Genomic DNA, 208,584 nt, shown 5'->3' with positions numbered 1-208,584 from the left:
AAAATAGATTCTTAAAGACTACCAGTACTCACCAAGCCAAAAGCTAAAATAATATCAAACTGCATTTGACTCCTCTAGAAGAACTTTTCCCACTTTGCCATAACCCACACCCCTACAGCCCCCACCAGTATATTTGGTAAGTGCCTGATTTATGACTTCCTTTGCTCTGGGATAATGCAACTTTACATAACCACTCCTATAGTGGAATGTAGTTTTGGGTGAACCAAAAATCGTGCTTCCAGGCCTTGACTCTTGCATTCAGCTCAAGATTAAAGTCTGCCATACTCCCTTGGATGTGAGGGCTAGGTTGACATTAGCCATGAGCTTCTAAAATTATACATGAAAACATCCAGAGTAGAACACTGATCATTGCAAGATATATTTCAGATGAGATAATTCTTAGAATTCAGAACCTCATCTTTGACTCTTATTATACTCAATTCCAAATTCAAAGTGTTCAAATCTCCAACAGAAGGAGGAACCTGTACAGTGAGGGACCTTACTGCCCCTTGCTATAGTATTTAATATTAATAGTAAATGTTGTCTCCTAGTGGGGAAGTATTTCAGTATTTTCATAACCTGTATGACAACTCAGAATTACCCAAAGTATGAGCCTTGATCATTATCAATACTGTCTCTATAGGGAAAATTATTAATCTGGGACAAGCAGCTAGAAAGAGAGGTTTATTTATTTATTCTATTCAATAAATAAATAAAACCTTCAGCTATGGTGGGATCAATGGCAGGTAACAACTGAAAAGTCAGTAAATGATGAGCAATGAACCATCTGTTCAGATACACAGTCTCCTAACATTGATATTTCCTACAACTTATTTTTATATGTTTTCTATAAATCCAAGATTTTTCCAGAATATCATTTTAATTTCCCAAGAATATAGCAAGTCTTAACTTATATAACATAATATACTCTATTTCTTATATAACATAAATATACTCTATTTCTTATTCTAGAATTCATAAATTTCACCTCCTGTTCAAGCAAACAGAACTTAAACATATATGAGAAAGCTATTTCTCCATGTACCCAGTAGGCACATTGTCATTACCTATTAGAGAAAGGCAATTCTTAGAAACGTGACTGATTTGTTGCCGTTGATTCACATTTAACTAACGCAGCAGTAGAAAATGACTATTATCCAGAATCACACTCATCCATTGTTACATCAGATCAGATTACTGGAAGTCGGAAACATGACTCATAGGAAGCAACTTATCAAAAGGCACAAACCTCCCTAAAGAGGGGAGTATCCATTTCTCATCTCCAATATTCTGATACCATCCACCAATAGGACTGAACATTCTTATAAATTTAAAGAAAAAGAGCATTTTGTATTCTGGAAGTGACTTCAGTTGAGTCAAAGTAAAGGCCACTTTTCTACAAGTACATAGTCACCACGAAACCATGACTGAACAAGTATGCATCAGAGGTAATGTTTTCTATCCTACATAGGTCAGATATCAAGGCTCAAAGCCCTAGATTAAAATATCAGTCTAAAGTCAGCCTTGAACAGTTTTCCTCATGGAATATTATCCCAAAACTACATGATATTACCTCATGCATGCTATTTCCAGGAATTGTGTGACTGCCATGGACTTGTCACTGTGAATGTTGTTTGCAAGCTGTCATCACATGATGTCATTGCAATTCCATCTTGCACTGTTCAGTCTCACTACATTAGGGTGATATACAGCTCTGCCAGCCATGCTGGCCAGGGAAGCAGAAAGCCCAACTTCAGATCATCACCTCTCTCCCCTCTCCTCTAAATCCAGTCACCCAGTCTCACACACAGCTCTGTAGCAGACTACCTGATGTGGTCTCTCCTCACTCTCTGCCCCTATTTCCAGGGGCAGTTCCTAGTGGAACACCCTGCTTTCCTCCCTGCTGTGGAGTCCTCCCCTCTTCCCTTCCTATCTCATTCCTATGTGTCAGCTCCCATTACCTAGAAATACTTTCTACCCATAGCACTCAGTGGCTACACTTAATTAGGATCCCAGAAGAATTCCCTACAACACAGCCACTACACCCTCTTAAGAACCAGAGAGGGTAACAGAAACCAAGGAACAAAGTACCTACCCAATGATGACAAGGCCAGATATCGGCAGCTAGAATTACAATCATCCCAAACCCAGATACCTCGATACCAGCATAAAAGAACAATCAACAACAGCCAGGACAGTGACTCCACCCCAGGAGCCCTACTACAACAGGCCTGGAGAAATGTAACAGAGCCAAAGCACAAGACAAGAACGTTAAAATAAACTTTATGAATAGCTTCAAAAATAATCTTGGAGTAACTCTAACCAAACAAGTGAAAACTTATACAATAAAAACTTTAAGACATTGAAGAAAAAATTGAATAAGATATGAGAAAATGGAAAGATCTCCAATGCTCATGAATTGGCTATGATTAATAAAGTAAAGATATCCATCCTACTAACATCAATCTACAGATTCCATTCAATCCCCATCAAAATTCCAACACTATTCTTCACATATCTTGAAAGGACAACTTTCAGCTTCATATGGAAGCATAAACACATCAGGATACCTAAAACAATCCTGAATAATAGAAGAATGGCTGGAGGTATCACCGTCTCCAAGCTCAAAATATACTACAGAGCTATAGTAATAAAAACAGCATGTTACTGGCATAAAAACAGACACATTGATCAATGGAATTTAATTGAAGACACACACATAAATGTACACACCTACTGATGTTTTATAATGAAGACAGAAATATACACTGTAAGGAAGACAGCATCTTCAATGAATGGTGCTATTCAAACTAGATTGCAGCATGTTGAAGAATGCAAATGGATCCATGTTTATCATACTATACAAAACTCAACTCCAAATGGATTAAAGACCTCAACATAAGGCCAGGTACCCTGAATCTAATAGAAAGTGAGGAATAGTCTTGAACTTAATGGTACATGAAGACTTTCTGAACAAAACACCAATAGCACAGACACTATGATCAATAAATAATAAATTGTCATGAAACTGGAAAGCTTCTGTACAATAAAGGATGATATAATTTGGACAAAGCAGCAGACTCCCAAATAGGAAAAGATTCTTACAAACTACACATCCAATAGAAGCTAATATCTAAAGTATATAAAGAAGTTTTAAAAAACTGGAGATTAAAAAAAACAAATAACCCAATTTAAAATGGGGTCCCAATCTAAACAAGAATCCTTGAAGAGGAACCTCAATTGGCTTAAAAGAATTTAAAGAAATGTTCAATATACTTAGTCATCAGGAAAATGTCAATCAAAACTACTTTGAGATTTCATCTTATACCTATTGGAATGGTTACAACCAATGAAACAAATAATGACCACTCATGCTGGCGAGGATGTGAATGAAGACAAGAACTCATCCATTACTGGTAGGAATTCAAACTTTCACAGCCACTATGGAAATTAGTGTGAAGATTCCTCCAGAACCTGTGAATAAATCTACCTCAAGATCCAGCTATACCACTCTTGGGCATACACCCAAAGGACACACCATCCTATTACAGAGATACTTGCTCAACCATATTCATTGCTGCTCTATTCATCATAGCAAAAAAATGGAAGCAAGCTAGATGCCCAACAAAGGGTGAATGAACAAAAAAAATGTGGTACATTTACACAATGGAGTATTAGCCATTAAAAATGAAATTTGCGGGAGAATGGATGGAACTAGAGAAAACCATTCTGCGTGAGGTAACCCAAACCCAAAAGGACAAATATGATATGTATTCACTTATATGTGCATGTTAACTGTTGAGTCATTGATAAGTAAACTACAATGCATAGAACCACAGAGGTTAAATATAGAGCAAGGTCCTCAAGGGAAGGATGGCTCTCTCTAGAAGGTGGAGATAGAATAGATAGTTATGGATGTACAAAGTAGGGGACTGTAACAGGAGAAACAAACAGGAAGGAGAGAAAAGAGGCAGGCAAAGAAGGGACTGTGGGAAGGATGCTAAAACTAGGGGATCATATGGAAACCTAGGAGAGTGGATGTTTCATATAATATATACATAGATGCAGGCGATTTAGATGAAATCACCAAATAACAGAGGAGACCCAACTGGACACCTCTCATCACCAAATGAAGCTTCCAGAACCAGGATTGTGTTGCACCTAATCCAGTTGTTGTCCAAATGGGTCCCGTGGGAACAACCAAACAACCCAGACTATTGCCAAAGCTATTTGCTCTCCACAAACTGATAGTCCAGCCATATTGCTGAAAGCAACACCTACACAACTCTTTGAACCTGGACAAGTCAAGCTGGTGCTTACCTAGAACCTTCACCCTTACCGACTAGTTAGTATTCATGGTACTGGAAGGCATTCTACATACTACTAAGGAAGAATGCAAACACCAACCCAGCTGCAAACCTTAGATCTGCAATGGTGACCTCTTGCAAGATTCACTGGTGCAATAGTGGCTCAAACTTGTAGGACTAACCAACCACTATCTGATAGGATCTAAGGTCCACTCCATGACGTGGAGCCCACACCCAACACCACTTGAGGTCACAGACCTAGGAGAAAAGCAAACACAGGAGCACAGCAATAAAATGACTCCTGTTGCTATTCTGCTACAGTCACAGGTTAGTTTCTTGCTCAGTCATCACCAGAGAAGTGTCCTCCTGCAACATATGGGAGCAAATACAGAGATCTACAGTCAGCATGAAGAGGATGAGAGACCTGGGAACACTCAGTCCTGAGTGGGATGCCTCCATCAAATCCCTCCCATCAGGACCCAGGAAACTCTTCAGAAGAGGGGCCAGGAGGACGTTCAGAGTGAGAGGGATGGAGGACACCGAGGAAGCAAGGCCTTCTAAACATATCACACTGATGCACGTGTGAACTCACAGAGCTGAGGCAGCATGCACAGGGCCTGCTGTGTAGAGCACAGATGGGGCCCCAGCTCTGAGCAGAGAAGTGGACACATGCCCCACTCCATAACCCAGAAGCTATCTCCAGTCTTCAACCACTCACAAATGACATGTTAGTTTTTCCCAATGGAGTTTCACTGGGATTACAAGACACACTTAAGGGTAGGCCCCATGCCCAGCATTAGGGAAACAATGTAAAATGAACTCAGTGCCACCTTTTTGAGGCTCTTTGTCTCATAATGTTTTGTTGGGTCTTTTTTTAACCTTAGAGGTCTTTTACATATATACTCTAGTTTCTGGTTTTGTGTTTATTATGGAATTCCCATATATACAAATGTGCATGTGTGTCTGCATCTAAATGTGTTTCTTGTGCTTTTTCTTTGGCTTTTTCTTTTGTCCAATTCTGGTGTATTTGGTTTTGCTTTATCTTATTTTATTTTGTTATTATTCTTTAGATGTTCATTGGTTATCTAACAAGAGACATAAAGGGTTGGGTCCAGATTGGAAGAGGGATACTGAGGAATTCAGAGGAGTTGGGGGAGGGAAAACATAATCAATATATTTTATGAAAAAATATGTTTTCAAAAGAAAAATATTAGAATATATGTTCTGTAACCACAGGAAACCTGAAATTAAAACTTAATAACCATACAGTCTGCAAAACTGTACAATGTGTAGCTAACAACACACAAAGAGCCAATTGCCCCCAAAATTAATCAAAGCTAGGATTAGAAACTACACTAACTTGATTGAAAGGGAAACAGACCATGCCAAATTTTAAGGAATACAGCTAAAGTATTGTTCATAGATGAACTCATAGTAATACTTGTATTAAGAAGAAAATAAATCAACCAATAACCAAATGTTCCACCTTTAAGTAGAAAACTAACAGGCAAAGGGTAAGAAAACATATAAAAGCAATACAAGTGAGGATAAATTTAAAGGTAGTGAGGATAGAAACCTGGGAATGTCAGTGAACCAAGTGAAAATTGATACTTCTTCAGATAGATCGTGTTGGGGGAGAGTACTCAAATTACTCAAATCAAGAATGAAAAAGTGTAGCAATCTCGGTGGGACCTCCATTTGAAGCACCCGTTCAGGTGGAACTTCTCATGGATTCGGGCGAGAGCCTGAGGATTGAAATGAAGACAAAAGACAGCAGCTCATTCTTGCAAGGAGAATGGCATTTTCTGTAACAAGAGAAGAACATTATATACCAGTCAGCAGGCATGGTGGAAAACTACCAAGGTCAGAAGCTCATGCTCCCAGGGCCCTTCAGCAATAAAGATGGGCAGATAACAGGAACTTGAATTCAGACAACAAGGGTGGGCAGGAAACAGGAACTTGCATACAGGCCTAATTGGGAGGAGGGTAACAGGATATGCTCGCCCCTAGTCATGAACTGGTCAGCAGTCCCTATGGGGGAAGGGTCCAACAAAAAAGGGACTATCACAGCAGATTTCACAGATGTAAGAGGACTGTTATGAACAATTTTGTGTAAACTGATTTAGTGACACAAGGAGTGTATTTCTTTTTTATTTTATTTTTATCATTTATTTTTAAATTAAAATTTAAATTAGAAACAAGGTTACTTCACAAGTCAGTTCCAGGTCCCTCTCCGTTTCCCTCCCCTCCTCCTGTGCCCTCCCCCCAACACCCCCCAATATCCCCTCATTTCCCCAGGGAGGATAAGGCCCTCCATGAGGGTATCCATAGTCTGTCATTTCATCCATGGCAGGGCCTAGACGCTCCCCCAAGAGTTCAGGCTGAGAGTGGATCTCACATTGTTGGATGGGAGTCCAAAGTCCATTTGTATACCTGGGATAAATACTGATCTGCTGCCCAAGGCTCAATAGATTACCTAGGCCTCCTCACTGACACCCACATTCAGGGGGTCTTGATCAGTCCCATGCTGGATTCCCAAGAGTTAACCCTTGTCAGGTCAGCTGTTTCTGGGGGTTAAACCAGCCCAGTCTTAATACCTTTGGTCATCAGTCCTCCCTCTCTGTCACTGGCTTTCTTGAGTTCAGCTCAGTGCTTAGCCGTGGGAGTCTGCCTCTTCTTCCATCAGCCACTGAATGAAGGTTCTGTTTCCCTGGGATTGTAGGCTGGCACTCCCCAGATCTATGTCTAAAATCCATATATGAGAGAGTACATGCCATGTTTCTCTTTTTGTGACTGGGTTACCTCACTCAGGATGGTTTCTTCTAGTGCCATCCATTTGCCTGCAAATTTCAGGATTCCATTGTATTTTTCTGCTGAGTAGTACTCCATTGTGTAAATGTACCACATTTTCTCTATCCACTCTTCGGTTGAGGGGCATCTAGGTTGCTTCCAAGTTCTAGCTATTACAAATATTGCTGCTATGAACATAGTGGAACAGACATTCTTGTTGTATGAATGGGCATCTTTTGGATATATGCCTAAGAGTAGAGTTGCTGGGTCTTGTGGTAAGTTTATTCCCATTTTTCTGAGGAGTCTCCATACTGATTTCCAAAGTGGCTGAACAAGTTGGCACTCCCACCAGCAATGGAGGAGTGTTCCCCTCTATCCACATCCTCTCCAGCATAAATTGTCATTGGTGTTTTTGATTTTAGCCATTCTGACAGGAGTGAGATGGTATCTCAGAGTTGTTTTGATTTGCATTTCCTGGCTGGCTAAGGATGTTGAGCACTTTCTCAAGTGCCTCTCAGCCATTTTAGGCTCCTCTATTGAAAATTCTCTATTTAGTTCTGTACCCCACTTTTTAATTGGATCCTTTGGTGTTTTGAAGACTTGCTTCTTGAGTTCTTGGCAAATTTTGGAGATCAGCCCTCTGTCAGATGTGGAGTTAGTAAGTATTTTTTCCCATTCTGTGGGCTGCCTTTTTGTCTTGGTGACTGTGTCCTTTGCCTTACAGAAGCTTCTCAGTTTCAGGAGGTCCCATTTATTAATTGTTGATCTCACTGTCTGAGCTACTGGTGTTATGTTCAGGAAGCTGTCTCCTGTACCAATTCATTCAAGGGTACCACCCACTTTCTCTTCTAAGAGGTTCAGTGTGGCTGGATTTATGTTGAGGTCTTTGATCCATTTGGACTTAAATTTTGTGCATGGCAATAGACATGGATCCATCCACATTCTTCTACATGCCAGCCAAGGAGCGTATTTCTAGAAAGACAAACTACCAAAATTTACTAATCATCTCCTTTACTAAACTGTGGCTCTGAGCTTGTGATACTAAGACCATTCCTTCACATTTCACACAAGGGCAGAAAATGATGGCCTGCAGGCCTCATGTGGACAGTATAAGAAAGTAAGTTTGCTATTTGTCAAATGAGTACTTATTTATCAGTATTTCAATAGCCAATGCATTGATAATAAAGGATATTTTTAAAGACAGCTTTTTGTTTTTTATGTGTGTCTGTGGGTGTGTATGTGCACAGCTGCAGGCAGGTGCCCATGTGGCATCCTTTGGAACCAGAGCTACAGGCAATTGATACGAGTGCTGGGAACCACTCTGGGACCCTCTGCAAGAGCAACACTTTTAGCTGCTGAGCCATCTCTACAGCTTCACTAGAGGTCTATTAAAAAAAACTACCATGTCCACATAATAATCAGTTGGTAGCTGACTTTGGTTGTGACATGAGTGAACAGATGTGTGAGATGGTTCCATTTATTGTTCACAGTGGCCTTTGAGGACGGTACTAAATCTCCATGAGGTTTACTAAATTTTCTGCTTTATGGGAATCTGCAGTAAACTTTGTTCATAGTTGCTTCTCAATTAGGTTTTCCAAAGTAGGGATAGGTTCCCTCCACAGGGAACAGGGGTTGCTGCATGAGACATGAAACATGACTGAGGGGACTGTTCTTCTACGTGGTAGACACTCTGGACTTCCAAAGGTTTTGGTCATGGGATTTTCCTACTTGTCTCCTGTGTATCACTAGTGGAAGAATGGGGTGATTTCAATAAGAATGCCCCCCATGGGATCATATATTTGAATGCTTAATTGCCACAGAGTGGTACTATTTGAAAAGATTAGAGGGATAAGGAAGTGTGTCATTGGAGAAAGTGTGTCATTGAGGGTGGGCTTTGAGGTTTCAAAAACCCATACCAAGTCCAGGTCTTTTTCTGCCCATAGACTCCAGCACCTGCCTACATGCCGCCATGCTTCCTGCCATGATAATAATGAACTAAATCTCTGAAATGATAAGCAAAGCTCCAATTAAATGTCTTCTTTCATAAAAGTTGCTGTGATCATGGTGTCTCTTCACAGCAATAAAACAGTTACTAAGGCAAAGGACTTCCAGCTTTTCCACTTAAAAGAATCTTCACCTCTTTGGGGTTCTATTCAGTCTTTTCAACAAAAATCAAAAGACCGGGTGACCTTGCTTCATTCAGCTTCTGATTCCTGGGACTAGACTTCCCTATAAATGCATGGTGTGTGTGTTCTCAGGATCTAATTTAAGTACATCAATGGGTGCCACAGCATCTCTCAAGTTCATTCTGACTCGCAGTATGTTGCTCAGTTAAATGACATTTGATTTGCTTGTGCAGCTTTCAAGCCTGTCTTTTCAGAGAACTACGTTAGGTCAGGAATTGTTCCTGCTGCCCACACTTTATATGAGATGAGAAGTACACGAGGTTCATCTAATAGAGTGTCTTAGTTAGGGTTTCTATTGCTGTGAAGAGACACCATGACCATGGCAACTCTTATAAAGGAAAAGCATTTAATTGTGGTGGCTTACATTTTCAGAGGTTCCATTATCATCATGGTGTGGCATGGTGCTGTACAGGCAAACACGGTGCTGGAGAAGTAGCCAAGTATCCTACATCTTGACTTGCAGGCAACAGGAAGTGGTCTGTCACACTAGGTGCAGCTTGAGCATAGGAGGCCTCAAAGCCCAATGCCACAGTGACACACTTCCTCCAACAAGGTCACACCTACTCTAACAAAACCACACCTCTTAATAGTGCTACTCCATTTGGGGGCCATTTTCTTTCAAACCACCACATAGAGAAAGAACAAACACATGAAACCATTTATTCTCTTTAGACAAAGTTGTTTTATATTTCCAAGCTGAAGACTTTTCATGCAATTTCATAGAAACTTTGAAAAACAGAAGTTAGAATCTCCAGAGGCCCCTGGAACAGTTTTGCCATAATGCATAGTTTAAACCAAGCAGGGCTGGGTTGGGCAGTGATGTAGGCTTTGTATTACCCAGCCTTCATAAGAGAGCTCAAATGATTTATCGGCATTATTAGGAGCATTTTTTTCCAGTCAAGAAAGAAAAAAACTATTGGCAGGAATTTGGTCATGTATCAGAGAAATTTGAAGAAGAAAGAAAAACAGAATAATGTGCAGTTCTGTTTCAAGTTGAGATTATCACCAAATTGTTTTACTCATTAAAGTTCCTATTATCTGTGAATCTGACAAGGTCATCATGAGATGAAAGTTTATTATCGATTTCTCTTGCACAAATGTATCCAGTAGCTTTCCCATTTTCTTTAGTGTTCAAATTAAAGCACACTGCAGCCTGATCACCACTTCAGTAGTGGCATTAGTCCCCCCAAATGGGTGATTTCTCCCCCAATGTTTCCCTACACACTTTATAGGGTTTTATATCCCAAAGCTACCCAGCTTGATTTCCTTTGTATCCCTTCTAGTAAATAATTAAGGACAATATTGAACCACTAGTCTGGGGTTCTTCCAAGTTTGGCTTCACAGTTTACAAAATGAAATTAATATTTGTCTCTTCAATGTAGTATTGAATCCTAGTGAATCATTACACACAAAAGCTCCACAATGAAGCACATTTGGACCACAAGTGAAAATCACCACCTGTCATTCAAGTGCTTGTGCCAGGCTCCTCAGCTTGGAGGGTTTTTCTTGCTCACTTCTTGTCTATTAATGACAATGACTGACAATTCTATACCTCTTGAGATATATTAGATACTATACTAGTACTTCAAATACATCAATTCACTTAATCCTCATAACCATCACTGGAGTATGTTATATTATTTATAGAGCACAGATTAATCCCTGAGTGAGTAAAGTCCTGAGTGAATGCGTGTTATTAAAATAGGCACAGAGCCAGGCGTTGGTGGCACACGCCTTTAATCCCAGCACTCGGGAGGCAGAGGCAGGTGGATTTCTGTGAGTTCGAGGCCAGCCTGGTCTACAGAGAGAGTTCCAGGACAGCCTCCAAAACAATACAGAAACCAAAAATAAAAATAAAAAATAAATAAAATAGGCACAGACATTTCAAGGATTCTGTAGCCCCAGGCTCATGGAGAAAAAGACAAAGCCTTCCCCCTGGGGTGAAGCTCAGTGGTAAGTGGCAAAGCCTTCCTCAGGGGACCAAGTTGGAGTATTGACAAGGAGTACAGAAAATATATACCATAGCTTTTTCTCCCAGGATATTTATGGTTCCCCTACAGAGATTGGTCCTACTGAGATTATCTAAACCTGCCTCTGTTTGGCCCCAGCACCCACGGGGTCTCTGTGAGTCCCTGGTCAGCCAACAAGTGCATCCTGTTTTCCAGGCCAAGTACATCCTGTTTTCTAGTCCTGGCTTACTGCCCCAGCCTTGCGCCACTGACATCAACATCTAGCAGGAGGAAAACAAGATCTCCTCCACCTGGGGTTTTCCCACTGTGCTGTAAGCCTGTATATAAGGCTGCTCCTCTCTACAAAAAGAGGAGACCTCTTAGCACAACTGACTGACATCTTGTCTTTCACTTCAATCTCCAGGCTTTCGCCCAGTATATTAGACTTGCCACATGCCTCCTTGGTCCAGCTTTACACCACAAGCCCTGCCTTCTTGTTTAAATAAATGTATCATCCCAGCATCCTTGTCAACTGTGTGTCCTCTAATCTTCTAAGCCTTCCTCTTCCACACATTGAGACTATTCATACACTTCAGTAAGGCTATATTCAAGATTTACACATTTAACAATAAAAAGATAAAGCTTAGGTTAGGGAAATGGCTCAGTGGGCAAAATACTTGCTCTGCAAGGAACAGTGTTCAAATCCCAGAACCCACATAAAATTAGGATGTAGTAATACATTGTTTTTATAATTTTAGTGTCCTATTACTGAAATAAGAGGCAGAGGTAGGGGAATCTCTGGGATCTAGCAGGTCAGCTAGCATGGTATGCACAAGAGTGAACCACAAAGAAACTCTGCTTCAAGAAAGGTGGAAAGGGCTGATACCAGAGTTTTTCTCTGACCTCAGTACACATGTTGTCACATACACATAGGTATGCCTGAACTCACACACAAGGACACCCATGCACACATGGAAACTTCATACACACAGAGGAGGGGAGAGTGAAGGAGAAAGAGGAGGAGGAGGAAGGAGGAGGAAAGGAGAAGAGAGTAGTAAAGACTAAGAGAGAAAGAGAAGGGCCATACCTTCAAATCCAGAACTGTTCTGGTAAATGCTTGTTGTCATTTTTAATTGTATTCTTTGCATGTTCAAAGTGAAATTTAGTATTACCTGGGGAGAAATTGCCCAGGCAAAATACCAAAGTGAATGACTACTCACTTTGTAAGCAAGGAGGCAGCAGGTGACAAGATTTGAACACAGAGGAAGAGGAAGTACTTAAACACACAGTGTACAAACTGTGTCCAGTTAACAGTGTTCTTTGCCTGGACTTTCATTGGAAAGGGATCTTTACTCAAGCTGAAGTTACAGAAGCATCTCTGCCCTTGGTCTTAGGGTTTTTAAACTGACCCTGCATGAGCTTAGAGTTCAACAGGGTTCAGCAAGAAGGTGCCAGGTTCACAAACTACTATAGGAGTCCACAGACTATGCTCTGGGAAGAATGAAGGAAGGATCATTCAACTTTATCAAAAAACAAAAAACAGAATTCATAAGTTATTAATGCAGAAGACTTGGAATTCATGTCAATTTGGTAAAATTTTGTTGTAAGGAGAAGGAATCAGATTAACAACATGAATTTCATTTGATAAAAACAACTTCAAATGCCTGTATACAAAAAAAAAGTGAGTATTAGGAACAAACCGAGTCTTTCTGATTATCAATTACAGAGACCTACTGTGGGAGGTTAAATATACTCAACTACATTTTACTAACATTGAAAACATGTATAACCTTACTCATAAATACACTTCCTGACTTTATTACTGTTATTTTTCTATAGTTACTGTTATTTATAATTTTACATATAAAATTATGCATATTTATTGGGCATACAGTGATATCTTAAAGTATGTGTACATTGTCAGTTAAACCAAGCTAATAATTAACATGAGCATTTTCTCATAATTCTTATCATCATTCACCTCCAAAGGTAAATTCATTCCTAAAAGCTGGTGAAGGGGGAGAGAGACTGGAGTATGTTTATCTAAGGGTCCATGTTGGGGAAGTCCTGTGTATATGTCAATAAAGCACTGTTGACTGATAGAGAAGCAAGATAGGTGGGACTAGGAGTTGAGGAGGACTCTGGGTAGGAGAAACACAGGGAGTCGTGATGTAGCCCACCAGAGAAGTAAGATGTCCAGAACTTTTCTCCAGTAAGAGAAATACTTAGATTAATAATTATGGGATAAATACTTAAGTCAGAGCTAGCCAGTAAGAAACAAACAAGGCCAACAGCTTCATAATTAATACAGCATCTTGTGTTATTTGGGGACTACAACGCGGCAGAGCCCAGGCGACTGATGGGGAAAAACCAAGTGGCTGGCAAGGAAAAGTCTTCTCTCTACAGGTCCAAATTTTAACTAGACCAGAAAATTAGACTGAAGAGATGTATCATACAGTATAGTTTAGTTTAATAATATTGTATGATCTGCTTCCAAATTGCTGAAAATCTTTGAGTTTGTACACAACAAAAGAATCACATTAATGATTTTACTGTTATTTAAAACATCCCTGTATACAGAATATACTCATTTAATTACAATTTTGCAGTATAATAAGTGTGAATCTTTAATATATCATAAGAGAAAGAACATCAATTAGGTACAAAATGGTGCATTTATTTTTCTCCTCTAGTTTTATAAAGAAAAGGAAACTTCTGAGTGAATATTTGGATTTTATCATCTACAAATTCTCCCTGCCTCATATTTTAAGTACAACACTGCCCTCTAGCCCTCATTCCGCATGGAGCTGTGTTTCAAAAGAACAAACCATTCTCCAATACATGAATTGTATTTCTTAATTAAATAAGAATGTCAATGTTAATCCTGCTATCTTTTAATCTCAAATACTTAATTCTTTTTAATGTTTAATTGGCTTTATCTTTTTATAGTCTAAGTCAATATTAAAAACAGGATGGTAGGAAAAGCTATAAGGCTAGCATATTGCATTAAAATATAATTGTGGCTTACCCAATGCTACATTTGAGTTGGAGAAATTGTGGGGTTCTTCTACCTGATTATGCATGGAAAGGCTCTGTCCCCCAAACACACACACACACACACACACACACACACACACACAAAACCAACTCTCAAAAATTCAATGAACATTAATCTAGTAACCATAAGCAAGCTCTGGAGAGCGGAGAGGCAGAGGTGGTTTATAAGAAAATGGCCCCCATAAGCATTGGCGCTATTAGGTATGGCCTCATTGGAGTAGATACAGTACATCACTGTAGGAGCAAACTTTGAGGTCCCCTATGCTCAAGCTACACCCAGTGTGGTATAGACTCCTTCTGCTGCCTATGGATCAAGATGTAGACCTCTCAACTCCTTTTCTAACACCATGTCTGCCTGCATGCCACCGTGCTTCCCACCATGTTGATAATGGACTAAACCTTTGAAACTATAAGCCAGCCCCCCAACTAAATGTTTTCCTTTGTAGGAGTTTATGTGGTCATGGTGTCTCTTCACAGCTATAGAATCCCTAACTAAGGTGGGGGGGCTGGGTGAAGGAGATTTCTTTTCCCTTGAGAAACAAAGATAAATCTAGCATTGCTATCACTACTGTAATACTTCCCACAAAGTCATTATCCTACAGCCAGTTCAGATCAACCTTGCTGGTGTGAGTGCCAAAGTACGCCTGAATTGAACAGCTCTCTCCTTCCTCCAGTAAGATACAGCTTCTCTTTCCTCTGACACCCTGACCGTATTAAAAGGGGTGTGATAATAAATGAAGTTCACCTGGGTATTCCAACCTATATTTCCCGTTTTGGGAGCCTTAATATATCATACCTGCTATCACGATTAAATTTGTCAACTTGACTGAATTAAGGATTTCAGACTTAGGGAATTTTTTGAGGATTAAGCAAGAAGATAAATCCAACCTTGAATGTGGGTCAAATCATCTCTTAGCTCAGGGTCCCATACAGAATAAAAATGGGGAGTGGGAGTAGAGTAAGCCAGCTATATTAGCATCTGCCTTTCTCTGCTTCCCATCTACCCAGATGAGAGCTGCTGCTGCCTTCATTCATAGCCCTGTCATGATTAATTGCAGCCTCTGGACCCTGAACCTAAGCCAAGACCTGCTTACCTCCTTTAGATTTCCAAAGCCAGGCATTTTATCCCAACTAGAAAAGTGCCTGAAAATCTGTGTGATGGTTGGTCTTCACTGTTGGCTTAACTCCAATGAGTGTCAGTCAGTTAGCTCACAATTCCATTTTAACTTAAGGTGTCATTGCCAACCATTAAGGGGTTAGCAGTGATTCAGTCTCCCAGAGCAAGGATGGCTTGATGTCACTGTTCACATTCAACACTACTCTAGAAATCCTACTCTTCCAGAAAGATGAGAATAAAGAGGAATGATATGCCTAAACGTCTATATCCATATTTACATGTCATGGTCACAAAATACCATGAGGAATGTGTGAAGAATAGTCTCCAGACAAAGTGGAACGATGCAGTGTTTTTCCACAACATAACTCATATTCCTTTGTGCTATTATGATTAATCTTGTCAATTTACTGGATTGAGAAGTCTGTAAAGATAAATTTGTATTAATTATTCATTTATTTAACTACTTGGCATTTGCACTTAGATCCAACTTAGCCTTACCTTTAAAATTAATTCTTAGAAATGACTTGAAATTTTTTGCTAGGAAGTGCCTGTCCTGAGTGGCAAGGCTGTAAGAAAGGCTTGGCCACGTTTATACAATTATGTTTGATGTCAGAATTTACACATACAAAGCTACAGTTACAAAGAAAATATGCTGGCTTTACCTAATAACCTGAGTCAAGTCTAAATTATGTGCTGACATTTTTAATATGCATAGAAAATAAATGACTTGGGCTAGAGAGGTGGCTCAGCCATTCATAACCAAAATATGAGGAAATAAAGGACTTTAAAGATCAAATTCCAGTCTTAATTTTTTAAAAAATGATTTATTCTGTCTTCCAAAGCCAGTACGAAAATTGTAACCACTCTCCAAAATAACCATAAATTATCACATAGAAATTAGAAGTTTTGAAGCAAAGGCTGATTCAACCTCTTCAATGGTACAGAGATGATGCAGTTATTTGGATATGAAAGAGAGTAGTGAGGAGACAGAATCTGTGTTTTGTTGCTATTGTTTCAAATGATGCATCCAGGCTTGGGAAAGGGCTCAACTGGTAAGTGCAATCTTGACACAATCCTGAGCTCCATCCTTAGAACCTAAGTAAAGGTGGATGGAAAGAACCACAGAATTGCAGCTCCTCAGTGGTATGCATGTTCCCCATCACACATCATGCACACACATACACACACACACTAATAATAATAATGATGATGATGGTGGTGGTGTGCCAGGCGCTAGTGGTGCACATGTTTAATCCCAGAATTCAGGAAGCAGAAGCAGATGGATCTCTATGAGACAAGCCTGGCTTATATTGTGAGTTCTAGGCCACCAGGGCAACACAGATACTGTTCCACCCATGCACACAGAAAATTAATATTTTTGTGCCATTTGACACCCATAGTCAATAAAAGATACCCTGTCTTTGATAATATAATTAAGTGAAATTTGACCTCTATTTTATGAATTTATTTTCATTTATTCATGTATGTGTATGTCCATGCAAGGGTTTGCCACTTGTGTGCCAGAAGAAGGTATTGGAATAGGCAGTTGTGAGTCCCCAGTGTGGATTCTGGGAACCAAACTCAGGTCCTCTGGAAGAGCAGCAGGCTTAACTGCTGAGCCATCTCTCCAGACTCAAAATTTGATTTCTTTAAAAGAAGTGTGCACTAAACATCTTTATATTTTAAAAATAACTTACTATGAAAATTTAAGTGAAAAACAAGCATCTCAGCTATTTTTAACGTTATTTAATCCTATTCTTCACTTTTAAAAAAATAATTTCCTTTTCTGAAGACCAGATTTCAAAAGGTGATGGGCTATGACAACGATGCTACTTATATATTCCAGCTGAGGCGCTCTACTACCACTTTCTTCGGTTAACTTTCACCAAAAAAGAAATGTGCAGTTTCTTTTATAACACTTGAATGAGTAGTAATTGAATGAGTATTAATTGAGTTTTATGCACCATCAGCCAGTCAAGTTTAAGAATATTCCCAATTACTGTAATCGAGCATAAGGCATGGGTTTTTATTGTATTCACAACAGAGCAATGCTCTTTGAAGTAGCTGACCTTCTGGCCCTAAGACACTGAATGCAGACAAATACCTTTTAAGCTATGCAAACCTCGTGATGCTTTAGTGAAAGCTCCAGTTGGAATTACATAGCACCCAAGCATCCACTCTCCAAATATGTGACATGACAAAGCTCGGGGTAAACACGTGTGTATTTCTAGCATTATCAGTAACATGGAGGTAGGGTAGTTCCCTAAGATAGTCACTGTGGTAATTTGAAAGTAATTGGCCCCATGAGCTCATAGTGAGTGGCACTGTTAAGAGGTGTGGCTTTGTTGAAATAGGCAGGCTTTGAGGTTTCCTATGCTCAGTGCCCAGTGTCTGAGACCACTTCCTGTTGCCTGCAAGATGTAGGACTCTTGGCTACTTCTCCAGCACCACGTCTGCCTGCATGCCACCATGTTCCCTGCCATGATGATAATAGGCTAAATCTCTGAACTATAAGTGAGCCCCCCCCAATTAAATGTTTTCCTTTATAAGAGTTTCTATGGTCACGGCATCTCTTACAGCAATATAACCCTAACTAAAACAATCACCCAAGTCTGCTCAGCTTTCATAGCTTCTGGGCTCTGTGTATATGTGTTCCTTTCAGCCTGGCAAGTCATTGGCTTCTTCATTATCTGAAGTCCCAACTTCTCTCTCAGGTCCCATATTTCTTTCTCTGTTCTTTGAGACACAAAAACTTTTAGTAAAATGTTATCTGTAAGTTCCACAGCCCAGGAAATCTCTAAGGAAAAGAAAACACTGTTTGTCTAGGATAACAGCACCTCTACACCTGGTCTCTATGGGAAGGTGGGAGGCTAATCTAAGTAGGCTCCAAAGTAAATCTTATCTAAAGGAAATGAGAACATTTTCCACTGGATCAATCCAGTTATTATAAACAGAAGCCTGTAATCTGCTCCCATCCGTTCTGATCTTAGAACCAAGTTCTGGACTTTTTGCACTAGCAAAATAAATAGGTGAAATATGTTTGCTTCTGTTGAATTTGCCTAGTCATGTATTTTGCTTTGACGATATGCGGCCATGCACTGAAATAAAGAGTGATAAGGGCCACGAAGATCTCAAAGACTCCAGTGCAGACTTGCTGGTTAGAGCTCCCTAGTTGTACAGTCTTGGAATGTTACAGATCCATAGCTAGGTTATCTTGGGCTCTCTTTAGTCCCCTGACTAAATACTTATTGTCCTCCTCTGCCTCTTGACTTAACATCCTGTCAACTGTGAGGCTGGATCCTTTTGCAATGCACTAACTAAACAGAACACTAATTTATACCAATTCAAAGTTAAGAATATCATCAGATAGATCTCAACCTATAGTGGAGACTTCCCCACTTCACTCTAACTGCCTACCTAATCTTTCTACAAATGTCTTTGAAAAATTCTGTAACTTATGCCCCTATTATATTCTGAAACTATAAAATCTCCTGATACCATTTCCAGGTTTTGTAACATGTTATTGGGGTGGTCCAAAACTGTGTTCCTGGCCATAGTATTTGATCATATTTAGTGAAAGAGTAAACTTATTTCTTACATTCTTTGAGATGATAGCTGTGTGTTGCATGGATACAACTTACTTTATAACTGTTTGGAGGTGAATCTACTTGTCATTCTCATAGAAGAAGCTTATACCTTAATTGGGTGGTTTTATTATGTACTTTAGGCTGAGACCTCTCTAGAGAGAGAAAAAATGAACACCAGGGAAACTGAAGGTCAGTTTGCTGGAGTGAGAGGAAGAAAAGATGTACTTAGAAGCATCTTGTTGTGTCTTAGGTTCTGTTTCTGTTGCTGTGACAAAACACACTGACAACAGCATGTTAGTATGAGTTTTCTGGCCCGGCAGGTCCTGTGGCCCTTGAGCCCCAAATGAACACACAGATGCTATTTTAATTATGAAACTATTGACTGGTTTCTAGGGTTTCTTATTTGCTAGCTCTTAATTAGTAACCCATTTCTATTAATATAAATATTTCCACAGGGTCTTATCTTACCAGAGAAGGGTCTGAACCTCTTACCCCTTTGTCATTCACATGGTGACTGCTAAACATCTCTGCAGAGAAGAGAGAGATTTCCTGTTGGTCCCTGCTTATATCCTGATTCTGCCCAGCTATGTCACTTCCTGTCTGGCAATCAGCCAATCAGTGTTCTGGCTAATCAGCCAATCAGTGTTTTATTCATTAACCAATAAGAGAAACATATACAGAACATTCCCCATTAAGAGCAACTTAAGGAAGAAAAGGGTTTGGTTTGTCTCACAGTTTAAGAGTACAGTCCATCATGGAAGGGAGTTCAAGGCAGCAGGAGCTCAAGGCAGTCAGTCATAAAGTCAGGAAGAGGAGGGTGAAGAGTGTTTATTCTCAACTTGCTTCCTTCCTTCTTACACTGTGCAGGACTGAAGCACAGGGAGTGGACAGCTCACATTTAGAGTGGTCTTCTAATCTCAACCACCCCCATCCAATCTAACCTATATAATCCCTCACTGGTGTGGCTGGGGGCTTGTCTCTAGATTCTAAATCCTGTAAAGTTGACAGTCAGTATTGACCATCATCATTCACATCACTATCTCACTCTCTCAACAGCTGCTCAAGTACTTCATCATGTTACATAAAATTCCATGGACCTGCAAAGAAAGTAGAACATATTAAGAGGAAATATAAGAAATGAGATGGATTAAACCAAGACCATCAGAGTGATGATTAAGAGAAGCATTAAAATATAGAATTATGGAAGAGGGTGACTTATTGTCAGTAATTCAGTCCTGACACTAACATAATTCTCATACTTGTTATTTAAAGTGTATCAGTTGAAAACTTCCTATGTGGCATGCATATACTGCAATCTAGAAATACAGGATAAGTAACTGTTGTAACTAACTCATACACACGCACACACACACTGGTGCGTGTGTGTGTGTGTGTGTGTGTGTGTGTGTATTATTGCTCCTCTTTGCAGAAGGTGTAATGTCAAAGTATCACTAAAAGTGGGAGAGCTCACAGCTCTAAGGCTGTAGCTGGTTTTGAAGGATGACTAAATCAGTTAGGTATATAAAAAAGGAAAAGGTATCCCCAGGTAGTTAGGATACATAACAAAGACACACAGGGAGATGTTTCTCTGTTTAAACATAATTTGCATCTACTCTGAAAAAAAGGATAATTATTTTTCATGTTTTCCTTCAGAAAATTAACTAATCATCATGCGGACACAATGAAAATGGGTTTGTTTGTTTTTTTAGACATCGAAAATGGTTCTTTGAAATGATTCAGTTTGAATGAGTTAAGCACAGCAGGAAGGGAACCTGATAGGAACAGAGCAGGAGATGTAGAAGTTCATTCCGACCAAGATAAAGCGAGGACCTCGTAGCTAGGAAATAATGGTTTGGTCCTACGTGTATATTTAATCTATACACAGAAGTCTCTCTCTGCCAAATATAAAGGAAACAGTTGTGAACGTGTTTGTGGTGCCATCCTTTAAACCACATTTACAATAATTATTACTGTATGCTTCATAATGAAATGGTTAAGAGCAAAAAATGGTATTAGTCTAAATACAACGTATGATATGGAAAATTTAAGATTAGATGATCCAACGAAGCATGCAATCAGGGGAAATTGGAGTAAATATTAATTTGATCAGAGCTTTCAGGAGAACCTCAGCACAGAAGTAAAGAAAAACAAGTTCCACCTTAAATTTTCTCCTTTGAATAATAATGTGTGATTCTCCAAGCCACATTAGAGAACAGATGTCATCACTTCACCAATTTTTTCATTCTATATCATAGCCAACAAATTACAAGCATTTGAACACTCAGTCAGTGCCTTGAAGTCTATCTCTGTTTTACTAAGCATTGGCCACCGCAGGCAGGAATGCTCTTGCTTTGTCACTATATAGGTGGACCTGACAATAGCACCACGGAGGAGGAGGTGTCTTCACTTCGCAAACTGACATGCCCCAGTGAAGGTCTCAAACAAACCACCCATTGGCACAGCCAGGAGTCTTCTCCTTTCCTCTTTCCCACTACCCACCTTCCTCTTGTTTTTCTTTTAAACGGTTGGAGGCGCACAGTATTGTCAAAACGCTGCATTCGGACCACTTTGCAGTTTTCCGGGGTTTTTTTTCTCATTTTCCCCTTGTATACCAAAATCATAATAACTTTCTTATCTTGAGTAACCTTTCAAGATGCTGCCACATTTTTCAAGGCTCTTAATATCAAAACAAGTAGAATTTCCCTGACAATTATAATTAAACATTACTATATTTTAGTCACAGAATAACATAGAACTAATTTCTAATTCAAATTTTTCAAACAAGGGTTTTATACAGTTTGTTTTTAAAAAGTAAAATGTTGGATAGATTGAGTTCTATATTATTTTTATAAACATTCAAATTATTTTTCTTTATGATTGTATTGGGATTGCTTTTGCTCTTTACTGATTAACAGTTGTATGCCTTATCTAACTATATGTGTTACTGTATATATAATAGTATGTATAGTAAAGTATTACTTATATGTCTTATTATAAAACACACACACATACACACGCATGCACACAAATGCACTAGCCGCTTGAGTTTTCTACCAATATGTGTTCTGAATGTTAAGATTACAATAGCAAATAAAGGGACAAAAGAAGTTTGCAGCACTCAAATAGTTCATAAGCTTTGGGGAAGACAGAAAATGTACAATTGAATACCTGAAATTTCAGTTCAGTGCTCTGTGCTCACAACAAAGAGCAAACTATAGCTTTGCTATTACTTAAAGCTATCCTGAACATTTAGATAATCTCACAGGCTTATTATACATTATCTCTGTAGTCATATTGCTTAATGACATAAAGGGAATTTGAAATGTAGCCCAGGGTACTTTTTTATTGTTTAATTTAAAACTTAGCACACAAAATAGTGGGTTTATTATGGTGCTTTTATACACATGTGCTAATATATTTTGTTCCTGTGCATCCTCTTTTCATATAGTCCTTCTCCATCCATTTCTCTGGTCCCCTTCCCATATCAAGCTGTCTCTTCCTTCTACCTTAATGGCCCATGTATTCTATCACCTTGCCTTCCCCATTTAAGATGTTTTTCCATTCTGATGTTCCGCTTTTTACTTTCATGTCACACACACACACACACACACACACACACACACACACCTAAATTTCACACACAAGAGAGGAAATGCCTGTCTTTTCCAAATCTGGCTTGTTTCATTTAGCATCATCATTCTGAGTAATTTGTGAATTGCAGCAGAAATTAGTTAAACAAAGAAGAAGAGATTTCAAATGAAGAGACTACATGTTAACTGAGCAATAGATTAGATCAAAAAACATAACCATAAAATCATTTTGTCACTGCTTTGTAACTGTAATTTTGTTGCTGTTATGGATTGTGATGTAAATGTCTGATATGCAGAATATCTGTGAAAGGGTCGTTTGATCTCTCCAAGGAGTCTTGACCCACAGGCTGAGAACCACTGCTTCAACCATTCAGTATCAATGCTGAGGAAATAGGGATTAAAAAGCTTCGAAAGAGTCCTAAGCCAACCTTCAGCTGGTAATGAAAAACTTTATGTACAACTGAGTATCAAAAAGAAAAACTAAACCCTTAATTTACCTTTTAATTTATTCAAGTAAAGTTTCACAAAGGAAGAAATATGTGTGAGAGTGTCCTAGTTATCTTAACTGTCAACTTGTCACAGCCAAGTATCATTTGAGAGGAGAAGCCATTAATGAAGAATTGCCTAAGTCAGATTGGCCTGCAGGCATGCTGGGGAATGGGTATCTTATTAATTGATGTAGAAGGGCCCACCCATTGTGGACAGGACCATTCCCTGGACAGGTGGTCCTGGGTTGTATAAGAAAGCTAGCTTGCACTGGGCGTTGGTAGCACACGCCTATAATCCCAGCACTCGGGAAGTAGAAGCCGGCGGATCTCTGTGAGTTCGAGGCCAGCCTGGTCTACAAAGCGAGTTCCAGGACAGCCTCCAAAACAATACAGAGAAACCCTGTCAAAAAAAAAACAAAAGAAGAAGAAGAAGAAGAAGAAGAAGAAGAAGAAGAAGAAGAAGAAGAAGAAGAAGAAGAAGAAGAAGAAGAAGAAGAAGAAGAAAGCTAGCTTGCTGGTTTCTGCTTTGCGTTCCTGCTTGAGTTCCTTCCTTGATTCCGTCAATAATAGACTATAACCTGTAAGCTGAAATAAACTTTTCCCTCCTTCTGAATTGCTTTTGGTTGTAGTATTTATCGATTTATCATAGCAATAAAACGAAACTCTTTTATATATGCATCACATAGGAGTCTAACTGAATGAAAGCTAATAAGTGACTAGCTCTAGCCTCACTCTCAGAAGTCGGAAAGCCAAGACATAAATAGGCTATCTTCTGCTCTTTCCTGATTAATCAGCATCTCTGGTAGATTTAAAGCTTCCCACTGTGTAAACAAGATACAAGCTAATATCTCATTACAAAGCGAGTCCAGCTGTGAAAGTCCTATCTTTATATTTTCACTTTTATTAGCATAGCAGTGGCCAGTGGTTATAATGAAAAGCGCTTTAAAAGCTGTTTAATGTCATTCATCTATACAACATTTTTTACATAATACGTTTACCACCCTCTACAAAAGACCAAATGGATAACTAAGCCAGGGAATATTTATGGAGGCTTTCATTTGTTTGACAAGCCTTGCTTAGCTGTAGGTAAATTAATGTGCAAATTAAATATTTCATGAGCCAATTTGTTATTGGTTTATTTTATAACATCCAGGTGTTATTTTTCTCTTCTTTGTATTCTATGATAAACAACTGAGGTTCAAATGCAAACACCAAGCATAATTGTTATGCCTGTGAATCATTAAAAATGAATCATGAGACTCCTTGGAAGAAAGAATTTAATCTTTAAAATAAGAAAGTTTCCCTGGGAATCTCATTTTCTACCTTGGAATAATTTATGTCTATTATACCACTTAAATGGAGGCAGCAATTTGCTCTTATGACCCATTCACGTCATTAAAAGTTATTTAAGAAATAATTTTTCTTCAATGGACTATATGTAATAATTTGAACTCTATTGGAACTATTACAAATTAAAACTGCTAAAACATTAAATTTTTCCATTTAATTAAGATGACATTTATATGCATGCTATAAAATAGCAATTGTAAGTATTATCATGTGTGTGCCATGGTTTTTAAAATATTCCATTTTCTAAAAACAAAATAAAATTAGGATAACTGTACTTTCTATTTTGGTAATTATTGCTTAGTCATAGTTTTTGGGTTTTTTTTCAGTAGATTAGGCTCAATAGAAATCATATAGATTCTCCTGTCTGCTTCTGTAGTCAAGTGTGTTTCAAAATGAAAATTTGGGTCAGAACACATCATTGGAGAGGACAGATATTTCAGTAGGTTCTTTTTCTTTGATACATACAAAAGTAAAAATTTCATTTTCAGTATGAAATTTGAAATTATATCAATGAACATTTTGTTCTCTTCATTTTATCAACACAGAAGCTGTAATACACATATGCTAATTGGGTGCAAAACAAGAGGTATATTACATGCTAATTACATCAGGATTTGTTTATTTTTCTCTTTATCATAGACTCAAGTCAATCTGAGACTAATAATTCAGCATCACTTGAATTTTACATGATTTATTAATATGTATGTGTGTATAGATGATGTATGTACCTGGGTGCTTGTAACATGATTCTTAGGTGGACATCAGAGGAAAACTTGTGGTTTGGGTCTCTCCTTCCACCAGGTGTATTTAATCTCTGGCCACATCTCTACAGCTGAGAATCTCTCTCTAGAGTCACTGTAGTAATTTTTAAAAAGTGGCTTGAGAGAGAAAGACACCACAACAGAATTCAAACAGAGGGTTTTTTTATTAGGGGGAGGGATCATAAAAAGGAGGAGGAGGAGACCACCAGCCTCTGGGCACAGAAGCAATGGGAGAAAGCAGAGAGGGGGCGATGGGAGGTGGCCAGGGCCCTTTTAAAAGGAAATATAGTGAATAGACACAGGTGGTGCTCTTAGTGGCTGAAGCTGAGGGGGTATCCCGTCAGAACACCAAAGGCAGGCCAGTACAGATGTCTGAATCCTAACAGTCACCATTCTTGTTGTGCCTCTGTCCCAGAAGGGGAGCACATTTCCAGAAATTACTCTTGGCCCTGGATTCTCACAAACAGCATGGGATGCCTGGACGTTGGGTTGGTTGGAGGCTTCTTTAGAGAGAAACTCTCACCTAGGCTTGTGTCTCTTTTGCTGAAGCTCCTTCTGTACTAGGAACGTGACTCACATCATTTCAGGTTGATCCAGAGTTCCTCAGCCGCTACCTGTCATCATGTATGCTTCTTAGCGTTCCTACACAGGGTTCCATTAAAACTGTGAGATTAAATTCAGAATGATCAGTTCCTGCTGATTCATGTTTCTAAATAATTACTTTCAGTGTAAGCTTGAGAAAAGATGGAAATATTTGAGATAAGAAATAAAAATTATCTACATCAGCACTTGAATATAGATGTGGATGGCAACACAATTCCTGTATCATGAGAGCCATTTAGAAACTGCTCATTTACCTGGCTAATTTGAAGCCACTCATGTTGGAATTAAATAATTAGCATTGTTTTATTAATATGTTCATATTAAAACCACATAATTCCTAAGAACCTTAGAAAAGTAAGGCCTGGTTTTTATATGTGAAGTGCTTTGACCAGACAACTGCTACTCGGTTGATGAAGCTACAGTTAGCTGTCTACACTGTTAGATCTGAGAAGAATAAATCATAGCAGGAAGCAGGAAATATAATCCAAATGGCCTATGTATCAATCAAAATGACAGACTTACCCATTCCCTAGACTGTTGCCCTGGGCTCCAGTGGTCTTAATGGCATCACTGGGGGGCAGTGGTTGTAGGTCTTTGTCACACAGGATGGCATCGAGCTTTGGCTGGTGGGCCCAGGTCTTAGAGATTTTCTTGTAGGGAGGAACCTGTGGGATGGACCTTACTTTGAGAGTAGGGCAGTCAGTACAACAGTGTTCTTGGTTTGTTCAGGCCCTTGCAGCAGGTGAGGCACGGGGAAGTTTTGCCCAGAGGTTCCCATTACCACAATCCAGGTTGAATCATCAGGCCCCAATTGTCTTCTTTGGAGACCTTAGGATAGTGATTCTAGGAGCTAGGATCTCTGTAATAGTAAGATTTTGCTATATTCAGGACATCTCAGAAAAGTTTTCAGAGCTGTATATTAAATATACTTGATTTTAAATAAACTTTGTTGGTGTAGGTTTAGTCTTGAAAACATATACAGGAGGCTAAATAAAGCTTGTCCCTGTAAATGAATTACATCTGCAAAACCAAATTTGATCATTCATAAAGTAACTATCACCCTGGGGTTGGCTGAAGATACCCACAGGTCCTGATTCTCACAGCCCAAGCCAGCTGAAGACATCCACAGGCAAAGCCACAAGGTGCCGGATGGATCGGCACCATTATGACGAGTAAATATACGGTAGAAAAAGGGAGAGAAAGAGAAGTGGACCAGTTCTTTATGCTGTGGAGAGAGGCAGAACTGAAGAAGGAAATGCAGTGAGGAACAGGCTGATGTAGGTAGCCAGCTTGCCACTCAGGGCCATGGTGACATTCAGGCCCGGCTTCTGCCAAGGGCCACGTCTGAGTCTGTGGTCCTACCCCAGCCAAGACATGTGTTGACATCTGTGGTCCCATACAAATGCAACACATCTTTGCATAGTTACACAAAGATTCTGCAAAACTGCAGCTGTACATACCAATCTGAGTGGCTTGTACTACCACCTATAGTCATGGTGACATCTGAGCCCAAACTGCAGCCTGGGCCCCTGGTCCTACCAGGGTCAGGGTCAGCATTAATGTCCATGACCTGTGTTGCCACCAAATGCCACACAGATGCCTGGGGTCTAGTCTGCCACCTGTGGCCATATTGGTGTCCAAGGGCCAAGCTGCTACTAGGGTCATACTGATCTGGGTGGCCTGGATGGCTGCTGGAGCCATGGTAAGGTCCAGGCCTGAGCTGCTGCCAAGGGCCATGTCTGGGTCCATGATCCTTCTGCAGCTGGGTTCTGTGTAGATCTCTGTGGCCCATGTTACCACAGGGAGCCATAGGAACCATGCATGTGGAAATCTAAGGGCCATGCTGAACCAGCACCACCCTTCACTGACCCTGAGGGAGCTGGACCTGCCCCTCACTGGCCCCTGCAGCAGAAGATCTGGTCCTGCCCCTCACAGGAGAGTGGGCCCCACACTTGGGAGATATGGTCCCACCCCTCACCAGGAGTGTGGAAGAGCTGGCCCTGGTGGGGGGATGGTCCCAGTGGCCAAGACTGACCAAATCAGCTTCTACACATCCAAGGCTCTGAGTTGGTTCACCCCAACATCTACCCCATTTATGATCTGTCAGAGTACATGATGGGACTGATCCTGCAGAGCCATAGTCACAGGATCTCCATATCTGAGAGGAGTTTCAAAGAGGGTCCAGTATTGACATGTACTAGAAACCAGAGGCCTTGAACCAAACCGAACAATCCACTGCAATGAACATTTGCAAATAAAGCTGAGTGGACAAAAGTGTAACCTGCGTTGACAGCCGCAGCTTCTAATGCCACTAAGATGAATGAAGAGGTGTTGGAGATGCAGGAAAGGCAGAGGAACAAAGTGGTATTTTTGGTTTTTCTATACTTTTAAAATTTTCTTCTGAGGGGGACTCTACTGAGATGAGGGGCAGATATGGGAGGACAGGGAAATGGGCAGGATTGGGGTGCGTCATGTGAAATTCCCAAAGAATCAATACAAAATTAGGTTAGAAAACAAGGGGACTATTAATCTACATGTTTTAATTGTCTTTAACCATTTACAGCAAGTTAATAGCTGTTATAAGATTAGGATTCTAAAAGCTGAGACGTGGTGGTGCATGCCTTTAATCCCAGCACTTGCGAGGCAGAGGCAGGCAGATCTCAGTGAGTTCGAGACCAGCCTGGTCTACAAGAGCTAGTTTCAGGACAGCCTCTGAAGCCACAGAGAAACCCTGTCTTGAAAACCCCCCAAAAAAGAAAAAAAAAGATTAAGATACTATAGTTTTATCCCTGTTAAGTTTAGCCTTAAAAAATACAATTCTTGAACTGAAGCTTTAGTATCAAAATAAAACTTTAAATCATAACTACAGTTCATAGGGAGACTGGCAACTTTACTTTCCTGGACCCTTCATAGTTCACCATTGAAGAACATTTCTCAGTTAATCAAAATAGCTAAAGTTTCAAACAGTTAGCAAAGATGAGGGGCTAGACACCCATTCTTAAGTCAGTCTCTTTATCCTGAATAGACTTTAGGTGAGGAGAGACTTCCTGTAGACCTCAGGTGAGGAGAGGCATCCTATAGGTTCTCTGTCAGACTGCTTAGGTCATTGTCTTGCTGCATCATAGTTCCTGGTGTTTAGTGGTTATAGCCCTCACTTTAGTTGGCTGGTGACTGACTATGCTGGGTGTTTGGGATTCCAGTATAGCCTTGAGCCTTCCTCAAGGTGAGCCTGGAAGTATAAACACCATGTGTAGGGTTGACATATTTCAGTTAACAAAAACAAGCAGAAGCAGAACTACAGGGGTTAAAAAGCAAGCTTAGCATATTTTAATATTTGCCCAAAACTATAGACTTAGATGGATTGAATCTTTGGTTTAAGATTACCTACACAGCCTTCTAATTATTAACCTTGCATTGTGAGCTTTAAGATAACTTTTGTTACTGATTCTATAATTTTAACCATATCCAATAAACATGTAAGTCCTGAAGTACAGTATACAATAGTTTTACAGATAAAAGGTTGATATCTTAGTAAAAGTTTTAGGCAATTAAATGACTAGTATTAAACATTACCCATATCCAAAAGACATTTGAATCTCTGTTAAACTTAATCCAGTGACCAGAAAGCTTGGAGATCAGGAATTCTGAGCCTTGGCTATCAAAAGCAGCCGTGGCAAACCGAAGCAGTGAATTTGGGCCTGGACAAAGGGCATGCACAAAAGGTGTGCACAGGGTAGCGTGCTGGGGGCGGGGCAGTCCAGCATTGCCCCAGCTTGGCAGTGTGGGAGTGGCAGCAGGTACAGTTTGATCCAGCTCCCAGGTCCACCTGTAATTGGAACAGAACACACACATATCTGGAGACAAAGAGCGAAAAGGAAACTAACCCACAGAAGTCACTCCAGGTGGGATGCACAAAGACACACAGCAAAATAAAAGTGGGGCCATTCAGAGGTTCACCAGCTTAACCAAAGAAGTTTTCTTAGTAAGAGGCTTTTTTTCAGTTGCCACCCTATGCAACTGAAAACCCACCAGAGGCTTCCTAAGTGTCAGGTTTACCTTGTAGAGTTAGGTTGGGTCTTTCCTTGGCTCCCAGAATGCTTGATGCCCCATGCTGGGCCTCTGCAAACCCTCAGCTTGGCCCCCAGTGTCATGGGACACCCTTAAGGTTCCTCAGCAATGTTGTGTATCTAAGGCATTGAAAGCCTGCCAATGGGTTCTCAGATGTCAGGCCTCTCTGATTTTCTCAGCCCCCAGGATCACTCAGGCATCCTCAGGGTCCCAAGGCAAGTCAAAAAAAAAAACTGGTGGCTCTGGCTGAACTTCCAACTAACCAGAATTAGCCAGTGGACCACGAGGACATCTCCTTTTACCCTGGACACAGGAATGCCAGGCCTAGTCAGAACCCCCACATCACCAGATCCGAATTCCACAGGATCAGACAGAACCAGAAACCAGATATAGAAAAAAAATCAAAAAGCTTCCATGATTTACTGGAGGAGACCTCCACAGGAAACAAAAGAAGTACTTGCTGGGGTTTTTTGGTTTGGTTTGGTTTGGTTTTAATTTTTGATGCCATTCTCTAAGGCAGTCGGAAGAACTGAAGATGTGCCTAAGGGCCTTGGGACATCTCCAAGGTGCACACCCCCTAGGGAGCAGCTCTTCAGTCCCTGAGGACCAGAAGGTAGGATCCCACCTCTGAATTTCTGAACTTGGGCTTGGGTCTTGATCTCACTGGGGAACTCCAAATGTTAATCCCAAAGATGGGAGACAAATAACCACAGACTCTTTAGTCAGCAGTGTAAACCAGGAACTACAACCATACAGACTATTCTATAGTCTTAAGAACAACCAGTAGTTGAGGCCAAGGAATGGAGCCACAACATGCCAAAGAAGCCATACCAGAGCCATACCTTGCCAAAGGCCATGAATGATGCAGATATCACACCTTCAAAATCAAGTATCTGGCTGGCTTGCAGCAAAACTATCCCATATGTATCATGTGTTTGAACAACTGGTCCCCAGCTGCAAGTGCTGTTCTGGGACATTGTAGCACCTTTAGGGTGTAGGGCCTAACTAGAAGCACATCGTGGGGAGGGGCAGGAAACTGAGGTTTATACCCCAGCCCCACTTCATCTCCTCTTGTTAGACGTAAGCAGCCTCATACTCCTACCACAGCAACTAAAAGTCACTCCTGAGCCATGCGCTCACTACCTTGATAGCAAGCCACAAGTCAAAGTGAACCATACCTTGCTTAAATTGTTTGTCACAGCAATGGGAACTGTAGTCGACAGAGACCATCCCAGAGAAACCCACCACCGACAGCTTCCACCCTAGATCTGCTTCACAAACTAAACAAGCTTCCCTGGTTTCTAAACTCCACCAGGCCCAGCCAAGCCCTACTTATCACCCCCCACCTAAAACCACCTTACCAAACTGATTAAAAAAGACAACCAGAGCTGCCCAAGGTTTTTAAGCATCTGAATTCATAGTTGAGTGCCCCTCACTTGGCAACATTCTGATAAACCAAGCACCTTGCTTGCCATTCCGGATATCAAAGCCTGTCTCCTGTGGATCCTCTGACTACAGCCACCTTGGAGAAAGTGGGTTACAAAATACCAGAGAGAAAGACTGCTTCCTGTCCACTAGAATGTCTAGCACATGATAGACATGACTCCTGGACTGGAGAAAAATAAGACACAAATATGAAATGAGGTTTTACTGAGGCAAAAACACCTGCCATTGACCATCCACATCCAAGATTGCAAATAGGCTAAAGTTCTGAACACATGGAAACATGGCTGAACGAACCTCAATAGCTACAATGTGGAGTCGGGGGCTGACTCATGCAAGAGGTTTAGTAACACAGCTGACTTTTTTTTCTTCTTAACCTCTCAAGTAAATTACCCACAGAAATTTTTCTAACAAAGCGGTAATATCATTCTGCAGCTGATAACCCCCCATAAGTTCAGAGCTCTCTATGGGGCATGACTGGCAGGGGCTGGACTCTGGAATGCCCTTTCCTAACCCTTGGATATACTAGCCCGTCTTATATGTGGAAAGAAGCCTGGTGACCTCCTCAGCTCTGAGGACAGTGCAGTCTTCCAATAGTTTTGGTTATTGTCATCACCAGATGTGAGAGGAAGATGTGAGTTAAGACATCCCACATATATAGGTGAGCAAGGCAAGTTACCCACCAGCCATAGTGTCAACACAAGAGCAACACAGAAGTCTCTACTGGGCAACCAAGAATGGTTTTGTCTGTGCTAGTGAAACCTCTCTCAAGTCTATTTAAGAATGAAATGAAACAGAGTGTGAGGAAGAACACTCAGGCAGCCGTGACAGGCTCAGTAGAAGGAAATCTAAGGGTAAAGGAGTGTCTTCTTCATGGGAACACTGGGTGGTGATTAACCATAAAGAAAATGGCTTCAAGTGATGCCACGTATCTGGTGATGAAGCATTATTTCAGCATGGACACATTTCCAATTAAAACCATCACATTTTTACCTCTGCTTCTAAGACATGGACTGAGCCAATGCCTGTCTAACCATTGGCACACCTTCTAGTGTGTGTCCTATGTTTTCCCCTCCCTGACCATTCTACTCAAAGGAAATAATATTTGTTTGCTTAATTGCTAAACTGTGACTTGCATTTGCATTCTCCAGGTAATCTTTCTCATGTCTCCTAACTGAACCTAGACATATTAGTTTGTTCACTTTGGTTCCATTTTTTTAAACTAAAGGAGTACTTACTTACTCCATCAGTAGAAAAGACCTTCAAGGAAGATTCCTTTTGTTCTCCTGAAAATACTAAAGAGTTAAAGCCAAAGTTTGGGCATGCCAAAAGAATGCAGTAGCCAATGATGCCACTAAGTGATATACAAGTGTGAGGCAATCTGGTCTCAGGTTGCATACCACCTGTGACCACAGCGCCAATGCTTTTACTAAGTCATCTGCACATGTGGCACTCTGAAGGCCTGGGCGTCTACCAGTACAGAGTTTGAAGTTTAACCAAACCTGGAAGCCTTGGATTAGTCAGCAAGAAAAAGGAGAGCCTGGTCAATGGCTACAGCATTCCTACTTTAACGTTCCAGGGCAATATCCACCAGGGTGTGTGCTGTGAGCTCTGTGAAGCAGGAGACCCACCCGCTCTCACTTCTTACTGGGTTCAGAAACACATGATTGGAGTTAAAACCATAACAGGATTTTAATTTTCTTGACTTCAGTCCTGTGATTAAACTGGGAGTTACTTTCTTGGACCCAGGGACATTTTAGAACTGCTACTTTCTCCCTAGTGGCTTGACAGCTGCTGCATTGTTGCTGTCATGACATACTAGAATATGCTGAAATGTATCCCAAGGCCCAAGGATGAAGGAGGAAGAGTGAGGGGAGGAGCTAAGAAAGACTCTTTCCCAAATTTAAGAAAATATACTGAAAGAGATTCAAACTCTAGCACAAGAGCAATTAGCAGCTTGTGACTGTGCAGTCACTGGAGAGAAGCACAAAGACACTCCTGCCTCACCAGCACCTGGAAGATGTCCTTTGACAAACAGAGAGCTGGGGTAGGTTCAGGCTTTATTAAATAAGGAAATCACAATTCAAGCCAAAGCATTACATCATATGTTCCAGGTAGCTCTGCACCCCCTTCCACAGAAAACACGCTTTACAAAGAGAACATTTCATGGCCCATCCCTCTTTGGCAAATAAATACAAGTACTTATAGCTGCTTCAGCAGCTAGACATGCAAAAAAATGGCATGGGCCATAGTAGAACAGGCACATGTCAAATAAGGGAACTACATTAAAACAGGAAACTAACTAACCCTAAAAACCTCAAGTGAATATTTTACTGTCTTCTAAATTTTATTCCTACACCACTGTGTTGAATCAAAAATCACACAGTTATCAAAACTGGAAGCTTTGAAGTTAATTCCAAGATATAAACTGGGAAGGCAAGGTATTGTAGCTTTGAATATGATGAACAGTGTTTATAAAGCCAGGATAATGAGGGCAAAAAGTCGGAGCTTTTGTACTACACTCCGTTTTTATCTTATTCTAGAATTGGTTATCTATAATATTAGCTCTTTGCAGGAATGGAAATGTAGATCCCAGGGGGCTGAGTAATGAGCTAAGCTGCCTGGGTCCAGTCAAGGCTCTTCCACTGTGTGGCTGTGTGATTGTCTGTGTTGTTTCATTCATGCAAAGTTTCCCCCATACGTGACACAGAATAAAAACAGTTGTGTCCTGTAACCTTCAAATGGGGTAGCTCACATAAATGATTTAGCTCAGTATCTGGCCCATTCTGAGTAAATGAGGGTAGCCAGTGATGTCGAAAAAAAGATGAAGTGACGCCATTTGCAAAATGAGCCATTCAAATCCAAGATTTTTCTAGGAAAAGGGAAAGGGGACTGATTTGGAGAACTCTTAAATAGTGGTGCAGTCCTCTTTGGATGTGAGCTTGAATTAGTGAGGACTGCAAGCTGCAAACTAACTTTAGATTGTAATATAGACTTGAGACATTAAAAAATAAAATTACAGAAATTATGGAAAAGCCCACCTTAATCCAAAGGAAGGAAGAAGTGGCAGAAAAGGGAAACAATGGATAGAGAGAAATAAGTTAAATAGCAAACAGTCTATTTTAATTGTTATACGACTAATGCCGATGGTCTAAAAATGCCAACTAAAAGACAGTCACTAAAAAAAAAAAAAGAGAGGTATTTAGTGAGTGACACACTCCCTGAAAAGGTCCACTTTAGGTGGTTTCACTCTTCTATAGAGCCCACACCCATGTCTTCACTGTGTATTGTTCTTTTCCTAAGAACCTCTCTCTATCTTAACAAAGTCTTTTAATAAACTAACTTTGGTTCCAAAAACAAAGATGCAGAGAAGATGGCTCGGTCAGTAAAACACTCACTACCTAAGCATGAGGCCCTGACTTGGATCCCCAACACTCATGTAAAAAGCCAGGCATAATGGGCAGGCTTGTAATCCCAGCACTGGGAAAGCTGAGACTGGAGGATTACAGGGGCTTCCTGGTGCCAGTCTAACTGAATCAATGAGCTTCAATTTCAGTGAGAGACTATCTTTTAAAAATAATTGTAATGGTGGAGAGCAATTGAGAAAGACACCCAGTGTCAACCTCTGGCCTCCACATGCATGTGTACACACACAGTCACACACGCAGGCAAACAAAGAAGTCTACTCTGACAATGACATAGATATGTTAAAGCTAAAAACAAAGAGATATACCACAATTATACTGCTCGGGAGAAGGCTGGAGTAGCTAAATTAACTTCAGACAAAGCTGATTTCAAAGCTAGGAAAGTTGTCAGGGACAAAGTGGGGCATTATTATATCATAATAAAATCATAGTTCCCCAACAAGACAAAAAAAGTCTTTAATATTCATCAGCATAATGACAAAGCATCAAAATACAAAAACTAGTAGATAGCTGCTGGGCATTATGGTGCACACCTGTAATCCCAGCATGCAGGAAGGTGAGGGAGGAGGATCTTGAGTGTGAGGCCAGCCTGAGCTACATAGTGAGTTCCAGGTTAGCCTGGGCTACATAGCAAGATCCTGTCTCAAAAGGTGAATAAAAAGTAGGTATACTAGAAGACATGAATGAACCCACTCTTCCAGTGGAAAACATCAACAGTATTCACACCACTAAATGAACATAACAACAGAGAGTAGCTACAGTTGCAGTGGAATTCAACTGCACTTTCATGCCGAAAGTTTTATACATCAACAGAGGACACAGTGCTCTTAAATTCAGAAGGAACATTCACCAAGCTAGACCACTTTCTGGATGGTAAAACATACCTGAACAAAGTTAAAAGTCATAAATCCCTGCCCTCAGACTGAAGAGTTACTATCATGATCAAGAACAGAAATGTAGCTGGAAGACCCGGAAATGCCTGAGTCTGAACAATATGCGGCACAGGGCTGAGATGTAGCTCAGTGGTAGATTGCCTGTCTAGCATGTATAAGGCTCTGGGTCCAATCCCCTCAGAGTATTATACACATAGAAATGAACAAACTAAATAACACATGAATTGAAACAAGTCCCAAAAGAATGTTTTACATCTCCAACAAACTGAAAATGCAATTTATAAAATTATAGGCTACATTTAATGCATATGTTGTAAGGAAGGACAAAAATCAGTAGTTTCCTTCTTCCAAAGATAGCAGAGGAAATCCAAGTTAGAGCACAAATTAGTGAAGTTGGTATCAAAAACCAGTACCCAAAAAGACAACCACACAAAAACCTGGTTTTGTTGAAGAAATCAAGAAAATCATAAACCTCTCATGAGGTAACTCAGGACACAAATTGCTGATATCAGAAATGAGTGAGTAGACATCAATACTGATCCTATGAACATTGAAAGGATAATAGAGGACTAGAATTATAACTCAAAGGTAGAGCACTCAGTTTGGATGTGTGAGGCCCTGCTGGATTCACTCTCCAGCACTACAAAGGGGAAAAAAGGGTGAATAAAGGCATGAACAAGTGTATGCTTACTAATTTGATGACCTAAGAGAAATAGACCAATTCCTTGAAGAACACAACCTAGGGAGATTCATGAGCGGGGGGGAAAAAGTATAACCCTTATTAATTAAATAAGCAGAATCAATAATTAATAGGCCCTATAAAACAGAAAGCACTCATACCCACTGGTGAATTCTCTCCCAAAAATTTAAGGAAGAAATTACACCAATTTTCCATAATTCCTTCAGCAAATAGAGGCAAAGGGATTCCTTTCGAACTCAAAGTGGGAAGCCATCATTGCCTAAGGCATAGCAAGACGGGGAAAATAGAAGTATTTCTTATGAACAAAACATTGGCAGCAGAACAATCAACCAGAAACATTAAACAGCCAACCACAAGCACAGAATGACAGACCACCTGAAAGAAGGTGAGGATGAGTCCTGGGGATGCAAATCCAGAGAAAGTAGCACTGAGTGGCAGATCTGACCAGGACAATGGCAATTTTTTTCTGGGAAGCACAAGCAAAACCATCACCCATACAAGAAAGCGGGAGGATGGGGAAAGTCAGCAATATCCATTGATTACATGCTGGATATGAAGGTCAGAATGAAACACTGAAGAACTTCAGCCTTCTGAGCAACACCCTGTGCATAGGAAATCCCAGAGATATAGAACCATCTGCCTCAACTCCGGAGAAAGCTGGAAATTAGCCACAGGATCACAAAACACCACACAGAGTACAAAAATAACTGCTCGGATAAAATTAACAGGATATAGAAGGGGAAAAAAGAAGAAAGAAATTAGCACCATCAAAACTGGCACGTTATGGCCAAGTGGCATTGAATCTACTAAGAATAGTGAGTATGCACAGAAAAATGGTAAAATGACCCAGAAAAAAAAGCTAGAAGTGCAGGATTTCAAAAATTTTACACACACACACCAAAACATGAAGATATTCTCAAGGGGAATAATCAATAATAATCATTTATAATAATAAACAAAAGCAAAAACACACAGACTCTACAAGACAGTATGACAATACAAAATACTCAGAATTGTAGTCCCAAATTTTGCAAGTTTTCTAACTGTCCAGACTATCAGTCCAAAAGAAGGAAATGCCTCCTTTCAGATTATGTATGTATGTATGTATATTATATGTAAGTTCTCAAATACTTTACCTACTATGGACCAATTATCACAAAACTGTTGTTACAGGAATGCCAGCTGGTAGCCACAGATCTGGAGACACAAAGACCATCAAGCATGTCCAGGTGCCCTCAAATCAACCACCTGTGCCTCCTGAGTGAATGAATGTAAAGGTCTAAGAGGCACCAGAGTTCCATACAGGCTGGACTGCAATGAAACAACCAGCTACCCCAGGACGTGGCAGTACCCCAGCTTTTTGTCCCCCCACAAAGATGGTCAACGCCCCCTAAGTCAGCTGTAAGAGGTCTTGACAATTCAGGGCCCCATATTCCTGCCCTACCTGGCACCCTGCACACATGCTTTAGCAGCTGCTGAGCTCCTTATTCTCGAATCAAAGAAATTAACCTTTGGGTCACCCCCCACTATCTGCTCCCACCACAGCCTGCCTCATCTCTTAACTTTTAAAGGCTTACAAACTCTTCCTCCTTCCCGAGCTCTTTATCTCCATGTGGCACTAGTAGAAGATGCCACACTTACTTTCCAATCCTGCCCACCCCTCAATATCTCAAATCTTCTACTTCAACCTAATACAAACTATTTCCCATCTTATTCCTACATTGAAACTCTAGAAGAACTATTGGCCCATCCTTCACATATACGGGAGGGCACACTACCTCAAGCCACCTATGCCTGATACATAGATGGCAGCTCCTTTTTATATGAGGGGACCCACAGAGCAAGCTATGGCATAGTGTCATCTACCAGGGTGGTGGAGGCGCAGGCACTGCCTGTCCATACTACTAACCATCAGGCTGAACTAATAGCTCTCACCTGTGCTTTCCAATTAGCACAGAGACAATTCCTAAATGTTTACATAGATTCCAAGAATGCCTTTCACATCCTCCTGAGTTCATATGGTGCCTTTGAGACTAAGTTACAAGGTCTTTCTTACCCAAATATCCAACTCCCTGTGGGGTACAGACCTCTGGAGGTAAAGGAATCAGTTCAAGGGGAAGGTGAAATCTCTTGGAGTTGGCACTATGGGGATGAGTGTTGATATCCTGGCATTATGGTGACAGCTCAAAGGGTTCTGCGTTGCATGGCTACGTCGTGCGCACATTAAGTGGCTGTATAAGGACTCTGTGCACAGAAACCAGGTGAGGTGGGGCCACACGGAGCTGGGCTAGCAGCAGCTCCAGGACTCCAGTTTCAACCACCCCAACTACTGAGCCTCATTCTAAACCTCTCCCTTTCCCAATAAACTCCACGTGGGTTTGTTGAGTTGTGTGGTTCATGTTTCATCACCTGAAGCTGCAGCAAACAGCAATAATTGAGGAAAGAAGCCAAGAGAAAGATGGGCTCCGGTCATCAGTGAACAGGGTGTGAACACATGAGAAATGTGACAGAAATTCCAAGGCTAAGGATGAATACTGTCCAGCTAGCCTAGGAAAATATGGGTTCATATTGAACTAAGAAAGAAGACTAAGGGGCATGGGGGAGCTGTGTATTTGTCCTGTACTGAGAAGTTTACAATTCTAGAAAGAGAATTATTTCAGACAACTTGAAACACAAATGGAAATTGAGGCAATTTGTTCTTTTAAAAAATGAGAAAATTAGCATCATTAAATAAAATCCTATGAGAGGTGACAATGTCTCTAATGCTTAGTGATGTTATGTTTGACAAGCCCTAGAGCTAAGATTTGAGACTCCATATTCTTTTAAAAAATAAAAATAGAAAGAATTTCAAAATGAATATTAAGTAAGCATAAAAAAAAAAGGAGGCAAAATCTAGAGGTGACTCGTTCCCCGGAAGAAGCCAAACATTCAGGTTAGATCCGTATTTACATGATTTGTTACCAGTGTGCACACAGGTCCATGCAGCACAGAGAAGCTAAACCTCAAGCAAAAGGCCACAGTATTGTGGGCTCCTCACACCAGAAGATAAAGATTAATGCTGCACACTAGTGGGAAAGGAAGAATATGAGACTGACAAGCAATCCCAAAAGAAGAGTCCAAAGAGTCCCCTCCACGGTCTTAGGTCCTTGTTGGGCAAGCAAGAGCAGAGTGCACACAGACAGGAAACGTATAGCTTCTCGAAGGTGATGATGCTCAAGGGGCTGAGATAAGCTGCACAGAGACAGCCTCCACTGCGTATGGCACGCAGAAAGATTAGTTTGGATCCCTCTTTCACACAATATGCAAAAATCAGCACCAAGTGAACATTTAATCCTTCCCAGAGACCCACCTAAATGGAAGAGCTAAACATAAAAAGCCTCTGGAAGTCAACACAACAGCAAAACTCAGCAACTTCTGGTACAGTATCCAAAGCACACATGACGGGGGGGGCAACGGGTTGTGGTGGACGACACACTGATTTTTACCAGTACACAAAAATCAAAGCTTAAATTTTAAAGTGTAGTGGGGGGGCAGAACAAACATTTATCTAACAAGGTGACAAGGTGCTTGTGTCCAGAATATTTTAAAGAATTCATGCAACTTATTAACAACCCAGTTTTTAAACAGCCGAAGTGTCTGAACAAACATATGTCCTAAGAACTGCAAACAGCCAAGGAGAGCACACCCAGTGATATTCAACACCATTAGCAATAGGAGACAAAAGAAAAAAAAAACAGTGTGGTGCCCTCTGCACACTCCATGGAAGAGCTGTGATTGCCAAACAAACTGTAGAAACCCATAAACATTCATGCTGGGAATGCAACATAGAAACCAGCTTGGTGCTTCCTTATAATGTGCAACCCAACTTCCATAGTACCTAGTACCTTCATTCTTAGAAAAGGACTCAGGAAAAATGAAAACCTTTTGTGCCACTGAAAAAGTGTACATGGACATCCTGTAACACTTCATCCCTGTTGCATCCTTTCCAAACACCCATGACCTCAGTCCAGGTTATGAGCACAGCCAAGGGTAGAGGGAAGTCTACAGGAAGCCTGGGCCAGTGCTCTTCAAGACTGACAGTATCTTTAAAAACAAAAAATAACTGAAAAGTGCCTACATTTACACGGTCATAAGGAATATGAAAGTAAATGTACTGTGGTACCATGAATGGAATTTTGAAATAGAAATGTAAGACATTAATGCTTGAGACAACTGACTGAAAGATGTATAAAAACCCTATGGGGATGAAGGTTGTATAGAAACTCTATAGGTTCTTTTAATTTTTATGTAAGCCTAAGATTCTTCCAAAACTCCAGTTTTTTTTCTTTTAAGAAAGGTAACTAAATATAACCCTTTCCATAATATTGACTGCTGGAAGTCAGTGGTACAACCTGTCTAAAATTCTTATCCATCTTAGAATACTACTCCAGAATGTACATGAATTCAACTGTGAAAGCCTCAATTTACTGTCTCATATACTTTTTTGGTGAAACTACTGGACTGCGGAAAAAGACTTCCACAGAGTGCCCTCATTTTCCTCTCATGGCACATAGGATTAGACTAGAAATGCCCATTTGGAGAGTCAAGCACACTTTCTCCACGTAAATAAGGAAGACAGAGCAGAGGGGGAAAAAGGGCAAGAAAGGAAGTGTTCCACAGCACCCGACAGAGTGTGGCTAGCGGCGGTCAGACCTGCCGAAGGAAGGCCGCTTCAGAGTGTTTGCATTGTAGCCTCCCAGCCAGAAGAGTCACAAAGACTGGCTGTCTCTCCAGGTAAATTTCTGAGTCTCATGTTCTAGTTCAGGTAGTTCGGTGGACCAAGTCAACCAAATTCTTTGACATTCGGCTGAGTGCCCTTTTTGCATGTGTATGTTTTTGTTTTAGGACATATTCTTTAGGGACATTATGTGATGTGTCCTAGTTTCCCGATATTTTTCTATGAGCTCTAATACTTTTATAACCCTCTTATACATGTCTCTAATCCCCACTAAAGGCTTCATAACAGCACTGCAGTGGCTCAGCAATTCATGGCACTCACCCACTATCAACCCCCTACTCCTACAACAGCACTTCAGGAAACTGTCCCAGCATGCCTCCTACCATAGGATGACCATTCATAGGCTACTTAAGTGAGGCACAGGGGAGCGACACAAGATTGCTTCCTCTCCAGCCCCTTTCCACACATCACCGCTAGCTCTCAGTGTTGGCTACTCCTCTAACCCACGCTAGCATTGTCAGTACATAACTCTCCTTAACTTCAGTTCCTCTCATTACCACTAATTTGGACTTTTAATTATAAAGTCAATCAGTAATTGACCAGGATTGAAGAAGAAGGTCCAAAAAATAACCCTGTTCCCCCCCAAAAAAAATTTCCAAAAGAGTCATATAGAACTTCTATAGCTTAGCATTTATAAAATCTGAGGTTCAAACATCCTCAGTAGGAGATGGGGATGTAGCTCAGTTGGTAGAATGTTTGGCCAGCATATACAAAGCCCTAAATTCCATCCCCAGTACCACAGAAACAAAGCATGGTGGTACATGCCAGTAATCTCAGCACCTGGGAGGTAGGGGCAGCAGAAGGATTGGAAGTTCAAGGCCATCCTCAGTTACATAGCAAGATTGAGGTCAGCCTAGAATACATGAGACCCTCTTTCAAAAGAAAACAAAAACAAAAAACACTGAGCTGCAATTAGCCCAGAAGACTTCCCAGGCAGTTGTTACAGGTAGCGCAATTGGCCAGTTCACAAGTACCATGGTGTGAAGGTGTTGGCTGCATGAGCAAAACATTCTGAAATGACAGAATTCCAGAAGAGTGGTTTCTACGGCTTGGGATTGGGAGATCTGAAGCCACATAGGAGAGTCACATAGAGCACAGGCGGCAACAGCACCTGGGAGGGGGTGTCTCTGAAGAACACTAGGGCCAGTGTCCCTGTCAGTGTCCTAGCTGTGGTTCTAGGCTACCATCTACTAAGATGTTGCCATCGGCCAGCACGGAACAAAGCATTCGAACTATCAGCATTGAGTGACAACATCATGTGGATCTGTAATCACCAGTCATATTTTCAACAAAAAGCAGGCAATCATTGAAGTATTGCTGCAGACGGCATCAGTGGGCCTTAATAAATAACAGAAGCTATGCAAGCCATAGAAAGAAATAGACTAAAAAGTTAGGTGCCAGTAAGTCAGTGTCAGACAGCCTAATAAGAATATCATGGGAGTCTCCTCCCCCCTACACACACACACACACACACACACACACACACACACACACACACACACTCAAATTAAGGCTTCCATGGGACAAAAAAATATATATAAAGAAACAATGGTCAAAATGTTTTCCTGAAAACCACTCTTAACTCACAGAACTAAAAAGCTCAATGAACCCACATCCCTCAAGGCCATATCACATTTGTATTTCTCAAAGCCAGTAACAGACAGCTCTAAAAGAAACCAGATTGAAAGAGCTAAGTGCCAGGTGACTTCTTCTGACCGTCTACAGAGAAGTTGCATCACCACAGAGGGAGAGGTTGCAGTCCACCTCTCTCCAAGTGTCTTTCAAAAGCAAAGGCAAAAATGAAGATGCTTGAAGAGAAAAAAGCTGCAGGAACTGATTATCAGAGCACTGTTATGGAAAGATGCTACCTCCAGTCAGAAGGGCAAAATGGCATGGTGTAGGATCCCCGTTCTTCACAGACGCAACAAAGACCACAGTAAATTGTGACTTGTAGCTTAACACGACTAGATTTATTGTGTGTGTGTGTGTGTGTGTGTGTGTGTGTGTGTGTGTGTTTAACTTCCTGGAAAATAGCTGACAATAATACTCAGTGTAAAGCTTATGGCATTTCTAAACATAATGGCACAAAAACTGAAGACAGAAAGAGTCGGTGTATAGTTACAAAGTGCCTGCCCCATGGGCTTCCACACCATAGTCAACAGGTATAGACGAGGTGAATTTAAACAACAGACTTGTTTTCTCACGATTCGAGAGGCTAGAAATCTGTAGTCAGAACACTAGAGGCTGAGGGCCCTTCCTGGCTTGCAGGCAGCCAACTTTTCCCTGTACGGTGATCCTGTGGCTTCGCCTAGGTGTACGTGTAGAGTGAGGACAAACAAGCTCTCTGGTGTCTTCTTTCATCGAGACACTGACCCTACCCTGATGACGCCACTCATGTGCACATCTATCTCAAATTACTTCCCGTCACGTTTGCGGTTAGTGCTTAGCCACTGCGTGGAGCAGGAGACACGAAGTCTGTAAGAGTTGCTGTTGAATGCGTCAAGTTTTCATGTTGTGTGATGGTAGAGCAGTAGAAGGCTCACAGTGAAAACACCAGTCAGAGTAATGTTGATCAGACAAGACTAAAGGTGGAACTTTTTTGTTACTGTTGTTTTAATTCCCAGCTGAACTAAAGGAAGACCAAAAGGGGGAGAAGAGGAAACTTTAACTAGATGAGAAAAAAAGAAAATGGGGCACTTAATCCTACACACATCATCGCCTTAAATGTAAGCAGTCTAAACACCCAACTGATGGTCAGAAGTTGCTGGAGTGAGTAAGGAGGAAAATGACTATAATGGTAGGTTCTCAGTCTGGTAGGATTTGAAATCACCATGGAAACAAATATCTGAGTAGGAATGTCAGTGGATTTTGATAGTTAAATAATCTGAGCCAACAAAACATAAGCAGGCTTGTAGGCAGAATGGGAAAAGAACCAACAATAGGAAAGCAGGTAAAATACTTAAACTGGAATTCAAAAAGGAAGAAAGAGAGATGGACAAAACCAAGGTCACAAAAAAGATCATCTTAAAAATCAAGAATTAAAAATTAAAGAAAATATAAGATGCCATGTTATATATCTAAGGGGAAAATTGACATTGAGCAATGAAAATTATTTTAAGTGGTAGGGGATATAAGTTTGTGTCCATCTTGAAAAATAATTTGCATTTCTTTCTAAAACTGAAAACCTATGTGCTCTGAGATTCAAGAATTTCTCTGGTATTATATTTCTTGCCAGGCTCACCAAGAAAAAGACATGTGTGATTTCCTGGCAACATTTTTAATAGCAAAAAAAAAAATGTAAAGGACACCCTGTTTGTCATAGTCAGAGGATTTGTAATCAAAATATTTTCACAACAAAACATACATAGCAGTGACAATGAACATAAGTGTGAGTATTCATGAAAAAAATGTTAACACTCAAAACTAAGTAATATATTCTTGAGAAACACAAATACAAGTGGAAAAGCCAAGTATAACGTTAGCTACCTCTGGTAGCCTTGTCCCATCTGCTGGACCAGTGCCCATGTCACACCAGTTGTTAAATATTTTGAATATTAACCCTCAAACAAACAAAAAACATAACAAAGACTTGGGGGATATAACCACAAAATTCAATTCCTTCCCATTTCATGAAGAACAGCAAGCAAAAGCTTAAACAGTTCAAGTTTTAGACAACTCTCTGTTATTCCCCCTGATGTGTGTGCACACACAATACAGCCCAAATGTTCCTGTGCTCTGCCCTCCGTGCCACTGTGTCATCCCATCCTAATAAAGGATAGGCTGTGGCTTTAGAAATGACAGGGTATGGTTTCCATGTGGAGTCAAGGTCATACAAAGCAAATTCTCACTCTGCTGTGTTGTGAGGCCCTCTGAGAAGCCCTGTGGAGAGACTCATGGCTCAAGGCTGAGGATTCCTGGAACAGCTATGGCTAGTTTCCAGATGTGTAAAGGAAGTTTCTAGAAAGTAGAGCTACATGTCCTATGCAGGTGTTCCATCACTGCCTCACTGATGCCTTAAACTTCATCAAGTGTCCACAGACAGACAGCACCAGGCAACCAAGAAATCTAATTCCTAACCTACCAAGGACGACGAGGGAGATAACAGTGAACTTTAGGTACATGTTATCAAAATAAGAAACAAATTTCAGGAGCGGGATACTACTGTCGAGAAAAACCTGGAGTGTGCCCTCCAATCTGTACCTTAAGAGTCTTCACGTGCTGAGGGCTTAGTCGCCAATGTGTTGCACTATTGGGGAAACACATAGGCTGCAGGTGCAGGCTGGTAGAAGGAAGTCAGATCGCTGAGGAACGCACCACTGAAGGGGATATTAGAACCGAGACTTAACCCTTTCTCTTGCACCTTTTGGCCACCATCAGGTGAGCAGCTCGGCTCTGCCACAAGCGCCCTGCGGTGATGTTTTTCTGCATTGCCACAGGCCCACAAACGATGGAGCTGACCAGCCATAGACTGAAGCTTCCGAAACTCTGAGCCAAAATATATCTCCCCACCTTGCAGGTTTAACTCCTCAGGTGTTTGTTCGCAATGACAAAAAGCTGGCCACACCTACACTCTGGGTTGGACAGTGGGCAGGAGCCAGGCAGATCTCTAGGAGTAGTAGCACTCTCGAACTTGAAGGGGATTGTCAGCAAAACCTTGATGACGTTTGAAAAGTTGCCTGGAAGGGCATATGGAAGCTGAAGAGAGAGTATTCAAGAGGCGGAAGGCTTAACAACGGTGCCATGTTTAGGATGAAGACAGCACAAAGCACACCTACTGAGCTAAGCTAGCCAGCCGGATTTTGACATCAGAACCACTGATATCTAAAATTGGTCGGACAGAGACCAGCTGAGGCAAGAGCTACCAAAAGGATTCAGGGACAATTGTGTTTGAAAATCTCCACCTTCTCCAGATGCACAAAGGAAATATAAAAGAGTCCTTGAGCAAAGATCTTTCCCGGAACCCATCGAAGAGAATCTGCTCTGAAAATTCCCAGAGTGCATGGGCAAACCCCCCTTCACGGGATCTCTGAGAACAGCAGGAAGCCCTGTGGATTGCAAAGGTACTGTCCTCCACCAGCCTCAACAGCAGTCTGGAGTGAAGAGAGGCTTATTTTGAAGAACTCGTAAACATGACATAGGCGCTTATGAAAAAGTTCCACAAGGCTGGAGGAGAATTTGGCAGGAACTGCCTAGAAACCCTTGAGATGGGCAAACACAAGCCACTAATCAAAATCATGCAAGGATAGAGACTATCAGCCACTGCAGAGAAAGAGACCGGAAGAGCTGCTTCCGGGTGGCCCCAGAGAGAAGTCTTCCTCAAGACACTTTTTAAAATTGGGCTTTGGGACTACCATAGAGCATGAACCTCGGTATCCCCAGAAAAGGCATGTGGCAATTACCTGCTGACTGTCCTCCACAAACATTCAGATGTCACGAAGTGGACCCCAGTAACCTTAATCACATGGTGTCACCCCAGAGTTGCCTGGATGAAGATTTTAGTGTGTTGGGAACTAATGGCGTAGAGGGAACTTTGGGTGAAAAAAAAAATACTATTTTTCCCTAGAAAGCACTCAGGGCTAGAAGGTAAGTCAAGGTGCCAATCTCGACCCTCAGTTTCCCTGGACTGTGAGTATTCAGACCCTGTGTGTTTCTTCCACAGCATGAGGGTGGGCAACAGACATTTGCACCTACTCTCATGCTTTCTTGGATTGCCCACTGTCCAAAAAATGGAACATGCCAGCAATCTTCCAGTGACCTCTGCCTGTTAGAGAGGAAGGAAAGGCATAGGACTCGAGACCTCTCGACGATGGCTAGCTGGTTTCAATTTTCCAGGCAAGCGAGACAATCTGACACTGTTTCAAACATCCACCAAATACATGGGGTTTGTTGTGCCATAGTATATGTGAGATAGAGTTTAGAATGTGGAACTGGGATCACCAAAAAACAAAAAGCTAAAATGGGAGATGCTGGGGATTTGACAATGTGCAGAAGCCAAGATGTCCCCCTCCTCCACACTTCACCCTGCCCCCACCTTGGCTCTCAGCCCCACTCCCTGCTTCACACCAGTGCAAGGCTTTCCTTACAGCAGCAGGGCCTGAACACACCCCCATACAAATCTTTTCCCCGAAGGAGGAGGAGTCACAGGCTAGAAGGAAACCACTAAGGGATTTGTAGCTGAGGGTGGCTTAGGCTTTTCAACTAGCAAATCATTTGATATGAGTGAAATCATAATGACTTACTACTCAAGAAAATCCTGCTTTAAGCTTTTCAGGGCAAGAGTAAATGATCTGTCCTTTTTGTGGTTTGTTTGTTTTTTGTTTCTTTTAAGAAAGATCATTTTCAAGGGTTGCTATGGAGATTTTCATGTGCAGTTCCCAAACAAAAACACTACTTCTGGTGAGAGGAAAAATGTAAAGCAGATGTCAACACACGGAGGAAAAATGAAAATATTACTCCATTCCTAATCAAATATACTGCAATAAAGTGGATTTATTCGTAAGTCCATTTTAGTAACAGTAAATAAAGTGAGAAGTTTTTAAAATTTATTTTTAATTAAAGCAAAATTACATCATTCTCCCCTCCTCTCCAAGCTCCCTCTCAAATTCATAACTTCTTTTTCGATAATTATTGTTTTATATATATGAATAAATATGTAAATACAACCTACTGAGTCCATTTAATGTTGTTTGTAAATGTATGTACATATATATGTTTTTAGGGCTAACCACTTGGTATTTCATAACGAATTAGGAGGGTAATCCCTGAGGAAGACTAATTCTCCCTCTCTCAGCCGTTAATGGCCTATAGCAGACAAAGTCCATTACAGAAAGCCACAACTGGTCCAAAAAACAGTTGATCTTGGTCATCCTGCCCAGGCTTCATCTATGACACAAGCCCTTATACCTAAGGCTTGGGTAGCATCAAGGAAGATCAAGAAGAAAGATGTGAGAGCCAGAGGACCAGGAAGGCTGCTATGAGATTGTGTCTTCTAGATGTGACAGGGAAGCAGCACCCATGGGATTTCAATGATAAGGCTGCCTGAACAATGACAGCACCAGCAAAAAAGGCTTTTGTGTTTCATCTACCCATGTACCCACCACAGTGACACTGATGACTTCACATTCTTTCCCAATTTTCACTCACACTCTGTTCATTTGCTATTACATATGGACAGGATTTTGTTTTTTCTTTGTGTCTCTATTACATATCATCCACAGTCTTTGCAGGTTTCTTAGATAATTTGTGATCAAAAGGATAAAAAGAATGTGGGTTTTTATCACCTGTAGGTACTTGAACACTTTTTTGAGCCTACCCCTCCCTGAGTAATGATTGGGTAAAGTTAGAATGTGACATTTCAAACATTGCTACCTTACTACAACTCTCAGTGAGTGAGATCTTTTGGATGAACTTCTAGGAGTGAACATCTTCCAACTCCTCTGTTCTTGGAGGTTGGGGTGGTGCAAGGGCCTCATGGCACAAAAGACCAACTAACCTCCCCAATCTCCATGCTGGGGCAGAACCTGGGTGTATACAGGCTGATTCTCTTGAAGTGCTCTGGTCCCATCCTTACGAGCCTTCTCTATGGAAGTTCCTCCCAAAGAGCTCTGTCACCTACCCTTGCTGGCAATATTTCCTAGCTCCTATTGGAGCAGAGAGTCATCTGGGGTCTCCTTGTTATTTTACAGCCCTCACACCATCAGTGATCCAAGTAGCTAACATGGACACTTGGAAGCTTCTGGGACAAGTTCTCAAAAAGACACAAGGGTCCACGCTGCACCCCAGCACTGGTTCCAACACATACCCAATGATGCCCAGAATGTTGTGAACTTGTATTACATTTCCTTCATCCCTGTCTCTCTCCTGGGAATTTCTAACGGTGAGGAGACCACATCATCTCCACTGAAGAGGTTTTTTTGGCTAGGTGCACACACACACACACACACACCATGGCCTTCTGTGTTGAGTTACATAGAATAAAACAAGAAGGTATCTGGGACAGAGCCCAAAAGAGCAACAAAGGCAGAAGTATCCTTAATGCTGCACATAAATGACAAAAAGCAGAGTTGCATAGAGGCCAGGAGGATTGGGCAGGGGGAAGGACTCATGCAGAGAAGGCAAGAGCTGCCAACTGACCACAGGCCTTGGTCACATGCAGGTTGTGGGTAGCCTTCAATTATGCCAGGTTCCAGAGTGCACACATCCAGCTACAGCATGGCATCAGGAGGGTAACACAGGGAAAGGAGGTCATAGATATAGGCACTATTTTCAAGAGACTTGACTGTGAAAGAGGGTGGGGGAGAGATGAGCTACTGAGGACATCATTTGGAAAGAGGAGCTTGCTTCCCCCTTCTTAATGGGGCAGATGTGAGTAAGTTAAATACTTCTAAGAATCAGTCCTGTGGGTGACCCACACTCTGGGTACATGCATCTGCCCCCACGCAGCTCCTGTCTCTCTCTGTTTAACAGAAGGGAGGCAGAGTCACTAGACTGGCAGCCACAGAGATAGACGTAAGTAGCAGGCTGACCTGAGGACCCAAGGAGAGGAATGGCTTCTAGGCTGTGTGGCAGGTGGCACAGAACAGGCATGGCAACTGCCAAGGAGTGCCAGACGCCAGATGCCCAGCTAACTTTGGCCAAGGCAAATCCAGGGGAGCTGTAGCCTAGAAGATGTGCATGTATTATGCATTTCTGAGCAAGCCCGGCCTCCGGGTCTGGCAACTTAGTATGACAGCCAGTCCTGGTTACCTATTTTTATCACATGAACTCCCATAGCTCAGGGAAACATGCTACCTAATTCCAAGTCCCTGTGAGGCAGGATGTGGCTGCCTGTTACAGGCAGACAGCTGCAAAGGTCCTTAGGTATCATCTAGTCCCACACCTGATTTTCCCACAGAAAAACTGTAGTGCAGACTAAGCCTGAACACAAAGCTTATCCCTCAGAATTCCCCAGTGGTAGCCTCAATGTGTCCTGGGCTACCCCACCAGCTCCATTAAGCCCCTGCTATAGGTGAAGCTGTAAGTAGAAATACTTGATTTTTTAAAGCAACATGTCTGCCTACTTACTGACAAAACTTGTAGCCTGGAGGTCACTCAAAGAACAATGGTACCTTTGGATTCTGGAGAAATTGATTTTCTAGATTTTCTAGATATGGAGAAAATGATTTCTTCTCTTGCGTACAGTAGCAGCAGGATGCTGAACTAAGTCAGCAGAGGATGTACTGTACCACCCTATTTTCCCAGCACTGGGTTTAATGTGTTTTTTTACAAAAGTCTTTAAACATCTCCCTAGCCAATAAATATCAACACTTTCAAATGGTGTATGCACCTAGCTCCCTTCTTCCTAATAAACAGGTCAAAAGGTGAGTTGGTGGTCTCTGGATCTGAGAAGCAAAGCTCAATGTAGTAGTTGAAAGAAAAAGTGAGACAAACGCTCCCATGGTGTAGATCAGAAAATATAATTCTGATACCACAGAAAAAGAAAAAAAATGTTCCAAGTGTAAGAATGTGAATAGCTAACTCAATGTCCTAGTTTTGAAAACTAACAAATGCATTAGCTGTTAAGGATAATTGTGTTACAATTCACAGACTCAGAGAGGCTAAGTAACAAGGAAGGCAATTGATCTCTCTGAAAAGAGGAAATAGATTTTGTGGGTATACTGGGGGATACGTCAAGTGAGGATGGGAAAAGGAGGGGTCAGGCAGGCAATGGGAGGGATGAAGGGAAAGATATCTGGAACTGGGGAGGTATTGGGGGAGAGGATAATGTAGAAACCTACAGAAGTGAAAACAATCTATGCGAGTGGCCCTAGAAAGGTCTCCTAGAAATGGTGGATGCAGAACCAAAAGTATCCATCTTCTATAACAAGGCAAGACTCGTAGCAATAGGACTGGGACACCCATCAAGCCACAAAACCTTCAACCTACAATCTGTCCTTCCTGCAAGATGTGCTGGGGTAATGGTGGCACAGAACTTGTGGGAGTGGCCAACTAATGACTGGTCCAACTTGAGACCCATGCCGAGAGGGAGCCCATGCCTGACACTTTGTGGATGGCCAGGAAGCAGAGGCTGGTCAGTCTGAGACCTAGGACAGAACCAAACATGACTGGCAAAAAAAAAGGTCAATGAAATGATTCCTAATGATTTTCTACCACACTCGTAGACTGGGGCCTAGCATAATCATCATCAGAGAAACTTCTTACAGCAACTGATAGGAGCAAATGCTGAGACCCATAGCCAAACATTAGGCAGAGTTTAGAGAACTCAGTGGAGGAGGGGGCAGGAGGATTGTGGGATCTAGAGTGGTCAGAAACACCACAAGAACACGACACACAGAATCAACTAAGCAGGGCTCACAGGGGGGTCTCAAAGGTTGAAGTGACAATCATGAAGCCTGTATGGGTCTGAGTTTGGTCCTCTACATACACCTTATGGTTGTATAGCTTGGTGTTCTTATGGGACTCCCAACAGTAGGAGTGGGGGATACCTCTGACTCTTTTGTCTGCTCTTGAGACCCTTTCCCTCCTACTGGGTTACCTTATCCAGCCTTGGTATGAGGATTTGTGTCTACTCTTATTTTAACTTATTGGGCCATGTCCAGTGGATATTCCTGAGAGGCCTACTCTTATTTAAAGGCAGACAGAGGAGGATCTGGGGAAGTGGGAGAGATACTGGGAGAAGTGGAGGGACAGGAAACTGCTGTTGTGACATGATCTATGAGATAAGAAAAGAATAACTAAAAATTAGAAAAAGAAAACAAAAAAGTAGTACATCAGAGACTATGGACTATCAGTGAAACTCTAGGAATGTGGGCCACAAGCCTATTGCATCTTCCCAAGAGTGCTCTGAGTGTGGTGACCAACAGTTCACAGCCACAGTGGTCTCACAGCCAGAGGATGGAGCACCAGAAGCAAGAGAGGCTGGAAAATAACTCACTCCCCAGTATGCAATCTGAACTTCGGGATGCGAGCCTAGACTCCCAAGGAAGTAATTCACCTAACCCTACACCGCTGACTTACAACTTCCTGATCAACATTCCATCCATCCACCTTGGCCTCCCCAGAAGACACACAGCAGGACATGAGAAAAATCAAAATGGGTAGGGGAGAGGGAAGGAGAGTCTATCTTAATACAGATTCTAAAATCTCTTAACCTCCTGAGGCATTTCCAGACGGGGTAGTATCTTTAAGTGAGATCCTAGTACGCAATGTCTGGCAAGCATAAGCCTCTAGGTGAGTTCCTGCAAAGCTGTTCAATGTGCAATGTGTCTACAGCTAAGGATGCCAAGTACAAAGGACAGGGGCCATTGAAACCTCCAGCCTCAGGTATACAGGACTACCTTGTGCCAACGAAATTTACACCCCGTCCCATCACTCATCTCACTCAACCCCCACCCTAGTCCACCAATACGAGAAATATACAAAGTCGTGATGGATATAATCCCTTTCAACTATGGGGTCACAGGCGCTCCCTTCCTCTCCACTATGACAGCTGCTTACAGCCTTCTGTCCTCCAACCCTCTAGCTTCTACTGCTGCCTCGTGGGCATTATGACCTCATCTGAAGTGTTTCAGAGAAAACAAGAAACCATGAGGCAGGGATTCCAGTCATACCCTGGCGTCACTCCATCCAAAAGGTCCCCATAGAGTTCCCCCAATTTCCGTGCTATTGAAGCATCTCTTCTGCACTCAACAGACCAAGGCTTATGGAGATGGTTCTCATTCCAGCTCCACACGGCTTCTCAGGCATTCACTTCCAGCCCTTTCTCTCTTAACCCCAGCTTCTCCATTCAAGGCTCTGCCTTGGCATTCACAAATACTCCTCCCTCCCTCATGAATTCTCCTAGGTGCCTAGCCACCTCCAGCTCTCACCTCTTCCCACTCCAGAACCTCCTTTGAGCTATTTGCTCATTGGCCCACTCCTACTACTTAGTTCTCAAGTCTTCCAAGTTGGTGCCCCCAAGAGGACTTTTCTTTTGCTCCCCAGCAACCTGGCCAGTCGCATGCCTGCTTCTCTCAGAAGACTGGAACACTGTGAACTATTTTGCTTCTTCTTCAGGAATCCATGCCCTCGGGGACATCTCTGCTCACTTCCTGACCCTCTGGCCAGCTTTTGTAAGCTCTCCTTTAGATGTTCCTTTAAATGTCACCATCCTTTACACAAAGGAACTGACCTAAATGTAAACTTCAGTTCACTTTAATTTTCATACCAGAAACTCCCTTACCCACTACTCTGGTGTGAATATGTTCCCCAGATCTCTACCCCCAGACTGCAGCTCTGCTCAGATTTCCTGTCCCATATAAAGGTTTCAACAGTGCTCCAAATCAGCAGGACCAAGGATCAACCAGAATCTGCCTCATTAAGGCACATGGCCCTCCCTCCTGACACAGAGGACCCCTAACCCCAGAAGATCCTCCTTCCTGATGGTCTCTTCTTAAAAAGTGGCATGTCAACAAAGAAGTCTTTAGTGCCAAAGACATGAGCTTGTCCCTTACTTCTTCCTTACCTCCTGCCTCCACCCAACCCAACATGGGCTGAAGTCTACCAAATCTGTCACCTGAATATGCATGAACTCCACCTTCATCTCTATTTCCTCCATCCTAAGCCAGATTAACCATGACTTCTGTTAACGTGGAGCTCCCCAAAGCACCTCAGATTTTCTACATGCTCCATCCAGCAGTCAATCATGAGAACAGTGCTGGAAACACTTGTGTCACTTTTTATGACCCTTGGAGTCTCATTTACCCCCCCCCTCTGGCACCCTGGTCTTCTTGGTACTGAGAATGGGTTGTCTTGCTCCAGGGGGCATGGCATGATACATCAAGGACACAAGGGGTCTTTCTGGGGACAGAGCTGTTTCCAGAATCTTCAGCGAGAGTGAACATACTTCTGTTGAGAGGAACAGGGAGTCAAAAGGGGGCTCAGTGTGCTCAGCACTCAAGCTGGTGCCAGCAAGGCATGGGGAATGGATACTGGATGGAGAAACTGAGGCAGAATCCCACTCAGACAAAGTGGAAAAACAGAACAAGGAAAGAAAACGAGATGACAAGTACCTCTACACCTTCAGCAGGTAAACAGGACCCTGTCATACCAAGTAGAAAAATCGTAACTACAATTCTAGCCCTGGCCAGCTATAACCTGGGGCTGCCGTCATCCATGGGCCTTAATGCTGACTTGCCAGGAACAGAGTAGAAGGCAATACACAAAAACAGCAAAGAGGCCAATGAAGGTAGATAACCATAAGACAATCGAGGCGCTTTCCCTCCAGGTGCGATTGGTGTACCCTTGTACTGCACCTTTTACTCATATGCCCATTTGCTATTCACCGGAAGTTCCTCAGTTCACCCAGAAAGTCCAATCCCCCAACATCCCTGAAATCACCCCTCTCCACAGAGCAAGGACTGTCTTGGCATCAGCTGGAGTTAATGATCATATTCGCCAAGCAGCAAGTCATCCTCTATGGGACTACATGGAAAGTATAGGAATGTGCAGATTTGGACCTGTGTAGAGCCCTCCTCCCCTCCCATCAGCATGTATCCCTCAGGTCCCTTCACACAATGAACACCACACTGTACCTCAAGCAGTCCTGTGCATAATGAGCCCTCACACAGACAGCTGGGCACACCACGGCATAGAACTCCGCCTCTCCCACTGCGGGCCCTTCTCTTTCCTATGTCCCTCAGCTTCTCACTGAGGCTGCCCCCTTTGACTTTGTTTTCCCCCATGATAGAAAGTTATACAAATGTCCTACAGCATTACCCTGGGCTCACACTGCTTATACACATTCACGCCCACTAACGAAGACAAATAGAAATAACATAATGCTGGTGCTAGCCCAAAAGGACTCAGGTCTAGAAGCTAGAAGTGGGAGAGACCCCCAAACAAACTCTATTTCTCATATTCACAGATGTGAGAAACAAGAACTGTAAGGGGTGAGTGACCCGCTCCTCTGGAGAGCACACAGAATATCTATCTGCCCTGAGAGCACTCAGCTAGTTGGCAGCAGGTCTTCCCATCACATACCCCCAAGTTTTACATAGCACATAAAAAAAAACCATCCGTTCCTGGCACGGCTCGGAAGTCATTATTCCGTGTGGCTTCTTTTCCAGGCACATTCAAACGCTTGCTGACAGGCATTCACCCCATCCTTTCTACACTCCAGGTGCTCTAAGAACCGAACAAAAATAACGCTGAGTCAGCCATCCACCTGATGTTACAGTGTGCACAATCCAGATCAAAAAGCAAGACATTTTATCCAAGGCATCGTTGAACAACAGCATGCCAGCCACCACCGTGTCAATGAGATGCAGACTGACACAGACCAGTCCCAGCCATTGCTCAGCTACCACCCCAGCAGGGAAAACAGCACCAAAACAGACAGATAAACAAAGAAGAAGAGCGCAGGCACAGATCACCAAAGTCACAGAGACAAAAAAAAAGACAGGGTGGGCTGATCCCTGTCTTCTCGGAAGTGTCATTGTTGAGCTATGTTTCCCGTAGAAATGATTCTGCCCAGACATGGGAGAAGAGCTTTCCTGGAGCAAGAAGTGGGGTGGCCAACCCTTACACAGATCTAGGACCAAAGGAATAGGCAACCCAGAGGAGAAATAGTGTGGGAAGAATTGAGAATTGTGCACCGGAATCATGCAGAGCCTTCTGGGACCAGACAAGGAATTTTCAGTTTGTTCTAAGAGTGAAGGGATTTTATGTAGGATGAGAGAGATCACTGGGACTATAGTCCCAAAGCTAGAGAAATACAGAAGTCATCTCTCTGGAGTAACCAATGAGAGCACCATGTCTGTGGGAGGCACACACAGGACAAAGAGGGTCAGAAAGCAGGACTGTAGGGACAGTGCCAACTGGTCTATCGCTCTTGTGCCAGACATCTGCTGTGAGGTGGCCTGAGCAGGGAGGTGCACGCCTTTGGAGGTGGGCTGGTCACACATTTGCTTATCACTGTCCTTAAAGACAAGCTTGTGTTCCAAGGTCACTTGCTTGCGTTTAATAGATGCGTGGCTGGAGAATCTTAATGTTCCTGTTGCAGGTAGCAGCCCATGAAAGATGGGGCTCACCTGAGAGGAACCAAAGTTCCTCAAGACATGGTAAGAATGTGTATAACACACCCTGTGCTGCTCTGGGGAGGGAACCGGGGTTGCAGAGGAGGAGTCTGGCAGGAAGGGGCTCAGAGGCCCAGGGACACAGCAGGACACTGACTCCCAAGCAATATTCGAGTTCTCACTGTCTCCTGTGCTTAAAGTGGATGTCCACTGGGAAGGAAGCTGCAGCTCAGGTTATAATCAAGGAGGCCGTAGCTAAGAAGAAAAAGAGGCAGTGGTGCACCCCACATTATATGTGTGGGTCCCTCACAGAGCCATTCAGAGTAAAGGGAACTCTGTGCTTCCTGTGGCAGCAGCTCCTCCTGCCCTCCACAGTAGACAGAGGCTGTCGTCCCCCCCCCCCCAGTTTACAGACACAGGAAAGAAGGGCAAAAGATGGAGCTGTGCAGGACAGGCTGCAGGACTGTCGCCTTGCTTAGGGTAACTATATTAAGAGGTAGAGTGCATTCATAGCCCTCTCACCAAATAAAGAAGATCCACAGTGATACACTGCCCTTTTAAAATAGGGGGCAAGAAGAACTGGAAAGTAAATGGATCTCAGGACATCCTGGGAAGGCACCAGCACCTTTAGCCTGCTCACTCCCTTTAGTTCCCCTTTCTAGGATCTTCCCTAACCACCTCCCAGCTTTTTGTTTTTATTTTTCTAATCCCGGAAAGTCAGTATCGAGACAAGGAAAAAAGCTGCCTGTGCCCCTGCAGAGCCCTGCCCAATTGGGCTCTGAGAACTGGACCACAAAGAAGCTGCCTAGACCATCACCAAGCCCCTGAAAGCCAGGAGAAAGTGAGGGTAGCCCGGCATTTCTGTAAGTGTCCGATGACACTCACTTTATGGTTCTCTCACTTCCGTCCGGGCCTCCCTCCCTGCTACCATAACCTCTATATTCCTGGAGCCATGAAAAATAGCCTTCTCCTCAAGTTTCCCTTTAAAAATGAACTTGCACAGAAGCTGTTGGTGAAAATGTGGACTTTCCAGACTATGCTCTGGTAACATGGAATACAATGTCCATCCCCGTCGCAATGGGAAACCTGGGCATCCATGGGCCCCTCGTCCAAAGCTCCTTCTCAGTCCCTCATCTTGAGAAGATCACTGGCCCATCCTTCTCCTCACCTTGCCTGCCCCACAGCAGTAAGCCCCAATGCTCTCCATTTCTGCCACCCCAAATTCAGAACAACTGACTACCTGTTCCTATACCATCTCCCCTTTTCAAGACCTTCATGGACAGGACCAGTAGTCATTCTATCTCCCCATAATAAATGCTCACACATGGCAGGCAGATAAGGGGCTATATACTTAAGCTGTTTTCTTATTTCTTATCACACCCAGAAAGCCAAGTTTGGGTTTTAAGGCTGTCAGATTGGATGTGTGTCCCAGAGAGAGAGGGGAGAGAGAGAGTGAGAGAGAGGGAGAGAGAGAGAGAGAGAGAGAGAGAGAGAGAGAGAGAGAGAGAGAGAGAGAGAGAGAGAGAGAGAGAGAGTTTCAAAATCCAACTATTCTGGAGCTTTGTTGATAAGAGCCAGTGATAAACATCATTTAACAAAATTTGCATCTACCATTCACTAAGAATATATATGACTCTGAAAAGTGACACAGAAAGAAAAACTAGTGGGTTTGACCTCGAACAGAGAGAAGTGACAAAAAGTTGGGGTGGGGGAGAAAGCATCTCATTCTTCATTTCCCCTCAAAATTACTGTGTGCTTTTTTGCCCCATCAAAATTCAGTACGAGGAGTTGTTGGAGAGAAACATCCTAGGTCTGCCTCAAGGAGAACTGGCAGGCAGGCAGGCAGGCAGGTGATGGAGAAATGGGGGCTGTGGCAGAGAAGAGCCTGATGGCTTCCCTAGCCTGGATGAAGCAAAACAAAGCAGAAGCCAAGGTTTGCCTTCCTTCTGTGGCAACATTATAACTTGAGCCTATGTCCATGCATTTTAACTCGTCTCCGAGCTGCCTCCTGAACCTGAACGGCGGGACTGCACCCAGAACATATGAGAATCCAAATCAGACTGCCAATCCCTTTCCTTATGTGAGCCTTTTATAGGCCTCATTCCCTTTAGGAAAAAAAAATCTTTAAATTTTTCCTATAAGAAAAAAAAAGTCCTGGTCTCCCGCCTCCTTAGTTTTTACTTCTTCCTTGCTTTTCTCTTCTCAACTCCATCCTCAACCAACTCTTTTCTGACAAAGGCTAAACAGAGTAAATGAACAAATTCTCTTCATAAAGACTGGCTGGGGGGGGGGACAATTAGGAAACCTTACTCAGAAACAGTGTCAAGACAAGAAGGCTCAAGATTTAGCAAGAGTCTTGATCATATTTAAGCTCCTGGGTGTAATCAACTTTGAAGCTATTATATCTCAAGGCTTCTGAATTCTCTGGTCAAATTCCTACTTTTGCTTAAGCAAGTCTTGGGTGGGTTTCTGTTGCTTGTAACCACAGACCTTGACAGAGATGAGCAGCTACCAGAAGAAACACGAATCAAAACAACTGTGGGCTTCCAAGTGTGTTAAATTAACTCTTAAAAACATCACAGAGAAGTGCGGGCTAAGGTGTCTGAGAGCTATTCATACATGACATTAATCATCATCGGTTGTGGTTTTGTAAAAGAAACCTTTTAATGGTCAAAATTAGGGAGAAGAGTTAATAAAACAACACATATCTCAAGCTTCAAACCGCTGGGCCATCCAAACAAAACGTCCACTCTCTTAGGCATCCTTCCAGCTCATGAGAGGAAGGAAACAACCCAGGTAGAAGTGAGACATCTTCTTCTTTTCCATTTTAAATGACAGTGACTAACGGGGAAATCTGTTGTTCCAAGTAGGAGACTTAAGGAGCAAAGGTCTTGAGAAACGTTCCAGCCTGCTGGCTTATTCCGCTAATAACTAGCAGTTAGAGCCCGAATCACATGAGGTTTCTCTTTAGACCCACCAGCACTGGCAGAGGAAGTCCCTAGCTGGGGAGATGGCAGAATTCATTTGTACAAACATTTCTTGGGTGTTGGTGCAGGTTAAAGCAATTTTAGTCTCAGGCCTTCTTAATCGCAATGAAAAAATCAGTAAACTAAAGAGGAAAGAGAGGATCGTTACATCAGGAATTTACTATTAAGGGATACAAAATTAAACCCCATATTACCAAAGTTGAAAGAGACTCATCAGGGGTCATCTACTTCAACCCTACTCTTCTATAGAAATAAGATCCAGAAATGTCCAAAGTATTGGCAAGTATTTGGCCCAAAGCTTTGAAATCAGTGATTAAATAGTCACTGCATAAAAAAATGAATTTAAGGTACCCTTACTCCTTCATACTCCTTCCATCTGCTCTTGTAGATGGTTTTGACTATATAGGTCATTCTTCAAAGGCATTTCCTCCACATCTTTGGAGGCTAAATCTTTCTGCACACAGTGATGATTCTCAAGGTCTAAACTCGGATCCTCAGCTCTAAAAGCCTCCACATGAGACAGCAAAGGTTAATTCATTTTTTAATCTGTGCATGATACTTGCCAATCATAACCCTGCGGTTATGATGAAGTTTCTTATATGTTTTACCTCCCCCGCCCCCCCCCCCCAAGTTGACAAGAATCTCCCAACAGGTCTTTTCCCACTTTACATATTGACCTTCAGGGGCACTTCTATGATCAGGATGTAAATCTCCCAGTACTAAAACTAGAAGAAACCTAACAGAACTCTGTTTATAGACAAGAGGAGCCAAGCCCTGGAGAAGTTCCTGATCCAAAGTCTGGTTAATAACAGAAGTCAGGGACAAGATCCTTCCTCTGTTTCTGTGCTGTTCCTGTGGCAAATTAGTTTGCATAGATGCTACTCTGCCTCGGGACCATAGCCCATGAATGAAAAAAAACTAAAAGAAGGTCATGACTGCTCCTAGGTATAGTGGAGAGGACATATAGAGGAAGAGACATGGGAAAGAGTCCAGAGTGGACATGACCAGAAGACTGAGCTGAGCCACGTGAGGAGAGGGGAGAGCCGAGAGAGGAAACCAGGAGCCAGGAGATCAGGAGGGCAAGAGGCCAAAAGGGCCAGTGTAGCAAAAATGGCTGCCTTATATGGGGAAGAGTGGCTGAGGGGCAGCCCAGCCCAGTCCCTAGGCGGGAGAAGTTTGGGAGGACCGTGTAACAGATAGGGACTGAGGGATGGTAGAACTTTTTTTTTTGCTCTGATATGTTAAAATAGGCACCTCAGTTAGCTGTTCGTCCCAGATTTGAGACCTAACGTACCTGAAATGAAATGCTTGACTATGGTGTCAATCTTAATTTCTATAATCCAAATATTTCCCATTGAGATCTGCGGTGAAATGGCAAATCCATCCCATTGTGAGTTCAATCAGGCAAAAGTCCACCAAAAATAAATAAATAAATAAAAAACACCTCAATCAAGTGGCAAAGGTTTAATCACAAAATAAATCCTGCAAATAACTTAGAGGAAGAGAAATAAGTGGGCAATACTGGGGAGTAGCTGGCTTGTCAAGCAGAAGGAGAGAGGGTATCCAGTAGGAAAGAGACCAAAGAACACCATGCTGAAATCTGGGTGTTTTGGGAAACCACCCAGCCAGCAAGGTAAGAATTTCTCAGAATCCAATAAAATCTGACTGAGAATCTGCAGCTTCAGGCTAGAAATATCGAAGCCACTGACACTCTGGAGGAATCCTGGCAAAAGTTGTAAAGAAGAGAAACTCGGTATGCCTCACTCATCCGCTCCACATACACAAGCGGGTGTTGCACAGGGTGAAGGCCCCGCCAGGTGAACCTGCTGTGGGGAACCATGCCTAGCTAGAGAAGTACTTACTCGTCCTTGTGATAAAGACTATGAACAAAGTGACAGGAAGCAGGGACAGTGTGGCAGGCAAGACCTGGGAGTTTGGAAAAACTAGGAAATGGGACTTCTGAGCCCACAAGTGAGGGGAGGGAAGCCCCCAGCATGAGCTGACTGGGGTGCAGGAGGGTGACTCAGGGTAGCAAACCAGGGCTGGCAGCAAGGCTAGAAGAAAGGACCAGCCTGGAGGTCAGAAAAGGCTCAGAGAACATCAAAAGGACCAACTCTAGATGCTTTGCTGAGAGTAGCTTGGAGTCCGGCAAACAACCAAGGAAGGCAAATGCTGCTGCCCCTGGAGGCAGTGAGTCAAGTTGGGAAGGTGCGGTCCTTCTCTAAGCATTTCAGTAAGCCTCTGGAAAATAGGAGCCACGGTTATTGTCAAGCCCAACACACTTGGCCAGACGCTGCTCTCGTGCTAAGAACTACTCTAGAGATGACTTGCCACTGCTTCTTGGCAACACAGTGTGGGCATCCCCTGCCTGCGCCTGGGGACAGCATGGCTCAAATACACAGAAGCAGCCTTGTCGTCAGAGGCAGCAGAAGAGCATAACTGGCCCTCTGAGGCCAGACCCTTCATCAACCCCTCCCTGCCTCTCCCCAGTGCTCTCTCCCTTTGGGCCATGCTCATCCTGTCAGCAGCACTTCTTCTCAGGACCTGATCCCAAACTCATGGATTGACACTGTAAGAGCATAAAAAGGCATGTGCCTCTTAACACCTTGGCAAGTGTCATGACCCTCCCACAGCCCCTTCCAGAGTCCTAGTCGCTGGGACCATTCCCAGCTGTTGCATGGAACTACCTTTCCCAACTGCCTCAGGTTCTAACCGCTGCCCATCAACTGCCCCCAAGCAACTGCCGCCCAGTGCCACTGTGGGGCCCCACACCACATAGTGTCACATGCCTCCTCCCCTCCTCAGTGTTTCTTGTGGTCACTTCAGTACTCATTCAAGAACTAGACACAGTGAGGCCTCCAACCCTGAACAAACCGCTAACTCAGGGTCTTATTAAGATATAAAGTTGACAGTGATCCCACAGTCCCTACCTGTCACAGGGTCCTCCTACCTGGTAAACCAGCCCCCTACCCCAAACTTTTCCAGTCCGAGCACTGGGCTGGGCTTCTCCTTTTTCTGCTCCTCTGGCCCCTATATAACTCAGCCATTTTGGCTACACCAGTCTCTTGGTTCATCTGTCTTGGTCAGCTGCTCCTCTCTTACCCTCCCTCTCTTCTCTCCTCAAATGCCCTGGCTTTCAATCTAGCCATGTCCACTCTGGACCCTTACAGATGTCTCTGCCTCTGCCTGTTTTCTTCCCTTGTATCTATAATAAAGACCCTCAACCCCTCAGGACATGTCATATCCTCCTTTTAATTTCTTTTTCATTAAAGCACTAATTCCTATTTTCTCAATAGAGCTGGGGGCTAGTGATCATTAAACTTAGGTATCTCGTGCTTTCTCAACACGTAGGCCTTTGATAAGGACATTTGTCTAAAGTGGCTAGACCAAGTATACACACGGACTTTGGACTCCCATCCAACAATGTGAGATGCACTCTCACCCTGAACTCTTGGGGAAGGGTCTAGGCCCTGCCCTATATGAAATGACAGACTATGGACACCCCCATGGAGGGCCTCACCCTCCCTGGGGGAATGAGGGGATAACGGGGGGGGGGTTGGGGGAGGGCACGGGAGGAGGGGAGGGAAAGGGAGAGGGACCTGGAACTGACTTGTGAAGCAACCTTGTTTCTTATCTAAATTTAAACTGAAAAAATAAATAAATAAATAAATAAATAAATAAATAAAGTGGCTAGAGACCGAACAATATCTATTTCTTAAAAAAAAAAAAAAAAACCTCATCAGCTCATGGGACCACTCACAAGAAAGTCTAGTCCTGAGCCTATCTGACCCCTCCTCCTCAACACTAAAATGCCCTGAATCCAGAAATCTACCACTTCAAATTTTGCATAGTCAGAACTGAGCTGCTGCAGTCAAGTCCTATCCCTGACACTACCAGAAAACATGCTTGTTCTTCTCCTGGCCTGGGTCCTTATGTTAAGCTATAGATTATTTCGATGACATCATTGCAGATTTTTTTTCCTTTGCAACCAAATTTCTTGAAAGTTTTGCCCCCTAGCTTCTTCCTTCTCAGCCCCCCTCTGGCCACTCTTTAGTCCATGTCATTCTAGTGTCTATAGTCACTGTGTGGCCCAAATCAAACACTGTGCAGGACAACAGTGAACCGCTGTTGTCAAAAGTCCTAACAGTTTTACTGTCCAACACTCAGGACATGTCCCAGGGCTGTGCATTCTGTCATAGCATTGTGTCTTACAACTCTATTTGAGCTCCTGGCATTTGCAAGATCCATTAAGGCACAATGTGAGTCTAGAGAAAGATTTAGACACATCCTCTGGCAAACATCTAATGTCTGAAGGAGACAAAACTAACTCTTCTCCAGGTGGACAGCAGAGGCCTCGGGCTAAACGAAGTCAAGGAAAAGGATGGATAAGAAGTACTCAAGGGAAAAAAATAGAAAAGACTAAAGGGATGGCTCATGTTACCAAGATTGGGGTCTTGGGGCCTATACTAGAAAACTACTTCCAGGCCAAGACCACAGGTAAGCAGCTCCAGCACTCTCCATGTCTTATCTCTATCCCTCTGTGCAGCCATTTCTTTTTCTGTCTGCAAAGTGATCCCCATTCTCCTGACTACCCTATTGCCTGCATCTCACACTCATACCCAGTTCATCAGGGTGGTCCTCCAGCACACCGGGCCAACCAGAGCATAGCCCTTTCAAGATGGGTACTGTAGCCCCTGATCCAGCAGCCAGGGCACAGGGTTCCAACTGCAGAGGAAAATGAGACTATTACTACCCTGTATAGGTTTGGAACTGGTCCTCATTGTTTATTCACGAAGCCCTCTGTCCCATCTCTGCACTGGTAGAAAGATCCTACCCACTTAATCCCTCTTGTTTCCAGGTCATTTTTGCTCAGAGGTCCTCTTGGGAAACACCAGCACAGAAATGTTCTAAGTACCTGCCCTGTTTGCAGGGTACCCACCCCCACCCCTCCCCCACAACAGTTTCCTCCTATTTTCCCTCCTCAACCTTGAAGATCTATCTACTCGGCACAGGAAGTGGCATGGGTATGGTGGAAGCTCTCTCCATTCTTTCTGGATCCTTCTCAGCTTTCTTAAAATCTTCTCCAACCTCCTCTTTCTTGGGGATACCATGTCTAAAATACCTTCAATTCTGGATGTGAGGGTGATCTGGCTGTGACATCTGTCATCCCATTGATTGCCAGGGTTGATTCAACTTATCTGGCTGGCTAGGCGGGTGTCCCCTTCCTCCCTCACCGCTCCATGTGCGTCCTTCCTGAAGCTGCACACTCGGTCAAACAGGACAACCTTCCCCAAATAGAGGAGGACCGATCTTCAGTCAAGGGTATATGAGTAGCTGTGCTCCCCTGCTAGAACCTCCAAACAAGCTCTCAAGACCTTCTACTCATTCACTTACTTAGCTAGATACTACAAGCACAGAGACTTGGGAAAACTAAACTATTTCCACAACATTGGATTCCGCTTCCTGGCTGCTAGCCCTTCGCTATGTTTGAAGCTACTTTGCTTCATGGGGGGAGGAAAGAGAAAGGGGTAATGATACAATCATATTACAATCTCAAAAACTGAAATGATTTTTTTAAAGTAATCCTCCCTCTGTCCCCATAAAAACAGTCTTCACCCTTGACACCTCTAGCCTTCTAAATTTGACTCATGGCCCCAGGCCTTAGAAGCCAGAGACTTTGGGCTCCAGAAACACACTTACCAGCAGCCTGGCACTGTGCCTCCAGTGAAATTTTCTGCTTTTAAGTGACAGCAATGGCAACAGTCAGCAGCAGTTAGTGCCAGCTAGCATTAGGGCCTTCAAGCACCTCCTGTTGAGATGCTCAACTCCTACCTTCCAGTGACCAGGAAATTTTAGCTGTCAAGCGGGTCTTGAGTGTCTGGGCTCTCAGCCCCAGGGTGGGCGGGCATCTCCAGGGAAAGCCTCCATCTCTCACTCTTCACAGCCTTCCTCCTTCCGGCCTTGGCTTTTCCCCCTCTGCCCGTGCCCTTTTTCATCTCACATGCCACTGTGCCAGAGGGACTAGTGCTTGCTCCCGTAAGCCTTCAGCTGGCTTCTTGCCACAGCTGGATGTTGCCACCGTTGCTCCCAGTTACACTGGCTATACCTATGATAGGTGAGAGAGAGAGAGAAAGAGAGAGAGAGAGAGAGAGAGAGAGAGAGAGAGAGTCCTTTTTATTAGGTCTCATGTTGCAACACCATGGGGGCAACATGAAAACTAGCTGGACCATCTATTTATATAGCCCAGAGAAGGTCACAGTAAGGGGGTGTCACGTAAATGAAGAATTGCATTTGCATCGATGACAGCACAACCTCCAGTTTCACGGCACTAGCCTCTTACTGCTTCCCCTCTTGTCTTAAAAGAGCTTCCAGATCATCTAAACAGTCACCACAGCCTATCTTGCTGGAGTTCTGTCTTCCAAAGCTGGCACCGGTGGTCTGCAGTGGTACTGACTGGAGCAAGCCTTCCGAAGCAGGAGTCATGGCTTCACGTGCCATCATCTGTTCCCTTATCATGGGTCACAGGGTTTCAAGTGTATATAACAGGCTGACTGTTTAAAGCTTCCCAGCTACAGGAAGCTGGGCTTAAGGGAAAGACCCTACTCACTGCTATCCAAAGGTCTCTCCTACCCACCCTTGGGAGGTGTCTTAGTTGGGGTTTCTATTGTTGCAACTGGAAGAAATGCAATGACCAAAAAGCAAGTTGGGGAGGACCCTGAAGGAATGCATGCAGGACAGGGACTCAAACAGGGCAGGATCCTGGAGGCAGGAGCTGACACACAGACCACAGAGAGGCGCTGCTTACTGATTGATTCCCCTGACTTGCTCAGCCTGCCTTCTTACAGAACTCAGGACCACCAGCCCAGGGCCCACCATGGGTTGGGCCCTCCCCCATTGATCATTAATTGAGAAAACCCCTTACAGCTGGATCTCAAGGAGGCATGTCCTCAGCTGAAGTTCCTTCCTCTAAAGACTCCAGCTGGTGTCAAGTTGACACAAAACTAGCAGTACAGGAGTTCGACTCAGAAAATTCCACAAAAAGAAAAAAACTAACATTTTCAATAGCGTTTAACAAGGCTCCACCCTGCCCCAGCACCGTGGGTCTCTGGATCTCTCTCAGCTCCAGCTAGTGGTAAACTAATCGCCCCTGCAACCTGGCAAGTAGTTCTGCCTGGTACTTCAAGGTAAGCAGTCAGGGTAGCAAACTTGCCATAGGAGGCGGTATTTACGGTAATGGGAGCTGACTGCGCGGCGTCATTTACGGTAATGGGGCCGGGCTGTCCAAGGCCGGGCGGCTGGGTCGGCTTTGCCAGCTCGAGGCGCTCTCAGGTGAGAGCACCCGCCCAGGACGTGCAGGCAGTGCACAATGTCCCCTCCGGGCAGTGAGGGACCGTGGCCCTCGGGCCGGACCCACCGCAGCCACGCCCCGCAGCTGGCATCCCAGGGTCCGAGTACAGCACAGCTTCGCGCATCGGCGGGAGCCGCGGTCTGACCGGGGAACCTCCCCGCTCCCCGCGTCCGGATGGGCCTGTGCTACAGCCTGCGACCGCTGCTCTTCGGGAGCTCGGGGGACACCCCTTGCGCCACCTCGGACCCCCACGAGGAGGACGCGCAGCTCAGCACCTCTCCAGCCCCGGTCCCGGTCCGGGTCCCGGGCCTGGTCCCTGTCCCCGTCCCGACTAGGACCCTGCTCTGGAAAGGCGATGGCCGGAACTCTGCGGGCTCGCGGCCGGCAGTGGAGCTGCAGAGCCGGCGGCGACAGGAGCAGCTGCGCGCCGTGGAGGAGCGGGAAGCAGCTAAGGAAGCGAGGAAAGTGAGCCGCGGCATCGACCGCATGCTGCGCGAGCAGAAGCGCGACCTGCAGCAGACGCACCGGCTCCTGCTGCTGGGTAAGTGTGCACCTTGAGCACCACCGGAGCTGGGGTTCGGGCGAGACCCTGCCTCGGGGAGTGTCAGGTGTGGACACTGCAAACAGAATGACTTTCACCCTGACATTTAAACGACTTTGTCGCTCCTGGGTGATTTCGCTCTATCCCTTTCCTTGTGACCCGGGGCCAGTGGCTCACCAATTACTAATTAATGAGCCTCTCTGGGAAATTTCCGCCCCCACCCACCCCGGTCCATTGATTTCCGCAGCGTGAACTCCACAGGGACATCTCATGCCACAGTCCAGGAAGCTTAATTTGTTCTAAGAACACCAATAAAAGGAGATTTAGAAAGCCTTTTAGCTAGACCACAAAGCTTTTGTCGTAAACAATCTTAAGCAGAGCTGGGATACATGCAGGCTGTTGAGAAACAGCATCGTTGCCCATGTTGGAGAAGCCGTACCGGGGCTGTGGCTCTGTTTGCTCCTCTGAGAGCCAGCAGCCTAAGAGTGGCAGGTCCTGTCTGTTCCCACCCTGTGCCCCGTCCCCACTACCCACCCCCAGCCTCGATATCCCCTCACCAATTGTAATAAAGTGGACATAAACCTGCATTTGGAAGCATTTGGAAGTTCGCTGGTATTTTTCAGAGTTGACTTTTAGCAAGCATAGGTGTGCTCTTATTAGTTAACAACCTGAAAACATTTTCTCTTTTCACTGCCAAATGTGCAGTGAAAGGACAAGTAAGTCATGAATCCCTGCATGTCTCTGTGCATGGTGTATCTGCACACGCAGAGCCCAGAGGAGGACATTGGGGGTCTGCTCTATCACCCTCCTCCTTGAGCCTCTGAGACAAAGTCTCTCGTTGAACCTGGACCTGGATTTGGAGCCACCAAGCCTTGGGGTTGCAGGGTTTCACTGACGCTGGGATCCAAACTCAGATCCTCATGCATCAGCATCAAGAGCCATCTCCATCCCCTACCTCATACAGTTGTTTTACAATTTTATTACGTTTATTTATTTGTGTGTGCTGACACGTGCATGTGGAGGTCAGAGGACAACTTACGCCAGTCTCTTCTCTCCCACCAACTTGTGGGTCCCAGCAATGGAACTTACTTAGGTTCTGAGATTTGGCAAGTACTGCCGCTGAATCATGAGTTCTTAATACTACTTGTCGCCTTTTGGATTTTTCAGGGGGGGAACTAAGATGTCAGAATCTGATCCAACCTAGTGAGCTACATCAGTAGTAACGGCTGGTGCCTGTGCTCAGCTGTGTGTAGGGACCAGGCTATGCCATGAAAAGTAAAACCGGTTTACTGCAGTCTCTTAAAACCTGGAGAACAAATATTGAGTTTAAACAGACTCACCCACTTTAAAAATGAATAATTTAAAACAAAACTAGTACAAAGTACAAAATATAAACATGAGACTCCTACTTTTTGTTTAGGCGACACATTTCCAAACGTCTATGGATAATGGAAATCATATGCAGAACCATCTACACACTGTGATTTGCCCATGTATACATATCTGTGATGAAGTTTGAAGGAGACTAACAACAACTAATAGAATACTTCATGAGGGATAGCCTGTAATGTCATGTGAATGTGGTTTCTCTCCAAAACTTACTGTGCTGTACCAGCCCTCCTGCTGATGCTGTGAGGTGATAAGGTGTCTGGGTGATGAAATAAAGGTAAATGACACCAGAGTTAGGTGTGTCTGGGATACTGGGGCATCACGTGTGTTGCCTGTCCCCACAAAGGTGCGTAATCAGACACATGAATGCTTATGTTGCACTTTGTCCAGAGGACCAGTGACCTGACAGGGCCACTGGCAGGTCATCACCTGAAGAAACTGCCTACACATCTCAACCCAGTCAGTGGTTGTTATAAGAGAGGAAAACTTTTTCCTAGGTGGTCTTTACAGTTTTGAAATTGCTATGATAAGCATGCCTCCCTCATCATCGCCCTTTCCACTTGTCTTTCATTATAATCATTATGAACATCTGGGCTCAGGCACTTCTTAAACCCTTTGATCCAGTTAATGTCTGCTAGTGTTCACTCGTTAGAGCAAACAAGTTCCTTCCTACGTTGCAAAATACAGAAAATTCCCTAACCTATCCTCACACCCCCTATCAGTACTATTACAAGAGTTACTTGAAAACCCCAGTGTGTAGTAATTTGTTTTTTCTCTTTTGGGGGGCCTGCCACTCAGCTCCCACATGAATCACACGGTCTTATTATAACTTGTGAATGTCTGGCCTTATCTTGGCTTGTTTCTACCCAGCTTTTCTTAAATCATCCCATCTGCCTTTTGCCTCTGGACTTTTCCTGTTCTCTTCTGAAAATCTTACTCCTGAGATTGCTGTGTAGCTGCATGTGAGGTGGCTGGCCCCTGGTATCTTCCTCTCCTTATTCTCTTGCTCCTCTTACCTTTTTTCTTCTTCTATTTATAATCTCTGCCTGCCAGCCCCACCTATTCTTGCTCCAGCCTTGCTATTGGCCGTTCAGCTCTTTATTAGACCATCAGGTGTTTTGGACAAGCAAAGAATCACAGCTTCACATAGTTAAGCAAATGCAGCATAAGCAAAAGTAGCAAACCTTAAAATAATCTATCACAGCGGTGGGCCAAAACTAAATAGCTGACCAACTTAGTAACATCTACAGTGCGGACACTCTGTATAAAGGGATGATTTGCCTCCTAGGCAGGAGGGAGTGGTCCATACAAGATTTTATTGTGTTAATAAGAAGGGCCATTGAAAACTTGTAAGTAGTTTCTGAAATCCTTCATTTAATACTTCCTTTTAAAAAAAGATTTATTTATCCATTTATTTCATGCATATGAGTGCTCTATCATTTCATGAACACCAGAAGAAGGAATCTGATCCCATTACAGATGTTGTGACCCACCGTGTGGTTGCTGGGAATTGAACTCAGAACCTCTAGAAGAGCAGTCTAAGTGCTCTTAACCACCAAGCCATCTCTCCAGCCCTTATTTGATATTTTCTAACCACTGTTAACTGAGGGTAGTTTAAACTGTAGGCAAACACCAAACTGCAGATAGAGTTAACTACCATATGCCAAAACCAAATACAACAGTTGCCTCAAAAACAGGAGAGCAAAAGGCTTCAGACTACTATTCTCTGGTGCCAACTTCTAGAATATGACAAGGCAAATGTTTCTAGGGGCTGGGGATACAAAAATTACGTTTTTAGAATTTCATGCCTATTTTGAATCATAGTTGGGGACATGGGCATTAAATACATTTTTGAAAGGCAAAATAAATTTCAGTTGCCTATAATGAATTTTGAAAGACTATCCTCTTTCAAGACATTGTCTCATAGCCTAATACAGTTTGCTAATTGCCTCATGTCTAAAATAACAAGAGCTCAATGTCCATGCATACTTTCAACTTATTTAATGTATGGAATTTACAAGTTCAAAAGGGGGAGAATTATGGTCTCAAGAAATAGGTTGATAAAGTAAGATCATGAGTTATGGTTAACAAGGTTTTTTTCTTATTTATATGGTGCTTTATCTGTGTGTATGTCTGTGCACCATGTGCATCCATTACCCTTGGAGGCAAGAAGATGGATGGCATCAGATACTTTGGGACTGGAATTGCAAACAGCTATGAGTTCCCATGTTGGGAGTCAAACTCAGGTCCACTGGAGGAACACCAGATTATCCTAACCACTGAGCAATCTCTCCAGCCCCTACCATAAGGTTTTCCAGTGATTGACTAGTCAAATATAACTCCTAAAAATAATAGAAGTGGGGCTTAGTATTTGCAAGGCTTTGTGTTCAGTCCCAGAAGCACCACCATCAGAAACATGGGAAGCAGAAAATGCTTGATTTGTGATAAATTATGAAGGATGGCTCTGTAAAAGAGAAGTGGGAGATGGTCTCTGGAGAAGGCTCTGGTGGGCTCTAAGGCATAAATTTCTCTAGCACATTTTTTGTGGTTATTCTCTTTAAAGACTACCTCATAGCCTAATATGGTCTTTATGTCAGCACCTAACTGAGTGGCATTAGTCCCATGCCTCACTTTGTGGAGTACATTGCATCTTCCACCCAATATTATCAACAGCAAAACCTGGGTCTAACATTAGTTCAATGGTAGCAGGCACTGGCCCAGGGTCCCCAGCACCAACCTTGAAAAACTGGCAAATCACAATAATTTTTTAAAAACTGTTACATCAGGCTGAAATGGTTTATACATTTTTGGTAGATTTGAGTTACATACATAAAGGTTGCTGGCATTTGTTACAATTTAGAATGGACTTGACTAGAAGTCTTGGCTCAGACTTGTAGGCCCTTGGTCTGAGATGTCTGCTTCTTTGCTCCTGTGTTTGCTAGAGAGCTTTTGTTTTTGCTTGCCCACTGCTTTATTGATCCTAGACAGGTATATTGAAAGCCCAGCATTGGGGACATGGGCCACAGACTCAGGGAAGCCCTGCTTGCTCCAGTGCCCCTCCGTCCCAGCCCATTGTGTTTAAGATGCTCTCCTCCCCACCCACTATAAGTACTCAGGCCAGGGTGTCATCCCAAGGTCCAGTTCTGTCGTAAGGTTGATCAGACTCCTTGACTCTCTTCCATATAGTAAGGTTCCCCAGCAACAGCACAAACATCTAAGCATCCTTGGGACAGTGAGGACCTCTTGATTGTTGGGTGTGGCCCTGTTTTACTCTTAGGGGGCACATTTTTTCAGGAATACACGGTATTACTGGATATGAATGCCATGGAGTCAAATTTGAGCAGCATGGTAGGAACTGGAAGGTGTAGAGAAGGGAACGGTGACTGGATGTGGAGCACAGGCAGTGGGAAGGGACCTGAGATGACTGAGCTTTGTAAGCAGGGAGTCTGTGGTGGAGATGCTGATGGAGCTGTTTTCTAGTGTGGGATCCTGGTCTTGTAGGCAGCATCCTTCATATGGTGTTTGTTATTAAAACCTTTTCTCTGTGCGTGAGTGGCTTTCTCCTGTCTCCCCTTCTTACAAAGAGACTCTTGCCTTATGACCCCATTTTACCTTAGTTGCCTCCATAGGCTCTATGGCAAAATAACATTGAGGATTATAGTTTAATATATAAATTTGGGGTAGAAAATGCATAAATTGTGCCCTAACTAGCAATTAAAGCAGAGGGTGTGTGCCCTGTCCTACCATAGGTAGATTCATTTCCTTTGCTGTAAGACCTACACTGGTTCCCACAGTGGTCAGGTGCTATGAATTCCAAGAATAAGATGGAAATATCAGTTTTCCCTGATGGCTAATTTTTTAGAGAAACTATTATGTGGCTCTGTCTGTCCTCCAACTCAGAGATCCACCTTCTCTGCCTCCAGACTGTTGGGATTAAAGGCGTGTGCTACCACACCCAGGAAACTTTTTTTAACCATCAGCTTATATTTTTTGTGAGCCACAGTCTACATGACCAACCCATGATTAGCTAACTCCTGCCTCTTGTTTCCCCCAGGCCACACTAAGAAAGCCTATTGATGGCAAGTCTGCATAATTGACTAGATGTATTATTCCATCTTACAATATTATAATGAAATAACTGAGGCCAAGTAACTTTATAACAAAGAGAGGTTTACTGTGACATACCTCTGAAGACCAATATTGAAGGGTTTGCATCTGGTGATTTTTTTTGTTATCTTCGTGGTAGTCTCAAGATGCTTCAGTCTTGATTGACATTTGGTGTGAGGAGAAGAGGAGAAAAGAGAGAAGAGAGGATAGAGAAGGGAAGGGAAGAGGAGAGAGATGTCCTGGCCTCTTTCTGTCCTCTTATAAAGTCCTTGGTTACTTCATCATGAAATTCCACCCTAATGACCTCATCTAGATTCTCAACAGCTCCTACAGGCCCCACCTCTAGACACCAGATTTGGATTAAGTGTCTGCTCTCTTAATACCTCAAATTTTCAATTAAATTTTGACACATGAATCTTAAGGTATAAACTCAGAGATGGATGTGGTGGCACACATATTACCAGACCCTGGGGAGGTTGAGGTAGTGTTACCAAGAGATTGAGGCCAACCTGGGCAGTAAAGTGAATTCCAGGCTAGACAGAACTACATAGCAAGAACCTGTCTCAAAAGAGAAAGAGAGAAGGGGAAAGAGAGAGAAGAATATAAAAGAAAGAAAATTAAAGAAAAGGAAAAGAAAGGCAAAAGAAAGAATGAAATAGAGAGAGAATGAAAGAAAAGAGATAAGGGAAGAGGAGAGAAGGGAAAAACGAAGGTGAAAGGTAAAGAAAAATATAATGACATATACAAACCATATCAAAACCACAGCACCTGTTATCAAAATATTTAAACTACCTGAACACAGAGAACAAGCAAAGCTGCAGTCGCTGCTAGTTTGTTCTTCTCCAGCAAGTCTATGGCATTGTGAGAAACCAGTTGTCCTTGGCTTCTCTCCCACGTCTTTGATTGATGGACATTAATCAGGAAGAGCCCTCATGTCCCACCTCTTTCTTTGATGCTTTTTGGACCAATCTTCTGTTTGAAATAGTCAACTGTGAATAAGACCCATGTTTTTAATCTGGTCATTTCTGTTACATTTTTCTAAGTGTGATACACTCTTTCATGAAGAGCGACCTCTTTGGGACAGTCACTGGTGGTCTTTTATGAGAATCCTGGTGTGACTTTAGCGCCTTTAGAAGCACACAGTGAAGTCACACAAGAACGTTTCATCACACTGTGGGGTTAGTCAAGTTTTTTTCAAGTCTATTTTTTTATATGTATGTTTGTGCTGGCTAGTTTGGTCACCTTGACACAAGCTGGAGTCATCTGGGAAGAAGGGATCTTAAGAGAATGCCTCCATGAATTGACATGTAGACAGATCTGGGTGTATTTTCTTGACTGCTTATTGGTGTGGGAGGGCTCAGCTGACTGTTGGAAGTGCCACCCCTGGGCAAGTAGTCCAGTGATATAAGGAAGCAGGCTGAGCAAGCCAGGGGGAATCAAGCCAGTAAGCAGCATTCCTCCATAGCCTCCACATCACTTCCTGCCTCCAACAGGGTTCTCTAGATGATGGATTATAGTAAGATGACATCCTTTCCTCTCCAAGATGCTTTTGGTTGTAGTGTTTTATTCCAGCAATTGAAATCCTAAAACAGAACCTGGTACCAGGTCATGTAATATTGCTGTGGCATACCTGACAATGTGTTTGGAGGAGAAGTGTGGCCGGAAATGCCAATAAGTGCTCAGAGCTCCGTGGGTTGTCCTCTGGGAGCTTCAAAAGTAAGAGAATAGAGAGAAATACAGTCGATGGAAACCTGGATTGTGAAGCTTCAAAGGGAGGGTTGAGAGTCCTTTAAAGATTAACCAAGCTGTTTGCTGTTTTGTTTTGTATTAAGAATCTGTGGTTTTGGTCAGCTGTGATTAACGAGAGACCAGAACCACTAAAGTGACCTTTGCTTTGCTGGGACAGTTGATGCTGGCCATCTGGAGCTGAAAATCAGCTGTAATTAAGAAGAAACCAGCATCACTGAGGTGAACTCTTCTGGGAAGCATTTCCTCAGGGTCAGCACACCGTAGCTGTGGTCCAGAAGGGACTGAAGCTATACCTGGTGCTAGCAGCTGAACCTGATAATGTGTGAGTGTTTTCTAGGTGGTACCGCTTTTAAAAGCTTGAAGGGGTCATGGAGAACCACTGAGGCTTAGTATCACATGCCTTGGCTGGCATCCCTGAAGAAAGGCTTGGAGAGGCCATCAGTGGAGGTGCAGCTCAGTTGCAGAGACCCCAACATTTTGGAGGTGTAGTGGCATAGATGGTTGCCAAGGACAATAGCAGGTGTGGAATAGAGTCAGCCTGAGTCAGACAAATTGTGTGTGTGGTGAATGGCAGAACTAGAAAAATGGAGGTGTCAAGGCTCTTTGGAACCCAGAAGGTTGAGAGTGAGTCCCAGACATCAGGCACTGAAATGTTAATGCTGTTGAACTTTGACCTGGTTTAATTTGATTATAAGTGTGCCCTGGTTCTTCCTCCTTGGAGTAAGAACATCTTTATTTTGATTTGACAGGTGCCAACAGCTGAGAGACTTTGAACTGTTAAAAAGATGGAATTTTAGAGAAACTTTGCAATTTTCGAGAGACTTTGGGTATTTTAAAGAGGCTGAACTTTTAAAGTGTTGAAACATTGAAAAAACTTTACGACTTTTAAAAATTGAAATGTTTTTTTTCTTTTATTTTCCAGTTTAAATTTAGATAAGAAACAAGGTTGCTTCACAAGTCAGTTCCAGGTCCCTCTCCCATTCCCTCCCCTCTTCCCGTGCCCTCCCCCAACCCCCCCCCGTTATCCCCTCATTCCCCCAGGGAGGGTGAGGCCCTCCATGGGGGTGTCCATAGTCTGTCATTTCATATAGGGCAGGGCCTAGACCCTTCCCCAAGAGTTCAGGGTGAGAGTGCACCTCACATTGTTCTATGGGAGTCCAAAGTCTGTGTGTATACTTGGGATGGGTACTGATCTGCTACCCAAGGCTCAATAGATTCCCTAGGCCTCCTCATTGACACCCAGATTCAGGGGGTCTTGATCAGTCCCATGCTGGATTCCCAGGCTGATGCCTGGGATTCAAGAGTTAACCTTTGTCTGGTCAGCTGTTTCTGGGGGTTAAACCAGCCCAGTCTTAATCCCTTTGATCATCAGTCCTCCCTCTCTGTTACTGGCTTTCTTGAGTTCAGCTCAGTACTTAACCAAGGGAGTCTGCCTCTTCTTCGATCAGCCACTAAATGAAGTTTCTGTTTCCCAGACTCTCTGGCCATAGGATTGTAGGCTGGCACTCCCCAGATCTATGTCTAAAATCCATATATGAGAGAGTACATGCCATGTTTCTCTTTTTGTGACTGCGTTACCTCACTCAGGATGGTTTCTTCTAGTGTCATCCATTTGCCTGCAAATCTCATGATTCCATTATTTTTTTCTGCTGAATAGTACTCCATTGTGTAGATGTACCACATTTTCTCTATCCACTCTTCGGGTGAGGGACATCTAGGTTGCTTAGCAGAAGGGTCTTTGCCAAACTCTTTCTATGAGGCTTCAATAACCTTGATCCCCAAGCCACACAAAGATACAACTAAGAAAGAGAACTTCAGACCAATATCCCTCATGAACATTGATGCAAAAATACTCAATAAAATACTGGCAAATCGGATCCAAGAACACATCAAAACAATCATTCACCACGATCAAGTAGGTTTCATCCCAGGGATGCAGGGATGGTTCAACATACGAAAATCCATCAACGTAATCCACCATATAAACAAGCTGAAAAACAAAAATCACATGATCATCTCACTAGATGCTGAAAAAGCCTTTAACAAAATCCAACACCCCTTCATGATAAAGGTCTTGGAGAGAGCTGGGATAACAGGGACATACTTAAACATAATAAAAGCTATATACAGTAAACCAACAGCCAACATCAAACTAAATGGACAGAAACTCAACGCAATTCCTCTAAAATCAGGAACAAAACAAGGCTGTCCACTCTCTCCATACCTTTTCAACATGGTACTTGAAGTTCTAGCTATTGCCATACGACAACAAAGGGGGATCAAGGGGATACAAATTGGGAAGGAAGAGGTCAAACTTTCACTGTTTGCAGATGATATGATAGTTTACATCAATGACCCAAAGAACTCTACCAGGTAACTCTTACAGCTGATTAACACCTTCAGCAAAGTGGCAGGCTACAAGATCAACTCAAGAAAATCAGTAGCCCTACTATATACAGATGATAAAAGGGCTGAAAGAGAAATCAGAGAAACATCACCCTTTACAATTGCCACAAACAACATAAAATACCTTGGGGTAACGCTAACCAAACAAGTGAAAGACCTGTATCGTAAGAACTTTGAATCTTTAAAGAAAGAAATTAAAGAAGCCCTCAGAAAATGGAAAGATCTCCCATGCTCTTGGATAGGTAGGATCAATGTAGTAAAAATGGCAATCCTGCCAAAAGCAATCTACAGATTCAATGCAATCCCCATTAAAATCCCAGCACAATTCTTCACAGACCTTGAAAGAACAATAATCAATTTTGTATGGAAAAACAAAAGACCCAGGATAGCCAAAACAACCCTGTTCAACAAGGCAACGTCCGGAGGCATCACCATCCCTGACCTCAAGCTCTATTACAGAGCTATAGTCCTGAAAACAGCTTGGTATTGGCACAAAAATAGACAGGTAGACAAATGGAATCGAATTGAAAACCCAAGTATTAACCCACACACGTACGAACATCTGATCTTTGACAAAGAAGCTAAAAATATACAATGGAATAAAGAAAGCATCTTCAACAAATGGTGCTGGCATAACTGGAGACTGGCATGTAGAAGAATGCGGATCGATCCATGTTTATCGCCATGCACAAAACTTAAGTCCAAATGGATCAAAGACCTCAACATAAATCCAGCCACACTGAACCTCTTAGAAGAGAAAGTGGGTGGTACCCTTGAACGAATTGGTACAGGAGACAGCTTCCTGAACATAACACCAGTAGCACAGACAGTGAGATCAACAATTAATAAATGGGACCTATTGAAACTGAGAAGCTTCTGTAAGGCAAAAGACACAGTCAGCAAGGCAAAAAGGCAGCCCATAGAATGGGAAAAATATTCACTAATCTCACATCTGACAGAGGGCTGATCTCCAAAATTTACAGAGAACTCAAGAGGCAAATCTCCAAAACACCAAAGGACCCTATTAAAAAGTGGGCTGCAGAACTAAATAGAGAGTTTTCAATAGAGGAGTCTAAAATGGCTGAGAAGCACTTGAGAAAGTGCTCAACATCCTTAGCCATCCGGGAAATGCAAATCAAAACAACTCTCAGATACCATCTCACTCCTGTCAGAATGGCTAAAATCAAAAACAATGACAATTTATGCTGGAGAGGATGTGGTGAAAGGGGGACACTCCTCCATTGCTGGTGGGAGTGCCAACTGGTTCAGCCACTTTGGAAATCAGTATGGAGATTCCTCAGAAAAATGGGAATAAACCTACCACAAGACCCAGCAACTCCACTCTTAGGCATATATCCAAAAGACGCCCATTCATACAACAAAGATGTCTGTTCCATTATGTTCATAGCAGCTTTATTTGAAAAATTGGAATGTTTTATATTTCCATGTTAACATAGCATCTTAGGGATAAAACTGTTACAACTTAATAGGTGATGTATTTATGTGTTGAGCTGATAAGAAATCAATTGTGCTAGCTAGTTTTATATCAGCTTGACATTATCTAGTAGGAAGGGATTTGAATTTAAAACAAAGAAAGCCTCCATAGGATTGGCCTGTGTGCTAGGGCATTTTCTTGACTGATGGTTGATGTTGGAGGAGCTCATCACATCATGGGCAGTGCCACTCCTGGGCATGTGGTTCTGGGTTGCATAAGAAAGCAGGCTGATACAATTCACACCACCAGAGAAGCTAGGAAACAAGGAGACACGTACATGGTCTCCAGGAAAAGGGGAAAGGGACAAGATCTCCTGAGCAAATTGGGAGCAAACAGGGAGAGGGAGTTAGGAGAAAGAGAAGTGGGGGACATTAGGTAGCAGGAAGATTGAGTCAGGGGAAGAGTAGAGGAGAGCAAGAAAAGAGATACCATAATAGAGGCAGCCATTATAGATTTAAAGAGAAAATCTGGCACTAGGGAAATGTCCAGAGATCTACAACTAAGAATCTAAGCAATAGTGGAGACGCTACCTTAAATGCCCTTCCCCAATAATAAAATTGATGACTACCTTATATGTCATCCTAGAGCCTTCATCCAATACCTGATAGAAGCAGAAGCAGAGATCCACAGCTAAACACTGAGACAAACTCTTGGAATCCAGTTGCAGAAAGGGAGGAGTGATGAGCAAAGGGGTCAAGACCAGACTGGTGAAATCCACAGAAACAGTTGACCTGAACAAGGTGGAGCTCATGGACCCCAGACTGATAGCTGGGAAACCAGCATAGGACCAAGCCGGACCCCCTGAATGTGTGTGTCAGTTAGGAGTATGGGGCCCCTGGTAGTGGAACAATATTTATCCCTAGTGTACAATTGGACTTTGGGAGCTCATTCCACATAGAGGGATACTCCCTCAGCCTAGACACATGGGGGAGGGCTTAGGCCCTGCTACAAATATGACAGGCTTTGATGACCCCCCATGGAAGACCTCACCCTCCCTAGGCAGCAAAAGGGGGATGGGATGGGTAATCAGTGGGGGCCATGGGAGTATGGGAAGGAGAGGGAACTAGGATTGATATGTAAAACAAGATTGTTTCTAATTTAAATTAAAAAGAAAAAGAAAAAAAAGGCTGAGAAAGCCATAAGATTCAAGTCAGTAAGCAGCACCCTCCATGGCCTCTGCACCAGCTCCTGACTCCAGGATCCTGCTCTGACATACCTGGATGATAGACTACAAGTTATAATATACTCTTTCCTCCTCAGGTTGCTTTTGGTCATGGTGTTTTATTATGACAATAGAAACCCTAACTAAGATGTGTATATCTGGTCTGGTTTGGTTTGGTCTGGTTTGGTTTGGGTTGGGTTGGGTTGGCAGGAACTGAACTTGGGTAAGCAGTGTCCACGCTAGGAGGTCCCATGTAGTCCCATGTTCATGCAGCCACTATGTGACAGAGCAAGGAGTCAAGCCAGGCTGTCTGTACCACCACACAACCCTGGAAGGTAACAGAATGGCCAGTTGCTAACCATTGATATGTTCCAACCACGAGATATGAGGTGAACACAGAAGATGCGCTTATGACAGAGAGGATAGAGCAGGCACTATTGTGGGTGACAGTAGAATGGTCGGCTGTGTGGTTCCCTGCCTCTCTGGGAAAAGGAAGATGTTGTGGGAGAAGAACACCCAGCGGTTTAGTGAGTTCAAGGATAACGAGGACTGAAAAGAAGTCCATTGGGCTTGTGGGGTCCCAGGTTGGTAAACTTTGGATGATTGAAGGGGAAATGGGAACATTTGCCTCAAAGGGGACAAGAAAGTTCAGCACCGCTCCCCCCCCCATGCTGTACTGTCAAGGAGCTACCTTGGAAAGAGTACAAATGAAACAGGCAGCCAAGGACCAGAGGTTGAGAGAATTCACCATCTCCACACTGGTGGCCTCCAGGTAACCTGTCTCTGCTTGGATGATGGTTTTGCAGCCACTGAGTGAGCCCCAAGGTGTGGACTCAGCTTGGATCCCTCAACAGCAGGTAACTCCCCTGCTGGCACCATCTGACAGGTTGCCAATTTAGAACAAAACAGGGTGAACACTCCCTGACCAACTCCATCTCTGAAGTCTCCAAGCATGTGTGTCGTCCAAGATGTGACCTAAATACTGAGGCCTGACAGTAGATGGTGACACTGAAAACAATCATCAAATGCTCCAGGGGTTTGTGGTGTGGCTCGACAGCAGAGCATTGGCGTAGCATGCAGGTGTCCCTCATGTCAGTCCCCAGCACTGGGGATGGAGGGCGGTGAAACTAGAACCAAAGTACCACGACAGAATTAATGAGAATATGTGTTTTAAAGGCGGGGGGAGGCTGGAGAGGTGGCTCAGTGGTTAAGAGCACTTGCTCTTACAGAAGACCCGGGTCTACTTTCCAATGCCAACAAGGCAATTCTCAATCATACATAACTCTAGTTCCAGAGATCTGACACCGTCTTCTGACCTCTGGGTCACTAGGCCCGAATGGGGTGTACATATATACATGTGAACAACACACTCATACCTTTGAACTGAATAATAAATGACTCTTTAAAAATGTTTGCAAAAGAAAAAGCCCACAAGGACTGTTATTTATCTCACAGCACACTTAACACTAGCAGTACCAGAAGGGGAAAGGGATGGTCTCAAACTGAAGTCAATACTTTCTCTGAAAAAAAAAAAAAGTGGAAATGAGATCCTATCCCCTGAGGCAGTGTCTAGGGGGTCAGTGAAAGCATCCCATGCTTCAGGCTCCCGAAGTAGGGCTAGGAAGAGCCAAGGCATCTTTAGGGCAGTGAAGCTGTTCTAGCCAACACAGCCAGGGAGGGGATATGTGTTGTTGCTCCTTAGCTCAAAGCTGTACCTTAGTCCAAAGCCACCAAATGGTCAGGAAAACAGAGTGATACAAGTCTGGCCGCTTCATGACACCAGATGCACCACTCTGGGGAACGGTGATGAGGCAGGCTGTGTGTGCGTGTGGAGGGCAGGGGACAGATGGGAAATTTCTGGACCATCTGCTCAACTCTGCTGTGAATCAGGACAGCTCTGAAAGGTTAAATCTGTCAATAAGTAAACAATCTGCCCTTGGTTATGTCCTTCGACTGGGATCCAGGACGAAGGAGCTGATGCTAAGGAAGAGGAAAGGGAATGACCACAGCAGGGAGGTAGGAGCTGCTCTGAAAAGCCCGTCTCAGGGCCACAGGCACAAGTCTGTCCTCTTAAAGAGGCCAGGTAAATTCATTTAAACCAAGACAAGAGAGACGGTGTCCTGCTGTTGGAAGCTGTGGCTTATGAATAAGAGAAGCAGCATCTGAAGAACTTTCCTGGGCTGGAGAGGTGGTTCAGTGATTAAGATCACTGACTGCTCTTGTATAAGGACCCAGGTTCAATTCCCAGATCCCACGTGGCAGATAACAGCCATGTGTAACTCCAGTTCCAGGGACTCCTATGCCCTCTTCTGGCCCCCATGGGCACTGCACACAACACACATACACAGACATTGAAATATCCTTATATCCACAAATAAGTATAGTTATCACTCCTCCCCACCCCCCAATCAGATGGCTTTGCAACAGACAAAAACACAACTGGTCAAACTGCAGAGAACAAGTGACTGTGGTTCTGTGGTGGTTTGAATGTGACTGTCTGCCGTAGGGACTATGAATACTTGGTATAACTGTTCAGGAAGGATGAGGTGTGGTCTTGTTAGAGAAGGTGTGTTGCTAGGGGCAAACTTAAGGAAAAGACCATGCCACTCCCAGTCTCTCCCCTCACCCCTCCCCCCTCTCCCCTTCTCCCCCTCTCCCCCCTCCCTCCCTCTCTGTCTCTCTCTGTCTCTGTCTCTCTCTGTCTCTGTCTCTCTCTGTCTCTGTCTCTCCCTCTCTGTCTCTCTGTCTCTCTGTCTCTCTTTGTCTCTTGCGCGCTGATGATTGTGTCTCAAGATGTAAGGTCTGAGCTACTGCTGCGGCACCATGGCTGCCTGCTGCCATGCTTCCTACAGTGATGGTTATCTCACCCTCTGGAATTATCCCCCAACAAATCCATCCTTCTCTAAGTTACCTTGACCATGATATTTTATCACAGCTATAGAAAACTAAGACAGGTGCTCATGGTGAGGAATCCAGGAGCTGTCATTTGCCTTTGAAACCTTTGACATGGATTGGGGGCAGGAATAGCTAATCTGGGTGTGCAGGCAGCAGCTACTCTTCCCTGGTCAGCAGCACATAAGACATCCCCACAGTAGAGTACTGACTAACTCTTTCGTGGTGCCTGGAAGGGAATCACTGTAAGAAAAGTGGGAAAGTGCAGATCTGCAGTGTGGAGGAGATGCATTTTATAGGCCCTTTTGGGAGCAGATAGTAGTTCTGGAGTCTCCATAGAGAGGCAGCAAGAGAATCATAGGTCAAAGGTCACATTTACCAAGAGCCCTCTGTCCTTCCCCACCTGGAAACAGAGTTCCCTGGAAGTAGGTGACCTGCAGAAATGTGTGTCTGTCTCACCAGCACAGGAATGGAGTCTTACAGCAGGCTTGGGCAGGACCCACAGAGCAGATGCACCTCAGAGGCCAGAAGAGACTAATGGGGGAAGTCCTTTCTGTGTATGTGCTTATCTTATTGGTTGTTGAATAAAGCATTGTTGGCCAATAGGGAAGAAAGATAGGTGGGACTAGGAGTCGAGGAGGATTCTGGGAAAGAGACACAGGCAGACACAATGTAGGCCGCCAGAGGAGCAAGAGGTCCGGACCCTTTCTCCTGTAAGAGAAATACTTAGATGAATAATTATGGGTTAAATACTTAAGTCAAAGCTAGCCAGTAAGAAACAAGCAAATGGCAAACAGCTTCATAATTAATATAGTGTCTTGTGTGTTATTCAGGGACTGCAACTGTGGCTGAGCCCAGGTGGGGAAAACTACACTTTACATATGGTTGTCAGGAGTGGGATCATGAATTTCCACGTAGAATGACCTTAAAAGGGATTTTAGAAACAAAAGAACAGAGAAGCACAGCTTCTTGTTAGCAGCATTTTCTCAGGTGGGCTCTGTTTTGCTAGAGACAAGCAAAGACTTCCACTGCCAGTGCAATAAACTTACGCCTGCCATCTTGGAAAAACTGCAGTTTAAACAGCCAGTTTTAGCAGATAAGACATGTAGCCAGAAAAACATAAAGTTTTACAGTAAAGTCAGATTCAGATGCAGTAAAACCTCTAAAAGGCTTACAGTGTGTTTAAAAATATACATAGGCTTGTGAGAGAAAAAGAAACAAGATAAACTGGTTAAAAAGATAGAATGAATGTTTGGGCAATAGTGGCACATGCCTTTAATCCCAGCACTCCAGAGGCAGAGACAGGTGTATATCCACATAGAAACCCTGTCTCAGAGAAAAAAATAAATGAGCAAAAGTAAAAGAAATAGAGTAATATAAGCCACGTAAAGATGGAAAATATACAGAAAGTCGGGATACTATATACTATTGTGTTTTTCAGTTGTTCAGTGGCTAAGGAAGGAACAACTGCTGAAATATTCTTGATTATAAATGCTGCTGAATTAATCCAACTTATATATTTCAAAAATACTTTGACTTCTAACTTTAAATATAAGAACAAGTTACTTGGGAAAAGAGTTTTTGTTGATGTTTCCACAGAAAATGAAAAGCTGTGGATTCCTTCCAGGCTTCTGTGGTTTGATGAAGCAAGACCTCCTGAAGCAATATCCCGGGCAAACCAGCATCTGAAACAGCTGGGAAAATACAGCCATGCAGACCACAAAAACAAGGACTTAGCCAGGTTTCTGAGTTTTGTCATGAGCCCCATGGTATGGACAGCACCCCCTATCATCAGGAAGCAGTTTGGAATGAGCAACATCCAAATTCCCAAATATTGTTTATAAATCTTTGTTTTCATTTGAATGGGGTTGCTTAAATTGGTTAATAATCACAACCAATCTCTTTTTAAAGGTAAAAAGAGATTATGGTGTGGAAATGAATACTTTGTATTGGTGTGGTTTTTCATTTGATATAAATTCGAGGTCAGTTTTATGATATGTATATTTCTCCTCTTGATTAAGTATTGTGCTTATACTGATCTTTTAAATGTAACGCATAATTAAATACAGACAATAGATAGTTACTTACAATAGTCAGAACTTATAGTTAGGTAAGTTAGGTTTTCTAGATATAAAGAGAAATATTTGAGATAGTCTTCAAACCTTTCAAAGACCTTCAGAAAATGGTATTTAATATGGTTTAGGGTTTTTCTTGACAATGAGAAATGTCTGCTCCTGGCAGCACCAATTACGTCTGAAAGGAAGATGGGCATCGAAGAAACTCGTTATGGAGTTTGCTTTCAACATGGCAAGTTAGCCATTTGGGCAAGAAATGCTCTTGCCTAGACTGTTTGACTGTTGCTGTATAATCTGGAAATGTAGGACCCACAGAAAAGTGACTACTGAATTTGGACAGTCCTTAAGGATTCCAGCTTCATGGAAGAGTCTGCCAGACTTTCTGCAGGACACAGAAAAATGACTGACAGACTGCCAATGCAGATGGACAGTTTGAAATTTCCTGCTTTGCTGAGAAGTCTTCTAGACACACTGTGGCCTATGGGCTGAAGATGGATGCCCCAGCATTACAAGGGAACTTCAGGTGACTGTCTGGATGTCTCTGTCAATTCTAGTGTTTATGTATTATCCTTCTGTGGTCTTTGATGGAGTTGAAGACAGATAGTTGTAGTTACAGTTTTCCTTAGTTATGATAAAAGATAAGCTACATGTAAGACTTTATACTCACAAAGATAGGTTAGATGATACTTTCTTAAAAACTTACTAAATGTTAATGGACTAAATACTGTAACTATAATTCTTAATAACTGTTCTGTTATATATAATTTGGCTATGTTTAAAGTTAAAACCTTTTTATTTAGACAGAAAAAAGGAGATGATGGGGGAAGTCCTTCTGTGTATGTGCTTATCTTATTGGTTGTTGAATAAAGCACTGTTGGCCAATAGGGAAGCAAGATAGGTGGGACTAGGAGTCGAGGAGGATTCTGGGAAAGAGAGACTGGCAGACACGATGTAGGCCACCAGACAAGTAAGAGGTCCAGACCCTTTCTCCTGCAAGAGAAATACTTACATTAACAATTATGGGTTAAATGCTTAAGTCAGAGCTAGCCATTAAGAAACAAGCAAATGGCCAACAGCTTCATAATTAATATAGTGTCTTGTGTGTTATTTGGGGACTGCAACTGTGGCAGGGCCCAGGTGGTTGGCAGGGAAAACTATATTTCACAGGAGACAAACCACAAACTTCTGTATGCTGAGAAGGAAGCCTGGGATACAGTCAAAACCAGCATGGCCCTGAAGACTGAGTGGCTGTCAGCTGATATGTGGGACAACATGTGTATTGAGGTAGACACCTGAGCTCACTGTTGACTTGGCCATTATTGGAATTCAGTAGTAGTCACATGTTCCAGATTTTGAGACTCCACTTACAGACTTGTCCTGCGGTGGAGGTTGGCACAGCCTCCAGCAGGAGACAAATGAAGTAGCCACCTGTGGCATACAGCAACTCTCTTTATCCCAGGAGGGACGAGTTCTAAGATTTTCCATAATGCCCAAAAGACAGAGCCATAGGCATGCCCCGTACACACTATGCTTGGTTTTATGCATATATAGCTATGACAAACTTTAATCCATTGCTAAGTACAATAAGTGATTAATATCTAGAACTATAAAAGCTATTTTTAAGTTACATATTTCTAGAATTCTTCATTGAGTGTTTTCAGATCACAGTTAACATGGTTAGCTGAGTAGATAGGAAATGAGCTTGCTAATGGAGGAGACTACTGGACAGTATAAACTAGCACCTGGTAGGCATAGAGGACCATTGGTCAGAAAGGCAGTGGGAGGAGCATTTGTAGAGAGATCAGAAGAGCCTGACACCCCACAGGCATCTTTTGGAGAACTCACTAAAAAATTAAAATGTGGACTATATTAATGTTTTTAAAGCAACAGCCATTTTGAGTTTTTTGGGGGGGTTTTTTGGCTTTGGGGGGTTTTTTGTTGTTGTTGTTTTGGTTTTGTAAAGTAGCACATTAAGGTTCCATCTAGAACATATATGAAACATCTTGTCCTCAGTTTCACCTAAAGCCAACATATTCAGTCTGTTGGAACCCATATGGCTAAAGTTCATCTCATTGACTTACGTGACAGATAAGGGAGTTTCACTGCTTTGCAAGAAGTATAGAAAAAAAATCATTTGGTCATGATGGAATCTCATTCTACAAAGAACCAGTTAAACAGTGTGGGGGTAACAGTCAGGTGATGTCCTTTTGTTCCCATTGTTGTGGAGGGGTGGCTATGTAGCTCCTCCCACTGACAGCATACTGGACAGCAGCCACTGCTTGAGTGGCAGGCATGCTCTAAGAGCTTACGGACAGGCGGTTCATGTAACCCGCCCTGCTACACCTAATGGGCAGGCTTGTTTCATATTCACATGCATTTCCCTCTTTGGCCTGCAGAAGTAAGGACACCTGCATGTGGTGGTTTGAAGAAAATAGCTCCATAGGCCCACAGGGAATAGCACTATTAGGAGGTGTGGCCTTGCTGGAGTAGGTATGACCTTGTTGGAGGAAGTGTGTCACCAGGGGTGGGTTTTGTGGTTTCAGAAGCTCAAGATAGGCTCAGTGTCACTCTTCCTGCTGCCTGACAGTCCGGATGGAGAACTCCAAGCTATGTCTCCAGCACCATGTCTACCTACCTGCACACCACCATGCTTCCCATCATGACGATAAGGGAATAAACCTCTAAACTGTAAGCCAGCCCCAATTAAATGTTTTCCTTTATAAGAGCTGCTGTGGTTATGGTGTCTCTTCACAGCAATAGAACACTGACTAAGACACAAGACATGGTATTAGGGCTCTATAAGATAACAGAAAGGCCTAGAGAGCAAACATCAATAACCTGACATGCAGATGACAAATTGTGGAGCTTTCTGTCCATGTAAGCTTTGTCCGTTGGGGATCCTTTTCAGGGTGGCTGCAGTGAAGCAGCCTCAGAGAAGACCTCTTGATTCTGCTGACAGCGACCACCTCTCTACTTCCATCCCTACAAGTTATCCCAAGTGCAAACTTTCCAGACTTCATCCAAGTGCAGTCAAATATTCCTTTAGTAAAATGGGTGACAGGTTTCTAGAGTAATCTCGAAATCATTGCATTCATTTCCTTTCTGATGCTGTGATAAAACACCATGGCCAAGGCAACTTATAAAGGGAGGAGTCCTTATGACAAGGATGAAAGGCAGCACATGGCAGACACTGCGGCAGGAGTAGGAAACTGAGAACTCGCATCTTGAGATGCAAGAGGGAACAGAGAAACCTGGAAATGACACAAGGCTTTTAATGTCAAAGCCCACCCCCAGTGATATACTTCCTTCAGCAAGGCTGCACCACCTAAACGTCCCCAAACAACGCTACCAACTGGGAACCAAGTATTCAAATACCCGAGACTATAGGAACATGTCTCCTTCAAACCACCACAACCAAAGATAGACACCACCTTAGGGTAAAAGGGTAGACAATCGTACTCCAAGCAAATGCAACTATTAAATAAGCAGGCCTAACGATGCTAAAATCTAACACAATAGACTTTAAACCCAACCAGACAGAAAAGATAAAGATCACTTCATACTCATTAATGGAGCAATCCACCAAGATATTACAGTTCTAAATATGTACACCAAGCACAGGTGCAGCTAATTTCATAAAGCAAGTACTAATAGATGTCAAATCACAGAGCCCCAACTCTTCCTAATAGATAGCTTATCTAGATAAAAAGTAGACAGAGAAAAATTAGTATTAGATGATGCCGTAGGTCAAATGGGACTAACAGATATATAAAACATCCCACTCAAACATTAAAGAACACACTTTTTCAGCAGCTTGTGGAACTTTCTCCAAAGTGCTCTATATGACAAACCTATAGCCAACATCAAGTGTAATAGAGAAAAACTCAACATTCCCACTAGTATCAACAAGAAGACAGAGGCATCTGCGCTCCCTATTCCTGTTGAATACAGTACTTGAAGTCTTGGGGAGAGCAATAAGAAAAGGAAAGGAAATAAAAGGAGCACATGGAAAAATAAGCCCAATATCCCTTTTGTACATAATACAATTCTATACTTAGGGGACTCTAAAGATAACACTCAAGAATTCTTAGAGTGACATTTGGCAAAATTAACATCCAAAAAAAATCCATTGCCTTCCTATAAACCGCAGACAACACAATGAAAAGGAAATCCAATCCCATTCACAGTGGCCACAATAAAAACCATGAGACATCTGGAGATAAACTGAAGCAAGGAAATGAAGGACCTCCACAATGAAAACTTTGAGACCCTAAGGAAGTGTGAGGGAGATGGGAAGACCTCCCATGCTTATAGATTACTAGAATTAATATACTGAAACTGGCCATCCTACCAAATGCAACCAATAAATCCAGTGTAATCCCAATCAGAGCTCTAGGATCATTCTTCATAGACATGGAAAAGATATTTTTAAATTTTGTATGGAAGCACAAGGACTGACGATAGCCAAAACAATCCTGAGCATAAAGAAAACAGTAGAAGAGACCCCATACCCAATTTCAAATTATACTACAAAAGCATAGTAACAAACACAGTATAGAGCAAAGGACACAGGTATCTTCAGCTACCTCATTTTCTTTTACAAATATGCCAAAAATGGGCAGTGGAGAAAAGTCAGTATCTTCAACATATGGCATGGGGGAGACTGGATATCAGTGTGTACAGAGTTAAACCTGATCCTTACCTCACCCTGAGTAAGACAGCCCCAAATGTATCAGGAACCTCACAGAAGACTAGATGCTCTAAAAGTGCCAGAGGACAAAGTGTGTGCTCCCGCATACAGGCACAGATTAGCACTTTCTGAAGAGGACTCCGCAGCACACTCAGCAAATGGGACCCCAAGAAGCTAAAAAGCTTCTAGACAGCTTAGGAAACTGAAGTGAGTGAAGAGGGAGCCCATGGAATGAGAAAAAAAAGAATCTTTGTCAACTATACATCTGGCAAAGCATTAGGGCTTAGACTATAAAAAGAACTTTTTAGAAATTTCAAGCGAGGGGTTCAAGAGATGGCTCCATGGTTAAGAGCACTGGCTGCTCCTCCAGAGGACCCAGGATCATCCCCAGCACCCATACGGCGGCTCACAGCTGTCTGTAACCTCGGTCTCAGGGAACCTGATACCTTCACAAGGACATACATGCAGGGAAAACACCAATGCTCATAAAAATAAATGTTTTTAAAACAAATTTTTTTATTTCAAGAGAGAAAACCACCCACCAATTGACTATGGTTAAGCAGAATTCTCAAAAGAAGAAAGACAAATGACAAGCAAACACTTAAAATGTGTTCACAGCATCCTTAGCTACTAGGGAAATGCAGGTTAAAACCACCTCACCCTGGACACAAATGGCAATAGATGCTGGCGTGGGTGTGGGAAAGGAAACCCCAGGACACTGTTGGTGGGAGGTAAAGTAGGGCAGCCACTTTGGAAATCAGCTTGGAGCTTTTCAAAAACCGAGAATGACCCAGCTCCGTTGCTCCCAGTCATATGCCCAATCCCACCACAGAGATGCTTGCCCACCAGTGTTCACAGCTGCTCTGTCCACAGTAAGTAGCAAATGGAATCGGCTTGCATGTCCGTCAGCTGAAGGACAGATAATGGAAATGCATACGTACACCACAGAATTTTATTCGGTGGTCATGAAGCATCAACTTACAGAATCTATTAGAAGACGGATGGAATCGGAAAATACCATACCTAATGAGCTAACCCAAGCCCAGAAAGTCAAACGCCATGTGTTCTCTCATATATGTGGGTCATAGCTTCAATTTTTTTTAGATTTACTTTGGAATGTAGACAGCTAGAAATGGCAACAGGGCCATGGCAGTAGAATAGGATACTGGAGTTGGCACAGTTTAAAGAGATTCGAGGTGCTGAGAACAAGTGAATGTTGAATGCTCAGCCCTAAAAGTGACAGCCGTGTCACCTCCTCGGGGAATACTGCAGAAGAGAGCATGGGCAGGACCAGGAAACGCTGTCTGACGGACATGGCATGCCGGTAGCACTCATGAACTCACCAGCCTTGGTTTCCTGCATACGACCTGCACAAGGTTGAACTCTAAACATGCAGTCATAGATGGGGAGGAGTTTGTGGGTCATGCCAAAGGGTGCTGATGGCAGTCGAGGCTTGCCGGGGGAGAGGAAGCCTTTGTCTTTAGTGAAGTAGGTACTGGTGAGTTACTCATACTCCTGTGAATGTCTTAAAACCCATGCCCAAGTAAGGGGCTCTGGTTAAATCCAGTGTGTCACAAAGCAAAAGCAAAAAAAACAGTTAGGTGGGGATTCCCTGGGAGGAGGAGAATTGGTGGGGTTGGGGGATGGTAAAGGATAGAGGAGTAGTGTATTATAGACTGTCAAAGAGTAATTGATTAATAATTAACTTTTTAGGAGGAGATAGCAGGAGGCAGAGGGAAAGAGCTGCTCTGCCTTCTGCTCTGTCTTGCCTTTACAGAGATGCTCATGTCTGTGCTCACAAATAAATGGGTTATTGCTCAAAGCGTCCACGAGGTGGTGCTGTTGCACAGAGAAACGACCCGCTGGCTTTCCTGTGACTAGACAGAAACTTTACAATCTACAAACTGCACCAGGGTCTTTGTGTGACCCATCCAAGTTCATGCTCTGTACGAGGGGGGTGAGGGTCACAGGCTTTATCATTGTGACAAATACCTGAGAAAATCAACCTAGGGGACTAAGTTTATTTTGGTGACTAAAGAGGCTTTGGCCTGTGGTTAACTAGTTTTGTTTCTAGGCGTTTGATGAGGAAGCGTAGTGACAGGAGCGGACACCAGCACCTTATGACAACACAGACACAGGGAGACATGAAGGCAAAGATACCCTTTGGGGACATGCCCCTTTGACCCACTTCCTAAAGTTTCCAGTACCTACAGAACTAATGCCTTCAACTAGGGGCTGAGTCTTCAAAGCCTGGAGTCTATGGCATTCGTAATTAGGAATAAACCTCTGTGCGTGTGATTTATTTGAGATCTGGGTGGTGGACCCCCCCAAAAAAAAGCAAAACTGACTAATCGCAACCCTCCACTCCTCTTCCTGCCGTATCCCTGTAAGCTTGACATTATTTCATATTTAAAATGTGTTTGTTGCTGACCAGTCACCTGGGGCTCCTCTATATACTCACTGTGGTCTAACACTGTCTACAGACAAGGAAAACCGATTTCTCCCAAACAGCAGTGATGTACGCATCCTTTAAACCGGGTGTATTTGTTTGGAGGCAGTTTCTAATAATCTTGAGTCATTTTTCATGTCCTTCTCTCTTGACTTACCAACACCAAGGTCTTGCGAACAAACTGTTTATCCCAGCACTCTTCTCTAGAGTTGTCTACTCCTCGCCGCCCGCTCTGGGCCTTGGACTCGATGCAGTGGACTCGGCTGCCTCTCTGGCTTGGCATCTTTCCAGTCTATTGACTCGTTGTCCTTTTGAGACCACCGAGCCTGAAAATGTGCCAGGACTATCTATACAGTTGTGCAGGTTTGCAGCTAAACAAAGGCACTGACAAATTAGGAGTGGAGACTGAGAACCAGGGCCCTAGCTCAGGAAGGATCCTCTCTTCCCGGTGAGCGTGCCTGAAACCACCAGGAAATCTTAACTTCCTGCCTTTCTCAGCAGACAGAGCCATACACACATGGGCACACAGGCTTGCAGAGACCTGAGCCGACCTAGGAGCAGGGCCTCATGCTGCTGTTCTAGGATTCTACTCCTCCATCCCATATAAATAGGGGATGGTTTTACTCCTCCAACCCATATAAATATGGGATGGTTTTACTCCTCCCATCCCATATAAATGTGCTGCCGCTTCCCATTAGTCACGGCGTCATACACTTCTGCATCTGCTCATCCTATGGCTTGCCTACCTGTGTTTAGGGTTTTTCTGGAATGAGAGTATCCCTCTTGGATGTCAGCCTTTGTGGTTTATTTTTCTTCTTTTGTTTTCTTTCTCTTTATTTTTCCTAATGCTGGGGATTGAACCCCCAGCCTCACACAAGCAAGCCTTCTGTCTCTGAGCCACACCACCAGCCCTAGCTCTAGTTTAAATTCTCAGAAAGCAATGCAAAGCACCAATGAGTAACTCTGCGATGCACAGATGGGCATTAAGCTCTCTCTCTCTCTCTCTCTCTCTCTCTGTCTCTCTCTCTCTGTCTCTCTCTGTCTCTCTCTCTGTCTCTCTCTGTCTCTCTCTGTCTCTCTCTCTGTCTCTCTCTGTCTCTCTCTGTCTCTCTCTGTCTCTCTCTGTCTCTCTCTGTCTCTCTCTGTCTCTCTCTGTCTCTCTCTGTCTCTCTCTCTCTCTCTCTCTCTCTCTCTCTCTCTCTCTCTCTCTTGTTCTTTGCCATTCGCCCTGTGAGTTTTAGGATGCTTGCACCTGAGATAAAATAAGTTTATGTTCTGTTTAATTTCGCATTCCATCATGAGGAATATGGTGACTTTAAACTCTGTAACTAAACCAAATTCTAAAAGAAACCAGTTGCTAAGGCAACTGGGCAGAGATAATTAATTCAACAGTCATTATATGCAGATTAATCTCCCTAATGAGTGGGAAGAGGAGGAGGCTTGTTCAATGTTCCTTCTGTAACGGGAAAGAAAATGGTGATTTCCTGCCGTCTGTAGGACCTGGGCTCCAGGTCTTCCCAGGAGTGAGGCTCTCCCGCTGCCCAGTCCCTCATGTTACCTTCAGATAGAACTGTGGGTAATTGTGTGCATCTTGTGAGGATCAAATAAGGCGCAGGAAGTTACCCCCTTTTCACTACCTTTTTAAACTTGAGGTGAACAGTGACTCACACAAGTTAGTGGAAGTTCCTCTAGGAAAGCAAGGATTTTGTTTTCTACATTTAGAGAATTGACCATACATATCCCTATGTGTTCCCACTGGAATCTGGATAGAATTCATAGACCCTGATACCAGGTCTAGCCTACTTAACTAGACTACTATGATATCTGAAGTCAGGAATAACAGTTTATCCACACTTATAATCCCAAGACCCAGCAATGCACCAAGTGTGTAGTATATACATATGTGTGTATACATATGTGTGTGGATATATAATACATATTATATGTATTCATTTTTTACATGCTTTCTTGGGGCTATGGGTGCAGTGCACTTTCCTAGCATAGCATGATCTTAGATTTAGCCCTCGATGCTACGGAAATAAAAGCTAATTTTTAAATGTGCTTCCTAATCAATGAATGATGAAAATGCTACATTTTAAAGACCCACAGGGCCCATGGCTGCCCTTCATTCTGTCCACTGCAACCCTCCAGTGAGAAACTACGGTTGAAGAAAATGTGCTAACATGATGGAAGCCGTTCAGAAGTCAGGAGGTGGTGGTGAAGCACTCAAAAGGCTGAGGCAGGGGCTTGACTCATTGACCATGAGTTTAGTCAATCTGCGCTATGGAGTAGATCCTGTCTTGTTCTCCAGAAGAATCTCTTCCACTGATAGCATGCTGAATATTAACTTTTTTCATTCCAATAAAATACTTGCAATTGCCCCATCCAATGGCACTAAGCATGTTTACATTGCTGTAAACCATCCCGAAGTCCATGTTTAGAACCGTGTTAGAGCCAAAGCTCTGCCTTCATTAACATGCCTCCCCACCTCCTCCTCCTGGCACCTGGCCCCCACCATTCCATTTTTTGTCTTTATTTGCTGACTCTGTATGGGAAATGCGAGGAACAATGCAGGGTTTGCCTTTCTATGGTAGGTCGGGTCTCTTTGCATGATGTCTTCAAGATCCATCTACATCTCCATTCCGGTCCGTGTCAGTTTCTCTCCATCTTAAAGCCAACTCCCTTCTCCACTCTGCACACTCCACACTCTCTTGTTGATCACGAGTCATAAACACAGTTTTCTCACGTGTCCCGTTGCCTTTTTGTCCCCAGATTGTACATCACTCAGCAGCACATAGGTCCCCAGGAAATCTCTGTGGAATGTGTGATAATTCACTTTGAATGAGTATGCACAAGTACAAAAAGAAAAAAAATGAAGTCTTCCTCAAAGATGTCTTGAAGAATTCGACAGATAGGTATCTGTTAAATTGAAACTAAATGATATTGACTAGGTTTATTGAGAAATGGCTACCTGCTACACACTGTGAGAAGATAGACTCATTCGAACCATTCTCACCACAACCCTATGGGCTTAAGTCCTATTGTCTCCAGCCATTTGCAGGGTAGTCATAGCATGGAAGAGGGTTTTGAAGCTTAGACATTTCACCAGAGAGATTATACCCAAGAGATGTTGCCATGCTGGGAGTGTATATTTTCCCAAGGCTCTTCTGGTTCACCCAACCTCTGAACTTGGCCTTGACTCCTGTCCATTCTGTTCCCAGAAACCCCATGCCCTGACCTTTACACTTTTCCTTCTTTCACGCCTGACAAACACTGTTTCTTCTTCCAACACACATTGTTCAATCTATGCCTTGGTCTCCCTTCCCCCATGAAGTGTTCCCAGTTCTGTGGGTCCTCCCCACAGAATAACCCTTTGTCGCTGTTCATCCTTTGGGCATACACACTGTCACACTTGGTTTTCTGAATGCCTGGAGTAAATTCTGCACATCCCCTGTTCAGAATACTTTCCAGATTGTAGATGTTTTCAGGTTTTGGAATATTTGTATACTGTTCTGGGTTCCTTTCTGTTACTATGATAAAAACACTCTGACCAAAAGCAACTTGGGATGGAAAGAGTTTATTTGACTTTCCACCTCAGGTCATAACCCATCACTGAGGGCAGTCAGGGCAGGAACTCAAGAAAGAACTTGAAGCCAAACCCATAGAGGAACGATGTTTACTGGCTCACTCACAGACCCAGGCTTAGCTAGCTTTCTTTATCCAAGATCACCTGCCCAGAAATGGTACCGCCCATTGTGGGCCCTCCTACATGAGATAAGGCGAGTCAAACAGTCCTTCACAGACCAAACTAATAAAGACAATTACTCAGTTGGGACTCTTCTGGTCAGTGTTGGGTTGACAACTAATGCAAACTAGGACACACACACACACACACACACACACACACACACATATATATATCATAAGATATTAGTATCTTTGAGGTAAGACTCAAGTCTTAATACAAAATTAACTTAATTATATATACACCCTACATGCATAGCCTGAAGATACTTTATATTGTACTTTTAGTGCACCTGTGTTTCAGGTTCAACCTGTCACTTCAGGTCGGGTGTGGAATCTTCCACTGGATTATTATATTAGCACCCAGGAAATCTTAAAGTTTTATAGGTCTTGGATTTGTGGATTAGGATACTTCACCTATAGTCCATCTTATATCACTAGCTGTTCATAAGCATAAGAAGCTGGTCATATAATTTTCTTTAGTTTTCATTTATTTATTCATTCATTCATTTATAAGTTTGAGACAAAATCTCACTCTGAAGCTCAGACTAGCCTAGGACTAGTATATTATATAACCCATACTAACCTGAAACTCAGGTCAATCCTCCTGCCTCAGCCTCCCAAGTACTGAGATTGCAGACTGAGTCACTATAGCTGGCTTATTCTTATACATGATGGTGAATAGGAGTGAATAAACATAAGCACGAGGTCTAATAGGTCTTAATAATAAAAACTTGGGGTCAGCTTTTGGGGTTCAAGCTGAAGATCAGAGAAGCAAAGTAGCCAGCCACTAGAGAGTTCTCACCTCTACCAATGCTCAGGCCCAAGGGGCGATCCTGTCCTCAGACTGACTCCTCAGACTGCACTGCTCCTCATACTGCCTGCCCAGACTGCCTAGACTGCATCTCTTTCCTGTCTCCTCCTGCCTTACATTCCTCTCTCTGCCGGGCCATATCCCTTCCTGTCTCCACCTCCCTAGTGCTGGGATTAAAGTTGTGTCACTCCAAGTGCTGGGATCACCTTTGTGTGAGCTCTGTTTATCTTTTAGACTGATCAATTTTGTGTAGCTCAGGGTGGCCTTGAACTAACAGAGATCCATCTGCTTCTGTCTCCTGAGTGCTGGTATTAAAGGCATGCACCACCACCACCACCCGCCTCTATGGCTAGCTAGTATGACTGCTGGGATTAAAATGTGTGCCACCACTGCCTGGCCTCTATGGCTAACTAGTGTGGCTAGCTTTGCACTCTGATTTTCAGGCAAGCTTTATTTGTTATATAAAATATCATCACCACAAAACATGTTCAGCTATTTGAGCCTCTGTTGTGCAGATATAAGTTTGGATTCTATTAACCAGCGGTCCTCACAGTTCACTGTCGCGTGATTTTCTAATATACAAGAACAAATGTACACAGATAGACAACCCTAAAGTCAGTATGTTACTGTTAGGGTCCATGCCATGACATCTCTCACAGTTCTGAGTCTCACGTGAGCTCTTACCAACACAAGAACAGTATCCAACATTTAAAATGCAGAATATGTATTCTCTCTCTCTCTCTCACTCTCTCTCTCTCTCTCTCTCTCTCTCTCTCTCTCGTGTGTGTGTGTGTGTGTGTGTGTGTGTGTGTGTATGTCTCTGTGTTTCTGTCTGTCTCTCTATGTCTCTCTGTCTCTGGGTGTGTCTGTCTCTGTCTCTCTGTGTGTCTGTCTCTGTGTGTCTGTCTCTCTGTGTGAGTCTGTCTGTCTCTATGTGTCTCTGTCTCTGTCTCTGTCTCTGTCTCTCTCTCTCTCTCTCTCTCTGATCCAATGGAGGAACTTTGTGGTATTGGATTCATTTTATAAGAAAGTAGGTTTTGGGAATAGAATTAATTGAACTAGAACCATCTCTAAATACTGAAGTTGTTTTTTAGCATAAAATATTCCTTAAAATAAATATTTTCTTCATGTAGCTTGGGCTTGTTTACAATGGTTTATTTCATCTGGCCATTGTTAATTAGTGAAGAAAGAGTATCTTTCAAGCTTGCTAGACTGGTTTCTTAATTTCACATTAGTGTTTCAATATTTTTATTAAACAGCATGTGCTTAGATATCTGCTGGAGACCAAAAGTTTACTAACTTTCTTAAGGTTTAAGAGCAGAACAAACCCATTTGGTTGCTGATTGACACTGTTGGTGATACGGTCTTCTGCTACATCATTGAGCCCTTTTGTTTTATGTGTGGCTTATAAAATATATTTCAAATGTCACTGGGGTACACGCAGTTTTTCTCAGACTACTCTAGTCCCTAGATGTGCCTCTTCCAGCCACCTCTGTCTCCGAGTTGGTATTTGTCAGCTCTCTGGAACAGAAATGGATTGTCAACTCTCAGCTTTACTTTTCACAGAGCTGTGAAATGTTTTAGGCCATTAATGCCTCACTCCATTGATGGCACCACACAACAAAAAAAGTCACACACATACACACACACACACACACACACACACACACACACACACACACACACAGTGGCCACAAGATGTGAAAGAGAAAGAGGCTAGGCTCTCAATATCCCCTGGAGGGCATACCTTCAGTGACCAGGAGACACATTCCTTCTTCACTAGGCTCCACTTCTCAATAGTGCCAGGGGCTGGAACAGTCTTTACTAACACACAGGCTTTCAGAGGTCACATACTCAGACATGACAGAGCCCAGGTGAGTTTGGTGACTTTCCCAGGATTTTTTGGACTAAAAGCATTAACATTTCCATTCTGCTTGTGAATTCCCTTCTATGGCACATGGGATATTTTGTTGTATCATTTTAGTTTCCTTTTTTTAATGTGTCTGGTAGTCTCCTACCTCATGCCATACACAGTTATTAAATGCTATGCGGTGGTGACTATTCTGACAGGGGCACTGTAATCCTGCAGTTTGGATACAAAGAGGAGTCCGTGACATTTAGCATCCTTTCCCTGCTGATGTGCAGCTATTTTGGTGTTAAAACTGTCAGTTCCTAATCCTTTGTCGATGGCACCTCTCGCAGATACTTCTTATTACCTTCATTGTAGGAGTAAGAAAAGAAAAAGGAGACACATCATTTCAATAAATTTTAAAATATTTGATCTCGGAGTACGTACAGAAAAGGAAACTTGAAGCTATTTCTCTGCTTTTCTGTTTAAAAAATGCTAAAATGTACCATAATACTTTCTATGTGTATTATAATTAGGTCATACAGTGATCTAGGCCGCTAAAAGTGAATGACAGCCTATTTCCACCAAGTCACTAAGCGGTAGGATAAAACAACAGGCAGTTGTGCAATTTGTCGTGCAAAGGATCCCTGCGTGTGACACCCTGTGCTCCCCATGGTTCAGCTGTGAGCTGCTCTCTGGCTGAAGCTGTGAGCTTCTCCAAGCACTGCCCTTGCTCTGAGTTAGACTCCTCAGCTCTCACAGTTGCTCTGTTCTTTTAGAACATGTGATGAACCCACACCAAAGGTCTTCCTGCAGCTTTAGTCTTTAACAGCGTCAAAAGCATCAAGACAACAGAACGGCAAGCTAAATGTTTCCATTCGCATTTAGTGCCTGACAACTCCTGCGCGATGCATCGCTGGACCCCTTTCTTCAGATGTGCTCTCGTTCCCTGAATCCAGGGCTGTCACTAATTGTCCTGGATGTTTTTTAATCTACTTGTTAATTAGATCTTTTCAGGGAACTGTCTGATGATGGGAGGTACAGTCCCTTCTTGCTATCCCAGGCTTATTTCTAGCTCGCCAGAGAGAAGCTGCCATTCTCAGCTTTTGCCATCCTCAGTCAGAGGGACTGAAGCAAACTGAGACTTGAAGTCATTACTTTACATTTGCAAAACTAAAATGTAAGAGATTTGAGCCAGACTTTGAAACATTCTGCCTGTCTTTGTCTTCAGTGGTGAGGGAAACCCCACTCTATTACCTTTGTCTATGGCGCTCAAATGCCACTCTCCGTTTCCAGAGCCTCGATCTCTTGCTCTTTCCCCTGATCCCGCATGCTGGTGCCCTCTGCTGGGTAAGACTCACGGAGCTGCCCTCCGACCCTGCTGGAATACGTGCCCTGCCTAGGGCTGGCTGCCTTGTTCAGATTGCCTAGCAACAGACGCTTTCCTTGCCCTGGCTTCGGTCAAGCAGTATTCTGGGTTACCCTGCAGTTCTGCTCTGTGGTTTCAGATGAGCCAATGAGTATTCTGGATTCTGATTGAAAGTTTGGAAACAGATGAGGATCAATTTTCCAGGCTATAAGAGCAAAAGGCAGATTACTGGATTTAAAATTTTTTGAAGTTTGAGGGCTGAGGTCATAACTCAGTTGTAGAGCATTTGCATGCACAAGTCTCTGTGCTTGGTTCCAAAGACAGGGAGGGAGGGAGGGAGGGAGGGAGGGAGGGAGGGAGGGAGGGAGGGAGGGAAAAAGAAGTCATTGAACTCCTGCCTCCTAACAGGCTGAGACTGGCTTCTCATTTTTCATGTTTAAACTGAAATCACTGAACAAAGCAGAAACCTTCACAGTTTAGACTATGGAGTCTGCCAGTTAGCACAGTGTGCTGGAGCAGGCATAATAGTATTATCAGGCAGATTAGGAGCCAGTCAGTCACCCTTCGAAGTCACCACTCTGAGCACCTAAAATGATGGTGGTAATAATTCCTGTGTTTTACATTACAATTTTTCCCTAGAGACAGAACTTGGGCCAGTACCAGCCATCACTCAACAGACAGGAGCTACCTTTCCAATGCATGTGTTATCATTATATCTACTGACTTTCTGGGTGCAGTGTCATTTTCATTACACCAGTGTATTCAGTCCTTAAATTTTATAACCCTAACTTATATATCTGATCAAACCATAATCTTTGCTATATTTTATAGTAACTAGTGTCACATTACCTTAAATATATGTGTTGGGGGTTTCTAATATAATTCCCTCTTTAAAACTATTTGTGACATCTGTTTTGTTCCCATCTCTTTTAAGACCTTACAGATGTCTTGGCATTTTAAGACTGACAGAACCTTACAAATCTACTAACGCTATTCTGTGCTCTTGTATGTCACCCTCGCTTTCTGCCTGCCCCAATAGCTATGGGATCTCCTGGGTTGATACCTGTGTTAGTACACTCACAAACGTGGTAACTGTGCTGAGCAGTCATCTGTAAACCCAGACCTTTCAATGTAGGTCAAACGGAATGAGGCCCCATATGTTTTTGTCTACCTATGTAGAGAAGTTGTTGCTTTTGGTTTTTATAAAAAGCATTCTTCTCTTCAATATGGTGTGCTACACTAGAGAAATGTTTTATGAATTGAAAAGTTGGTCGTGAAATTCCTGTCACAACAACCCATGCTCTGACTAAGAATTGTCTCTGGCTTTTGTGAATTCTTCTTGCATTCAACAAATAAATACTCACAGTGAGTCTCTGGCTCAGACACCACAGTAGGTCCTGGTGTAAGAGGTGCCCAACGTGGTCCCCAAGGCACCCACAGTCAAAGGGAGTTCCAGAACAGCAGGAGGAAAGCCACCGCAACTAAAATAGCAAGCCTCCTGTGAGGGGCTTTCTGAATCACATTGCTCCGAGTGTGGAGACCCACCCTAAATGTGGGCAGCATGGAGGCAGCTCAGATAAGAGGGCGGTGAGAGGGGAGCTCTGTGGGGTTTTGCCTGGCATCTTTACTCTCGCATCTCACTTCTCAAGCTCATTTATCCTGTTCCTGAAGCTTTCCCTCACTATTAGAACAAGCTTTGTCAATCTCCTAAAGCAAACTGAAGACCAGCAGCTCTCCGGGAATCCTCCCGGTCTCCACACCTGAGTGGCACTGCCGAGATATCCAGTCTCGTGGATTGAGCCACTAACAGATTCTTGGCCTCTCGCTGTCAGATTGCCATTGTCAAACTACCCAAACCATGTCGTGTAAGCCTATCTAATAAACGGCTTTAAAATACATTTACTGGGTCAGTTCTGTTCTGAGAGGGCATGGTCTCTCTGTGGGATAAAGTAACACAGTTGGTGTCTGCTCTTGGGGACACAGGCCGGGTCCTGCTGATAACAGGGGAAAGTGTGGAGCCTGGAGACCCCTGAGCAAAGGCTTATAGAGGACTCCATCCTCAGTACCTAGTTGTCACCCAGTTGGGGACCATCAACTTCTCATGGTCTCTAGGACTCCTTTACACGTCCAGGTCTCTGTGCTGGAATCCAATACCTGAGCCCAGTCACCCCTCTGCCCTCCTCATCCCCCGCTCGTGCACCGTGAACACAAAATGCAGACGTTAGGTAGGGCTAAGGGTTCTCATTTTTAGCCACAATAAAGGAGCAACAGGTGCCAGTCTCCTGTCCTCATCCATTCCTCTGCTCTAAGGTCAAATTCAAAACCATGTGTTCTAGAAAAACAGTGGAACTATTCGACAGCACTGCAGAGGAAAAACGGGGGCTGGAGGTAAAGATGGGCTGGAAAGGCGGTAGCGGGGGCGAGCTGGAACAGTCTAGAAGCTAAAAGGAGCAAAAGCAATGTGAGGGGTGAGCCTCCTAGCGATCCTCCTCCCTGATAGAATATGCATGATCCCAAGTCCCTGCTCTCCTGAGAGCAAGGGGGCATCGGAGGAGACCGAGGAGCGCATGCCCAGCTACACTGAGATGTGGGGTACAAGGAAGCCTCGAGGGCCAGTGTGTAAGCACCTCTTGGCCCTCTCTGATCACTAGGTTAGGGAAACGCTCGTTTGAGACCCCAGGCCAACTCCTACTCCTACTCCTTCCAGGGGAGCAGTACCTCGGGGGCACTCACATCAGACACTGAAATAAGCAAGCCTCGCAGGTGGCTACAGTCGCCCTGTAGGGACCCTTTGGTGCTAGCTCTGACCCTCGGCGCCCCGCTTACTCACTACACAGGCAGAACCTTGCTTTTCGGTTACATACGGTCCCCCTTGGCATCTCCATGGGGCGGTGCTGAGCCAAGCGGAGGCGGAGCCCAGGCACAGTGCCACCCGGCTGTCTCCAGCAGAGCCCGGCGCCCGGGGCTCCGCACTGTGCGCTGTTTCCCTCGCAGGTTCCTAAGACAACCTGCCTTTAAGGATCGTTTCCCTGGGCGCTCCTGCCTCCCGGCGCCGCCGTTAGGTTAGCCAGGAGCTAGCGGTGGGCAGAAGAGGGAGAAGCCCGTGCGATCGCACATTCCCCCGAGACCAGGCCGTCTCTTTCAGCATCGAAGAGTGGAGAAGCAGGAGCGCACATCTAGGGTTCTCGCTGGCTCTCGTGCGTCTTCCTACTTGCCTAACAGGAGTGCGAGCCAGCAGGCATGGGGTGTTTGGGCAACAGCAGCAAGACAGCGGAAGATCAGGGTGTGGATGAAAAAGAACGCCGTGAGGCCAACAAAAAGATCGAGAAGCAGTTGCAGAAAGAGCGCCTGGCTTACAAAGCGACTCATCGCCTGCTGCTTCTGGGTAAGGCCAGGGTGCATGGTCGCTCTGTCCCGGGTGGCTCCCAGCGTCCTGGAGTGCACAGTCCGGGGCTCACTGCCCCCGGCACAGACTAACAGGGCTGTGCACCACCAGGCGCCGGAACTTGACCAGGGCAAACTACTGCGAGCCACATCTGGTGTGTACTCGAAAGACCCCACGTAAGAAAAGCGACAGGTATAACCTAATACGAGGACAGGATTGACTGCCTTTCTGTTCGCAGGGGCTGGTGAGTCCGGGAAAAGTACCATCGTCAAACAGATGAGGATCCTGCATGTCAACGGCTTCAACCCCGAGTAAGGATACCCAGTTTGGATTTGTTTTCTAAATGTTATGTCAGCCGCATCTTTTCTCAAAAGTACTTTCTCTAAGCATTTCTTTTGATAGCGTTGTGGACTGGGGCAGGGGGCCGGTGGGAGGTAGAAATCTAGCATAGAATTTGCTCCATTTAGGCAAACCCTTCTTTGGCGATATCTAATTTAAAAAGTAAACGACTTGCCAAAATGCAATTTGTTAAGGATTCTTGGGGGAACTGGTGTCTAACATTGGTGTGGCACTGAACCTTCAGCCAATATATTGATCCTTTATTCATTAGTGTCTGAAGGGGAGGGCTCTGGAGCAGCTAACATACAGGAATCTGTTGCACAAAATGGTGTAGTAGTTGGGGAAAATCTATGAACATCTTTCGATTTACTTCATATCTCCTCTGGATGATTCATAGTACCTATTGCAACATGTTAATAAAAGCTCTGAATGTGTCATGTTGGATGGCTTAGGAAATAATCACAAGGAAAACAAATGTCTGTACACATTCAGTGTGGATACAGTTGGGGTTTTTTGTTTCGTTTCATTGTTTGTTTATTTGTTTGTTTGCCAAACATTTTTGATCATCAGTTGGTTGAATCTACCAACGAAGAACCGCCTATATGAAGCCTAACAATACCGGAATACACCCTTTATAGTACAACCCACTTACATCTACTTCAGTTTATAACTGTCACTATAAGGGATAGGTTTGGGTATAACGGTAGAGTTGTATTTGTGTGCAATATCCATAATAATTGTGATTATGTGGACTTGATATTTGCTTGAAGCTGTAGGTTTTAAAACAGAAATACTCAGTTTGTTTAGAGCACAAACTGGGGGGGGCAGTGTTTTCATTTAGGAGGTAAAAGCTTGCCGAGTGCCTAGGGGGTTGATACTGACCTCTAGTGAACCTAGTCTGCCTGATGCTGCACTTACTGGACATTTAAAAAATCTTAATTGGCTTCTGTCATGAATGAAATGAATAACAATTCTTTTTCAATGCAGGGAAAAGAAGCAGAAAATTCTGGACATCAGGAAAAATGTCAAAGATGCTATTGTGGTAAGGCCTCCCCTAATGTTTGTTCCCTGGAAGTGTTGAGTAGGCTAGGCTCAGACTGTGTAAATAGAAAGTATATATTTCTGATTAACCTTGTATGTTATATCTCTCAATTTTTCTCCATCCATCTATTTTAGACAATCGTTTCAGCAATGAGTACTATAATACCTCCAGTCCCACTGGCCAATCCTGAAAACCAGTTTCGGTCCGATTACATCAAGAGCATAGCCCCTATCACTGACTTCGAATATTCCCAGGTAAGAAAAGTTTTGCTCAAGCATTTTTCATAGTGAGAGGTGGACCCATGTCTAACAAGGTTGCTTACTGGAAAGCAGCATGGAGTCTCTAAAACCTACCCACCATTCCTGTGCCAGTATTGCCTGTGCCACAGAGTGAGACCAACCAGCACAAGGTGTTTCTTGTTGGATTTGCACGTCTTTAAAACAGTGCTTGGTGGTTTCATGTAGCAGATTTGAATCAAACTGTGTACAAAGTTTCTGAGAAAATAGCATTTGTCCCAGTTGTAGCAAAGGAACATCTTTGTGGGTGTATGTGTGTACGTGTGTACATGCATGAGTACATACATAAACCTGTCAGTACCCTATTTCAGAGTTTTCACTGCCTGGCAGGTAGTTTGCAGATACTTCTCCTCCAAGTGCAGACTTCACTGTGTCAACAGGCCTTGCCCTGACCTGGCTTAAAAGCCTATTGCACCTGCTGCTCCCTCCCCTACCCTCTGCCCCTCCAATAAAATGCCATCCTGTGGGCTCTGTATCAGGTTAATGGGTAACAATATTTTTGAGACAGTGTCTCACTACATAGCCCTTGATGTCCTGCGACTTACTCTGTAGACCAGGCTGGCCACAAAGTCACAGAGATCCACCTGCCTCTGCCCCCCAAGTGCTGGGATTAAAGGTGTACGCCACCATGCCTGGCTGACAATGGCCTTTTAAAGAGTTTATATTTCATCCTCCAGTATGTTTTGTTTTTGTTTTTGTTTTTGTTTTGTTTTTTGCTTCTGATAAGCATAAGCATCCCAATATAGCCAGAACTATCTGTACAATTTCTGAAAAGGCATTCAGAGTGACACCACAAGTACAAGACATCTGGCATCTGGCACAAGGCACATCAGTTCTGAACTGTGTCTTTACTTGTGGCTAGCTGGGAATGGGATGAAGAGATGGCGAGGTGGGTGAAAAGGAGCCAGATGCTTCTACCACACTGGGAAGCCTCCTAGTTCCAACTGGAGCTGATGCTTCTACCACACTGGGAAGCCTCTTAGTTCCAACTGGAGCTGCAAGGCATCTGCTATGTTCTCTGTGGCATTTCATGCATTGGGGGGTATCGTGTATGATTACAGTCTTGTTTGAAATGAAGAGTGGCCTTCTCATTCAGCCTCAGATGTAGACTGTCCCGTCATGTTTTCCCAAAGTCATTATAAGAGACCTTATAGATTCCCAAACATTTCCTTTCTAATGTCATTTTTAGCACATGAGAAGTTAAGATTGACCACCCAGTTCTGCACCATTTCCTTTCTGTTCATAAACACTCAGAGGATTCTTTCCATCTGAAATTCAGAAACCCAGATCTCTCCTGTGCCGTCTCAGGCATTGCGAATATGACTTTTGAGTTAAATCTCACAGACGTTAATAAAAACTTGAGCAACCATTTTCTACATATGCATATATTTTCATAAAATTATTATCATAAGCCATATTTAGTTATTCATTAGGCAAAAGAGGGTTTGGTACCAGCAAATACAGCTAAAATGCAATGCGGAGGTAAACTCTTTTAGGAGCTGTTCTGTAATTTTTTTTCCTATCCTAGCACTCTGTGGTTTTGCATGTCTGTGCTCATGTAAAATGGCAGTGTTTTATTTATTAAAAAGATCTAAACTTATATGACTAAGAGCTTTATATTAATAGATAACACTGTTTTTGAAATTTCTATTTCTTATATGCACTCTTCGTAGACCGTTATGTCATAGTGCCTGAAAAACATTCAAACTACTTATATTTTGGAATGCAAAAATTTGGAGGGTGCTATGTGGAGTTGCGTGTTATGCAGGATGCAGGCTAGGCGTGAAGAATGGATTGCAGGAGGCAAGAGTTGAGGGCAGATGGTCATGTTGAAGCTGGCTGAAATTATCCGGGCACGGGATGATGGGGTGATTTGGTGTGGAGTGCTGACAATGGGGACAATGGAAGGGTCCTGGGTTGGAATATATTTTAGAAATGGAACTATTTGTGTGGTGTGATCTTTGCATGTGGATATTGAGTCTGTATTTCTGCACAGAAAATAGAAATAGGCTGGGAAGAGGGAGAAAGGGCAAGTGTTGCTTTCCTGGGATGCTGGAAATCACCATGAAGATACCCTGGTGCGGGCATAGAGAGCATGAGGTGCAGGCTTGGAGTGAGGAGGGGGAACGCTGGGGTCTCCTGCACGGGGATTTTGTGGTGGGGTAGGGTAATTAGGAAGACTCTGGTGAAACACTAAGTAGATTGCCAGGTTCCAAGTACCTAAGAGGCTGTCTAGGATACCATGGCAGGACACCATGAAGCCAGGGAAATTAGAGCAGAGATGCAGGGCCCTGAGAAGACCCATTCAAGATTAAAAGAGACCTCCACCACAGGGCAGTGTGGAGAAAGTGAACCTAAGTAGGCGTTCAAGGAACATGGCCTTTGGAGCCTGAAGGTCGGCAGCCACCTTGACAAAGATCAGCTGGCATGCTGAGAGGAGAATGTTGACAGGAGGAAATGGAGGCAGCAAGAGCATCCTGGGCCTTCCGTGGGCTGTGCTGGGAGGAAAAGTCAAGAAGCAGAAATGAAGAAGAACAGGAAGTCCTATGGCCAGAGAGTCTGGGAAACAGAAACTTCATTTAGTGGCTGATCGAAGAAGAGGCAGACTCCCTTGGTTAAGTACTGAGCTGAACTCAAGAAAGCCAGTAACAGAGAGGGAGGACTGGTGATCAAAGGGATTAAGACTGGGCTGGTTTAACCCCCAGAAACAGCTGACCAGACAAAGGTTAACTCTTGAATCCCAGACATCAGCCTGGGAATCCAGCATGGGACTGATCAAGACCCCCTGAATCTGGGTGTCAGTGAGGAGGCCTAGGTAATCTATTGAGCCTTGGGCAGCAGATCAGTGCCCATCCCAAGTATACACACGGACTTTAGACTCCCATAGAACAATGTGAGGTGCACTCTCACCCTGAACTCTTGGGGAAGGGTCTAGGCCCTGCCCTATATGAAATGACAGACTATGGACACCCCCATAGAGGGCCTCACCCTCCCTGGGGGAATGAGGGGATAACGGGGGGGGGTTGGGGAGAGGGCACGGGAGGAGGGGAGGGAAAGGGAGAGGGACCTGGAACTGACTTGTGAAGCAACCTTGTTTCTTATCTAAATTTAAACTGGAAAAAAAAAAAGAAGAAGAACAGGAAGGGCCCAGAAGCATCCTGTGGGCTGTTTCTGTGACGTCCTGTAGCTCTGCCTCTAAAAAACCCAGGGAGCCAGGATCCAAAGGGGCAGGAAAGGCTCAGAGAGGTTACAGAAAATTGTTGAGAGAGACTGAGGGAGCAGGAGGCAGAGAGAATGAGATCTGGGAGAGTGATCACACCATGGCGCACATGGAAAGGTCGGAGGGTGACTCTGTGGAGTCAGTGTCCAGAGATGTTGCTTTTAGAATAAGAGGTCCACAACCACATCTCAACACACATGACCTGAAGCCTTTGGCAAAGAAGTAAAACATGACAATGCAAGGAAAAGAGGCTATTGACCGAGCCTAGTCTCTCACAGAGCATAAGGGAATGGGATAGAAGGCAGCTCTGCTCACCACTGTACCACCAACACAGGCAAACTCAAGGAGACTAAAGGGCAAAGGACAGGCACAGGTCAAGGAAAGATGGTAGATTTGGGACAGGAAAAGAAAGGACGGCTGCCTTGCAAAGGCCTTTTAAAACAAACTGTTAAAGCAATTGGCAAGTGTCCTTAAAAAAGTTATTGTCCAGTTTGGGAATTTTCGCAAGCTTCCCCACCTGCTGTTTGTGGTGTTATTCATGGTTAGGATGAACAGTAACTAAGAGAGAGTAATGCTATTGTGCTCTTGAACTCAAGAGGAATGTGATTCTTTCACAAGCCAAGAGTGCAAAAGGAAAAACCCCAGTTACCCTCATAGCTACCTGATGAGCTGTTGGCTGCCAATCACATGAAAGGGGACACAAGGCAAGCACAGTATGCTGAATTTCCCAGGCCCTGTTTTTGGGTGTGGGGGAGGGAGCTTGTGATCAAGTAGCCTCAGGCCTCCTATGTCAGGCAGCAGCAGTGAGCTCTTCCATGGGAGCCCAAACTACAGGTGTACTCAGATCCCCAGCCTCTTTATCATGGCCTCAAACTCCAGGGAGAGAACATGGCGGCTTGTACTCCTTGTAATACAAGCGAGGAAGGAGTCTCCCTCCCCCTGTGCTCCTCCCCACAGCTCACCGCAGAGTTCTGTCATGTGTCGTGTACACTGACAACGTCGCAGAATATCTGTTAATCGATAACATAGCAGAAGCTCTTGCATTGGTGTCATTCTGGCCATTGAGTGTGGAATGCCAGCAGACAGGCTGATTAGAATGTCACATGATGTTAAGGAAACACTCTTGTGCACACAGCAGAGGAAATCAGTTTCACAGCTGTCCCATCCTTTCCTCTTTGAACTGATGAAGTCATGTGCCTGTTTTTAGAGCAAATGAAGAGGGCCAGGCGGTGTAGCTCAGTGGCAGAGCACTTGCCTAGCATGTATGGGGACTGCATGCCAAGAGCTCAGGACTGATAGAGCGAAGTGTGAAAACTCACTTCCCTTAGGGAACCGAGGTGCTTAAAGATTTTCGTATATGGCATGAAAAGCTCTCATCTCAGGGGCTGGAGAGATGGCTCAGAGGTTAAGAACATTGTCTACTCTTCCAGAGGCCCTGAGTTCAATTCCCAGCAACCGCATTCTGGGTCACAACCATCTATAATAGAATCTGATGTCCACTTCTACCAATGCAGATATACATGCAGAGCACACATATACGTAAAATATAAACAATTTTTTAAAAAAACTCTCATCTCAGCTGTAGTCAGAGGTGAAGAATAAAATGGAAAGTATTCTGTGAGGTACTCTTAGGGACTGACTGTTCCTGTGCTGGGTGGGTGGGAACCACTGCCTTGTAGGAGCCACAACAGTGAGGGACTTGGGCCTGGGCTGTTTCCATGCTGTAAAGGAGATTCAGGCATGGTCAGTGAGGAACATCTCCGCATTCTCACTTGGGAGGAAGGCAGCAGTAGAGAGAGTAGGCTGTCTGAGGGGGCATCACGCCTGGCCCACTATACTCAAACCCTGGCCAGACCAAGTGCTTGTCATGTGACTCAGGGTTATCCCATTACTTCATTGCTGCCTGTAATTTCTCAACCGTGCAGCAGAGGGGATCATGCTAGCTACTCCAGGTGTCTGTGACAGAATTAATCATAGTGATGCCTGAGGCAAGAGCTGACTCTTGAGAGACGCACCTTGGGGATGAGTGTCCTTAGCTCTGTGAGAGCTGGTAGGGTCAGGTGTAAGAATCGGGGGAGATGCTTTCCTGTCTCAGATGTTGGGATGACACAAGCATAGGTGGTTCACAGGTAGTAGGAACACATGAAGGTCGCCTTATCCCTGTGATGAGGATGAATCGCTCCCACCTGTAATCTGATGTGCGCAGAGCAGAGGTCCAGGGGCAGAATGTGGCTCCTCGTGACTGAGGCTGGGGGCATTAACCACAGCTGGAAAGAGGACAAGCACAGGCCACTTGTGCCAACTACAGGGCTGGGCTTCCTCCTTGGGCTGTGGAGAGCTTCACAGCGGTTCTCATCAGAAGGAAGTGTTGGTTCTTTTTGGAAAAATGATTCTGGGATTCACTCGCTTTCAGGTCTGTCATGGAATGGTGTTCTGAGGGGTTGGTATGGGGCAAGGGGCATTTCTTCTACCAGAAAACTTCTCGTGGGCCGCATAGGACTTACATCAAATCCTAAGGAGGAATGAACCATGTTCCCTTGGTAATTCAAAAATAAGTTTTAGAAATGTCTCCTAGAACTCTCTCTCTCTCTCTTTCTCTGTCTCTCTGTGTGTGTGTGTGTGTGTGTGTGTGTGTGTGTGTGTGTGTCCCTGTCCTTATCAAAATATTCACTTGCCAGTTTTAGCACAATGGTACCCTTGAACCACAATAAAGAGGGAAGGCTGTTGCTGGAGTCTTTGAACTCTTCTAACATACAGCTCACTAGTAAAGCTGTTTTTTAGTGTAAGTGAGGCCTTGGGTTTGATTGCAAACATCTTGGGTAAAATAAATGCTGTAAAAAAATAAGGCAGAATGGAGACCATTCTGTTACAGACATGATAACACATGTTGTTTATGTACCTCAGGATAAAAGCTGCTGTTTACAGTAACTCAGAAGGACTGGTGTCCTGAAACTATCATAGGAACACTTGTGTAAGAACAAGACAGCTGGGCATGGTGGTGCACACCTCTAATCCCAGCCCTGAGGAAGCAGAGGCAGGCATGTCTCTGTGAGTTTGAGGCTAGTCTGGTCTACATGGTGATCTCCAAGCTGACCACAGCTATGTGGCAAGACTCCATCTCGAAAAGAAAAGAGAAAAACCAAAAACAGGATATTTATGCATTTCCAGGAACAGGTTAAACTTAACTTACCCATTACTAAGAAAATGAACATTTTGGAAGTCAATTCCCATATACCTTTCCTAAGTAGCATGTCAGGATAAAAAATAAAATAATGATATAAAAAACTAGGTGTTGAGCTATATGACTTTTATCTAAAGAGTTTGTGCTTAGAGAAAATGAATTTTAAGTGACAAACTAAGGCAATGATTTTTTTAAGTCTTTAGAAAGGATGTCATTGAAATCTCAAGTTCTTAGAAAAGACTTGAACAAAAACACTTCTGGCGTGAAGTTCACCTCTGGTTTGCATGTCTTCGGAGCTAGCTGCTGAGTTCAGCCGAGGGGAAGCAAAGCCCTGGGAGTGAGCACTGTGGCGCCCATCTTAGTCCTTTGTCATCGATAGCTTTATGTAACCGAGAGGAAATATTCTGAACTTTTCAGCCATCTCTTTGGGGAATGGCAGGAGGAACAGTAAGTAGGCTATTCTTGTGCCTGAAGTGAGTCAACACTTGTGGCTTGTGAGAAATGCACACCGAGGTTTGATGAGGCAGGGTGATGGGGATCTTCATAAGAGGATTCTTCAAGCACCGGCTGTGACTTTGTAAAACTGTTTTTGGTTTTGCATGGTGTCCTAATTTGCTTCTCTGTTGCTGTGATAAAACACTGACCAAAAGCAGCTCGGGGAAGAAGGGGTTTATTTGGCTTCCAGGTTTCAGTTCATCATCCAGGGACGCCAAGGCAGGAAGCAGAGCAGATAACACGATGATAGAACTCTGCTTACTGGCTTACCCGACATGGCTTGCTCACCCCGCTCTCTCACAAAGCCCAAGACTGTCTTTCCAGGGTTAGCACTGTCCACAGTGGGCTTGGCCATCCCCCATCGTCATTAATCGTCATTAATCAGGAAAATGACTGACAGGTCAGTGTGATTGAGACAACTCCCCAATTGAAGTTCCCATTTTCTCAAATGACTATAGTTAGTGCCGAGTTGGCAAAAGCTAACCACATAAGAACCACCTCCTTCCCCCCCCCCCTTTGGTTTTTCGAGACAGGGTTTCTCTGTGGCTTTGGAGGCTGTCCTGGAACTAGCTCTTGTAGAGTAGACTGGTCTCGAACTCACAGAGATCCACCTGCCTCTGTCTCCCGAGTGCTGGGATTAAAGGCTTGTTCCATCACCGCCTGGCTTTTCTTCACCTCTTAAAATAATTTTGTACTTTTACTATGCTATGGCGTGTGGGGTAGACTAATGCAGCTGTCTGCATGATATTCTCCCTACACAAAGCAGTTTCCTTTTTAAATTCCTATTTGCTTGTTTAGGACATATTAGTGTATGAAATAAAATCTAAAAGACAGAAGAATTCTCTCATGTGGCCTCCTCCCAGATCCCTACCCATGCACAGCATGTCATGTGTCAGTCAACACAGTGGTCAATACAGCACCCACTCTTGAGTGTCTGAGGAACAAACCTCTAGTAACAGGCTTTTTTTTTCTCTCATGCTGGATCTAAAGCAGGACTTAAACACAGCACACTAAAACGTACTCTACCACTGAGCCACACCCTCAACTCTCAACACACTTCGTAGGAGAACCTGTTAGAAAATGTAGATACAAATTGCAATTAATTTTCTTAGTATAAAAATTGTCTAACCTGAATTACCAAGGGAGTGTTTTTCAATAAAATTTGACAGTGAGGTGAATTGTATAGAAACTTTCTGGGGGCTGAGACAAAATTCCAGAGTACTTAGTTATGGAAATACGGAGAGACTGTATCAGCTACACATCCACCGTTGCTATTTTAAATGGATCAGCTACAGCCTTTGTGGCTCTGAGGGAAACCATACGATAGACATCTCAGGTAGGACCCTTGGAGGATATTTGATCACGAGGTCCCAGGGAGGTGGCTGCCTAGTGATGACAACACCTCAAAGTGGTGATGTCATCATCATGCTAAAACACATCACTTTAGACTCATCCTTCTCACGTGAGCAACCCATTCGATATGCCCTGGCCCTGCAGTCTACACTGCTGACTGCAGAACATGCCATCTCTCCTGAGACTATTTCTGTTTCACAGCCTAGTCTGACATCTCTGCCCAAGAATGAGTTCCTGCCACCCCCATGTGCCACCCTTGCTCTCTTCTCACCCCTAAGGCTTGACCTGCCCTCTCTGAGGATCTTGTTGTCCCTTCTTCAAAGCCTGGCTCACCTGCCGTTTTTTTTTTTCTGAAAAAACCAAGGCTTCCATGACTGCCTTTGCATGCTACACCATTTTCCTTATTCTCTCACTGGCTTACCAAAGATCAGTCTTAACGACTTTGACCACTAACAAGTACTCAGCTAATGCCAAATGATCAGAAGCTAAGGAAACAGATTGCCAGCCCCATTTTAAACCCCTCCTATTAGCAAGGCTAGTCTTTCTTAGGAAACAGATGTATTTGGTGTAATATAAAGTATTTTGTTTGTATGCTTTCCCTTAATTTTTGCAGGTCGGTCTCGACCATGTTGAATTTGTCACTGTACCTACACTGAAGCGTGAGGTAGCTGTCTTTGCTTGGGTGTGGCACTTTGCATCATATTGAGATTTCTGTGAGTGGAAATGAATGTATTCCAATGAATACTACCAGTGTTTTCTGAGTGGTCCTTCAGTTCCATTTTTCAAAATGATGATGGAATATGTGCCAGATGCTGTCTGGATTGGGAACCCCTTGAAAAAAAAAAGGCCCTGATGCTACCCTCAGAGTCTGAATAATCCCAGCACACTGTGGCAGAAGCTCAGCCTCTGCAGAACAACCCCTGGAGCTGTCCCAGGGATGGGGATGCTGGCTCTTGGGCAAAAGAAAAACTCAGCAGGGAGGAAAATCAAGAATGATAAAGTCAGGGGAGGGGTTACAGCCAGCACACCTGCTAAGGGACACCTTCAAGGGGAAGCTTCTAGGACCCTGTGTCACAGAAGGAATCCTGTGGGAGGTTCAGCCCTGGAGGATGGTCTAAGAATGCAGAGAAGCATCTGTAGTCATAATTCTCCTGAAGTGAATTTTCACATTGTTCAACAGGAGGCATCAACACTCGCTGAGTGTGGGGAATCCCACCGTATGGACGCATGATTATTACAATGGGAATTTAAACAGAGAAGGTAGGGAAGTGTCACAAAAATTCAGGGAATGTGTGTGCTTCCTCTAAAAGCTTTCTTGGCATTGACCTGTTGACGTTGAGAGCCTATTTGAAACGTAGCAGTCATCTCTTACCCGAATAACTGCTCACACTTAATGTGTGTGCTTTACCTGAATCCCAGGAGGCCAGGGCTTTTCAGGGTTTCTCTGCTGACAGCTCGTTCATGGCCGTCCCCAGCGCCATGCTTTTGCTGTGGGCCACACCTAGCTTCTGCAATGCATTTGGCCTTGCCTCTCCAGTCATCCTTCTGTCAGGACTCAGCCTTAAACCTGAGCCCTTCCCTGGACTGCGGAGTTGACTCCGCCATGTGCTTTACAGATGAGCAGGAGTGAGAGCTGAAGTGTGTGGCCTGAGTGGGGTCACCCTGCTGTGTTGGCCTTGCAGGTGTAGTCTGGGCTAGCAACAGTCACCTGGTCTATCATTCAGGTATCTTGCTGCCGTCCTTCCTATGTGATCCATACATCATTTGAATCTATCAGATTGCCAATATTTTATTCTTTTTAACTAAACAGTTTTATATGGTTTGACCTTATAAAGCTGCCAGCATGTCAAGTATCAGTCTTTTGTCATTCCTTATGTCCCTTGATTCTGGAAAGTGGCCTTGCTGTGACCTTTGACAGCCCTGCTACTCTGAGTAAGGGCTTTCCCTTCTTATGCCGCATCCCTGCCTCGCCTTCCTGTTTCGGTGTATCCAATCACTCTCCTTCATCCTCAGTCCCAAGCTTGTCCCTGCTGGAGTTATATTCTATGTGTGAGATGAGATGGGAAAATCGCCCAAAGGCATATTGACAGCACAGACTCATCCTCCATTGACACCAAGGCGTCCCCTCACCGGGTCCTGCATGCCATATTTTCATTCCCCACCCCCTAAATACCATTTTGGTGGCTAAGTACATGCTCACTTATCTACTGTTGTAACAGCTGGAACTTTCTGGCCTGTACAAGGGACTTTGTATAAAATCACCTGACAGATCTCCAGCATGTGCTGGGGTTGTCAGTCGATAAGATGTCACCACAGGGAACCAGTCTCTGAAGTCACCCCCAAAATCACCTTGCTCCTGCATCTTGAGCCTCTTTAAAATACATAAATAAATATAAATAAATAGATAGATATAGATAGATAGATAGATCATGTCCCCAAGACTAATAATAACTGTACATGTAGGTCTATTAAAATTGTACCTGAGTGATTTTGGTAGCTGGAATAGTTTGCCATCGTCAGTCTGTCCGGGTATCAGGGTTCATCCCATCTCTGTAAACCTGATCACTGGCATCTTTTAACTCAATATTCTCATCTGTAAAATGGAAATGCTAAACATATGCCTCTCACATGAAGTTTTTTGGGATCCAATACAGTAATGTGTCTGAAGTACGTGGCTGTGCCCGGCACATTGCAGACCTCCAGTGTGTGTCAGGTCCCTGTTAGCCAATACTGATGTACAATGTTGATGCTGTGTATTGATTACAATATTGATGATGTGTGTATACTGCCTTTCAAGATGTTGCTAAGGGATAAGCTTTGGGCATCCCATTTAGGAGTTTTGCTCTCAAATGTGCTCTATCAGGACATGCAAAGAGCCTAGCTGCTTCTTGGAGGCTTGTGGGCCCTCTCTCATTAAAGAATTGGGGTGGCTCTTATATCCCCACTACATTCCCCAAAGCAAGAAGTGTGGGCTGCCGTGAACATTGGACAGCAGCCTATAACTCTTGCATCAGATACCTCACTAGAAGGTGGCTAGTAACTACACACAGGCACCCAGTGTGACACGTACTTCTTAGCATGGCCTGAGAGTAAGGTTTCCCTGAATACATCATCAGTCTATGATGTTTCAGGGGACTCTCTACATTCTGTGGCCTTTCAAGGCTTGGGCAGCATAAAAATAGTCAAAAATGCTCTACTTGACAGAAAACAGTTTAGTCTGAAACAAATTACAGTTTCAATAAGAATATAAAGAAAAGCACAATTGACTCCTCCAGTGATGTTGGTAACTTAGCCTGATATTGACAATAATGGTGGGTGCTCACATAGAGACTTGTCATGAGTTGTAGACTCACAGCAACACACACACACACACACACACACACACACACACACACACAAGAAAATAAGGTAGAGGAGGCTGTTGTCTACCCCAGGTCATGGAGCTGGCTAGGACGTCGTCCAGAATTTGAGCCCAGGCAGTCTGACCCCAGAACTTGCCCTGTACACTGCCATGTGGCCTCTCTGGAACCTTGTGACACTCCGGTCAATTAAATAAATAAATCTTAAAAAAAAAAAAAGAAGTTTGTCTAACTCACCTCACTGCCCCTTGTTTTGATTTCATTTTCAGAGTTTAGGTTAGTGGAAATTTCTGATTTCTTGGGGTCACCTGGTCTATGAGTGTGATCCCTTCACCTCAGGAGCAGTGTAGGCGAGGTAGGCGGGGCTCCCCTAGCCTTGCCCTCTTTCACATCAGCCTCTTGTGAATGCAGAGCTCCCTGCAGCTGACCGCCCAAGTAGCAATGCCTCAGTGGAGCCCAGGTGACTTGACCAGCTGTGGCTTTTGATTCCAATTTACCCAAACAAGGCAAACCTTGAAAGGATAGCTGTGTGGCATTTCCCGGTCTTCAATCAGTAATTCTAGGGGGATCTGATGAGAACCCTTTATTCTGGGCATTGACAACCCCCAAGAGAAATTCAATTTGCAGGAGGAGGGAAAGAAGAAAGAAGGGTTGGCCCAGTGAGTTAGGCTCCAAGCCCCTGTGCCTTTGCCTGTGCCCATACACGCTTTCATTTATGGAGCTATTTTTAGACTACACGTTTGAGTAGTCACTGAGTGGCTAGTACGTAGTTGTGCAATACTTACTATTCTGAAGCCTTACATGGGTCACCTAGTGTCACATACATGAGTGAGCATACCCATGCCCCTGTGAAGCAGCCTGTGGCAGTCCCTGTAAAACAAATGAGAAAGATTAGGTGAACTGCCTGCTGGTGAGCAGGTACCAAAGCCTGTATCTTAGCTATGACACCAAAGGCTATGACCACACTCCATCCTAGTGTCACATCAGACATGAAGAACAGTGAAGAAAACCATAGTCACATGTCACTTAAGGACAGACATGATTCAGAGACGTACCTGAGCAATGTAACAAGACCCTTGTCCCCCAGGAAATGTCTTCCTTAATGCCACTGCTTATGCCCTCCTTGCTGACCATGTCCAGTTGGGTATATACATGCATTTTGAAGGCTGTGGAGTGTGCCCTGAAGGACAGGCCAGCATGTAACGCTCATCACTGAAAGACTTTGACTCTGGGCTCATGCGACCTTTGTAGGAGAATGCAGAGGTGAAGTTGCTAGCTAGCCAGATTGAGAAGCCCAGAGTCTAGTTCTGGGGTGTGTCCTCTTCTCACTGGGCTGCATCTGGCAGCAGAACCTGCACCTCACTACCAGTACTTGTGCCTACAGTCCCATCTCAGAACGAACTGTCTTCCTGAAGCTGCTCTATACCCTGAAAACCAATGCTAAGGAGCCTCCTAGCTTCTCCCTTAATCAAACAGTGAACTTTGCTTGAGGTGGGTACTTTTTGGTGAGCCCCCCCCTTAAGAGTTGAAAATATTTTCTTTTGTCCCCTAATGGTGTTCATCTTTGGAGCAGATAACCATAGTTCAAAGTCAAAGGAGAGTTCGATTTTCTCTGCTATCTGAACCATGACCTATCCACAGATACAATTCCTGTATGTGCCATTTACCTCTCCTTCCTTTACTTATTTCCTCAACCCTTATGTCGAGTCAGACTGAGCATCCCTAGGTCCTCATTTGTATCTAGAGAAACATCTGCAGAGACATTCAATAAGAACGTGACATGGAGGGTTTTCGTGTCTCCGCCCCTCCCCATGAGTTAGCCACAAAGCCTTGGGAGATGTCACTCAGGATCTGAGGATTTAGCTGTGCTCTCTGTGAAACGGAATTCTGGATCAGACAGGGTAAAATACACCTGTAGTCCTGCATGGAGATCAGACAGGCAGGAGAAAAGCCTCTTATACATAATAATACCTTATTTTTTAGAAAGTGAGTGTTGGCAAGATGCTCCTAGGAGGCCTGCAGCAGTAAGTGAGACCAGTGGGACCATGATAGAAGGTGGCTTTGTGCAATAGGCACTCTGACAAACGCTTTAATAGAGATGAAACTGTCTTCTCAAATTTGCATCATGGAGTGTGAGATCTGTCCTAAAAAGAAGAGTTTGGGCCTTTTCAAAGAGTGATGCCAACTCTTCCTCTTCCACTAACAATGGCATTCTTAAGTAGACAAAAATACAGTGTAATTTGAAGAATACATTGGAAAGTAGAAGGCAAGCGGTCACAAGCAATTGCTACAACAGAGGCAGCTTCCTTGGGTACCAGATCTATACCTTCCTAACCATTTATCACTGTGCCTAGAGCTCCCATCCTTGGATTCCTCCCCATGGGTTGCAAATATGTGTTGTGTGCCTTATAATCCACAACTACACATCCCTTGTTATCTTAATTAGGCTTTCTGTTGCTGTGGTAAAAACACCAGGACCAAAAGCCACTTGGGAGGGAAAGGGTTTGTTTGGCTTATATATGCCAGGTCACAGAACACTGAAGGAAGCCAAGGCAAGAACTGAGGCAGAGGTGCTGCTTACTGACCTGATTTCCCTGGCCTGCTCATTCTGCTGTCTTATGTACCCAGGGACCACCCACACAGGGGTGTACCACTCACAGTGTGCTGGACTCGTCCGTACCGATTATTCATTGGGAAAATGCCTACACACTTGTCTACAGGCAGCCTGGGAGGCATTTTCTCAGTTGAGGTGCCCTCTTCCCAGATGACCCTTACCTGTGACAAGTTGACAAAAAGTAACCAGCACCCACGTGTATGGTGACACTGGTGGATGAAGCCGATCAGAAGAACTCTTCTGATGACCTGCTGTGGGGCTGAAGGACAGACTGTCTTACAGACAAGGGCTTACTGACAGGCACCTGTGTGGAAGGGCGAGACTCCACAGGGCAGCCGAAAGGTGGCAACACCCTGGTATAATGGCCTGGTATTCCTGTTTCTGGTGTTTTTTCAGTTCCAGGAAATTCTTCACTGTCCTGCTAAGTCAGCTCTAGGAGCCATTCCTAGAAGACAGCAAGGTTGCAAACAGATAAGAGAGCAAAACTGTAGAAGTTACCAGATCATTCATACAGGTGAAGTCGATATTCTGAATGCCTCATGCTGGTGGCCATCTGGGCTATAGGCTGTCACAGCAACTAATACATAGTTCCTTCCCTGAAGAACACACATTTTTCAACTAAATAGTGAAAGTCAGCCATCTTCTCTTGAGTACTTTCATGGATTTCACCCGTCTCCTTGCCTCATGCTCCACAAAATGTGGCAATGCTGTCGCTAACAAATACAGGGATGGAAAATAACAGCCTGGCTTGTTTTTTCCACTCACCTAAAAAGGCCCTTTAATAGTGTTGCCACTGGACTTGGATCAGCCTCTCAGTTGGCCCTGGCCACCCCTTTGGGTTTTATACACTGATCTTGCCATCGGCTTGCTGGTGGCGTATGCTAGATTTCTCAGCTGTAATATAAAAATATCTGTCAGCCATATTTACATCTTTTTATGTGCTGTGACCTAAAATGATTCTATAGGGACTTGAAACGAGTCTCTGAAGGGAAAGCTGTTTTTACACGGTCACACCCATGCAGTCTTGTATAGGAATTAATTCATCCTGCATCCTGGGCTTCAGGCTCCATTCCTAAAATATAGCCTTCCTTCAGAGCAGTAGCTGCCATTTTTTAAATAATTTAGTACGTATTTTTATTTTATGTGCATTGGTGTTTTGCATGCATGTATGCATGTATGAAGGTGTTGAATCCCCTGGAGCTAGAGTTAGCAGACAGTTGTGAGCCACCATGTGGGTACTGGGAATTAAACCTGGGTCCTCTGGAATAGCAGCCAATACTTTTAACCACTGTGTCATCTCTCCAGCTCCAATATCAGGTATTTTGATTATCCCTTTTCTTTTCTTTTTTTTTTTTAGGACAGATTTCTGTTTAAAGCATACCAATTCTGAGCCTTAAATAGTTTGCCTTCAAAAAATAAATGTGTATAGTTTTGGCCCTCTTTACTGCTTTACATTAAAACTATTTGGGTCATAAGTGGAATAGTCTTAGTGGAGCCTGCCATGGTGGGATGAGCCCAAGACTGGGGAGAACTGAGTCGGCTGATGACAATCCCAGCCTCCTACAGCCTGCCCTTGGGTCTCCCCTCCATAGGTGAGGTTGTGAATACCAGTGCTAAAGAGTGAGTAATGACTGAACCACAACTTGATAAGGTTGAAAAAATAATTATTATTTTCACTGCTTTTTGCCAACTTCAAATACTAGACCAGAAAGGGACAAGAATTATTTTGGAAATTAGCCACAAACAGAGCTTTGATGGACACGCTGCTGATAGTTCCTTCCTAGAAGTCAATTTCAAGGTCCGGCCTAAGTCACACTAAGCTATAAATGAGTGACAAAAGATTATGTAACATGTTACTCTCTCAGCTCTATTTTTTTTTTTTTTTTGGTTTTTACGAGACAGGGTTTCTCTGTATTGTTTTGGAGGCTATCGGTCTAGCCCGGCCTCGAACTCACAGAGATCCGCCTGCCTCTGCCTCCCGAGTGCTGGTATTAAAGGCGTGCGCCACCACAGCCCAGCTGTCAGCTCTATTTTTAATAAACACTTCACTATAGATTTTTTTGTTTTTGTTTGGTTTTTCCAGACAGGGTTTCTCTGTGTAACAGTCCTGGCTGTCCTAGAACTCACTTTGTAGACCAGGCTGGCCTCGAACTTATTGAGATCCGCCTGCCTCTGCTTCCCAAGTGCTGAGATTAAAGGTGTGCTCCTCCCAACTCCTGGCTAGTGAGAGCTTTTAATTAAAAGATACTCTATAAGAAAAAAATCGCCGGGCGGTGGTGGCGCACGCCTTTAATCCCAGCACTCAGGAGGCAGAGGCAGGCGGATCTCTGTGAATTCGAGGCTAGGCTGGACCGACAGCCTCCAAAACAATACAGAGAAACCCTGTCTCGTAAAACCAAAAAAAAAAAAAAAGAAAGAAAGAAAGAAAAAAGAAAAAAATAGTCAACCATCGAATGAAGAGAGTTATGACAAAAACATAGATGTTTTATGAGCAGTTTGAAATTAAGACTGTCCTTTTTTACATACTGTAACTCTTCTAAACATCTTTCACTGTGCAACATGTGTGGTAACTGCAAATGTAGCATTGCTCACATTAGAAATAAGAAATTAACCATAAGGATACCTAGTTATTAATTTGTAAGTCTGAAGGACTCTGGATGGTTCTTGGGGTTACTTACCTATGCCTAGAAGAATAAACTTGGGTTGAGAAAGCCTCACTGTACACCTTTAGCAACGTAGGATTTCTGCATCTTATAATAGATGTGTAGATCTAATTGTGATTGATTTCCCCTCCCATACACCCACTCCCTCAAAAATCTATTATTAAAACAGTGCTACATCAAGAATGGGGGAAAAATACAACATTTTATAGAAAATTAAATATATTGCTTTTTTTAAGTTGTAGGCATTTCCTTGGCTAATTGCATAATTATTTTCTACAAAGTCATTTAGTATGAGGTAAAGATTAGCAAGCGCCGGGCGGTGGTGGCACACGCCTTTAATACCAGCACTCGGGAGGCAGAGGCAGGCGGATCTCTGTGAGTTCGAGGCCGGGCTGGACCGATAACCTCCAAAACAACACAGAGAAACCCTGTCTCGTAAAAACCAAAAAAAAAAAAAAAAAAAAAAAAAAGATTAGCAAGCTGCTGACTTCTCTCAAGGCGCCACCCCTGTGCTTTCATGAGGAGTATACACTGCACTGTCATCTGATCAGCACCTAACAGAGCCTCGGAGCCTCGGAGCTCCACTAAACAACACGAAGAAGCAGCTGTGAGTCACTCACACTGCCAAGGCAGCTTGTTCTGGCGCTGTTGGGGGGGGCATGCTTCCAGGGAGGCCAGGGTTGCAACAGGTTCCAATAGCAAGTTTGCGTTCATAAATATTGTGATGAAGAGTGTATCACGGGAAACCTAGAACATTCATAGAGGAAAAAGGAAAGAGAAACATCTAAAATGGTAAATAATAGGACAAAGGCCACATGATGTTTGAAAAGGTCAGCCATCCATAAAAGTGGATCAGTTGTCACAGTGGCAACCTGGAGAATCTGCATGTCTTTTTCCTTCCCTTCTCTTTCTTGCTTTTTTTAATTTTTTAAGAGTGTCACTGTGTTGCCCATGCTGGCCTCAAACTCAAGATTCCCCTGCCTCTGTCCCTCAAGTACTGGCATTGTAGGCATGAGCCACCCTGCCTGCCTAGCTGGATTAGGGTTCTTCTTCTTCTACTACTACTATCATTATTATTATCATTTCTATTATTTTTTTGAGATTACAATATAATTACATCATTTCTCCATCCCCTTTTCCTAATCCTCCCATAGATAGACCTCTCCTTGCACTTTTTCAGATTTGTAGCCTCTCTTTTCATTGTTACCTACATGCATATTCCTAAGTGCATAAGGCATAATGCAACCTGCTCAGCCTATATAGTTACTTGCATGTGTGCTTTCAGGGATGACAGTTTGGGTTGGAAAAGCAATTAGTGTGCTCTTCCCAGGGGAAGAATACTTCTGCTCTTAGCGTTCCTTAGTTGCCTGTAGCCTTTCCTCATAGGCTTCCCTCCATCCATTGTAACATGTTTGCTGCTGTCCTTGTTCATGCTGAGGCAGTCGTAATGCTGATATTGTATGGGGGAAGCTTCTGATATTCCTAGAAGACAGAATCTATCACCAAACTCCCTGTATGGATGGAACTAGAAAAGATCACTTGAGTGAGATAACCCAGATGCAGAAAGACAGATGTCACATGTTCTCTCTCTTATCTGAGGCTCCTAGCTCCAAATCTTCATATGTGAGTATATGACCTGGAGTAACTACAGAAACCAGGGACTATTGCTGGAGTGGGATGCATCAGAGAGGGGGAAAGTGAGGTACAGGTGATCTGATCAGGAAAATGGGGAAGGGAGCTCTAGTTAGGGAGGGGAGAGATGTACATATAGTAAGATATCACCACAAACTTAGAAGAAGGAGGAAGAGTAAAATAGCAGTAAGGATATCTGAATAAAGTCATAAGGAACTTGGCATGGTAGCACATACCTAAAATCCCAGCACTCGGGGAGGCAGCGGCAAGCAGATCTCTGAGTTCAAGGCCATCCTGGTCTACATGGTAAGCTTCAGAACAACCAGGACTACACAGAGAAACCCTATCTCCAACAAAAGTCCTAAGGAGTCATACCATTGGCTATCTATCTAGCAACATCTGTAAGACACATAAGTCAGTGTATAGATGTAAATACATAATTTAAAGAACTGTTCCCACCTGGGCTGACAGTGCTTCCTTCAAGAGCCAAAAACCATCTAACAAAAACTACACCACCAAGCATAAGAAGCCCTCTTTTGGGTTTTCGGTCAGGGTTGTCCAAGAGGTTCCCAAAAACTTACAGGCTTCTGCTCTTGCCCTTGGTTGCCCCCAAAGGCGAACATTAAGTCCCTCTTGCTGGACTCAGGTTCCTAATATTGAATGAACAACTCAAATGTAGCCCGAGATTGAGCTTCTGTCTCAAAACAGAACAGAACAGAAACTCACAAGTGTTTTAATATTGTTTTCAATGCAATGCTCCTTTATAAGGCTCAAACACAACTAATACAATGTACCATATTGTTTGAGTGTATCTCTTTGTGATCATTTTCTTTATGAAAAGCCTGGTGGCTGCATGTTCAGGACAGCAGAGAGGAGAAAGAGGCTAAGAGGAAGGGCACCCAGTCAATGTCCCTTACTGATCACGTACTTTCTGGGAGTAGGAGAGCTCATGGGTACCCATTGTACTGATCCCTGGGGCTTGCTGGCCAGCTGGTCTAGCCTAAGCAGCAAGCTCCAGGACCTTTGAAAAGATGCTGTCTTGAAGAATAAAGAGAAGAGTAATTGAGTACCCATGTACTCCCCACACACCAAAAAATACATAAACATACACAAAAAGAGTTTTAATTGAGGTTTCTGTTTACTGTGATGGGTGGCAGTGCTTTAAGAATTGGTACTGCTAAGTTAGTAAGGCAAATGGCTCTGTAAGAGAGACTCTGATATGTAAGAGGCAAGCTAGAAGATCACCCAAGCCAGATGTGTTGGTGTACAAGTGTGATCCTAGCACTCTGGAGCTGGAGGCAGGGTTATGAGTTCAAGACTAGCATAGTCTGTGAGTAGAGACTCTGTCTCGGTGTAAGGGACCTAAGCTAACATTTGCAAAGGTTACTTACTGTCATTCTATAATTTTCTAGCTGCCGTTTTTTTTGCAGCGAACCAGACTCCGACTCCAGATGTGGTACATCTCTTCAAGCACAGCACCTTGGGTGTCTCCGTGCGTTCCTAGAGATGGACACAATGTCAGCATTTGCCTTGCAGAGCTGCTGTGAGGACAAGGTTAGGCTCACAGTTTGCATATAAATGATGTGTGTTCTCTGTAAAGAGAGTAGGTGTTTGCAAGGCTGCTGGGGTTGGAGACTATTCTCAAACTTGACCCCATGAACATATTCCCTTGACTGACTCTGACCAAATAAACACAAAAACAGAAAACCAAAGTGGAAGGATGGATGTCTACATGGCAGAGAGGCGAGGAATGTGCTGTCATAAGCCAGTGTACCCAGAAGCCTCCAAAGGGTAGGACACCCGAAGGTGCAGTTGTCCCTTGATGCCTACAGGAGGTTGTTTCAGTTGGACCCCTGAAAATACCAAACTGAAATGTTCAAGTCCTTTGATGTAAAATGGCATCATATTGCACAGAATCCATGTGCACCCATCTTTATATGTTACTCCTACCCACAATACAGAGATGGTTCTGTGTAAATATCAGAGACTGTAGCAGTGGGGAGCAGGCCTGCCCCTCCTTTCTTCTCCCTTACCTGTGAAGGACACTGGGCAGAGCTTGGCCTTGCCAACATTCGTGTCCGTAGAGACAGCTGTTCTCCCTGTTCCTGTGAGGTACCCACCACCATCTTCTGAGACCAGAGGCCCTAAAGAATGTTCTATCTAACCAAGCAAGACCTATTTTTTTGTTTTTCTTTATCGTTAAGTGAAATGTCTTCTGCTGAAGGAATTGGTGCCTTGGAATTGTGTATGTGTGTGTGTGTGTGTGTGTGTGTGTGTGCGTGTGTGTGTGTGTGTGTGTGTGTTGAGAACATGCCTTTCATAATGTGATGCTGTTGGCACATGAAAAGGCTTAGATCAGACAGCTATTCTGCCCTCCATCCCTTGCCGAGCGAGCGGGGCTCCGAAAGAGTTAAGCACCAGATCCCAGCTCAGCTGGTGTCAAGCTGTTATTGAAGGTCTTTGAAGACTTCCACCCACAGCCTCCCACTCTCCTGGCAAGTGAAAGACATTTGAATTCCTCTGGCAAGGGAGGAAATTATTAAAATGAAAGAAAATGACTGTTCCCTGTTCTAAAAAGGAGAGCGAAGGGGAGCAGGCCTGCCCCTCCTTTCTTCTCCCTTACCTGTGAAGGGTATTGTCAGAGGCAGGGAGAGGGATTCTGCCTCTCCCAACCAGCAGGAGGGGAGGTTGTCCCCCTCCAGTGGGAGCTTGTCCCTCAGTTTGCATCACCAAGGTTCTAACATGGGGCCTGCACATCCTGGGACACACGGCCAGTAGGAATGGGTCCTTAACAAAGCAGCTTTCTGCAAAGACCCCGAAGTTACTAGAACATAAACAAGAATGGGAGTGCCAAACTTGATTGTCTTGGAGCAGGGCTTGCATTGGAGATGAATCTATTCTGGAGGGGTGGGAGGGATGGGTTATCAGCTCTGAATGGGATTAGTGTTGAGCAATGATTGTTTTCATGTGGCTAAAGTAGTGTATCATGGGATGGATTTTCAAATTTTCCACTCAAGTCTTTTCATAATTTAGGAGCATCGTTTCATCATGTCTATTAATTTCAATCGTCATTCCACACCCCAAGAGATTGAGACTATTGATTCAACCTGTGTTAGCTTCCATAGCACGGCCCTGGGGGCTGGGCCAGAGAGAGGAGGGACTGGACCCAGGTGGGGATGGGCAAGGCTTGTTCAGTAACCCCTGTGCTGGGGCCTCTTCTCTAACTAGGAAGGCAACACCCACACTTGTGAGAAGCTAAGCAGAACACGAGATTCAGCCCCAGACAAATACAAAGGAAAGCAAGGATCTGACTGTAACCAGGGTCTGTCCTGTGCACATTTCAGAACAGCGCACTTTGCATCTCTTTCTAATGTAAAGATGTTAAAACTTTGATCTCTGCTAATAACACAGCCCTTTTGCAGCTACAGCTATCGTGCCCGTAAGTCAATGTGATTTGAGTGATGCAGTACTCAATATTTGCAGCATTATCATAATTTCACTCAGTGAATTCCTGCAGTCGTGGTGTAAAACAGAGATAAAGGACATCTCAGACTATGAAATTAAATGATGATGTGATGGCCATCGTTTAGTCTATCGGATGCCTCCCGGGATTTGAGATCTACCTGCCTCTGTGGGCAGTTCCGTGTGCTTTGTGGACTGTCTGCCCAGCAGGATCAGGAGCAGCCTGCACTGGGTTGCCAGCCTTCAGGTTCCTTCCACACTCCTGGGTTCTTTCCTCCTGGAACAACTAATATCATCAGGCTTGACACTAATGACAACCACCAGTGTGGCTGCCGGCGTTAGCCAAAGTCAGAGGGTGGTTAGAAACTTAGACTGAACTTCACCACTTCCTAGTTTTTCCATGAGGGGTTAGTAGCAAAGATATCCCGCTCCCCCGTTTGTGAGCCGCCTGTTTCTGCCTTCTCTGTACTCCACAGTCATGCTCTGATCAGTGCTCTGACCGGTGTGGCCACAGTGAAGACAGCACTATGGGGGTCTCCTCAGGACCCGCCTGGGTTTTGGCGCCCCCCACAACTCTTATTGCTCCCCCAGCTGTGCAGCAGCCTATGAGCTTCAGTAGACCAGCCATGTGAGCTTCCAGCAAGCATGCCACACACACACACACACACACACACACACACACACACACACACACTAGCTCACTGGAGACTTAAAGCTCTAAACCACTCTCCTTAGTCATGTAGTGTTGTTTGCTTGCCTTCAGGTTAGCCAATAGTGGTGTCTGCTAAAATCACCCCTCTTGTTTCTTAGCCAGGGTAAATATGGAGTGATAAAAGAAGCTTAGATAGGTTTTTAAGCCTGACCTGTTAGCACAAGCCTGTAATCCCAAGTTCAAGACCTGCCTAGGCTTCCGAACAAGTTCATAACCAGCCTGCACAACTCAGAGAGACTCTGTCTCAAAATGAAAAGCAAAAAGTCTATAGACATAGCTAGAAAACTTGCTCACTATGTGTGAGGCCCAAGATTCAGCCCCTGGTATCACACACAAAAAGATTTTTTGGGTTTTGTTTGTTTGTTGTTTGTGTTTTTAATTTTGTAGATTTACAGGCTGAGTGATGAGCTCTTCCCATGTTAGTGATGACTGAAGGTGTTTAAGGTCAGCTTTAAGCATTTTCTCCCAACTTCTCGGCTCTCGGGTGACCGTGTGTGTGTAACATGAGTTGGTGGCATCTTATGGGGGGGAAAGTTGTACATAGCTAACCAGACTTCACACTGACCAGACAATAAATCATGCATTTTGCACATTGTAAGCAAACAGAACGATCTTTTAAATGGCTTATTTTAATAAAGTCCTCAGAGATCTCTTTTTAAATGGTCCCCTTAAGTTGTACCCTCTCCCTTTTTCTTGGCACTTACTGTCATAATTTAGAAACAACCATTGATCAACCCAGAGTTCCACAGACTCCTCTTGCTTTCAGAGGGTGAACATGTGGGCCCAAGAGCTATCATAGTCCATGTCACTGATGCCACTGTGTCCAGACATGGCCTGTAACACATCCATTGGACTGTGCTTCTGGGAAGCACATTTTTGTTTGAAGTAGAATAAATCAGAGATCCGATGACTACTTGAAGAAGGAAAGACTCTGATCATTAATCAGGAGAAGAAGGACATTCGCAGAAGCTTCCAGGCTGAGGCAGGAACTCTTGGCAGACTGAGAGCATTTGCAGCGGGAGGACCACTGCTGTGGAGGTCAGTTTCTCAAGCCTTCCTTCCAAAGCAGAGTTAAGACCCAGGTCCTTTGACACATGGCCCTTGTGGGCCACGAGCTTCCCTGGGGCCATACACATGAATGTTGCAACAGACACATTCTCCAAGGCCTTTGTCACCTTGTCACCAGTCCCCCAGCTTTGATTACTGGCATCACTGAGTCCTCGGGGAAGGGTTGCTGACGGTAGCACAGCATTCGCACTAAGTAGACAATATTAAATATGGATTTATCCAGGCTTTCTTTTTTATCTTTTTTTTTTGATTGGCATATCCTTACCTTTTATTTTAATTCAAAATTCTTAGTACGCTAAAGGAGGTCAGAGTGAGCTAGCACGGGAAAGGGGCCTGCTAATGTGCTTGATCTTTGCCTCTGGAATCTCCTTTGACACTTCAGGTCTAATCTGTAGGTTCATATCAAAATTATTTCAGTCCTCAATTAAAAAATAAAATTACTGATCAGTTTCCAGAGCTAAACATGGAGCCCGGGAGAACGAGAGTACACTAGTTCCCAGAGAGATTTTCTCTCGTCTCTGCAGAGGAAACCCAGCCACTGCTGGTGTAGTGGACACAACAACCAAACGGGCAGTGTGGATTCTTGCACCCTCGCAGGGTTCTAATGAAGGTTCCCATGTGATGTAGAGGTCTTTCAGAGACCTGCCGGCCACAGTTATTTCTCAGTTCCCTGCCACCATACACGTTCCCAGCCACAGGAGCAGGACCAGCGGTGTTTTTCTGTAGCTACAGCAGAGCGAGCTCCCATGGGGCCATAAAGACACTTAGGCCCACAGCTGAGGTCAGAGGAGCCACAAGGGATACCATTTGCCTTCTAAACAGAAGGTTGATTATCGGCAGATTATGTTTGTTTGTTTGAAACAAATGAACTGGTTTCTCTCCTGGGTGTTTTTCCTGGTAAAACATCATAAATACTTTCAGAACTAAAACAAAGACAGCCCAATGACCAACTCTGCAATCTCAAACTATGACAATCTCTATGCAATCTCTAACTATATGGTCTACAGAATTAACAAAATCACCTCACATACAATATATTCAGGTAAGAATTAGTGTTGGACAGTAGTGGGGTTAGCCTGTGGCTATCAACTGAACTAGAGAGCTACAGACACAAACACTTGCCAAGATTTCTGTTCCATTAGAAGCAACTCACCTTTCCAGGAACATGTAGAATTCTCAGAGCCTCCTGCCTACCTGGTTCAGTCATCAGACAGCCCTCGTGACTTAGGGGTATCCATTTGCCCTGCCCTGGGAACCTGGTCTTTTCAGTGGCGAGTGTCACTTTCATAACAACTGTTACAGTTTTCATTTCCTGCTTATTCTTTGGGATCAAGCCATCTCCTTTGGAGACATCCCCAGTCTGTCCTGAATCCCTTTAGTGTGGCTTCCTTTGGTTCTGTGAATGGTAAAGTGGCTTAGGTTGTCCTAACACTACCTGATGTCATGTATCATTTCCTGTTTGGTTGCTGTATATTGACCGTGTGCTCTATTCAATTGTTAACTTCTTAAGAACACAATTGCACTATCTTCTTGTGTTCCATATCCCCAGCACTCTGACTAGTCAATAGACCCATTCCTTGAAGACACCGTTCTGTCTTTCTCATTTATCACAGCATCCCCAGTTCAAGTTCAGTAAACACCAGGCAAATGATTTGCCAGTTACTGAGAGGAGTTGAGCACTGATGACACAAGACTTTTCAAATGTCTTGACAAATTGCTAGCCCAGTGACATAGTGATAGAACTTCACTGTGGGATTCCTTGTATGCTGCTTGTAGAAAAGAAGGTGATACAGAATGCCTTAGTGTTCATGGACTTGAATAATGTCAGTTTCCAACTAGGAATTCGTGTGAATTTGATAAATAACCTAGATTGAACTGACCCTAAGTTATATATATATATAACAACACCCTACATAGTTAACTCAAAATTGATTACCTAAATACAAGAGCTAAAGCTATAAAACTCTTAGAAGAAAGCATAGGGATAACTCCTTACAGTATTAGATTTGGTTGTGACGTCCTGGACATACACTTAAGACTTGCTACAAGGGCAAAAATGGATAAGTCAAATTTCATCCAAGTGTAAAATTCTCATGCATAGGTGACTTGATCAAGAGAGCAAAAGGACATGCCACAGCATAGGGGAAATACTCACAAATTATGTGTCATATGGGTCTAATATTCAGAATTAAAAGGAATCTTTACACCTCAACAAAAAGACTTAAGAAAGGTCAAAGGGCTAGAACAGACATTTCTCCAAAGAAGATGCACAGTTGGAGAATAAGTGCATGAGAGTCTCAACATCACGTGCTTTCTTAGGGAGCCCCCAAGGCAATGTTGCTTCATCCCCAATAGGATTTCCATAACAGCAACAACAAAATGAGAAACTGCTGCAGTCCTGTGCTACTGATGGTGTAGCGTGTAAATGGTGCCCACCCTAGGAAACTGTGGTGGTCCCTTTACATGTTAAGCAGCAGTGCCATATCTGCTAGCAATTCCCAAGTTTTTGAAAGCAGAAAATCAAATTATTTTTCCATTACTGTTGCTAGCTACTGTTCATAGTAGACAAAGGATGAAAACAAAGCAAATATCCATTGACAAATTAGTAGGTAAACATGTAGCATGCATACATACATACATACATACATACATACATACATACATACATACGGACTAGCACCTAGCCATGTAAAAGGGATGACATGCACCTGCAGATCACAGTGTGAGCCAACCTTCAAAACGTGTTGAGTGAGAGAAGTGAGTTTTGTGATTTTCTATTTATATGAAATATCTATCAAGGTTGGGCAGATCCATGGAAACAGAGAGCCAGGTAGTGACTGTCATGTGTTGGAGGGAAGAGGGAACTAGGAGAATGGGCACAGGTTTTCTTTTGGACTAACAAACAGAATGAAAGAAAGACCATGACCACACCATGAACATACCAGTGCCACGGAGCTGTATGCTTAACACTGGTTAATTTTGTGTTTTCTGAATCACACCTCATTTGAAAATACACACACATACATTTTTAAAGGCATGCACAAACAGGCATCTAACAATATTTGTTACTGTCATCGGGAAAAATGACCGGCAAATTTTTTGTTTGATGAGACAAAATGAAGTGATTTATTGGTAAAGGACTTTCACCAAGTATCTTCTGACATAGGGCTCAAAACAGTGACAAGACGGCAGATGTAGCAGGAGCTTTGTATTTAAAATAATATGGGTGCCACAGTGAGACTAAAGCTGTGACCTTTTCACACATGTGTTTCTGAAACATGTCAGAACCCTGGGCCATGTCATAGAGAGATACAAGGTGACATTATATTGTTATGTTGGGTTTGGGCATATTTTGATGTTGTTTTTGTTTTGTTTTGAGCTAAGGCCCTACTGTGCAGCCCTGGTTGGTGTGGAATTTGGCTATATAGAACACACACACTGGCCTGGAACTCTGAGATCCTCGTCTCTCTACCTGAGTGCTAGCCTTGTAGCACCATGCTTAATGGTTATACAGTTTTTAGATTGACTCTTGATGTTCAGGAAAACACGTTCATGCTCTTGAATTCTAATCCCATGTCACTTGAGGGTGAAGGGACATCCCCAAGAAAGTGGTCTTTAGGTGTTTTCTTTGTCGCATGAATATCATAAAATGTACTTACACAAGCCAACATGTGGCCACAATGTCACTAGTAATGTTAGCTAATGGGACTGGGGCAACCATCATATATTAGTCTACCATTGACAAAAATGACTTCTGTGGTGCATGACTAGACTTAATTACTTCAAATTAAGTAGGGCTATTAAAGAAACATCTTTCTCTTGAGTTTCCAAGTGAACCCGGGGCTCCTTGGTGGAGCATCTCTGCAGTTGTGTGATATGTGAGACCCTAGGTTTCATCTTTAGTATCACAAAAGGAGACAAATTGAGTCTGCCAGAATCTATTGTGGTTTTATTTTTTATGCAAACCCACGGAGAGAGACAAAACTAAGCATTCACAGTCACTTTAGATGCCAGTGACCTAGTGTCATCTGCAGTCAGGGAGAGCCTGGTGTGGTGGCACACACCTTTAATCCCAGCACTCAGGAGGTATAGGCAAGGTGGATCTCTGTGAGTTCAAGGCCAGCTCAGGACAGTCCAAGCTATATTATAGAGAAACCCTGTCTCAAAACTCAAAACAGTATAATTATGGAGAAACAGAACCCCCTCTCACTCATCAGACTGCCCTGAACACTATAGTAAATGAACAAGCTGTTTCTTTAGAAGAAACATTCAAACAAGCACTTTTCTGCAATACAGATGACTGATCACTCCTCCAGCTAGCAGCTAGCATGACAAATACTCTCATAATATTCATGATCTTTGCTTTTTGTCTCCAAATCCCTAAAAGTTCTTTGCAGGAGACAGTGCCCTTCCCACTGAGCACATTAGGCAGAGGATCCATTTCACGGCTGCAAAAGACATAGACTAGCATAGACTTAGCCAAACAGGATCTCTGGTCTATCCTGGTAATTCTCTTTATCCCGGTGCCTTTGAATTTTTCATTTTTTTAATTTTAATTTTTTATGTATGGGTGTTTTGCTGGCATGTATGTCTTTGTGCCACCTGCTTTGCCTGGTGCCCATGGAGGTCAGAAAAGGACATTGAAGTCCCCTGGAACTGAAGTCACAGATGTTTGTGAGCCAACTGGAAACAAAACCCATGTCCTCTGTAAAAGCAGCCAGGGCCCATACCTCCGGTGCCCTCGTCCCCAGGCCTGAGAGAAATTGCTATTGAACTGGCTTCCAGCCTCCTTTTGTCCTTAAACTGCTTGGACTGGGGTGAGTGGTTCCCAGTAGAGAACTTACCTAATATGCACAGCCCTAGGTAAAATTCCACTCGCCTCCATCTAGCCCCTAAAAGATGCAGGAATTGTGTTTATGTTTAAAACATAAACATAGATAATGGTGTGCTGACATTTGTCACATGCAGAACTAGACACTTGAGATATCACTGTAATCATTACTGAACGCCTTAGTGGCTATGAGAGACATTTTTCTCTTATTTATCAATGTTTTATCAGGAAGTAGGATGTTTACAGCCAAATACAGATGGAGCTTCAAGCATTTAAGTTGCTTAACTGTTTCAGATGAAAATACTTTCTTAACAACGCCTTTGAAAATTAAGCCTCAAACTAATGAGTCCCAAGATCCCAAGCCTGGTCCCCCAGACACAGAATTCATTTGTTCCCATGAGAGGCTGCTTCATATCTCTCTCTCTCTCTCTCTCTCTCTCTCTCTCTCTCTCTCTCTCTCTCTCTCTCTCTCTCTCTCTCTCTCTCTCTCTCTCCAAGTACAGGGCTTTTTTTTCCTTTTGAAGATTATAATATGACTACATTTCTCCTTTCCCTTTCCTACCTCCAAACTCTTCCAAATACCCCTTGTTGCTCTCTTTCAAATTCATGGCCTCTTTTTTATTAATTGCAATTACATGCATACATGTATGTACACTTATATCTCTACATACAACCTGCTCGGTCTGTATGAAGCTACTTGTATGTATGTTTCCAGGGATACCCAATGTGTACGCTCTTCTCTGGAATAGACTGTTTTCCCTGCTCTTGGCACTCGTTGCCTGTAGTTCTTTGTGCAGGGTTCCAGCCTCACCCCCAGGCCATTTAGAAGAGTAGACAACACTTCTAGCCTTAGCAGCACTCTTGTCCAAACTGGCCTAAAACTCACAATGTGACCTAGATTGGCCGCAAACTCACACTCCTGTTTTAGTGTCCTGAGCACCAGGGTTGTAAACATGATCAAGGTTAAACATGAGTGTTATTATCTCTGCAATGAGAAATTGGGTCAGTGTTTGGTTTCTTTGCAATGACACAGTAGTATAATAGGGGCGCTGCCAGCCCCAAGCAAATTGTAACCTGTCCTATGTTATCAAATAAACCACCCGTAGTTAGTACTATTTTCATTAGTTTTTTTGTTTTGTTGGAGTTTTGTAGCTGTAGTTTGGTTTGGTTTGGTTGAAGCAGGATAAGCATACCTATAAATGTCAAACACAAAACATCTGCAGATCCAAACCAGCTTTCCATCAGTTCACGGTTTTAACAAGCCATGTGTGTAGCATTTAAGCTCAATTTCACAGAGTTTTTGTGGTGAGGTTAAAGGGTCTGGGAAGTAGGACAGAGTTAGAAAAGGCACTTCCAACAAAGCTTATTCGCTCACTGAGGGATATAGTGAAGGTGTGCAGGACGATGTCAGCTGCTTGATACAGGTCAGCGAATGAACCATTAGCATCACTGTGTATCAGAGATGCAGAGTAAGAAATAGAAGGAAGCACAGGGGTTTTAGAAACTAACATGCTTTAGAGAGAAGGGGGTGATTAGAGTGGCCCAGAGCTGTGGGAGTGTCAGAGTGCCATGTGTAAGAGGGTGATCAGGAAATGTCTCATCAGGGAACACTGTAAAGGGGATGGTATGTCAGCCAGGGTACCCTAAAAATAATATAACCAATGGAAGAGAGAGAGACAGAGACAGAGAGAGAGACAGAGAGAGAGAGAGACAGAGAGACAGAGAGAGAGACAGAGAGACAGAGAGAGAGTCTAGTGTACATATATGTATACTAAAGAACTTACTAAGTCTCGGCAGTTGGAGTACTTCCACAATGGATGGCTCTTGCTGTGGGGGCAGCTCGACACCCAATTGTTGCTCAGTCCAGAGGCCTGAATGCCTCAGCAGTCCCAATCTAGCACCTGAAGTCCCAGTGCTTCCTGAATTGCTGTCGGCCCCTAGTCCACAGTGAGATCTTGGAGATGCTGGTTCTGCTGTCAGCATTGCAACCAATGGTAGTAGCAACATCAGAGCACCTGAACTCCCGCAAGAGGAAAGGCCTAGGAGCAAACAGTGAAATAATCCTCCTCCTACCACATGCTTTGTATCTGGACGGCTACCGGAAGGTGCTTCCCACAGCCAGGGTGGGTCCTTTCGCATGACTCAAAGTGATCAGGACACTCTTCGGGGGGGGGGGGGTTCCCTACTGAGGTGATGCTAATGTCCAGCAAGTTGACATTAAAACCCACCATAATAGGAGGAGTCAGGGTGAGCTCAGAGAACATGGGTTAGTTGACTAGAGCAGAGTGATGGTATTAAAGAAATGACAAGCAGGTAGAAGGAGGATCTTGTAGAGCATTGTGGGAACCCTGAACAAATAAGATTCCCGGGAGAACTTGGAGGCCAAGTGGCCTGAGCTGGTCCATTCCTTGAAAACCTCATCCTAGCCACTGTCTCAGAGGAGGCTTTAAACTGGCCAGGATACAGGAAAGGAGACCAGGAAGCCAATGTGGCCATCCAGGTAAGAAACACTGGTGTCGGAACCATCAGGGGCGAGACACCCAAAATCAGATAGTTTCAAATGAGCCTTGGACAGATGGATTCTATGTGGCATGAAAGAAAATGCCCAGGATGATGTCATGGTTCAGTGTGAGCCACCAGGAAGAAAATGAGTCCTGAGGTACAAAGATTGCAGGCAGAGCAGGTGCATCCCATCAGTTCAGTGGGGAGCAGATGGAGTATGACACCCATCAGATGTCCAAGTAAGGGTGTCATGGCTGCTTCTCCCCCATCTGTGAGAACAGGATTCTCTGAGGAAGGTGCTTTGGGATCAGAGAACGAGGTATATTTCTCAGATGAGGAATGGATACCCAAACCAGAATGGGCCCAGGCAATGATCAGTGCATTACACAGCTGTCATACAGACTTCTAATTTTTGAAATGTAAGCTAGATTACCTGTTCCCCTGAAAATCTGAGGACATTTCCCTGTACTAAGAACACATAATTTTAGATAAATATGACAAGATAAATAGTTCTGCTTCCTGTAACTTCTCAGATGCCTTCAATTATTTGCTCTTGGTAGACTGACAAGCAATTATTAGCCAGCCATTCTATTTATAGGGCTTTTGTTGTGGAGAGCCATGGGAATTCTTTTAAGTTGTTCTTATAATGTCTGAACTGTATGAAGGAAGTTGTGTGTCTCACCCACTACCCATGGTGCTTTGCCTTATTCTTGGCAATATGGTCGAGTTCCATCTTATGCCTGCTGCCTTTTTGGTCTCTGCTGAAAAAAAATTGGGAAAGGAAAGTTTATTTGGGTTCACAATCTCAGACATTTTAGCCCATGGTTAACTGTCTACGTTGCTATGGGCCTGTCCTATTTCATTCTCTCTTGCTGTGATAAACATCTTGACCAAAAACAACTTGGAAAAGAAAGGATTTAATCGGCTTTCATATCCCAATCACAGTCCATCACTGATATGAAGATGGAGGTTTCTGTCCCGCCAGGTCCTGCTGCCCTTCAGCCCCACATAAGCAAACAGATGCTATATTAATTATTAAACTGTTGGCCAATGGCTAGGGCTTTAAATGGCTAGCTCTCTCAATGATTAGCCCATTACTATTAATCTATGAATTTCTCCATGGCCTTATCTTACCAGAGAATGCCTGGCGTGTCCTATCTTCCCCGTCTCTGCATGGCATCTCCCTCTGGTGGCCTCTCTCTACCCCTCTTCCCAGAATTCTCCTTGTCTCTTAGCCCTGCCTATACTTCCTGCCTGACTAGTGGCCAATCAGTGTTTCATTCATCAATCAATAAGAGAAGCATATATACAGAAGGACATCCCCCATCACTGAGAGAAGTCAGGGAAGGAACCAGCAGGAACCAGGAAGTAAAGCCACTTTCTGACTTATTCTCTGTGGCTTGCTCAGCTTGCCTTGTTATACAACCCAGAACTACCTGTTCAGGGATGGCACTGCCCACAGTGGTTAGGTCCTCCAACATCTATCATTAATCAAGAAAATGCCCCCACAGATTTGCCTAATCTGATGAAGACATGTTCTCAATTGAGGCTCCCTCTCTCCAGATGACCCTAGCTTGCATCAATTTGACAAGAAAGTAGCTAGTACAAGACCTGTAGTGAGGCAGAGCATCTTGGCGGTAGGAAGGCATAACAGAAAAAAAAAAAAAAAGCTGTTCACCACACAGCAGCCAGAAGGCAGAGATGGAGTGAAAGGAGAAGGGACAAGGAAGATGATACACTCATCCGGGTCCCAGCTTCTAATGACATACCCAGGATAAATTCATCAATGCGTCAACTCATTGATGAAGTTAGGGTTCTGATCCAATCACCTCTCAATGGCACAACCTACTGAAGATGGCACTATCAGCACATGAGCCTTCAAGGGAAGACATGCCATATTCAAACTGTAACACAGCTGTATGTGTTCCTGTCCCTGGCATGTCCTTGATGCATTTCATTTCATTCTACATCAGCAGTTCTCAGCCAGTGGGTCGTGAATCCTTTGGGGTTTATATGATCCTTTCCCAGAGGTCAAATATCTGATATTATTATAGAACGAGTATTATAGATATCAAATCAAATGTAATTTGACTGTGAAATCAAATTATAGATATCAAATATCAGATGCTATTATAGAATTACAAAGTAGTAGATGATTGCCTAAGAAAGATGTTTTCTTCTGTACTTGTAATTTGCATCCCCCAATCCCTGCATTAAGAGCAAAGTGTCGATTTTCTGAAAATCTTGCCTTCTGTTCCACAGAGCTGCAGGGCCACACTTGACCTGCACAAATACAACTTGCTCTTGTCTTGCCCAGCTGAGAATATCATCAGATAACTTTAGGGTACATATGCACATAGCTGTCTGTTGACATGAAGTAACCATAGGCCCACACCCACATTGTCAGGATCAGGTTCCGCCCATGCCTCTGCTAGATCCTCTGGTCCTTCCCCATCAGCCATGTGGAAGGTGTAAGCGAGTGGTCTAGTGTAGCTAGGTATGACCAAATTGGAAGTATCAGCAGAGCCTGCGGAGTGGGGGCATGGTCCCATGGACACAGTGATATCTTCCTCCTGAGTGGCAGATATGGAGGCTCAGCATATAGACCTTTAGAGCATCTCATGTTTCCCACACATATTCTCTCTGCCATTCCTTTGAGTCAGTCTCGCTCCCTTCACAGCTCAGTGCCCAAGCCTTGGTTTGAGAATTTTCCTGAAAGGTCAAAGGCCTCAGGTCATCCAGGAGGCTTCAGAATGTGCTAGGGTGAATCACTGGATGCTAAAGCAGTGGTTTAAATCCCCCCATCCATCCTCATCCCACCTCCTTTTTACCTTGGCCAGGCTGGCAATACAAATACCACCCTCTTTACAAGGCTCATAGGTCTGGGCCTCTCCCCTCCAACCTAGAACCTCAAGTGTCCTGTAGATATTTCTAGAATCAAGTCCTCACACCTGGGTGGCCTCTCCTTCCCCATGCACCTCTTCTCTGCTCATCAAAGTCATCTTGCCATCTTGCCAGATCTGCATGGTCACATTCCTGGCACGCCCCTATGCCCCGAGCCACTAAAGGATTCCCGTAGGTCATTCCTGTCCTTCTCAGACTTCCAGAGGTTTCTCATCAGACTCATTTATTTGATCCTTTGCCTCCTCTCAACTTCTCCTCCCACATACTCAAGACCTCTAGGACTTCTCTACCCTTGAACCATGTACAGCTCAGTCCTGGCTATGGTCCCACCCTTGGCCCAGAAATACTATAACCACTGAGCTATTCCTTGGGACAGTGGAGGGAACTGTCCCAAGGAATAGCTCAGTCCTCCAAAGAAGGAAGGGGTCTCCTTTCTCTATGCTGCCCTGGTAGACAGAAAAGCTTGAGTGATTCAGAAGGACAAGGACAAGGGTAATTACGTAACTCGAGCTTGATTTTTCTGAGGAGAATTCTTGCCAACTAACAGTGCATTGTCTGAGAGCAAAGACTAAAGTCGTGATTCTTGGAGTCTCTTTTCCCCAGTGAAAATAATTATTTTATTTCTGATCCCACACAAATAAGTTTCTGTTCTGAATTTCTTCAGCATGCTGCACACATGGTTTTTTCAGAGAACTGGGATTTACAAAGTCTCTTAGGTTTAGGAGTGGGAGTACTGTGAAAAATCTCAAAAGCTAAAAAACTACTTTTGTGTGGGGTGGAGGGTAGTTAGGGAAAGTTGTGTTCCCATCACCAAAGGGTAGATTTAATTAATTCTCCACTATGAGCCGTAGATCTGATTACTAAACTTCTATGCTTAATACAGTTAAGAGAGATGGTAATTTGGAAATAGGAGTTTAAGATTTTACATATCTCTAAAAATAATTATAATTTCTGACCTATACACACACACACACACACACACACACACACACACACACGAACTAGACGAGCAGCCAAACCATGAAGGTTAACATCGTGCCTGTAGAGGTCCCACGGCTCCTGTGTTTTCAGTCTACACAAAACTCCAATTATGTCCCAGTTAAAACTGTCTCATAAGCTATGAAATAATTCACAATAGGCATGTGATGTTCATAGAAGACTCATGATGAAGATGTCATTTTTCCATTAGTGGGCTAAAGACTCTCTGTAACATCAATCAAAACATAAGCAAGATAATCCTGAAATGACATATGAAACTAAAAGACCCTAGAATAACCCGAATGATATTCTAACAGCATTGGAGCAGGGAAGAAATTAGAGGGCCTGAAGCTTCATAATTGGAAGCTGGAAGTTAAGCTAGTGTCAGACCCCACGTGACAGAAGCTGGAGGGGAAGCTTGTGTTAATGTTGGACTCCACATGACAAGCTATGGATTCAACTCCAGGAACAAAAAAGAAAGAAAGAAACTCATTTTAAGGTTACTAGAAATCCACAATGATCAAGGCAGCCTGGTGAGGACATAAAGGTGACACAGGGTTAGAACCAAAACTCCAGAAATAGATCCAGGTACATGGATCAGTTTCGACATGGTAATTATAGTAACTCAACTGAGAAAGACTGGTCTTTTCTCCAGATGTGCTACAAAACGTTGATATTCCTGAGGGAAAGAGTGAGCATTGGCCCTTTCTTCACACGATGCCGAAATTGGTTCACTTGGTTAATATGCAAATGTATGAACTAAAACTATGATGTTAATAAGAAAATTTGGGGGAAATTCTATTTTGAATTATCCAAAGACTTCTCTGTTAGAACAAACAGAGTCATAAAACCTAAAATAAAATAAAATAGATTAATTGAACATCACCAAAACTTTTAAATTGTGTTCATCAACTGACATTTAAGAAAATTAAAGTTCAGGAGAAGATATAAATAAACCCTGTATCTAAGAAGAGTCTTAGCCTCAGGTGACATTTTTTAAAAATCATTTATTCTTTTTTAACAAAAATGAGTAATCAGAAGACAAAAAAGACTTACAAGAGTCCATGTTTGGTGGTATATACCTGCACTCAATCCAGGTACTCAGGAGGCTGGGAGGGTTTCTGAGTTGAAGGCCAGTTTGGGCTACATAGAAAGTTCTAGGCCATCTGAAAGAGGGAAGGGGAGAGAGAAGGAAGGAGGAGATCATCAAGATAGTGATCTCCCGCATCATTTATCCTTAAGGAAATGAAAGTTAAGACCACAATGAGGTCTTAATTAAGAAGAAAACTGATAAAGTGGTGAGAAGTCAGAAGCTGGAAGTCCTAGGCTTCACCCCTGCAAGTGCGCGATGGAGCCACGGCATACTGCTGTGCTAGGCAGGCTGGCAGTTCTTAACAGCTACACATCCATTACTATATAACCCAGCAAAGCTTCCCAAAGTCCCTGTAAAAACTAACACAGCACTCTTAATATCTGTTCAAAGCTGGAAACATGGCACAGGGTTGGCTCGGTGAATAACGTGCTTGCTGCACAAGCCCAGTAACCTTAGTTCCATCCCCAGAACCCACAGTGGAGGAAGAGAACCATCCCCCAAGAGGTGTCCGCTGACTTCTACGGACAACACCGCTGTACGCTCATGCCCACGCTCAAACATGTAATAATAATAGCGATAGTGATAGTAATAAAACAAAGTTAAACTAGAGACAACCAAATGTCTATCAACTGGCGAGTGAATGAGCAAAATATAATGCATTTATACAATGGGCTAGAACTCTGCAATTTAAAAGAACAAAGAGAGGACATAGCTCAGGATGTAATGTAGCCCAGTGGTAGACCAATTGCTTAGCATATGTTCAGTCACAAGCAGAAAAACATTAATAAACCATATTGGTGATATGCATGACAAAGTGGATAGATCTAAAATGTATCATGCTAAGTGAGAAAGAAGCTAAAAACAAAAGATTATAAGATTTCATCTGTATAAAATTTTTAGAAAAAGCAAAACAACAGTGACAGTGAAAGTTAGCAGCTATCTGAACTGGGTTTTGTAGCGGTGGGTCTTGACTCAAAAGAAGGGTGAATGTCTTCTGAAGTGACAGTATGTTCCTACCTGACTGTTGGTAGCTGCATGAAGTTTATGGCATGTAAAATATACCCCACAAGTTGTTTTTAAATGATATTGAGAATAGTTACTAGGCTAAATCCTACAGACAAAAATAGACAGGTGTGTACATGATGTCCCCCATGCTTACACGGTCCCCCGTGCTGTCCCTGGCCCAGATAGCTGCTGTGGGCCAGAGAGAAGAATGCTAGGTAGACTACCAGTATGCCTTGAGGCAAGACTCATCCTTTTCCAGTTAGGTAGATGTGATGAAAATGACGTATATTCAATGGTTCTCACCTAGCATCTGAAATACGAAACTGAATCATCTATTTCATAAATTATTAGAGACACAGAAAAGATCTGGTATCCACGACCCCCAGAATGTTGCCTGGAACACAAAGGGTATCTAGTGAGTGTGGGATAGGACCTCCTTATACTGTGTAACTTTTTTATTGTTACCGTACTTCACGCTAGCAAAGGTAGGGCTTTGGGACTCCTCAGTGGTTAAATGTTTGGGTTAGCAGGACTTTTCCTAACACAGTTTCTGAAAGCTGTTCCTAAGTAGAATTTTAGATAAACTTACAATTAAAGAATTGTAAGTTATTGCTGAACTAAGTTTTGTGTGTATATATTTAAAGATCAGTGTTTAAATAAAAAGACCTATGTACTTACTCCCTTAACTTCTGCGGATAGCGATTTGGTAGGTAGTGATTAACTGTGAATAAACACAATGAATTCTTAAAAAAAAAAAAGAATTGTAAGTTAGTCAACTTACAATTGACTCTCCATAGTGATAGATTCTACATCTAAGAAGCCAACCTGTCAAGAATCATAAATACTTAAAGGAGAAATCTGTGAGGGTTCTAAACGTGCACAACCTGTCTTCTGTCCTTACTCCCAAAGGATACAGTGCAGCAACTATTCATACAGAATACATCACCTAGGAAGGGGTTGGAGGCTGTAGCTCAGCAGGTGGAGTGTGTTCCAGTGTGCTCGAAGCCCAGCATTCAGTCCTGAGCCGTGCACAAACCAGACATGGTGGTGCACACCTGTAATCCCAGCACTCCAGACTGGAGGCAAGAGGACTGAGAGACACAAGCCAAGGCCATGCCCTGCCACATAGCCAATCCAAGGCTACCTTGAGCTACATGAGATCTTGTCTCAAGGAGGAGGAGGAAGCATCGTTGTCATCAAGAAAGGGTCTGTAAGATTAAAAATACGTCATAGACATAAACAGTTTTTGCAAGAGGGCTCCTGACCCTACCACCAGAGGCATTTTCTTTGTCATCTTTGAGAAAATATCATGCAGTGAGCACAAGGAGAAGTATTTTCTCACTACCCAGTGACGAGTTCCACAAGCCCGGGGAGCAGGACTGGCTGGGGACTGCTGCCACTAGGAGGAGCTGGCTGCCACACCCTACAGTGTCACGGGCCATTTGCACAGCCCATATCTCAAGAAATTAGAAAGATGATTTCAGTTTGCATTTCAAAATGGGAACTATGCCCCAAGTGTGTATAACCCAGAAGTTATCTGCGTAAGTTAGCATGGAAATTATATAGGAAATAGTATTCTTATGCTTCTTGTTGTCATTGGTTTGTTTTCTTTTTTAAAAGAGTTATGAAGAATCTGATAGCAGAAACAAAAACGGGCTATCATCTGAGAATTTCAAGCTATTTTTTTAAATATGCTATCATTCCAGGTAGTGGGAGACAGTGGAAGAATGAGGTATGAAAGCAATGGGCAATGGTTAGATACTTAACTTTTTTTTTTACTTTAAATTTTACTTAAAATTATGGTCCATAGGGAGATGACTCAGCAGATAAAGTGCTTGCTTGGCAAGTGTGAGGATCTGAGTTCAGATCCCTAGCTCCTACATAAATGCCAGGTGGGTATGGCAGCTTGCCTGTCACACCCTACTCAAAGGGTAGAAGACAGGGCTCCCAAATGGAGAAAGTCGGTTAGGTAGAGTTTCCATTTCAGTGAGCTCTGGATTCATCTGATCTTTCAACAAATAAGGCCAGGAGCCATGAAGGGAGACTTCCAGTGTCAACCTCATATGTCTACACGCCCTTGCATACATGAACACACACGTAGATGCCCACATGTGCAGACATGAGTACATACCCATGTACACACCACACACATGTGCATTTATATCCAAAGAATATAAAAGTATGCTTTCAAAACTTTAGAATTTTGTTTTGAAGAGTTGTTTTAAATGTGGCACTGTGTTTGCCTTAGATACTGCAGTTCAGCCCCTTTGGAGAGTCAAAAGTATCTGCGCATTTTGGTTGCTTAAACGTACAAAGATCTCAAGATGCTTCTTGTTTGGTAATGCAGAAAAAATTTAAGAAATGCCACAGTCACATTGCTGCTCATCTTTCCATTTCTGAATACTTCCCAGCGGAGCTGGAAAGCTGGGACACAGGCATTGATACAGGAGGCAGCCCAGGCGTATCCCTCCAGGATCTTGAGAGCTGTAGGTCTGAATGGTGCAAGCACCCATGACCATGTCCCTCTACTCCCGCCCCATCCAGCAAGCGCCTGTTCTGCTGTCAGTGACCAGACAGTAATGAGTTCTAATCCAGGTGCCTACCTCTCCTCTTCCACCTGGTAGAGGGGCCTGCAAGGTGCCACAGTACCTCTGCACATCTGCTGGATCCCATCCCTGTGACAAGCTTTCCATGGTCTCGTCTCCAGCTGGCCTAATCCTGTCTATGCCCCCTAGCCTCATCCCAGTTAGTTCTGGATCTGACCTGCCTGGGGTCTCTTCTGTAACCAACTGCTGTGACCACCACATCTGCCCACTACATGGGATATGAGGGGGAAGGGAGACAGCTCTCCTGACTCTGACATGGACTGGAGAAACTTGAGAGAACTTCCCAGAGAAAGGCAGGAGCCTGCACCTGCTAGCATTTTCCTCCCAGTTTGTTGTTGTTGTTGTTGTTGTTGTTTTGTTTTGTTTTGTTTTGTTTCCGAGACAGGGTTTCTCTGTATTGTTTTGGAGGCTGTCCTGGAACTTGCTCTTGTAGACCAGGCTGGTCTCGAACTCACAGAGATCTGCCTGCCTCTGCCTCTTGAGTGCTGGGATTAAAGGTGTGTGTCACCAACGCCCGGCTCCTCCCAGTTTGTATTGCCCTTTCTTAACCCAAGAAACCAAATAAAGGGTCTGCTGCCCTTCACACTTATTAACTGGGTTTAGACCCATCCTGGGCACTTCATAACCTGCCAATGGGAACTATGTGGACTTTTATAAAATGTAATATAGTGTCAATGGTTCCTATGTTCAAACCCAGCCCAATCTGTTGTATGTTGTCAATCACCTGGAGAGGAATCAAGAACCCCAGAGGTAGTGATGTGACTTTAAGATAAGTCACGTTCTTTCAGCACTCCCTGACGCCATAATGGGTGAACCTGATGACCTTATGACTCTCGGGTGAACCAAAACTCACAGTTCGTAGTTAACTCATGGTTTACTTTAAACACACAAGAAATAAAACCCTCATAGTAAACTGTCCATCACTGAGTGGGCATAGTCCTGGAGGACAGTCTGGGCTACCTGAGGCCCTATGGAAGATTTTTTATGTTAATGAACCAATTTAGTCTATCTACTTTGTTATGTCTACTTTTTTAGTTTTATTTTTGTTCCATGTGCACCACTTATATGTCTAGTGCCCAAGGAGTCCAAAAGAGGGCATTGGATCCCCATGGACTAGAATTGCAAGTGGTTGTAAGCTACCATTTGGATGCTGAGAGTCAAACCCAGGGCCCTCTCAAAAACAACAAATGCTCTTAATCACTGAACCATCTCTCCATTCCTCCATCCTTCCATTCTGATCTTACCTCACATAAAAAAGTCAAAATACAGTTGCTAAGATGGACCTTAGACTATCCATGTCTTTCATTGCCAAAGTGGCTGCTTAACTCTCAAGAGCACTGAACACTAAGAACCATACAATTGTCTTGTTTTATGACTAATGACTGGCACTGGTTTTTGACTTACAGGTTTCATTCTGGTGAGCTTTGTGAACAGTAGGGAGATTCCGTAGCTTGCATGAGGGTGAGAGCATAGATGCTTGCTTGCATCATGGTGCACCTGACAGTACATAGCTTGAACCTCCACGATAAAAGAATCCCCGCCCTCCTTGCAGTTTCTGTCTTGCAGTTTCTTTTCACTTCTCACTTTGTGAAATATCCTGACGTGTGTTTTGTCACTCTTCCCAACCTTAGGAGTTCTTTGATCACGTGAAGAAGCTGTGGGACGATGAGGGGGTGAAGGCCTGCTTTGAGAGGTCCAACGAGTACCAGCTGATCGACTGTGCACAATAGTAAGTTGCTTCCCTGGGCAGGCCTCTGCGAAATGCGATTGCATTCCTGACCGTGCTGCCCTCCCTGTGGCCTGAGGTTTCCTAATGCAGAGAGCAAGTGTAGCTTTTGGCTCCAGAAGTTAACTTTCTGAAGGAGGTGTCTTCAGCAACAGTGTTTCATGGAAGTGTCAGAATAGCCTTCACTCACTTTGTCATGATCACTACAGTTCTCCTCATCTATTCATTCCACATACACATAATGGCGTATTTGTGAACCATAATGTACTAAATACTCATCATTATATCTTTATTTTGAAACAAGGCTCCCCAGATTTTTTTTTTCAGTTTTTTCGAGACAAGGTTCCTCTGTATTGCTTTGGAGCCTGTCCTGGAACTCACTCCGTAGACCAGGCTGGTCTCGAACTCACAGAGATTGGCCTGCCTCTGCCTCCCACGTGCTGGGATTAAAGGCATGTGCCACCAACACCCGACTTCCCAGATTCATTTTTAATATCAAAATTTGTAGTACTAGAGAGATAGCTCAGTGGCTAAGAGCACTAAGGACTCTTCCAGAAGACCTGAGCTTAGTTCCCAGCACCCAGATAGCAGCTCACAAATGCCTGTAACTCCAGCTCTAGAGGGTCTGATGCTATCTGCTGGCCTCCTCAAGCACCTGCACTCACATGCGCAGAGATACACACACACACACACACACACACACACACTTTGGAATTCGACATAATGAATCTAATATTGATCTCAGGCAGGTTCTTTCTTCTCCTTTTTCTGTTGTTTTGGAATGCTTTGGAGTTGAACCAGCAGTGACTTCAGTATGTTCTGATTGGCTGATAGTGGAAATGAAAACAGACTCTGATTATGAGACAGAAGTGAGAGTAGACCACATAACCCTTCTCACACAAGCACCCTGTAACCAGGGTACTGAGCTTCAATGATGACTCTTCTCATCCTGCTGTTTTCTGTGCAATCAATAAATTTGTGTTCCAGGGAGATGATGTTTCTACATTGTCTGAGATCAAGCACAGACCAGTGTTGGATCTCACCCATAGATTCAGGGTAGTTTGCTTTGTGAAGAGGCTTAAACTATCTTCTCTGGAGCCTTTTGGAACAAACAAGTGTGGTATGCAAACCTTCGGTAGTGGTTCTCAAGTAAAAAATGTGAATGAATAATCCCTAGTTAAGGTCCCCTTTGCTCCCTGAGATACCAAAGCAAGCGGTGATAGTAACCCGGGACTCAGGTCCAACCATACAGTTGTTCCGTCCATTTTGTGACCAGTAATAACAATGGTTGCCTGTTTAGATGCCTTCTGGGATTTGGAATAGTACAGCTCTCTAGTGTCACATTTAAGCATGTTAATGAGTCAGTGCTAAGTGCACTTGTCACTGGAACTTTCTCTGTGAAGGTCAAGCTCACAATAAAGCTTTTGTTGTATGAGGAAAAATAAAATAATTGTTTTCAGAAGTGTGATCAAGGCCTGGCTGCTAGAGCATGTGGCCATCCTTGTGTTTATTAGAAGGTTGAGGCAGGAGGATCACGAGTTTGAGGTCTGCCTGCATTATATAACGTCTGTTAACTCACATGCTAAAGCAGGGAATGCCAGCTGCTGGGATCACTAGCATAGCTGGAGATGACAGTGAAACTCACATAGGCTTGCACCGGAAGTCAGTATGCAGTCTGTGCTTTGTCATCTCCGGTCAGTGTTCCTGGAGACATGGTATTGCCACTCCTTGTCACATAATGAATTACTTTTTTTTCTGATTTTTAGAAACAGAGTCCTCTGTGTATCCCTGGCTGTCCAGGAATTTTCTCTGTAGAACAGGCTCGCCTCAAACTCACAGAGATTCATCAGCCTCTGCCTCCTAAATTCTGGGATTAAAGGTGTGCACCACCACTGTCCAGGCAGAATTTAAAATGGAAATCTAACTCTTGTGTCAGTGGAGTGGAGAACTAATGATTTAGCTTGCAGTAGAATGTGCAAAAATAAATCTTTTTTTTTAAGTGACACGAGTTTGGCAGTAGGCAGACCAGGACTCAAATGCTGTGATAGCTCTGCTACCAATTGCTGAATGAGACTTGGGGCAAATATTTCAGTGGGAAAAAAAAAACAATGGCACCTAGTCCCATGGAGTTGTGATAGGATAAATAAATTAGATATCCACTGTGCCTGGCATACAGTGAACTCCTTGATAATTATTATTCTTGCCCAGAGAGTAGACTGAGGCAGCCAGAATCAGTTTCCCAATAATAGAAATAGATCACAAGAAGAGATTTCTATTTCTTTCTCGACTTCGATCTGTGCAAACTACAGAAAGCCATGATTAAAAAGTGCCTCGTGAACAAGGCTTCTGGCCTCAGACTGAGTAAGACCCCTTTCGGGCTTTTTTAACCTCACACCTGGCCCCATCACAGGAAGCTGCCACCTTGGAGACTTGTGAGCCCGACTCTTCACAACCCCCCTACATCGCCATCTTACCCGTCTTAATACGTGAGAATCGCATTGGCTCAATTCTGTCTCCTAACAATGATCTTGTTTCACTTCTGTGCTCAGGCTCTGGGCTAAGGGAAAAGAGGAGCAGTTCTCAACATGTGAGGTGAGACCCCTGGGGGTTCAAACAACCCTTTCACAGGGGTCACCTAAGACCATCACAAAACACAGATATTTATCATTCGCAACAGCAGCAAATTTACAGTCATGAAGAAGCAACAAGAATAATTTTATGGTTGGTGGGGGAAGTCACCACAGCATGAGGAACTGTATTAAAAGGTCACAGCATTAGGAAGGTTGAGAACCACTGGAATAGAGTTTCCAGGGGAAAGGTAATATTCCATAAATGTTTTTACACCAATATATAGCTGCCAGAGTTTTTTAAGTTGCTAAGTAAATGTTAGAGAAACGTAAGCTGTGACCATCTCCCATCCCTGTCACTTCCTAAAAGAAAGGACACAAGGCATCACACTGGCAGAGGGATGGGACCACGATGCTGTGCTTCTGTCCACTCATGAGACTTTGCTCTTCTCCAGGGAATGGGCCCTGTTCATATTCGTGCATCCATCTCTCAGCCGGGCATTTCCTTGGGAAGGAAGCCTCTGGCAGTGAGTGATATTGCTGATAACATGGACATGCTCTGAGAAGCGTGTCCTTAGATAGATAGTTCCATCACTATACATACACCATAGAGCATGTGTGCTATGCAGATCTGAATTGCATAGCTTCTGGACACCAAGCTACCAGGTAGACTGATAAAGGCACATATGTTTACCACCTGATTCATGGAGACATATATAAATGTTTACCAGCCATATTGATAGAGACACATATGTTTACCAGTCAGATTGATAGAGACACATAGAAACGTTGACCAGCCTACTCTTTCTAGAACTTTGATGAATAAAACAACACAAGACTGGGTCAAACACAAAAAAAGAAAAATTGATGCAGTCAAGAGACAAAGTAGGGACTGGAAGATGGCCCCGAGGTTAAGAGTGCTTCCTGCTATTCTAGAGAACAGGAATGCAGGCCCATAACCACCTGAAACTACAGATACAGGGGACCCAATACCCTCTGTTGACCTCAGCAGGCACCTACACATACATGGCATACATACACACACACAGAGAGAGAGAGAGAGAGAGAGTCATACATATACACCCATAATTTTTATCTTATAAAGCAGGAAGTCCAGCATGAGCATGGCAGATACTACAGTGACAACACAGTCGTTCCCTCACTGTGTCAAGTATGAGGTGCTGCATGTGAGTCACGGCTGTGCTTTTATCTGACCATCAGCTGAGCATGTCCTACGTGCCAGCATCACTACAGGTGCTGAGAAATGCACTGTGCTGCACCCCAGCAGCTGTAAATACAGGAAGCAGGATCATTCCACTCCATGCAGTCTTAGAAACAACCAAAGTATATTTCAATCCAGGGAATATGGAGGTCTCACATGCAACATAGGATTGTCACTGAACTAACAAAGCAAGAACCCCACATTCCATGTGCTACTGATTGGAGATCCTGACCCTTGGCCCTTCTCAAGTCCATGCCACACCCTAGATTCTCACACACCGCAGCTTCCTCTTGCAGATCCCCAGGACCTTGATGTAGTTTCTTCTTTTCCTCATGTAGGCTACTAGAAGATCTGACTAATGTCTTGGGTGACTCTGAGTCACTGTACTATGCAGCTTGGCAGTTCTGCACTTTGAGCCCTGCTGCTCACTTAGGAGTCATCTTTCTGTGCCTAGCTCTCAGAACCATCAAGGAAGAGATCCTCGGTGAGGCTGAAATGCTCTTAGGGTCTCAGGAGACTGAGTTGCCCACTAAGATCTAAGAAGCTAGTCCCAGTGGTGCCAGCTTATAATCCCAGCTACTCAGGAGGTATAGACAAGAAGATAGCAAGTTCAAGGTCTTTTGTGAGCACAAGAGTGAGCTCAAAGACAGCTTGGTCAGCTTAATGAGAACAAAACTATATTGAGGGCTCTGGCTTTAGTTCAGTGGTTGCCTAGCATGCAAGAGGCCCTGGGTTTAATTTTCAATACCAGAAAAAAAGTGATATCATGAGAATCTAGCAGTTCATAAAAGTCTCTGTCTATAGTCCCCAACCATTCACTTTTAGATATATGCCCAAGAGAATTACAAGCATGCATCCACACAAGCAAGGTTTCAAAGCAACTTTATCCATAATAGCCAAAATCAGAAACGACCTAAGTGCCTATCAACAGATGTGCAGTGTCCTGGCCAGGGAATGTATTCAACAACAGAAGAAAAAGGCAGTGCTAATGCACAAATAGGAAACTGACAGACCTGGAAGACACCATGCTAAATGATGGAAGCCAAACCCAAAGGGTCACAAATAAATGATCCATGCATATAAAGTGCCTATGAATAGAGGAGACATGGCTCAGAGGTCAAGAGCACTGGCTGCTCTTCCAGAGGTCCTGAGTTCAATTCCCAGCAACCACATGGTGGCTCCAACCATCTATAATGAGATCTGGTGCCCTCTTATGGTGTGCAGGCATATATGCAGACAGAACAAATACCTGTGAATGACAAATCCATAGAGGCAGAGGTAGGTCAATGGTACTGGAATGGAGAGATAGGCAATGTCCAGCCCAGGTCACCTCACGACTATCCACCAATAACTGGAACCCACTCACCCCAGTCTGTTGTCACTTCTGTGTCCCTAAGCAGCCAACTACTGCTTCCAGAAACGAGACTGGCATAATGGGAGGGGGAGTGGTAATCAAGGTTTCCACTGAGTTTGAAACTCCCCACTCTGGTACACATTTCTTTTTAGCACCAAGCAAACTGCAAATCACGAAAGATTATATTTTATTCCAAGTTCCCTAGTTCCTGCAATGAAAATTTACACACAGTCTACTGAATTGTCCCACCCCCCCAAATGCATTTCCGTATAAGGCCTCATAATAAGTGATTAAGTAACCATGGAAACAGCTATTTTAGGAGAGAGAAAATTGGTCCTTTAAAGAGCTCTATAAAATCAGACTTCACTTACTGTAACTTCCAACACCACCCAGTGTGGGCTCCTCCGTTCTGTTCCAACACATGAGCTCATCTAGAAGCATATCCATCTCAGTAATCGCCTTGGGAAGGCTCAGAATATCAAAGGAGGAAAAAAAAAACACATAGGGCAGAGAGTCAGGTTCTTCTTGTCCTTTAGTCCCAGGTCTGCCTTTCCTCAGCTGCCAAGAGTTTTCCCAGCCTCATTCAGCATCTCTAGCTTGGACTTCAACTGCGTGACTCACTGCCAAACCTTGGGAATGCTTTTAGGATAATCAAAAATAGTTGGCACCTTTGCAATTTCAACACCAAAGCTGGCCTCTTACGGGTAATTTTAAAATACAAGAACGTAGAATTTAAAAGATATGTATTACACTACAGCATTGAATTCATCGAAAGTATAGCCATCACCAAGATGTATAAACATATTATTCTTAGCTATCCATTTCACCTTCATTTCTTAGATCATTTTTTCCAGACTTACTTTCTAGATCTGTCCCTGGTTATGGACAGTGGTTTTTTGTTCTGTGTTTGTTTGTTTCTTTCTCTTTTGCTGTGGCAGATGGTAAAGTGGTGGTGATGTCACAGATATAGAGACACCTGAGCATGAGGCTCTTGGCACCCTCTCCCAGTCCTTCACGTCTTCCACCGTTGTTTGGGAATGTCTGCCTTCTCGCACGTAAAATGACTTTTAATTAACGGATTTTCTAGCTGTGTGTGGGTGGGTGTGCACTGTGTACAAGTGTGTTCACGTTCAGATGTGTGAGTGTGAGCTCGCTTGTGCCATGGCACATGTGGGGTCCGAAGACAGCCTTGGGGGTCAGTTCTTGACTTCCGGCTTGTTTTCCCCAGTGTGTACGCCAGGACAGCAAGCCCCAGGAGCCCCCAAGCCTTCTCCCATCTGTGTGCGACCTCTAGAATTACAGACAGGTGTGCACACTCCGTTGCCTGGCTTTCTGTCGGTTCTAAAGACCGAAACTTGAACTTTTTGAGGTGTGTTACTACACATGATTGTGTGTAGAAACTGTTTTTAAATGTCTCGAAGTAATGACTCCCTCGCGTGAAGAACTCCAATGAGTTCTAATTTGCCAATCAAATTGATACTCTGTGTATAAAAGGGAGAATGAGCCGGCCAGTGGTGGCACAAGCCTTTATTCCCAGCACTTGGGAGGCAGAGGCAGGCGGATCTCTGTGAGTTGGAGGCCAGCCTGGTCTACAAGAGCTAGGGCTACCCTGTCTTGAAACAACAACAATAACAGCAAAGGGCAGAATGACAGGACAGTGTAGGCCCTTAGTCCTGCCTCTTCCCAGGGTGTCACAAGTTTCTAATGCTCTTTGCCACTTGTTTTGCATTCTTGGAGTTTCGTGGCGAAGGTGCTACACAGTAAGACCTTCAAATTATAAGCAGTGCGATAAAACAATAGATTATCTTTTTGATACCTTGGAGTGGCATTGTTTAGTATTCATTAGAAATTAAGCCCTTTGTCATACAGACCCAGGTACAGAATGCCATAATAAAAAAAGTGACTGCTGTGATATGGCTGGTGGTGAGGACCAGGGGCCACCCCCACCACTCCTGCACTGCCTCGTGCCCCCCTGTGGTCCAGTTCGTGATCTCAAAAGCAGAATTGGTTTTCAGGGTTCATAACAGAGAAAGAACCCAGCTTACACCAACTGCCAAAGCTAGGTGGTGACTTATTAAAACAAGTGGTCCTAAGTAACATGGGATTTTATTACTGTTGCACTCATTGTGGGTGTTTGCATTTACCGTCTTTAATTGGTACAAGTAAGCCAGAAGGTCTCTGTGGCCATTTTTTTAAACAAAGTTGGAAGTTCAGTGTGTTTGGTGACAGTATGGCTCAGTGGTAGGGTACTTAGTTGGCATTTATGAAGATGGTTTAGGCACCAAGAAAAAATGGGGAAAAAAGATAAAAATCAGATGTAAAGTTTACACTGAAATGAAAAGCTGCAACTAAGATGATTTCTAAACAATCAGGCACAAGTGTTTAGATGGAAGTGTGTCACTATTTTTTAGATGCATCCAGGTAAGATAGATTGGTGAATGGGCAGACAAACAGATTCATGGACTTTAAATATATATATATATTTATATTTAAATTTATATATATATAAATCCAGATGATTGGGTATGAGTCTATAGCCCCAGCAACTCAGGAGACTGTGGCAGGTGGATCTCTGTGAGTTCAAGGCTAGCCTAGTCTACAGAGTTAGTTCCAGGACAACCAGAGCTACACAAAGAAACTCTGTCTCCATAAATAAATAAAAATATAGCCGGGCGGTGGTGGTGCACACCTGTAATCCTAGCACTCGTGAGGCAGAGGCAGGCGGATCTCTGTGAGTTCGAAGCCAGGCTGCACCGACAGCCTCCAAAACAATACAGAGAAACCCTGTCTCGCAAAAACCAATATATATATAAAAAACCAGAAGCCAGTTGGGAAAGAAAGGGTCTATTTGACTTACACTTAGTGTTCATCACTGAGGGAAGTCAGGACAGGAACTCAAACAGGGCAGGATCCTGGAGGCAGGAGCTGATACAGAGGCCATGGAGGAGTGCTGCTTACTGGCTTGCTTCCCATGGCTTGCTCAACCTGCTTTCCTATAGAACCCAGGACCACCAGCCCAGAGATGGCACCACCCATAGTGGGCTGGGTCCTCCCCTACCAATCGCTAATTAAGAAAATGCCCTACAGGCTTGCCTACAGCCCCATCTTATGGAGGCATTTTCTCAATGGAGGCTTCTTCCTCTCTGATGACAGTTCCACAGAAAATTGATCATGGTCATTATAAGACCTACTAGTCCGTTTCTGTGTACATACCAAAGAGAACTGAAATTGTGCATCCACATGGATTTTTCCAGTGGTGATGTTCCTAACAACCCAAATGCCCATTAGCTGATGAAGGGATAAGCAAAATGTTACACAGCCACACAATGCAAAGTTTAATAGAATTGTATAAAAAAATGAAGTCTCTTGGCATACTGCAACACAGATGAACCCTGAACTCATTATGCAAAGCCAGGGCAGCCAGACAAGAAAAGCCACGTATTGTATAATTTCAAGTACGTGAAATGAGCAGGACAGGTATATCCGTTAAGACAAAATAGATTAGGTATGCATAAGGCTGAGGCGAGCTGGGAGTTATGTAGCTTTAGTGGGTATGTTGTTCTTTTATGAATGGTGAGAATGAGTACCCTGAGTGATCGAGAAGGTGGTTATGCAAATGCTGGCTGTAAGAAAAGTCACTGAGTTATGGGTTTTTAAGGCACTCCAAAGTGAGACTCCCAACCAGGTGAGATGGCATGCACCTGGAGTCCCCGCTCATCAGGAGGCTGAGGCCGGAGAACCATCTCAGCCCAACAGTTGGAACCTGGGCAGTTCAAAAGAAAAACAGGCGGGGTGTGGCGGGGTGCACCTTTATTCCCAGCAGAGGTAGGCAGGTGTCTGTGAAGTCAAGACCAGCCTGCTCTTCATAGAGTCCAGACTAGTTCCAGTTCTTTACATAGTGAGGTCCTCTCTCCAGACCAGAAAAGGAAAAGAAATCCTCATTTCCTGTTACACTGGCTTGTTGAGTTTGTAACTTGGAGATTTCAGGCATCTGATCATTTGAGTCTGCCTGTTTAGGGGACTTTTCCATTTAAGTATCTGGGAAACAAGAAATTCCATTCAAAGACACTAAAGTAATTCTCACTCTCAGAACTGTTCCATCATTGTGAGGCCCGAAACTTGCCATGTTTGCTCTGTGTTTACTTTATCGTTCTTTTATCCATTCATGATGGTTAGCTTTTTGTCAGCTTGGCATGAGCTAGAATCATTTGTAAGGAGAGAACATCACTTGGAGATTTGCCTCCACGGATTGGCCCATAGGCAAGTCTGTGGGGCATTTTTTGAAAGATAGATGTGGGAAGTTAGATCTTACCGTGGATGACGTCACCTCATGCAAGCCATGAGGGACAGGCCAGTAATCCGCATCCCTCCAAGGTCTCTGTTGGAGCTCCTGCCCTGACTTTCCTTCATGATGAACTGTAAGCTGCATGATGAACTAGACCCATCCCTTTGCTCCCCGAGTTACTGTCACGTCTGCTGTGCGGCCTGTGTCCAAGAATGTGCGGAGGGTGTCGGGGATTGACAACACAGAGACTCGTTCAATGATATAAAGAAAACTTTAAACAGGCTCCAAAAAGGTTCAAGAAAACCTCCTAAGAAAAGCTCCCACCAGAGAAGCTTCTGCTCTCTCCTCTACCCTGGCTGGTTCTGCTCTGACACCAGAGGTGGATGTGTGTGGGTTTTTAAGGTGCGATTAGTCTTTGGACAAGGTCGAGGTCAGGGCAGTTTCCGTGGGATGGCCTTTCCCAGGAACTTATTGTATCATTTTTAGTAAACATGTTTTTTACTAAACATTGTCTTACAGCTGCCTACTCCCAGGCAGAAGGGGAAGTGGGTCTCTGCTCAAGGTCTGGTGTTCCCACAAGTTACTCTCAGCAACAAAAAGTAAACTAAGTCACCGTTTAACACGGAAAAAGGAAGGAAATCACAGAAAAGCAAAAATGCAGATTCAAGACATAATCCCCACAATGAAAATGTGTCTTTAAAATCTCTAAAAGATGCCTGCAGGTAATCCTTCGTAACTTCTCTAGCTAGGATTTGCACCTGCTCTCCATGAGGAGCCCAGCACAACCACCTCATGTTAGCCAGAGCTGCTGTGGCAAACAGATACCTCATCCCTTTTGTATAGTGAATAGGTGAATGAATGAATGAATGAATGAATCTAAGTTCCATAAGCTCTTATCACACAGATGGACTATCTATCACCTAGGAATTAATTACTCACTTGGAATTGCTTTATTTATTTGTTGAAATTTTTCATACGTATTTACCGTGTATTATGGTCCTATCTATTCCCCTACTCCCCCTCAAACTCTCCCAAACCACTTTCTCATCTCCCTCCCAATGTCTTGTTCTCCATTTTAATGTATTTTTTAACCCAGACTGAGTCCATTAGTGCAGCCCTGCTGTTTCACCATAGCCTAGAATGTGACCTAGCACATCATGAGTGGTCCATAAATTTCAACTGAATGGCTATTGCTATCATAGTTAGGCTTCTCTGCTTCCCCCACTGCCTTATTCTACCATGCTCATGTCCTCGAAAGTAATGTTTCTATAAAGCTAACCTAGTTAGAGGCACAATGTCTACTTACAGCATAGTCCTTCCAAAATAGAACAACCCCAGCATCCATCAACTCATGAATGACTAAACAAAATATGATATGTCCATGGAATAAAATATTACTCAGGCATAGAGTGGATGAGGTCATCTGGTCTGTGGGGGGAGGAGTGGCTAGTGTAGCTAATTGGTAGGCAGTGAACTTAGCGTGGATAAGGCCGGGATCTGATCCCTCATACCAAAAAAAAAAAAAGAATGAGGTTATGCTGCATGGCCTCCTTTACAATAGAAGTATCTGCTGCCTCGGGGACAATGGAAAGCTGTAATGATACCTTATGTAAGTACTTTCCCTCCTTCCGGTAATGTAATTAGAGCTTTTAGAAAGGATGCTGGAATGTAAGAGAGCTGCTCTTTGAGAATTTCGCATTGAAGAAAGCAGTCTGAAATAAGGACTCCCCAGGCTGGTACATGTACCAGTTACTAGAATGAAATAACTTTATTGCAGAAGATTCCATTGATCACATAATAGCTAGAGTCCATCATCTCAGTGGTTAACAATTGAGAAATAAGTATTATTCTATTATGATAATAAAATGAGATGTTGAAATCTAAACACAACTCCCATTTGCTTGTGGACTGACTGCCCTGTTCACATGAGATGCCCTTGTTTCACATTCTATCTGATATTAATAAAACTTTAGTGCTTGCCATGATTTCTGGGAGTAATAAATGTAAGATCCCTAATCTGGCTGCCTCTCACAGGCAGTAATTGCTAAGGAAGAAACTGCTTTGCTGTAGCTTTCTAGTAAGATGTGAGCAGTGACTAAATATATCTTCTAAGATAGAAAAGACCTGGGAGATCATTTTGCCAAAAAAGGTAATTTTGTATTCTTTTCAACTGTACATATTTAATAGTGTTTCAGATTTCTTAAGAAACTAGTGTGCAGTTAACACTGACTACAAGGTCAGTTTCCCATCCTGGTTCTTTCTAAAATATGGTGCGACCTGAACAAATGAGTGTGTAGCTATCCCTTTGTGTTTTCGGGCAGCTGGTTCTGGGCCGCACAGAAGTCAAACTCTGTGGCTACTGAAGTTCCCTGTGTATTCATAAAACGACGGAAGTGTTTGCACAGAGCATGCGCACACCCTCCCATGTACTAAGCCATCCCCAGGTGACTTGTGACGTCCATGCAATGTAAGTGCTTTGTGAGCGGATGTGGCACTGGGCTGTCAGGGAATGAAGACAAGGGAGAGGTCTGTGCATGTTCACCACGAACTCGGTTCCTTTATTATTATTGCTAAATAAAATAATAACCGTCACTCCTCAGTTACTAAAGTACACGTGGAGAAGAGAGCAGATGCCCATCTCCCTCCACAAGGACACACTTACTTCTCAGAGTTTGCAGTATTCCTGGGAAGTCTTCCAGAAGATGGGAACTTTTGGGGAATGAAGCTGTAGCAGATACACAATCCTGGGCTGCTAAAGAAAAGAACAGAACAGAAATCTTGCAAGGGGCCAGAGCCGACAAAGCATTGCTGTCACTGTTTCCTCGTTTTGGTCCACACAAGTGCATAGAAATTTTCAAAGTTTGGCTTGGTGTAGTGGAAATTCAGTTAATTTTCAGTTCTCTGTTTACCCCCTAATCACTTCTGCAACTCTGCTTTCTCCTGAAAGTGTACTGTGAGGTGATGTAATGTTGCTTTCTGCTTTTTTGACACACGGATGTGGGCTGGAGGGGGCGGGGCTTGCTCATGCTAGGCAGCATTACACTGAGCACCACTCCCATTCCTGGCTGGGACCTCAGCTTTATTTATTCCTTCTGAACACTTCCCTGAGCTCTTCCCGATGGTTCCTGAAAGGTTCAGGCAACACTCTGGCCAGCCCAGAGTTCCGTGAGAACCATGCAGGTGCAAAGGACCCCTTTAAAGGAGTGACCCCTGCCTGTTTCCGCTCTCTTGCTCTTGCTCTTACTCTTACTCTCTTTCCCTCTTACACTCTTACTCTCATCTTACTCTGTCTCTCTCTGTCTCATATCTTATCTCTCTCTCTGCTCCACACGGGTTGGTTACCTCTCACCCCCCTTTTCCCTCCCCGTCCACCAATAAACTCCACGTGGGATCGTTGAGTCGCGGTTTGTGTCTCCTTACTGGATAAACCTAAACATTTTAACACCAGTTCCCAGAGAGAAACAGACACTCTTCTGCCTCCCTCACCAAGTTCACTGAGAAAGCTTGGCCAGCACCCCTGGGCCTTTCCATGAGAAGAAACTCTAGGGAAAATAAAATACTCTACTTAATGAGAAACTATAAATTGCTCAAGTTTGCCAACTACCCTTGTCCCCTAGCCCAGACATGGACTAGAAGATTCCAGCACAGCCCTACCAATCACCATAAGAAGACACACATTATCTTTTAAGCACCCCCTACCCAGCTGGATATACAGAAAGGAACACCTGCCAGTCTAAAACAGACCCCAAGCACCGCCACCTCCAGTGGAATGTAAAGGATGGAGAATGCTTCCAGATGTGTTGGATGCAGATGTGGATAAGAGATCCTCAGAGATAACTCCTGAGGCTCTGACTCAAACATCTAGGTGGAAAGATGTGTATGTAAATAGGGACGAGGATAGAGGTCAGTCTCTAAATGGCCTTACCTCTGTGAGCAGAATAAAAACTTGCTGTAATAATGGATGCCTAGGAGGTATGAGCTGTAGATCATGTTGGGTGTTATGGGGTAGCCATGGAAGAGAAGAAGCAAGTCATGGGGTACTAAGTTCATTACCCAGGGAGAGAAGAGCCATTTGCCAGGGACAAATTCAGCCTTCCTGTGCCAAGCTGCAGTCGATGGATATATGGCTCCTGGATTCCACCCACATTGGGAAGTGGCCCAGCTGTAGTTCACAGAGTACAGCTCCTTTAGTGCCTCTTCCACACCTTACATCAACCTTGCAATCGCTACCACTCCTCCGTCTTCTCAAGCGAACAACTGCTCAGACAACTTACTTTTGTAGGATAAGTAGCAATCACTGGTTTTCTTACTGTTGTATTTGGGTTTTTGAGAAAGATTCTCACTGAGTAGCCTAGGCTAGCTTGAAAATTTGTATCTTCCTGCCTCAGCCTTCCAGGTGCTGGCATTACAGATAGACACCACCTCACCTGGGGATCGAGCCTAGGGCCTATTGGATTGTAGGCAAGCATTGTAACAACTGTAATGTCCTCACCCCTGAGATTTCTTCATTCTTATTTTCTGTATTGGATTAACTTATTACTGCTCCTGGGGTGTCATGGAATCTGATGTTAACCTTAAACAGAGTTGTGGTCACTGCCAAGTTACTTAGCTCCCAATGCCTAGGTTTCCTTGCCTGAAAACTGGAGCTATTAATAGTGTCTACCTACTTCTATGTGACGATACAGTGAGTTTATTTATGGAAAGTGCTGAACAATGCTTAGCAGTTAAACATTCACTAAGTAGTGGTAGTCATTGGCTCCATCTGTCAGAGTTCTCATGATTGTGTTCCAAATCATCCTACCTAATTAGAATTTGTCATGAAGAAAGCTGTAGGGCTAGGATGTGGCTCCATGTAGAGCGTTTGCCTAGTATGCATGAAGCCCTAGATTCCTTCCCCCGTCCATGAAAAATCAAAGAGGAAGGGAAGAGGGAGTTAGGGGTCATTGACAAAGAACTTGTATGTAGACTTCAAGAAAGTCCAGGGGTCTACAGGGGAGGTGAGTAGGCTGAGGGTGAGCAGAGAGGCTCAAAACACCCTCTCTTCTCGATACATTCATAGATGGCATCTCTGGAAAAGCTTCCTTGGAGGAAGAACTTTGCTGAGGATCAGAGGTGGTGAGTGCAGAGCTTACTGGTTAGGATAATGCCCCAGCCCCTCAGTCACATTCCCTGTCAATAAAACTTTCTCAGACACACTGCCTGGACGGGCTGCACAGTGGGACAGTCATCGTGTTCCCTGCTATAGGGTAGCTAATGTCATAACAGATGTGGACCAGGCATATGTCCAATGCTGTGGCAACCTTCCAGAATTCAGCTACACCAGAGTAGGGGTCCTGGGAGGACTGGATGGGGAGGGGACCTCAATAGATGCAGGCACGAGGAAGGCACTTGTCCTCCATCTCCATTTGGTGGGTGACACAAATCTTGAGCAATTTCCATTCTTCAGTCTGGTTTAACAGGCATAGGAACAAAACCTGCTCTATAGAGGGGGGCATGTAGCAACCCAATTTTGGGGTGGGGGGCTTCTTCCAGTCTGTGCTTGGAAGGAGGGGTGTGAATTGAGGAAAGGAATTAGACAAAAGACAAGAGAGAGAGTCAGGAGGGCAGTGAATACTGAATCACCCATGCCTGTTTTTCAAAGTCTTTTTATACCCTCATCAAAAGAGGGGGAGAAGGCAAAAGACTTCTTTACCAAAAAAAAAAAAAAAAAAAAAGAAAGAAAGAAAGAAAAAGAAAAACAAAGAACAAACAAGCGTAATTACCTTCTCAATACCCAAAACACCAAGTAACTATGTCCTGAGTTACGTATTCTATTTTCAGGCAGGACATGTAGCAACCACACTTTAGGCAAAGTATCCTGTTGCATTTATCTTAGGCCAGACATCCTTGGAAGAGCAAGGGCAGGCAAAAACTCTCTGACCTTAAGTCAGAATGAAATGGAGTCAATTCTGTGGGTTCCCAGAGGGTACTCTGTGAGTCCTGTCACAAAGAACAGTAATGTAAATAAGAGCTGTGTTCTGGCTGAGCAATGGTGGCACACGCCTTTAATGCCTTTAATCTGAGCACTCCCAGAGGCAGAGGCCAGAGGTGGGCAGATCTCTGTGAGTTTGAGGCCAGCCTGGAACTACAGAGAGAGTTCTTGGATAGGATCCAAAGCTACACAGAGAAACTCTGTCTGGAAACCCCACCCCCACCCCCCCGAAAAAAGAGCTGTGTTCTGGGGAAGCGCCCTTAGCACAGGCACACTTTAACTGATTGACAAGCTATCACCTGAGTGATGTAGGACTCTGGATTAAAATAATCTCTAAACAGAATTTGTTCACATATTCAAAATCGTCTGCTATTTCATCACGGCAGTGGGCCTTCTGCCGTCTTGTTGCTGCTGCGTGAGTAAAGTTACAGCACACGTTGCTGCCATGGAAAGCATACATTTATTAAAAAAAAAAAAAAAAACCTAATAGTCGGTGGCAGGCTTGATGTATGCCAGTGTGTGGGTCTCCGCACCTCACCATTTGCTCCTGCGTAATCTAAAATGGCAGCTCACCTGTCAGAATTCAGGGTGAGCGAAGCTCCTGGGATATTTATAAAACACTAGAAAGACAAAACCGTACCAGCAAAAGATGGCTCTTTTTATTGCTCAGAAACAGGAGGTTTTGGGGTGACAACTGCCCGCAGCTTCCCTGTAAACTGAGTTACCAGCCAGGGAGTGGAGTTTGGTCAGGAGAGGCATCTGCACCCCTGCAGAGATCGCTGGCAAACGCCTAGTCAAGTCGCAGCCCCTGTAACGGATTCAGGTTCCTTGAGAAAGCATAAAGAGAGCTGAGGGGGGGTGGGGGGAGGGGATATGTCTTACTTTTCAGCTTTTCAGCGCTGCACCCAAACACTCACTCCTTCCTAGATGGAGCCCGGATAATTTTTTAGATGCAGGTCTGGACACATCCCGTCTTCTTCGGTAGCTATACTCCTAAAAAACTAAAGCATAGGCGCTGGTTTTATGAATTTGTTCCTTTAGTTTTGCTGCTTTAGAAACTAAACGAACTGGCGCGAAAGACGCTGCCAGGTAAATTCCAGCACAGTACCCTAGATGGGCGTGGCCTGGCGCTGTCCGTCATTCGGGCACCGCCCTCAGGCTCCGCCCTCCTTTAGGCCCGGTCCTTCTCCTGAGGGCCCCACCCGGCGCCGAGTTTGACGTCACTGTCTGCGCCGCTCGCCGTAGATACAGGAAGTGGGACCAAAACAAAGGAGCGCCGGCTGGGAGCGGACCTACCTGCGCTGGTGTCCCTGCAGCTTTGCCCGGGCCCACTCCACGGAAGCCGCACGACCATGTCCAACATGGAGAAACACCTATTCAGCCTGAAGTTCGCGGCCAAGGAACTGAACAGGAGCGCCAAAAAATGCGACAAGGAGGAAAAGGCCGAAAAGGCCAAAATTAAAAAGGCCATTCAGAAGGGCAACATGGAAGTTGCAAGGATACACGCCGAAAATGCCATCCGCCAGAAGAACCAAGCAGTGAATTTCTTGAGAATGAGTGCGCGGGTGGATGCGGTGGCTGCCAGAGTCCAGACTGCGGTGACGATGGGCAAAGTGACCAAGTCCATGGCGGGTGTGGTTAAGTCGATGGATGCGACGTTGAAGACCATGAATCTGGAGAAGATCTCCGCTTTGATGGACAAGTTCGAGCACCAGTTTGAGACCCTGGACGTCCAGACGCAGCAGATGGAAGACACGATGAGCAGCACGACGACCCTGACCACTCCCCAGAGCCAAGTGGATATGCTACTCCAGGAAATGGCAGACGAGGCGGGCCTCGACCTCAACATGGAGCTGCCACAGGGCCAGACCGGTTCAGTAGGAACGAGCGTGGCTTCGGCTGAGCAGGATGAACTGTCCCAGAGACTGGCCCGCCTTCGGGATCAAGTCTGACTGCAGAACCAGCCCGCCCAAGGTTTCCTTTCGACGCGCTCTCTGTTTTTGAGAGATGCCCTAGAATTGTGCCAGAATACCGAACAGTCTTCTTTCTAAAAACCTTTGGGTTTACAGCCTTCTCCAGATAGTATATGAAATTCCAGTTTTCCTCCACTTCTAACTGGATTTTAAAGTTCTTTTTAGCTTATGATGATGTGTATTTTTTATAGCTGCCTTTTAACAGAACAGGTTGATTTGTTCTCTATGAATCTAGAAAAATCGGCAGAACTCTAGCCCTCATGTATTCCGTTTTCACTTAGAATTATCAGATTGAAGTTTATTTTTAGTGTGGTTAATGATACATAGTGACAAGTGGTGCAAAAAATTAAATGAGGAGGAATGGGTACTTAGTTTATTTACAAATCTGTAAACACTTTGTTCGATTTATTTGGTGGAAAATACTCTTTCTGTATATCATTTGGTTTTCTTTGCTTTTGCTATCAAAGAAAGACTAACTGATGATTAATTTATTCTCATAACTTATACTAGAACCTTAGAAGATTTTTGCAAAATATGCATTTTACATTCTGTTCATGGAATAATGTGGTTTGTATAACTGGGGGAAAATGCCACATACTTTATTATCAAGAAAAATTAAATTTGTTCATTTATATTCTATCGAGATTTCTTAAGACTTAACATTTAATAATTTCTAATTGTGTTTTTTTGTTGTTGTTGGTTTGGTTTGGTTTGGTTTTACGAGACAGGGTTTCTCTGTATTGTTTTGGAGGCTGTCGGTCCAGCCCGGCCTCGAACTCACAGAGATCTGCCTGCCTCTGCTTCCTGAGTGCTGGGATTAAAGGCATGTGCCACCACCACCCGGCTCTTAGTTGTTTCCTAATGAAAGTCAACCCTCTATTGACTGCTGATCAAAATAATGTTCATCAACATGGCAGTCCTATTACATGCCTAACATTGCCAATGAACTGCTGATTTGGTCCTGATAAATCCTGGGACTGTTGTTATAGGTTTTGTTTTTATTTGATAACCAAAAATATAAATAAAATTAGAACAGTATTTTTAAGTTATAATTATTTGCATGTATGTTGTCTTAAAGCAACAACTCTTTTAAAGTCTCAAAAAGCATAAATTAGTGCTATAGATCTGCCAAAAGTTTAAATATACAATTTAGCTAGAAGTCTAGGACAAGGGAATGAGTTGGGGTTAGAAGGAAAGAGACAGAGGCCGGAAGCCTCCACCACCAGCCACCTTCCTTTTATCCTCTGGTGTAAAGCAAAGCAATTCCCTGGCCTCTAAACACAGAGAATAACTTGTGTTTGTTTGGCATATATATTAACCTAAGTTAAATATTTATGAAGTTTGTTTTATTTAATTCCCCTTTTCCTGTTTTTTTTTTCATCTAGAGAATTCCAGTGTTTCAGACAAAATAGAGATTCTGCAAAACTCTTTGGAAAATCCATTATTATAGTGTGATTTCCATGTAAATGAGTGTTTAATGAAAAAAAGTGCAAGCGTACACAGATGAGTACTGACACTCAGTTATTGAGAGTGTGTGTATATATGTATGTACACGTTTTCGAGACAGGGTTTCTCTGTATTGTTTTGGAGGCTGTCCTGGAATTCGCTCTGTAGACCAAGCTGACCTTGAACTCAGAGATCCTCCTGCCTCTGCCTCCCAAGTGCTGGGATTAAAGGCGTGGGCCACCTACACCCGGCCACACCTTTTTTTTTTTTTTAAAGTCTGCTCGAAGGGACTGGTTACTTGCCCAGTATCCTCTCTCAAAGGACCCTTAGCAGATGACATGTCTTCTCATATACACAGTTGTGCTGAGTCAGTCATGTATGAATACAACCTGTGTCTTAATCCACTTGACTGGAAAACCTTGATTAATTACAACTTAAAAAAATAGCATAGCCAGGCATTGGTGGCCCACACCTTTAACCCCAGCACTTGGGAGGCAGGAGTGGGTGGATCTCTGTGAGTTTGAAACCAGCCTGGTCTACAGAGCAAGTTCCAGGACAGGCTCCAGAGCAATACACAGAAACCCTGTTTAAAAAAATATATTAACTCCTTGGTAAATCGAGACCATGCTTTTTCCAAAGTTGACCTCAATCCTGAATTCTTATAGTAATTTGGCATTTTCTTGAATATTTCTGGGAACCTTGATATTCTTTGAATGTTTTTTTATGGATACATTTTTTTCTGAGCTGGATTTTAGAATTAATGGGGGAAAAAACAGACGGATGTGCAAACTTCTCTAGTAGTTTATTTTAGTGCAGGACCCCAGATGTGTGTAATCAGAGAACATTCTAACCAGAACTGTTCTTCCTACTGCCTTTGATTTGGGGGTGGGGAGAGGAACATGTGTAAGTACCAGTCTGGTCTGGTGACCTTAGGAACCTTAATAGTCTGTGTGTAATCACTATGAAGGATTTCTCTGCAATACATGCAACATCCTCCAGGGGGCATTTGCTGTCGAAACAACTCAAAGCTACCAGCAAAACCTTCAAAGCAGGGGACATTAAGCAAACTGGTGATGAGCCTATTCCTTTCTTTTCTTCCACTACCTGGTCTAGTAACCTGCTCAGTTTCTCCAAGTTCTACAGTTACATTGTCAGGCCATTAGGGAGCAGAATCAGACAGGATCTGCTCATACAATAGGCTCCTGGTGGTGTCTCAGAGATCCATGCAGTGACTACAGGCAGACTGTTTACACCAGTACAGTGAGCACAAGCCAGAACCCTGGTACTCCCCTACCACGTGGACGTTTTCATTCATCAGTACCTTTATCTTGTAGGTAAGTATGACTCACTTCCCTCGACAGTTATAGTGTGCTTTTTCCTTAACACAAAGAAGTTATTTAAAATGCGGATTGATGGCAGGTTCAGCAGTCTAATTACAAAGGACACCCAACAACCTGTCCATGGCTATCCTTGTCCCAGCTTGTCCCCACTTATTGATCATCTTCATGGCCATCAATCAACTTTTGAATTATTATATTAAAACACTCCTGCCGGCACTCATGCCTTTAGCTGTAGCAGGAAAATCTGGGAAATAGCAAATCCAGTTGGTAGGGCAGAGAGGCATTGTCTGTTTAATGTGCTGGGGTTTAAACCCAGAACCTCAAACATACTACATGAGCATCTACCAGTGAGCATATCCCCAGTCACACACACACACACACACACACACACACTTCTTTTTTTGTTGTTGTTTTGTTTTGTTTTAAAAGACAGGGTTTCTCTGTATTGTTTTGGAGGCTGTCGGTCCAGCCCGGCCTCAACTCACAGAGATCTGCCTGCCTCTGCCTCCCAAGTGCTGGGATTAAAGGTGTGTGCCACCACTGTCCGGCCACACTTCTTATTTTGAGACATAATCTCACTAAGTTTCCAAGCTGGCCTTGAACCCACTTGGTAGCTCAGGCAAGCCTTGAACCTAGAATTCCTCTGACACAGCCTCCCTAGTAACAGATTACAAACATACTGCACCAGGCCCGTTCCTCCTTAGTATCCACAACACAAGTGCTTTTTTTACTGTTGGAATTTGCTGTGGTTTAACAGCTTTGTGTGGTGTTCTGAACTACAAAGGGACATCTGCGGGGGACATTCTTAGATGGCCCAGTGTTTTCTCCTTCACATGAAACATCCCACTTAGAGACAACTCTGAGAAAGTTTTCTTAACATCTGTCTGTAGGTACAAACCCCAGCTTGAAAGGGTACTTCTGCAGGTTGCTCGGAACTGGGTCAGGGGTCAGACAGAGCCGGACAGTATTGGAAACCGCCTTGGAGAGGAGAGTGGGGAAGACTGAGGCACCTTTGTCTCTTTCGTTGACATCTCAGTCTCACAACTTAACTATGCTTCAGGAAGTTTCCCCCCACCTCCCTCCCACCGCTCCTCTGGAAGGCAGTGTTTAATTACATCCCCTAAGAACACCATAGGTACTTTTTGTCAACCACAGTTCACTCTTTCTACTTGTAATAATTATCATCCGAGTATATTCACCTACCTGCTCCACCCTGTGTGCACTGTTTTAAATTGGTCGCTTCCTAAGCTAACTGACTCTAGCCATCAGCTTCATGCCTAATTTTTAGCTCCTTGCAGCCCTTCCCATCAGGGATGTCTCTTGTTGCGTGTCGCGGTTGAAGGAGGAGGGCCCGTGTGTTCCTTCTGTGGATGTTCCCTAAGGACCGGGCAGCCACTTCTTCAGGTCTTCCCGGAACTGGGGAAGAGGGTAGGAGGAAGGAAAGCAGAGGCAAAAGAACAGAATACCAAAGTCAAACAGAATGCAGGCCTTGGCCTCCCACTGAGACAGATACATAGCAGCACCCAGACCCGTCCTCCCTGTCCCTCTGTGAATGCCCTACTGATGTAGCCAGGGTCCTGGGATGAAGTCCTAGAGAACCAGTCTGACCTTGTACTGATGTAGCCAGGGTCCTGGGATGAAGTCCTAGAGAACCAGTCTGACCTTGTTTGTACTGGCTTTCCTTGCAGTTTCCTGGAGAGGATTGACAGCGTCAGTCTGGTTGACTACACACCCACAGACCAGGTATGTGAAAGGAAAGTCATTAGAAGCTTCTGAGATAGTCTGCCAAGAGTGTTCCGTGATCATTTAGAAGATTCAGGGAAAACATGCTCACAATCACTGTTTCTTGCACCTTGTCATGCTGCCCCTCGTGTTAGTCCTGCCACCAAGTTCCGAGTCTTTGCCCCCCAATCTTGTGCTGTGACACCTAGTCAAGTCCTTCTCAGTAGGGAAGGAGACCCCATGCAGTAGGAGTACACGATTCCCAGGCTTCTTAGGACCATCAGTGAGAAAGCCAAGCCTTCACTTCCCTGTTGAGCATACTGGGGCCCTTCTGCTTTGGACTCCATGCTTGAACCCCAGGTACCATAGCGCACCTCCAGGTGTGTCCCAGGTACATCCCTTGGATTGAGCCAGACAGAAGAAATGAATGGAAAGGAAGTAAGGGGGGGAGGAAGTGAGCTAGTGAATTCCAACCAATAGAGGAAGGTATTCACACAAACTAGCCATCCTTATTTACCCCCAGCATTCACAACCCCTGGAGGCCTGGGACTTGAACCACATGGAGGCCCTCTCCTCTGTGTCCCCTGGAGATCAAAGCTTCTCTTTCTTTTCTGGGGTCTCTGTCTCTACAGCCGACTCAAAGAACTTAAGGTGATCCTAAAGTATGAGGCTCATGGAGTTTCTGGGGAAATTCAATGGTTTCTAGGGAAGGTAGAAACATTTTCTATACTCCAGTAAATAAGCCTTCACCCATGTTCCTGTAAGCAACCCTGATTAAACTCATTAAATCACCAAAACAAAAAGGAAAAAAAAAGAAATCAGAAGGGACTAGTTGGAAGGAGGAGTGGCATCAGAAGAAGAGAAAGAAATAGGAGGAAAAGGAACACGCTCAAAATAAATTCTATACATGTACAAAAACATACTAAATAATTAACGTGCTAATAAAAAATATATCTTACAGTGTAACCTGGGCTCTCTAGCACTAAACAGTGCAAAGGTGACCTACAGACATGGCTCAGCAGTTAAGAGCACTGGGAGCTCTTCTAGAGGACCCTGGTTTAAATCCCAGCACCCACATGGCCGCTCATAACTGCCTGTAACTCCAGTTCGGGGAATCTGACACCTCACAGACATACATGCAGGCAAAACACAAATACATATGAAATAAAAATAAATAATCTTAAATAAATAAACAATAAAACAGCAGAAACATCTCCCAGAGTGGCTGATTCATAAATAGCACAATGACACATGCCCACTCCAGGGAGACGCCTCCTGTCGATGCCCTTATCTTTGATCCTGGAGAGAGCAGAACTATGCAAGGAAGTGACAACAAACCTGCTAAAGTGAAGTAGCTTCCAGCCCTGAGATCCCTGACTTAAAATGAGACTTAAGCTTCCTACTGACCCTTCCCCGCAGAGACTTCCAGGTGTAGCCACAGAGCACAGGCCAAGACTTAGTCCCTGAATACTGTGCACTGATTTTTGACTGTCATATAACAGCAAGATGCTGGCTGAATCACTTCTTAAAAGTCTTGAGAGGGGCCAGACCTTGGTGGTGCACGCCTTTAATCCCAGCACTCCGGAGGCGAGGCAGGCAGATCTCTGTGAGTTTGAAGCCAGCCTGGTCTACAGAGTGAATTCCAGGACAGCCTCCAAAGCTACAGAGAAACCCTGTCTCAGGAAAAAACAGGGAAAAGTCTTGAGAGGCATGCAAACACAGTCACTGTGTAAAGGGCCAAACTGGCTTAGCTGTGGGGGGTTCTGCATCTGCATTTTAATTACCCCTTTTACGATAGACCTGTCATTTGTCAGTCGCCACACTTATCTCAGGGCACCTCACTTCTCTCTTCTTGCCTCAGGATCTCCTCAGATGCAGAGTGCTGACCTCCGGGATTTTTGAGACACGATTCCAAGTGGACAAAGTGAACTTCCAGTGAGTCCATCGCTAAGAGTATGCCCTGTGCAGAGCTGGGAAGCCCAGACTGGTGCCAGCCGCTGGCCAGAATGGGAGCCCCGAGGTTGTGAGGCTAAAGGGATTGGAACTGGGACTCAGGGCAGGCTGTGTGTGGCTGGACTCCAGTGGGGGTACTGAGAAGCTCACCCACAGGGAGACACAGCTCCAGGAAAGGGGAGCACTGAGCAGGAGGGGAGGGGGCAGTGAGAAGAGAGGCCGGGGTCCACCTGAGGAGCTTCAGAGAAACTCAGACAGAAGACTGTGTATGGGCACTTAACCCACCAGGTGGAGAGCCTCAGAGAGGGCTGTGTCATCTGCCTGGATGCAGGTGACAGAGTCCTCCTGACAGGCACTGAACATGTGCACATGGTGACCAGAGGGCCGTGGATGTAGCTGGATCAGAAGGAAACCCTACACTTCCCTGGGGGAGACAGTCTTTTGAAGCTGGGACATGTTATTATAAGGATCCGCTCCAGCACAGACTAAGCATGCACTTGGTACAAGATGTGGTATGAGCCAGAAACCGTTGCATCTATTAGGCACCTACTGTATGTCCCTAGGCGCCATGCCAGCCTTACTCTTGACTCCCGAAACTACAGTGTAGAATAAAGAGGAAGGGCTGGTGCTGCGAGAGACTTGTAGTTCAAGGTCAAGGGCTGAGACACATGAGCGGCAGCTGACCATTCTGACAACACAGGAGAAGGGTAAAAACATGTGCCCTTTACCCCAGTTTCCCTGAATAACCAGGGTGCCTGTTTCTCTTCCATAGCATGTTTGATGTTGGTGGCCAGAGGGACGAGAGAAGAAAATGGATCCAGTGCTTTAACGGTGATTTGCATGCTCTGTAGAGGGCTGGATGCTGGCTCCCACCACGGCATCCAGCTGTGTTTTAATCAAACTCCATATGTAAAGTATAACATAGCAAACGTCACATGTAAAGTAAATAACCATGTTCCTCCCTTAAACAAAAATCTCACAGAGTGTAAGCATCCCGCATCTCCAGTTACCTTTTGGTGAGACCCCAGGTTAAGTGCAGCAATGCCCAGCTGTGCATATAGCCCATGTTCTAGTCATTCTAGATACAACCCCCAAATGACAGTGCCCGGGACCTTAGCCGTCATAATCCCAGAAAAACTGGCATTGCCTGTCTAAAGTGCTTCCCTTTCCCTCTTTGCCCAACATAGATGTCACTGCCATCATTTATGTGGCAGCCTGCAGCAGCTACAACATGGTGATCCGGGAGGACAACAACACCAACAGACTGAGGGAGTCCCTGGACCTGTTTGAGAGCATCTGGAATAACAGGTGATAAGTAAATCCAGACTCACCCCTGGATCCCAGAGCCTTTATTAAGAATATATCCAGAAGACTTCACATGCTTTTGTTGTTGCTGTTGCTGTTGTTAAAAGTGCCCACATCAGCCAAGCGTGTCAGCACACACCTGTACTCCTAACATTAGGAAGGCTGAATCAAGAGGATCAGAGTTCAAGGCCAGCCTGGGCTACATAGATAGACCTCATAAGCAAAAAACGTGAGGGTGAGGAAATGGTTCACTGGGTGAAGTGCATGTCATGCAAGCATGAGGACTTGAGTATGGATCTCAGCACCCACAAAAAAGTTACTTAATTAATTAGCTAGTTAAAAATTTAAAAACTGACCATCTCTGTGAGCACCTGTAACCTAAAAACAGGGAGGTGAAAACAAGCAGATCCCTGGGGCTCGCTGGCCAACCAGCCTAGCCAAAATGGCAAACTCCAGTTTCACATACTTGGACACATACACACATACACACACACATAAATCTTCAACTTTAATAAGACGTTCATCCTTCCGGTAGACATTCTTAACATGGAGACTATTCTTTGATGGAGCTCCTATAGGTGTTTGGTTAGGACTGTTTAAATCTGTTATAAAATTAGAATTCAAAATTAGTTTTATTTGTTTATTTTGACCTGGCGTCTCCCTACATTACCCAGGCTGGCCTGAAACTGTCAACCCTCTAGTCCCTGCCTCCTGAGTTACTGGGATTACAGGCATATGCCACTGTACCTGGCTGGTTTGTTTGTTTTAGAATGTTCACTGATAACTAGATGGTCTCTGTGATCCCTACAGCTCAAAGTCATACATAGCACAGCCATATGATACTCCCAGAATCCCAAGGGGGCACGAGTGATTCCACCAGAAAGGAATGTTCAACATACACTCCACTGCAGACTCACACAGTTCAGAACCAGTTCTCATCCATTATTAAGGAAAAAACATCACTAAGGAATATGGAAAATAAAAGTTTATCTTGAAAGTTATTCGTCTGAGTCTGGAGAGATGACTATGTGGTTAAGAGTACTAGATGCTCTTCACAGGACCCTGGAAGATTCCTAGCACTCACATGGCTACCAGCAACTGTAATGCTGGTTGTTGTAACTCCAGTCCCAGGGGATCTGACATCATTCTCTGGCCTCAGCCTGTACCAGGCATGCACAATGCACCAATAATACATGCAGACAAAACATTGATTCACATTAAATATTATTTTAAAATTTAAGGTTTGTATTGTTAAGTATCTTTCTGTCAAGTGTTCAACTACTGTCCTCCTTTATGGTTCCACTGTTAATGGGAAAGAAATAGGACCAGGAAACACCAGGTATGCAGAAGCCTACTTCAGAGTGGTTCTCAGTGAACACACACACACACACACACACACACGCACGCACGCACGCACGCACCCACGCACGCACGCACGCATGCAGGAATGCACCAAAACATCTACATTGTTGCAATATGGGCAGAAGACTTTTGAAACTGAGACACACATGCAAGGCTAGAAGACCCTCTCAAAGAAACCAGGGTGGATCAGGCACAAGGTATATAGCTCGGCGTGGAACAGCATTTGTTGTTTATTTGGCAGCTAAGTTCCTTTTTCTAGACTTCAGCTTTCCTTACCTCTGTTCCTGGGCCTCAGCCCTTGGCTTCTCATATAGCATGTGGGGAGTTTGGTTCTGCACCCCAACCCCCACCCTTGTGCTCAGAGGAGGTGAGACAAAGGAAAACTGGCTGCTAATTATGCTCCTTGTGATTGACTAAGGAGCATTTTAACTTCTCCCGTTGGACCCCAAAATTACATCACAGAAGTCCAAGTGTATTCATTACATGCCTAGAAGTCTGCTTTATTACTGATAAGTGTGTGTCCCCACAGAGGTTCATCAAGAAAAGAGTGAACTGCTACACTGGGGGGGGGGGGGCCTTGTCATTGCTGGTACGGAGAGTACGAATAATGGTTTACCAAATGATAGTGAGTCGGCTTCCAGAAGATGCCACTGTTGGCCCACTCCCCCCTCCACCTCTTTGTCTGTCTTGAGAGCTGAGGGTGGGGCTGAAATCGGCCTCAGAGTGGGCAAGCACCTGCCACCAAGCTACACCGTTTGAGCTTCCCTTTTAGTCTGGCAGTGTCGTCGACTGGTACTTTCACATGCTAGTGTTGTGACGCTGGTGTGGATCTTTTGGCCTTTCTAGGTGGTTACGGACCATTTCTATCATCTTGTTCTTGAACAAACAAGATATGCTGGCAGAGAAGGTTTTGGCAGGGAAATCAAAAATTGAAGACTACTTCCCAGAGTATGCCAATTACACTGTCCCCGAAGACGGTAAGATTTCAAAACTGTCTCGCTTACAGTTGAAGGATCCAACTGTCCTTTTCTCATAGTCCTGAATGGTAAATCAGAGATGTCTGGGGAATCTAAGAAATTGTCTCTGATTATACCATCCTCTCTATGCTCCCCCTCCAAAGTACTAGGGTACCAGGTGAGTAACCCTATGCAAAATGCTTAGGACCAGACGTATCAGGGAGCTTAGAATTTTTTGAATTTTGTAATGTTTGCTTATCTGAGAGACGTGACCCATATTTCTTTAAAAGCAAAACTCACTGAATGTTGGAATGTTAGAATGTGTTTGTATGCACCTCAAATACATAGCCTGAGGGTTTTGACTGACCCGTGACATGAAGCCAGCTGTAGAAGTTTCTATCTGTGGTCTATATGACGTCAGTATATGAAGGCTAGCAGATGTGGGATATTTGAGATTTTATGTGTTCAGAATAGGGGTGTTTAGTCAGTATTCAAATGTCCTATTTGGGATTTTACTTGTAATTGGTCCAGAGTTTGATTTTCTACTAACGATAGGTCACATAAGGGCTATGTGTGACTATGTCATACTAGGTAAGTTCACTCATACCACCAGCTGGGTCTTCTGTGACCCACGCACATCATTCAAACCCCATACAGTAACCATAGGTGGTGGCTTCTGTTATTTTTTCCATAGGATACTGGTTCTCAATCTATGGGTCATGACCCCTTTGGGTTGCATATCAGATATTTACATCATGATTCATAGCAGTCAAAATTGCAGTTATGGCCGGGCGTTGGTGGCACACGCCTTTAATCCCAGCCCTCGGGAGGCAGAGGCAGGCGGATCTCTGCATTCCAGACCAGCCTGGTCTACAGGGTGAGTTCCAGGACAGCCTCCAGGGATGCAGAGAGAGAAACCTTGTCTCAAAGAGGAAAAAAAAAAAAAAAGGAAGCCCACCAGCCAGATAAAGCCAAACAAAAGCGGTGTTTCTAGAATCTAGAGTTGGAGTTGGGACTGGGTTTCTTACCACTGTCGAGGACAGAGAAACCTCAAACTTCCTTGTGTCCCCTTTGTCTCCTCCACCTGACATCCCAAACCCCTGGCTTTAGTGCAGTCCTAGGGAAATCCTGAGCACCATGGGACCAATCCTTGTGAGAATCAGCAGATGCTGGGAATGAGGGGGGTTGTCTGACAAAACAGCCCATTTTGTGGGACAGCCTCTCCTTTGTTGTAACCTCAAGCAGCCTGTACAGCCAGAGCGTGTAGTGTTAAATTAGGAACCAGCCATGGCTGCTGCCACTTTGTTTTGTTTGGCTGGTTGGTTAGTTGTGAGGTTTGTTCTTGTTTTTTTGTTGTTGTTGATGATGTTGTTTTGTTTGTTTGTTTGTTTTTTGTTTTGTTTTGTTTTTTTGAGACAGTGCCTTACCATGTAACTCTGGCTGTCCTGGAATTCACTACGTAGACCAGTCAGTCTGTCCTTGAACTCAGACACAAGCGTGTGCACGTACACACGCGTCTATGCCCACACACACCCCTGCTTGCATGCCCCTGCCTCCCCATTGCTGGGATTAAAGAAGTGCACCAGCACAATCAGCTACTTTTGCAGTCAGGGCATACTCAGGTCTTACCTCACGTCTGGCTAGTTGCTGTCCCCGGCTGAGCCAGGGCTCTTGGAAAAGCTGTCCAGGCATGGTTTCAGTTGCTGTGGCTGCCTTCTCCACCTTCCCAGATTGTCTTGTCCCTCTCCTCAGATGCCACCTGTCTCTCACTGCCCCCGAGTCCATCCAACAGCTGAGTTCTCTCTGTGGAGCCTTCTCCAAACATCGCCTCTCCAGGTGTGGTCCTCACCTCACTCCCCTCCCTTCAGTGACTCACAGTTTCCAGCTTAGCCTTCGTGGCGATGCATGCATGTGTGCGTGCATTCATTCGTGAATGCATGCATGCATGCGTGTTAACTTGCCTTCCCTGAGCACTTGAGATTTAGGCATAGCCATCTTTCTAAAGCACAGACACACCCTTCTGCCACGTCAAAGAGTACCAGCCCCAGTGGCACCTACTCTGCACAAGGAGGTGGAGCTTCCCAGCAAAGAACACCAAAGGGATTCATTGTGACAGCTGAAGGGACCTTGGTTCCAGCCACAGTGCCGGGCCCAATGACTGGTACTCACCTGGTAACATGTGTCCAGTCTGCCGGTGAGTCCCAGGGCACCCATCCCTCCCTGGCATGGGTAGTGACTGCTGGTAGCCTGGACTCACCATCTAGCTTGTGCGCCTCAACTCTTGAGTTAGCCAACAAGAAAAGCAAGAAAGTGTTCATCTGTGCAGCATGAGTGAAAGACACGGTAATTACACAGAATGAAAGAATTTCGGGCTGTATAACGTATAGAAAATGCAGAGGCCATAGTGCCAGAATTCTACCTGCTTGGTTGGGAATGGGGAGAAAGGGCTGCAGCGGAAGTGAGGACAGTCCAGAAGGTGTTGAATACATGGTTGTTTTGATCACTCATTATTTTGTATGTAGTGATAATTTGATAAGCCAATACATGTTGAACTGTATCAAAGTGTACATTTGAAATATGTACAGTTTAGGATCTATAAGTTATTCCTCCTTAAAACCAATGCCCAGTTCCCAGCAGTTGAATGTCCAGAGCATCTCTAGAGGTGGAGATGTCACTAGACCCTGAGATTTCAGGATATACTTGGATTGATAGTCAGAGGGTCTGCTGCAGTAGACTTCCCAGGGCCCCCAACCTGAGTCTGTGGAGTAGCTAGAAGAGAGTCCTCTTCCAAGACTGACCTTACAAGGCAGAGTATGTCCCAGACAGCACAGCCTTCCTCTACCATATCTTAGAAGAGGAAGTGGAAGACAGAAGGGGCTCAGCTTGTCAGCTTGTCTCAATTCAGTTAGAAGCCTTCCTGAGCAGGTATCACTTGTCCTAACATGTCTGTTTGAGTTGCTATAAACAAAATCCCTTAGGCAGGGTGAGTTATCAACAAAAAAGTGTTCTGGAGGCTGAGACATCCAGAAGCAAGGCACAGGAGATTTGGAGTCTCATGAGGCCGACTCTCCCTTCATTGAGTTCTCTGGGGTCTCTTGCATATGAGTGCTGTACCCCACTCATCATGGAGGAGCCCCTTGTAATGGAGCCATCCCACTTGCTGACACTTCGATGAGGAAGACTAGATGAGCACATACATGGCATGCAGACCAGAGGGTTATGGCATGCAGACCAGAGGGTTACGGGCATTTTCTCAGAGCTCTATCAGAATTACAGTGCTTCGGGAGAAGGAAAGGAACATTACCTTTAATTTTTGCCCTGTCAGACATGTATGTTAATGCTACGAACATACACAGCCCTGTGCGGTTGGTTCCTTCTGTGTTGCCATACTTCTGTAACTTTGCTTCCTGCCGGTTAAGTGAAATTTCATTTTTAATTTTGACAGCAACACCAGATGCAGGAGAGGATCCCAAAGTTACGAGAGCCAAGTTCTTTATCCGAGATCTGTTTTTGGTAAGTGATTCTCCTGCCCTTTGTTTCCTACCTTAACCTTACAGGTACCTCACTCTCTGCAGTTGGCTCTAATTATCCCTTCATGATGTCCCTGTTTCCCAAAAGCATGAGCCAAGAAAGGAGTCAGCCTCTCATGCCTCAGCACACTGACTTCAGCGAGGTGAGGTCTGTCACCCAGTTAGTTCCATAGAGCTTCCAGCACACCTGGAAGGGAGTAGCAGGTGACAGGGCCACACTCTATCCACATGGAAGCAAGTCCTGCAGGGTCTAAAGTGCACACATTCAAACCTTGGCGTCTGCTTCCTCCATCCAAAAGCACAAGCAGTCTTACGTGAAAATGAACTTGCCCAAACTCTGGCCCCTCCCTCTCTCAACTTGGCTGTATTTGCTATGTACTTTTTTGGTTTATTGATTTGTTTTGTTTTCCAGGACCTTATATAGGCTAGGCAAGCATTATACCACGAGCTGAATCCCAAAGTTGCATTCCTCCTGCCTCTGCATCTGGGATTATAGGTGCATGTCATCAGGCCCTGCTGTTGTTATTGTTTTGGAATAACCTACTCTGCATAGCTGGCTATGAGCTTTTTACTAGTTTAAAACTGAGAAATGCCACAGAGAAACCCTGTCTCGAAAAACCAAAAAAAAAAAAAAACTGAGAAATGCCATGACATTCCCAAGGTATGTTTCTATTAAGTCTCCATGTGTCGTACAGAAACTGACAGCAGTCCACTTCTGGACAAATGGGAACCTTGGCTCAGTCAGTGCAGAGATAGGCCACTACCCTCCCATATGTCTTCCCTGTGTCCCCTTAGCACCATGCCCCTAGAATGAGTTCCCTCTCAAAAGCACTATGGTGAGTTGGAAAATAGCTGTGAAGAGACCAGGTTCCGTGTCGGGACGTGGCTCAGTGACGCAGCACTCAACACCGCATGCATGGAGCTCTGTGCTTCTGTCAAGAGAGGCTAACAAAAGTCTCCCGAGATGTGAAGGACAGGGTAGGAAAGCATCTACAGCTGAATTGGAGCCCTGCCAAGTTCAACAGGGAGCCATTTTCTCTGTGGTTGGACTCTCAGGGCCTTTGTTATCCTGGTGCCTATTTACAGCCTCGTGCCTGCTACACAAAGACCACCATTAAGATACACGCCAATTCTGTTTTCAAATTACCCCATCTCACCTTGAACTTGTGGGTCCTCCTAAGTTAGCCTGCCAAGTAGCTAAGAGGACAGTTGTATGCCATCATGCATAGCTTGGAAATCATCTCAGTAAAGGAATGTATGTATTTCATAGTAAATCAACAGGTTCTCCCTCCCTCCCCCCTCCCTCTCTCATACACACACACACACACACACACACCAGTCACAGTTTTCCCCTCCTTCAACTCCTCCTCCCTTTCCATTCAGAAAAGAGCCTCCCAGGGATATCAATCAAACAAGGCAATACAAGATACAATAAGTCTAGGCACAAACCCCGTATGAAGGCTGAGCAAGGCAACCCAGTAGTAGGAAAAGGGTCCCAAGAGCAGGCAAAAGAGTCAGAGATACCTCTCCACTCTTCCACTGTTAGGAGTCCCACTAGTACACCAAACTATACATCCAATAATGTATGCAGAGGACCTAGCTCAGACCCATTCAGGCTCCCTGATTGTCGCTTCAGTCTCTGTGAGCCCCTTTGAGCCCTGCTTGGTTAATTCTGTGGGCCGTGTTCTCATGGTAGTCTCCACCCCTCTGGCTCCTACAGTCCTTCCTCCCCTTCCTCTGCAGGGTTCCCCTTGTGGCTGTGGAACTCTGCATCCCTACTGCTCTCATCAGTTGTTGGATGAAGTCTCTATGATGACTATTAGGCTAGACACCAATCTATGAGAAGATCAGAATAGCATTACAGATCAATTCATTGACACCATACCCATCTTGGAAATATATGTATCCTGTACATACTTGTTCTTGCCAAATGCCCTACCTGATACTTCAGGGCCAAAAGACATTCATTTCAATGTTCTTAAGCTCAAAAATGAAAAACTGGGCCAGAGCCATAGCTCAGTGATAAAATACTTTGCCACCTTGCAATGACTAAGGTTCCATCCTCAGCAACAAACACACTCAGCAGGGAAGCTAACATCCATTCTGAGCCCTCTGAGGAGTTTCATAACCAGATGAACACTTCCCCAAGACCCTTGCTGTGGTCCTAACAGCTCCTTGAAAGCTGTGTCCCAAGATCCTTTGCAGATAAAGGATGTTGGACAGGAGGCCCTGGGAACTTTCCCGTGGCCATATATAGCTAGAAAATTGTATATGATTCTGCTAGGGCTTTGGGGGCTGCCAAGGTGACACCCCACAGACCATCATCCCACAGACTAGAGGCCTAGCCAATAGAAATGCTTCCTCACAGCTCTGGATGCTGATGTTTTAAGTGAGGTGCCAGCAGAGGACCTAATCCTGAGGCTGTTCTTCTTGGCTCATGGATGGCATCCCCACTTTGTGTCTCCATGATCAGCATCTACATGTCTGTTTCCTGACCTCCTCCTCTTACGGGGACACCAGCTGTGTTGGACTCAAAGCTCAAGTTAAAGACTTTAACCACAATTGTCTCTTTAAAGATCTTGTCACCAAATGCAGGCACATCCTGAGATGCAGGCCCTGGAGAGTTCAGATCCAACATAGAAGTTTGGAGATGCAGTTCAGCTCTACCTTTCTCTAGTCTGTCCAACGTAGCTTCACAGATGGACCATGCTTAATCTTGTGCTTCCCACAGTTGACAGCAAAGATCTTTTCTCTAAGACACACACTGCCAGCCAAGGTCACGTGTGGGGAATGCAGAAGTATAACTGACATACAGCCCCATCACATGTGGATACTTAAACAAATTAGTTGTGTCGTGTGGCACAGGAAATGCATGATGAGACAGGAGGATGGCTATAGCTCTGGAGTTCAAGGTTGGCATGGGCAATATAGCAAGACCCTTCCACAAAACATAAAAATTAAAACTGAGTTAGAAATCAGTTCCTACCCCCTCCCCCAATGCCATGCAGTAGTTACACTAGCCTCCACATATACAGGCAGAATATATTTCTGCTAGCAGGGTTCTGCCCATCAGGGAAGCATAGACAGATGCTGGAAATTTCCATTCCAAAGCCTGTAGTATGTCTCAACTCAGATTCAGTGCCTGTGACTGAGGCCGGCTTAACTCCCTCCTGAGACAGGCTTGGTACCTAGACTGTTTGTGGAAGCCAGTCAGCTGAAGTCCTTCCTAGTCCCTATAGAGTGTCCCCTGCACTGGGCCTTGCCATCCTGACTACAACATTCTTTTTACAGAGGATCAGCACAGCCACGGGCGATGGCAAACATTACTGCTACCCCCACTTCACCTGTGCCGTGGACACAGAGAACATCCGCAGAGTGTTCAACGACTGTCGTGACATCATCCAGAGGATGCACCTCAAGCAGTACGAACTCTTGTGAGGGCCGCCTCTCCTCTCGGCTACCCCACAAGGCCGTGTATCTCCCTAGCCTGCGTGTCTGTCCCCCCAAGCCATGGTAGAGCGTAGTGAATGTTTAGTGTCACCGGGCTGCCATCTGTCCTGTCCTAGGTATGCCTTTGTGTGACCACCAAGCCTCTGGCTACCTCTGTCCCCCAGGTTTGGTTTCTGTAGCTTTTGTTTTTCACTGGACTAAACATCCCCTCACCACCAACCTGTATCACTGCAAAACCACCAAACTGTGGTCAAGTGTCTCTGAGTGGGAACCTGTTTAATTTTCCATTGAACAGGCCATGGGCTGACTTGTCAAAGACAAGCTGGTAAATAGGGGAAATACATTGTGTCAAGTTAACGTGGTAATGGGGGAAATGCATTGTTTCAAGTTATCGAGCATGATCACAAAACTGTTCCAACAGTGCCATGCACTGAGGCTCTTTCTGGTTTTCCCTTTATGAAACATCAGGCTAGCAGGTAGCTGCCCCTTCTGATATGCATTGGCCCAAGGCTTAGAGTAGACCCAAGCCAGCAACAGAGCAAGAGGAACTCTTTTCAGCCACAATTGCAGTGGCTGCAAGCCTCAGGCATTTGAAGTAGAGTGCTTTTTAGAGCCTTTTCCATTTAGGCAGAAAACCTGTCACATTCACTACTGTAAATTGTGTCCTGTCTATACACAAGGTGTCCCTACACCTTTGTGATAGCTGGGCATGACCTTTCCTAGCTTCTTTTTGTTGCTTTACTAGACTGTACAGACCACAAAATGTAGTGCTCTTTTGTATGACTACTGACGAAACCTCCTTGTAGAGTTCTGTGCCTTGGTGATGGCCACCCCTGAAAAGGGATATGTCCCAGTTGTTCCAGGCAGCTTACAGTCCACACGGCCTGCTGCGTACTTCACAGAGGGGAATCAGTGGGATCTGTTCATCTTAGGATATTTCTGATCAGGTTGGTATTTATGCAAGACCGTTGACTTCCCGAATCATCCACTTCACCAGCAGTGCCAACCCAACACTGGAACTGTCACAGTCACCTGCTTTTACTGCTCTGAACCTCAGCTGCTGCAAACACTGGGACAACCAAGGCATAAATTACAATCTACTCTTTTTCTTTAGTACCAAGGGTTTTATTTCCCCCACTCCAAAATCAAATGTTTCTGATGACTCCTTCAGGTTCCCTAGGCCATCCCTTAGTTAAGTTCTACACACACTCCCTACACACCTGAGGAAAACAAGGTAGTGTCAATGTTGTGAAGGAGTGAGGACAATAAGGACTAAATTTTTGGAAAATAGAATCCTGCAAAGCTACTTCTTATCTATCTCATTTATTATCTATCTGCATTGCTAGGGACAAGCCCAGCACATGGTGCATGCTAAGCGAGCACTCCACCGTTAATCCTTATCCAGTCATAATTCCAGCCTCACAAAAAATATAGGGCTGTCCTCACATGTGCAAGATCTGTAGAACACCTAGAAAATAACTCTTGCTGCACCGGTGCACTGCTCATTCTGTCTACAGCCAAGGCTTTGGGGATAGTTCTCTTAGGTTTGGAGTTTTCCGTAAAGATGTCCAAAGTTAAATTTTCATCAGTACGAACACAGAGGAGTGACAGCCTGCATTATTTACCCATCTACTTCTTGTTCTGAGTTTATCCCATAGAAGTCAGCACTGTGTAATGCTTTGTAAATTCATCCTGGCCGGGATGCTCTTCCGTGGAAGGATGGCAGCCTCCGCCAATACAGCACATCCCTTGGCTCCTCATCACTGTCTCCTTGTACCATTCTCCATCACACAAAACTTCCATGTGAGCCCACACATGAAATGAAAGTGACTTTCAGTTCCCCCGCCCTTTCAAAGAAGAAAAACTTACACACACACAGTGACGCTTTATACTACTATCTGCATTATTACTCAACAGGCCCCTGTTACTAAAGGACTGTTTGAAGCTTTTGCAGGGGCTGAATGTATAGCTCTAATGGGGGCACATGCTTAGCATGCACAAGCCCTGAGTTCAATAAGAATAAAGGAAATACAAATAAATAAAATCGGATCATTAAAAAAGATCCAAACTCCTTTAGGGAAAAAAAGAATATACTTTATCTAACAAAATTATCATACCACTATTGAACTCAAACATCCATGTCTTTTTTTTCTTTCAAGTTTCAATCAACAGGCATTGAATTCAGATGTGACATGGTCTCCTAGAGAGAAAATTACACTTAACTAAAAATCTGATTCCATTAGCACAGAAACACAAGCCTATGACAATGTTCCTGCACATTGGCTCTGTGCTTTTGAGCATATGACTTGATGATCTATAAGAAATTGACAGCCACTTCAGAGAGGGGCAGAGAAAATCCAACTTTGAGGTACACACATAGCCTCAAGTGTGCACCAAAGCTGCTGGGTCCTCCCTGGGGAAGCAAGGGCTGTGTGTTGTGCATGCGAGTGACAGTGTCGGTTACATTTATATACTTGTACAGACGCAACCTTTGATTATACATATATTTGATAAAACAAAAAGACACATTCCATTTTTTTATAGCATGAGAACAGTACAGTCAACTGTTTATTCTGCAGTCCCTGGCATTGATGCTTCAGAATTCCCATGATGTGCATTAGGACAATCAACACTGGCTCTCCTCTGGGGCTCATGTGAGCCCCACCGGAAGTCCTACGTCTCTGGCTTTGATTTACATTACCATACGCAGCAGTCACAAGCTCTTCATCTTCTTGTGTGCATTCTGCACAGTTTCCAACCAAGCAGAAAGGATGAGGGCAGACGCTCCAAGTGAGCTAAGACAAGGACCACGAGGCAGCCAGCTGCTGCACCGTATGCGGCCAGCACCCTGTCCTCGTTTGGGAGGTAGCACTTGGAGAGAGCATAATCCTTGGACGTCAGACTGCCCTGGGGAAGAAAGAGAAAGTTTATGCTTCAGGGCGAGTCCCAGGCACAGCAATCTGACTTAGGGGCTATCTTCTAGGTTCCCTGAGGGGGTCCGGGAGGGAAGAGCCCTTATCACCCAGGACCAAGGGGCTTCAAGCATAGCAAGTCACCACTGGCCGGAGGTGCTGGCAGAAGAAAGACGCCAAAGCTCTGTTGGCTCAGGGAGAAGCTCTGGCATGCTGACCCCTCCATTAAAACATATCCCTCATATAGTAGGGCAGCCCTGGAGGGAGGCCAGGAGGCACCCTGCCATTTGATAGCAGAGCAGTCCCTCTGTCACCCCGAAGTGCCCCTGCATCTCCACAGGCTTTCCATTTGTAAGCAGCTTTCGATGTGGAAATCAAGGTAGCAAATGTTTTCACTTACTTGAACTTGAAAACACACAGAGTCCCCACCTTTTTACAGATAGAACTATAGAACAGCAGCATGAGACTGGGTGCAAGAACCCATGGTTACAAACAAGGGGTTTCACTGAGTCAACACCTTTCGCCAACTTGGACATTTTGTAGGACCATGTGCCTGGCACACTTAGAAAATGAGAGATGACCAAGTCTGCTAATGCACAGACAACAGTTTCCTTGGAAACAAACTGGTACTTGCGGGACTCCACTCTGCTCTCGAGATAAAATTCCAGCAGCTGCTCCTCAGAGTCCTAGCCCTGAAGCCATGCTCTGCCTGTTTGTCCCCAGACAGACGGGCAGTACGTCCAACTCAAGAGTGCAAAGAGGGCATTTGATTTCTGACTTTTGTGTGTTTTTACAGATTGCAGCCATTAAATAGTTGATTACTGTGTTGATTTCAATACTCCAGAAAGCTTTCGGATAAAAAAAAAATAAAGGTTTACGTTACCATGATGAAGCTGGGGTTGTTTCTGTTCCTCCAACTGAAGGACGGGACGCTCACCTCAGGGACTCCTCCAGGATGGAGCACTTCACAGGCACTGTGTGTGTGGCCGCTCAGAACCAGGCGAGGCTGGAGCCACCACAGCAGCTGGCAGCCAAGGAGATGCAGGTAGACAGTTAATGCTCAGACTGGCAGTGATACCTCCATGCTTATTATCAGTACACAATAATCCTTAATAGGTAGGGCAGGCTTGTTTTTTCTCATAATCCCTATTCCTAATAAACCTTAGAACCCACGCTTCCTATCACAGACTGGTATGTTACTTTTTTGTTTTGTTTTTGGTTTTGGTTTTTTGAGACAGGGTTTCTCTGTGTGGCTTTGGAGCCTGTCCTGGAACTGGCTCTGTAGACCAAGCTGGCTTCGAACTCACAGAGATCTGCTTGCCTCTGCCCCCCAAGTGCTGGGATTAAAGGCGTGGGCCACCAATGCCCAGCTATGTTACTTTATTTTTACAAATTTATTTCATAAATACTTTCCACAAACATATTTATATTTAAAATATAAATTTATACTTACATTTAATATTTACACATTTACATTTTAATATATTTCTGTTATGATTTCTAATTGAATCACCCCAAATTAGAATCTAAGTTTCGTTTACACTCAGTTCATTTAAGTTGACTTAAAAAAGCTTAGCATAAAGATTAACCAAGAACGTAATTATAATGGAGATTAGGAAATAGTGTATCTACCAAGGGACAAAAGAACAAAGTGATTGGGTGAAATCTGAGATTGCCACAGCCCTTCCCCTTCCTACAGCTATTACCACAAAGGCCCTGTGTGCTCATTCCGCTGGCCCCATGCAACACTGGCATGAGGGCACGTCACCACACACCTTTTGTGAAGCCTCCCGAGAAAGCACATCGTATTTCTCCTTGAAGGGGACATTCCTTTCCTCTGGAGGAGCTGCATCTTCACCGGAACAATTAGCGTCGCTGGCCCGATAGAGCGGGTAGTGCTGTCCAGGATTAAAGTGGCATCGGTGAGACTCTGGGAGGCGAGGCTGGCTGGACTTAACTTCCTCCCCCAGCTCACCTGCAGCAGCACGGGGGCGGAAAAGGGGAGCCGCTGCTCACCTTCACACTGGCCGGAAGCCTGCACCTGCTGGTCAGAAGTCACCCTGTTAATCCAACCAACCCAGTGCTTACCCACTGGGAGAGGAAGGGGGAGCTGGGTGACTGACAGCCAGTGCACGACCGTGGCACCTTTGGAAGACAGGAGCGCAGAGGCCTCTGCTGTTCCAACAGTCTCCTACCTCTCGGGAGCAATTCAGTTTACGAGAAATCTCTCTGAGTTCAGCTTCCGCTTCAGAGCAGATGCTACAACCATCCCCTTCCATTGCGACGCTGTTGACCATCACAAAACTGAGGCAGACAGGAGCAGGCAGAAGGTCAGGCCACTGGACACATGTGTGAGCCTCTTTTCCCATTGTCCCCATGGAAGCATTATGCATCCATAGTTTGGTGAAGCAAGCCCAAGAGCAGGTTAGTCCCAGCTAAACTAATTATGAGTTAATATTGACAAGACAAAAATGGCACTATAGCCGAGATTCGATGGAAGCTGGGCTTGTTCTGTTGCTCCAAATGAAAGGACCTGTTACGAGAATTGTTTCCCACCAGCCTGGTCCCACAACTGCGTCAGCCCCAAATGAACACTCAGGGAATTCCATTATAATATTGTTGTCTGATGACTAGGGCTTCTTATTAGCTAGATCGGTCTTAATTATTAACCCATAGCTACTAATCTATGTATTTCCATGTGGTCTTGGCTTACCGGAGAATGCCAGACTTGCAGCTCCTTTGCCTGCTACATCGTGACTGTTATGGTGGGAGCCCCTTGCCTACCTTTCCCAGACTTCTCCTCCTCCCCTAGTCCCACCTATTTTACTGCCTCATTGGTCCAACAGTGTTTTATTCATCAACCAATAAGAGAAACATATACAAAAGGACTCCCCCTTGCACGGGGTCTGACTAGCCCTCAATCCAGCGTCCAGTTAGAAGCACGTCCTTGGGCCAGCTCCTGAACCTGTGTCTCACCTATGCAGCTGTGTGAAGACCAGGACGCCTACACCACCACCTGGTGCTAAAGGGTTAGTGAATCCATGCAGCAAGTGCTCAGAACAGCAAACTCTAAAGTAGACCAAGGAAGCTCACAGGACACTTCACACAGCAAGGAACACTCAGGACCAAGTGCTGCCTGATACTAAACTAGGCTTGGATAATCCCTAACCAGGATATCAAGTCAAGACTGGCTAGCCTTTACCTTTGTCACATTTTTATGGACTCCCATGAAAATATGCTTTTATGTCCTGTACTCATAGCAGCTGGGTATGGGAAAGGTACTTGTCAGCCAACTGCTTAAAATGCGAACAGTTTTCAGTACAGGGAGCTGAACTGGCCTGAAATCTAGTTCACGCATGAGTTCTGAAGTTAAACGGGAGTAACTCTGTGACATCAGTCCCGTGGCTCTGCAGAAAAGGAGGGTATTGCTGGAGAGACTACCCTCCACCCCAGCAGGCTTACAAAAGAGGAGTACTGGTGGAAACCCCATGAGACTTCCATCTCCAGCTCTAAACAGTGATGGCCTCACTGCATCACCATCAGCATGGTTCTGGGACCACAGAGGGGACAGGACTGAAAAAGCAAAGGTTCCCTCCACTGTGTGGACTAGAGCACAGGGACACAGTCTCGGAGGCTATACTGCCAACAACACAGAGAAGGTCCAGAGTGGCCCTGCTCATGGCCTCATGGGGGTGGGGCATTCAATGGCCAGACTAAGGGCTTGGCTTCTCTCTTCTAGAGGTCAAGGCTAATGAACTAAGAAGGCAGAGAGAGCTACGGAAACACTGGACACACTTGGCACCGAATGCCAGGGCATCATACCTATCAGAGTGGCCCTGGTAAAATGGTACAAATACATTTGGATCAAATGAGAAGCTGCTTTATGACGTACACAGTGGCATGCGCCTACAGTCCCAGCTCAGGAGTTTGTCACAACATGGACAACATAGCAAGACCCTGTCTGCAAAAGCAAGCCACAAAAGCACCTGGACAAAGTAGGATGTCAAATGCCTAACACTTGGGACAGTGCAGACAGAATGCCACGCCCACTGGGAATGGGAGGAGTCAGACTGATTTCTTCACTGTGGCTGGTTCTAAATGCTCCCATCTGTCAATTCCCACAGTGACCACCAGCAAGCAAGGCACCAGGTAACGCAGGACATGGGTCTGACCATACGGTGGCAACTCCCTTTGGATAACATTGGATTTGAGCTGGGGACACAGTTCAGTGGGAGGGTCTGAAGTCTCTGGGCTTCACCCCCAGTACCTCATTTTTTTAAAGAAGTTTCATAAGAATTCACAGGTAATACTCACTTAACTCCTTTCCAAGAGAACAGCCTTTCTGAGCTGAACACTTTCTCAAATCGTTTTATTCTGTATTTACTCATCCTGTATCCAATTATAAAAAGAGACACTTTTCAGGTCAAGCTGTCTTAGCACTGTGGAGTTACCATGAACATGAAAAATAACTTCTACAATCTGGCATTAATAACTGGCCTCGGGCAATTGAGGCTCAAAGGTCAGGTCCACTAGCTATCATAGGGGGAGAGTGAGTTACTTAGTTCCCTGGGACCTCAGTGGACCGGTAAGCAACAAGACACAAAAGAGAGAAGGGATACAGACAGTACCTAAAATGACTGCCACTTAAGTGTCACAGCACGCTATCATGTGAGCTAGTAAAGGGCATGGGAAATATATTCTGACTTCTAGTCTGACATGAAGTATACATTTTCATTTAGAGGTTGAAGGCAGGAGGATTGCAAGTTTGAAGGTCACCCTGAACTATAGAATAAGAGTGAGTCTCAAAAAATAAAAAAGTAGCCGGGTGTGGTGATTCCTTTAACCCCATCATGTGGGAACAGAGGCAGGCAGAGTTTGGGGTCAGCCAGTTCTACACAGTGAGTTCCAGGACAGCCTGAGCTACATAGTGAAACCCTGCCTCAAAAAATAATAAAGAAGATTAATTAATTACATTTTAAGTTAGATTCTTTTCATGGCACATACAACTCATTCATTCCAGATATTTGTTGAGGGTGTGAATATGCCCAAAAAACCTGTTTTTTAATTTCTTAAGGAGCCTCCATTTTAGAACGTCCATCTTTAAAGGAAAACAAATTTCTTCAGTAAAACACACACATGGCTTTCCCCAAGTTTTAACAGCTTTAAAATGCTAATGTCTGAGCAAACATTCTTGGGGCACGATTCTTTCCCACACTACTCACTGATAGTGGAAGCCAATGTCATGATTGCCAATGACCACCTTCAGCTGCACATGGCTACCATGCCTGAACATCTTCTGAAACCGCTGCACATCATCTGCCCAGGCCTGAGGGAACAAGAACCACAGCTGAAAGCCTCAAGCACTCTTCCCTCTGGCAAAAACAGGATCCCATTTCGTCTGGAAAATGAAACCCCTCCTCCAAGACAACAGTTTTTTGTTTTGTTTTGTTTTGTTTCATTTGGTTTTTTGAGACAGGGTTCCTCCGTGTAGCCCTGGCTGGCCTTGAACCCAGAGATCTGCCTGCCTCTGCCTCCTAAGTGCTGGGATTAAAGGTGTGCGCCACCACTGAGGGGCCAAGTTTTAGTTCTTTTTCCAAGACATCTATTTGCAGCCATGGCAAATGTAGTGGTAAATGCAGTAAAAATTTTCTACAAGAAGCTGACGAATTTTCCACTTTGGGACCCTCACTCAGGGAAGCCAGGATCATGACTAATGACACAGAAAAGATTTTCGAGGGAGTCATGGGAAGCTGGTAGGCTTACGTGTTCACAGTTTAGATTTAAGAGAAAGCATTGAGGGGAGACTGTGCAAGTGTCTTGGCAGCTTTATGTACTGTTTTGTGACTTTTGCAGTCACCTTGTTCAAAGATTAAGTTTTAAATTAGATAAAATAGACATTGAGCTAGCGTATGCATTTCTCATCTTGAAGAATACCCAACTTCAGGCATGGTGGCCCATGCTTGTAATTCCAACATTCCACAGGCAGATGCAGGAGGATCACCTGTTAGTTGAAGCTTTAAGCCAACCTAGTCTATAGAGTGTGTTTCAGAGCAGCCAGGGCTAGACCCAGTGTCTCAAAAACAAAACTAAAAAAAAAAAAAAAAAAAAAAAAAAAACCAGAAATTTCCTTTTGTGAATGAAATTATAAGTTAGTTTATGAGGGCTACTGTTCAAAAGCGTAGTGAGGAAAGAACAATGTTGGTAGGTATCCAGATCTGCTTCAGCTGTAATATAACACTCACCAACAGCAACTTGGAGAGGAAAGAGCTTATTTTTTTTTATTTATCTATTTATTCATTATTTATTTTGGCTTTTCGAGACAGGGTTTCTCTGTGGCTTTGCAGCCTATCCTGGAACTCACTCTGTAGACCAGGGTGGTCTGGAACTCACAGAGATCCACCTGCCTCCGCCTCCTGAGTGCTGGGATTAAAGGGGTGCGCCACCACTACCGGAGAGGGTTAACTTTAATTTACAGGTTATAGTCATTCACCAAGGGAAGCTGCAATGGGATCTCATAGCAAGAACCAGGAGACAGAAACTGAAGAGAGACCACAGAGAGACAATGATTACTGCCTTGCCACCAGGCTCACCTACCTTTAGACAGCAGGGATCGCCCTAAGAGGGGGCACTGGCCACAGTGAGCCAGACTCCTTTCCATCCATTAGCAATCAGGAAAACGCTCCCAGGGCCAGTTTCTTAAGTGAGGTCCCCTCTTCCCACATGTCTCTGTAGTTTGTTGCAAGCTGACAAAACCTAACCAGCACCAAAGGATTCACTGCAAAGGTCAAGTACATTCTGACCATAGCAGGATGACTGCTGACTGCTTCAACACTCTGACCTGACAAGGGAAATGGGTCTTATGTCTTTGACAGTCTCCCCTGATTTTGTCAGTGTTTAAGTTTTTGACAAAGGTTACTGGAGGGATGGCTCTGCTGCTCTTGCAAAGGACCTGGGTTTGATTCCTAGCACCCATGTAGCAGCTTAAAATCACCTGTAGCTACAGTTCAAGGGCATCTAACATCCTCTCCTGGCCTTCAAAGGCACTGCACACATGGTGCAGGCCAAGACTCAAACACACAAAAATCTAAAAAAAAAATAATAATAAAGTATTCAATAGGTATAGTGGGGTTCCTTACCCTTCACAGCTCCCCTTAATTCCCCTGCCTTTCTTGTGTGTGTGTGTATGTGTGTGAGTGTTGTGTGAGTGTGTGTGTGTATGTGATGTAGCTACACACATGCCATAACATACATGTAGAGATCAGGGACAATTTCCAAGAATCAGCTCTCTTCTTCCACCATGTGTTTCAGGGGTCAATTTCCCCATCCCCTGTTCTGTCTCACTTCAGTACTTTTCACCTGGTACTTAAAGCATCTCAGCTGTGATCCCCATATAATTTATTTCAAGACCCCTGAAGCCCATGAAGGACCCAGTCTGAGAAGCATCTCTGATCTGGATTGTTACAAGAACAGACCCAGGCCTGGTATTACTCTGAGAAATAAACATAACAGTAAAGTGAGTCTAAATGGTATATTGCTATGCCCATAGTACATAGCGGTAAAGTGAGTCTAAATGACATATTGCTGTGTCCTTAGAACATAATAGTAAAGTCAGTCTTAATGACATATTGCCATGTCCATTGAACATAGCACTAAAGTGACTCTTGATGACATATCCCCATGTCCACAGAACATAGCAGTAAAGTGAGTCTTAACGGCATACTGCTCAAAGCGTCATTCGACCCTCAGCAGAGAAGCTGCTTCCTGCAGCAGGTGAGAATTAACACAGAGACCCACAGTGCAACAATGTGTATAGAGTGTGGGGCTTTAGAGGACTCAGCCCTAAATGCATGTCTTATCACACCCCTCCCCTCAAGACTCACAGTGGAAGAAGAGATGGAAAGATTGTAAAAGGCAGGGCAGTGGACGATTTTAAAGAAAAAGCTCTTTCCAGACACAACAGGGCAGATGCACACAGGAACTCAAACTGTGACAGTGTGAGCAGGACCTGCACACACTCAAACCAGACAAAACCCCCAGCTCCTAGGAGGGGAAGTCCCACCCCAAGCCAAGGAGTCGTTCACCACTGACCCCTGCTGGGAGAGGGACAATCAGTCTTCTCCAATGGAGTGACACTGGGAATGCCAACCACACGCTCGGGAGTAGTTGGCCAATACAAATTGGACTCCGTGGTTTTTAGAAGTTTTGTTTTTGTTTTTTGAGAGACTGTGAAGTTGTGTGGGGAGGTAGGAACTGGGAAGAGTTGGGAGCTGGGAAAGAATATGATGAAAATATAATGTGTGAGGACTGGAGAGATGGCTCAGTGGTTGAGAGCACTTCCAGAGGTTCTGAGTTCAATTCCCAGCAACCACATGGCAGCTCACAACCATCTGTAGTGAGATCTGGTGCCCTCCAGTAGCATGTATGCATACGTGCCAAGAGAGCGCTCATAAAATACATACATAAATAAAAAATGTTAAAATATATGCTGTATGAAATTTAAAAATAAAAAAAACAGACCCAGTACATATCAAGTCAACCTTCACACATCTCAACCAAGACAGGGGTGATACCATCCCTCAGAATCCACTGAGAGAACAAAAATGAATGACATGTGGGAAAGGGGAAGACAGAAGATGTATATCACAATAAGTATGTCAGGATTATTCAGACATTTGCATTCACTATTAAAGATCCAGAGTTATGTTAGCACAGTTCTCCCTCTGAAGAGTCTAAGAGTGTCAACTGAATGGATAACCTAAGGTAGGCAAAACAAAAACAAAAAATTCTAGGTAGCAATCATCTATAAAAGTTGAAATACACCAGGCGTTGGTGGCACATGCCGTTAATCCCAGCACTCGGGAGGCAGAGGCAGGCGGATCTCTGTGAGTTTGAGGCCAGCCTGGTCTACAGAGAGAGTTCCAGGACAGCCTCCAAAACAATACAGAGAAAACCTGTCTCAAAAAGAAAAAGAAAAGTTGAAACACAGCACTATCTAACAAAATAAGCGGATGGAGTCCTTCAATACAGTTATAAAGGCTCATTTAACAAAATGTTTAAAGTTAAAACAACATAAAATCAGGATTTAAAAACTGAGGAAGAAACTTGAGATATTGCTATTAACGCTCAAAAACAACACAGAAGAAAGCTGAACTCGCTGTGCCGCTCGTTGCCTTACATACAGCATTTCCAGCAGTCCTCAACCTTTGGCAACCTTCTATCTCCAAAAACATGTACATTATAATCCATAACAATAGAAAAATTACAGTTATGAAATAGCAACAGAAATGATTTTATGGTGGGGGATCAGCACAGCATGAGGAACTGTATTAAAAGGTCACAGCATTAGAAAAACACTTTCACATTTTAGTTATCTATGTATTTGTGTCATTCTTTCTTTGCACCCTGTGGTAGACAGGCTTGGCTGCAAAGCACCCTCACCCACTAAGCTCTCTTTCCAGCCCCTAAGACTTGAGCAGCTTTTGGGCTGTTCTAGAAAATGCAAATGGATTTGTGATTATTTCCCAGTAAAAATCCCTTCTAAACTGCTGGAGCATGTGAAGGGGCCAGACCTGCAGATCCAAAGCTACAGGATCTCATGACACAAGACAGCAACAGGATGTCCAAGAGGAGTCCCAGTGAGGGCCCAGTATTGAGAGTGTAGCAGAAGCCGGAGGCCTCGAACCAGACCAATGACTCATTGCAATACGAGCAAAGATATACGGACCAAAGGGTATACTGTGTGATTCACTGGGCCACACTACAGGGTGTTTTGTCTTGTTTCGTTTTGTTTGTATGTTAGTTTAGTTGTTTTTGTTCTGGGAGTTTTGGGTTTTTTTTTTTAACTTTATTTCATTTGGGGGGGGGTGCAGAGGGCGGATTCCACCAGGAGAGGAATGGAATCCAGATGCATGATGTGAAAACTACAAAGAATTTTTTTGAAAATCCTTTCTAAAAATAAATTAGTGGCTGTACATATTTAAGTCAGCAGGAAAAACATTCCTCACTTAAGAACATATTAAGCAGAACACTCTGACAGCTCTCTCCTTTTGTGGAAAGATGTACATCACCCCCTTACCAAGCAGCGGTCTCAGGCCCCGAGTGCAGGGAACCCACACCTGCAGCTCCTTCTGTACAGTTGAACAGGGGATAAAATTAGGGTCTGGACCGTAGCTCAGTGGTGAAGTGCTTGCCTAGCAAGAACAAGAGCCAGGGTTCAATCCCCCGTGCCACCAAAGGAAGAAAAGAAGCGTATGGAGTTAAATGTCCATCTTAGCATGTATCCTGTAATCCCAGTAAAGGAGAATTAGCACCGCCTTACCTGTTTACTCAGGTTATAGGGCTGTTCTCCAACTATATAAATGATGTCAGCCTAACAACATATTTCCTACATAGATAATAAAAGATTAGACAACCTAATGCAAGACTGGCATTGGGAGAAAACCCTAAGGATCTTCAAGATAGACTATATTTGGGAGCTAGGGACCAAACTGAGGGCCCCACCCATGCTAAGTACCCACTCAACTAGTGAGTGACATCCCTGGCCATAGAACCATGCATTCCCAAGATCAGAATTCAGAAAAACTTGCAGCCCAAGCCTCTAGAACTTCACAGACTGTCTGGGCTGCTGAAGTTAATTCTTTGAAGCAGAATTAGAACCCAGATCCTACCTGGGCGGTACTCCACTTCCCTTCATCAAAGATGTCCCCCAAAATGAAGATGACTTCTGGTTGCAGCAACCGCAGTGCTGTCTGAAAGGCTCTCTCCATTTGCCACTCCCTTGAGAAAAATTAGAACATCGGTCTGTTTCTTAGGTGAAGGAAACTACTTGAGCCTTCTCAGTCATTTAGAAGGTGAATTAGCCTGGTGTGGTAGTGCCTGTCTTTAATCCCAGCACTTGGGAGACAGAGGCAAGCAGATCTCTATGGGTTTAGGGTCAGCCTAGTCTACATGGCAAGTTCCAGGACAGCCATGGCTACATAGTGAAAGCCTGTTACAAATAAGTGAGTTACATGAAGGAGTAGAGAAGCAAACACAAAGAATTAAATGATCCCATTCTCTGTCTCCTATGGCTCTAATCTTGATTTCTAAACTTCAGTTTTGGAACAACCAATTGACTTGCGTCTGATCAAAATTAGGGACTTTTAGGCTGTCCTTCTCTCACCCCCAAATGCCCTGATACCATCAGCCCAACACAAGAACTCCACCCACATGGCAGCTCAAAACTGTGTAATCCGGTTCCAGGGACTCCGGGCAACCTGGGTATACATGGCTCCGGCAGGCCTTGCCTTTCTCCCTGATTCTCTCTTCCTAAAGTTAGCACCAGGGTCTATTATTCCCTTATTTAACCACTTCCTCCCTCTGAGACTATCGAACTCCAGCTACCAGAGTATTGAAGTCCTGCAATCAAAAGACCCCTAGGCTCACCTAATCAGCATGCCCAATTAAAATCAAACACCTCATCCTACCTAGCACAGGGTTCCCCTTTGCCCTTTATAAACCACCATTTTACTGTGGTCCGAGTCTGTCCTCTCTTTATCCACAGGCAGTCCTTTGTCCCACTCCCAAATATCCCTGCCCCCTCACCCTTGTTCCTTCCCCTTCTCCCTGGTCACCTACAGCCTATCTCCCTGCCCTTTGTCCCTCTGGGCCAAATAAATCTCCTTTGGGTTGCGAACCTGGATTTTTTTTTATGCTTTTCCTTTCAGTTCTGACAGCCCCTCCACACACACACACATACATGCAGGCAAATTACTAATGCATATAAGATTTAAAAAAATTTTTTTTTGGTTTTTACGAGACAGGGTTTCTCTGTATTGTTTTGGAGGCTGTTGGTCCAGCCTGGCCTCGAACTCACAGAGATCCGCCTGCCTCTGCCTCCCGAGTGCTGGGATTAAAGGCGTGCGCCACCACTGCCCTGCTCAGATTTAAAAAAAATTTTAAAAAGCTCAGCTCCATCAGTTGTAAGCGGAGCCTTGGGAATCTTTCTCATTCTGATTCCCAGTTTCTTTCTTAGTAATGAAGACAAAAAAAAATAAAAAATAAAAAAACATTGCCAGCATAATGATGCACTCCTGTCATCCCAGCACTGGGAGGAAGAGGCAGGAAGGTCATGAGTTCAAGGCTAACACAGACTACGTAGAAAGACTGCCTCCAAAAATAATTGATTTCTTTACCATGAAAGAGCCCACTCTCCAGGGATAGCGACAGAGTTAAATTAGTTGGTGCTTGTGTGGTGGCAGCACAGGAACATGTGCGGGTTCCTCAGTCTGCACCTCCTCCCCTCACCAACTCCAGCTCCTGTCACTGTCCTAAGGGTCCCCCATCTTCCCTTGCCCTTAGGGCTTGCTCCAGGGTGCTTCTCTAAAGGGGAGCACCCAACCATAAAGAAATAAAAGAAAGCTGGATTTTTAATTGTTTAGTCACAGTAGGTTCCTTTAGAACCCAAATATTCAGTATACATCACTACTTAAAGGTTTGTCATTCCAGACAGTTCTGTGGCACAGCAGCGTTGGGGCTCAGCAGGGGAAACTGACCCCAGACAAAGCCTGTGACCTCACCCCGGCCTTCTCTAGCTCAGCCTCCATTGACCAGAGCTCTTCCTCAAAGGACCTGGCGGCCCCTCCCCTGCTTTCTTCCGGCCTTCTCCACCCACACTGGGAACATCACACATCCTGCCCACGCTGCCACCCTCGGTCACCCACACCTGCAGCACTCCCAGGATCCTGCCTCTTGAAAGATTGCTCCACTTTTAGAGAACAACCTAGCTGCCGTGAGGAGCACTACAGTTGGATCTGCAATGTCCCCAGGGGGCTCACATGTGGCGGACATGGTGGCCCACTTACAGGCATTAGAAGTGGCTGGACCCTAAGGGTTTGAGCATCACCATGCATTACGGGGAGGTGTGACCTAGCTGGAAGGAGATCAGTGGGGGGGGGGGGGAGCTTCTTCCTGTCCCTCCTGCTTCTTGTCCACAGTGAGCTGAGCAGTTCTGCTCTACTATCTCCTCCACCATGACACTCCGCCTCACTTCAAGGCCAGAAATAAGAGAGCAAAGCATTGCTGAACTAAGGGCCACCCCTCACCCCACCCCACCCCACCCCACCCTGCAGCTGTTAACCAAAATAAGCATTTTTCTTCTTTTAACATGTGTCAGGTATTTTGTCTCAGTGATAAAAGCTAAGACAAGGAACAGCTACGGGTTCACCAGTGGCCTGCTGCAAGAGCCTCACCAATGCCTCTGTTACATTGTCTACCCACTGAAGGTTTTCAAAATGTGCTCCAAGCTGAACCTATAATCCCAGCCCTTAAAAGACTGATAGGAGCTGGGTGGTGGTGGCACATGCCTTTAATTCCAGCTCTTGGGAGGCAGAGGCAGGTGGATCTCTGTGAGTTCAAGGCCAGCCTGGTCTACAGATCGAGTGCCAGGACAGCAAGGGCTGTTACACAGAGACACCGTGTCTCAAAAAAAAAAAAAAAAAGGACTGATGGGATCGCCACAAATCCAAGGCCAGCCTGGGCTTCATAGTGAGTTTAAGGCCAGCCTGGGCTATGGGATAAGTCTCTGCCTCAAATAGCAAACGAAACTATGAGGTCCAAACAAGGGAATATGGTTCATTTTTTTAAAGGAATGAAATCCTGGCATGTGCTACAATATGGGTGAACCCTGAAGAACATTATGCTAAGTGAAATAAGCTAGTCACAGAACGACTTGCTAATATGGTTCCTCTGTCTGCTGTAGCCAGGTTCACAGAGACAGAAAACACATGGTGGCTTCCAGAGACAAGGAAAGGGAGCAAAGTGAGGATTGGTGCCGCACGGGTACAGCGGCAATTCTAAAGGAAAACACCTAGAGGTGGACAGTAGTGACGACTGCTCAGCAATCTGAAAGCGAAAAGGCCATTGTGAGTCTGCATAAAAACAGACAGGTGAGTGTATGTGCTGTGTATTTCACCTCCATTCAAAATAGAGAACGTGAAAAACTTGCTGGAGCAGGTCAAAGTTGAAGAGGCAAAACCTCGTCCATCCTCCAGGAGACAGGCTCATACCTGCCTCGTGCCTCTTGTTACCCAGAGGAGCCGAAAACCCAATGTGCTCAGACTCACACACCACCAAGAATGAAAGGGAACTCAGTGCAGATTGGCATCCTCCCGCCCAGGGACCACTCCCACATGCCAGAGCCTGTGTGGGTGCCTTCTCCACACAGCTGTGAGGTTTCCTGTACTAGCCCAGTGACTGAAAAGGAAGCAGGACTTACAGACTCACCAAACTCCCAGAACCAGCCAGCAGCCCAGGCCATGCCCTAATTACAGGGCTCTGCACATAATAGGTGCGTAATAATTAGGAGAAAATTCAAAATCTCCCATGTGTCCTTAGACGGAAATGCAGCTGTAACCAAAAGCTTCTTAGCTGACCCATGGGATCAGGGCTATACCTTTCTGCCTGCAGAATTACAGAAGGATTTCCACCTTCACCTCTTACCTCCGTAATTTGTCCAGCCAGTGACCTCTTATCTCCCCAAGCAAGTGAGTGTCAGCCAGAAACATGGCTTTCAGCACAGGCTTCTGCCTACCGCCATGGGCTTGTGTCTTCACCTCAGGCCAACGGCACCGAAAGATGACTAGGTAGTAGATGAAATATTCACAAAACAGAAGCACAGAGATGACCACAACTATGAGTTTCAGCAGCAACACTCTGCTCAGCGGGTGGGAGTTCCATCTTCTCAGTCCCCATTTGACTAGAGCCATATCTCCCACCCAGGAGCTGCCGGCAGGAGAGGGTTGAGCTCATCAAGAACCCTCTGCTGAAGCCTGAAGAGGGTGATGGAGAGGGGTACCGCCCCAAGCTGTACCTACAGGGAAGAAGGAAAGAAAAATCCCTGAAACTTGACTGTGCGTGTTTCTACAAAGATGGGTTTGCCCTACAAATTAGTCTTGAAAGTTCAGATGGCCTTTCTTCATATGACCCCCATGTACCAGGACTTTTCTGAAGGACACTTAGACATTTCTGTGCTCATCCTGAATCCTAGGTAACCTTGCATCCTGTAAGGAAGCCGGTTTTTGAGACATCCAAGTAGCACGCCTGGTGAAAAGATGCCTTGAGATATGCCTTGAGCTTCATTCCAGAGAGGTCAGAATTCCTCAGTACAGTACTCAAGATGAGTGTGTGAGAAGGCCAATGGCCTGCAGGCCTCAGAGAGCTTAAGCATCAGAGAAGCCACCCCAGGAAGTGAGGCCATAGCCAACAGTGAGCAGAGATCCCAAGTGAACTCACAGAGAAAGCCAACAACAGCAACATGTCTGTGCTTCTTTACATGAATCCAGGATTGTATTGGTTCGTAGGCACCGAGTCATGAGCACACTCAGTGCTAGAGCGTTGACAATTGTCTCTGTGACCTCCAGACTTTAGGACCACTCACACAGACATCCCAGTTCCTGGCTCATTTCACAGTAGCATTCTACACTGAGCCATTGGCAGTGGGTGAAGAAAGTCTTTGAACACCTTACCCAAAGAAAAAGAGGCCAGGTGTGGTGGTGCACACCTTTAATCCCAGCATTCAGAAAGCAGAAGCAGATGGATCTCTGTGAGTTTGTGGCCAATATAGTCTACATAGTGAAATCCTGTCTAAATAACAAAACAGAAAAAGAGAACAAGCAAACACATAATTGGAACTGTTGTCCAAAGTGAGCAAATGGCTGCAGAATTGGAAAATGAAGCGAGAAGCTTCTGTTGTAACTCAGGCCAGTGGCCACCTTTAAGACAGAAGAAATAAGTTCCTGCTTCCTCTGAAATGAGGACAGTCACATAGAGGTGATGGGAAGGGGAAGGGCTTCACCAAAGCCACCATGCCTCTCAAAACAGTTCAACAGCTGGAAATGGTAGTACACACCATCCCAGTACAACTCTGGAGGCTGAGACAGAGATAAATTTAAGGTCAGCCTGAGCAACTTGGTTAAACTCTGACTGAAAATAAAATTTATAAAGACCTTGGGGTTTCTTCAATGTAGAATGTGTGCCTAGTATACACCAGGCAGAGACTGGATCCTAAGTTTAGAGGGTATGCAGGTGTAGGGGTGTGTGTGTGTGTGTGTGTGTGTGTGTGTGTGTGTGTGTGTGTGTGTGAAGAATATATATCCTCCCTCCCCCACCTTACAAAATTACCTCACACTAAGAACTTAAAAAATGAAAGTACAGTCATAGCAACAAGCGGAGAGTTAGAAGTTACTCCTGTTTGGCTTTGACAAAGAGGTTTAAAGGTTGTTAAGTAGGCACACAGAATGATTTTTCATCTATCCCATTTATAACTCTACAGAGGAAAACCCAGGCTTGCTCACCCTTAGGAGGAAGTGATGGCAATCCTCCCTTGAGGTTCTTTGGGGAAAGTTTTCAGGAAGAAATAAGTAGAAAAGTGCAATGAGTTAGGTTCCTCTACTCAGTTGATCCAAGCATCTGGGAAGCCATCATCCTAACTAAAAGGTCTGAGGATTTGTGATGGGAGTTATGGTCTCGAACAAAAGTCTCCTTCTACAGATTTGGATTTAAGACATGAGAGAGAGAGAGAGAGAGAGAGAGAGAGAGAGAGAGAGAGAGAGAGAGAGAAAGAGAGAGAGAGAGAGAGAGAGAGAGAGAGAGAGAGCACCTTGTGTGCCCTGCTTGGCCACAGAGTCAACATATTACCTCACCATGTAAAGAATGTTGTCCCTAAGCTGAGTTGGGTTCCAAGGCTCCAAACTGGCATCTGCATTCCAAAATCAGACTGCAACCAACTGAAATAAAACAGAAAATGTGTTTTGAGGCTGATTTTATTTAGTGAACTATCAACAGATAACCTGTGAAAGTAAAAGGGAAGCTGAATTTGTTTGTTGTGTTTCGTTTTTAATGACTGACATTGTGGTATTCAAGACCTATTCTTTCCAGGCCTAGGAATGTGGCTCAAGGAAGAATACATCTGATTCCCCACATCACAATCAAGTTGTCTTAGTTTGGTTTCTATATAAACACCATAACCATAAGCAACTTCGGGAGGAAAGGGCTTATTTGGTCTACATACCCCGGGTTATTGTCCACTCAGGGAAAACAAGGCAAGAACTCAAGGCTACCTAGAAGCAACTGAAGCAGAGACTTTCTCGCCCTGGCTTGTTCACTTTGCCTTTTTATCCTCTAAGGACCACCTGCCTGGGAGTGCCCGCCCACATCAATCATTAACCAAGAAAATGCCCCACAGACTGGCCCGAAAGGGGCAATACCTCCGTTGAGATTTCCTCCTCCCAACTCAGTCTAAGTTTGTACCAAGTTGACAAAAAAAAAAAAAAAACAATCCCACAAGTTTTTTTGGAATTATGGTATAAAAATGCTTATATAAGACAAATAGAGGCACTGTTCTGTGCTACCCAACACAAACGAATTGCCACGATCTACAATTGAAAACAAAATAGTTTATCTTCCCTGACTGATTCTTAATTTCAAAGCTACAATATTTAAAACCGCTTCCAAAACAGAATGAAAAGTAATACCTCTCCTGCTTGTTTATAATCTTAAATACCTTATTAACAATTAACACAATCTCATCAATCGCTATTCACTTGTGAATATTTGCATCTTAAGTGATCTTTTAAAATGATGTGTTTTTTTCTTTTCCCAAATCTGAGGAATAACTGAGATAGCCCTACAAAATCTACTACTCTCTCACTGAATATATAATGTATGGAAAGCTGTTTGTTCAGAGATTTAGCCTACTGTAGGGCCATGGAATTCCAAACATTTAATAAGAAACGGCAGTTGGCCTTGAAGTATAAATGTGACAGGGCCGCAGGACCCAGTCTTTCTCCTTTCTATACCCCAGCGCTCTTCAGGGCGCAAAGCCGTGGAAGCAAAGCCCAGGGAAGACCCTGGATCCTAGGACCCGCCCTGGGACCTCCCGTTGAGGGACCCCAGCTAGCGCTGCAGTCCCAGCGCTGGGCAGTGGAGCCCAAGAGTCAATCATCTCGGAAACCTGGAGTCCTCCAGTGCCTGTGCCCAGATTGTGGACCTCAGGCTCGGGAGACTCCGCAGCCGATGACTCGGAAGAGCCAAGGAGATAAAAATGGAAACCTACGCGGGGCTGCGGCGGCCTCATCTCTCCGGTGCCATCCTCCAGGGCCCGCCTGCGCCCTTTCTCCTGCCCGGGATCGGGGTGCCTCCAGGAAGTCGCTGCACAGGGCGGCGGCAGGAAGGAGCCGCCAGACGCGGGTAATGATGCACGAATGGAGGACGGGCCCGTTGGGGACCAAGCCGCGCGCGCCTGGGGACCACGAGGCCTGCGTGCTGCACCGTGGCTGTGGTGGCGCCGGCCGCCCCGAAGCCAAAGTCCTAGCTGCAGTGGCACTGGCTGGATAATCAACGCAGGAAGCCGCGAGAGTCCTTCCGGCCGCCCGCCTCGAGCGATTGTGTCTTCAGTCTCCCGAGTCCAGCAAAGTGCCTTTAGAAAAATACTCAAGGAAGATGGCATGTGTAAATGAGCCGGCCAAAGGCTTATTGTGGGGTCCCATTTCTTTTCAGTGACAAAAAAAAATTAGCATGTTCAACTTTGGGTACGCGCATATCCACTATCTTAAATAATAAGCCTGTAAAACAGCACCGGGATCATTAACCCACGCTTCAAGAAGCACATTAAATGCAAGCTTGTGAAACTATGTGCTGGCCTCCAGCCAGCAAATGCCGGTCCAGTTCTGCAAATTTGTGTACAGTTTGTAGAATAAGCCGCAGAGTGACAAAACAGAACAATGCCTGGGGTACCTTAAGCATGCAGTAAATGGTCACTATCTACTAAAAAGACTATAGTCTTTTCAACTCTGTCCAAATGAGCCACTTTTAACACCACCAAAGTATGGCATATCCGGACTGATGTAATGCCATGGAGATCCCGGGGCGAGGTAGGGGGACTAAATCCAGCCAACAAGAGTTTAAGAAATAACGGAGCCAAAAGAGCATACTGGATAGATAACAACACAGCAGGAAGCCATCAGCAAGAGCCAGAAAGCAGAGCTCCTGAAGACTTGAAACAATTTTTATTCAAAAGCAGATGTCATGCGCTGGGCTGAGCATGGTGGAACACTCTAAAGTCTCAGGGGAGGTTAAAGCAGTAGATCCCTGGTCCAGCACCAGCCTGAGTTATATAGCATCCCTGTCTCCAAAAGTTTTTTTTTTTCAATGTAATTAAAAATTTTAAAGGGCACCAGAAAAAAGGGGGAGGGGCAGAGTCAGAGGGAGAGCTGTCAAAGGAGATTGAGATACAAGTTAGCAAAATGCAGTTTGTGGGCCTTATTTGATGAAGATTCGGTTTGATACAAAGAAACTTTTTTGTTACATTTACTTATCCCACCCTCTCCACCCCCACCCGAGTGTACCTGCGGACACCACAGCAAACCATTGGTGCAAAAATGGACAATTTACCAGTGATTCTCTTCTTACCAGGGATCAAACTTGGGTCATCAGACTTGGCCTTTATCCATAAAACAATCCTAGGGTTCCAAATCAAGCTTTTTTATTTTTAAAACATTCGTGAGAAAATTGGGAAATACAAACATAGGCTGGATGCTAAATGATATTGGAGAATTATTAATTATCTTGCTATTAATCCGGCTTAATTAAATTTTTGGTTGTGATTTTGGTTTTGGCTTCTGTTTGGTTTTTTTGTTTTGTTTTGTTTTGATTGAGACAGTACAGTGCCTTGCTTTTTAGTCCAGGCTGGCCTTGAACCCACAATCCTCAGCCTCAGGAACAGAAGAATCATAGGTATACACCACTGAACTCTCCTTTCAGTCATATTTTCCTCAAGTCCCTATCAAAGAAGGACACCAAAGTGCTTACATGCCAATAACAGGATTTTTGAGGTTTGGTTTCCTAGTAAATTTTGTAGTTTGCCATTAGGGGGCAAGTTAAAGAAGGAGAAACAACACAAGCACCACGCTTAACACTGAAGAAGGCTGCATGGACACTGATGGCAAAATCAAGACCCCAAAAAGATGCCCAGATTCCAGACTCTATGGATATGCTACCTTCATGGCAAAAAGACCAGTAAGATGGTCAAGGTGAAGGCCAGGGGATGTGGAAATCCAGCTAGATGGACACAATTCCATCCTTTGGAGCCAATCTCAAGTCAAGAACCTTCTCCAGCCTTATGTGTGTTGGGGTGGTGGTGGCTGTAAGAAGAATAGTGGAAGGAAGGAAGGAAGGAAGGAAGGAAGGAAGGGAGGGAGGGAGGGAGGGAGGGAGGGAGGAAGGAAGGAAGGAAGGAAGGAAGGAAGGAAGGAAGGAAGGAAGGAAAAGATGGACTGACTGTATTTACTGAAGATGCAAGAAAAGTTGTGTCTAAATTCCAGTCTAAAACTGTGTCCTTTTTCTCTTTGGAATTATGGAACCAGTAACAAGATCCAGCCCCAACTTAGCAGCAGAGGACACTCTTTACTCTTGGCCAAGAATAAGAGAAAGGGGCTAGAGAGAGGCTCAGTGGATAGCAGTGCTTGCTGTGCAAGCATGAAGCCTAAGTTCAAATCCCCAGCACAGCATAAAAAGTCAGGCATGACTGTTTGTACTTGTACCTCCAGCATTGGGGCTAGGACAGGTAGATACCAAGAGCTCACTGGCAAGGTGAAATGAGAAAGTTCTGCCTCATTAAGAGACCCTGCTCAAAAAACAAGGAGGAGAGTGACAGAGACACTGAACATCTTGCTCTGGCTTCTGAATGTGTGTGCACTTGCACACTCATGCTTCTAAATGCATGTGCACCGACACACTTACCTGCATGCACCACATACAACAAAAGAATAAGAGAAGTGGGCCTTGTGTGGTCATGTATACTTGTAATCCCAGCACTTGGGAGGTGGCAGCAAGAGAATCAGGAATTCAGGGTCATCTGTGTTACCTAGGATCATGCCATCATGCAATGCTCCTCCGGCTTAATTAAATGATGACAGCTGAAAAAATTTGATTTTCAGAAGTGAAGTAACTCGTTTCTATAGATTTCCCCACCCTGTGGACTCCCAGGATGGCCACCACAAAAGATGTGTATCTGTCACCTGACATTCTTTAACTGCCACACACTGGTTACCACTATCTCCTCCCCTCCTTCCTCTAAAACCTATAAGGAAGGGGCACATGCACACCCAACTCTGTCACATGTGTCCAGACTCTCCTCAGAGCCCCACCAAGCTGCTGTCTGCCTGTCTGTCTATGGCACTAACATCTCTCCTAACAAATCTTTTATAAAAAGGGAAATCAGTCTCAGTGACTCCGTGGAACCAGAAACCCAAAATGTTTTCATCTTCAATAGCACAAGAAGTCCAGGCCAGCCTGGAGAACAGAAATGGGAAGCAGGCTGATAAATCAACTGCTTAAGCCCCACAAATAAGCAGGTTACAGCCAGAGAGGAAAAAGAAAAAGAAAAAGAAAAACTCAGGGTGTTGGCTAGGCTAATGTCTGGGAGGAACGTTCATATCTAAGGATGGGTTGAGATATTTTTCTGGGACTCATCACACTTCTATAGTTTTCCCAAGTCAATGTAAAGGCAGTTGTCAGCTGTCATGACCCTGGAGGGGATGTTATTTAGCATACAGATGAAAATATGGTAAAATTAGAGATAATCTGATGCCACTCTGGCAACTGGCCCAGCTGGTCTCAGTCAACCACTGGAGGAGAGACTTCAAGACATACCACATCCTGTCCTCAAATGTATACAAGAAGCTGGCCAGTCAGGATTAGGCTAGGGTAAGAACCATAGGACTTGAATGAGATGCACTCCCATAGGCTCATATGTTTGAATACTTGGTTCTCAGTCAGTGCTGCTGTTTCTTAAGGCCATGGACCTTTTAGGAGGTGGAGCCTTGATGGAGGAAGCCTATCACTGGAGGAGGGCTTGGAGGGTTTATAGCCTGTGTCCACTTCCTGTTTTCTCTCTGTGTTTCCTGCATGCTGATAAAATGTCAGCTTCCTGACGGCCAGGCCAGCCTCATGATCCTGCTGCCACGCCTCCCTCCCCATGATGGACTAGACCCAGAAGCACCCCCCCAAAAATAAAACTCTTTCTCCCCTAGGTTCCTTTGAGTCAGGGTCTTCTATCCAACAGCAGAAAAGGACCTGATACAAGCCACAGGCCTGGGAGTGCACAGGTTACACCCCTTCAGCTGGAAAATATGAGGACATGGAGACTCACGGAATCCCTAAGGGCCCCACAACCAGTTTTGGTTCTGTTAGACTTATTGGACTCCTAACCTACAGAACTGTATTTAACCAACGGTAAGAAGATTAATTTGTGTTATTTGGAGTAGGGCATTTAGGACCATGGGCAGGGCCCTGGGTTCAATTGAGCCCCATGCTGAAGAAGAAGAAAAAAAAAACTATATTGTTAAAAGTCATTGCATTGGTAGTTGTCCTAGTTGGTTTTCTATTACTGTGATTTAAAAAAAACAAAAACATGACCAAGGCAGCTTTATGGGAAAAAAAGTTATGGCTATGGTTCAAGGGAGATGAGAGTTCAATAAGGATGGGCGGGAGGAGGAGGAAGCTGGGAGACCACATCCTCAACGGCAAGCAAGACAGAGAACTGAAAGACAATGAGGCTGCATACACCCAAGGTCCATCCCTAGTGACACTTCCTTCAGCAAGGCCCTACTTTCTAAACCTCCACGGTGTCACCAGCTAGGAGCCAACTGTTCAACCTGAGAACTGTGGGCATATTTCTCATTCAAACCACCACGGTAGTTCTTAGCTGAAGCCCGCGAAAGAAGATGCTGCAAGCATTTGCTGACTTCTACCTTCATATATATCTAAGGTGTTTTGTTTTCTTCCTAGCAACCTAAGAAATACTTCTGTTGTTTGTTTTTCGAGACAGGGTTTCTTTGTGTAGCCTTGGCTGTCCTGGAACTCTCTCTGTAGATCAGGCTGGCCTCGAACTCACAGACATCCACCTGCCTGTGCCTCTCGAATGCTGGGATTAAAGGTGTGAAGCAGAAATACATTTTCAAAATACTTCATTTTTACCTGAAGGGTAGGCCCAGCGTAACATGGGGCATGATACATTTAACTTAAAAGGGAATTTTATGCCATGATACTTTGTAAAAGAAAGTTTAAGTAATAAAGTAGCATTTATTTTCAGTTACAAACATTTAAAAAAAATAGTGTGCACCTCCATTAAAGATGGCTTATCTAGGCTGGTTTCTGTCAAAATCTTCATTCTAAACCTCCAAGAATGTTAACAGGGGGCTGGAGAGGCTGCTCCGTGGTTTAGAGCACTTATTCTTGCAAATGACCCAGGATCAACTCCCAGCACCCACATAGTGGCCCAAAACCGGCTGTGACTCCAGCTCCAGGAAACTCAATGCCCTCTTCTGGCTTCTGTGGCCATATACATACATGCAAGCAAGACACCCATATACATAAAATAATAAAAATTAGTTTTAAAAAAGAAGCCGATGGTGAGACAACATAATTCTCACATCACAGAAACAACTGACTCTAAGTCAGTGGTTCTCAACCTGTGGGTCACAACCCCTCTGTGGGTCAAATGACCCTTTCTAAGACCATTGGAAAACACAGATATTTACATTATAATTCATAACAGTATCAAAATTACAGTTATGAAGTAGCACTGAAATTAATTTTATGATTGGGGATCACCATAGCTTGAGAAACTTTATTAAAGGGCCACAGCATTAGAAAGGTTGAGAACCACTGCTCAAGTAAATATATAACTGTAAATAATAATAATGATAAAAATAAATTCTTAAAATACTGCCAACATTTACAAAAATGCTCTTCCTACCGGCATATATAACCTGAAAAACCAGATTAGAAAGCTAACTAAAATGCATAGGAATTTTTAAAGAGCGTTATCTCCATGCTTCAGCTGGAGTACTTGTCTAGCATCCACCCTGGGTTCAACCACCAGCACCACATAAAGCCAGGTATGTTTGAGGAATGTCTACAATCCCAGCACCTCTGCAATCCCAGAAGATGGAGAAAGCCGGAGGGTCAGAAGTTCCAGGCCATCCTCAGCTACACAGTAAACTCAAGGTCAGTGTGGGATACATGTGCCCCTTTTTAAAAAAAATAATAATAATAAACATTTTTAAGTCTTCCAAACCATGTGAAGGTAGAACAGTTTAAATGGTTCCCAGGGGCTGAAAGCATGGCTCAATGGTAGAGCATTAACCTAACATGTTCCAGACCTCAGGTTCCATCCCCTGCAACACACACACTATACATTTTGTAGAATTAGCTCAGTTGGTACAGTGCCTGATTTCTAAGCCTGAGAACCTGAATTTAAATCTCCAAACCCACATCAAAAAGCTAAGCACCTTGGCACACACTTGTAAGCCCAGAGTTGGGGAGACAGAGACAGAAAGGTCCCTAAGACTTGCTGGCCAGCCAGCTTAGCTTACCTGGCAAGTTCCATGCCAGTGAGACCCCCTATCTCAAACTATCACACCAGCTCAGGTTTGCTTTCTGAGCTTAGTGTTGTGCCCAGCCTCCAGCAGAGGAGGTTCTTACTTCTTCAGGCAGTAGGTAAGAATAAGGGATGGCTAAGTGTCCGGGCACAAATGGAACAGCTGTGTCACTGCCCCCAAGGCTTAGGGAACATCCCAGAAGCTGGGGTGGTGGAGAGCGTAACAAAAAAAAAAGTGTCTTTCTGATATGCAGCCTTTGTGCTCAGGAACATAGTGCAGCTGCAGCTTCTGAATATGCCTTGCACAAGTCTGGGCTGGATGAGGGAGGAGCCCTTGAGACTACTGACAGTTAACATTGCTGAGGAAGAGGGGTGTCATTTTTCTCTGTGGTATAGTCACAGATAAGCTGGGCCTGTGCCCTTGAATAATGTCCCACCCACACTCAGGCGAGTGACTGATTAAACTCAGTGGGCCACATGCAGAAAGAAGAAAGGAAGTAGGAGGGGACACGTTGAGAGCTTGCACGCCGGAGGGGAGGAAGGGGGCACATGAGAGGAGGGGGGTGTGGAATAACTAAAATTCGTTTTAAAAAGAGGATGGTGCCTGAGGCACAGCCACTGAAGTTGACCTAGAGAGGGAGAGAGACAGAGACAGAGAGAGAGGGAGAGGGAGAAGGGGAGAGGGAGACGGAGGCAGGACATGATTGTGAAACTTTCCTACAATAAAAGCATGTCATAAAGACATACCCACCCACCAACACATCCATCAGAAATGTGTATGTATGCTTGCATGTACACATGGGCTCTGGGGATTATGCCCAGTACACTGGACCATGGTAAGGAATTATTAACTTCTATTATTGAACTACAACTTAAGTCCCTAACCTCTTTTTTTTAATTATTTTATTTTTTTAAAAGATTTATTTATTTATTACATATACATGCCAGAAGAGGGCACCAGATTGAATTATAGATGGTTGTGAGCCACCATGTGGTTGCTGGGAATTGAACTCAGGACCTCTGGTAGAGCAGTCAGTGCGCTTAACCTCTGAGCCATTTCTCCAGCCCAGTCCCTAACCTCTTATTTCAAAACGAGTTTAAAGAAATGCAGAGAATGATTGAAGCTAAAAGAAAACAAAACA

The 208,584-nt window shown here is 44.1% G+C and overlaps 3 protein-coding genes and 3 long non-coding RNA genes across 12 annotated transcripts; 3 read left to right on the top strand and 3 right to left on the bottom strand.

Annotated features, from left to right (window-relative positions):
• Nucleotides 1-25,327: 25,327 nt before the first annotated feature.
• LOC110341739 lies at nucleotides 25,328-64,937 on the bottom strand. 2 transcript variants are annotated; one of them, XR_002383724.2, is made up of 3 exons: nucleotides 64,832-64,937; nucleotides 26,308-26,644; nucleotides 25,328-25,845 (listed from the first exon to the last, which is right to left on the bottom strand). It is a non-coding gene; the product is annotated as an uncharacterized LOC110341739 (long non-coding RNA). The 2 variants fall into 2 exon arrangements; XR_005875696.1 differs by lacking the exon at nucleotides 64,832-64,937 and having other exon boundaries at nucleotides 26,308-28,439.
• On the top strand, nucleotides 61,905-64,654 carry LOC121138832. The gene is made up of 4 exons (XR_005875698.1): nucleotides 61,905-62,084; nucleotides 62,483-62,556; nucleotides 63,470-63,628; nucleotides 63,990-64,654. It is a non-coding gene; the product is annotated as an uncharacterized LOC121138832 (long non-coding RNA).
• A 1,378-nt stretch (nucleotides 64,938-66,315) lies between the features above and the next one.
• On the top strand, nucleotides 66,316-183,912 carry Gnal (G protein subunit alpha L). 2 transcript variants are annotated; one of them, XM_040741676.1, is made up of 12 exons: nucleotides 66,316-67,020; nucleotides 102,834-102,906; nucleotides 103,922-103,976; nucleotides 104,111-104,230; nucleotides 145,582-145,679; nucleotides 167,523-167,577; nucleotides 169,418-169,491; nucleotides 170,282-170,340; nucleotides 170,697-170,817; nucleotides 173,023-173,153; nucleotides 176,578-176,645; nucleotides 179,954-183,912. In XM_040741676.1, the coding sequence occupies exons 1-12, from the start codon at nucleotides 66,654-66,656 to the stop codon at nucleotides 180,098-180,100; spliced, it is 1,368 nt and encodes a 455-aa protein (XP_040597610.1). In that variant the 5' UTR covers nucleotides 66,316-66,653; the 3' UTR covers nucleotides 180,101-183,912. The 2 variants fall into 2 exon arrangements, with proteins under 2 accessions (XP_040597610.1, XP_040597611.1); XM_040741677.1 differs by lacking the exon at nucleotides 66,316-67,020 and adding an exon at nucleotides 102,139-102,595.
• On the bottom strand, nucleotides 161,713-162,172 carry LOC121138831. The gene is made up of 2 exons (XR_005875697.1): nucleotides 161,958-162,172; nucleotides 161,713-161,883 (listed from the first exon to the last, which is right to left on the bottom strand). It is a non-coding gene; the product is annotated as an uncharacterized LOC121138831 (long non-coding RNA).
• Chmp1b (charged multivesicular body protein 1B) lies at nucleotides 162,306-164,086 on the top strand. Its single transcript, XM_005074646.4, has one exon. It carries the CDS (start codon nucleotides 162,428-162,430, stop codon nucleotides 163,025-163,027), a length of 600 nt encoding a protein of 199 aa, XP_005074703.1. The 5' UTR covers nucleotides 162,306-162,427; the 3' UTR covers nucleotides 163,028-164,086.
• On the bottom strand, nucleotides 182,603-201,592 carry Mppe1 (metallophosphoesterase 1). 5 transcript variants are annotated; one of them, XM_040741679.1, is made up of 11 exons: nucleotides 201,116-201,591; nucleotides 199,699-199,787; nucleotides 197,503-197,872; nucleotides 193,692-193,800; nucleotides 188,247-188,350; nucleotides 187,339-187,413; nucleotides 185,220-185,328; nucleotides 185,000-185,068; nucleotides 184,800-184,922; nucleotides 183,908-184,048; nucleotides 182,603-183,019 (listed from the first exon to the last, which is right to left on the bottom strand). In XM_040741679.1, the coding sequence occupies exons 3-11, from the start codon at nucleotides 197,766-197,768 to the stop codon at nucleotides 182,837-182,839; spliced, it is 1,179 nt and encodes a 392-aa protein (XP_040597613.1). In that variant the 5' UTR covers nucleotides 197,769-197,872; nucleotides 199,699-199,787; nucleotides 201,116-201,591; the 3' UTR covers nucleotides 182,603-182,836. The 5 variants fall into 5 exon arrangements, with proteins under 5 accessions (XP_040597613.1, XP_040597612.1, XP_040597614.1 ...); XM_040741678.1 differs by having other exon boundaries at nucleotides 199,704-199,787; nucleotides 201,116-201,590; XM_040741680.1 differs by having other exon boundaries at nucleotides 185,000-185,065; nucleotides 199,704-199,787; nucleotides 201,116-201,589.
• Between the last annotated feature and the right edge of the window lie 6,992 nt (nucleotides 201,593-208,584).

This window comes from Mesocricetus auratus, unplaced genomic scaffold (genome assembly GCF_017639785.1).
Source record: "Mesocricetus auratus isolate SY011 unplaced genomic scaffold, BCM_Maur_2.0 Super-Scaffold_6730, whole genome shotgun sequence".
Lineage (NCBI taxonomy): Eukaryota > Metazoa > Chordata > Mammalia > Rodentia > Cricetidae > Mesocricetus > Mesocricetus auratus.
Note: the sequence above shows the minus strand (reverse complement) of the source record. Positions and strands in the feature narration are given on the sequence as shown.

Excerpts from the sequence above, each read along its gene's own strand:
- Gnal (XM_040741676.1), top strand. The coding sequence starts at position 66,654 with ATGGGCCTGTGCTACAGCCTGCGACCGCTGCTCTTCGGGAGCTCGGGG. Across the intron at positions 103,977-104,110 it reads ATGTCAAAGATGCTATTGTG|ACAATCGTTTCAGCAATGAG; the intron begins GTAAGGCCTCCC and ends CATCTATTTTAG. Across the intron at positions 145,680-167,522 it reads CTGATCGACTGTGCACAATA|TTTCCTGGAGAGGATTGACA; the intron begins GTAAGTTGCTTC and ends CTTTCCTTGCAG.
- Chmp1b (XM_005074646.4), top strand. The coding sequence starts at position 162,428 with ATGTCCAACATGGAGAAACACCTATTCAGCCTGAAGTTCGCGGCCAAG.
- Mppe1 (XM_040741679.1), bottom strand. The coding sequence starts at position 197,768 with ATGGCTCTAGTCAAATGGGGACTGAGAAGATGGAACTCCCACCCGCTG. Across the intron at positions 193,801-197,502 it reads TGGCTGGACAAATTACGGAG|GGAGTGGCAAATGGAGAGAG; the intron begins GTAAGAGGTGAA and ends ATTTTTCTCAAG. Across the intron at positions 187,414-188,246 it reads GACATTGGCTTCCACTATCA|GATGAGTAAATACAGAATAA; the intron begins GTGAGTAGTGTG and ends AATTGGATACAG.